We start from the raw sequence: 275760 nt of genomic DNA on the forward strand, positions 1-275760 counted from the left end.
GTGACATGTTTTGGAAAATCATCACACCAACGTCGGCTTCAGTTTAATGACAGACCGAGAAAATAGGCAGGGGCTGCATCTGACAGATATGAGCCCGCTGGCTGCCCGTGGCCCCCTCTGCATTTCTTCTGTCTCACCTCAACTTACACGCGCAGAGCGAGCAAAGGGAAGGTGATTGTCCCACTCCCATCCCCCTAACAGACCTGGGACCAAAAAATTAAGAAATACTGACGAAAGACTCCCTGTAGCTGTGTCTTGAAACTCTTCATGCAGAAGCTGTGCTGCAAATTCATATCGAGAGGTTGGTGCCAGCTGTGGCCTTTGGGTCTTCCCGGCTTTGGGGAGAGCTTTCCTGCCTGGGGGTTTCCCACTTCAGCTGTTGGACACGGCAAGCACACTCGTGCAAAGCAAAGCTGGAAGCAAAAGTGGTTTCAGGCAGCTTCGCATGGCGAGCGAAGTCGAAGGCTTTCCTGCAGTGCCATCGTGGTGCTGCGCCATCGCCACCTGTCCCCACGCTTCCACTGAGCTTGTATCGGGTTTGTGGCTTCCTGCGCTGGCTGTGTTCTCATGTGCAGCTCTTCATGTTCTGCTGGATTCTGCTCCCGTCCTCTCCAGTTTTCCGTGGCTGGGTCCAGGCTGTCACAGCCCGGCTTGCCATGCTGTGGCCAGTCCGTGGAGGCTGCAAACCATGCCAGATAAAGCTGGTGCCTGCGCTCTTGTAAGGGCAATGGAAGGAGTGATTCAGTGTCTCTCATGTGGTACAAGCTGGAGGCTATGAAAGCCACCACCCTGTGCAGCAGGACCACGTGTGAGGACCCGTTGGCAAGAAGGACAGTGGAAAGGACCACCATGTCCAGCCCACAACAAGCCATGTGCCCCCATTGACCCTCAGACTGGGCAGGTTTGGAGCCTTCCTTGCTCGCTTGGGAGAGTGGTAACCATAAGTGTGACCATCCCGTGCCATAAGTGGGACTGCATCTTCTCTGAATAACCTAAAGCCCAAGCCAGATCTGCTGTGTTGTGGAAACGGCAGGTGAAAACATGGAATTCACATGGAATTAAAAATGCTTTTAGGACCAGAGAAGTCAGATCCAGCTCAGTGATGAAAAATTCCTTTTTGGTGGGCATCAAACCTTCAAAAGATCTTCTACATGTCCCAGCTAGAATACACTGGTGATGATACATGGTGGTTGCCTGATGAGTGCTGGAAAAGACTCACCCTCTCAGACACTGAGATGCTGGAGTGTGTCCAGAGAAGGGCAACGAAGCTGGTGAAGAGTCTGGAGCATGGGTCCTACAAGAAGCAGCTGAGGGTGATTTAGCCTGGAGAAAAGGAGGCTCAGGGGAGACCGTATAGCTCTCTACAGCTGCCTGAAGGGAGGCTGTAGCATGGTGGGGTTGGTCTCTTCTCACAGGTGACAAGCGACAGGACCAGAGGAAATGGCCTCAAGTTGCACCAGGGGAGGTTTAGATTGGATACCGGGAAAAATTTCTTCACTGAAAGGGTGGCCAAGCATTGGAACAGGCTGCCCAGGGAGGCGGTGGAATCACCGTCCCTGGAGGTATTTAAAAGATGTGTAGATGTGGTGCTTAAGGACACGGTTCGTGGTGGGCTTGGCAGTGCTGGGTTAATGGTTGAACCTGGTGATCTCAGAGGTCTTTTCCAACCTAAATGATTCTGTGGTTCCCCAGGCAAAGCACGGGTGGATGAGGTGCTTGGTGTAAAGGGCCGCCTCTGAGCTCAGGCAGTTTAAAAGTCTGGCCAAAGCGGGAAGGTCTGATGAAAGGGAGACCTGGGTGAGGCTGAACACGGGAGCTGGGCTGGGAGGAGCTGTCACAGCGTGGAAGCAGTCCTCCTGCTTGAGAGCGGGGTGTAATTAGTCCGTTACAGCTGCTGTTGGGTTATTAATTGGTTTTCTGTATAAAAAAAAAAAAAAAGCCCAGTTTCATGTTTCTTTGAGATCCCCATCTTCTGGAGTGATTACAGGAGCCGCTCAGATTTCTTACCAAGGAAATCCTTATACCCCTACAAAGGACTCATTTTCTACTGAATAAACTAGAGGTTTGAATAGTGAATAAGCTCTAAAGCCCCAGAAAACTGAAAGAAAAGCAAAATAAAAGGCAGCAGAGCAGAGAAGGAGGCTGTCAGAAGAACTTGGGCTCTGCCTGAAGCAGGCTGTGTTTTGCCAAAGTCCAGAATAAGGACAGTAATAGTGAAAGTGCAGTTTCTGTCTGTCCTGCCTCTAATGCCAGAGCTGCTGGCACAGCCAGGGGAGCCAAAAGTGACTGGCACCATGGAGATGTAAAACTGCGCTCCTGGTGATCAACATCCCCAAGGGCGATATGCAAAATTTGGTGGTTTGTGTTTCGGGATGGGCTAGCAGATAAAAATCCACTGAAACTCTTCTTTTTTTCCAGGAATATCAAATGTCTCATCATTTTCAGCCTTTGCCTGGGACTCATCTTCCTATCGGGATTCTTCCATATGAAGAATAAAAATTATGTGTAAGTGAAGCCGAAGCAAGGTTACCTGACTTCATCTGCTCAGGGCAGCAAGGATCCAATCTGTGACACTTGATTTAACTCTCGTGAGGTTTAGGCTGATACTGAATCCAGGGCAGCAGCCCAAAGTTAGGTCCTAGAGCTGCATTTGGGCAGGCGGGTATCAAATTGGCCGAAGTGCAGCTCTTTGGGGCAAAATCAGCTGTATGGAAAAAGAAAAGGGGATGGAGCTGAAGCCTTTGGGTAAGTGAGGACCCGGAGAAGTAGAAAACTGTCTGACATCTGCACCTGAGGGATGGGGCTTGTTTGGGTTGGTGCCTTGCCCCAGCTGCAGGTGTGGTATCAGAGGGAGAACCTGCTCAGGCTGGGCTTTGCCAGGTCTCGGAGGTGGGGCACGGCACTGGAGAGGCTGTTTTCCCCATCTGTTGCCTTCCTGCAGAATCTCGAAGAGCCATGAGAAGCCGCTAGTACCTCCCACGCCTTGCCATGCCAAGACTAACGTCATGTTCCTCAAGACCCACAAGACGGCCAGCAGCACCGTTCTGAACATCATGTTCAGGTTTGCAGAGAAGTACAACCTCACGGTCGCCCTGCCAGCTGACCAGCTCTTCCACCTGGGCTACCCAAAGACCTTCCTGGCCCACTTTGTGGAGGAATTTCAAGCCATAGGACAAAACTACAACATCATGTGCAACCACCTGCGGTTTAACCCCTCGGAGGTAAGAAAGAGCCACGACACCTGTGGAGAAACCTGGTTGAACGAGCAAGTGCCTCCAGACTAACAGCCTCTCTTCTTCCTCCCTGCAAATAGGTGCAAAAGGTGATGGCAGCAAACACCTTCTACTTCTCCATCCTCAGGAACCCCATTCCTCTGCTGGAGTCTTCCTACATCTACTACAAGGACAGTGTCCCTGCCTTCAGGATTTCCAAGGATGTGAACGAATACCTGGCGTCACCCATGAAGTATTACCATCCAGCGGATTACAAGCAAAACATATATGCCAGGAATATCATGTGGTTTGACTTTGGCTATGATAACAATGCGGAGGACGACGAAAAGTACATCCAGGTGGTTTTGAAGGAGATTGAGCAGAACTTCCACCTGATCTTGATAGCAGACTACTTTGATGAGTCCATGATCCTCTTGAGGCATACTTTGTGCTGGGATCTGGATGATGTGATTTACTTTAAGCTCAATTCCAGAGGCCAGGACACTGTCCAGACCTTGACTCCAGAAAGCGAGGAGCGGATAAAAGTGTGGTGCTCGCTGGACTGGAAGCTCTACCTGCACTTCAACCAGAGCTTCTGGAGGAGAATTGAGGAGACCATAGGACTCCAGGAGCTGGAGAAGGAGGTGAATCACCTGCGAATCAGACAGAAGGAGCTCATGGAGACCTGTCTTTTGGACGAGGGGGCAGTGGGGAAGGATCACATCAAGAACAGGGCTCTCCTGCCTTTCCAGTCAGGGGCTGCAAATATCCTTGGGTACAACCTCAAACAAGACTTGGACAACAGCACTCTGAGAACGTGCCAGAAAATGGTTATGCCAGAGCTGCAGTACACATCCTATCTTTATGCTGTTCAACACCCACACAAGAAGAGGAAGCAGCTGGGCTTGCCCTTGCTGTGGACCACTTCCCAGGAGAAGATGCAGCTCCCAACTCCCAACTAGGGCATGAGACAATCCACTGTGGTTTCCCACCACTTTGCATCACCCCGTGTCTGGCATGTGACTGGCCGACAGGACTCTTGTGCGTGAGGGGGAGGCAGGGGGAGGGGTCTTTGTTTGGAGCCACCAAACTACTGATGGGTCCCTTTTTGGGGACCTTGAGCCAAAGGCTCTGCATTGGCTGGATCCTGTGTGATGCCTCCTCCCCAATCCCAGGCAGGGGGAGGGCCCACTGCTGCTGGGCACTGGGCAGGCTTTCAGCTGGCTCACATTCCTGCCTCTTAATCATTAATCACAGGCTTAATAATTTGGTTTGCATTTGACTTTATTTAATAGCTGTCATTACGCTGAGGCTGGTTGCAGCTCACTAGAGCAAGTCCTGATTTTTGGTGCTTAGGAGGAAAAAAAGGAGGGGGAGGAAAACGAGGAGGAGAGCACCGTGAGGGAACGCAGCACTTGGAGGTGTAGGAGAGATGCTGGGTCTCCCGCCCGGCAGCATCCGTGCCCAACGACATCTAACCACCACACGATGCTGGGGCTGCGCTTCGGGTGGGGGTCCAATGCGTTGTGCCCGGCGCGCTGGCTGGCAGCCTCCCCCCACCTGCACATGAGATGTCCCTCTCGTGTGCCATGAGGTGTGGGGGGCCTCTGCACCCCTTGGGACAGCTGGGTGCTCCCCTGGGGGGCCCAGTTTTGAGGTTTCACCCCTCCCTCTTGGGTGAGGGTCCCTAGTCCCTGAACATGGGCGATCCCTTGGGCTCAGCATCCCTGAAGCTCTCTATCAGCAGAGGCGTCGTTGGGCCCCCTCCTCGCTGTGTTGGCCAAACTCTCCAGCACTGATTAGGAGAGAGGTGGAGGGAGGCATGGCTGCTGCTTATTTAGGGCATGACCTTGTTATTGAAGGAGGTAATTAAACCTGCCTGGGACATCTTTGCTCGTTAGCCAGCTCCCTGCTGCTGCACCAGCGCTGGGAAGGTTCGTCAGAAGGACGGCAGGGCCGAGCCTGGTGGCTTTGGCGTCACCACTGTTAATGATTTGCCCACTGCCAGTTTCCAGCGCACCTGCCACCGCTGATGGTGTGTTATTTCGGAGCTTGGCCAGCGTCTCCTCCTGCCCACTTGCCAGGGCGGCGGTGGGGACCCGGATGGCATGGCTGGGCTGATGGATCCGGGGTTGCTTGGCTTGCAGCTTGGCTTTGGGCGTGAAGCTGGCTGGGCAGCAGCTCCGAGGTGCTGTTTGAGGGCAGCGGGGTCAGAAACTGAGCTGGGATTTTCCTTGGCTATGTTTAAACCTGGCAGGTCGCCAGGGAAGCCAGCCGAGGCAAGGGTTAACCTGCCGCAGTGCAACCTGTGCTCCTCCGCAACCTGTGTGTACACCACCAGATAAACCACTTTCACGGTTTTCTGCTCCAGCAACCCGGGCTAAAATTAAGCAGGCTTAGGAGGTGTTTGCAACCAGCCGGGGCGGGGGAGGTGGCGGCACCTGGAGCCTTTTCCCTGGGGGCCTTTTCCGGAATTCTGCAGCTCGAGCCCCAGCTTCTGATCCGTGACTTGTCGCGTGAATTTTGACAAACCCTTTTAGCTAAGCTGATGCCGGGGCATGGAATAGAAGCGTCATTTCTTAACAGCTGACCTGTGTGCTGCTGGGAGTCCTAGGAAGGCTGGGACCCCCCAGATCACAGAGCACAGGCTGGGCAGCTCACGGCTGGGATGGACCGTGGTGTACAGGGCTTGCAGCACCTGGGCAGGGAGGTCCGGCCTCTCCCAGCCTGTGGGAGGAGGGAAACTGAGGCAGGAGATGCAAACGGTCCCCACCTCTCCCTTGGCACCCTCTCCCGGGGGGTTCGAGCAAGGTGCCTCGGCAGCTGCAGGGCCCCCAGCCCCGGCGACGGCACCTTCGTGCCGCGGGCGCTGCTCCAGGGCTGCCGCTGCTGACTCAGGGCTTTTCCCGGCCGCTGCTGCGGGAGCCCCGTGACCCGGGGGGGGGGGGGGACGGACCCCGCAAGGGGGGCGGCAGCGGGGTGACAGGCTCTGCAGAAAGCCGGCAGCTGCGGGAGCCAGCGTTACCCCGTCGCGGGGCAGGGGACGGAGGGGACACCCCCAGCCCAGACGGACCCGGTGAGTGCCTTTGCTTTTCTCCGTGCGGTGTTTGTGCAGCAAAAGCTCCTAATTAAAACGGGAGAAAGTCGCCACCGGCTGCTCCGGCTGCGCCCGGGCGTGGGACGCCCACCTCCTGCGGCGAGGACCCGGGACGTGTAGGAGCTGCAAGGGGGACAGCTGCCCGCGGCGGCACTGCTGCTGCCACCGGGGCACGGCACCAGGGGCTGCTCGCGCCCTGCACCGCGGGGGCAGCCCCGGGACCCTGCGCTGTGCACCCCAGGTTCCCCTGCAGGGGAGGGGGCTCAGGAGCGGCAGGGGCCGCCGCACTCGAGGCAGCAGAAGCGGGGGGCGAAATGTCCCCCGAACGCCCGCGAGGAGCCAGGCTGGCCCCGGGGTCCTGGCTGTGCGGAGATGGGCTCTGCCCCCCCAACCCCCACTTGACAATGGGAGCAGGGAACCCCAGATCCCACCCTGCCCTTTGCTGACTGGCCTCGGTTTACCAGAAACCCCTTTTGAAGAGCATCTTGAAGATGAATTTAATTTTATGTTGAGGTAGCCCAGGTCACCCTCTTTGGTGGTACCCAAAACCCTGTCCCACCTTGGAGCGGCGGTGACGTGCCACTGCAGCAGCCCACATTCAGCCCCTCTGAACCCCAACCCTGCCTGTAGCAACCTGCCCTCCAGCCTGTGCTCCCAGGGGAGGGTTCCCCACCCCAAGCCCACCAAGTTAAACCCCAAACCCCTCCAAGGACAACACAGCTCCCAGCCAGCACCCCCAGCCATGCCCAGCAGCTGCCCCTCCTGCCCCTTCATCAGCCCGCCGGGGTGGGGGCTGTATCTTTCTGCCGCAGACACCATGGGCTCCCGGCACTTCCCTGCCCGCACCGTGCTCTTCGAGAAGGAGCCCAACGGCGTCACGTACCGCGTGCCCGCCCTGCTCTACCTGCCCTGCGTGGCCAAGCTGCTGGCATTTGCGGAGGAGCGGCTGAGCGTCGACGATGCCCATGCCAACCTGCTGGTGCTGCGCCGCGGCACCATTTATGGGAGCTACGTGGAGGTGGGACAGGGGACGCACCTGGCATTGGGGGGGACACGGCAGTGAGCGCACGGCGACAGACGGGTGGTTATCCTCCACTGCTCATGCGTGGCACAGCTGAGCTCCTGGAGGCACCCACGGGGGAGGGGAGGCTGGGTCAGGCGAAGTGTGGTGGTCCTCACCCCTCTTCATCCTCCCCGAGCAGTGGGAAGACATGCGCGTGCTGGAGACAGCGACACTGCAGCACCACCGGTCGATGAACCCCTGCCCGCTCTACGATGAGTTCACCGGCACCCTCTTCCTTTTCTTCATCACGGTGCTGGGCAGGACGCCCGAAGCCTACCAGATCATCACCGGCCAAAATGTCACCCGCCTCTGCTGCGTCACCAGTGCTGATCAGGGCCTGAGCTGGAGCACGGCCATGGACCTGACGCAGCAGGTCATTGGTGGGGCCATCAAAGGTAGCCCACTGGAGAGGGGTGAGGAGTGGGGAGGACAGTCAGCAGGAGGGCGACCATGGGTTTTGGCCTCCTGCAGCCACCCGTGGTGTGGCTGGAGGTGGCTTCAGGGTAGGAAGCCCGCAAGCATCAAATAGTGGTGTGGAAGAGGACCTCAGGCAGAGGGGAGGGGGATGGCAGGGGTATCTGTATCACTTGCACGGGGGAACAGAACCGGAGAGGCCCCATAGCTACGGACAGGACTATGCGTGAGGACAGCCAGGCAGCACTGGGCTCTGCTTCCCTGTCACCCCACCACCTTGCTTGGCTGAGCCAGGGAGATGCTCTGGAGACCCTTCCATGCTGGGCAGGGCAGGGGTACCATGGAGGCTGCTCTTCACCCCCATCCCATCTCCACTCCCCAGACTGGGCGACGTTCGCGCTGGGTCCCGGGCACGGGATCCAGCTGCGGTCTGGCCGGCTGCTGGTGCCCGCCTACAGCTACCACATTGACTGCAAGGAGTGCTTCGGCCAGCTCTGCAAGACCACCCCTCACTCCTTCACCTTCTACAGCGACGACCACGGCCAGGGCTGGCGCTTTGGGGAGTTCATCCCCAACCTGCAGACAGGCGAGTGCCAGCTGGTCTCGGTGGATGAGGAGGATGGCTCCAACGTCCTCTACTGCAATGCCCGCAGCCCCTTGGGCTTCAGGGTCCAGGCGCTCAGCACAGACGATGGGGCCGTCTTCCATGGGGGGCAGCTGGTCCAGCGGCTGGTTGAGCCCCCCCATGGCTGTCACGGCAGCGTCATTGGCTTCCCTGCACCTTTTGTGTACGTCCCCGCTGCCCCCCAGGACCCCATGATGCCCTTCTTGGGCTCAGTGCACCGGCTGCTCCCTGGGATGCTCTCGGAGCTTCGGCACCTGCCCGCCCAGCGGGCAGCGGGTGAGGAGCTGCCTGCTGCAGCCACCGGCAGCCACCGTGAGCCAGCTGAGCCCAAGGAGGGCTGTTCTACCCCAGGGCATCGTGGCCATGCCCCTGCCATCACCTCGGTCCAAGGGCAGCCGGCAGCAACCCCCCACCCTGCTGCCTTCTTCCAAGCACCAACATGGGTCCTCTACTCCCACCCCACCAGCTCCATATCGCGGGTCAACATGGGAGTCCACCTGAGCACCTTCCCCAGGGACGTGGAGAGCTGGACTGAGCCGTGGGTCATCTACGAGGGCCCAAGCGCTTACTCGGACCTGGCTTACATGGAGCTGCCCTACAATGAGGCCTCCATCTCTGGTGGCCCAGCCATTGCTTTCGCCTGCCTTTATGAGAACGGGACACGTTCGCCGTACGAGCAGATCTCCTTCAGCATGTTCACCCTGCACGATGTGCTCCAGAACATCCCCGTGACAGCCACTGTCCCCCAGCGGGACCGCAGCCCCCTGCGCCGCAGGAAGCGGGGGCGAAGGAGCTGCCTCGTCTCCTAGTGACCCTCAGGTTGGGTCTCCCCACTCTCCCAGCGCCAGACCCCAGGGCACCAGCCCAGTGCCCAGCCACTGGGGTGCCCACAGCCTGGGGTCCTGCCGCTGGCCAGCCAGGCCACATCACACAGAAGCCATGTGCTACCTGCCGTCCCCAAGCTGGGTTTTATCTCATTTTTATGGCTATTTTTAAATTATATAGTAGGTTGGGCACAGAGGCTTGTGCCACCAGCCCAGCCCCAGGTTCCTTTCAGAGCACATGAGCCACCCCATGAAACGCGTAACGGGGGGCAACAGCAGCAGTGCAGGGAGAAGGCAGCCATGGGCACCCCGTGCCACACACGTGTGCCAGGTGCCAGATAGCGGGGCATGATGCTCCAGCTGCACCACACCTGGTGCTACCACCCTGCTCCGAGGGGTTTCTTCCCATGGTCATAAATATTTATGTTCCTTTTTGAATTACTCCTTTTTAATGATCCTGTTCAAGCCAGTTCCTCTTTTCCTCAGTGATGTCTGTGCTGGTTTTGACTGGGATGGAGTTATACGTGTTCATAGCAGCTGGGATGGGGCTGTGCTTTGGGTTTGTGCTGAGGACACTGCTGGTCACACAGGGACGTTGGTTACTGCTGAGCGGCGCCTACACAGAGCCAAGGTCTCTTCTGCCCCTCACCCCACAGCGAGAAGGCTGGGGGGCACAGGGAGTTGGGGAGGGGACACAGCCGGGACAGCTGACCCCAGGCATATCCCATACCCTATGGCATCGTGCTCAGCGATAAAGCTGGTGGGGAGGCTGGTGGGGGTGCTGCTGCTCGGGGAGAGGCTGGGCATCAGTTGGGTGCTGGTAAGAAAGTGTTTTCAGTTGCATCACTTCTCTTGGCTTTTATTTCTCTCTGTTATTTTCCTGTTCATTACGAGTTATTATTATTTTATTTCAATTATTAAACTGTCTTTATCTCTACCCATGAGTTTTCTCACTCTTACCCTTCCGATTCTCTTCCCCATCACGCCGGGGGGGAGCAGGCGAGCGGCTGCGTGGGGCTCAGTTGCCAGCTGGAGTGAAACCGCAACAATCGCCCAGTGACTGCTGAATCTGGCGGGTTGCTTAGTTTTGTAAGCTGCCGCAGGCATTGCTGCTTTCGTCTGAACCTTACCAGTCTGGGGGGCAAACATCCTCCCAGCACAGGCAGGTTTGGGGCCGTACTGACGCTCGCTCAGTCCCTGTAAAGGTTTGGGGGACACGGGGGGTGTTGACACCGGTGACAGCCCCTGTGGGCGCAGCGATGGGTTCCAGGGCCAGTGGGGACGAGTGGCTGCTCCTGACATCTGCTGCACGCACGAGCGTGCGTGTGCGTGTGTGTGTGTGTGTGTGTGTGTGTGAGTGTGTCTGTGTGTGCGGGTGCACTTTGCGGGGCTACACCTCGATCCCAGCACTGCCTCTCCCAGCACAACTCCATCCCTGCCCCCCAGCCCCAGCTGGAACCCGGCTGGGCTCCTCTGGGCCCCTTCACCTCTCCTGCCCCTTGCAGGAGACAAGCACCAACACCAGCTGCCCTAAATACAGATCGATTAACGAAAATAAGTTAGTGTTCCAGCTCGTATCTCTGTAAATTCCACCGTGTCACGTTTGCGCCCAGGCAGGTGGAGGCTGACCAGGAGCAGCCGGGGAAGCTGCTGGGCTTGTCCGGGGATGCCAGGAGCCAGTTACCTCCATCGCTCAGTGGGCTGGTTTCCAACCCCAAATGGACACCAGCCCCCAGGGCACCCGGTCCAGGGAGGAGGAAGCAGCATCAGCTGGGCAGAGGGCTCTGCGCGGAGGCAGCCCTTTGCCCACCAGCCCCACACACGCTGCTTCAATGCTTCATGCAGGCTGGGGGGCCTGTCCCCCATGGGGGACTCTGTCCGTCTTGCCCAGGGCTCTTGCACTAAGCTGATATCGCAGTTCGTGCCATCCCCCCACCATGACATTTTCCACCGGCCAAGGGACACCCGGGGATGGTACCTCCTCCAAGTGCCAGCCTCCTGGGACCATCACAGGTCCCTACTTCCCCTCGCAAAAGCCACAGAGACACCCGAGGCAGCCATTGAGGATCTGGAGGGAGGCCAGCACCATCTCGGCAGCGCTGATGAGCAGCAGGAGGGAGAAGAGGACGACATTCCAGGCCACAACACCCTCCGGCTCCAGGCAGACGCTCCAAGTGCGATGATCATACAGGTAGTTCTCTACCCTGGGAGACGGGAGCGGAGGAGACGCAAGACGGTGGGTCAGGAATCACATCGCTTTGTGCCATGGAGCCATGTCCCAGACACCCTGTCCTTTACCCCAGGGATGAGAGGGGCCAGCAGGGGACGGGGATGGGAAGCACCGTGCAGAAAGCTGTGGGAGGTGAAGACCTCTTGAGTTCACCAGCAGCAAGCCCACCCACCCTGCTCACCCTAAATAACACCAACTTAACTAGCAATAAGCTGACGGGGCAGCACTGGCAGCTCAGCCCCGCTGTCTCACCTGGTGCCAGGCTCCTGGCCGCTGGCATCCAGGAAGGGGTAATCCCAGAGGGTCCCGCGGCCGTGCTCGGAGGCGTTGTAGAGGCAGAGGGGTCCGTTGGTCAAACCCACCCCGGAGAGGACAAAGCAGGCGGCAGCGCCCAGGAGTGCCAGCTTGGAGAGCACAGCAGAGATGAAAGCCTGTGGGCAGCACCCGGGGAGGGCGGCGGGGGTGACCAAGAGTCAAGTGGGCTCCAAAACGCGGTTGCACGTTATCGGCAGAGTTTGGTAAGGGGACAAAACTCCCCTCCCCTTCACCCCCGGGGGCTCCAGCCCTGCAGAGCCGAGGCTGAGGATGGAGCCATTGCTGGGCCCTTTTGAGGTGGGCAGAAGCGGCAGGGAGCTGCCTCGTGGAGCCTGGTGGGGCAGAGCCTGCACCAGCGTGCACGGGAAGCCCTGTCCTCTGGGGAGGTGGCACCACTGTGGGGCCGGGGGAGAGGGTCACCCCGCCACGTCCCACCATGGGGCCATGGGAGAGGGGGATCCATGCCATGTCCCACCATGGTGCTGTGGGAGAGCGGGCACCCTGCCATGTCCCACCCTGGGGCCACCCGCCACATCCCGCCATGTGCTGCTTGGGGCTGCTTTGGCACGGCGGTCCCAGCGCTGCCTTACATTGCGACGGGTGCCACAGTCGGAGCAGCCGGCACATCGCCACCCCACCGCCGTGATGTGGGTCGCTGCCAGCAGCACCTGCAGGAAGGGAAAAGCAGCTGGAGGATGAAGGGGAACCACTGGCTCCATCACTTTGTCCTCGCTCCACAGGCACGTGAGGAAGGACGCGGTGCAAACCGCAGTACTCACAGCGATGCCGCCTCCCCAGACACCCGGCATGACCTTGGCGAGCTTGCTGATGTGCCCCTCCACCAGGTACTTCAGTGCCCCACCGGGGAAGAGCAGGAGGATGTTGGCTGCCACGGAGAGTGTGCTCAGCACCAGCAGGCACAGACCCACAATCCGGCTGCACTTCCCCACGCACATGGCCACCCTGTAGAGGGACAGGGAGGAAGAGGAGGAGAGGAAGAGGCTGCCTTCAGCCCCGCGCTGCCCCGTGGCTCCCCCACCCTGAGGCCACCTCGGCTGCAGTTGGATGGGAGTTTGCTGGTTCGTGCTTTCGGGTCCCAGCCTACCCCACCGGCACTGCCTCACTTGAGAGCAACTTCCAATGGAAATCTGGTTTTCCCCACCGCATCTAATTACTTAAATATTAACAATAAATTCTACATTAATACCGATCTACTGCCACCAAATGGTTTTCCTGAGGCTGAGTTATTTTATCACGGAAGGAGAAGCCCAACTTCAGACCTGCCAATATTTCTTTGCCAAATGGGCAAGGGAGTTTCAGACAACAGCAGGTCCCACATGGAGCCTCGAAACCTGTGTGACCCATGGGGTCAGCTCCTCCAAAACGCTCCTGCAGGAGGAGGCCAGCCACCACAGCTGCACAATGGCAGGAGGGAGCCAGGGAAGGGTCAAAATCCTTGTGCAAGGACTTGTGAAAGCACCATCAGCCTCAAACCAAATCCAACAGCACCTCCATCCCCCTCATGCGCTAGTCCTATCTGGTCTGAATATGCTGAAACTAAATAAAGTTAATCAGACAAGGTTATCCGCCATCAATCGGGGAAGCCATCCAGCTCCACTGGCATTTTATTATCAGTTCACCTAGAAAGTGCCTTCCCATCTCCAGGTGATACCTGGTCGAAAATTCTTTCTCCTTCTTCTGTACCTGTAAGATGGGGGATGTCCAGTGGTCGCTCCGGGATCACTGAAAACAACCTGGTTTGCTGCTGTCCCAGCTTCCCAGGTTTCTTCTATCCTGTGTTCATTTTTGCTTCAGGCGAGTTTTATGTCCCCGGTGGCTCACAACCTGTTTTGTCCAAGCTCCCTGAATCAAGCTGCTCCTCGCACCCGCTAATTTATTTTAGGTTTGCTCTGGCTTTGCAGAAGCAGAAGCAGACAGGCGCTGTGTGGTTGTTTCCATAGGAAGAGCTACCTCAGCCCTCCTCGTGCACGGCACCAGCGATGGGGAGGAGCGGCTGAAGCCGCACATCCAGCCCCCACGTGGGCCAAGATGCTGGGGGGGCACAAGCCCAACGGCGCTTTGCATCCCTGCAACCTTCCAGAGACCAGCCACGCCAGCGCCGCAGGCTGCGGGTGCCAGGGAGAGCTGGCCATGGAGAACAGGGTTGCAAAGCCCCTGCACGGAGAGGATGCGAGCCAAGAAGCCCAAGGTGGACCAGCAGCTCCACCCACCCGGGAGCTTCACCTCCACTCTGCTTTCTCTCCTCCCTGCCTCGGTTATAAGGAATTCAGGGCCTCTTGCCCTCACTGCTGTCCCACCTGCAGTCCAGGGACGGTGCGTGGTTGTCCCCACCAGAGCCACGAGCATCCAGTGTCGAGTCCCACGCCCCCACTTTGGAAGACCTTATAGAACAGCTCTTGCTCCTCTGGAGCTCCCGCGTGGGCTGCTTTCACCAGCCAGAGGCTTTTGTGGTCTTCTGCCAGTCTCCCCTTAACCTCTCCAAGGACTTTCCTTCCCCTCCCGTGCTGCCCCCTCCCCGGGGAAGGCAGGAGGTCTCCTGCCCCCAGGGAGCTCTCCGCGGCTCGCTGCCCCCCAGTGCTCCCCTCCTCCAGCAAGAAGCAAGTTTGCATTAGCTGCTTGCTTCTGCCTCAGTCAGTGCAGGCAGACAAAGCCCTCCGTGACGGGAGGTAAAGCAAAAAGCGTAGCTGAACCAGTCTCTGTTCAGACACTCCAAAGGAAGACTCCCTTCCTGCCAGCATGTCTCCACGGCCACAAGCAAGGGGATTCAAGCAAAGCCCAGGGAGCCCACCTTCCCACCTTCCCAGCTTACCTGGGAGCAATGCCACGTGGAGCCAGCAGCGTCCACCCCTCGGATAATCCCTGTCCTGGAGGCATCGCCCATGGGTGACTATTTATGACGGCCCAGCACGTGCTCCACATCTTCCTCCTCCACCCCAATAGCCACCCACTGCAATAGTCATGATCCTTCCCTCTCCCACATAGTGGGCGGCTCAAAAGGAAGAATGACTGTCCTGGCCGAATGAGCCAGCCTCTGCCGGTGCTGCGGCTGACCCGTCGGCTCGATCGTGCCCTCTTTCACTGGCAGGAGCCACGAGCCCACCAAAACACACACAGCTTCAGATTTTAAGGCTTCAGATTAGGGCACGTCTGCCCTAAACGCCTTGACCACTGTGCCCAAGTAGCAAACACCGTTTGTCCTGGAATGACCTGCAGTGACTATGTAGGGAGAACATTTCCCTTTCGCCTCTGCAGCCCTCTCCAAATGCTAACACTCTGTCACCATGACACGTCCACGTCCTTCACCAAGGGCTTCTTCCATCACATTTCACCTTATTTCCCTTGCTGTGCAAGAGCTTTGTGCGTGGACGCTGAACAGTTCAGGTTTGCCTCTTCTCATTTTCACCCACAGGAGGGAGCACAGCAGTATTTTAATAAAAGCGTCTCAATAAATATTCTCGTGTCTCAGCTGGTTCCTATCTCCTGCCCTTTGCTTCTTTGCAGATGACCCAGCTTTTCCCCCAGGTGTTGAGCATACCCCCATTACGTATATAACTCATGCCTTGGTGGTAACGTGGAGAGAGAGCAGTTATTTCTGGATATCTTAACTACTGCAAGTCAGACACCAGCATTGCAAAGTCCTGTGTGGGGTGCCCACGGCTGGCAGCTGGCACGTAGCGGGGGAGCTCCCCTGTCTCCATCCAGAAGGTCTGACTGTAGCAGCTCCGTGACAGGAACAGCACCGGGAGAACACGACCACTGTGCCTGAGAACAGGAGACAGGGAAGCTGTAGTACAAAAAGTGGCAATAATGGGGTGATTTTTATGGCAGAGGAGCTGCAGGCAGCAAAAGCAAAGAGGATTGCTCACGGGCCATAAAGGCAAAAGAACCTTCTCAAAAAAAAAAGAGTTGGGAGAAGGTTCATGTTCCTCGTGCGCTTATCATGAGGACCTGAGGCACATCAGCTGCTTGGGATGTCACCTTCCCTGTCTGCAACAGCCGCAGGAGACAAAGCATAACCGCAGTTTTCTTATAACCCTGATACAGCCTTGCTCCAATACAGTAAATAATAAAAAAAAAAGAAGCAACTGGAGTGCTACCTTTTGGGTTGTCACCCAACTTGCTGTACCTCGGGTAACACACGAGTAGCATTTGCCAACAAGTTTCAAAGTGGCTTTTGCTGCTTTCAAAGCAACGAGTACAGGAGTGTCAGGAACGTAAAACCTGTGCTAAGCACAGCACGCCCGTCTGCTGGAAGAGATAGAAAATGGAGATGGAGCCTTTGAGGGCCACATGGAAAAAGATGAACGGGTGAGGCTGGGTTACATCAACCAATTCCGTTTTTCTAGGAAAAAAATAAGCTGAGAGAAACAGATTATGTGAATAACGGTAGTTCCCCTGAAGGAAAAATCAGTTTGCACCAGCACACAAACCCCCATTTTATTGTTAAATGAGACAAATTGGTCTCTAAAAAGCAGCCAGCAGCAAAGCAAAACATGTCAGACAGCAGGCTGCTGAGAACAATCCAGGTTTTCCTTCCTCTCCTGTTTTTTGGGTTGTTTCTTTTTTAGCTTGACAGAGAGGAAGTGTTTTTCACTCTGTTGGAAGAAAATGTGTTGCAACCTCATCTTGTGCCCTCTCTACGTCACGGCAACCTGAGCTTCCCACGTTGCCACACACATGATCTGGTCAATCATCTCCCCATGCCATCCAGCGCGAACGTCAGGGTGAATCTCTTCCCCGGGATCACTGATCTTCCCCTTACACCCAGCCCAGACCGAGTCCATAATAGGAATAATAATAAAAGGCTAATTTTAACCCCGCGCAGCTTCCCGAGCACCGTGAGCAGCTGCATGCTTCCCTTTCTCACACAGAAGCCTCAGCACGGCAGCTCCAGCGAGTAGCCGGCTGCACCGCGTGGTGCCAGGCCAAGTGACGCTGGCTCGGCACGGTCCTGCTAACGCCGCCTGTCACCGCAGCGCAGCCGGGCAGGGCCTGGCCGCCCTCACCCCAGTTCTCTCGTGCCACTTCACCCCGTTGCACTCAGAGGTTCTGCGCTCTGGTCCACAGATTGCGGGTCACGTTTGGCGATGGCTCTTTCTGAGCTTTTTATAAGCCCTGCAGCCGCTCTGGTAGCCACGCTCCCCTGCTCTTTGCCGGCCCGAACTCCTCTGGGGCTGGGGAAAGCGCGTGGCAGGCCAGGGATCACGAGTGGTTTGGCTTCGAGGAGCATCAGAGAGGCTGCGTTGAGTCTGAATTGGCACGATCAGATCATTCTGCACCAAACCAACCTCCAGCTCCATCCTGTCTGGAGGATGCTCAGCATGGTTCAGTGGTCTCTCCCACTCCTCCCAGTAGCATCTGCAAATCTGTTTCTGCCACCAGTTAGCTAAGACTTCTCCCAGCTCGGGTGCAGGCACGTTCATGGCCAACAGTGACGCCCTTAGACAAGCCCTGCACGGAGTTTGGGGCTAGAACTCCAACTGAAGAAATACAACACAATGCTGCTAGACAACACAGCATTTGCTTTAGCTTCCCGAAGAATTTCACCTGATTTAACACTTCAGATGGGATAAACCAACCCAGTGACAAGTTGGAAGGGGTCTGCAGAAAGGAAAAGGATAAAAACAAGAGGTATCTTGGGCCTGTCCTGTAGGTCCTTGATCTGTGGACTGTGATGAAAAACTATTTCCGACTCAGCTGGAATGGGAAATATTTTCCTCAGCTGCACAAAGAGATCAGGCTGCTTTCCGGCCTTGAGAGGAGCACGGCAAGTCCTCGTCACAGAAACTAGAACTGTCCGATTAACTTGGCGAGAAGGAGAGGCACACACACCAAAAACTGAAGAGAAAGTCACTTCCAAGATACTCCTGGGAAGGAGACTAGACCAACTGCCTTCTCCTGGGCTCCCCTGGGGGTCGGAGCCTCTGGAGGGGGCATTAACCACGGAACCTGGACAACCTCCTTTGAGGAAGCTTTGGGTTGGGATAAGGCGAAGCAAGCACATCTGCCCTCCTCTCCAAGGCACACTGGAAAGGAGTCCCAATGAACTCCTTGAATGTTGAATGTGGCATGACTGCTGGCATAGTCAGTCACCCTGTTCCGTAACTTTCTGGAGAGTTCCGGGCAGGACCGCGGGGATGACCTGTGATCACTCCTCTGAAGCTTGTTTCCCCACTGTACCTGCCAAGGACTCGTCCAGAAGGGACTCTGTTCGTTGGCATTTCACAGGAGGCCATCACAGGAACACCCCAAGAAGCCAAAAAGACAATTCCTGAAGTTAGAGGCTCCGTCTTGACAACCCCTGTACCAGAAAGACATCGACAGTTCAGAATAAAAAGCCACACTTTCCCCGCTCTTCCATTGGGAAGGACGGAAAATCCTATTCCTGTCTTTTTATTCATTTTCATAAAGGTATTTTTCCAAACAAGGTACCCCAAGTTTGTCTCACTTCAAGGTTTTGTAACCTCTGGAGCGGGCTGAAGCTTTCTCGTGCGAAGCAAGCAGCTCGCTGCAATCCACAGCTCCCGACGCCCGGCACCGCGCTGCAGACGGGCTCCCAGCCCAGGCAAGCCCTGTCCCTGCTGCCTGTGCGCACCCGGAGCTGGTATCTAAACCAGCACGCGCTGCGGCTTCTCCAGCTGAGCTGCAGCTTCTACTACTTGTTTTGTAGAGTCGACGCAAATAAAAGCTGCCACAGCCTGGATAGGAAGATCACAAACTTTCCCAGGGGTTCAACAGCAGCTATGGCACCTGGACCTACTCTGCCAAGGCGAGACTCACAGGCCAGGAGGCAAAGGAAAAAGCTGAGCACCCAACCCGACAATTTTATTGAAAAGTCAGATACACACGCAGAGGGAGCTCGGCTTGATTTTCTTTCCTTCTACCCCAATAAACTTCAGGAAAAACTCAAAACTCTCCATATAATGCAGGGACAGACTTTCATCAGAATTAAAAAAACAACAAAAAACCCCAAACCAACCACCCAAACCCAAAAACCAAGAGATGAAGAAAGCTACTGAAAACAGTTTTATTTCCAGGATCAAATATTACAATAGGACATTTACATATATTTATAAAAAAATGCAGCAGTTGTGTATATAGATCAGAGGTTTCCTTGAGTTTGGTCCCTCCCAGCACACTGAGCTGAAATCTGCCAAATTAATCCTCTCCCTCCTCCCATATGAAGTCACCGTCATTGAAGAAAGTGACTATGGTAAAAACCGACGGGCAACGTCCTAATTTTGAAACTGTTATGTTCACCAATTAGAGGGAACTGCCTCATTTTTAAAAAAATCACCTCTCCTATAGTCTGCTGTCTCTGATGAGGCACCATGTCTCCGAGTCAAGTTTTACTCAGATGTTCTTCATATAAATCCGTTCTATAAAATAGCACCTCGCCCCCCTGCTCCATCTACTGTCTATCCTCCTATAGCTTGAGGTCTCAGGACCATGTAACAAGCAGTTAGAAAATTGCTTCTCTCTGTCCTGCAGACACTCACAGTAATCAAAGACCGACCGAATCCCAAACGTCTGCACTCACTCATAAGATACCCATGTAAAACACCAGAAGATAAAACCGAGCCAAGCTGAGGCACTGATGTTACGTGCCGAATTCTCTGAATAAAAACATGAGTGTGTGTGTGTGTATGTACATACACATGGCTATATTTATTGGGAGCAGACAGACACTAAGCATCTCACGGACAAGAGGAGACAGGAATAAAAGTCATCCTGTACATCACCACAGAAAGGGTGTCCATTAACCTCGCCGGCTCAGGAGCAGCTAGCAGAGCATGACCAAACTGCGCCAAGATCTTGGGTTGGGACAGAGAAAACCTCAGCAAGACGGTCTTTGCAGATGTCAACCAAAGCCGGTCATCAAACGTGTTCAGACAAACCCCAAACCTGCGACTGCGGTATTGCCAACAGTGCAGATCGCCAGCACAGGGCTCAACACATGACATCTGTTTTGCCTCTACAACAGTAGCTGTTCCATTTATAGAAAATAATTCCTGTTCAAATAAATAAATAGAAAGGCTGGAAGGAGAGGAGAGGCGGCACTCCCATCTATCAAAACCGCTAAACAAGGCACACCCAGCCTTCGCGGGACTGAGATTTTCTGCTTCACCCACCTAAAGCATATCTCTGCTATCCCTTCTCCTCTTGACATACAGTACTACCTATTCTTACTAACTTGACTAGAAAGGGACTGAACAAGGAGAAAGTTGTGACATTTACTAAAAACTAAGGGATTAAAAATTACGGGGCAAGTTCCTGAAATGACATGCATCTTCCCATTCCCGCAGACGTTCTCACATGGGTCTCTACGTTATCTGTTTCTAGATGTTTAGAGAACACAAATACCACCTTTTATGCATCCCTGCAGCATTTGCTACCTAACGAAAGGCAGCCTGAGTGATGCCTTGCCCCCAAAAGAAAACCGCTTTTAGTTTAGCCCTTGTTGCTCTTGAATCCCTGCGAATAAGCTCAGTGCTCTGGCAAGAACAGAAATTTGAGAAGGCAGGCCCTTCAGCAGTGAGGTTTATTTATTGAAACGTAATAAAACCAGCTGCCCATTTCTGCAAGGGTACAAACCACAGCACCAGTAAAAGTGGAAACTGGTATAAGCTGGTGCAGGTGAGTATATAAATTTGGTAGTCTTTAAAAAAATGAGGCTACGAAAGTATTGGACCACATGAAACACAAGCTGTTTGCAGCAGCGAACAACGGACGTGCTTTACAGACAAGAGGGGTTACTCTCCTGTAATGGCAAGGGAGCAGATCTAGTGAGCTCTGGAAAGTATGCGGATGTAAAATTGCTGTTTAAATCCACCCAGGAACAATGGTACCTTTAGACGCCTAACTATGTTTTACAATGCTGTTAGGCACACACATGGACATTTCTTTAATATTGGTGTTGTCAACTTACCTTATTTATCAAGAAGGGCAACATACTTCAGTCCACGAACGTCAGAAAAGTAAAAACCGCAGACCTTAATTCAAAGCTTAATGAAAATAATGCAAGTACACCCAGAAATGTTTGGCATGGCCTTTATCTGCTCTCTGTGTGTCGAAAGGGAATGCTGTGAGGTTGAAGCTGGCCTACCAGCTTGGCATAAGGGTATGTATCATCAGAAAGACCCGAAATCCTCCTCTGGGCCTCTGAAAGATCACAAGTGGGAAGCCAACAGTAAATGTGTCAACAGCACCTGGCAGGGAAACCCAGTGCTCATTTTGCCTTCCATTTCTGAATACTGGCTGGACTGTGAGCTACAGTTAAGACATTTGAACGCCAAAACAAAGCACTGTTAGATGAAGAGCACATGCAAAGGAAACTTTGCCACAAGCAGCAAGAAGCTACAGCTTGAAACACGTTCGCTCTCTTCAGCTTTCTACCCGGAAAGACTTCCACTGCCTACATGCACTTCTGCTCCTTCAAATTCATGGCAGTCCTTGCAACACAACACACAAACTGTGGCCAAGCAACATCCACAGGAAGCCACAAACCACAGCTTTTGGAGGATTCTTTTTTTTTTTTTTTTTTTTTACTTTGTCCTTCACATTTCAAAATCTTATTCTGCAATCAGAGATTTAAGGCTTTTTTTCCCCCCAACCTTGTCAAAAGCAATTTGAACTTCAGAATTAACACCTAGAAGCAACTATAACAAAGGCTCTTTAGCAACAGAGCCCAACTAGCTTACACCTTCACTGCTGCAAGCTGTCACAAGCAGAACTTAATGTTTTCAGCAACATTCCTCCGAACTCCAAAGGGCTTCAACATGGACGAAGATATGAAGAGGTTGAATCCTGGCTGGTCCCATTTCTTAACAGCTTTCAGCCAGCGCAGCACAGCTGACTGACGCATACGCTGCAGCACTGGTTTTGTTTTGAGTTGGGAAGAAGGAACAGCCACATGCAGAGATGCATATTCCTTAAAAGTTGTTTCCTCTGCCTCCTGCTCACAAACCAAAGCAAAAGAAGACTTGACACCCCACCCACCCCTACATTGCACAAGAGAAACAAAACAAAAACCAGGCTTGTAATTTCTTGGAACAGAAAAAAACTACTAGAAACTGAGATGGAAGCAAAATGCCATTTTCAACATAAACCTTCAATTTCACATTCTTCTTTTTCTGTTAGGTTATAAAAAGATTAGTTTTTTTTTTTAAAAAAAAATAAAGCCTCAGGAAAGAAAATAAAAATTAAGCAAGAGCGTAAAACCTCCTGGTTCCATTACACCAGCAGCCAAAACCATTTACCATGCTTGAGAGGCATGTTTCTTGATGGCTTAAAAATAAACCTGCTGCAGCCAAATGCGATGTTTGCTTCCCTGTGAGAGAGGTCAGTGAACGTAACAAAAGCAACTAAAACCTCGGGCTCCTAGATTTGGTTTGGATAGCAAGGTAAGTGTAAAGTTACTCCTTTCCCAAGAGCTGAGCAGAGAAGAAAGGAGCTGTCAGCTGCCCACCGCTCCGTGGCTCACACCCTTTGCTCTGGAAGAGGGGTAAGAAAGGATGGGTCACAGACTGGGAGCGCACAGTGCGCTCTCTCCAGCAGCAGAACTGATGGAAGAAGTTCAGGCTCTTGCCCCCTGTGCAGCCCCCCCCTCTTCCCCACTGCTAATACAGCTGTTATTTTATGTCAGATTGCTTCGACATATCACAGTCTAGTCCCACCCAAACTGGGGAGGGGCAGGGGGAAGAAGAGAAGCTACTAATAAAACAGACCTGGGCCGTTTTCTATGTCTAACTCAACTGCTAGAAAAATTGACGTGAAACAACGTTCCCAGAGCAGATACAAACCCAAGCCTGCCCAAATCCAGTTGGCCCTCCACCACAAACACAGCCAACCAGCAACAACTCGAAAGAGGAACCACTGGAACCACAAAGGCTCCCTGCCTTACGCTGGAAGAACAGGCAGGACAGCAGGGAAGGTCAGCACGCTCCCATCCTGGCCTGCCCGAGGGACGCAAAAGGACCATGGCTGTACAAGTGCCGAGCACTGCATCCTGTTGGCAGCCTGCTAACCAGAGAAGATGCAACGAGTTTCAAGGCAAAGACTATCAGAGCGAGTTACTTCAACTCGACAGATGAAGCTACTCAGGGAAGCATTAAGACCTACATGGAAAGGGTTTCCTTTTGTCCCACGCTCTTGCATGCCCAAGTTTAATTCGGTTATCCTAAAAACCACAAAGCATCCTTCAGTCTGGAGGTGCCAGTGCTGCTTTGCAGACCAGACACCAACATCCCTCCCCACCACGCAGAGGGAAAGAAAGCCAACTAGCTGTCAAGTCTTTTTTTTATGACAGGTGTTGCCCAGAGAGTCCAAGATTGTTACAGTATCCTGCCACGTTCCATTGGAATTCACATTCCAATGCTGGGAAGCAGCCTCCACAACAAGGTCTCTTTGCAAATGAAAAATGCCATCTGATCTCTCATTAACCATTGATCAGGATGCTGCAATCAGATTTTGCTTTCCTGATACTGCATCCTGCAGTAGAAAAGCAAAATAAGCTTTTGCTTAGAGGGGAAATCAATTTATACAACTGTATGATCATATGAAAAACCTCAATTATGAGCAGAAGACAGCTGCGAGCTAGTATTACCATGGGGAATGCAAGACATTTTCTGTGATTTCCTACATTTAAAGACTCCAAAGTATACAGGCTAATACAAAATTAAAGGCAAAATTTCTTGAAAAGTTTTAGTCCATGGTTAACTTTCTGACCACTAAGTCTTTTTCTTTAACAAGTATGATCACCTGACGGTTGCAGAACAAGATGGCAGCTATGGCAGGTCTCACGTGCTTTCTTCCTCACCGATGAAGAGCATGCTGAACTGAGTTCTTAGTTGTAAATACACAAATCTGCCATCAGCCTCAAGGACGGCCGTGTAAGTTAAGGTACCTACTGTAACACCAACCGATCACCAGCTCAACGTCTAGAGAAGACACCGGAAAACTAGGGCACTCCGCACAGCCCAGCGTACACGCAGGATACGCCTGCATGGCGCCTGGTGCCGGCTTCCAGAGCCGAAAACAAAGCCTAAAAAAGGAGGGGCTTTCCATACAGCCTTCCAGATTTAGAGGTAAGTGATGGCAGATGAACAGGAAAACAGAATAAAAAGCAGCCTAGAGCACTGAAGTCACCAGACTGTGAAGTCTTTTTATAAAGCACTAATTTGTTCCACAGTTTGACAAGGCTGTGTATGTTTTTAATTAATGAGAGAAAACCCATTTAGGACTTGCCGTCTTGCTGAGCTGCAGTCGGTGCTCTAACACCCCTGCAAAGCTATCCACTCCTGGGGAAAACAAAACACCACGCAGAGGGAAAGCAAGCCAGCTAGCTGTCAAGTCTTTTTTTTTTTTATGACAGGTGTTGTCCAGAGAGTCCAAGATTTTTACAGCATCCTGCCACGTTCCATCTTAATTTGCAAAATCCTGAGAGCAAGTAAAAGAGAGACACTTGGGGGCTGTTGGGAAGAGGACAAATGGAAACCCCACCCCCACCTACTTCTACCAAGGAGTCAGTTCTGCTGCAACAGCGGACACGCAGCGTTCCCTCTGGGCTGGGCAGTACATCCCATACTGTGTATAGTTGGGGGGGGGGGCGGAATTTTGGTTAGTTGGCTGGTTGTTTTACTGTGTTCACTGGCAACATTTACAGCAGGAGGAAAACATGCTCGCAATTTAGAAGCCTTTAAATTAGATGGGGGCAAAGTATCTCACCACAGCTCAACCCAACTCCTTCCCCAAAACCAAGTTCTTGCAGAGTGCTAGGTAAGCAAACCCCCGAGGAGGCTGTAAGGTTAATGGAGACCTTTTGCGTAGAGAATCAGAACAAAGGAAAGACTGTACTGAAGATTACACTCTCTCCTTACAAAGAGATGACTCGGTGCCTTATCACACACTATTTTCAAAAATAAATTAAACAGATTTAGGAATAGCAGCAAGAAGGGTGTGTGTATTATGGCCAGTCCAAGCCCCAGCATACTGGATACACAGATCATTGTTTTACTTTATTCCATGAAAACAAAGGAAAGATGTTCTTCCCAATGCTCTCCGCAGGGCCCAAGCTGAGGAAGAAAATAAAACTTTGAACACTCATTTGGTCACTAGAGCAGAAGGGAAGAAGAGCGAGAAGGACCAGCCAGCTGCCTGCCTGATTTCAGCACTGCAATCCTATGACCCTCAACTGCATATTTAACGAGTTGGTGTCCCAGGCAAAAAGGAGAGGGGAGGAAGGCTGGGAGAACTCAGGCCACGGTGCTAATTCCTTTCCTGCACAAAGACAGTCTCTTGAGGACACAGGCCTGCCTCCTGTAACGTGATCTCATAGTCCAGGTGGGAGAGTTTCCTTCGAGGGAAGTTGGTGAGGAGTTCAAAGCGTTCATTGGGGTATCCTTTTGACTGGACATGTTTCACAAGAGCCTAGAAGGCAAAGAAGTGTCACGTAAGTCAAAACAACACAAAAGAATGTGAAAAAAAATCCCGTTTTCCTTTAAAAACAGAACTTTGTAATCACAAAGGAAATTCTGCATGTAGTATAGACCCTCTTTTACTCCAATATCTAATTTGGCCCACACAAAGTAAGAATAATCACAAAAACTAATTGCCAAGTGATCCCTTATCTGATTCTTTAACCAGCATACATAATAGTTCATTTAAGTCAGTTGAATTCCGTATCACATGTTCAAGTCACAGTAGAGTAAGATTTGCCAAAAAAAATCCTTAAATGCCCCAAAATAGAAGCCCCCTCACTTTATCAGACATTACCCTTACGCCAAACCTAAAATCCACCAAAAAAGCATCTTTGTGAGGTAGCACTGACCAAAATAAATGCAGTATTTTTACCAGTTTTTTTCCTGCCTTCAAGAAGCATGAGGGTTCGAGGTTGTTTTATTTTTTGGGGTTTTTTAAAGCTTTCTTCAATTAATTGACTTCTCCGCCTACAATAGCAATTGGGGCAGGACATAAAGGGCATTGGGATAAAGAGGTATCAGCTTCAAAATCCAACAAGCAGACGTATCGGGAAGAGCTAATGTCCATGCTACGACGGCAGAGACTTCCCAAGCTCATCAGGAAACACAGCAGATGAGAGTGTAAAGTATGAATAGACAGCGATGGAGAAATGGGGTTTGGCAGAACAGCAGGGGATACAGCAACAGAGCAAGACTCAGGCAGAATGAAAAGTTGTAGCTTTTCAAAGAGGGGAAAAAAAGACGATTAGTACGTAATAAAACAAAGTGTGAGAAAATAAGGGCATTCCAACAATACAGTTGACATAGTTTTGTCGGCAACTTACGCCAGCAAATTAAGTGTAAGGAGGTAAGCTAGCAGTATTAACCTTCCACTAGTACTAACCATTCCACTAGCTTGCCCTCACTATTTAGCTGCCACTTTGGGACCACCGCAACCCAGCACACAGAAAAAAGTGGTTACAAACAAGCACTTGGCACTTACTGCCACAGCTCACGGACAAGGAGCTCGGGTGGCTCTTCATTTTAGTGTCTGTGTCCTGGTAGGAAAGCTGTCAGTCATACGGTGCTGACATGACCCAGGATACAGACTCCCACCACAGCCTACAGCAAGGAGCTGGAGGAAGAGGTCAGCTTGTTCTGCTGCATCAGGGAAGATAAGCAGACAAGGAGTAGGATGTGGAGAGCAACACTGCAAGGGCAAGTACTGATGACTTGCAGCGCAGACAGAATGGGATGACCAGAAGTGAGACACAAACACAGGGAGGACTGCAACTTGCAAGATAAAGCACCCTGGAGACCTGTGGCAGCAAAACAGCTGCTCTCCTCTCATTTGGAAAAATAAAATTTAAAAAAATCCATTGAGAAAATGATATAAAGTCTTGGCAATAAACGGGGAGGACAAGGAAGTTCCACCGGCAAACAAAACTGGACCCACCGGTCCTACTCAGCAGGTCACAACCAGCAGGGAGAAGCAGTGCATGCTGGTGGAGGGGATCGAGTCACCCAAGTGCCGACCTAACTCCGAGTCTTGGAAGTCTGCTGCTTGACGAGATCCAGGCTGTCACGGAGAGACTGTCAAAACTCATCTCAACACAAGTCTGCGGTGTGCTCCTGCAGCAGCGACAGGAAATCCAAACTGTGTAACAGGAGTATTGCCAGCGGATCAAGGGATGCAATTACACCACTCTGCTGGGCCACGCTTGGAATACTGTGTTCAGTTTTGGTCTCTCCACATGCAAAAGGAACAAAGAAAAACTGGAGAGGATCCAGTATAGGAAGTATAGGACATGCCTTGGTACATGAAGAAAGGTTGAGGGACTTGGAGTTGTTCAGCCTATAAAGGAAAAGGCTTGGCGGGAATATCATCAGTGTTCCAATACAAAGATGATAAAGACACTTCTTTCACTAAGATGCACGGTAACAACACACACAAGTTGTTCCAGGGGCAATTTCACCTGGATATAAGGAAGAAATTCTTTACCACGTACCATGACAGAAATTAAATTTTGGACCAAATTGCCCAGGGAAGTGGCACAACGTCCCTGGCTTTAAGTATTCTAGACTCAGCTCAAGAGGGTCCTGGATAACCTCATCTACAGCCCTGCTTTTCAGAGGGTTAGACCAGATGATCTCCTGGATTCTTTTCAACCTGGACTTTTCCAATATTTAATGATTCCATTCATGAACAGCCAGGGAAGTACCTGCACAGAGATTTCTTCCAAATTCATCAAAATCCACACACAAACCCTTTGGTATGAGGAGACTGTTGCCCAAACCTCCTCTTTTACCTGGACCAATGTCCAACAGGCTTTGCAGATTACAATGCCTGTACCTGATGAGGAACCAAAGTAAGCAGTTTTTACTTCCTTTTCAGGCAACAAGGATGATCAAAATTCCTTTACAAACCATTGTACTTAAAAAGTCATTCAGTTAAGTTTACTGCCCGCATCTCCGAGCGATCCCATTAAAAGGCCAGTCTCTCCTGCCCACCTTACACTTGGTAAATGAATGTTACTCGGGCAGCCAGTCAGCGATGAAGGGCTGTGCTGCCGAACAGACTGAAGTCAGCTTACTTAATTGCACACAATGAGCAACTGCTTCTATAAAAAGGTAGTGTTGCCTTTTCTTTTTTGCTTGGCAGGGGCAGGGGGAAGGATTATGGTAATACTGGAAGCATAATCATATCCTGAAGATACAGTGCGTAAAGAAGCACTCTTGCTCGGTAACAATGCAATGATTAAAAAAAAGTTTTAAAAAACAGCCAGCCATTGGTGGGAGAGCAACATCATATCATCAGTTAAAACTTCTGAAGTGCAACTGTCTCCTTAAACAAATTTTTTATAGTTCTGGACAGCTTTAAAATGGAAGCAACTAAGGACTGAAAAAAAATCAGCATGGAAATGATGCTCACAAAGAAGCGTCTGAGACTCAATCTTGATCTGACTGAAATGGCTTTAAAAGATCACACGCCATGAGCACAAAAGCTGGCTGTTCAGCCCTGCCATAAAAAGATATCTTTACCCATAAACCTTGACTCACCTAAATTCCTCTGCTGACTATAGAGCAGGTGGCAGCAAAGGAAATCACACGCTGAGACTAACTTCCTTTAACCACTGCAGTCCACAAAAGGAGTCAAACCCCAAGTCAGGATTATCAGGAATATATCCACACTACACCTAGTACCACCTAAATAAATCAGTTAAGTATTCAAGAGTGCTACATGTTTAATAATACATGCAAATTTAGCTAACAGACTGCTTTCAAAAAGCATTTAAGATACCAAAGAGTACTTGGAAAAGGATTAGACAGCAATGATTGCTACAACAAAGCAAGGATGAAGGTCTGAAAGTAAAGCTGGTTCCTACAGTAACAGTGATGCTCTGCCAGTGCTCCTCAGTCTTTGTATTTCAGCCGCAGGACTCTCCACATGAAGCACTGCAGGCAGTACACAGCCTACCTGCTTATGCGTGGGTTTGAGAGCTGATGGCATAACAAAAGCAACTTTTTTCTTCCCTTTTATTTTCAGGCAAAAACGTTAAGGATGATAATATGAGCTTGAGACACTGTACATTTCTAGAGTGCTGCAGACTAGGTGGTAGTCTCATCTTCTGTAAGAGATGTGACACTTTCCTCCTAAATCTGCAGAAGTCCCTTCTGAAGAGGTGTCCTTTTGCCTTCCCTAAGACTTCAACGCTGACCTTTTAGGTTGATGGCTATAAAATGAGCTTGACTAGCCACTGTCACGAATACTCACAGCTAACAGGAATACAGTGACCTCTTTACACACTGCTTCCAGATAAGCACCTGACAAATTTTGATGGAAATGCCATCCACGTAGACTTCTCCAAGGTAAACAAATTCAAAGCAGTTAAGACAGACACAATTATATTAATTACTGTGCATCAGGTAATAAATTTGTTTTGGGAGAACCTCCTCCAAAGTCTGTTCAGTCATCCATATCCATAAGGCAGTGGGGAAGTATGATTAAAGAGATGGAGGACAAGAATGAGAGTTTTACCTTTGCTTTTACTGTTGTCTGACCATGGGCCATGACTGAACTTTTCCATTTAAGAAAAAAACCCCACAAAACCACAAACAAGTGAGCTGAGAGTATTTTATGGTACTTCAATGATTAATGCAAAAGTCGTAGAATTATTTTAGAAAGACAACTAGCAGGTTTAGGACCAAGGAAGACACTGGAGTGTACACACAATCCGAGCAGCAATGGAAACACAGAGCAAGCAGAGTCTGTTGATGGGAAGAGAGGAATGGCATGGAAGAAACACAACAGAATGACTGCACAAGCACTCCCTGGATATACCACTTTCACTAGACATGATTTCAATAGTGCCACAAAAGAAAAATAAGTTCTCCAGTTTCAGCTCTCCTGTACTCACACGAGGATTCGGATTAACTCCACTCACCAGAAGTTTAGCTTGTTCGGGCAGTGAAATTTGTTCCCTCTTTCCATCTGGATACCTTAGCATCAGCTGTGCCTTTGGTCCTAGCATAAAGGAAGTTACTGCAAGTTAACAAACAACAAGGCAGCTGAACTGAGCTCTTCTGTAGATTTTAGGTGGCATGCTTTACTGTGCAGCACAGCAGGGTTAGGGACTAGGGACAAGTACAAGGTTCCAGTCTATGAAGATATACTGCTACCACACGTTTCAAATACACACATCGAACTCAGGACTCTTTCAAGACTTAATAGCAGTGGCTGAAACCAGTCAGTGTTCCCACAGAAAAGTATACTGTGCTACCTCTGCCGCTGAGGCCACCTCGCTCTGCTGCATCCCAGCCCAGGCACTGCAGGGAGGAACAGAGACTCCAGGGACTCGTTCGTATTGGCCAAAGTTGCGTTACTAAAGTTAGTCCAGACCGTCAAGGCAGCCAAGCTAACTGAGAGCAAGGTAGGGCTGACGTTATTCTGCTTCTCTCTACAGTTCTGGTAGAAGCCCTGTCATATGCGCCTGCATTACACCCGTGCGTACTTTATCCACGGACAAGGTCTCAATCTAAGAAACCTGAACTCAGTGACTAACACAACTGCAGTCTGTGGCATCACTACGCCAAAGTGGTGCTGCTGGCAAGGTGAATCGCTCAAGCGTCTGGTGTCAAGGATGAAGTAAGACAGAAGAAAAGATTTAGTTTTTCAAAACAAGGAATGAAACCATGCTTGTAGCATATAAAGATTTTCAGGGAAAAAAAACCAACCACATCAAAACACAGGTCACTTAAAAAAAAAAGGAAAAGTGCCAACTTACCATTCACATCTGGGCTCTGAAACGTACTTTCAGGCTTGTCAGTTGACTCCTCCAGTATCCCCACATCAATGCAGGGCAGTACTCTGTGATTTGATGTTGTGCCAGGCTCAGTCCTTGCAGGAGGCTCAGGCTGAGGCCTCCGGCTCTCCTCTTTTTTATACCCCAAGTCCTTGTGTGGAGACTTCCTCAACTTGGCAGGATTCTCTGATTCCTCTTCCTCCTCAGATCCACAAACAGAAATAAACTCCTCGCTTCCAGAAAAAAGCTCTGACTCTGACTCTTCATCTGACCGACTCTCCTGCTTGGCCTGTGAGGAATCAAAATGCGTCTCCTGTAACGAGGCTCTGATAGCAGCTTCCAGCTGGCTGTCCTCACTGGCATCAATGAGACTCTCCTGTTGAACACAGACAGAACACAAATACATAAACAATGCTTGTAAATACATACTGAAAAATCAAGAGGACATCGGTCTACCAAAGAGAAGCTACTAAAACCGTCAGGAAGAAACAGCATGGAAAGCTAGTCATGGTGTGACTACTTAATGACTTCTCCTTGGAGTTTTGCACGGAGTAATATATTTTACTTCCACACATGCACAGTTCTGTCACTGCTAAATCCAAAACAAATGCCAAAAGCACAAACTGCACAAGAAAAATGGTTATCATGGGAGAAGGCATTTCCTGGTGCATGCTCTGGCACTAACTCATTAAGTCTGTTTATACTACCGAATAGGAAATCAGTACAGCTGGATGAAGACAGGCTAGTCCGTTCTTTCAGGCTTCCCCTAGAGGGCTCATACTTACTGAACGAGAGCATTTTTGGGGAGGGCTGGTAGAATGGCCATCCAGCTGTCCATGCTCACCCAGGAACCCAGTCACTTGGTCCAAGAAAGAAGTCACATCTAGCTGGTGCCACTCCACTAGTTTCTGGCCTAGGGAACAGAAGGTGTCATGAAACATAACTTCAGCAAAAGACTGCAGCTTAGTGGTCAAGCACACCAATTCACTGCTGTGCACGCACTCTGCGATAGTCCGTATTTGTGGAGCTGCAGCTTCCCACAGGCTATTACCTGATAATTATGAAGCTTCCTCCTTTCACTCCCTTGAAAAGGTTTCAGTCATGGACAGACAAATACAGACCCTGTTTATTTCCATTGTTTTCATCTATGGGAATGTGTGCACAGAATGGTGAATTAGGCTTCAAAATGGAAAATAAGTCAAACCACTAAGTTTAGGAAAAAGCATTTCTTGCCCGCCTTGATTCTACACCTCAGCAAGCAGCATTTGTTTCTGCAAATGAAGTGCTAAGAAGAGTATCCTGACTGCAGTTCCAACACTAAAAAAAGTAAAAACAAACTAAAAAACAGTTTAGGGTGGTTTAAGTCAAATAGCAAGAAATCTCAGCTCTGATTACAGACACAACTAATTCAGTCCTGAGAAGCAGGGGACCAGACCACTAATATAATCGCATTATATGATGACAAAGAAGATGAACAAAGAGTGTTGGGACTCAAAAGAAAAAGTAACACTTTTTTAAAAGAGCTGGAGAAGGAGGTAGAAGTTTGATTGTTCAGGTAAAAAACCAAAACCAAACAACAAACGCAAAGCCAAAATGGTATTACAAAATTAAGCTGCAATTGAGTAAGTCCTCACTAAGCCTCAGAAAGCTACTGTGCAAGGAGCAGGAAGCTCACTCATGTAATGCTTACAAATGCTGTAGTGCATTCATCACACGATTTCAAATAGCTTTTAAAAGGGCAAGTTAAAAAAAATATTAATTTCAGAGTTTTACCACCAGATGGTACCATTTTCACTTTCTAATACGATAACCTAACAGGACAACATTTTAGCAAGCCTTGGGAGTTTTATCCCCTTAGTTCCTCCAAAACACACTGCTTCACTACTTCAGGGACAACAAGGTCTCTCAAAGAGCAAACCAATGGAACTGAGATTTTTCAGCTGAACGCAATGCATACTGCAAAAGATGGTATTTTAGCCTACACCTGCCTGTCCTTCTCACAGGATATCTAAACTGCAGGTAACCAACTGTCACTTATCTTACCTGTCCTGGGATCCAGGATGGAGACATAAGGGAAGTCTGCTAATTTATAAAACTGTATATACCTCTGTCCTTCCTCGCTGTCATGGTATACCTACAAAATACCATGGTGGAAGCAAATTACTGGGTGGAGAGGAAACATAAGCTGTACTTTGATAACATACAAAGTTTTCCTCTGTTTTACAGTATACACCACAAAGGGTACAGTTCTCAGTCACACCGACAAGCTAAAAACGCGCCTCTAATGCTACAAAGCAAAAGGCAGTTCATGCATTCAAGTGCATTTCCGTGAATCACATCTACATCCATGAACTACTGCATCTTTCCTGCAAGTTCACCAACAGAACTGCAACAGCACCATTTTATTCAAAGTCGTCAGGTTTTTTTCACCGCCCCATCTACCAGGACACCAAGTTACCAGCACTGCCCCATTAAATTTCTCACCTGCCAAAAAATAAAATGTTCCCGGATTATGTTCTTCACAGCCTCATTGCTCCAGACATCACGGTTGAGACACTGACAGGCAAAATCTTGCACATTCTGAATGTTTATCATGAGCCATTTGTTCTGCATCTGACCACACTCCTTGGCCTGTAAGCAGAGAGAAAAGCTTCATTAGGCAAAACTAGAGAGCCAGACACAACCAATGCCAGCAATGATCAGTGATGGCTTCTAACACTGTCAGATTTTTCACCAAAACCCCTTTCACAGTGAAAAAGATGGACAGTGCTAGTGAAAAGGCATCCACATAACAGAAGGCAGGGCTGAAAGACCTGCTTCAAATGAGACTGGCTGAATTACAGAATCACATCGATGAACAGAGCTGCTGGATTTCAACAAGCCAAGCACAGAGTGGGAAAAGCAACTTGGGGGCAGGATGGGACGGGACACGGGGACGCCGAATAAGGTATTTGTTCGGGAAAGAGTGTAGTCAACCACACTGATCTGACAACAGAGGAAAAACCTGCTCACTCTAAAGATAAACCTGTGGATCATCTTCTATTGAAGTAGGTTGCATAATTGACAGAGGATTTGCATTAATTCAACAGGACCCCCTCTCTGCTTGTTTTCTTTTTTCTCTCAACGTTTCGAGTTACTCTAAGTACTGTGCAACTGCCAAATTAGGCATCCTTTTTTGATGCTCGTTATCCAGACTGCAAGTGGGGAGGAAGACAGGAAGGCGCAGGAAGAAATCTTACTGGTTTGAGTCACAAAGCTGGCATTGTCTGATTGCTTGGTTGCAAGTTAATGGTAGGAGTTTGATCAAGAATGTAATTCTGATCGCTGAACTGTCATACCTGTTGAAAAAAAGAGGGCTATATCAACAGCAGGAATGCTCTTACCACCTGGAAAGACTGGAACTAGCACATGAACTCCCTTTTCTTTTAAAAAAGAAAAAAAAAAGTGTTTATAAGTGTGTTCACATCCTGCTGGTAACACACTTAACAGCAAATTCAAAGAATTCGGACGTTACACAAGATTTTGCTGTTCTGGGCAGTATTTTGTTCCCCAAACCAAAGTTTTTACTTTTAAAATGAATTTTAGCCAGTGCACTTTTGAATAGTCAACCTATCCAATGTGTGATAGACAGACACATGAACCCCGCACACTTAGCTTCACAAAGTGAAGAATCTCAGTCTACAAAATCAATCTGCATGACCTAGTGACCCGCAGATTTAATTTACTCAAAGGAAAAAAAAAAATGAATGTAGAAGCATGGAATAGTCCTCTTGTTCTCACACGGGACCTCATGCTAACTACTTACCACTAATATTACAGTGTCAGCATCCAGTATTTGGTCACCAGGAGAGAAAAGTGGAGCAGGTGACACCTAAGTAACTGGTAAAGGTCTTAAATATAGTCATCACGCTTTTATTTAGAAGACTTGTTTCGAGCTAACTGGGCTTTAAGAACTAATTCTAGGAAATCAGTTTAAGACAGGGCCTAGAGGGACTGCCCAAGTTTAAAGGGAACAAAAATTTGAGTCAATTGGATTGCCCTAGTCCAGTGTTCCAATGTAATCCACACTGGATTAAAAGAACAAACTCAAAAATATATAACTAGAAAGTCAGAAGGTGCATCTTGCTCTTCCACAATTTGTATATTTTGCAATATTATTGAAAACCTGGCTCTACCTCTCTTCCATCCAGCTAACGTCCTCAAAAGGATGCAAGCAGGAAATTCCACACAGAACATTTGCAAAGATGAGTTTTCACCTGTAGAGCAGGTATTGCTTTGAAAACTACTTGTAACTTCCTTCTAAAGACAACAGGCTTCACATTTAACATTTAAAAGGACACAGTTAATTGCTACCATCTCACACACACACAATTCTGCTCTTACACAACTAATGGGTTTTTTTCTGAGGGGGTGGAGGCAGGGGGAAGGAGAAGAACTTGGGGGAAAGAAATGCTGTGGGTTTGCAAATTATACTGGTAGGTCATTTTGGTAAGTGAAAAAAGAACAAGGGAAGGCTCAAGAGCTGGCTTGCATGACCCAAGCTAAGTCTGATGGCTTTAGATCCAGTTTCCAACATCAGCTGCCCCCATTTCTCCTCCTCCTTTGAGGTATAAAGGCCCACACCAGGCACTTAGAGCACACAGACAGGGCAAGTACAGAACACCCACTCTTGGCAAGGATCTCTGTTCAAGCTTTCAGCAATCGGCAGAGTAGGAGCTTTCAAAGACAGAGGTAGCGGATCTCAGATAGAACAGGACAGACACAATACCAAAACAAAACCAATCCATCCCAAGTTTACCTTTACCCTTTCTACCTAATTCACATTTTTCACTACTACAACTTACAGCAACAAACCAGCGATCTGGTTAGACTACACGTGAAAGAAGTCTTGTTTTACACTCAGTACTGGATCTCACTGGATAACCTCTAGCTCTTGCACTAGTAAAAATAACATGTTTTCCTCTCATTTGACTTTTCTGAACCGTGCAGGGTTTATAAACGTTATGGCGGTTCCTGCTTGCTCAGCTTTGTTGAAATGCACTGCTCCTTTAAGCCAGCAGAGAGAAACAAGGAAGTGGAGCCAGCATCTTGTGACCTTATGGACATCTGCTAATCAAACATGATTCAGTTTGGAAGATAACAGGTGACAAAGAGCATGAGATTATCTGACAAGAAACATCCTATATCTGCTAGAATTACACTTCTTGCCTGGGCCAGGGCATACGTCCTTTCCTCAGCCAGCCATTCCTGTGCCAAAGGTGCATCTGCAAACTGTACTTATACAAACGGCCAGTCTAAAAGCACCTTATGCAAATTGCACCTTTTGGGTACAAGGACTAGATTAGCTTCCAAACTATCACTGCTCACTACATGCAAAGAAAAAAAAAAATCAGTTATCAGCCATAAGTAGGAAGCAGCTAGAAAAGGTATGACTTGTAAAATGAGGAAGCTTCATATAGACAGACTTGAAACTCTGCAACATTACATACAGTCACTTCACAAAAGTCCTGAAAACCTAATGAGTGTTAAGCAGAGAACTGCGTGCACCAGAACTATTTCCTCCCTAAACAAGAAATGTAAAATAAGTCAATTCAGTGTGCACCCCCTACAAATCAAATCATATCTCACATCATATGCATGAATAGATGAACACCTGCAATCCTTGGAAGCAGTCTCTGAGATGAGAACAAAACCATGCTGTTCTTTATAGAGCATGTTTGGTGTGGCTTTTATTTATTTATTATACTCTAGTGATTTATTCCTAGCAGATTCTACATTAAGGAGATAACTCTGAAGCTTAATACATATTAAAGCTCAATATTACAGTCAGAAAACTAATCCCTTGTGCAGTCTTAACTGACAACAGCCTAATTGTATAACCATGCACCACTCTTTAGTGCCACTGTGTATTTAAGATCTGAAAGTTTCTCTGAAATTTTCTAGTAGGGGGGAAAAAAAATAAAAAATAAAAAAGAGACAGTTCAGGTCAACATCTCACTGGCCCATCAGCTGTTTGCCTCTGGCTTACATAGCCACATTCCACCAGTCACTAGGTAACTAACGTCTAGCGGCTCATGTTCAAAAAGCCTGCGTGATTAAAAGAGTCTTTTACAGATTTTCTGTATCAAATCTTTTTTCATCATATTTCTGTGGTGTAATTCAGTTCATCACACGCTTAACAAGTATAATGTTCGTAAGTTGTTCTCTACGTGAAGCACACTGCTTTTTCAAAGACAGCAAGTTAAAAAAATGTCATTCAACACTTGAAAATTTTTCTTCAATGAAAATTAATTCTCACATACTCTTAAAAACTAGTGTTACAGAGTTAAGATGAAATGGCAATTTTCTGCACCTCATTGATAATGGAAGTCTCTTTGTAATTGAAGAAAAATGAGGTTTCTTTGGGGAAACTAAAGACAACAATTTACTTACTATCAAAATCAACCTTAGAGTACTCGAAGAGGAGCCACAAAAGATAAGCAACAAAGATACATGAAAACCTTAGTAAGACAAGATGGCACCACTCCGGCTAAGTTTGAGTAAAGTCATAAATCCTGAATGATTCTATGATAAACGTACATGGCATCACGCTGGAAGAATGTTCCTGCACCCCCCTCCAGAGGTTAGAATACACCAGACACCAACAATACTAAGAAACCCCCACTCAGGTTAACATTAAACTACAAGAGCATCAAAACGACAGTACTTACTCCTTGGTACTTTGGAATGTGATAAACATCTCTGACTTATTATATAGTTTATACACGTTTATCTAAGTGTACAGATAAGGAAGAAGCTAACAGCAGCTTGCCAGAGGTGAATTTCGAGAGACTCTGGTCACTGGATTCACAGGAGACCCGACACTGTCCCAGTGTGAAGCATTAAAGCAGCAGTCATAAAAGGTAAAATGGAAGAGTGAGGAGCAAATAATTGAGAAGCTAAAGATTATTATTGCAGTGAAGTTCGGGAGCATTGGTTTGAAATTAAGGGTATCCCATGGGACAACGAACTGTACAAGAACACAAAAAGGTGAACACCAATATCGGAAAGTATAAATGCCTTTGAGTTACTGAAAAGAACAGGACAAGGTGTGTGTATATACACACACATGCACGCACACCTTTTTTTTTTTTTTTTTTTTCAATTTGCAAGACTGAATAAGAATGCAGAGACTTTAGGAAAACCAAATCTATCAATCAGTTACTTCATCCTCTGAAACTACTTTTGACTGTGGCAGATGCTACAATCAACACTGCTGAAGTCTTGGTATGTTTTCAGCAAGACCCAAGGAAAAACTAGCACACACCTCAAGTTCTACCACCGAGGGCAGAGGGCACTTGCTATATGACTATACATTCCAGTCTGGAGCAGCACTGGCTGCTCTCATGTGAATTCCCTTTACTGTTGCCTTGAACCACTCATTCGCTGGATTCACGATCAGCTCTGAACCACGGGCCCCGTAGGCATCATTAGCTAGAGGACCTAATGCAGCCTTGTTTGAAGTAAACCCTGAACCGCGTATCACACGGCAGGGATGCCTCAGCAACAGCTACTTCAGCCTGCTCATCCCCTTCCATTGCACCAAATTACGAGGCAGAGACAGGTATTCTCTGTCAGCACCCTTTCAAACCTGGAATTTTGCTAGAAAATTAAACATACGGAGAGCACTGTCAGAATACAGGAATTAGTGACATGGCACCTGATCCCCAGTGATTTAGGAAGCATAAAAAGAGATGAGGCTAACAGGATGAGAGTTGGAGACTCAATAAAGGCACACAGCGTTCCTCCAAAAATTCTCCAGGAGCGCTCCAGTATTTGTGCAAGGCAGTAGAGGCAAATGTGAAAAAAATGTAAATAATATTTTTGTTCAGCTCATGCAGTCATATCTCCATCACTGTTTTCAGCATCTGTATTGCACCATTTGATCATTAGCTTGCATTCTCATTAAATCGTCATATAATAATAAATCTCAGCTACTTAAAGATGACCAGGTAGAAATTCAGTAGTAACTGCAATTTCTGAAGAATATCTAGAAATTCTGGACTCAAAAAATGCATACACCAATTCGCATATTATCTAATTATTCATTAAGTCCCTGGTCGATATCATAACAACTTATGACTAGATCCACACAAGCCTACACAGACAGGAAAGGTGACACCTGAAATTATTTAAAGCTAACAGTCCCCTTCTCAGCCAGCCGATCTCCTGGATACTTTTTGCACCACTACCAGATACAAAAGACAACCAGTGTGCTTTTATACAAGAGCAAGACCTCTACTGAAGATAAAGTTGTGCCTTCACGACAAAGCCACACTCAAATACTTTTACCAGCTCAGGTATCAGAAACCACTTAGCCATGTTAATGTTAAGTCTGCCTGAGCTGCTTAGCCGGGCTGTGCTGCAAACTATATTGCCCCTTGCAAAGCACTTGCTCACCTATCAAAAGCAATCTTACTTCAGCTTTTTCTGTATCATGCTCTACAGAGATACTTCAAGGGATGCGTTTTTTCCATGTTGACCAGCCTCCCTTGCGCACTAAAGTCCTTCACCAAGAGTGATTTGCCACACTGACATTTAAACATAAACAATGTGGTCTATTATCATTAGTTAGTCCTTCAATATGTCGACATTTCCATATGTAGTCCACTGAATATTTATCACTATACAGTCTTTTGTAAATTCCTGATCATCCACCAACAGATCCACACATGCCAATAGCCTAACATAAGGCTTCCACACTGTACACAGTCATCACATAAGGAACTGCACCAAAATTTCAAAACTTACCGTTTCAAAGCTGCCTTTGTGCATCAGATCAATGGGAGGCCTGAAGAGGTCTGCTAGAGTAGTGAGTTTCTTATCTACTGCCCCTCCATTTCGTAGCTCCTGTTCCTGTCGAACTGTACAGCCCCAAGAGGAAAGGAAGTTGAATTAGACAAAGCACTCAGAAGATGGATTTATTGTTGGCTATATGCTCATACACAAAACTCCAGCACTAGAGTTGCAAGGACCCCACTGAACAAGACTAGCGGCTACGTAAGGTAAGAACCCTGCTTGCCCCAGCTTTCTCAAGCACTGGGCATTTATTTCACTTTTAAACATGAGTATCAGCAGAGGGAGTCACATGCCAGTATTTGAAAACAAGCAAAAAAAGCGCACTGTGACTTGTCCCCAGTGATGCTTTTAAAAGGGGAAACTGAGATAGACTGTAGCATCATAACTGTTACTTGGAATATTTCTATTCCAGTGTTTCTATTTCTTGACTGTAAGGCAATCCCACAGAAAAAAAAAAAAACAAACCAAACCCAAAAAACCCAAAAGAGACTTAGCTTACATGGAGAAGTATCTCTGGATGTTTATATTACACATCCACTCTTCCCACAATCAGCTCAAGATACCACTGTCTCTTTCAGGTGAACGTGTTTTCAGCCTTGTTTACCCCTAAGTACTTTGAGCATGTTTCTTTTAGGGGTATCAATTCCGTTTACAATAATACAGAATATATTTCCTACATAGCCATGACTATATACAATAAAGGTAAATCACAGCAACTGCTCACCTAAAAATGCAGCAATACAATGTATTTTGACATTAGGTGTCAGCTGAAACGGGCAGTAACTATCCCACCACCAAAAACTTCCCAGTACTGAAAGGAGCTGTCAATGGGCCATAGCATACAAGTGGTTTTTGAGCAGACACTGGATCCCCACAGGGAAAAAAGCATCCCTGTGGAGCAGGCCTAGGAGCCAGGAAATAATATGGGCTTTTCAGAGATACTCATCTATGAAGTTTTACCAAAAAGCATGATAAAGTTTCATCGTAAGCCTTGACAATGCTTTTGCATATTGTGCATCTCTAAATGTCTTAAAACAGAGTGGAGAGGATGAGAAAAAAAGTTAAGGGTATGATGATTCTGTAAATGATGTATTTTCATTTATACAGCTGCCAGCGACGTTAGTACTCCAACAGTTCATTATTACTGGAAAACCCTGAACAAACCTGTCAGGGCAAAGAAAGTAATTACACATACTTAGTTTCGCTTCGGCATCCAACAGCACCAAACTACATGGGAACCTGGTCCATGGTTAGACCTCTTAAACACTGCAGCAATATCACCGGTAACAACTGTGCTCTAACTCAGCTGGGCAGTATCTGGTGTTCTGCTGTCAAAGTACCACATTCTATGAAACTTAATGGCTTAAATAACAGCCAGCACTTTGTGGTTTGGAGATTCTGCATATGAACAGCAATTAATTCATGAGAACCTTGTGGATGAGCAAGACAGAAGCCTCAGGGCTACTCAGATCTAATGCAAGTGCCAGCATGACCACTGGCCAGCTAAGAAAAATTCAGTAGATGAACTTAATTTATACATGGGTTTTAGATTCTTCCCCCTTTTCAATTCCTTCTAGAGCAGGCAAAGTTGTTTGGGTTTTGGTTGGTTTTTTTTTTGAGAGAGAGTTATCATAAAAATATTTGCCATATCAAAGCAGACAGAATATACTGTCTGCAGGTTTCACTTGGGTAACACAGGCCAGTGTTTGGACCAGCATCCTCACTACCTGCTTTGTATGTCCATCACTCAGTAGTCTCCCCCACCAGCTACCCCAAAACAATAAACTAACAACCTTAACTGTACCACAAACATGGGAGAGACATCAGCAAACAGTACTGACACTGCAACAACGAACAGCCTATTAATGTTATTAAAAAAAGATTTTGTTACACAGGAGGCAATTTAAAAACCAACCACTGAAAGCTGTCCTAGCTTACAGCAGAAACTATTGTTCAAACTTATTTGCAGTGAAAAAACATAAATAGCAGAACCTCTAGCTCACTGATCTGTAGAAACTTACTGGTTTCTGTCTGAAAATCCCGAAAGCCATCAAATATTGAGCGCGCAGGTCTGCGTCTTTTAGGAGCTTAAAAAAGATAATTATTTCAAGAATTATTTCAAACATATACTATTAAAATAATTACATATTAACACTTTCCATAACATGTGTGGGAAAACAGAATAGGTACCCAAAGCATGAATAATACGGGAGTAAGGTAATTAGGAAGGGCTGCAGGGTGGGAGGATGGAAATAGGCAGTTTGTAAGACCCACTTCCTAATACTTTCTCCCTCCAGCAAATTTTACCCCAGGAGCAGTTAGCCCTTTCTGACAGGCTCACCAAGGCCCATAAGTATGTAGAGGCAGTGCTGTCACAGCATCAACATGTCACAATTCCAGTCAAGATTTTTACCAAAGACCTTCGACTAGATGAAAAACTTGCAAAGATTAAACCCCATGGGAGAATATTTTCTCTGTTAGGAAACACATTTGTTTTTTCCACAGGGCATTTCTGTTCTTTTCCGATCTCTTAACCAGATCCTGTCCCAGCTGCTTGGCTGGCAACAGCCACATTCTTCCATTAGATCCACTATCACTATCTGCAAGGAAATCTTCAGACCAGATTATCTGCAGCTGCACAAAAACAGCAGCCCAGGCAGATAACTGGATTAGTACCTGGAAGTACCACTCAAGTACAGCACAATCCTGTACTTGGAATAAATCCTGGCAGGCAGCTCTGGTCTGCATTCCAACTATTCAGCTGCACTACTATTAACTGAAAGCAGAAGAATTTTAAGATGTAACTTTTCAAAGCCTAATTGTTACAAGACATAATAAATAATAAACAAATAAAACAAAGTGAGATAAATCTAACATATACCCACCGGAAACCTGTGTTAAGAAAAATCCATTGACTGTGAGAAAGCACAACCTATGCACAGGTCACAAAGCAAGCACCTCCAAAATTCCATTTTAGAGACCTTTCTGGCTCTGTACCCATAGCATGCGCAGCATCTTTCAACTTATGCCACAACAAGGGCATAAAGAATGGAACACAGTTGTTCCTTGCATTCTTGGTGTACAGAGTATGAAGGAAAGAATTAGTGTATCTGACACAGGCTATCACCGGGGAAAAAAAAAGCAGGCCTGAATGAGGAACATGCCTGTCAATAATGCCTAACTCCAGGAAGTAACAGCTCTTTCACCACTAAATGCTTAGGCATAAACACAACCCATTAACGCCAACTTCAGAGCAACTCAGGCTACAGCTGAGAATAGCAGCTGAAGGACCACTTCGGCAAAAGCAGCATTTCCCTTGCCCAGGCTTAGCTACAGCCTGACAGTGCTGGTGAAGATGTTCACAGCAGTCTGGAGAGTTGTTTTTCTGATACCCTTTGTACTGCGAGATGGGACCCATGTATCTGGCAGAGCACAAACAGACAGGGCCATCTCTTCAACTGGAAGAAAACCTAAGTTCATATAACCACCTCAACATGACCGTTAAAAACAGACACCAGCACATCCCCTGCTTTGAGGTTAGAGCTGAAAAGACCAAGTGAAGCATCCCTCCAGTTTCAGTGAGCTTTTCAGGCTGCTTCATGGTATAAAAAGAAGTGGCATTAGTGAGCATATTAGCACGGGTGAATCAGACAGTGCCAGGAGGCTATCACTGATCCACAGATCACTTCAGCTGGATGGTCAGTGACAATGCATCCAAGATCAGAGTGTGACCGGTAGGTAGAACAGGACAAAGCGTCAGGGTCATCAGATCTTAATCTTGCACTTCTTAGATTCTTGAACCCATAGGAGTCCACAGACCTTTGTAAAAACTCTGTTGGGCCACAGGAACTTCAGGCCTTCAGAGACCCCTCAGCAGGGCACTTTTCTCCAGAACCACCACTCAGCCTGTGTATCCTGCCTAAAGAGCTCCTCTCTGATGTTGAAAAAAAAGGATCAAGAGAAAAGCAGTTCCAGAGTAAACCTGAAGCTTGGCCTCCTTCTCCTTTCTATCACAGGAACTGAACAACAGCAAAAAGCATTTCCTATGGGTATGAGGCCACCTTAAAGATGAGCAGTTGCATGTCCCTTCTTGATAAAAAGGACAAGACTCTCAAACCACTTGCCGTGATAAAGGCCACACGGCCAGCCAGAAATGGCCTGCTCAACACAAGAAGGACAGACCATCACAAGGCTAGAGGAAGTAAGCGTAAAGAGGGCCTTAGATCTCCATACAGACATGGACACTGTGCAAAAGGAGAGGATAATGGACCAGGTAATCCAGTCCTGCTACGGAAGTTTCACCCCTGTGCTGCTGTAAAAGAACCCCTACAGCAGAGATTTCTGACTGAGGTTTTGAGATTCAGAACATTAGCGTATTACGTGAGTACTAAACAGTGTTTTAGATGAGCACCCAAACAAAAACAGCATTACCATCACCTGTTTCCGTACAGAAAAAAAGTTTCAAAGTGATAAACAGCTTCAGAAAACAAACAAGAAAACTAGCTGCATGGTGCAGTTGACAGAGCAAATTAAATTCCCACACGAGAAATGGAGAAAGTTATGAGTAATCATACAGTTCACCCCTTCTTTCTGATCTGTCATTTCCCCGAGAAGCACGCATTTGTCCTCTTCATTTTCATTCACCACTTAAGGCTCAATCTTTTATCCCACCACCTTGAACACTCTCAGAAGTGTATCACATGGTTCTGAACCCCCTGTACGCAGATGTATACTCATCATAGCTAATGGGCTGTTGCCTCACAGTTGCATGAAACGGGAGTTAACAAATTAGTACCACTAGGAATGTAGCATCTCTAATGTGTGAGGTTTTCAATAACAGTGCTGTTATTTCCAAGTCAGCAATCATGTTACGTGGCTGCAGAATTGCGTCAGGGGAAAAAAACAAGAATAAAAATACATACAATGCTTTCTTCCTATCAGCAAGTTTTTCTCTTGTCATTTAGCTCATTTCAAGGTAAAGAAAACAAAAAACCAAAGTAAGAACACAAGCCTACCTCCAAACAAGGGCTCAGGTTCTACTAAAATTTCCTGTTTTTGAGGAATTGGAGCTCGTACTTCATCCCTATGAAATTGGAATGGAAAAAAAAAAAAAAAATCAGACAGATGATAATATTCGAAGTACTACATAAGCCACATCCCATTGTGCTCCAAAGGCTCCTGCAACTTGAACCAGTTAAGGATGCTGCTGTACCACTGCAAAGAATCAACAGACTTGGGGTCAAAAGGGACCTCAGGAGACCATCTATTCCCACTCACAGCAACGATGCAGGATTTAATACATTCTGCGTCAAGTTCTGGCATGGAAGACCTTTGTAAGTCTTAAGAGAAGATTACACAAACCCCTGGGTGACTTGATCCCAGGCTCTGTCCATCTACTGTTTAAACATTTTTTTCATCTTTAATAAATTTCTTAAAACTTGGAATAGTTTCCTAAAACTTTGCAAAAGCTGCTAATTAATCCACTTGCCATCCTCCTCCCCTGACTGTTTACACAGAGAGAAAAAAACCCATTATCTTCCTTATTACCAGCTTTCTTCTGTTGGAAGACTTTTTGCTTCCACTTGAAACTCACAGTCCTCTCTTTTTTCAGAGCAAGGAAAACAAGATGGTCAAAACATCCATTTCCCCCCATTCCTGAAGCAATTACTTGCTTACATAACTCGTCTCCCTGGTGTATCAACAGCTCGCTTAGGCTTGCAGAAACTGCCAGGTAATCTGAAATTAGGACTAGGAGAAGAAAGGAAATCACACGGGCTCTGAAACAGTATCACTTACTCAGGGTGGCCACCTGGCCCGTAGATCTATGTAAAGGAGGGCACAGGCTCACCCAAGGAAATTCATCGCTGTGTCCTGCCTATGAACTACTCCTGAAGTGCCCTCTTCCCTCGGACTCTTCAAAGTTGTAAAGTGTGCAGTTTGTGGCTCGTGGTCATGCAGTTTCAAAAAGTAACTCATAATGCCAGCAAGATGCACTAACCTTGCTATTAACCTCCACATCTTTGACTGCTGTTGTGAAGCTAGTTATTCTCCATTTTGCATTTGCATATTTATTGTTCTCTCTTCCTAGAAGTAACACTAAGCTGACCAGCACCTGGAGGGTGTCAAGTATAAAAAAGAAAGTATTCCAATAAAAACTTGAATCTTAAGTCACTGGTGTGCCAGAAGTTGTCTACAAATAAGAACTCCAACACCAACAGATACACAGCTTTAACTTCATTACCTGTCAAAGGTTCAAGCAGGAAGGCACTTGACATCAACTATAAAAGTCAGTACTAAAAGAATTGTTTAAATTTATACATGAGCTTCAGAAGTGGGAAGAATTCTCTTTTAAAGTTAGCCATCTTTTTCCTGAAATGGAAGATTTTTATAAAGACGAAAGCATGGCTAGGCTTAATTTACAACATTTAATGAATGTGACTTACACCAACTGGCTTCCAACCAAAATATTCCTTTTATCCCAAGCAGACACATTAACAGGCAGCAGTGAAGGACTCTGCCATGCTCAAGTGGAACAACTCTTCCCTTTACTGGCACCTGACATGTAAGACATTGATGTAGATTTGTAGTTGTTTATTCCTCTGCATACCAGTGCACACCATCTGGCCTTTCCAGTGCCAAATCTGGTCACGCTTACAATAACACAGTAAAACCCTTACAAACGGAACTAAATAAGAACTAGAAAACAGAATTCTCTAACTACAAAGTAACATAAAGCAGTATTTCTGGAGCAATTTAAAAGAATCTCTTACTACTGGATTATTCCCCTTTAATGTCTTGAGCTATGTCTACAAAATAAAAATGCTATGTATAAGCTACGGAAAACTTCTGAGGTACATGCAAGCGAGTAAGTTTTGTTAGTCTACATACCAACTTACATAGTAAGCACTTATTTACCCAGAATATCGAAGATCAGTTTAACAAGATCAGCAAAGAAACACGTGTTACAGTGAGTTGACAGCAAGTTAGAAGTGATAATTGCCTTATTTATTCTGCCTTACACTACCAAATTCTTAAGACAGAATACTCATTTATACAGACATGTTCACAGGTACATACTCAGTGTGCGGTCGAACAGCAGACACCCCTGCCGAACTGGTGCTAGGCTCCTCTGCTATGCCTCCACCATCCAGAAACATGGTGACAGCCATCTCCAGATTATTGTTGCATGCTTCAAGCATATGCTTTCCCACGCTTTCACTGGCACCTGTAATGCCAAAGAAAAATTACAGCATTCTTTGGAAAGCATTTTGATTGGAAGCGTTAGGAACAGCTGACTGGTAAGCTTTCTCTCTCAAAGCACTAATAATTAGAAAGAAAAGTTCATCAGTTGCCATTTATCTCTGAAGTACAGCTATGAAATGAGACAAACATACATATCTCACAGGGGTACTTCTCACCATCAAGAGAAAACTTAGTGGAAGCCATCTAAGAGGTTTTCGCAAGTTTTTTCTTTTTTTTTTTTCCTTTTTTTTTTTTTCTAGAAGTCAGACCTTCTCCTGGTACATTTTTCCAGATACTAGTAGGCGTATGCAAAAAAATGAAATCCTAACTTAACCTTTTTAACAGGGAGAATACTAAATCAGCTGCTAAAGTTTTTTTACCCACTTAGAACAGATATTTAGAGATGGAAGAAAAGACACCCTGTTTTACTGATGGTACTAAAAGGCAAAAACAAACCAGTAGAAGCTCAGTTCACATAAGACGTGGGGGGGCGGGGAAAGCCAGGAGGCAGAAATGTCTACATAGTTATCTGTATAATGACCAACATTTATTAAAATCTCTCCCAAACATAACTAAATCCAGTCTTACTCTTGATGCTCAGAATGAAACAGTAGTTTTTAGCATCACTCTTTCCTCAGAAGGTCAGCCTCTACCTCCCAATTCTCCTCAAAAATCGTCCCATCAACAGAAGGACCCTCATCAATGGAAGCTCTCCTACAGCCAACCCTTTACACATCTACTTCCTACAGCATCTGTCTCTACAGGTGGTGGGCTGCCAAAGGGTTTATTTTCCTATGGGAAGGTCGACAGAGGAGAAGAGTGGCAAAATGCAGCTGAACCAGTTTGGCAGTAGCTTTTGGAACAGTAGTAATTCTTCCCGGGTTCACTGCAAGTCACCAACATGAAGGAAACACTTTCCCCAGCATCAGTGTCACAGGTAAGATCAGTCCGGGCAAAACACATTTGGACATTTCTCAGATTTTCTGGGAAAGACTCAAGAAGCTCTGGTTTGAACAGAGAATACACCTTGAAACTGTCGAGATAAATCAGTTCTAAATGACCTGCACGATTACGTTAAACCCTGGAGAACGTCAAACTCTCTGGGGGAAGTGGTTTTCCAAAGAAACCAACCTGACAAGACAAATGTACTCAGTTGGCAGCCAGCTGTATTTTAAGACCTTAACTGAGATGAAGAAAGCCCAAAATAAAAACTAGTGACATCTCAAAAAATTATGCAAGAGCATCAAGATCGCATTCTTCAAACAAACTGCTCTTTACCATTTTCATCTCATTTCAACATCAGCTGTAGCAAATAAACAATATCTGTTTAATTTGGAATATGCACACCAACCTACAACCTTGCTGTACAGTCATGTGAATTCATTCATTTACAAGAACCAGAAGAAAAATTATATTCAACCCTCTTCTATATAAAGAGATACCAGCACATAAAGTGCTTGTACTGATTATTCATCACTCCTAGGGAAGCTGCCATCATCACCATATGAATGTTTTCAGTGCTTGCACTGGCAAACAGAAAATACTAAATATTTGTTCAGACTCAAAAGCAAAATTCAAAGAGATCCCATCATTTCACTGGTAAAGACACACAGGAGCTACGTTCTCAGAGCAATACTTTTCTGGATGAGAGCACCAAAGAGAACACAATTCTGCCATCTCGGCGAGAGAAGTATATCAAGAACTCCTCCTCCTTCCTCACTATCACCTATGCTTGAATCAAAACTGCCGTATAGCACTCATTCAGGCTTTCCCCGACAGACAGGAATGATTTCCATTCACTTAAAACTCAAAAGTTGAAAGCTGCTAACACAAACTGCCAAGGATGCATGCGTCTGAGCACCTGTCAAATCATGCCAGTATCGGCAAGACAAGTTCTACACTTTTAGACGTAACCTTAAAATCTATCAAAATGGAAGGACAAACCATCAAAACTACTTCGGTAGTGGATGGGTGAGCCCAGCAGGTTCCTTTTTTTCCTTTGTAGAAGCATAAGAGGGTGTTCTTACATTTAGCATAAACGACCTGTGCAATCACAAAAAGCTGTCAGGAAGAGCAAACTAGCATGGTTCTGCCTGTTCTTGCTCATTTTTTAGTGAATATCTCAGGCACTACTGAGAACACAACCCAAGCTACACACAGGCACATACTACAATGAAACGTGTTGGCTGTAGTTTCTTTTTATGCAGAGGGTTTACTCTAAAAGGCTTCTTTAAGGACAGCCGAGCGATCAATAATTTCCCAGTTCCACGGGACATTCACAGGGTACTACACACCCACAACATCCCTGTTCGGGATGTGAGTGCCTACTAGCCTGAGTACAGGGACACCACCAGAAACCGAGCTGCTGAGAGCAACCAAACCAAAAGCAGCTTCACTTACATCAACTAATAAGTCAAAAATGTTTTATTAAAGACGCCTTCAGTATTTCATACGTAATGCCATAAGCAAGGGGGAACTATAGCGAAACAGATTAAACACAAAAGTGGGTCAAGCGCTCAAAGTACACAAGCTAAAGCAGGAATTACCACCTGCCGCAAACTTCAATTTAAAGGCGACTTGCTATTTTCGGCAGCAAACCAAACTGTCCGAAAGTTGGCCACACTTTTAAGGTATCGTTTTCTCTTTTTTTTAAACGCGGACTCAGGGTCCGGCTCTGCTATCCTGCCGGCCGTCAGACGGGTCGCGGGGCGGAGCAGCGCGCACGGCCGGGGGGGAGGACACGCACCCGCACCCGCGCCGCCGGGAAGCTCGGCCCACCGGGACAAGCGGGAGGCGCCCCCAAGCCGCCGCTAAGACCGAGGGGGACCCCACGACGTGCAGGCCGGAGTCACGGCGGGGGCCGGGCCGGGCCTGAGGCACCAGCCGCCGCGGCGGGCCGGGCCCCGCTGCGCGCCCGCTGACAGGCCCGGGCACCTCGCCCCGAGGGAGGCCGCGGCAGCGGCGGCGAGGCCTCCCGGGACCGGGGAGAGCGCGCCCGGGGCCGCCCGCCGGCGCCACTCCGCCGCATCCCGCGCGGCGCCTCACGCCGCGGCCCGCTCCTCCCGCCCCCGGCCCGCCGGGGCGGCCACCCCCTGATGCGGCGGCGGGGGCCGGACGGGAGCCGCCCGTTAAGCACGCAGACGACGGCGGCCTCGGCCGAGCTCGGCGGGCCCCGGCTTCCGTGTGCCTCACCCGTGATGGCGGTGAACTGCTGGATTAACCCCTTCAGCGCCGAGGAGGCCGCCGAGCCCCCGTGCGCCGCCATCTTGCCGCCGCCGCACAACAACACGCACGCCACCGGCCCGCCCGCTCTGCGCAGGCGCGGCGCTCGCCCGCGCCCTTCCTCTGCCCGCCGCCGGGGAGGCGCCTCGGGCGGGGCGGGGCGGGGCGGGGCGGGAGTTGCCGTGGCTACACGCGAGCCCCGCCCCGCCGCCTCAGCGGCTCCAGAGAGGCGGGAATTGCCGTGGCAACGGGGTCCGCCTCGCCTCGCCTCGCCCCGCCCCGCCGCCGCAGCGCCTCCTCAAATGGCGCCCGGGCGGGCTGGCGAGCTGCGGGTTTTTTCTGCGTTTGAGCTTCCCTGCTTCCGTTAGTCGGGAGGGCCGGGGCCTTACCAGCAGTGCTGAGGCGAGGCCCCTGCTTCCACGTGGACTTACTATTGTTACAGAGGCCTACGGTAAAGCAAGGGGGCTAGCCAGCCTCGACCCTCGCGTGGGAGTAAGGGGCCACAGGCCCTGCAAGGGAGGAGGTGGCTAAGAAACGGTATGCCTGCTCCTGTCGAGTGTTTCAAAGAACGTCTTCAGAATTTCTTAGTGATTAAGTATTCTTTATTGTCGGCGCCGGGTGTACGGGGGATCCTTCCACCAATCGTACACACCCAGAGGGGCAGATTATCTTATATTTATATAATGAAACAATGAATATTCCATTAATGCCTATACATATTCATTACCTGAACCCGCCTACCCTCGCTTCGTATGCTAATTAGCTTATCAGTCTTTCACGCTTGCGCAGATTCTTCTAAAAATTGTGGGCCGGGGTCTTTAGAATGTGGGCAGTGGTCTATGGGAGGAAGGCCGTAGGTCTTCCTCATGGTGTACTTTTCACCTTAGGTCTCAAAAGCGATGAGTTGGCAGACTTGTAGAAATCTTTCCCAGGGTTTTTACAATACCCCTCATAATTTTACTCAAGGCCATCCTGCTGTCCCGTTATCTCCTCGGTAGGGCAGCTTGCTTTGCAGATAAGGAGGACAGCTCCCCTTTCAGAGATTTGTAACTTTCTTGCCAGAACAGTCTATATGATCTTTCAGACATTTTAACCCCTTTGTCGCTATACAATTACAAGCTTATTTATGCATTAAAATGAATATTGGTTTATGAATACAAACTTGACCATATTATTTACAGCTTATTCACATCACGAGGGAGCCCATTATGTTGTCTAAACTCCCAAATTACCAAACTCTGATTTAATGTTTAGCTCTACGTTAAAAAAATCTGTGCACAAAGTTTAGGGCAAGCTGACTCTCTGAGAATTAAGGGCTTCTAATCAAGGGAGCTAGCCTTGGGAAGGATGGGAAACAAAGAATGGATGGGGAAAAGAACACTGTTCTCTTGAGTCATGCAAAAAGAAGCCTCTGAGTGAGGAAGTTGTGGGCAGAAGAGGAGGCAAGTTCACAGAGTGCTGCAATCTGCAGAAAGTTGCTTGGAAGTTAGGACAAAGGTAATTGTGGCAGTGGGACATCATGACCTCTGACTCGGCCCCCCGAGAGAGGGCAAGCCCCCGCTTGGGGAGCTTGGGGAGTTGGTAATGACCTTAAGTGGTGCTATCTGAGGATGTGCATTAGAAGTGAGAAACTTGTAACCAGTTCTGGCCATGACTGAAAATGAATATGTAATGTACTATGAACGTGCAAGTGTTCCACCGTATAGAATGTGTGCCCTTGAGTAACTTGGTGTGCGTGTTGGGCAGAGCAATCCCCTGTGTATCCAGTGCTGTAAATAAAGAGAATGCCTGCTTCGTGATGTTACATAGTTGTTGAGCGGTTTACTCCCAATTTTAGTGCCAGTTACAGGGTATCCCTTGCTATCAGGATACCTTTGCTGTCAGCCCTTGAAAGTCGGAAGAGAAAAACCATCACAAGCAGCACGTTGGGCATTTTTGATCCCTATGCTACCTGCAGAAATCACACCCATAGAAAAGGAGCATTCTACCACTTTCAGTTGTTTCTCAACATAGCATGGTACGTGGCTGGCCTGCTGCCAACACTGTCAGCAGGCTGGAGCACCTTGTCATTGACACGTGTCAGCCAAAGGGAGTACCACAGAAAGCAGAGATTTCCTTGAAGTCTCAGAATTTGAAAGTTGCTTCCACGAAAACCGGTAGATCTGTTCCCTCTCTTGCTTCTCTCCCTACCTCCCATCTCCACACCAGCTCTACCCCTTAGGGAAGCAACCAAGCCTCTCAAAGTATTTGGGGTTTTTGGTACTTGCTTTTTTTCCCCTGGCAATTGGATGAGCTGAACTTGTTCACCAAGGGGACAAATAAACCACTAGAGCTAGCTGAATGCAGGTGAGCTCACCCTTTTGAGCAGCAGTGAACTGTTACACCAGCTCAGACAGCCTGAGTACCGACTTTCTTCACAAACATTAAACCAGTCAAAGCTGATTTCACCTGCTTCAAAGCTCCCACGTTGTAGCAATGGAAACAGCATGTGAGTGCAACCAAAATCCACTCAGCAGTAGCCGCATTCCACCCTCTAACTATAAAAATCTAAAAGGACAGGCCAAAGAAGCGTCTGGTGGGGATTATTATGCCATGAATGCAGCAAGGAAAGTGATTATCTTTGGAACCTGGAGGCCTGCAGTAGCCTGCCTCGAATGCAGCTGCTGGTATAGGTTATAGGTTTTGTATATTTTCCAGTTAAGGCTGGGTTTTAACTGATGATCAACTTTTTAGTCTTGTTTTTTCCGTTCTGCTTGAAAAACCCAACGATTCTTATGTACGAGGACATTCTTACACTGAGGACAAAATCCAGTAAGTTGGAAAAACATAAATACCTCCAAATACTTTAACACACCCTCAATACATACACACACCAAAATAGACTTTTGTACTATTTAGACCAGGGGTCCTCAAACTACGGCCAGCAGGCTGGATACGGCCCCCCAGGGTCCTCAATCCGGCCCCCCGTATTTACAGAACCCCCCTGCTCTGCCCCCGCCAGGGGCTGGGGGGGGGAAACCAAGCAGCCACAGATGACTGCCTGCCACTTCATCTGCGCGCCGGCCCCCTGGTTAAAAAGTTTGAGGACCCCTGATTTAGACCTTTGAAATGGACAGTTTCTGTAATTTGTCTTTCTTTTCAACAGAACCATCGCAGCAAGATTTGCTATTGATGGTGTGTGCAAGATTGACTGAAGAGTAAGATGCAGAAAAGTCCCCCTCTCCCCCTCATTGAACTTGTAACCAGGATTACTGCATTTCATAAACTTATATTTAGAGACACATAACTGACACATTAAAAGGGGAAAAGAAAGAATCCACAGAACAGCCTGTGGAGAAAAAAGGAATGAAACTCATGTTAAATGCAGCAATCCTGTATGCTGGGACATGCCTTCATGCACAGCTGAGCTACTTGCACAAGGCACATTGCTGCCAGAAAGGGAAATTCTCCCTTCTCCTGTGCCCTCTCCCCGCTTGGTGCTTTTCCCGCCCCTTTAACATCTGGAATTAGATCATGGAGAGTCCTCAGTGCCAAAGCTAGCACAAGTGAAGGAGCCCTGTCATTGGCAGTGAGCTGTTAGGGCAGCTCACTGCATGTTGCTGAGGTGTACTCGGCTAGACTGCATGATCCTGCTGAATTAATGAGCTCCCATGCCACGTTTTTTAAACAGAATGCCTCCTATCTTGTATTACCTAGTGTCAAGGGCAGAGCTAGCTCCAAAACAATGAAAACAGTAGATTACGTTTAACCCTAATGAAAATCAAAGCTGTCAGGGGGTATGTATTTCATTTCCAGCTTCATTCTGTTCAGCTCTTAAGAGTTTATCTGGATATTTATCTGTGTGACCACACATGCTTCCCCTTCACCAGGTATCTCTCAAGCATCAGACCTGGCTGTAAAAGCATCTCCAAAGCCAGCACTGCTGTGCTGGAGTATAGTGATGACCTGTGAAATATACAGCAATTAACCAGAGTCAGAATTTGTAATACTTCCAAGATTATTTCTTATATATTAATGGGTGAAAACACTTGAGATTCAGACTGGTGCTAGGCATTAAAGGCAGTGGTTGAGAAGAACAGGGCAGATATTCAAAACCCTTCAAGGGGTACAGCAGGACTGTCAGGACCACAGAAAAAACACTGCAGACACAGCTGCATCAGGCACAAACCTAGGGTTTTGGCAAGAGAGTGCAGGAGTGACCCGTGTGGGAAAAGGCCAGAAACTGCCCTGCACTGCTCTAAACCATTTCCAACCTGCTCTGATCCTCAACAACACGACACCAAAATGACAATAAATCAGAGGAGCACTTGAGAATAGGCAGGGGTCATCAGGAGACATGGTTGGGAGGGAGGAGCTCCATGCCAGAGCAAGTTAAAAGCAGACACCATGCTTTGGAGATTTATTTTAACATGAGGGTGAATAGACTTAAAAAATAAACTACTCCTCAGCTGCTTTGCAAATGGAGAGTTTCCTTTTTATGTGCTTACCATGTGTCACTAGCATGAAAAGAGTCAATCTCTCTGCCTTAACAGCTTAATTCATGAAAGATATATTTGACTGCATGGGTAAGACAGAAAGCAACCCAAAGGTAAGGATTAAACAGAAACAGATCTATATTGAAGGAAGGTTTCCAGCACGATGCTAGAGACAGCAAGAGGGAATTACTTGCAACTGGTCACCTATTGTAACTTTCTCAAAAAGTGTCATTTATTTTTGAGAAACCCAGCATTACTGAGACATGCAGGCAAAGAAAACAAAACAATGAATGTTTTCGGCTCGGTGTGCTGTTCATGTTTCAAATAAAATTTCAGGTTTTGTTTCATTTTTTAATACACCAAAAGACAAGTATTTTGTTACAAATTTCCTAGAAGCCAGTTAAAGCCTATAGAACACTGATGAGGTTCAAAAGAAGCATACATTTAAAACACGTGCTAACTTGGATGACCAGTACACCCACTTCAGCAATGTAGATTGGTGCTTTGCTCTCTTTCAAACATGTATAGTGGAAAAATACCTCATTACAAGCAAAGAAAGGCCAAAACCAAAGATGGGTTTATAATACCAACAGAAAAAATGATCCATGGAAGAATTCTGCTGAGCAGCAGCTGGTTAACTGTTCACCAGCCTCAACTTCCTACAGGCCTCAGCTTCCCCATGTCTGAACTGCAATTCTTTTGAGTGATGGTAGTTTTAAACCCAACTGGAAGACACCATTTGGTAGTCCCTCTAAAAATGGAGAGGAACAGTTACAGCCAGGCAAGGTAGTGACATGAATCTTTAATTATATTTATGTCATTACTGACAACTCTGGTTTTCCGTTGCTTTTCCCCCTTTTGTTTTAACTTTCTCCATCATAATGGTTTCCTGGACTAACTATTTTTTTATTATGTGGTTTTATCAGACTCAAACCAGTTTGCATATGAAAATTAAATAACACTAAACATAGGTAATATCAGACAAGAATAAAGTTACAGAACACTAGCAATAAAGGAAAGTATCTTTTTCTTAACAACAGTGGCAGTCAGATCTGCAGAAGTCACCTCTATGAACAGAGGTAAATACAAGCCCAGAACCACTTATCTATTGGTATCTATGAAAGATCCTTGGCTTTGGCAGCGGGAGAACGACCTGTTTTTTCCCTCTTTGTCTAAGAAAGGGGTTAGTATATGAGATGGAAAGAGTGTGTCTGGCTGTCCAGTTATATTCTTGCTGTCATACAAACAACGCAATTCAACAAATATCCTGAATTCCAGCAACATGCTTCAATTTAACAGAACACAGCTATACCAAGCCAAGCTTCAGCGTTGCAGCTGGCAGACCTCTGGAAATGCAGAATTTTTTGCTTGTTTCCTCCATGGAATATGCATCCTTTCCATAAAAGGCAACCATCAGTTATTTTTGTTTCTAAACACTTAACAATACTCACATTCAAAATTATGTAAATGCAAGTGCTAGGAAATAAGCTGTAGTCAGAAGAAGACCAATTAAATTTTAAGTCCAGGGGTGTACATTTTTAAAACATCTCAGAATATACAACACCTCTGTGACCTAAAGTGATGCCCCTCAAAACCAGTAACTTTAAAACTGCTTACAGGAAGATCTGCCTATACACAAGAGAAGGCATTAAACCATGGTTTCCATTCTCATTCCACCATGCATCTGTGGTTCTGCTGATCTACTCCACAACAGAACTTTTAAACATCTGAAGGATGGTCTTTTGCTTACTAGGCAGTGAACAAATATCATTTGCATCACTGGTATTAACGACACAATTCAAAACTTTTCCTCCCTTAGTGCTATGCGATTTCATTCGGACTCTGGTAGGGGACTGCCAGTTTTCATTGCAAGAACCTCTCCGACTCTTGCGGTGATTTGTTTCGGCCTGGTTTTTTGGTACCTTTGAGTCTTTTGCCACCTTAGAACTTCCCTTTCTAGAAGGAGAGTCTTTCACAAACTGAGGCGGCTTGGTGCGAAGAAGATACTCATCTGGAGAGCCCTTCTGTCGATTCAGTGTCCTTTCCTCCTTGTTGATCCGTTTCTGTAGTTGCAGAGCCAGAAGCCTGTCCTGCTCCTCTTGCATACGCCTTTCATGCAATTCCTGCTCAAAGGCTTTCTGCTTTTGCAAGTTAAAATCATTTATCTGCTCCCCTTGGTCCTCTAAACTTTCCAGAATAGTTCGTCTCTTCTTACCAGGCATGCACAAGTCAACCACTGCTTCAGCTGGGGCCTCCAGTGACTTTCTTTTTGGAGTCTCCTTTGCGTTCTGCAGTCCCTCTGGTTTCTCTTCATCTGAGTGTCCAGTCACTTTTATTAGATCACATACTTCGCTTTTGTGGTCAGACATCACAGAATCTGTTGCTGACTGAGTACCAGCGCAAGTTTCAGCAGAGTTTTCCAGGTTTATGCTTTCTACCTGTGTTAAACTGCCACTGTCTGTCTCAATTCTACCATATTCTCTTTTGGATCTACAAAGAACTGTTCTAGACCCTTCCCCTTCTGTGATTCTATGAAGCACATGTGGAACTTCATCTCCTGGACAATTTGGTCCTGGTGTTTCTTCCTGCTTAATGGCAGCAGTTTCCCCTGAAGCTGAGGCACCAAAATAGTTCATGCATGATTCCAAAAACAAATCCTTAGGACTGGAATCTTTAATCACACCGGTCAGCTGTGGAGACAGTGTTGGCATTTCCTCTTGCTCATCCTGCCATGCAGAACCACTGCCTTCATTGACAGTGGTCTCCTGAAGAAAAGGGAGAGACTACTAATAATGTAAACTTACCAAAAGCCAACAGGTATAAATGAAACTCCAATCTCTCTTCTTGTAGCTGCACTGATCATAGCAACTCTGGGATATTAACTTGGACTGTTCTCTTTTAAAAAAAATATATACTTGCTCAACAATAATGAAACTATTTAAAACCACCTCACAAGCCTAGCTGAAGGACTGCACAACTGCAGCATTCTGCTCTTATCAACCACTCAATCAATTGGTCAAGCCTACCCATCTTCTCTTGAAGCCCAACAGGAAAGGTAAGACAGACATATGGAACGATGAAAATTGGAGTGCAACCTTCCTCCAGTGAGCTCCAGAACCGTCATTTTAGTTTTATACACCCTTGGTTGCAAACCAGAGCTCGCTGAAGACAGGTAAGACATACGTAAGGCTATACAAAAGAACTCTTGAAGTAAGCTGCAGGTGTGCCTCTGTGGACTGCCAAGCGTGGCTTCTTGCCTTTCCGCTTTGAGGAATCACAAATACTGAAGGTAATTCAAAAAGGACAAGATAAACTGCCCAGCGCTGATGTGCAAGGGGTATACAGGATTGGCAATCCTATACACAAGGGGAAAAGAACCCCTAATTACTAACACTGAGATTTATAACAAAATTATTCTAGTTACCACAGAGCCAGAGTCACTCCTGCCTCTTTCTGCTGCTCTAGAGAACGATGCTGATCCCAATGTATGATGAAGTTTTGGAGACAGATACCTTAAAAGGGAAAAAAAAGCAAAACAAAACCTTTTTAAACTCTTTTTCTTTAACTGTCAGTCCTTTGCATTAATCGAGATCTTCAGGTTCTTTCTGCCAAACAAAAACAATAAGAGAAGGGCAAGTGTTCCCTTCTCCTCCGTATTATCCTATAAGGAGACATTTTGACATTCAACAGTTAATATTTGCCCCAGATTACCTGGGGAAGTTGGACCACAGGATTCCAGGGAAGCTAATGGAGCAGAGGGACACTATACCAAGAAACAGACCAATAAGAAAAACTTTAATTACTTACTTCTGAATGTCTCCAGAGTTGCTTGGTTTGTTCTTCATCCTGCACAAATTAGCTGGGGACATTTCAGGTGAGGGACTGCCTATTGGTGAAGGACTGCTAGGCACACGTCCTTTAGAATGATCATTCTTCAATGACAAGTAAAAATAGCATTATGTAAAACAAAACACAATACAAACTGGAGAAAACCCAGAGAATTACTTTGTTTCTGCTGCAGAATGAATTACTTTTGTCCAATGAACTTGAGAACTTTAAGTAATGGATAGTTACAGTCAGAAATGTTACATGTTCTGTACACTTGCCTGTACCTAGCATTAAGGGACAACAGGTTTTGCTCTAGTTAGTACACAGGCTTCACCGTTAGGACTATTACTGGGTAGCAAAAGCCAACAAACTAAAACCCCAATGCAAATTAACAAAAAACCCCCAAAACATAAGGTAAACTTTCATTGTACATTCCTTTTTTCAGGTTACAGACCTCAATTTCTTCCAAAGAAGTATTTTTAAAATCATTAAGAAAAGGAAGTATTTGGAAGAAAACCAACGTTTTAAACTGTTCCACAATGCAAACATCCAGCATACGTTTCAAGTGCATATTACACAGGTGGAAATGGTTGGGGTATTTTACCCTCCCACTGGCTCTTCAAAAATTAATAGTCAATCAAAGATCTGAAGTACTGGGGGCTGACAACAGCTTCTAATTACATTTAAAATAAAATTTATATTATTCAGAATTCTAACTTTTGCTTTGAAAAGTAGCTTGCACTATATCAACATTTTCTACTGTCCCCCTTGATCCTAACTCACCAGGCTGTTACTCAGCTGCCAGGCCAACTCTTCATCTTGCTTAAGCTGTTTCTCCATCTCCCTCCGTCTTTCTTCCGCCAATCTGTTTTCCTCCTCCTCTTCTGCTAGAAGCCGTTGAATGTATTCCTCACTTGCCTTGTTCTCCTCTTGTTCATGCGCTCGCCTTTCTGCCTCCACCTAAGAAATTTTTTTAAAATACACCTGGTGACTACTGTCAGGCCACACTACGCCAGAACCTCTCAGATGTGAATGATCCACTATTCACAGAGACTCCGCACACTTCAAACCCAGTATTTAATTACACAAGCCTCCAAAGAAATAAGAATCAAACCGATACTGCATGGAGAGTCTCCAGCTTGATACCACTGACCTACCTTTTGGTAAGACTATACCACTAACCCTTGCTCTCCTGCAAGGTTAAATTCCATTACCTTTTCAAAATGTTAGTAACAAGAACTAAGATCTCCAAATACGCGGATCTACAGAGAAACTCAGATCAAGATTCTTTACAAGGCTGGTTGCCAGTTAGACCACAGCATTTGCTCAACCTGCTTGCATAGCCGTAATCCCAATATTGGTGCAAGATGCCCAAAAGACAGCACACCTCTCTTCTGGAAGAGTCCTGCTCTCTTGAAACACTCAAAGCCCAAAGGGTGAGACAAGAATTTTAGATCCGCCTTCCTTATAGCAGATGCCCACTCTTGATAAATCAGTAACTCCACAAGGACTGCAAAGTACTTCAATAAAGCTTTCTTAACTGGGAAACGAAATTTGGAACCTTGCTTTAGAGACGAGTGCCAAGCTGTAATACTACACAAGTTATGTTATGGCCGAGTTTGTCTCAGATCCTGTATTGATGCCTTATGATTGGCACCAGACGTACTTGTTTCACCGCTTTTGGGCGCTATCTCCATTAACACGATTGCTGCCGAGCAATCTTGTCCCCTAACTGCCATAAAAGAGAACCCTACAGTCCTCTGCTTCGTGTATTACCCCTGCTCTTGTAACAACCACCAACGGGGCTGTCAGGGAAAGGAGCATTCCGACACTATTGCCAATTGTAATTCTTACTACTACCATGTCTGAAGTGGAACAAGATCCTTAAACAGGCAAGCATTAAGAGTTCTTTCAAATATTTTCCAATTTTCAAATGAACACAGATCACACAGGGAGAGAGCAAATAAGAACCTGCTGTGTGTTCATTACTGAAGCTCATCTAATTGTGGTCTGTTACTTAAGGAGGGAAATCAAGAAGGCACATACAAGACTAGAGCCCAAACAGTTCCAGATTTTCACATTTGCTAGTCTGAAACACTTAATGTGCATTTGGGGACCTATAAAATGCATTCCAGTATGTGTGGGCAGGGATGCAAATAGTGAGAGGTGACACGCTAACCCCAAAAGAACTCTTCTGGAAACACGAGGTATTGAAGCTCAAGATCAGCGCATCCCTACAAATAAGAAATCAAGCAAAGGGGGCAGGAGACCTGCAAGGATGAGTAAGGAGTTTCTGGCAAAACTCAAACAGAAGGAAATTTATGAATGTGAAAAAAGGGACAGGCCACGTGGGAGGAATATAGGAACGTCAGAGCATGCAGGGATGTGAAGAGGTCTACTAGATATTAAAATCTGGTGAGGGAGGTCAAGGACAATATGAAGGGCTTCAAGTACATCAGCAGCAAAAGGAAAAACAGGGAAAATGTAGGCCCGCTGCCAAACGAGGCATGTGCCCTGGCAACGAAGGACACAGAAAAGGCCGTTACCAAATGCCTTCTTGTTTCAGTCATTACTGCCAAGCCTGGCCCTCAGGTATCCCAGACCCCAGAGGCTCAAGAGAGGAATTCCAGAGAAAGGAAGACTTTCCCTTGGTTGAGGAGGATGGGGTTACAGATCATTTAGATAAACATGACACCCACAAATCCATGGGTCCTGATGGGATGCACCCCTGAGTGCTGAGGGAGGTGGCAGATGTTATTGCCAGGGGCAAGACTTTGCAAGGTCGCAGAGAACAGGAGAGGTGCTTGAGGGCTGGAGGAAAGCCCTTGTCACTCCAGTCTTCCAAAAAAGTAAGAAGGAGGGCCCAGGAAACTAGAGGCCAGTCAACCTCACCTCCAGCCCTGGAAAGGAGATGGAACAGCTCATCCTGGAGTTCATCTTAAGCACGTGGACGAAAACGTTACCAGAAGCAGTCAACATGGATTCACCAAAGGGAAATCATGCCTGACCAACCTAATAGCCTTCTATGATGGAATGGCTGGCTGGGTAGACAAGGGGAGAGCGGTGGATGTTGTCTACCCTGACTTTAGCAAGGCTTTTGACACTCTCCCATAAAATCCTCATAGGTAGGCTCAGGGAGTGTGGGTAAGAGGGGTGGACAGGGAGTGAACTGAGAACCGGCTGAACAGCAGAGCTCAGAGGGTTGTGACCAGTGGCACAGAGTCTAGTGGTTGTAGGGGTCAGTCCTGGGTCCAGTCCTGTTCAACATATTCATCAGCAACCTGGATGAAGGGACAGCCAAGGTTGCTTGATTATGCAAAGCTGGGAGGAGTGGCTGACACCCCAGAAGGCTGCACTGCCATTCAGTGAGACCTGGACAGGTTGGAGAGTTGGGTGGAGAGGAACCTAGCTCAACAAAGGCAAGAGTAAGGTCCCTCACCTAGGAAGGAATAACCCCATGCACCAGCACAGGCAGGGGCTGACCTGCTGGAAAGCAGCTCTGTGGAGAAGGGTCTGGGAGTCCTAGTGCACGGCAAGTTAACCATGAGCCAGCAGTGCGCCCTTAAGGCCAGTGGGATCCTGGGGTGTTCTAGGAGGGACAATGCCAGCAGGTCGAGAGAGGTGAACCTGCCGCTCTGCTCTGCCCTGGTGAGGCCGCATCTGGAGCGCCGTGTCCAGTTCTGGGCTCCCCAACTCAAGAGGGACAGGGAGCTACAGGAGAGGGGCCAGCGGAGGGCTATGAAGATGACCAGGGGACTGGAGCATCTCCCTGATGAGGAAAGGCTGAGAGAGCTGGGCCTCTAGCCTGGAGAAGAGAACACCAAGAGGGGATCTTATCAATGACTACAAGTACCTTAAGGGCGAGCGTCAGGAGGACGGGGCCAGGCTCTGTTCAGTGGTGCCCAGGGACAGGACGAGACGCAACGGGCACAAACTGCAACACAGGAACTGCCATCTGAATACGAGGAAGAACTTCTTTACTGTGAGGGTGACAGAGCACGGGCACGGGCTGCCCAGAGAGGCTGTGGGGTCTCCTCTGGAGACACTCAACACCTGCCTGGACACGACCCTGTGCAACCTGCTCTAGAGGAACCTGCTTTAGCAGAGGGCGGGACTAGCTGATCTCCAGAGGTCCCTCCCAACCCCAACCACTCTGTGACTAACAGACCTGCCTGGGCATTCTGCTGTGTGGGTACCACTACATCTTTCGCAGCCTGTGAAGCACACCTACTTGCCAAGGACAACAAGACAGCATACGCTACTGGCACAACTGAGAGGGTAAGGTAGGAGGTGTAGATCAACTAGCACAAGAAAATTTGTGTTGCCTCGTGTCAAATCCAAGGCTGGTTTAAAACTTGGTCAAGTTAATCAGTAGGAGAATAGAAAAGCAATAGATGATCAATTTGTATACACAGGTGCCCTCAGAAACACAGGTGTTTTTAGAAAAAAATGGTGTATGAATAGGAATTGCTTGTTCAAAGACTAAGTGTACTTGAAGGATCGTGTGAGTTAAAGCAGGCCAAAAGAAGATTATGATCCAAGGAGGACCTTGGAACCAAGGCAGAGACCGGAACCGAATAGATGAATCAACTGGGACAGAGTCAGGTGATGGATTCACAGAACTGACAAGACCAAAGGAAACTTTGAAAAACTTTGGACATTGAATAATGATTTGGTAAGTGTCTATAAGCTGTGCTGCCTCCCTTTGTTCTCTGCCACTCACTGAGGTGGTGGCCCAACTCTGAGTTGTGATTAAAGAAAGCCTAGCAGTACCCATGTCTGTGTGAATTTTTCCTTTAACAGCAATGCCCTTTTAAGTTCCTTTCTTTTTCATCAAATAACATTACAGCTGTTTGTGTGAACAATTAAAATAACTAGACACTAAACATTTATGCTTTTTAACATATTTTTAGACTTACCTTGCTAATCTCTGCTTCATATTCCTGCCTCAGTTCCCCAGGCTTGCTCAGCTGGTGTTGTGGATGGGGGACACAGACTAATTGAGAGGAAGAAGAGGGGCAGGGGGAAAAAAAAAGAGGAGTGAGGAACAAAGCATGATCACAACAGTGGATGATGAAAGATTTTAAGATTACTTCCACACCCTATCACAGGAATGTTTTGAGTTAAATCAAGCGCTGTGAAAAAAACCCACAGCACTTTGCACTAAAAAAGGAACAAAATAAAAAAGCACTGTGTTAGTGAGCAGCAAGAACAGTCAGTGTTTTCCAAGCATCGTATATAAAGCAAATACATATGCTGCTGATAACTGACATCCCTTGCTTTTTGTGATGAAAAAGACTTCATAATACTGCAAGTGGAATGACGTGTCACAAAGCCAACCTCCCAATTAGCCTCCCCCAAGGGAACTTACAACATAATAAACCCCAAAATCCTTCTTCAAAGAGTTAATCAGATTTCACTTCCTTTTCTCTGACACCACAATTTTAGGCTCAGAGACTCTCGCACAGACTGAAGCCCTGGAATTTCTAACCAAACTAATTAACAGTGTCTAAAACTTGAAAATTTTCTAAACACTTCACTTAAAACTTGACAGTAATAAATACACACACGCAAACATTCCACTTACAGACTTTACAGCTGAAGCTGTATCAGTAAGGAATAGCAAGGCTAGGCAGCCATACATGGACAGTTTGTGCAAAACGCATGAACACACATCCACTTCAGTGATCACGCAACGTGACTTACCCTCTGTGCTACAAACGAAAGAGGCACGGATGGCCATTTCTCTGCATCACAAGCCCCTTTCACAGCAGAGCTCTGACACTGCATTTTCTAGCAGTAACACACCTGTCTATGAGCAGTTTCTTATTTCACAGCATCCACAGTCCACCAACAGTAATTACCTTGGTAAAACAGAGACATCCCAGAACAAGTGACATTTTACTTACTTTCCTCTTCCAAATCCTGTCCGTTAATCCTACGTTCACACTCCTCCGGGTAATTCTTCTGAATTTTTTCCCAGAGTTCCCAGTTGATAAGTGTATTTCTGCGGGCATTATATCGTGCCCAAGAAGAGACTCGACGCCGACAAAAAGGGCAACAAAGACTGGCCTTTTCAACTGTCAGCTGGAAACAAGAATTACAGAGGGTATGGTTGCATGGCAGTGTCACAGGCTCCACAAAGATTTCCATGCAAATTTGGCAGAGGCAGTCAGACAAGGAAAGCGGAGCCTCCAATTTCTTCGACATACTGACACAAAGTAGAGGAACAAGTCTAGTACAACATCAGTACCTGAAAGCAAAAAAGAAACATTGATTTTACTTCCCGTAATGGATATAAAAGAAAATACATAATGCTCAGGTTTACGGCTACTTTATGAAAATGTTCGTGGATTTAAGAAGTCTGCTGAAGTGGTTACTTTTGTTTACAATCGGAGAGATTCTCAGCTGCCAGAAGATGACTCTGCTCTTTCCAGAAGTCATGAAGAAAGGGTAGCAGGATTTCTTTCCTACTGCAGTTTCCTGCAAGTTTTAACAGGTGCTTTCAGGATAGCAAGGAGGTGGTAAGGAGGTGGGGGGAAAGATGAGAGCTCTTCCAGCATTTAGTCCTTACAATCAAGCAGCTATGCTCACATTTGGTGGATATGTTATCACAGTTACCTTAACCTTCCATTCTGTCAGTTTCGTACTTGGTTCCACCACATTCTGTAGGTGAAATACAACACTCCTACACCTCAGATGAGAGGAGGTTCTTCCTTGTTCCTTCATTTGCTTAAGCTGAGACTAAAAAGTCAAAATACTTTTCATTAATATAAGCAAAGAACTAACCAAAGCATTCCACACTTCAGCATCTTCTTGCAGGACTTAAGCTGGTGGAGATCATCCAGCCTTTCTATCACCAACGTTCCTCAGAGGGTTTTTCCACTTGGCCCACAAAACCACTGTGGAACAGAAAACAAAAACAACAGGCACATACAGCAAAAAGGATAAAAATACTGGGGTTTAAGGCACAGGAGCTTAAGAAAGTTCTTACAAGCTTCTTCAAAACAGCCAACTTCAGAGAGAGGAGAGGTCCTGAGAGAAAACACTGCAGCTTCAGCCACACAGAAACTCGACATGGAGGCAAAGGTACTTTTAAGTTGGGTTTTATTGTTTCTGCTCTCTGTTGGTTGAACAAATCCTTTAATTTTTTTAAAAAGGATGCCAGGTGACACGGAGACACCTAGTTTTACAGGCGGTTAGTTAGAGAAACCTCCGAGTCCACGTACGCCCGTTCTGGGCCTATCTCAATTTGTAGGTATTAACAAATACCAGGGGTCAGGCGCGGGGGGCGGCGGGGGCCCCTAGGCCGCGCAGGGCCGCCGCGCCACAGCCAGGGGCGCGGAGCGGGAGGAGGCTGCCCCCCACCCTCCCCGGCTCCCCCCCTTTCCCCCCCGCTCCCCGAGCGCTCAAAGCGACGAGTCGGCACCCACCGAGCTGCGTCTCCGCGGCGGGACGGCTGCGGCTGCCCCTCCGGCCCGGCGGCAGGCGAGGCCGCGGCCGCCCGCAATGGCCGCCGCCGTGGCGCTGCCCGCGCGCGCCACCCCGCCCCGTCCGTCGCTGAGGCGCCGCTCCCGCCTCCCGGCCGCTCGCTCCTCCCCGCCGCGCCTGCCGGGAGACACAGCGGCCCGCCGGTGACGGGGACGGCCCGCCGGTGACGGGGACGGCCCCCCGCCGGTGACGGGGACGGCCCCCCGCCGGGAACGGCCCGATCCGGCGGGGAAGGAGCCCCCGCGTTCCTGGGGGGCCGGTGCCCCTCACGCTGCCGGGCCCTGAGGCGAACGGGCCCCGGCCGCCCCGCCCGCCCCTGAGGGCTGCGAGGGAGAGCGATCCACCCATCGAGCGGTCCCGCTAAAACGGCAATCGGCGCCCGTTGCTGCACATACACAACAGAGCAATCGTTGCCCATGCCTGCAAATATGTATGTATAACACTGCAATCATTGCCCATTTCTGCAGCTTTATATATGCATCTCTATTTATAACATAGCAGTCATTGCCCATTTCTGCAGGTTTTTATTTATATATATGACATAGCAATCTTGCCCATTTCTGCAGTGTTACAGATACGTATAAAACACAGCAACCATTGCCCATTTGTGTAGTTTTATATATATATATATATATATATAAAACATAGCAGCCGTTGCCCATTCATGCAGCTGGGTGTGAGGGCAGAGCCATCGCCCGCCCTGCAGTCCCTGGGGACTGGCGCATGTGCCAGAGCCCGCAGCCACCCCAGCGTCCCTGGCACCGGGCAAGGGCCGAGCCATACCCCTGCTCACCCTCCTCCAGCACCAGCCCCACGAGCCGTACCCCTGCTTCACCTCTCCTTGTACCCCTGCTCACCTCTCCTCACACCCAGCCCCACAGGCCGTACCCCTGCTCACCTCTCCTCCGGCACCACGGCCCACAGCACGTCCCGGCTCAGCTCCTCCGTCGCCTCTTCCTGCAGCTCGAACCTCTGCGCCAGCCCCTGCAGGCTGGTGTCCAGGCGGGTGAACCGAGCCTCCAGGCTCTGCAGCTGGGCCTCTACTCTGGAGGATGGAAAGCGAGGGCGCTGGGTGAGGGCTTGGCCCTGGCAGCAGGTGACACGCTGCGCTGAGCGGCCCCGACCCCTGCGGAGGCTCCTGACAGCACTGTGAGTGCGCATGCCACGAGAAATTCAGGTGTTTTGACACAGCCCAGGTCTTTTCGGCCCTTCCTCGTGCAGAGGTCTTGTAACTTGTAAATGCAATGCAAGGTTTGAATTTAGCTATGTCTGCAAGTCTCGACTGTTTGCGTTAACATGAGGGGTGCAGGGTTTTTCCTCTAATACATGTTGAGGTGATCTATGCTTTTATTTGTAGTGTCATATCTTTTGAACAATTCTCATTTGCCATTGGGCAGAACTTCTCATTCCTCCCCAGATTAACAGCAGAAGTAATAACCAAGCCACCTGCAGTGTTTTTCTTCTCCTGTCAGCTCATCCCGCTCTGGTTTTCCCTTTTATAAGACTGTTCTTCCACAGAACTGTGCCGTAAGAAGACCTTAGTAAAGCAGCAATAAGAAAACTGCTTCCTAGCTGGTATTTATTAGCTGCCTTTTCATTACTATCCATTGCATTTTTCCTTATTAAAAAAAAAACAAACACAAAACCAAACAAAAAACCAACATAAAACCACAAAGCAAAAGGAAAAAAAAACCCAAAACCCAAAAGGTGCATCCTTGTACTCTCTTTAAATTACAACCCTAAAGACAGGCTTTTGAGTTTGAGCTACGCCACTTCTGGTTAAGAGAACTGGCCACTCTAAAAGAACTTGCTGTGTTTGGGGATGAAGTATGAGGGAACGGCAGTACGTGTGCTTTGCACCTGCCGGATGCTCCTCGCCCCAGCAGCAGGGTACGTTGGACTCCTGTCCTTCCCGGGGTGCTTGTTACAAAGGCTGTTTTCTTTAAGTGTGCCTCAGGTAGCTGATTTATGCCAAGGTGGGTTCTTGAGAATCTTGAGGATCTCAAAGCCATCAAAATACGAATCATTCAAAGTTCCTTCCTAAATACTGAACAAATATCCCGGTACTGTGTGCTCTGCAAGCGACTTACTAGCAAAACATCAGCTGCTCCTCACAGACTTTTGTGATTTTTCTTTCCATTTTACTGGCAGAACTTCAGGCTGTATCAACAAAACCAAAACTATGCCACTGCTAAATTTTATTACAGGCAAGATGCAAGACCCTACATATTTTTTTTGTAGCTTCCCTGTCTTCATCCGCACTGCTCCACTAAGCAGTGTTGTTACTATTATTGTATTGATCTAATGCTAAAGGAACTGGATTCCGAGTTGTGATCTGCCTGTGTTAAACACTGTATTAAGGTTTTCACCTTGTTTGTTGTGGCCCTGTTTCGTTTATCTTTCACTGAACTTTTTTGTAAGAACAAAATAAGCAGTAGCTTTCAGGTGATGACATTAAAAAAAAAAAACCAACCCCCCCAACAAAGAGAGGTTAACTTTAGATGGTATAAACAGCAGACTCGGTAATTTACCAGTGGTTTCCCCTTCTTTCACGCATACTGCCCATTTCAAAGCCTGTCATTTGAAGAGAAGGACCAAGAACACCATTGCTTCCTAACAGTAGCTCCCCCCTCTACCTGCCTCCCTCTCCTCCTGCTTTGGGCTCTGCCTGCAGTCGACCTGAAGGAGGAGAAAATAAAAGAGCATCAACAGTGCATATTTTTCCGAGTCTCCCTGACCTTAATTCATTTTCTGGCAGCTTGTGCAGACTCTTGTCTAATGACTTTCTATAGTTTCCCGAGGCTGGGAGACTTCCTTCACAATCTCCTGAAAGCTGCTTACATCCTGCTTTTACCTTGGTAGGACTTCTATTGCTGCAGCAAGATTTTTATTTCTCAGAGCCTCTCAGAGTTTCCTGCTGGCTCACAGCAGAGGTTTTGAAACTGGGCACAGTTCTTACTGTGTGCTGGATTCTGACAAAATTATTTGACCAGTTTTGCCTTTCCAGCACTTTTTTGGTATGGTGTATATTGTCTGTCTGTAAATTACTCTTGTATATTTTTAAGCATCTGTCGCAAACATTTCAATATTTGCTAATTTTCATTCTAAAAATGTCTGTTCGGTTACATCATGGTAGGACCAATCTCCATAATAACCTACAGCTTCTTGTAAGTTCTGGTAGAATGAGTGCTTCTGTCTCTTGATCCAAGCTCTGAATGAAACCAGGAAGAAGGATTAAACCTCCTGCTTTTGTTTCAATCGTAACCTCTAGACACTTTTTCCTTTAATATAAGCGAAGTTACCATTCAGTCGGTGGCCTCTAATATCTGTCTAGCGTATGTGCAAACACCTCCAATCTTGACCAGGAAGCTTTTGAAGTTCTCTTCTTGTTAGCACACAGAACGTACTTGGAAGATTCGCAGTAAAAGCTCTAGCACTCCCATTTTTCTGAAAGTGTGGTTGTACGCGTAACCTTATTTTCACTGCTCAGGCATTTCCAGAAGATGACATTTTTCATTACTTTAGAGTTGTCACATCAGTTTTATTTTCCAGGGCAACGCAGAGCCCCACACTCCACAGCTGCTCCTGTACCCTCCGTTCACAGAGCCAGTTAGACACACACTTCTTCAGCCAGTTTCCCACAGGCTTAATTTTCACTTTTTCTTTCAGGAGTGGTTCCTGCTTTTCTGTTTCTCTCTCTGTTCAGGTCTCTAGTAACTTTTTTTGCGGTTACTGTTGTGTGAATTGGAGTCATAAAAGCAACGTTAGGATCTTGACCAGAGCAGCAGTTTCTTAGCAAGTCTGTCAGCCAGTGTTAGTCTGTAAATGTTAATTTCATAAACATTTCATAAACAGAAGTACTGTGTTCCATCAGCTCTGACAGTCTTGATAGACAGTGATCATTTTTACTACAGTTAAACTGGTTACATGTATGACACCTAAGCTGACTTACAGTTGTTTTGCTTGATACTCTTTACACAATACCTTTAAAGGTAGTACCTATGAAAATCCGTATGTGAAAACCTACTGAGAGGGAGCACTGTCACGCATGTCTGTAACGGTGGGGAATTTCAGAGCCTCTCTCAGCTGTTTCCTGACGAGCTGTGCTGACGGCTGATACTTGATCCTGTGACTGTTTGCCCAGCTGGTTAGAGACACCATCCACCAGTGCCGGTGCTGCCGCACTGCAGCTGAGCACAGGACTGGTGCCAGCGGGGGCAGCTGAGGCCAGATTATTTTACATGAAGCCAATGAACCTGTTGGTCAGGTGTTCCTCTTCCAAGTACAGGCTTCGAAAATGGACAGTGAATCAGCATCATCTATGTCCCAATTCTTCAGCAACAGTTATTCTCTTTAAACTCCTAAGAACGGTCTGTTCTCGGGGAGGGGGGGGGTGGCGGGGGGTGGCGGTGTGTGTTAACCGTAACCACTTACACCCTGTCTTTGAACCCTCCAGACACTGAGGCATTCTCCCAAACCCACAAGTTCATCCCAAATCTCCCATTTACAACAGCAGTATGAGTGCAAACGTTAACTTCGTTACTCGTAATCGCCCAGCCACACTTCACGCAGCTGCAGGCCTTTGCCATGGAGCAATTGCACAAGTCCCGTGGCACATGGGCAGCACTAGCAGCGTGCAGGCTGCCCAGGGCTGCGCTCACAGAAGGGTGCAGCGTGTGGCTCTATCCCACTTCCCTCCCCAACCGGTAAAGGCGAAACAGAAGATCGCTCATGAACTACTCCTTTCCCATATACACACAACGTATATTTACCACCTCTTTGTTACCCATGAAAATTTCCAAGGGAGCTGATGCCAAGAACTGCTGTCTCCTCTCCCTGCCCCAGCCCTCTATGCCCCCAGTCCTCTAAGCCCCTCATCCTTCCCTGTCCCTCAGGGCAGCGCTAGCACGACCCTTTAGTGACCTGTTTAACGTCTCGTTCAGGGAGCGCAGAGAGATGCTGGCTTTAGCCATCTTCCCGGAGAGCACAAAGAGAAGAAATAAAAGCCGGAGTGGGCTCGATCCTCTCTCCTGAAGCAGGCAGCAATGACAGGGACAGAGGATCTGACTCCTGCTGCGGGTTGTTTGTACTGAGGCTTTTTATAGACTGATGTCCAAATATAGGTCATAGATGCACAGACACATGCTCACGAACGTATCCCGTACTGAACCACCCACCCGCACCACTTCTGATCCTCTCCATCTTCATACGTAAATTCAGAGGTGACACGAAAGGGGGTACCTACACTATTCTGCTTTTTTTCCTGTGTTTTGGGTTCATTTTGCTGGAGCACCAGCTAGTTCGTGTCTTGGGCCAAAATCTCCTGCTGTTAAAGGCTGTGCAGGCAGATTGCCTTTTTTTTTTTTTTAAAAAAAAAAAAAAAAGGGGGGGATGATGGTAAAATCACATTTGGCTGAGAATGAGTTGTGTTCGGCTGTGAGGAGCTGCTTTGAGCAAAACCAAGACAGCTGGAATCTCTTCCATAAAGGATGGACAGCCAGCACAACTGGCTAATGATTTTCAGGAGCTGGGTATGCAAAAAAGAGGTGGAAAGTTTTCCATCAAAAAGAAGAAAAGAGGCACATAGATAATGTGCGTCTGGTACCAGCACAGCTGGTGAAACAAGACAGCACAAACTCCACGTTACCAAAGCAGATCTTCAGCCAGTACCAGGCATTCAGTTTGGTGGAAGGTTAAGGACAGCCTGAGAAAAAAAAAAAAAAAAAAAAAAGCTTTTTCCTTTTAATAATTTGCCTGTTCCATGGGAAATCCAGCCTGAACTGAACACGTCAAGAGCTGCAGCATTCCCACTTACGTTCTCCCCACCTTCAACCTGCAAATTCAGAGATGTTTCCAGGAAACCAAGTTCTGCTCGTTATGTTTCTAAAGCTTTGGGAAGACAGTGGAAATATCGGGGCAAGGAGGGGCTGTGCCTTTGGCCCTTTGTAGTCCCCCTGTGATGGGGTATGCAGCGTACTTTTTGACACAATTTTGTGTAAGTTTGGCAAGATTAGCATGAGTATAGGAACATGGGAGCAGTGAGAGAGAAAGCATTTATTAAGACAAACGTAATAGTTATTTTTCCCCTGGGATAAACAACTAAATGCACAAGACAGCTGACCCATTAAACAGATGTTAACTTTTCCCCTGCTCCTTTGTTTACCACAGTGTGAAAAAATCCAATTGGCAATGACAGTTAAACTAATTTGATTACTCATTAACTGATGCTTCTCTAGTCTTATATGCAGCTGCTGACAAACTAATGAAAAATATATTTCCACTATGGCCAATTTAAGCTAACTGTGACACAGTTTAACGGGGAGAGTAATGTAAAGCACTGCTATAGTTAAAAATGCAAGGAGTTCAGCCAAAGACATCTCTGTTATTGCTCAGCATTCTCATTTAGCATTGCGGGTGTCCCTGTCAGCGTGATTTTCTTCCTCCAACCTCAATTATGTCAGCTTAGTCATGAACTAGTATTACCCCTAAATAGATTGAAACCAGTTTCACTTAAATTCAAGAAGCAAACTGCCAACCCTGCAAGACATGGCTGCAGTGAATACAAACAGCCGCTGAAAGCCTTAACACGAGGCCAGTTACATTGCGAGTCCTTGCGTGAGTACACAGCAAATCCCCTTCCAAAGAATGCAGCAGGTTTCACTGTTCAATTCACCGTCAGTGGATGCAACTGGAGTAATTTCAAACACTCCAAGAAGTGGTTTATGCCCCACAAATTTCTTTAAACGTCTCAGCAGCTAAGCTTCTGGCAGTGGATACACAGATACAGAACTACTCTGATCAGCAACTAATACTCTCTTGGAGCCTTTGAGCCACGCGCACGAGATCCAGTTCACCTTCTCTCCGTGCTCAATGGTTAGCTTTGGTAACACTCTAGCGTTTGAAGCCACTTTGTTGAGCTTTCTGTCTTTTCTGGTGGATGCAGGTGCTTGGGCCTTCCTTCTCTGCAGAGATTTTGCTGGACTTTGCTCCTGCTTTCCAATGTCACTGCTGACATCCCAGAGCAAGACTTTCCCGTCATTGCCTCCAGTCAACAACCAGTACGCTTCTGGCATAAAAAGGACCTGCGATACTCCTAAGCTGTGACCTAGAAACTCCAGCTCACGTTCAAACTTGGCACCAGTGACTCTGAATATTCTGACTTTACCGTCTTGAGCTCCGCAGCCAAAGATGTTGCCGCACGGTGCGACAGACAGGGAATGTGCAAGCGGCGGGTTAAAGAACTGGCCCGCTGACTGTGGACTGTCTTCCTCACTTTCACACTCCTGCAGGTTTGTGGTCCACAAGGGGCGAGCTTTCTGCAGGTTCCACAGCATAACCTTGAAAGAAAAGTATAAATCGGTAATTTGTCTGTTTTACGTAACATCAGATCTTTTGCTAACAGTAAAAATAAACAATCGCACTTCTGGCTCCAGCAGAGGAAAGGCTACGCATGAGTGCAAGATATGCAAGATGTGCTGCGAGGAGTGGTTAAACTTTACCTGATAAATACAGCAAACCTTTACGGCGTGCCTCCCACACCCTCATACCGCCCTACTCAGCACAGAGTCAGTGACTCGCACCTTCAGACCACAAAACGGATGAACAAACTGTTCTGAATGCTTTCACATTCATCTCGGCAGTAGTAATCATGACATAGTGCCCATCATTATTTAAATTATTTAAAATATATTAAATTATTTAAAAGGAAGGACACGGAAACGCTAGCAGTAAATAGAGAACATTAGCATTCTGAATTTTGGTTCTCTCTCTGCTACGTACTTGTCCTAAAATAATCACTCCCATGAATGTGTGTGAAAAATGGAACAGCAAAAGGCAAAGAGCAGTTCAGGCCCTCATTTTTAAACAGACAGATGTTTGGGGTTTTTTTTTCTATCCAATGAGTAGATCCAGTTTGTGCTTCCACCATATCGAGGCAGGGCACGCTTTTCCTGACGAGATGGGGGGGAGGCTGTGCTTTTAGGTTTGCTTTTAAAATGCCACCCCACCTCCAAGCTCCTCATGAAGCAATAACCGTGCCTTCAAATGCACCCTGCATCTCTCGTACAGCAATTCAAGTACCATAGGTTTATACCACACCAGTTAAAAATAATTCCGTCGATACTTTTGTAGGACCTGAATGGATAATGAGCATTTTCAAGGCCAACGGATATGAAAGCACGAGTCAGTCTAATGCAGGACTGGTGTGTTGTTTGCTTTTTTTAATCAAAGCTTTAATTTGTTGTTAATAAAAATATTCCTCCACTAGTGATCTCCAGTAGAAAGTACAGGAGTCTTTAAATTTGTGCCCCAAAAGAACTTGTCACACTGCACTGGGTCTGCATTTCTGGAATCCAGATCACACAAAGACTTCCAAACTATGTTGTTTCCTGCAATTTCGCTGTTTTAGTGACCACTGTTGCTGCTACATTAGAACTCCTTTGCTACCGATGCAAGGGAAGACTTCCCATGACAACAGTGTGTGCAGGGCAAAGTAAATCAGAGAGGCTGGGTCCTAATGCTTAAGGCAAACACTCCCATTTTCGGCACAGACAACTGCAACAGCTTTATGAACTCATCAAGTGCTAACAAGTTTTCTGCAGCCTAAGTATTTTCTGTCCTCATAGCGTTTTCCCTGCTTTCATGGAACTTCTGAAGAAAACCTGGCAACCTAAATCTCAGTTCCCATCAGCTACAGCTTCACTGAGGGTTTGACATGCGAGCACAGAACATGTTCTGATGCTCATAGAGCTTGTAAACAAGTCCAAAGACAGGCTGCTGCACAGCATTTCAGAGTACTGCAGCTCAGCGTCTCTTTATGAAATGATGTATCTTAAAGCCAGCCTCAATGCACAAAACCACTTTTTTCATTTTACAAAACCCCACTAACGAATTCCTACCATCTGGGGACATTGACTTTCACCTAAAAAACAACTTGCTGAGCTACAGTAAACCGTACTAAAACTGAAAAGTCACAAAAAATGACCAGTTCACTTGCACAGCAGTGGTATACAAACGCTTAGAATTCTGATAAAAAGTTTCCAGCCATAGGCTTGTGAATCTGTATTTTAGAGACCCGAATTAAGCCAGCTGTCTAAGATGCTGGGCGTTTACTCCTCTCAGACTGATACTTTGGTACCTCTGAAGTTTCTCACAGTACTTCAGTTAGAATCCTACATCCATCTTCTAGTCAACCTAAGGAAAAAAAACCTGGAAAATTTCTGAAAATTTGGCAAAGTCTAAACCTGGCATACTTCCATCAATCAGCCCCTATTTGGATAAACTTACTGAATTTATACAATCTATGCCTTTCATATGGAAAAATACCACTTACACTAAGTATCGGCATGTATTCGTTCCAACGGGTGTTAGATGCACTTCAGTTTCAGTAACACGGGGTGAAACTGCTCAGTGTTGCTGTAATAGTGCTAGAACCATTGAAACCTATGCAGAAGTGATAGTTTTAATCTCGGGCTAAATCAGGAACATGGTCAGATCTCAACCACTGGAAGAAATTACTGAAAAACATCTGTTCTGGGTGGCCAACTCTGGCAACATAACTCAAAAGGCTCCGTTAACTCCTAGCACGGTCTTTCTCAGAATGCTTCCACAAGTGGTGTGAAAAGGACAAAGTTTCCTCTTCGCAAGGACAGAGAAGCATAAAAGGCAAGGAATATTTAATGCTTCCAAGAGGTTAATCAGAACAAAGTATAAATTATAAAAATGACTTGTCCTTAGAGTGATACATGCCACTTGGAAAGATATTCATCTACCTGCAGTGAAGAGTTCCTCCTAGCATCCTGTCCACTTCAAGCATTTTGCCTTTTTCTAACTACCATCTGTATTTGGTCTGCAGCCGTAACTGATCACCAGGGACAGCTGCTGGTTTTGCTCAGTCCAACGGGGAGCTAACATGGCATGAGCATGCTCTGCACCATATTCTGATTCCTGCCCCCCCCCCCCTCACTTTTAGACTGTAAATGGATATGGAGGGAAGAGAAAAACGGGGAGAGGAACTGCTGAGCAGAATCTGGCACAAACAGCCTCAACACTGAGCTTGTCCACCAAAACTACTTTGGAACAGTTAAGGAGCTTTCCAGCGACAAGGCTGTACACTCTTGCTCTTGGTGAAAGTCTGCTGGCGCCTCACTACACAGGTGGGTAGTTACCATTTCACTTCTCTAATAACCATCTACTTGTATGCAAATCACCTGCATGTCCAGTCCACAGGAAACTAGGCTTTGAGGCCGCTGAGGTCGAAAGGCAACAGAGGAGCAGATGTTTAAGTGTCTCAAGGACCGGCTGACTTTCTTGTTTTCCAGGTCCATAACCTTTATTGCCCCCGAGTCATCTGCCGCAGCCAAGAAACTGTCGGTCTCATTCACTGAGAGGCAGTTGATCTCCTCCTCATTCACATGGAAGCCTTCAACGGGCTCCTTGAGGGATCGGGCATCCAGCAAACTGACAGTTTCTCCGTGGGAGGTGTACAGCCTGGCGGGATGGCGGGGAGAGAACACCACGGAGGTCACGTCGTCTGCCTTCGGGAGCTGGAGCTGTCCTACCAGGGCACCTCTTCCGTCCCAGAGCGCGAGCTCGCCTCTCTCCGCACCTGAAGCCACCAGGCCTTCCGTGTTTACATTCAAGCACAATACAGAGGTCGAATGTCCACCCGTCCATTTGGCTGCCATGTTTCAGGGACACCTCTGAAACAAACAAAAACCTGAATGGCGCTCCTGATGGTCTCCTTACAGCGGAAAGCTTATCAAAGCAACGGGATCAACCCGCTGACTGTAACTCAAACCACTTGAAACTCTAACGGCTAATTAAAACAGGCACCTCTGCAGATCAGTCCCCAAATGAAACTTTGGCTCAAACAGCGTCAACATCAGCTACAACGGTGCGGGACAGTGGCGCTGGCACGCGTGGCTGCGCGGCACGTGGAGGACGGCGGCTCCGATGGCTGCGAGGGGCAGAGCCGCTTCCCCAGCGCGTAAGGGCACAGCACGGCCGGCAGAACGGGGCACGGGAAGGGGCGGGGGGGACGGCGAACCGGGCCGGTCTCGGAGCCGGCAGCCCCACCGGGCGGGAGCACACGGACACTTGCCCGGCCCGGCTGCGAGGCCGGGGCAGCCCGAGCCCGCCTGGCCCGGGGGAGCGGGAGGAACTGGCGGAGCCGGAGGGCGCTGCCTTGGCGGCGGGTTAGGGGCAGGCATTGGCGTGACTAAGTTTTAACCCACGGCGCAGGCGGCTCCGTGCTCCCGAGGGGAAGCGGGTCCCTCGGCACCGGCACCGCCCGGGCCACCGGCACCGCCCGGGCCGCAGGCGCGGCCACCGATCCCGCCCCGGCCCCTTCCCTGGCGCGACCCCCGAGCGCTCCGGGGCCGGTTCAGCGGGGGGCAGAGCGGGGGGGCCGGGGACGCCGCGGGGGCTGTCCCGGCTGCAGCGCCCGGCCCCGCCGCCTGAGCCCCGCTGCTTACAGGCAGCGCAGCCCCCCTGGGTCGGGGCCCGGCCTTTACCGACCCGACCCTGCGCTGCACCGCGCCTGTGCCCGGCACAGCCCGGCCGCCCGCCGCCCACGAGGGTCCTGCCGCTCACGCAGCGCCGCCGGCCCCCGCCCGCCCGCCGCGGGGGCGCAGCCCGGCCCGGGGCAGCCTCACCTCCGCGCTGCGCCGCCCGCTCCTGCGCCGCGTCCCGCGTCCCGCCCCGCGCCTGCGCCGTGGCCAGGGGCGGGCTGCCGGCGGCGGTGATGGCGGCGCCGGCCGCCCCCGCGCCGTGAGGGCCTCGGGGCCCGCGCCCGCCGCCGCCGCTGTCGCCGTCGAGGCGGGGGACACAGCGCGGCCCGGCCCGGCCCGCCGGGCGTTCGGGGGGGGGGGGTGCGAGGCGATGGCGGCGGGCCCCGGCGGCGGGGCGGCGGCGGCGGGGGGCCCGGGCTGGCGGCTGCCGGGGCGGGTGCTGGAGCTGGTGTTCTCCTACCTGGAGCTGCGGGAGCTGCGGAGCTGCGCGCTGGTCTGCAAGCTGTGGCACCGCGTGCTGCACGGCGACGAGAACAGCGAGGTGTGGCGCAGCCTGGCGGCCCGCTGCCTGGCCGAGGAGGCCCTGCGCACCGACATCCTCTGCAACGTGCCCACCTACAAGGGCAAGGTGAGCCCGGCACCCCCAGCCCCGCGGCGGAGCCCCCCACCACCCCCCGACAGCCCCTGAGCATCCCCCCCCCGCGACAGCCCCTGAGCATCCTCCCCCCGTCCCCCCCCCCGACAGCCCCTGAGCATCCTCCCCCCGCGACAGCCCCTGAGCATCCTTCCCCCCCCCCCCCGCGACAGCCCCTGAGCATCCTCCCCCTGTCCCCCCCGCGACAGCCCCTGAGCATCCTCCCCCTGTCCCCCCCCCGACAGCCCCTGAGCATCCTCCCCCCGCGACAGCCCCTGAGCATCCTTCCCCCCCCCCCCGCGACAGCCCCTGAGCATCCTTCCCCCCCCCCCCCCCCCCCCCGGGGAGGGGCAGCAAAACACGGCAGGATTTTATCTCCTCTGCCCCTCCCTGCCCCCCATCTCCCCCTTAGGTCCGTGCCTTCCACCACGCCTTCAGCACCAACGACTGCTCGCGGAACGTCTACATCAAGAAGAACGGCTTCACGCTGCACCGCAACCCCATTGCCCAGAGCACGGACGGGGCTCGGACCAAGATCGGCTTCAGCGAGGGCCGCCATGCCTGGGAGGTGTGGTGGGAGGGCCCGCTGGGCACCGTGGCCGTCATTGGCATCGCCACGAAGCGGGCGGCCATGCAGTGCCAGGGCTACGTGGCCCTGCTGGGGAGCGATGACCAGAGTTGGGGCTGGAACCTGGTGGACAATAACTTGCTGCATAACGGCGAGGTGAACGGCAGCTTCCCCCAGTGCAATAACGCACCCAAATACCAGGTGAGCGGGGCTTGGCGTGGGCTGGAAGCTCCACCATGTCTGACGGCAGCTGTTTGTCATGAGCCTCTTCCCTCGTCTGTCCTGGCCGGCTGCTGCCTTGGCCCTGAGTGCCCACTCAGGGGTGTCGCGAGCCCTCCCTGCGGAAGGCGGGTGGCTCTGCCTTGCGAGCCCTTTGCCCCTTCGTTTGCTGCTTCGTCGGGCTGCGCCGGTGCGGTGCTGAACGCACCTGGCCCTCGCTCGTTTCCACGCTTCCCTCAACTCCCGAGCGCGGAGCGTGTGCTGTGGTTGCCTCTTGGACACCGTGTTGCTTTTTGAAATAAAAGCTGGAAGGGCTGCTGCAGCCTCCTGAAGTAGTGACTCGCCCCGCAGCAGGGTGAACCTCGGTGGGATTTTGCCCCTTTGCTGTGTGAGCTGAGGTTAGGGTTAGGTAAGAGTCTTCCTGCACAAACCTGCAGCTGCTGAGTGCTGCTCGTTTGCCTGCTGGCTGCGTTCCCGTAGGTGACAGCCCTTGGCTGGGCTGGGATGTTCAGATAATTTCAGGTTATTAAAGAGCAAGTGCCAGTTCCACCTTTTTGTCCCTATAGAAGAGTTTATCTTTGTTCTTCTGGCTGCTCGCACAACTCCATCCTGACTGCTGGAGTCCCTGGCGTTACAGCTTAAGCAGTATGCAGTATAATTTCCATCTGGTAATGCTGTGGCTTTGTATGAGCATTGGCTTATGTTTCAGTTGTGGGTGAAGATCTGTGTAGTAACTTGGATATGATATTCCTGCCTTTCACGTAAAATTTCACTGCTAAGCACTCAATTCTGTCTGAAGGTTATTCCTGCAGGTTTTGGGGATAATCGCTAAAACTAGTGTAATTAAAAAGATTTAGATCTCTTTCCATTTGCACATTCCCTCGCCTGCAAACTGGATCTGCACATTCCAGCCTCAACCCTTTGTGGTTGCTTTCTGCTGCCCTTGCCTAGGCCTGTCTGCAGCAGCAGGGTGAGGAAAGGTCTTGAAGCTGAGAGCCCCCAGCTCACGCGGGGACTCAAGGGTGAATGCAGTCGCTGCTTTCTCTGTAAGAATTGGTGAGAGCTCAAATGGGTGATCCTTTGGAGTATTTTATGTTTATTAAGACATGTACAGTGATCTGCTCATAGAAAGCACACTTAAAGGAAACGCACATGTGTGTTAGCGTCTGTTAGAGCAAAAAAGGAATCCTCGGCGTTGGGGCTGGCTGGTGAAGGATCAGAAGTTTGTGCGGCATCCTGCTGTGCTTGCTGCTGGTGGCTGGGACTTCTATTTATGTCTAAAATAATGTGTACTGGAGAAATGCAGGGAGCACCGTGCAGGCTTTGATCTGAGACTCTTGCCGTGTTCAGTGTTAGTTTCACTCGTGTGTGTGTGTATATATATATATATATATATATATATAAAAATATGTTAGGTTTTTCACTTTTTTTGCTGAAGCTTTGCACTGGAATTTCCCTCTGCATTGGTGAGGGAATACCTCTGTCAGCGACAGCACCTGCACAGTAGCCTATACCGGTATATTTTGTGTGTGGGAGCTTTCTAAAACAAGTTAGTTGTCTGCTCTTCATAGAGCTACTGCTCAGCGATAGCAACAGCTAAATACTGAGTCCAGGTACTTGGAGGCCATTACAAAGTCTTCAAAACTCTACAGTATTCTGAAGCACGTGGCATGCAGTATGGTCACTCTCGGTGCCCTTGCAAGGTTCATATGGGAAGGGTGATGTTTATTATCACGTAGGTGGTTAGTTACAGGCTGCCCGCTGGAAACAGGCAGCAGAGGTACTGGGGATCCTCGTGCATTTGAGCAAAATTGAGTAATTCCTGTCATAAAAGTAACGAAATCATGAGAAACAAGAAAGCCTTGCTTTAAAATTACCTGCTGCGTTAAACATTGGCGATGCTTGATTTTTGTGTCTCATTTGAATATGCTGACTCTGTCTGTGCATTTTTATTTTTTTAAATTTGATTTCCCCCTTCTGTCTCTGTTTACAGATAGGTGAAAGGATCCGAGTTATCCTGGACATGGAAGACAAAACGTTAGCGTTTGAGAGGGGCTACGAGTTCTTGGGAGTTGCCTTCAGAGGACTGCCAAAAGTTTGCCTGTATCCGGCAGTGTCTGCTGTGTACGGTAACACAGAAGTGACTTTGGTCTACCTGGGAAAACCTTTGGATGGATGACGTGGATCGTTCCGTTGGGACATCGAGATGTGGATGATTGGGAGGAGAAATCTGCATGTTGGTTAGAGGGAAACGTGTATTAGAGGAAAAATGAAAAAGTGTGGGTGTGTGTCCAGGAACCATCGAGGGAATCACGTGGCGTTTTGGAACAGAGGACCAGCCATACTTCGGGAATTGTGTGACATTTCCTCTTTCTACCAGGCCAGAAAAATCCTCAGGGTTGCAGTTGGTTGAGTGGGAAGCTGACACATGCATGTTGCAACAGATTTCATTGCTAAGATGGCAGTATGTGACCTCAAATATTTAAGAAAGGATTTGATAACAAAACTGCTTGAGGAAGTTAACCTGAGATTTGTAAGTAGCGTGTTTTGTGAAAGACTCCCATTTTAAAACTGCTTGTTCCTTCCCTTCCCTCCTTTGGGCCAATGTGGGTACCGGAGGAGAGCGAGTCTGGTTGGGTTTTATTTACAGTTTTTAACATACTGAGAAGCATGGTCCGTCTGGACTGTCCTTCTCTAGTATAATGACACAAAATGTGTGCAGCTATTTTTAAGTGTATTTTAAGGGTTGTATATATAGAACACGTTGAAAAGAACAGTTAAAAGAAAGGGTTTGCTTTATTCTAACTGGGACATAATTTCTTAACGGGGGAAAAAACCCACCCCACCCCACTGCGTGGCATCAGAAAATATACCTCGGACAGGTATATGACATTCATGTAAGTGTACTTCTGTTGTATTGTGAAGCATTTTGGGATGCTCTTGCGGAGTACGGTGCTACATCGGGTCATTTTCTGTGGAAGTTTCCATTGCTTTAGCAACAGGTTTTTTTCTCTGTAGGAAACGCAGAACGTTTTCCCCGTGAGTTTCCTTTCGCCAAAATCTGCGGTTCCCTTTAGGAAGGGAAACCGCAACACAGTGGTCAGCTCATCTTCCTTTCAACATCAAAAGTCCTGACTTTCAAAAGCATCCCTATACTTCCTAATTACTATTGCAAAATGTTTCACAGTAATGAGGAAGGAGCATTCAAGTTTCTGAATCCAGACCTTGCTTTTGGCTTAGGTGGCTTTTGTGAGGCTTTTAAGACTTGACTGAACCTTTCTTTCATTAAATAAGATCCCCCCGTCCCCCGGTATTCACCTGCCTGTTGTCAGTCAGGAGGAGTAAAACTCTCACGAGCCCTTCGGTGGCAATTCTGGATCAGGTTCGACGTGCCGGCTTTTCGCTTGCACCGGTTTTCTGAAGACCACGCGCAGAGCCCCCGGCGTGCGGGTGTGCTGGCGTATGGGCTGGGGCGGCCGGGGGCTGCGGGGTGTACCGGGGAGCCGCGTTCTGGGGAAACCCTTTCCCCCTGAGGCTGAGAGCTCGGTGGGGACCCCCAGAAGGGCTGCTTTTACCGGGGCATTGACACCTGCCAGCCCTGCGGCTCTTGTCTCTCGTTTCTCCTTGGCTGGTGTTTCCCAGAGCTGTCTGAACTGTTTCAGAGTTGGCCATGCTTTTCAGAGAGGGAGAAGGAAATGTTTATACAACCCCTTTTTGCTTTATTTGCGCTAGAGAATGTGAATTGCTTAATATCAGACACCGGCAAGAGGAATTCCTCCTGGCATTACGCGGGTCATGGGAGGGGAGCGGTGCGAGCAGGTGAGGGAGGCTCCTCGTCTGCTGCTGCTGAGCTGTCTTGGAGTGCTTCTAGCCTCGCAGGTAACCAAGTTCTGCACTGGAACAGAGTATGTATGTCATTACCATTTAAAAGGATTTAAAAGTATTTATTTGTTTTGTGTGTTGTTTATTGCTTAAAGGCAGTATCGGGGTCCGTTGCTCTTGGCTGGGTTAAAGAAACAAAATACGTGGTGAGAAATGAAGATGTTTTAAGTGGTGTTGAGAACTGAATAAATTATGTGGGACGGGCACGCGAGTAACTTTTGGAGAAATCTGTTACAAGCATTGATTGTACTAACCTGTACAGTATGTGTCTGCATAGCAGAACTGGGGGTGTGAGGCGGGGAAAAAAAGAAGCAAAACCCTGTCCAACTTCAGAAAATAAAATTGTCCCCGAGATGAATGTGTGCTCAATGCAGTCCTGAAAGGCACGACCTCTGCGCTTGTTCATGAATCCAATTAGATGCAAGTAAACCCTGAGAACTTCTGAGGAGTTTTATCCACGAATTGAGATTGGTTTCCATTCTTCAGACTGCTTCTTACCCTATAAATAATTTCTCTAAATTAGAAATGCTGAAAGTTGAACATTCCTTAAGGGTGGGTTTGGGGGGGACTCACTTGTGTATGATTATAACTTATTCCTGGAGACCAATGCTGGCTGTACAAAATATTAAAATAAACTCTGCTATAATTCCGAAGGATGTAGTGGTGTGGATTGTTGTAATGACCAGCCGGCTGGTGTGACTGTTGGGATCACCACCTGCTGTGGTGCTAGGCGAAAAGGAGGAGCGGTTCAGTGCAGAGAAGGTGGAGGTGTTGGGATGGCGATGTGCTGTGTGACTGCTTGAGCAGAGAGAATCTGATCTGATGAGTGGTTAACGAGGACTTGAAAACGTGGTGTGCTCGCTCCTGCCCTGCCGCCCTGTCAGTGTCTCTGCTGCTCTCTGCTTCTGTAGCTTTCCATATGATGGTCAATATTTTGTGGTGCTTTTAGGAAGAAGTAGGAGACTCTTGTGGTTGTGAGTTCCAAGGCACTTTCCAAACCCTCTGCATCAGGTATCTGCTTTTAAGCAGTGAGCTTCTGACTAATATCTTTGAGCCACTTCAGGAGCGAAGAGGTTTGATGCTGGCTTGCCAAAAATGTAGAATCACTTTTTCTAGCCTGAGCTACTTTCGAGTCGGCTAATAAACAGCCATTTGCAGTATTTTCCCTACCCCAACTGGTGACTTGACTGCTTTGGTCAGGAGGAACATCAACTGTCCATAGCTCCCATAACAGTCAGATTCCCAAGTCTTGGCTTCGGAATCCTGCAGGACATCCAGAATTTTTTGATAGGTGAGCATTTTTTCTATTGTTTGAATAAACCCCAGAATTTCTTGTCGTTTAAGTGCGCTGTGAAATCTCTCGGGAGCTTAACAGTTGCTGATCTGATCTGGGCATGTTGCTGTGTCCGAGGAAGCAAGGAGCTCGGGGCAGCCGTTGGGCTCGGGGCAGAGGAGGTCCTTGGCTTTGCTGGTGACTGTGTTGGCCTGAAGTCAGTTGTGTGACCTCTTTTTTTGTGAGAGGACAGGGGTGTTGCTGGAATGAACTAATAAATCAAAAGGGCATGGGAAAATTACCCGGGCAGGGAGATTTTCCCCAAGATGTGTTGTGTTTCCTTCCCCTCCCTACTGACAGTGCAGCGGTGAGTGTCTGTTTTTGGGAGTCTTCTACTAGCAAATGCCATTTGGTTTGTCACTTTTGGCCTTGTTTCAGGTGACGGAGCCAGCCGGGAGCAGATGGCCTTGATCCTGTGGGCTGAGCTGCGGCTGCCTCGGATGCGGCTGTGTTCTCTGTCTGCCTCTGAATCCGATTGCAAGCTGCAATATTAGCTTTTCTCTCCGCTTGCCGATGACTTACTTTTTAAATTTCCTTAACACCCGGGTGCGTTTTCCAGATGGCTGCCGCTATTTTTTTCCTCTTCCATTTTCACTGGGATGATGACAGCAGGGATGACAATTAAAATAGTGCTTGGCCTGATCATAGTTTGATCATACAAAACGTATTTTCCCCAAGTATGCGAGAGGTAACCAGCCCCCAGCGATTCCTGAACCTGTGTATTTTGATACTGATATTCCAGTTCTAGCTGAATCTTTGCACGTTATAAATAGCTGTGGACGCCGGCAGGATCGCAGCTACAAGTGCTGCCGTTCTCCAGAACGCTGCCGGTGCTTGCACAGTGCAGATAATTTGGTGAAATCTGTAGCTGGCAAATGTCGCTATTGAAACCTGCTCTAGGAGCCTTTCTGCCTGTACAAAAGAGGTTTTAAATGCTTGGGAGTGCAATGTGTTTGATTTCTGCACGCGATAGCAGTCCACCTCGCACCAAGGTATAATTTGGTTGGAAGGAAAATTAATGAAGTGGGAAATGAATACAGAAGGCTTTTCCTGCAGTGATGCTAAACCTGCTGGTTGGTACTTGAAGCAGCTTTCTCTAGCGCTGTATGGTGACTTCTGAATGACTTCTGACACCTTCCCACAAGAGGGCAAAGTTAACAGCCTTGGGGCAGCCTAGGCTTCCCATTTCCTAAGTGATGTGCAAAATAAACATTTAATATGGAACCTCCTCCGTTAGCCTTTGCCTCCCGTCCTTTTAAAAAACCAGAACAAACTAAAAAAACCTCAACGAAGCAGGTGCTTGCTGAGAAGTGGATAACGGGCTTAGGATTTTTAAAATGTACTTCATTTGAACCCTTGATCCTGAAATTAGGCTGAGCAAATCTTTGCGTTTCAGAAAATCCTCTCCAGTGACAGTAAACTGAGCTGAGACTCTGAGATCACCTTAAAAGGTAGAAAGGGGTTTGAGAGGCTCAAACAAAATGTCATGGTTACCATTCAAGGTCTGCTTTTCCCCAGAGCTGCTTTTCTTCCTCTCAGGCATTTACGGTCAGGAAATAGTGATATCGTCAAAATATTATTATAAAAATAATAATTTAAATTCCATTGTGGCTGAACACCCCCACTCCCAAATTATTATTGAAAAGGGAATTTTAAATAAAACTTGTTGTATATTGCAAGGGTTGATTATTTTTCTGCAATTTTACCAGCTCCAGGGTATCTCTTTCCTTCCGTGCCTGCTCTTGCAGATGTGTTGAGCTAGCTGGAGTTGTTTCATGTTTGCTTGATGTATTTTGTCTTTTTAATCTGTATTGTTCTACCTATGTTAAAAGCCTACACGTTGTTGTAAAACAGCTGCTTTCACATCTGTCCCCGCCGTTGGAGCGTGCCTCTGAAGATGCACTGTGCAAATGAAGCCACGAAATGCTGCGCTCTGGCAAACGTTCCGGCTCGGTTGCATAGCCGCAGCAGGACGTGCTGGCATCCTTCCTTCCCTGCCTCCGTTTAACGCGGTCCGTCCGCTCTGGTCTGCAGCGGCTGAGTTGGGAAATCGAGGCGAGACAAAACCTGATGGATCCCGGGAAGCACAGGCCGATGTTCACCCCAGGCAGGTGAGGTGTGCTGCGTGTGTGAGCTTCCCTGGACTCTCTGTACCACGGTAACGTGTTAAATCTGCGAGCGAGTGGGGTGCGGGCTGTTCTCCCTGCCCAGCACCTCCATGGTACCAGTTTACAGGTAACAAACTGCTGGTTGCAGCTTCAGCTGCAAGAGCGACTTTGGTGCATCGGGGACCGACAGCCTACGAGCGAGTTACTACAAGGTTATGAAGTTCTTTTCTTTCCTGAGCATCCTGTGCTTAGAAGTAAGCCGTGTCTCGTTGCTTTTAAATGGCTATTTAAGAGAGTACACTCCGCCAGCTTCAGGACGTGACTATAATGACTAAGTGCTGGACAAACCTGCCAGCGAGGGGATGGATGTTAACCCAAATGTTCTTGTCTGATATTCCAGATACTGCAGTGGTTAAAGCTTTTCAGTCTGTCCACCATCTCCAAATTGCATTTTGGGGGTTTTGTTGGCTTTTTGTTGTTGTTGTTGGTTCTTTTTTTTATGTGCTCAGGTGACAGAGAACGTTTCTCTCATGCCAGATCCCATCTGACACTGGGCACCTCCTGCAAAGCCTCGTGCAGGAGCAGAGCTTGAGGGCAGGATCTTGCGCTTTGTAAACGGCAAAGAGAGTTTACCTCTGCTTTAGCATACGATTTTGTCTTATTCCTGGAAAAATAATTGACCTATGCAGAACTGGAGCAGAGTTGGAACCAACACCAGTGGGACTCGGGGGAGCGTGCAGTATGGAAATAAGTTTGTTTTACCAGTCAACCTGTGGCCCGGTGATCTCAGCCCACCATACTGTGCATCTCTGGGATGTGGCTTGTCTTTACTGGCAGACAGTTTGCGGCGCTTCTCGGAAGAACAGTGGAGTACAGGAGGGGAAGATCTGTGTTACTGTTTGATGCAACTTTTTGAACTTTCCCCCTCTCTCACTCTCCTGTGTTAATTCAGGTCTCAAACTGGAAGGTGAAAGCCAGCTCCCAGTCTCTCCCAGACAGAGCTACAGGAATGAGGTCTCAGATACAACAGTGATGTCACATCCGGGTTAGAATTTGTTTTAAAAAACCACAGAAACTTCCATCCTGCCAGCTTTTTCTGTTTTCTTATGTGAGACGAAGGAATATGCCCTAAATGCAAGAGTGTGCGCCGATCCCCAGACCCTGCAGACTGGCTTTTCTTTGTCACTTGTCCTACAGGTCTCATGCTAGAAGGGAGGGATGCTGAGCCCTGTGGCTGAAGACCTGGGGAAGGAAGATCTCGGAGCATGAGCCTGGGCTGCCGTCCGCCTGCAGGAGGGTTGCTGGGGAGATAACATGGCGTAGCAGGGACATCGGCTGTCCTGGCCGGAGGGGAAAGCTGGGTGGGATACGCTTCACCCTGTGAGGAGCTGAGATCGTTTCACTTCCCTCTGCATTAATGACAGAATTACTCACTTCTCTTAACCAGAAGGCGGCAGGAAAGGAGTACGTGTGACTACAAATGGGAGTAGTTTTTCTTGCCGCAGTTGACGTTGCTGAATGGTGCCCTGGCAGTGCCTTGTCCGTGCCTTCTCCTGACTTACAGCTTCCAGTCCCAGTGGTTTTATGCTCAAAACTTCGGTGAATGTACTGGAGTAGACAAGCGGGGGAGGTTTCCTGGTTTTAATGGCTTATTTTATTGTACAGTACAAAAGAAAAGGTCAATTTATCCATATCTGGCAGCCCTGTGGGAAAGACTTGGGCAACACTTCCAGGTCTAGCATAAGCACAGACCAAACTGCAGATGTAAGCAACCTGGTCGTGGGGCTTTCCAGCTTGTGAGGAGATCTAGGAGGAAAGATCATTTGTCTTCTCTGGTGTCAGCCGCTTGTTTCTCCTGCAGGTGCATCGTAAGCAGTTCTCTAGAGCGTCTGGACTTCAGTAGTGTCTGTCTCATGGCTCCTAAGGGAGCAGATGCATTTGGCTTCCAGTTGCTGCAGAAATACAGGGCTCCGCTGCTTGGACACCTGCTGTGTCCTGCTGCATGCTCTGCTCAGAGGACCCTGTGATCTGGCCGCTCTGCGGCTCTGCAGGGAGGAGGTTCGCATCGGTGTGGTGGAGCATCCCTTGTGCAGACCTCAAAGCCCCAGCCTGGGAGAGCCCGCGGGGTGGGCTTGGCTGCCTGTGCGGCGAGCAAAGGGGGAAACGAGATCGCTTCTGTGGCTCCCCCTTCTGTGGCCTGGCTCCTCCTCATTTACATCTCTCACGCTGTCAGATGTGGGAAAGGGAAGAGCCGTGATGGTGACCGCAGGGATGAAGCTGCTGGTGCTGGACCTGCCCGCGGGGGGGGCACTGGGACGCATCCTCGCCCCCCGGCGCAGGGGTCCAGGGAGCAGCTGTGGCCGAGCTGCTGACCAGTTCCCTGCTTCCCACGTGGCCCAGCGCCCTCAGAAACGTGGTTTTGCTTTCTACTAAGACCTATTTCTGCCTTTCTTCTGAGCCCCACAGAGGATACTCGCACCTTTTGGTGACCAAAGGATCAAAGGGGGCATCTCCTGTGAGACTGCTGTTGTGGGGCTCCTGGCTGGTGTCTATGTCCTCAACCAAATGTCCTCCAAGCCCAAAGGTGTAATTTTCCCAGTTGTTCGTGCTGGAAGCTCACCTGGTTCCCGGCGGGCTCGTCGCACCCATGGTGGGTTGGTTTCCTTCTCCTCTCTGGGCTCGCACAGCCCTGATGTCCACTGGTGCCAGCAGCCGGCGCCTCGCTGCAAAGGCGAGCGAGCAAGCTCTGCGCTCCGCTCAGAACAACCTAGAATTAATTCAAAGACGGCGTCTTTGAACCCACTCTTTCCATCCGAAAACCTGGCAGGAGCCAGGAGATGAGGGCTGAAAATGGGGGAGCAAAGGTGGGCCGAGCGGTGGGTGAATGGGAGTCACAGAGCAAGAGCGAGCCAGGAGCGGGGGCTGCTGCTGGAGGGGGAGAGGGAGTCGGGGGAGGCTGGGCCCGGGGGAGGGTGCTGTGGCTGCGGGGGGCTCCCAGGCACTCGAGCCGCTGTGGAACCGGAGCCTGAAGCTTTACTTTAGTGACTGGTGTCAGCGCTAGCACATGCGTTTCCTTGGCGGGAGACCAAGCACGGCTGGGTGTATGAGCAGGCAGGTGGTTTGGCAACAGCTGGCGGGGAAAGAAGATTTTTCGAAGCCGATTATAAATCGCTGATTTTTGTCTCTTGGTTTCCCCTGTAAGAAATACACCGAAGGGAAGCCGTGCTTCTTGCAGAGCTCCAGGTCAGCTGCAGTGCTGGGGCTGTGGGGATGCCCCTTGTCATGTACATCGATGCATCTGCGCCATGGGATGGGACGTGTCCCTAGCTGTTCCCTGGGGATAAACTGGGTGGATTCCGGTTGAGAAATTCAGCCAGGTGAACTTTCAGAGCTGTAGCTTAAAGTGAAGCTATCCAGCTGTCTGTTTTATCTTTTTCCTTTCGGCCATGTAGCAAATGATCTGTTTTCTTCTTTATGTTCTCACTTCATGTTGTATTAGAGGCAATCACCACTAACGGCGCCTTCTGAGATGCGGTAGAGCTTCAGCTTCCCCAGTTTTAACCAGAGCAGCTGATTAAACTTCTTTGCTTGTGTCTTGATATGTTTGCGCTGCCTGTGCGCACTTCAGCCAAGCAGCAAATGAAAATTTGATGTGGGTTTTAAAGATAAAATTTGGATTTTCTTCAATTTTCAGAGTCATCACTGACACGGTGCCGGGGGGTGAGCGGCGCAGGGGGGACGCTGCCTTCGCCCTACGGCTGCTCCTCCCTTTCGGTGAACTCCAACAGGCGACGTGCGGCTGCGAGGGAGTCAGTTGCTGGAGCCCCCCTGACACTGTCTGTGATGCTGTTCGCGGTTTCCCAGGAGCCTGGAGATCATGATGTTTCTGTAGGTATTTACCTAAGGCTCCCAGGCTTGTTTCCCAGTGCAGCTGGTTCTTCTCCCAGTCTCTTTCCCTTTGCAGGGGTGCTCTCTGCGTTCTCTCCTTGTCCGGCAAAATGCTGGAGACAGAGCAGAGCCCGGAGTCAGTCTGGGGGTGCTTTGCGCACTCACCCCTGGCGGAACAACTTGTTTAATTCCCTCCAGTTCTCCATCGCAGTGGGAGTGGAGGAAGCTCGTGGGAAAACATTTCTCTCTTGCTTTGCCCTGACCCGTCCGAGGCTGTGGTCCGGCTGGTGTGTGAGCCGTGAGTGACCTTTCTCTTGGTGCTTCCACCCTGGAAGGAACCGCGTTTCCTGCAGGAAAACGGGGCACGCCGAGGCGCAGCCGTGGGGTCACGGTGTCTCCCGTGCCACGGGCTCCGGTGCCGGTGCTGCAGGCCGGGCCGGCCGGGAGGCTGCTCTCTTGTTGCAGCTTTTCTTTTGGTTTGTGCTTGAGACTTTGAGAGCTGTTCAGGGGGAAAAAGTGGTTTGGAGGGAACAGGAGGAGGGAGGGATGGAGGAAGCTCACTGGGTGTGAAACCCTGTGGGGATTCCCAGTCCTGTCCTACAGCCGCAGGAGCTGCAGCTGCATGGTGGACACAGCTCCTCGCGGCTGCGTCTCCAGTTTAATCCAGGTGTGTTGCCGAGCTGGGGTGGAGCTTGGTGAGGAGCTGGTCAGGCCAGCAGCTCCCGGCAGCTCAGTCCCTATCCCTTTACCCTACTGTTCTTAAAGCATAAATAAAAAGCCCTCAAAGCACACATCCAGTCCTTACTGGGAGGGCTGGGTGGGGGCGTGATGCTGCTTGAGAGGAAGAGGAGGGGAGCAAGCAGCAGCTTTGGGATGTTTTCAAACGCCTCTGGCTGCAGGATGTGGGGCAAGTGTGAAATGCAGGGCGCTGCCAGCTGCCCGGCGCGGGAGCAGCCCTGACGTCGGCTGCTTTCCGGGGAGGACAGCGTGGGCCAAACACGCCAGGTGGCACGGGGGCCCCCCTGCCCCACGGTGCCCCACCAGCGAGCGCCTTGGCTGCTGGGGAGAGGGGGTCGCGCTGGCCAGGCTTTGGTCACCCAGAGTAGCGGGCTGGGGGTGACATGTGCTGTTTTCTCTGCCAGCTGCTCCTGGGCTGCAGGAGGGAGCCAGTTCGACCCACGGGGGGCCACTCTGTTTGGTGGCACCACGTGGAGGCATCACATCAGAAGGTCTCCTGAGGCCTCCAGACCATCCAGAGCAGATATTGCCCCAGGTGAGGACACCAGAGTTCTATGGCTTCAGGACTTCCCAGCCCAGGGCAAATCTCCGCTGGCTCCAAGCATCAGATGAGTGGGTTTTGTTCGGGTTGGGCTCACGGCAGGGTTTTGGGGATGAGGAGCGGGTTTGTAATCCTTGGCCAGTCTCAGCCCTTCATGTGACCTTGAGCAACGCCATGGGAATTTTGCCCTGGTGCGGAGCTTCTGCCATCTGCTCTGGTTCACTTGGATGAGGAGTGTTTCTTTCTTTTCCTTCTTGATTTTTGTACTTAAAACTTCCTTGAAAATGGAGGAAATGAAACCACAGGGCTTTTTTGTGAGTGATATGGGAGAGTTCAGCTTCTTTCCAGAGAAGAAATGAAATTTAGGGTGAAGTCAGAAAAACCATCTCCCCAGCCATTTGTACGGGCTGGCAGGGGTCTGGGGGCCGCTTGGTCGGGCGGGTGGGGGTGACCCAGGCCGTGGCGGCCCTTGGTGGGGTGCTTGGGGTGCCACAGTAACACGGTTCATCTCTTGATTGCTGCAGAAGGTCCCATTGGTGCCGGTGCCTGGGATGTGGAGCACGGATATCGCAGGGTGGTACCTGCTGATCCCACCGGACAGGTTCCTGTGGTGGGGCTCAATCTTTTCTCTGTGTTTTTTGAACCCTTTCCCAGCTAGGTAAATCCAGGCAAACATTTTTGCCCCTCAGCAGCTGGATTTGTTGAGGATTTGGGGGTGCATGGGGACCCTGGGGGGTTACGGGACACACAGGGGGTGGAAGGGAGGTGGAGAGGAGGGGTAGATGGTGGTGAAGGGGAAGGGGGTCTCCCTGTCCTTATTGCCTCGGAAATGTGGATTTTTGTCCGTCTCTTCCTTAGCAGTTGTGGGAGAAGCCATTTGTGCTGACTTTTGTGGAGGGATTGGCATCGGGCAGGTCCCTGTATCCAGATGGGCCTGACTTGCACCCCAGGTGCTGGGTTTGCCGAAATCCCAAGCAGCAGCAGGAGACCCAAAGGTCTGTGGGCGGTGGGATCCGAGCGCCCTGAGTCTGTCCTAGGCAACAAGGGGCTGGGTGCCGGTGTCCCGAAGCAGGGACTCTGGGGACATGAGCCAAGGTCCAGGATACAACGGGAAATAACGGCACCTTCTCCTTCCTCTGCGGGAAGCTCGTCCCCTGGCTCCTGTCAAAGCCCCCGTGCCGCGCGCTGGAGGCCGGCGGGGGACTTGAGGGATGCGGTGGGGACAGGTGCCGTGAGGGCAGCGCCAGCCGGCCGGTGGCCTTTCTGCGGCCCTGGCGGGGTCGGTGGCGTGGCTGCGCAAGCGAGAGCCGCCCCAGGTCGCTAGCCATGCTGCCTGAAACCCTGTGGGGGCTTTGCTGCCCGAGCTGTGCCGAGCAGTCATGGTGCCAGGGTTGTCCCCAGCGCTGGCTTGTCCCCGGGAGCAGTGGGAAGGCCAGGAGCGGCGTGACCCTTGGCGCGGGCTGCTTGCCCCGGCACCCCCCGCCTCGCCTGGCCAGTCCCCACGGTTCCTCCTTGCTGGGGAGCTGCTGGTGAGTGCATGACCCTGGGTGCAAGTGCTGAGATCAGTAAGCGAAGTGCCTGGCTGCGCTCTCTGCCTCCATGTGACTGCCGTTTCCGTTAGCTCCTTCCGCAGAGGCTATATCGGTGCTGTACGCCCGGAGGGGGGGGAGAGAAACCAGGCGGCTCGCACCTACCCGTGGCCCCGAGGGTCCCCCGAGGTCCCCCGAGCGCAGCCGGAGGGGCTGCCGGCCGCAGGATGAGTTGCAGCAAACCCTGCGCACCGCCCCACGCGGTGAGTAACTGCCCCCCAATACCTTTGCCACGGGAAAACCCCGCCGGGGGTTTTTGGGGAGCCCTGTTTGCCAGCTTGAAGATCTGTGGTGGCCCCTGAGTTGCTAATGCCCACGCTCGCAGGAGCTGCGGCTGTGTGGGCCCGTGCCGGGGCTGGCGTGCGCCGTGGGGAGCACCCTGGGCACCCCCAGATCTCTGCATGTGGAGTCCTCCGAGGGGCTGCGGGCAGGGTGCTGCTGCCCGTGCTGCTGCCCGCGCTCCTGCCCACGCTGCCGCCAGCCCTGCAGCTGCAGGGAGCAGGGTGGAAGGATGGAGGTGCTTCTGCTGGTGGAGGTGGCCAACACTGGGCAGCAAAGGAAGGCTGAGCTGAGTGAAGGAAAGTGTGAGCTTCATCGGAGGGGCTCAGGGGCTGAAGGCAAGCTGAGGCCGCTGGATTTTGGGTGCGGTGAGGATGCAGCAGGGTCCTTCTCCTGCCGCCGTGCGTGCAGGGTGGTGCTGGAGAAAGAAGCCTGGGAGGACATAAACTGCCATGTGTCAGCTCCAGCCCAGGGAAGGGCGGCCTTATCCCCACAGATTAATAAATGCTTTTTTTTATAAGACACCGGCTTATCGCTTTTGGCTCTCCCAAGGAAGGAGACAAGCCAGGAGGTTGGCCCCTGCTCCCTCTGCTGCGAGGCTCTGGCTACCTGGGTTGCCAAAAATAACCCCCAGCTTTCTTCTTCAAGCACTGGCAGTTATGAAAACGCCGCTTGCTGAGACCTCACTGGGACCTGCTCATTTGCCTGAGGTTCAGCTTTTCCCCAGATGCAAATGCCGTCAGCTCCAGTTCCACCAAGTTAGTAATGGGGCATCTCACGCTGGGGAGCCCCCGGTCCCCCAGGACCTCTGCCAGGGACGGGTGCTGGAGGGGACTCGGTGGTGGCTGGTCAGTGTCCCTGGGGGAGGAGTGGTGTGGAGAGGAGGGATGTGAGCCCTGGTGGGGGGGAAGCCTCTGCGCAAGAGTTGCAGTTCAGGGGCGTTTGCGAGCAGCTGTGCAGCGGTGATGGTGCCTTTCCCACATGTGGGGACCGGGCTGTCACCTCCTCGTCCCTTCTCCACCCCTCCAGGTTCGTCTTGGTGGACCCCACAAGGGCTCCTGCTGGGGTGGGTGGGCTCGGTGCCAGGGCTCTACGCTGTTTCTCCATGGGCAGCTTGCAGTGGGCCAGGTCTTGTGGGGCCTGGTGGCCACCGCTGTGGTATGTTGGGAGCCCAGTGCCTCTGGGGGCAACAACAGGAGCTGGACGCTGCCTGCAGGCAGCAGCTGTGGGCAGGAGGCTGGCCACACAGAAGGGTCACCGTTGCCGTGATGGGCTCCCTGGGAAAGCCTGGCCCTTTTGGGATGAGTGATCTGTAGCTTTTGACCTTCTCACCTCTGTCTCTGTCTCCACAGGAGTGCCACCGCTGAGATGGAGGCCCTGCTCCCTGGTGTCTCCCTGCTCCTGGTCCTCCTGGCAGCGGGATGGGGAAGCGAGGCGGTCACAGCCTGGGCACCATCTCCGGGTGGCTGCGAGCTCGTAAGTCCTCCCTTGCAAACCCTGGCTCATCTTGACTGCTTGGTCCAGCCCAGCAGAGCCCGGCCGTGTCAGCATCCCCAAAGCTTCCCTCCCCCAGCTACCAGCTTAGCTAAGGAGTGGACTGGGGTGCCAACGCTCTAACTGTAAAGCCACCTCCTCCATCCTTACTCTGCTCCCCAGACTTCTCCCTCCTCATCTTGCCCCAGCTCCTACCTCTCAGAGCGGTGTTACATATCCACGTCTCCCTTTAGGTGTGGAGCACCATGGACTGCACTGGGAGGTGGCTGAGCTCCATCCCAGGAAATCTTCGAGGTGACACCGAGGAGCTGTTGCTTGATGACAACACTATCCAGGTTCTGGGCAATGCCTCTCTGCTCTCGTACCCCCAGCTGTGGCATCTCAGCTTGACCAGGAACCGGCTGGAGCTCGTTGAGCCCGGTGCCTTCCTCAGCAGCCAAGGCCTCTGCGTGCTCTCCTTGGCAGACAACCTCCTCTTCACCAACTACTCGCTGACAGCAGCTGCTCTTTCTGCTCTGCCAGCCTTGAGGACACTGGACCTAGCTGGAAACCGCCTCACTGAGGACATGGTATCGGTTTTGGTCTGGAACCTGTCTTCCTTGGAGTCCTTGTCTGTGGCCAGGAACATCATCATGAGGCTGGACTCATCCATCTTCATGAACCTGACACAGCTGTTGGAGCTGAACTTGGAGAAGAACTACATCTTTGAGATTGACCAAGCTTTTGAAGGGCTGCAGAGGCTGCAGAGGCTCAATGTAGCTTACAACTACCTCCCGTGCGTGGTGGAGTTCGGCCTGACCCAGCTCAGGGTGCTCAATGTCAGCAACAATGTCATCGAGTGGTTTCTGGCCCTGGAAAGTGATGACTTCTTCGAGCTGGAGGTGCTGGACCTGTCCCACAACCACCTCCTCTTCTTCCCTGTGTTGCCCCGGCAGAGCAAGCTGCGCTCCTTGCTGCTGAAGAACAACGAGATGAGCTTCTACCAGCGCCTTCCCAATGGCACATCCCTGGAGAACGTTACGGTGCAGTTCCTGCTCATTGATGGCAACTCCACCAACGTCACAACGGTCAGTCTCTGGGATGAGATCTGCCACAGCAATCTCTCCTCCCTGCGCCTCCTGGACATGAGCCAGAACCAGGTCTGGTACCTGCCAGAGGGTTTCCTGGCCCAGATGCCCTCCCTTACCCACTTGAAGCTCAACCAGAACTGCCTGGAGTCATTTCACCTGTCAGAGGGGGACCCCTTAGCCACGTTGACGGAGCTGGACCTCAGCCAGAACCGGCTGGAGGAGCTGGGGGTGGAGGTAGGCAATGGGGGCAACATCCTGCCCAACCTGCAGCTCTTCAACCTCAGCACCAACAGGCTGAAGGCGCTTCCTCCTGGGGTTTTCACCTACACCAGGAAGATCACTACCGTGGACCTCAGCCGCAACCGAGTTGACCTCTGTCCCCAGCCAGCTGTTGCAGGCGAAGTGGAGAGCCCCCCCTGCGTGGACATCAGGGGTGTTGAGACCTTGACTCATCTCTCTTTGGCCAGCTGTGGTCTGCGGGGACTGGGCGGCCACCCTTTCCAGGGGACGTCGCTGATGCATTTGGACCTCTCTGACAACCACCAGGCACTCTCCGGGGACCTGGGGTGGCTGCAGGACCTCACTCTGACACTGCAGGTGCTGTCTCTGAGGAACACCACCCTCTCCTCCACTGCGGTGGACTTCTCTGCCTTTAACAGCCTCGTGCACCTGGACCTCTCAGGGAATTCCTTGACTGTCTTCCCCACCTCGCTGGGCATCCTGAAACTGCGCAGCCTGGACCTGCGGGACAACTGCCTCCCGGCCCTGCCGACGGACGTTGTGCAGACGCCGCTGGGGAAGAGCCTGCGGGAGGTCTACCTCAGCCGAAACCCCTACAACTGCTGCACGCTGGGCTGGTGGGACTCTCTGCAGCACGTCAAGGGGTTGCATGTCCCGGACGGCCAGGAGGTGACCTGCAGCTATGCCTCCCGCACGCTGAGCCCCAGGGCACTGCCCGAGCCTGTCCGGTGGAGCTGCCGCTGGCAGACGGCTGACCTGGCGCTCCTCTACCTGGTGCTGGCTCTGCCCACCTGCCTGACGCTCCTGGTGGCCTTCGCTCTCATCTTCCTCACACTTAAGCAAAAGCTGCTGAAAATGGTGAAAAGCCGGTGTGGGGTGTCCAGCCCTTACTGATGGCTGAGGAGGAAGAAGGGCTCGTGAATGGTGAACGCGAGCGGGTTGTCAGGATTGCAGGGTACAACCCCTCCAAGGTGGGTGAGATGGAGACTCAATGGATGGAGGATGAGGGGGTGCTGGCAGAGCTGCCGTTCCTGCTACAGATGCCCTAAGGGTACCCAAAGAGTACAGGACCGTGTCCGGTGATGGAGCCTGGGGCTGTGGTGAGCACGCTCAGAGGACGCTTCTTCAGCAGAAACCTTCAGCTGAAGCTGGTGAGAGCCGAGCAGACACAATACCAAACACCTCTCAGCCAAAGGGGCACAGACAGTTTCCCCCACCACATTTTTCCCCCTGCTTCAGGCTGTTCCTTTTATTTATTCCGCCCCGTAGCCAAGTCTCCACCGCACAGCATTGTCTGGGGCTGCAGCCAGCCTCCGCGGGTTGCCCCGTGCTGGAGCAAGCATTGCGCGGGCGCTGCCGGGAAGGGGCTCCGCGGCTGCAGCCTCCCACCCTGCTCTTGCCAACACGGCAGCCCCGGGAGCACCCATGTGCCTGTGCTAAGGCAGGCGCGGCCAGCGGGGCTGAAGGGCACGTTGTTGCTTGGTTAAGTCACAATCTGATTAGAAAAGACCATTAAAAACAGCCCGAGCTGCAACGATGTGAAATGATTGAAAGGCAGAGGAGAATAAATTATATCGCTGGTGATATTTTATCACTGATTTCCTTTTCTCCAGCAACTGCTGGATTAAACAGATGTAAACGAGATAAAATACGAGCAAGCCTTCTCACTGTTGTGCAAGCCGTGCCCTGGTGGCCATGGCTCCTCGGGCCAGCCCCGCTGGCAGCACGTCCTGGCTCTGCCGCGCCAGCACTGCGCTACCTGGGGAAGTGCCGCGCTGGTCCTGGGAGGGTTTCCGTGGGTGGAAATGAGAAGTGGTGGTGGGTTGTGCCAACTCAAAAGCCCTGCTGAGAACCAGAGCAGCTTTATTCCTGTGGCACTGTCAGGATTTTTCCAGTGAAATCGGTGTCTGAGTTTAACGGGAGCACAGGGTGCGGGGAAGCGCGCGGCAGTGCCTGTGTGGGCACACCGACGGCTTGTCCTTGCTTGGGCTCGGAGGAGCGCGGTGCGGTGATGTGGGGTGCGCCGGGGGCTTGAGCAAAAAGGAAAAGAAACAGCATAGCTCAGACCATGCTGGACCAGCTGGCAGCACCGCTGGGGCCAAGTTCTGGCTCTGGAAACCTGCTGTCGAATCTGTCCCAGAAAAGGGGCTGCTCTTTGGCCCTATTTTAGACCAAAATAGCCAAACCCAAACCGGGCCCCAGCTGGGGAATCCCTCAGCCTATTTCAGCGGTTCTTTTGCCCGTAAGCTGTGCACCCGAGGGACAAGTGACCTGTAAACACCTCCCTGCGATACCTCCCATCGGGTCTGCGCCGGCACCAGGTCCCGCAGCCGCGTTTCAATGCCTCCCTGCTGGCAGGGTGAGCAGGGTGCCCCTGTAAGCACCCCCTCCCCGGGGCTGTTTCCCCCTGCTTTGGGTGCTGGGTCCAGCCTCAGAGGGTGGATGTGTGCGCTTCCTCCACCGCCCCGGCCGCTGCTGCTTCTTCTCCTTTTGGTGGGGGGATGTGGGGTGCAGCCGTGGGTGTGCCATGTAGGTGGGAACCTGGGGGACTGGCGCTGCCCGGGGGTGTGGATAAAAAGTGGGTGCTATTGCTCGTGTTGAGCCGATGTGGGGGATGCTCAATGCTCCTCCATCATGGGAGGTGTTAGTATCTTGGCATGGGGGGATGGTGCCCAGAAAGCTGAGGCTCACCTGGAGCTGGGACATGCAAGGGATGTCAGGGCAACAAGGCAAGCTTCCGCTCTCAGGGTGGCTGAAGTCCCTACCAAGCTGCTCTTCATCATCTTTGCAAGGTCATGGAGATCGGGGGAGGGTCTCGGTGACTGGAGTAAGGCAAACGTTGCACCCATCCTCAGTAACGGGCAGAAGGACATCCTGGGGAGCAACAGGACGGTCACCCTCATGTTGGGAAAGCCATGGAGTATGCTTTCTTGGAGCACGTTTCTAGAAGATGGTGGCTGGGGGCAGTCAGCGTGGATTGACCAAGGGTGAGTCACGCTTGGCCAACCCGCCTGCCTCTCAGGATGACATAGGCAAGGGGAGAGCAGTGGGTCCATTTACCGCAACTTCAGCCGGGCTTTCAATACTGCGTCCGACGACGGTCTGGCAGCCAAGTGAGGATGTCGCAGCCTGGATGGGTGGGCCGCCAGGTAGGTAAAAATCAGTTGGATGATCAAGCACAGAGGGTAGCAGTTAGCAGGACGCTCTACCAGGAGGCTGATGAGAAGACACGAGGGGTCTGCTCTGGGATCTGTCCTGCTGGATGTCTTTGTCCATGATCTGGAGGCGGCCGTGGAGTGCCTTTGTGTCAAGTTCACAGACAAGTCAAATTGGGACGACCAGTTGGCACTGGGTATGGCTGCTGTCCTAAAGGACCGGGGTGGGCTCGAGGAACAGGCCAGCAGGAACCTCACGATCCAGGGAGGCAATCACCTCCCTCAGCCTGGCCCTCATTAGACCTCACGCGGTGGGGACAGCCGTGCCGGGGGAGGGGGGTGCAGGCCCCGCCAGGACGAAGCTGGGTGCGGGCTGGATGGGGAGGAGAGGTCCCTGTGGGTCCCCTCCCACCCAAGTGGGAGGTCGTTACATGCTGTTATGTTGCAATTTTTGACTGGAAGCAGAGCAAGGCACGTGCTGGAGCCCTACACACCCTTTCCGTTCCTGGGAAAGCTGAGTCAGGCTTTGTATTTTTTTAATTTTTGGCAAGCAAGGCATCAGCTTCCACTTATTTTCTGAGGACTCCCTTGGACAAACGTAAGGTCACTCATCTCCAGTGATGACAGAGTACAGCAGTTTAATTGACATCCCCTTCAGATTTTTCACAGACCTGACTCTATAATTTCAGTGTGTAGGAGAGCTCGTCCAGCCCCCAGCTTCTCTGCTATGGCATGATGCCTTATTGATAAAATTGACGTGTTTTAATTAATTTGTGGTTTCGCAAAGGAAGCCAGGAACTAAACTAGTCTCAGAAGCAATTTTCAACTCCTCTTAAGTCACCTCAGCCATCGGTTTGTTGAGGCCACTCAGCTGGGGATGAAGGCCCATCCCACTCACAGCCACCCAGGTTCAGAAACCCAAAACCTGGGAAGCTTTTGGAGTTGCATGATTTTCTAAAGAATCCTGGACTTAGTCCTCCAGCTCTTACAAGAGGGCAGGATTCGGCTAGTACGAAGCGGTAGACAGTGGGATTAAAAACTTCAGTGGGATAAGTAAAATCTTTATTTGCAGAGATGAATTTCCCACTAACCATCAAACCTCCATTACCTGGAGGACCTTTTTGCTGTAGCTTTGCTTGTCACATCAGGTTGTCCCTTAGAATGATTCCAAGCGAGCCAGGAACTAAGCCCTGATGAGGCAGCAGGCATAAAGGTTTTGTTCTGCTCTAAAACAACCCCCAGCCTTTGTGACCTGCCCCCCATCTGCTTTTTTTTGGCTAGTTTAAGCACATTTTTCCTGAGCTGAGCACTAACTGAGAAAGCATCGTCTAGTAAGAAGGAAGCAAAACACATCACTTCAGCAGTCTGAAATCACCGTATTTTCAAAAGTACTTTCAAGACTAATTTTGTTTTGGTAGACATTCCATTTTTTAAATATAAGGATTTATATTTGTAAAGCTGAAGCTGGAGATTTACACATCGCTCAGGAAATGTCAGAGTAATATTCTAAATGCAATGTTGATTTATCCAGGAAGATTAAGATATATTTAACATTTCAGCAAGCAATAATAAATACCGTACTTAGACAATAAAGCTTTAACACTGCTTTCGAGACATAAATATTTAACACTTTGTTTTCTGAGAAAGCTGAATAGAAATCACAGCAAGGCAGGCTGGTGAGGTTTTCAGCCAAAGCTGACTGAAATGTAAACAAAAGAAAGATTAAATAATTCAGAATTATTTTAGGCACTCATCCATAGGAAAAGACTAAAAACACTCAATAAGTTCAGTTTCCATTTCATCAAGTTTGGCTTCTTAAACAAAGTTCACTTAAACCTGGAAGCGCTGCAGCACCTTAGGCCTTGGGTTCCCCGCAGCCAACGTAATGCGCATCAATTGCAGCAGCTGGAAACGGCGTGGAACAACATGTACGCTGGGAGGACTGTGAGATTGGTCTCTGAACTGCCCACCCAAGACATCTGTCCAGAATCAGATTTCTTCACCTGACTCCACGTCCCAGCCACAGGACTCCAGCTGTCCATCCTGTGGAAACTCAACCTCAATGTCGTAGATGAAATCCGGATCATCCTTCTTCTTTCTGTTCTTTTCAAAGAGCTCGTCCATGATGGTCTTCCTTTTGGCTAGTTCCTTGTCATCTAGTTTGTTCATATCCTCTTCTGGGTCAATGGTCGTTTCCTGCCGCAGCTTTTCCAAGCTCTCAGCCAGGCTCTCTCCTCCCAAATGGCCTTTCAACAACCTGTACAGCTTCTGTAGCTGACGCAGCGAGACTCCTTCCAGGTAAGCCTTGTGCCGAGGGTTATTCTTCAGCTGCTCAGCAGCCATGCTGCAGTCTAAAGAGAAAGCCACTGTGAAGACTTACAGCTGCAAGCAAATCTCTTCCCAGAAACACATCCCCTTCTCCCAAACCCTCAAAAGCAAGACCTCCAGACTTAGCAGAGCCACTCCTTGGGTTAAGATGTAGCCTTGGGCTCCTCAGGGGAGACAGTGTTACCCCAAACCACCCCTCTCTGCAATCCCGGTGTGCTGGTAAGCAGCTAAATATGCTGTTACCAACCAGCTGTTCCTCTCACTGTGTCTGGAGGGGTCTTGGGGAACACTGCAAGTAAATGCACCACACCTGAGAACTTGGAGAAATTCCTGACGGGCATGATACGCTGGCGAGTCTTATCCTTGCCGTCTTCTTTGTAGATCAGGATAATGGACAGGGGCTGAAAGCAGATGCCGCACTTCTTTGCAGTGTAAGTCATTACAGTTCTCGCTGCTGGCTGAAGTGCGGTCAGCTTTATCAGAGAGGTCCTCAGCAATGTCAAAGCTCACTGAAAAACAGGAAAAGAAAAAAGGGAAAGAAAGTGTGAGTGTCTCTCAGTGCTGTTCTGTTTATCAGAATTAGAGTGATACAAGTTCAGCAAAAACACGCAGCCAGGCTGCAAGTCTCCTTGGTTTCAGTGGAAGCTGAACGTGTCCCCGCACGCTCCGTGAGCTGGCTGCCGGGGCACAGTGACGCCCAGCTGCTGCTTTACATCTTTGTCACTACTCATCCGGGAGTACATACCACACACATATTTTTTGTCCACCAGCTCAGTAATGACACTAATGACACTAATAATGCTACTACTAAATGATACCTAAAAGACTTTTTGTTACATTTATTCCTTTTTTTAAGTGAAAAATGTCATAAAATAGTAAATCAATGTATTACAGTTTCTTCACAAGCAACTTTTACTGCGTATTATATCCATTGCTCTGAAAAGCCAGGAATTGCTTACCTACCAAACCCTTTTCTACTCTAACCCAGGCTTTTAACTTTATATCACCTGATAGCTCATACGAAAGCTCCAGGTGTGGCTTCAGGGAGAATCTGATTTTTCAGTAAAGATATGATGATGTGTTTTTGCTGTAAGATTATTTGAGCATATCTGGGGAAAAAAAATCTTCAGAAAAATGCAGATAAAATGAAAATTTGAAATGTCTTGGAACCCCACTGAAAGAGTTTCCACAAAATTAAACCTGAATGTTGCAAGAGATGCAACAAGGACAAAATTCTATTATACATACCTGTCTATTATATATATTTGCTTTGAAAGGATACAAAGTGTCCTTTATCTGTCTCTGTTGCTGTCACAAACCTGGGGATAGCGTACCCTTATTCAATATGGTAAGGGAGAACCTTGCATACATAATGTTGATGCATGTAACACTGAATTCCCCTTTTTAAAAGAAAATAAACTTAAAAGGAAGGGTACCTATTCAGTTTTTATAAAGCTTCTTTACAGTTTCAGAGTGATGTCAATACAGCACCATATCTGTAACCTACGTCATATGGGCCAAGGAGAGAGATGAGATTCAGAAATGAAGATCAAAAATAATTAAACTCCTTATTATGCAATGAAGAAAATATTAATTTTAAAGAGAGGAGATGATGTTCAACCATTTACTCCTTATCAAACTAAAACACACCATCCACGAAACTGAAAATCTGAGAATTTACAAGTAACAAATGGAAATACTCTTTACACAACACATTACCACTGGTAGAGCTTCAGCTATAAAACATTCATGAGGGTCAAGGGTGTCTTAAGATTTGAAAATGCTGAGCTGCCGCATGTGTGTGCTGAGGAACCGAGAACTTTTGCCTTACAGAAAAGGTGGAGAATGGGGATGAGTGAGGAGGAAACACCGACTGACCCGCTAAACATATGGCTTTATCTATACAGACAGCAAGAACAGACCGTATAAACTAGAATTTCATCTTAAAGTAAGGACTACTGAACTCCCAAGTATCAGCACGTCATCAGCTACTACATGAATGAGCTTAGGAAGTTAATCCATAATTATCCTTTTTACTCTTCCCTGCAGAATTCTGTCCTGCAGCAGGAGAGGAAGATGTCAGCCTGCCTGGCAGCAGCAACTTCTCTTTTCCTGCCTTAGCGCATTGAAAAATTGCATTAACCTTCAAAAGCTACTTTTAAGTTGGATTGCAAGGCCCTCCTTCTTTGTTAGAAAGATTCTCACGTAGGAAAGAGTTCAGATTTACAGTGATGTTCTCAATACTGAAAATTAACCACAACCTTTGGCTTTTAAACAGCTCTAGGAGTTGGGCAGAAAAGCAGAAGTCTCTCAAGAGCCACTTTCACTATTTTAAAACGAGAAACGAAGCTTCAAACGGCACCGAAATGGCTTCTTGAAGGGTCACTGACGATCAGAGCGAGACCCGCTCCGGAGCAGCGAAGAAACCCTCGGGTAGGCGAGACAAACGCGGGAGGACGCCGCTGGGGCCGCGCACAGGAGGGGCAGGGCCTGTGTCCCCGGTAACGGCGGCTGCGGCCGGCGGCCCCGAGCGCGCAGGTGGGGCTGTGCCCCGCCACCCGGCGCCGTTAAACCCGCTTTCCTAGCGCTTGTGTCCGCCGGACGAGCCAGCCCCGGGGCCGTACGCGGCCGAGGCCCAAGCGCTGGCGGCGAGGAGGGAAGGGAGCTGAGCCCGCCCGCCCCGCGCCCTCACCTCCCCTCAGCGGCGGCGGCGGCGCTCTCCCTCGGGGCGTTGCCACGGCGACGGCCGCGCGGCGGGCTCTGGCGCCGAAGGCCCCCGCGGGCTGCCCGCTCTGGCGCCTGCGGGACGCGGCTGCCCGGGCCCTGCCGCCGCGCACCGGGCGGCACCGGGCGGGACAGCGGCGGCGGGGCCGGGGCGGCGGGGCCCGGCGGGGCGGGGGTCGGACGTGCCCCGCGGGGTCGGGCGGCCCAGCGCCAGCCCGTGCGGAGCGGGCCCGGCATGGCGGGCGGCCCGCGGCGGGGCCGAGCGCTGCTCCGCGCCGGGCTGGCCGCGCTGCTCTGCGTCCTCCGTAAGTGCCGCCGGGCCCGGCCGCGGGGGAGCTGCTCCCCGGTGGCCCGGCGGGGGTGGCGGGGGCCTGGGCCGCGGCGGGGGTGGCGGGGGCCCGTGCCCAGGGTGCGGCGGGCAGCGCGGGGCGGGCGCCTTCGTGCAGCCGGTGCCGCTGCCCGGCCCTGCCCGCTCCGCCGAGCACCGGCCCCGGGGCGGCCGCACCGACGGCGACCGGCTCGGCCCGGCGGTGCGGGCCTTCGCCCCGGGAAGGCCCCGCCGTAGGTGTGCAGGGCCGGGCGCCGAGGGTCCGGGGCAGGGCCCGAGGACCCGCCTTGCTGCGGGTCGCGGCGCCGTTTCCCTGCCGCCTGCCGTGCGCGGTGTGCGGACTGTGTGTGCGGTTCTCTGGTGTTGCTCGGGGGTGCCCGCACGTGGGGTCCTCACCTGCTGCTCTGTAACCGCCGCCGTGTGTTCTGTGTCACCGCAGATGCGCAGGCGGCCTGTCAGGGTGCCGGCGTCACGCAGGAGCTCCTGAACGAGGGGTTTCACAGGTGAGCTGGCACCCCGGCGGGGCTTTACCTGTGAAGGAGGTTCTCTTTGCATTTGTGCACAGTTGTATCAGCTCGCTGAGCTGTGATCCGCAGGGAGCTGTGATCCCTAGGCATGGCCAGGCACTAGGAATGTGTTAGCATGATGAAGGCATTAATTCTGCAAGCTATAGCAGCAGAAGAACAGGAGGCCCCTTTATAAGATCTGTGTGGAGGCCGTTGGTAGTTCTGAGAAGTTACCAAAGACGTGAGACTTCATTTTGGTTGTGGATGTGGAGTCAGCGTGAGCTACATCATCCTAACCGGAGAAGGACAGCATGGCCCAACAGGGAACTGTGTTCCAAATTTGTCACACGTAGTAGGCGAGAGCTGCATCTCATCTCTGTGCACTTCAGCATATGTCTCTTGGGGTTTTGTTCCAATCTTTTGAAGTGCAGGTATGAACGTTTTCCTTTTGTTACTTGTTTGTAGGGACCTGCTGGTGAAGGTAGAACTTGGTGTGGTGGGGGAGGATGCAGGAAGATGCACAGTGGCAGCTAGAACTCGTCTTCCAGCAGGAATCTACGTGGATCCCTATGAGCTGGCATCACTGCAGCAGCACAACCTAACAAAGGTAACAACCCGGACGCTAAGACATCTGGCAGTTACTCAGATAAGGAGGAATATGCTCAGCGAGTTGCAATCTGTGTTCATTATCTTGGTCATTGAACAAAGGTGATTAATTTCTTTTCCCGGAAGGAGATGCCACACTGTATTTTCTTCTTGACATTTCATCTTATCTCTCCACTTGATCAGCATCGCCGAGTCAGGGCATTTTGTGGCATGTGCTGGTGCTAGTTCTATACGTAGGCATGTGTACTGGGGAGCTGCTGCTGCTCTGCTTAGCCCTGGATGAGCAGCGATGGTGAAAGGCTGGGAAGATGGAAGGTTAACCTCCACAGAAGAGGTGCTGCTGAGTTCTAAGTAGCGTGCTATGCATTTGGACTGAGTGGCTTTGCAGCTTTATTTTCACCACAGCTTTCCATGCTGCATTCCAGTCTTTGCTTTGCATTTTTGGTGGAGAGAAGAGAATGTGGCTTTAAGGTAATCTCCTTAGGTACTTAATGCAGTTAAAACATACGGATGCAAAGACGCTAGGTGACTTGTGCGGTTGAGATGCTTGCGGGTGCTCGTGTGGCTTTGCTTATACGCATCACTAAGCCACTGCCTCTTAGGTTTGGCTGCAGGTATGGTTGCACTGTAAACTTTTCACATGTAGAAATCACTCATTGGCATTGGAGAGGGACTTGAAAAGTTATTTTGGTAAAACTTAAGGACAAAATTTCCAACTTGAGCCTCCAGCCCACAAAATTAGAAAACAGAAAGAGGAATATTATTTTCCCTTATGATGCTGCAGTAGGTTACCGCAGCAGTGGCCTCTTAAATCCCAGAACCATGCACAAAATGTTCATACTTTTTTTCTCCCACATCCCTCCCTTTTTCTCTGCTTACAGGCGGTGTTAATTCCTGATGTCATTGATGTGGAGGCTCCAGAGTACTTAGCCACAGATTTTCTTCTTCTCTTGTACATGGAACCCGACCCTCGGTGTTCTCACTGTTTCAGAGCTGCCTTGCCTGTGCACGGGCGGTACCACCGGCCAGCAGAAGAGACCAGTGAAGTGCTGGTTGTTCTGAAGAGCCCAGAAGTGTTGGTCTGCTGCTGTGACAGTGAGATTCTTGTTACGTGCTCTTTTGGGGAGAAGGGAATAACCGCAGGCAATCCAGAGCTTGGAATCTAGTTCTTTATTTGTCTTCCGGAGATGGAGCTCTCAGTAGACATGTGAACATGAGGGGAAGATAGTGGCCCTGATAAAGACCACGTTGTCTTCCTCTTTGAATGCTGCTGCTGCTCCCTGACCAAAGGCAGATTATTTGTCAACAGATCTCTTGGTGTTGCACTGCTGCCATTGTACCGTTGTACTGTGGCAGGCTGTTTGGGCTCTTTCACCTGAAAGCACTGGCAGTTGGTCTGTTTGTCACAGTCCTGGCAGGCCCTGGTTTGGTTTTTTTTTGTTTGCTCAGGCTGTGTTTTTGCAGTGTTTCTCTTGGCAGCTGAAGCTATGCAGGACGTATTTAATATTCACAGTCATGTATTTACAGTAATCAAAGTATTCTGATGGTTTCTAACACTTTCTTTCTGCATTTCTTTTTTTAAGGGGAGAATGTAGAAAACTGTGTGCCTGAAGGTTAGAATGGTTGGAGTCTCAGACTCCTGTGAAACCAGAACCTGATGTCCGCTGACAGTATTTCAAATTACATGAACAATGAAATCCTACAACTTTGCTACAAATTGTGTTTCCTTTCACAAAACCATTCTTGCTAGCTGCCAAGTCAAATGTGCCAATGATTCTCAGCTCCTTTATCTTTCCTTGCACATTAATTGAGAGATGATTTTCTGGGGTAAACTTGGGGGCAGGGAAGACTGCCTGGTCAATTAAAAAAGGGGTGTGAAATCTTTCAGTTTTCCTGGCATGTTTACTACTTATGAGCAGGAAGACATTTTTATTATTAGTATGAAAGCATTTAGTCCATTGGAGGGGAGTTTTTGCATGGGCCAAGAGGAGGCCAACAAGCAGAAATGGAAGAATGACTTCTTTGTTTTGGGGGAAGAGAAATAATAACTGCATGGCTAAAGGTGAGGAGTCTACAGGCCAGTGATGAATTCTTTGCCCTGTTTAGGACAGAAGTGTCAGGATACCACACAGGTGAGATTCTTTCTTGGGTACCTACTGTATCAGGAAGGGAAGAGTTGCAAAGTTCGTGAAGAGCACTGCCCAGCACCACTTTGACCGTGCAGGTTAGCTGGCATGTTTCTGTCGGTGCTGCTTCACCTGTTGGCTTTCAGGGAGTGGATTCTGTCAAGCTGTTGTGGAGGAAGGATGCCTCATTTGGCAGACTCTTGCAGGCCATATGGCTTCATCCCATCTGGGTCCTGCTGATGCATTAACGTCTTCCGTAGATTCCCTGTCAGCAGAGTGTTGGAAGCCGGCTGAAGTGGAAGCTCCCTGTTCAGGCAGAGGTGTCGGGCCCTGTCAGTGGTACAGCGTAATGCACAAACCTGTGAGTTCTTATTTCTGGTGGGAATCCTAGGTTCTCTTTGAACAATCGCTGCCTTTTTTTCATTAGCAATTTGCATAGTACAGGAACTAATCAGTAAAAGACTAGGTGTGTGATTCCCCATTAGAGAGACTCCCCTCTTCCCTTCTGACCAGCTTTTAATGCGGGTCATCCTGCCCTTCTGACATGCTTGTAGTCACTCTGTGTGCTCTTCTAGCCCTTTGTGATGGCTGCTCTCCACACCTTTTTTTTTCCTTAACAGTTTACTTGGAATTCTAGGATATAATTGGCACTGATCAAATTGGGAAAAGTCTACAACAGAGGTGCTTCAGAGGAGTAGCAAGCTGGAAAACTACTTTATGATCTAAGGGAGTGGTAAAACTGTAAAGACTGAAGGAATAACATCTTAAAAAAAAAAAAAGGCCACTTCTATTTGTTTGGCTGTTATCTGATTGGCTAAGTATTTTGGAAAAGGTGAAGTTTCTTTATTCTGTGTGCAAAACCAAGGAAAGTTGGATCTTTAGTGTGGTCAGCAACTGCCTTTGATACTTGAATGGGGTGCAGCAGCACAGAGATTCAGAAATAAGCTTAATTCGTCTCATAACAAATCTGTTGTTTTAGTAACACACTTGCCTTCCTACATTTAAGATACCTGCAGATGCCTGGGATACCTTCAGGTCTTGTCCAAAAACCTTTTGGAGCTTCCTGACTAACAGATGAACCAAATAGTAGTTCTCCTTGGAGAAAACTGGCTTCTTGGTGATCTGTGGAATGCTCATTCTGACAGCTTCTTTCTTCCATGCTGTATTACATGCATATCCTCAATGGGAAGCCTATTTTAAGAGCAAAGATACAGAGGATATAAATGGCTACCATTTAAAAAGGGTAGGAGATAAATTTATTGAGCTTTGCACTGCATGAGTGGCTGGTGCTCCAGTTGCTGTGAATGGAAGGGTGATGTCACGTCTTGGTTTTGATTTCAAATCCCAGAAGAAGCCCTAGTAAAGGGCTAATTAAGTAGTAGTATGGTACCTAATCCTCTAAGTTGCAGTCAAGAAGAAATAGCTTGCTAAATGCCTGTAATCCATTTATTTTTCTTTGTAGGCATCTGAGGAATCGATTCTGCAGGTTCCAGTGGGGCTCAGGCAGCATAGCTCCTTAGTGTGTGTCGCGACTCTTCTTGCCACAGTGCTCTGTTCCAGTCTGATTCTCACAGCTGTATGCAAATATGGATACTTCTCCCCGGTGACCTCCTGAGGATAAAGAAATAGAGAATGACTGACCTCCATCCAGCAAAAATAACTGAATATTACATCAGCATCCTAAATGAATCCTATTATACTGTTATTTATATCTTAGTAACATGCAAGGGTGCCATAATGGGTTATAGTCTCCTGGTGCATGAAAGGTGTTTGTAAGAATTAGATCAAGGGGACTGTTTTGGTGCAGTGACAATAGACAAAGTGGACGGGGGGTAGGAACAGCGCTTCAGAAAGCTGCAAGGACTGCCATGGGCAGTGTGGCAACAGTCAGGAGTGGAGTGTTTGCCTCAGATTGCCTCCCCCTGCTCCAGAGCCTGCTTTAACTACTGTGCTGCCTCTTGTACAGGTGTTTGTATTTCTTGAATTTAAAATAACGGACTCGGGGATTGGTTATTAAGGGTATGGAAAACATCTAGTCATTAAAGTTTCTGAATTTTAAGTTTGTTGTTTGGATGGGTTATGTATGAATTTGTGAAGAAACATTCTGTGCTTACCTGGGGCAGGAGAAGGCTTAAGTAATCTCTCGTGTTCTAAGTAACTGGGAGGGATTAGCTGCTCTTGGTCAAATTAGTTGAAAAGAGTTTAGAAAATCTGAAGGAAACTGTTCTGTTAGAAGCAGAAAGAGTAACCCTTGGAAGATGAAAGCTGTGAAAAGAGCAACTAGAAGCAAATATTTAGAAGTCTTGGCATTCAGCCATCAGAGCAGTTGATAAATACAAGGAAATGGAGAGGAAATTACTTAATGGAAAACCTGAGTTGCTCTGGATTGACAGGCGAGATCGGTTGCTCTTGCTAGTTGTCAGTAGGTGGCATTGTGAGTTTATGGCAACTCCTGGAGACCATTGCTGGAGAAAATAGATTTTATTTCCTATAAGCTGAGAGTAAGTTAGTAAAAGCAGGTGATTTTGGGGAGTGCGTGTGTGAGAGGGATGAATCAGAATTCTGGTGTTCATATTCTGCCCTCCTTTTGAGGGCTCTGCGTGCAGCCAAGACTTCTCATCCGCAGAATCGACCTTTCATCACTGTCCAGCTGTAGCTTCAGGATCCCTTGGGCATCTTTCTTCTGCTTCTGCTGGAATTCAATAGAGAGCTCGTCTTGTGACTTCGCCCACGACAGGTTGGCAAGTGCTCTGACACTAGGCTCTTGTTTTCCCTGCACTGTGCTGAATGATGATGGCTGCGCCAGTACTTCATCCGCTACCTCAGAGGAGTCATACGCTGCATCTGCTTGGGGGAAGGGAGAAATTACAGAGAACAATTGCAGGGCGATTTGGCGGCCTGTTTAACCACATCGGCGCAGCAGGGCCGTGGACTAGTATTGTAATGCTTGTCTCCGAGTGGGATTTTTAATTCCGGGAGTTGTTTGTTCTAGTGCTTGGTCTCTCTTACACAGGTAAGTAATTCTATGTTGCAATCTGATCCCTGCAATGGCAACGTTCCAGATTGTCTCTTGGCTCTGGCAGGTCTTTATCACCTGAAAGCTCACTTTTGTTTTTTTAACATCATTTAAGATAATACCATTTGGAAATCACAGATTGAGTTCCGTACTGAAGACAAGCTGCTTGATAGCATAGCCTAGTGAAAGGAGATGGCAATGTCCTTTGGACAAACGAGAAGAAATATTGCAAGTGGCAAAAATATGTAAGTGGATGATTTGGAAATCTGTCCAAGTGGAGATGTGAGAAGGGAAAGCCACGTTAGCAGTAAGATGCTGTAGGAGAAATGGAGGCAGGAGGGGCTTGAATTGTAGGGGGCTTGGCACTGTCAGTACTGAACAGTGACTTCAGTTTAAATGCGCGCTAGTCAGTTTGGCTGGCGCATGGCTCACTAAGTGAATCTAAATTCATCAAGATCCCACTAATAAGCTTTTCAGCTGAACTTGAGTAATACTAATTAATGTAAAATATGAGAGAAATTGCAGTACTTCTCAACGGACCTTTTTAAATGGCAAATAGTGAATATTCGCTGTTTTTAAATCCATAGCACTTGTATTATAAATATAGTAGACATGTTTTTCTTTAAAATCTGTAAATAAGTCTAATAATTATTGTAGTGTTAAGTATGAAGTGATTTGCCAGTGAACTTTCTCTCCCATACCAGAAACTACTGCTGTTAATCAAGCACTGCATTTAGCAGGCATGCCCCGGTGGTGTGCCAGACGCAGGGGGATGCAGCTGCCCTGGCAGGTTCAAAAGATGAGCTGTAAGGCAGTCATTTCCCTGTGGAAAAATTCTGGCAGCTTTGGAGGCAGAAATGAGGTGGCTGTGAGTTCTTAGCAAGAAGACATAGATGTAAGGGTTGGACACAAATATGTCCATCGTTAATGTGTGCAAGGACTGAATCAGAGCATTACGAGAAAAGGGGAAGCTGCAGGCGTGTTAAAGGCCATGTTAGGAGTTGAGACTTTCTGAGTCGTGAATGAATGGGTGAACAAACCCAAAACAAAACAAAAAACCCGCACCCTAGTTTGCCTGGGGAGGGAGATAGAAGAATGGGACGGGGGATAAGGATTCTGAAAACAGCTTGGAGCAGGAGCCAAGTGGGTTTAGGGGTACAAGGCTGAAGCAGCGAGGAGAGGCAAGGTTACCTTACAGGGAAGGAAGGTATAGCTGAGGGAATCGTGAAGTATAGAAATCTGCAGTGTTTCTTGAGAGGTACATGCAGAGATGTATTAGCAAAAGCTTGATCCTAGAAGGATTTAATAGAGTTGAGTCAGAGTAGGAAAGTAACAAAGCAATATGCAAAGAGAAGCAAAGGCTATGGCCTTGGCTGCAGTAGGAAGCGGACCAGAGCAGTTTCCAGTAGCCACAGCAGGGTCACTTTGAGGTACTGGTCCTGGCAGAAAGGGGCTGAAACAAGGCAGGTCCATGGGGCCAAGTTTTCTGTGGCCATTGGCTCTGCAGTAATTCCGTGGAGAGTAAGAGACGAGACAGCCAGCAAATGCTGGCTGAAAGCAACAGAAGCTGGAAGGTTTGATTTGTACTCCTCGTGCCAGGACCTGCACAGAGGTCTGAAGCCTTTGTGGAAGCCTGCTGCTTTCCCCCAAGGCCTTCATGAAGAGGAGCTGCCTGGTGCACATCCTTCTGAAAGAAAAATCAGGTGTTGCTTCAGGCCTGGACTGAGAGGTAGGGTCCAAGGCTGCAGGACAGGTGGGTGCTTGGGGAAGTCATCTGGAAGATTAAACATGTCACAGGAATTTTGGCAAAGAAGTCTCGAGGGCACATACGCTGCTTTCTCAGCTGTGTTACTACTGCATCTCTTGGGACCTGGGGGCATCAGAGCAGTGGCTTAGGTCACCGAGGGTAGGAGGCAACGTGGGAAGCTGCTGCGTGTCCAACGCATGCTGGTTGCACCAGCAGGGCCGAGCCCTGAGCCCTGTGGACTTTTGGACCTGGAAGTTGGTGGGAGAAGGGTTAATTTGTCATCAGCTGTTTTGATACAAAAAATGAGCCCCTTCCAGTACCTTCAGGGCAAGAGGAAGAGTGAGCACAGCACCGAGGAGGAACACGAAGGCCATCACCCTGGTGTGCTCACCCTTCCCCACCCGGCTGCAGAGCGGGTAGGCTGCCCCCGCGCCACCACCTCGGGGAGCTGGGGGGGGCCTCGGGAGACCCCTGGCACCGCCTGAAGCCCCTGTGCCGTGCGAAACCCGTTTTCCTCATGAAACGAAGCGCTGAGGAAATAATCTCAGATTGAAACGCCAGAAGATGGAAGCGAGGCGGGAAGAAGAGCCAGTTCAGCCGCGGCCCCCTCTGTTGCCCTGGGGCTGCGAGCTTCTGGCCCTGCAGCTCGGTGCAGCCCACCGTCCCCCAGCAAAAGAAATCGTGTATAACGCTCGGGCGGCGCGACCGGCGGGCAGCACGGCTGTGCCTCGGGCGGGGGGCGCGGGGGGGCCTCGGGGGAGGGGCGAAGGGCGGGGGGGGGCGGAGCCTCCGCCCCGCCGCGCTCCCCTCGGCGCAGCCGCCCACGCGCCCCCGGCGCGGCCCTTCCTGCGCGGGCGCGCTGCCCGCCGGGAGTTGTAGTCGCGTGGGCGGCGCCCCGCCCCCGCCCGCCCTCGCGGGCTGTGGCCACGCGCGGCGGTTCCGCTTCCCCCTCCGGCTCCTGCCGCCGCCGCCTCGGTGGGTCCCGCCGCCGCCGCCATTGCAGAGGCGCCGTGTGGCGGCCGCGCCCCGCTCAGCCCGCCCGTCCCCCCGAGGCGGCCGGCGCCGCCCCAGCCCGGTGAGTCCGCTCCCACCTGCCCGTCCTTTGTGGGGCCCGCCGGGCCGGGCCTGCGGCGGGCGCGGGGCGGCGGCTCCTCACGGCGCTTCCGGCAGCGCGGGCCCGCTGGCTCCGCCGCCTCGGGCACCCAGGGCGGCCGGGCCGGCTGCGGGAGGGCGGCGCGGCGGGGCCTGAGCTCGGCCCCGGCTTTCTGCGGGCCGCGGCGGGCCCCGCCTCGCTGCCCCGCCGCCGGGAGCCCCTGCGAGGGGCCGCCGCCGTCCGCGGGCTCTCCGAGTCCTTGGGGAGCCGGTTAGAACCTCGGTAACCTCGCCGGGCGGGGAACGTCGGCGTGGATGTGGCTGTTAACGTGGGTTTTCCCGTGAGGATTTGCAGGCGCGGAAGCGGAGCGGGTGCGGGCGGCGCAGGTATCGCGGCAGGCGGGGGGCGCGCCCATGCCGTGGCTGCCGTGCCCGGGGTGCCCGTAGCCCCCCGCCTGCCGCGCCGGCTGAAAACCGTGGCTCTTCGTGCCCCTCACCTGCTTGGTTTCTTCTCTTCTCTGTGTTTTCTGCTGTAGTTTTGCTCCTGCTTTCTGTGTTCGCTCTGCCAAAGCCCTGCAGGGGGGTCTGGTTGCTTAGTGGTAAGCGGCTCGGGGAGCAGGGCGAGTGAAGGCTGTTTTAGCCCAGTATGTGCGAGCAGCTGCCCAGAAGTTGGTTTGGGAGCAGAGTGCATCAGCTGGCCTTCAAGGAGCAATGTCGTGCTTTGCCGGCAGCCAAAATACCTCGGTTCATGGGCTGCCACGGGGTGAGCAAAGGTGGTTCAGATATTGCAGTATTTTAATCATCATTATTTTGAAGGTCTTGCAACAATAGCAATGTTAGGCGCAATTCAAACGCAGCGTATCATGGGTTTTTTTATCGTGTTACTTCAGTCTTTCTCTGGTTTTGCCTGTCTTTTTTTTTGGGCTGTGTTTTTTATACTTAAAAAAGCAGGCATGTTCTTGTGAAAGTTTCAGATCTACTTTGCACCATGGAGTATCCTCATAATATGAGCCCTGGAGTGGTACCTCCCTAAAAAACCAGGGAATTAACTACTTTGTGATTCAGTTTCTTCATTTAGGAGATGGAGGTAATTTAACTCACACGGACATTGTGGAGGCAGGTTGAGAAATATCCGTATGTAACCAAATGAGTTGTTCCAGTTTTATGGTACCAGAGAACTGACAAATCAGACATTTCATTATTACAGACTAATAGACTGAGATAGAAGCAACATTAGAACTATAAAAATGCAAAGCCTTTGTGTTATGAGTTTTTGAGTGGAATCATTAAGATAAGAGAAGCACTTTAAAACATTACTCAGTGAATATTTTGTAAAGGAAGGAAAAGCCTGTTCTGCAGTTCACTGGTTGGGCGTTTCAGTTCTTGAGGCCAGAACAGAAATACTTGAGAAAGACAGCACAGAAGATCTGAGTTACTCCGAGTTGTATGTGAAATTTGACTTGGCTTTGTGCAGACATAGTTGTTGAAGGAAAAAAATGTTGGGCTATTAAATGGGCGATAATGCCTCTGTCTGTCTTACACTTTTTAACACTGTGCAGTGTGTTTTGGTGCATCCAAGGCGTGTGCTCTCTGAGCTGCTGTGTGGCAGCTTGTCAGAGGCTGATGTACTGAAATGAAATTTGTACCGAGTTACAACCTGGATGTTTGGCCAAGTTAGGGGAGTTTCTTTCCGGAGGCACCTGCTTATGTTCACCCACCTCTCTGGGATGGGTGCTGGGGAGGATGGGTGAATGCTTTGACCATGTATGGTAGGTCTAATCTTGTGCTTGTTTTAAAAGGTATCCTTTTAAAAACTCATGCAAGCTTGCACTGTTTGAGTCAGCCTTTTGGTTATGCTTAAAAGAGAAAATTACTCAAGCACCTTTGGTTTTTAAATAACTTTAGAATATGTGTAAAGGGTATTATTGATGCTGCAGATTTTGTCCTTGTGGTGGTGTGGAAAGCTGTAGGGATCCAAATCTAGGTCTATGTGTTTTATTAAGAAGAGAGAGTTCTGCTTCAGAGCTCTTGTATCAGTCTTGGGTTTTCGGTTTAGATTTGCCCCCACCTGTTATCTGTTTTCTGCATTAGGAGGTTTCTGAGGCACTGAGAGCTTCCCTGTGAGTTTTGTGCCAGTATATTCTTGTTTCTTACAACACACACATTTATTGACATGTCTGTGCAGCAGCCACGACAATGAAAAAGCTATTTGTTCTGAAAACAACCCCTAGTTATAGAGACGCTATTCTAGATGGCAGGGCCCAGCGATAATGCCAGCAGTGATGGAAGTCCTGGGGTCAGAAACCAGGATGCAGGCAGAAAGCTTTGAAAGCAAGTTGACTTGCCAAAGCATGCAGGAGGGAAAGGCAGCGGAGGTATGGTGATGGGGGGAGCAAGAGGAAGGAGAGATCTTCAGCAGCCAGGCACCAGGTATTAGCATGCGTCCTATTCAACTGCATTTCTGCTGGCAGCTGAGAAAAAGCAACGAGTTGCCAAGAGAAGGTGGTTGTTGGAGCTTTGCCTTCTTTTTCCAGAAATGCAGTAGTTGTGATCACTTCTGCTCTGTTCTTGTCAAAGCAGAGGCACTCTCTTGGACGAGTAGAGAGACTCAGAAAGGCTGCACCAAGCTCAGTTGTTATTTTTTCAAGGAGACACCTCCTTCCTCAATCTAAATCGGATTTGACTGTCCAGCCCAAGACTTTGAGAGTGTAATTGCACAATGTCCTCTTGGAGAGGTTTCTGCACCTGCTGTGGTAGTAACAGTAACTGAATGTTCCTTTTGAGTTCAGTTCAACATTGCAAACACTGAGGTTACCCCTTGCCCTGTGAAGTGCAGCGCTGGTAAAGGTAACCAATGACTCGAAGCCCTTGGGTGCCAGGCTCAGCTACCAGGTTGCCTCTTGGAAACGATACAGTCCTCTTAATGCAGCGCTTGGCTGGTGCTGTGTTGATTCTGCCTCTCTGCAAGGTCAGTTTGACTGGGGAAGCGCCATGGAGGAGGCTGCATCTCCTGCAAGCTTTCCACATTCGCAGGACTTTGTTAGGCAGAAATCAGCGTGTTCTCCAGCCTTCTGGCCTAGCAAGGCCATGGGGGAAGGGGTGTGGGCATGTGTGAGCAAGAGGGGGAAGCTCTGGACTCCTGCCGTGGTGTGAGAGCAGCCGTGCTTGTGGTAGGCAGCAGCTGGGAAAGAGGGAAGGATTCCTGGGTACTTGCCTTACGGCAAAGTGCAAGAAACCCCTGGGCAAGGCACCGGTTTTGAAGGCAGTTTCCTTTTAGCAAGGAAACACTGCGGCATTCCCTGAAGGCCTAAAGATTCTTCCTGTGCTTTGCTGTTTGGAATTAGGGTGTCTTGAGACTGCCATCCTGTAAGATTTTAGAAAGCTCTTACCTGTATTTAAATGCAGGTGGTAAGAGGTAACGGATGGTTTCAGGTGAGAATAAGAGATCTAGTGACCTAGTGAACAGGGGCCAGATGGTGAGGTGTAGATTGAGCTCAAGGCTTGTGAGATCTCAGAGCATGATTTTACCTAAAGTTGTGCCTTACTTTATTGGGAAAATACACACTTTAATGCTTGTATTTTGACTGATGTAGTGGACAGTGTCACTGAGAGCTGGAAACACTGGTTTTGGTCCCAGTTCTGTATCTGACTTGCCATTTTTTTAAGTTGATCATTTTTTCTATTTTCTCAGCTGGGAATGGGGTTTAATTGGGCTTTGAAAATGTCTCACCTGGCAGGCAGGCAGAGATGTGTTAGGAACAAGCCTTAAAATTGACAAGTTTCATTTTGCTGTTTAGATACACTTTGGGTGATTAATGCTATCTGTCAATTCACAAAAAGAATTCCTTATGCTTTTGAAAGGCTGAGGTTGCAGTATACTGAAACACTTGAGAAATTGGTGAGGCTTCTTTTTTTCTTCAGGCAAGACAAGTGAATTTTGAAATTCTCTAATTCATGTATCTAATTTTTGTTCATGAATTTCAAATTTGCTTCAGCTGCTAATGATGTACTGGTGCTTAGAATTGTTTTAATGAACACACCTTACTAGGGAAATACAGTATTTTTAAGACTCCCAGAAAGTACTGGGTATAATAGATAGATTGTTGTTGTTTCCCATAAGATCTATGCCCAGCGCTGGTGCAGCTCTGGCAATGACAAGTTTGCTCAAAGCTGAATGCTTAAACAGCGTGAGTTTGTACTGAAATACTGGATGTTGTCCTGGAAGATACATGGTTACCTGTTGTCAATAACTATACTATATTTGAATTTTTGGTCAGGGCTGTTCTCTCTGCCAATTAGCAAAAATTGTTTCCTATCTTTAAAGGAGTTATTTTGATAAGACAGGTTTAATACTTTGTAATTCTGTACTTTCATTTCGAAGAAAAGTAGCTGTAGGAAGGAACTAACATGTTAGGGCAATGGTGACTATGATTTAGAAGTGGTGTACAATGTTAAGAAAGGGATTTAACATCATGTGAACCAGAATGAGAGCAGCTGGCAGGTGTGTTAAGGAATGGAAATGTACTAAAAAGTGTCTCCAATTCAACTTCTACTTTTTTTTTCTGAGGTTTTCTGCTTCCTGTGATAGGTGCTGGTGCTGGATTATTGGGTGTATACCCATGGGACTTTGTCAGTGTTTGTAGGGTTTCCAGTTATCCAATTGCATAGGGTTTATTTTAGAAACAATTGTAATACTTTCTGCTCTGTTGTATTTGTTCTTCACTTACAATCGTTCTAGAACTGCTTTGACTAACAGAGGTATCTCTTGGGCAAGAGCAAGAAAAGGCTGTTTCTGGAAGATGCTTTTTAAAATCATCTTTGCATGTTTAAGCCCCTTTCCTCTTGAAAATGTCTCCGATAAAGTCAGAACGTGGAGGAATGAAAATATCTTTCCCCTAAGTGTCTATTTTAAAAGGCCCTCCTCTTATAAAGTGGTCTTCTGGGGATTTGGGCTTCAGACAGAAGCTGCCTGGGCAGTTTCTTGTGGAAATAGCTCATTGAAAGTACACTTCAGCTTGTGTGGTACCTGCTTTAGGGTGTAAAATAAAAACTGTGTAATAAGTTATGTTAACAATTCAAAGTGAGCAACTTTTATAATTCCAAAACATTACTCAAAAGGTAAAAGGAGAAGAAATGTAAGAGTCTTTCAACCTTTTCTTCTGTTTTAAACAGTTTGACCAATCAGGAATTCCTAAGACAAAGAATTACACTGAATCCAGGCAAAATGTTCAAAAATGTTTATCAGAATTGAGGAAAAAAAATTCTGGCCAAATTCCAGGTGCTCTTGAAAAGGGCCTCTTTGGAATTTAGGAGGTAATGGAAAGGATCTCCCTCTCTTGCTACAGGCAGGTCACATCAGTCCCACAGCCTGGAGGCTGCCTAAAATGCCAGCAGCAAACAGTCCCTGAAGGTGTTGGAGGATGAAGGACCAAAGGGTGAGGACAGTCATCCACGGAGTCCCAGCTATGTGTCCATAAGCTTTTTTTGGCCGACTTACATGGAAACATTGGTCTAAATGCTCATGCTAAGGCAGTTCTCCCACTGCTGTGTTGGTGTGCTGTGGGTGTGCAGAGAGATGCTTCCTCGTTCAACAGCGGCTACTTGGTGGCATAAAAAGATGCGATTTTAGTTTTGCAGCTCATGTAGCATGGGAATACAGAACGTAGCAATGGTGTTAATGCTCAGCTTGGGCAGCTGCAAAACATTTGGATCTTAGTTGAGTCTTCTGAGCCTGGCTGACTTCCTGCGTGGTCTCAGATGGCTGGTACTGTGTGTGCTTGCTTTGGGCCAGCAGGTTAATTGCAGTTCATTAAATACTTGATGTTTTATACTAGTGTTAAATAAGCTGAGTGCTCGAGATTTTCCCCAGGACATTAAGTCCACCTGCTGTGCCTGATTTAGACCAGAAATACCTGACTGTGAGGGATGCTGCTTGATTTTACACCTAGGTAGGTATGGGAGCCAGCCATTTGGGTTGGAAGGGGAGAGGAGAAGGTCATCCTCTCCCCAAACCCTGACTCCAGTGAGCTTGTGCTGTGGCATCCCTGAGCGTGGTGATCTGTGTCAGGGAACTGAACTGATGGAAAAGGAATCACTGATGTTAAACTTGGCTTGAAAATTTTGCTCAGTGATCTGACACGAGTGGCCCAGTTTATAGCTGCTGGAGAGTTGCGTGCCTGGCTTTCTGCTCCTGCTTTTTTCACAGGTGTTTCTGAGATTTTGGAAATGTTACTTCAGGTCAAATGCAAAGCAAACAAATGGGTGTTTATTTGTAGATCTTGTCACAAAATACTAGCATTGTTTTCTGTGGCATAGAAAGTAGATTTCTGATGTTGTTAAATGATTTATTACTTCAAAAATGCCTTTTTTTCAGTGTGTGAAACGCTAGCTGTAACTATTAGGAAAATGAATTGTGAGAAATGTTTGATTTTCAGAGTTGGGACATTATCACTAAGTGTGAAATACTTAGTAAAGTCTTTTCTGCTTGTCTTGGTTGTGAAGTCCAGGATTTTCAAAGATATTTAGCAATAAGAAGAGTTAATTTTAATCTGGTGCTAACAAGCTAAGGCACTTTGATACAAATGTCCAAGCTTACGAAGTAATCCGCTGTGGTAAAGATGGCCTTGACTGCTGCGCTCAGGAAATTCATGCGAGTACCTTCTGCGTTTTGTTTCTGGCATGTTGCAAAGTGGACGGCAGAGCGGTGGGTTGAGGACAGTTTCGCAGTAACCGAAGTAGTGTTGGCAGTGCTGGCGAGTCAGTGCTGCTGTGAATGCTGCTGCTTCTGCCCAGCCCTTCTAGACCTATTTGCGGGGTTTTTATATGTGTGGTATAGTACTGGTTTGGGTTTGTTTTGGGTTTTTTTGTTTGGTTGGTTTTTGGGTGGGTTTTTTTTTTTTTTTTTTTTGAGGAGATTGGTGTTGAGGATTTTGGATACAGATTATTTTTCTAGGTAGCTGTTGGAAATGGAAAATAAAAATTTAAGAGTAGTTCAGTATAGCTGGTTTGGATACTTTCATCACAAGTAGGGCTGTGTGTTTTACTGTGTGGTTGTGATGTCTTTTATTTTTTTTATTTATTAATAATTATTCCACTGTAAATTATTTTACTTCTAAGAGGAAAAATTCTCATTCTCCTTGGCTTGTTGTTTGTATGCTGGAAAGTCTTACAGTCTTTTTTCAGCACAAGTAAATGTACTTATGCTTGGTGAAACTGGACTGAGTATTACTTGTGGAAGAAATTAAGACACCTGGTAAACCTATATAATAGCCTGCCCACAGCAGTATTACTAGAGCTTGGAGTATCTAATGTAATAATGTTTCAGTGTCTTAAAAAAATAAATTGGAAAGAGGGTTGGAGAAAAAACTAAATGAAGGATAAGTGAAAATACCAAGAGGGAATGATTTTTATTTTTTCTTTAATTCATGGTAGTGTTGCATTTCTTTTGCATTTCCAGCAAAAGAAAATTTGTATTAACACCAACAGGATTGAAACAATATTTTTTTCCATTCCCTCATTGCTGCTAAGAGATACTTATTGGATGCATGGTTGGCACTGACTTTTATCTTGTAACACTTCAAGCATGAGTTGTTGGGGATCCTCCTTGCCCTGGATTGAAAATCAGTAGTACTTTTCTACCAGGTCTTATTTGGCTGGGTGACTGGTGATGGTTGTACTTTACTTTCTTAGCCCTTCCAAAGCCCACAGGCCAAAGTGAGATGCCAGCTTTCTAAATTTAAAACTGCACCTTCACTGGAGAAATGTCTTTGTTTCGAGGATCTTGGTCACGATTGAAAATAGATGTAAATCTTGTTCTGTGTCACTCTGATTAAATGAGCATGATCGTGTTTCCTATGCTGCTGAAATAGCTTTCTCTTCCTAACCCTTAATGGTTTTGCCATTTTGTCAAATAACTTGTCAGTAATTCTCAACATTTGGGGTCACAATTGTCCCTTTCTCTTGTTTATGTTTTTAATTTCCTAAAGGAGGTTTGGGTATCATCAGTGCTTTCTTTTTGGCTTCACATGTGCTGCCTATGTGCTCATACATACCTGGTCAGCGGAGGATGATGGGCCATTTTTCAGTGAGCAGCATGGTGATAAGACTGGTGGCAAGTGACTGCTCAGACTGATATTTTGTGGACTCTCTCTTTGTTGCCAAGTTTATTAGAGATTTTTATCTCTGTTTCACTCCGTGGAAATGGCTTACTGAAATTCACTTCCTGTTTTCTTAACAGAATTGAAAGGACCTGAGAAAATTTTCCCGTAGATGACAAGCTCTTGGAAAGTTGACCACTTCTAAAGGTATTATATTAGGGTTAACTTCTTCCATAGTTACAATAAATTTTATAAGAGGACAGTCGTCTTTTGTGTATTACAATAAAAGTGTGTTTGAATTTTCATAATCACAGAATTTGTAAGTCTTCCATGCTCATTTGTTGCAACAAAAAAGGTTTTATGCCCTCGTGCGTATGTTCAGACTTCCTGGTACCAGCAGCTAATAGTATTGTAAATTAAAAAGCAGAAGACTTGGAAGGCATAAAATTGAGCTGGGTCAGGCTATCGCTGTGTCTCACCCAAGGTACTGATTGCAGTCTCTTTTTGATGGATATCGGCTTCAGTGTAAGGACTCTCTTAAATGGCCTTTTGGAGCTGGGATGTAGTGCAAGCCTTGCTTCAGCTGCTGTCTGCAGTACCCTGGTTTTGCAGTACCTCCAGAGGAAGGAGTAGATTATCACAGAGTGACGCCTCCCTGATAGATCCTTCATCGTCCTGTGATTCAGGGCTTGGCTAGGGCTGAAGATGAAGGTAACGCTATAATGCGAGTCTTCAGTTCTTGTGTTGATGGCACAGCATGAGCAATGTCTCCCCTGACAGATTACTATCACGCATCTCTTGCAATGGAATTGGAGCCCCTCAGGTAAGTGGGGTATCTCTTATTTCTGTTGGAGTGAATAGCTTTAATTTTTTATTGGGGTGGTGTGGATGGACCTCATGGACAGAAGCCTACATTTCACCTATGAGTTTTTGTGTCCTGTAAATCTGGTAGACTTTAGTCTTTGAGGTCTGGTCTATGTGAGTTCCATCTCATCCTCTCAGACATCTTCAGCTGCTTTATAATTGCACAACTGTTACTGGAGGCAAGATGATAAGGTAGAATTGGGTTAGAAAACTGCGTCCTTTCATATGTAAATGCCTGAGCCTCATCAGAAAAATGCATTTTCTGAAGCTTTACTCTTGTTCTGTAACAATTTCACTGGAATCTTAGAATTCTGCCCATAATCTAACTCGTTCTTTACTGAACCGGTTGGTACGTAGTTATTACAGGTAGAGCTGGCAGGGCAAATTAAGTTTAAACTTCCACAAGTGCTGCAGTACTGCAGCATCCTTGCCTAGACAGCTCAGGCCTTGCAGCTTAGCTGTGATAGCTGAAATGCTAGTAGTATGAAATACCCTAAGGAAACACTTTGAGTAATAGCTTCAATAGGATCACATTTACAGTTGCTTAACATCTTGTATAAATTTAGCAATGTGATAGATGCCAAAAGACAACCTGTCACCAGTCATAGAGACCTTCACACGAATTGGCTTTCGTATGTGCTTGTGTTAAACTCCTGTTATAATTTGTACAATTATATGAGGTTTTTAAAGTCTTTTGCAACTTTCTAAGTTCAGTATTATGTTTTGTCAGCTGTTTAAATATTTTAACTTGACAGCTTCCTTTGGAAGCTGTTCTGCTTCAGAGGGTGCTGGTTATCCTGTGTTATAATTTTTACAATCTCTTTGTCTATTCAGTTGGTAACTGTTCTTAATTTTGTATTTTTAGTTTTTAAAAAGTATTTCATTCTTGATCTATAAAATCAATTTTTGTGGTCCTGGTGCTGCAGCATAATGTATAAACAGTTGTAGACGGCTAGAGATAATTTGTGTCTAGTTTTCCATCAGTAAAGCTGGGGTAAAATAGTAAATTCTGTGAAGTGTGCTAGCATAAAATGGTAGGATGTATTACATCACTTTGAAAATTTGATAAATTTGTTTAACCATTCACAGTTGGTGTTTAAACCATTGTAAATTTATTTACATGCATGTATTTTCAGGATATTTTTACCATACATTTGATTTGTGAACTGCAAGAAGTGTATGTAGTAGTACTAATAAATGGAAGTAGTCGGGGCTTTTTATCTTTTTTTTTTTTTTTTTCCCCTCCTCCTGCTTACTGGCTTCTATAGTTGCTGTGTAGGCTTGGCAAAAACTAAGTTTCCACATGAGGATATGAGGAATAAAGATGTGTTGTTTTTGACTTATGATACAATGTTAAGCTTTTTTTGGCTGATTTTCTTTTTTAATATATTTTCATTTGTAGCCTGTGCACCAGTTCTAGTTGGTTTGGAATAGTTTCTTCAAGCATTTTAGATAGAAACCTATTTGAGTGCAAAGAGTGAGAGTAGTTTTACTAGGAATGACTTAAAAAAGAAAAATGAGAGCATTAATTTAAAAACCTCATTCTGGCAGCAAGTTTTTTGAATGCAAATTTTTCTTTCCAGCTTCCAAATAAGTGCCAGGCTTCCTGAAAGATATGCAAAGCATCTGCCCAAATTTCAGGGAATTTCTGCATTAAACTGTACATTAATGTGTTGCTTGTATGTGTGCAAGTAATTTTAAAGTAGAAAATCTGTAACAGCATACCAGGCAAACCAGGGTAGTATCACAAAAAAAGAGTTCTGGGGTGTGAATACGGCTGAATGATTTGCAGAGCCAGTTTCCCTCATTGCTTTTTCCCTGAGTTGTTCTAGGTATTAGTTTGCTGTTTTTCTGTTGATGAACACAGGTCTTTGTGTCCAAAATTTTACGTGTGTTGATACCTTGAATTCATGTTGATTTGAGTTGTGACAGCTGGAGCTTGTGCTTTTCATACTGTTTATTGCTGTTTGAAATAATGGGGAAGGGATTGTCTGTGGGTGCGATGACTGCAGAATTTGGTTGCATGCCCTATCTAGATATCTCTACCTCTCCTCATAGAGTTAAATATGCCAAGAAAATATAGGCTAATCACTTGTCTCTCTTTGTATAAAATTTTAAAATCAGCAGCGTATTGAAGTTCTCTCTGAATGTGACAATATTGAAACATTTGTACAAACTAGCTGTGGGCAGAAGTTGTGAGGTTTTGTTGCGGAGCTCTGGGGTGTATTTTACTAAGATCCAATGCCATCTTACCGTCCTGAGCTGCTGTTGGTAGAGAAACACTGGGTTGACCCTTCCTGTGTTGCTTTCGCTTGGATTTTTCTTGTTTTAATAAACTGACAGCCTCATTTCCAGACTCATAGGATGCCCTGCTTCCCCCACGAGATCTACGGCTGGCTCCTGCTAACGCCTTGCAAGGAAACTAGTTTGCTGTTGTCCCCTCTTCCCAGTTTTCCTCCAAATAACTGCAGCACTGAACACTGCTTTGTACTTTCCTGTTACCAAAAGCAGTCTGGCCATGGTGGGGGCGTTACCAGTTTTGCTGATGTGGGCAGGACCCTGGTTGGGGTCGAGGGAGCCAGACCTTGCTGAACTTGCTGGTGGCAGCAGTGCTATCTACAGCTTTGGAGACGGCTGCACCTATTTATACTTTTAGGTTATTCTGGCAACAGTGAGGCTTAGAAGCTGTGTGTGTTTCTGAAAGGGCTTAAGGCTTGTACAGTTTGTGCATAGTAGCCACAAACAGCTTTTTCAGCTAGTGGCAAGTGAACTTGCCTGGTGCAGAAATGGGATGCTTCAGGGAATTCCGCTCATGTAGGCGTTTGAGTGTGTAGAAATCATTGTACTTGTCTGTCATGGCACAAATGAAATATAATTTTCCCAGGTGAAATGATCTCTAGTCTTCTGTATGATGCTGCTAGAATATGCTTAGGAAATGAGTTATGTCCACTCAAGCCATCTCCGTGGGGTTTTTTTGAAAGGCCTGTTGCCATGCTCAAGTGCTGCTTGTATTTACAGGTACTGCATTTGATTTCCTGTAGACGTTGCTCTTTCTGGCTGAATTTATGTTCGGTGTGAGCATGAAGAAGTAAGCATCTCGGGCTTGGGGCTGCTCACATAGGGGTTTTGGCAAACTGTTCCAAGTGGTTGCAATCATTTAGCAGCTCGCTGTACTGGTATCCGCTGGTGTGCACCATGGCTGGGAAAACCAACTTGGAAGAGGCAGAATTTCACATTTGTGAGGTTTTATGCCAGGCCAGCACTGTTTGACAGCGCTGTGTGAAGAGTCAAGTGTTTGGCCCCCAGGGCTGATGAGCGGAGATGCAGTTACCGTTACCGACTAGCAGTAGCTGCAGCTGAAGCAAGCCTTGCCAGCCACTAGAGAGAAAGAGCGAGCTCTATTCTGCCTGCTTATGAAAAAGATAGCTTTTCTTGGGGAAACTATTTCTCTCTTGTTTCCCCTTCATCTTTTCTCTTATTACTCCTTTTTTCCATAGTTGAAACTTGACAGCTCTACCAGTGTGATGAGGGAGTGATGGATCCCTTAATCTTGGATGCTTGGCTTTTTTTTTTTTTTTTTGCCACCTTGGTACACACTGCATGTTTCCTCTTCTCTTTCCAGTTAGCCCTGGACCTCTAATCTGGATGAGTAAGCCATGGCCTTGTTTTACCATTGCCCAGTAGTATTTCCGGAGGTTAAAAAAGCCTTTGCTTTCTGTTAGATTTACTGGTGATTGCTCCGCACAGCATCAGTAGCCTGGTGGTTTTAGAACTATATTGCCTTACTGAGTGGTGGTTAGCTAGGTTAAATGGCTGTGAACGCTGTTAGAAATATAAAAGTGCACCAAGCTGTATAGGTACCTCATGCAGAGTAGCCTTTATTCAAATAACTTTTGCTCTGGAATGCGTGATCCCGCCCTGCCTGTAAATGCCAAGTTTAATTAAGAGAGAATCTCAATGATGAAATGCAGACTTAATTTTTTTCTTCTTGTACACTTTCCCTACTTGCCCTTTTTTTCCCATTCTCCTTTGATCTTTAGAAAACCTCAGCTCATGAAAATAAAGGCTGAAAAGTGTCTTCTAAGTTAGTGAAATATGAGTAAGCACAAACACCTTGAATCATGGATTTGCATGTGATGTGCGGGCTGCGGGCTGTCTCGTCTGTCTTTAGTTGAGTCAGATTTTTAAGTAGGTAGTGCAGGGGTAAGTAATTTCCTTGTTGAGGGTTGAATAGGCTTTTTCAAACACCTTTGAGTACGTTATCATTATGCAGCCTTGCACAATGGTTCGTTGAAGGAAAGCTGTGGCTGTGGGCTGCATAAAACGAAGTGTGGCCTGGGTTCAGCTGGTAGGCGGTAACTACCCATCCCTGCAGCGGAGGGTGGAAATAGGTCCCGGAGGGTGGAAATAGGTCCCGCTTCATTTAATTCCTCCTCCACTGCGCTCTGCGGCCCTGCCAGGGCTGCCTCTTGGAACAAGGTGGGAATGGGCATTGCGGCTGTTGGCTCGGCTGGCTGGCTCGTTTCTGTGTGCTGCTGTCGTCAGCTGGCAATAATGACGTCATAACCTTGTCGAGTAAGTTTTCCTGCCAACCTTAGGGGAAATGGGAAATAAAGGCAGTTGGGAGGTTACTTCTGAGGCCTCTCTGCTACTGTCGTCAGTGGTGTTTGAGCTGTTTCAGAGGCGATAAAGCAGAGAAGAGGTTTCTAGTTCATTGGTGGTACAATATGCCAACACAGTTCAATAGTGCCAAATACATTTAGTGAAGCAGAAATGAATATTCAGGTGGGAGTTGATTGCTGTGAATGCTTTAAAGGGAGGAAGTGGGGATGTATCACAAGACTTGCAGGTGGCAGCAGTATATAGTGAAGTCAAGTATCAATTTGCTTGTATTTTCAATGAACTAATGTTTTTTTTTATCAGGACTCTTGCGCACCTTGTTCTGGTCTGTGCCTCTTCTGAGTTTTCCCTGTTGATACTTTTTTCAGTAAGAAAAGTAGCTGATAATTGAGAAATTATCACCCTTTCCCCAATTCAAATAATAAAAAAGTTGAAAATTTGGGAGAAGTCCTTACCAGGTTTTCTGGTATTGCTGATTTGGTTTGTGTGGGGATTTTTTGCTATATATACAGACTTTGTGAATCTGATCTGCCACTTTGGAAGGCTGCCAGAATCTTAGAATTGTAACCTGTTTCACTTGTCTTGTCAATGACTATATGGAAGATGTACCCTGCATTGAGGGGTGAGGCTGGATTACCTGCAAGTATTGCGTGGTGAAGAAGCACTAGCTGGAACGTGCTCATTTGTGTTAGCTGTCCAGGGGATGACAAAATGATGCCTACCACTGGTCGCTTCTTAGACTGGGATCTGTTTTTATTTAAAAAATGACATTTTTGCGGACTGGTTGCTCATTTTCAGTGCAAGACTTTGCACATCTGCCGAGTGCCTTAAGGAGTAAATAGTTGAATCGCTTTAGGTTGTAACGTATTTTGGCAATGGTTTTGAAGAATATTTTTCTTTAGGCAGCCCTAGCAACCCTTTCAAATACCCCATGAATATTTGTCTGCCATAAATTGGCTGATGGTAAGCACACCTCATCACAGTTTTCAAGAGATTATTCCTTCTAGTGAACAAAAGGTAGTTTCCTTTCTGTTTTTATTTCTTCTGTTCAACCATGCTCCCACCCCCCCACCCCCTAACTCTCTTCTTCACTTGGCAGTTAAATGGCTGTTCTTTTTCTCTGTGCTACGTTCTCCCTTCTATTTGCATGACTCGGCAAAAATCAAAAGGCAATTGAGGGCTCGGAAAAAGGCAAATTGGAAAGAATTTAACTGGGTATGTTATATGTGTCATCCAGTCTGATTTTGCAGAAGACTGAGGTTCTCCTATACTGCTGTTAGAGTGGGAGCGTTATGCATCGCTTCTGTCACATGCGGTGGTAAAAGGAAGACAGCAAGAGAGGACCTGTTTAGAAACTTCACGGTTGTAGCCCTGCTGCTTTGAAGGAGGCAAATTGGTGCTTGGTGGCTGTTAATTTTGAAAAAAAAAAAAAAAAAAGATGCTGGCAATTTACTGGCTCCAGTAGTGGGTCAGGCTTGTGCCGAGCAGTCCGTTTGGTTAATATGTGACCTTTTGTATATCTTTGTGAGAAATTTATGTGATCACATATATTGGTGTTTTCTCAACTGCATCATTTGAAGGGGGTATTTTGCTTGTTTGTGCTTGTAAATTAGGGAGATCTGTGCTTGTTGGAGTATTTTGGGTTAGTCTAGTTTCCTCTCCCCTCCCTGTAAGGGAAAGTTAAATAAAAATAACTGGTGGCTTTTGCAGGTATGTGGTTTGGCATTGACCAAACACTTTTATCTGGGATCCCCTAAAGCTGGAAAGGGATGTTTCAGCAAGTCCCGTGGAGATTGATGCCTGCCTTTTAAGAGGTGGAAAGGCTTTGACAGCTGCATGTTGCATTAGAGCATCTGTGTGTGTTTTTAATAACTGTAGGTGGAACAGATTATACTGCTGGCTCTTGCTGGCCATTATTAAGGTTACTCTTCTTCTTGCTTTTGCACAAGTCCTTTTCTGGCAGGCAGAAGAACTCTGACTGCGTTTGCCCCGTCTGTGAGAAAGTAATTCTTCACCTGCTACTGCTGGGTTTTTTTGTGCAACTTTTCTGAGTTGAAATGAAGACGTAAGTATTTTGTCTCTGAAGGTAATCTCATACTGTTCCAGAAAACTCCTTTTTGGATTGGATTAAAAAAAATCTCATGGATCCAAATGCTTCAAGTTGGAAAGTTTTGCTTTTTGTGGAGAAGACAGCCTGAGACTTGCTGGTTCTGTGAATTTTTCAGCAGTGGTGAAATAATTTCAAGTTGATGAGCTGCTGAACTAACATGCTGTTAGGATGGGGCAGGAAGTAAGCTGTGGCTAGGTAGCACCATCTGAATAAAAAGTTGTCAGAAAGCTGCTTTCAGCTAATCCCTGGGAGGAAGTGAGCTATAATCAGTACTAAGTGAGCTAATCACAGGAAATCTATTGCTCAACAGGAGCCTGTTTAAAAATAAAAAAAAAAAGGTGGGGGGGGGCGGGGAGAAAGGGGGAAAAGAAAAATACTCAGGCAGTTGTTTAATTCTGCTTTTAGACTCCAAATCTTTTTGATCCAAGAAAATGGAATATCTGATGAAACGAGCAGCCTTGGATCTCCACTTAAAAACTGCATGATATATAGATCTGTTTGCCCTCTTTTCCAGAATAATGAAGCATCAAGTCTCATCTCCTCCAGTAGAGTGTTTTTCCAGGTATTAAAAGGTGGTGGTGTGGAGGGGCTGCAGATCAGCTGGCTACCAAAACCACTGGGGGTCAACGGACTGGGAATGAGTCAGCAGACGTTTTCAACAAGAGTTTTTATAATTCAAACCCAGTGTGGCACATGACTGTTTTAAATGTCTTGTCACATGGGTCTTTTCTTGGAGCATCACACACTAGCTCTTTTATTGTATTGTTTTTAATTACTTTGTGCTTCCTTTCACTTGACATCTTCTGCCTCGGAGATTTGTTTGTGAGACACCTATTTTGCTATTTTCCTCTGCTGTGGTCCTGGCTGTCCCGGATGCTGCTCTTTGTGTGTGACAGATGTTGCCAGCAACACCCTACAGGGCTCCATAGGAAGACAGCAAATGACAGCTGCCGCCATACAGATTGCTGTAAGGGTAACTTTTCTCAACCCGGGTGCCCTCTGCTGCAGCAGGGACAGGGAAGTGCACTTTACCATCAGGGTTTTTTTCACTTTTGATATGTTAATTTTTCTTCCTCTGTTCCTTCGGTCGGACGCCAGGTGCTTTTGCTGCATTGCTTTCAAGCACTGTGCCCGCTGCCCGTGTCTGGCCCGTTGTGCCATTCTCCTTGCAGCAGTTCAGGTGGTGTCTCAATAAGCTTCTGCAAATGTAATGGCACATCAAGGACTATGATTTCAAAAGCAAAGTGGTTATGTTTCTTAATGCATTGTTAGCCTGAAATTAGTTACTTCTGCTTTTTAGTCAACCCTGCAAAACAGACTTAAATTTGATGTTTGTGTTGCCCCTTTGATAGTGAATGACCCGAGTAATTTTTACCTGCAGTAAACAGAACTGAGTTCAATTTGCAGCTTTGTGAGCCCCCTGTCAGGGTATGCTCATGCAGAGGATTTGATTTATTTCACTGATGTAGTTCTGGCTCCTCGGAGGTCTGTTGCTTAAATGCAGCGCAAAGCCAGGATGTTGTATGCCAAGAGTGGGAATTTATGTATGTGTTATCACACAGCTCAGAGCTTCATGTGTTTTGTTTTGGTTTTTTTTTCCTAAGCTGTAGTCCAATTTACTTTTGCTTTGGATCCCAGGCAGTGCAATACAGACGCAGCCTAGGCTCCTGAAATACATTAGTATCAACATCTTAAGAAGACAAATTCAACTCGTTGTGATATGAGGGCTTTCTCACCAGCTGTTTAATTTGATGCGTGGTACCACTTTCCTACCCCTGCTCTGGGCCTTACAGTACTACGCTGTGAGATTGATGTGTATGCATGCATAATGCGTATTTAAAACTGAATCTGTTCGAGTGCTCCAGGGAAAATGTGACTGTGCACTGTAGCAGATAGGAAAATTGTCTTCAGTTTAATTTTATTTCCCTTTAGTCATTCTGCAAACCAGTTTGAGAAGAAAAATGTTCGTCCTTTTTTAGAAGTCAGAGGAACTAAATAGCAGCCCTGCGGTTGAGAGGGGCCTCCATGGCGAGCCTGCTGCCGAGCCAGCACACCAGCACACCGCTTCAGCTGGGACCGGAGTGCCTGGCAGCCTTGGTGCCGATCACGAGGGCGGTCGAGGGAGCTAGGAATGGCACACGAGCTGTACTTGGGAAGTTCGTCAGGAAGCAGCCCAGCTTTATGCTCACACAAGGGGGAATATTGGGGAGGGACAGGGGGGATGGACACCAACAAAAAAAACAACTCACAGCCAGAACATTCAGAGTAATGCACTGCAGCAGCCTGTGTTCCTCAGCTTTCTGAAAATGCTGCCCAATTCTCACTTTACTTTCTAGCTTGTACTCGCTGTCAGGGTTATATTGCAGGGTGTTTTCACACTGATGGCAGCAACAGGAACTGCTGTCTCTCTTCTGTGGCCTGGGTATGCTGTAGGTTATTGGGCCCTTTTCTTCCCCAAAAGGAAGAAAGCTAGTGAGCAGCAGAACTGACTCCTAGAAGATTGTTGTAAAAATGAAACTCTGAATGCACGTGCAAATTGGTCACTGCAGGTCTCTGGAAGGGGCTGGGAGGAAGAGGGTGGGTTAAGCTAAAAAAGGAGTTTCCCAGTGCTTGTCTTGCCACAGCCTCATGCGGAAAAAGTGGAAAGAGAAGAGTTGCACTTCTGAGGAACTTGGTCAGGTCTCCTACTGTTGGTAGCGAGTGATTTAGGATGGCACAGACCCTGGCTGGCCGCTTGCTGCCTCTGCAGCAGAGGAGAGAATGCATTTGTTCTTCAACTGCGGTAGTCTGTGTTATGATGATGTCTAAAGCTGCCGAGGACGAAGAGAGTACTTCCGTTTTTGCTGCCCTGGTGCAGGGCAAGAAACCTTTGGTAAAAGGAGGGAACAGCTCTTGGGAGTAGTATCGTATACTGCAGATGAGGACTGAGAATCGGAGCCTTATGGTCACCCACGCTGGTACCTGTGAGTATGTTTTGTGGAGTAAGCAGCAGAACTGTTGGGAGGAAAGCTTTTAGTTCTTTTTTGTGTCTTTTTTTTTGGCGTGTAATGGGTTGCAGTACTGTCCTGTGCTGGGAATGAATCTATCTGAAGTCTGTAGTTAAGTATTGTTGGCAGTTTCACAGCTTGTCTCTGTGGTTCATTCCATTGCTTTCTAGTTCTTGTAATTAAATGTTGTGAGACTTGTGATTGTGGGGGAGATGCCGATGTGCTTGAATACATTATTATTACTGGTATTATCTTTGCTGGCAAAGATGAAACTGAATCCCTTTCCCCCGATTATGTCCTCTTCAATATGTTACCTTTGCTGCTTCAGTCATCTTTCTTTCAGATTCAGCATACCTTTATGAGGCTGCTCAAACTTAGGTTAACCATTTTAGTAAATGTCTTTCAGCCAAGCTCCAGAAAAACCCCACCATTAATTGGGTTGTCTGATTCTGTCAGAAAAATATGAACCTGACATCCCCTTAGCCAATATACAGACTCCTGGCAGGCACTGGAAAAAAATGAAAATTCCCCCTGGTCCTTGCAATTCCCTTTCCAAGCCATGATTCAGCAAGGCAGCCACGTGGGTGATGGTGCAAAAGCGATTACGCCTAGCTGCTGAGAGATGAACAGGCTCCTTTTTCTCTTCGGGAGAGTGAGAGAGCAGAAAAAGGAGCTTCAGGGTATATTTGCACTCCTCTTTCCCCCCCTTCTTTTTTTAATCCTTCCTCCAGTCGTTGCCCATAATGCCAAACCTCTGCCAGCAATTTCAAAAGTGCTTCCTGATCCTGTGCAAACTTTCCCTGCAGAATGAAGCCAGGGTAAGGATAAGGGGGAGGGAACTGCCCTCTTCTTCTGCACTCAGCTAAGAGTGCAGTCAGAAAGAGATTAGCTGTTTGGATTTGAACCTGAACAAAACGATTGATTTTTAACTTCCAATGATGGCTGAAGGGTTAGACTTCCGTTTCCTGAAGCGGTCCGTTGTGAGTGGAGCTGTTGTAATTTATTTAAACAATTAATTCAAAGGTGCTGTGCATTGAAATGGTCCTTTCTGCAGAATGGTTTTGGATCTAGCAATTTATTTTAACAAAGGCCTTTGAAACAGCTGCTCAGAAATTATACTACTTTGTGTTATTAAATAAATCATGTCTCTTAAGTTTTTCCTAAAACCTGAGATTTTGCTAAACCACAGATTTAATGAACTTGAAGGATCTTGTTTAACTGCGAATGACGGCGCCTGTCCCTCTGGTGGGAAGCCGATGCTGGAGCTCTTTCTGCCACTCCAGTCTGTTCTAGCAGCCCCCCAGCTCGGCTGCCTTCCTGCAGCCCCCGGTATTGCTGCTGGGCTCGGCTGCGAGCGAGGTCAGGGGTCTTCCTGAACACCTTGGAACACTGAACAGCTGGTCAGAGCTGCAGCTCTGAGGGTTCTGCACAGATGCTGTTGTGCTGGTTTGCTGAAGTGCCTGGTTTTCTCCTGGAATGGATGAGTTTTGGATTTCCATATACTTGTGTCCAGCCTGTTGCTTAAAAATTTCTTCTCTTGAGCACGCAGGTTGCTTAGGAGTAATTTGTTTCAGATAAGAAGCTGTAATAATGAGTATGTGATGAGCTGACTTGCACTGCTTGTGTCACTGAAAATTAAGAATTTTTTCTATGCTGAGAACTTTATTTAAAAAATATATAAACAAAAGAGCAGTAAATGTGTTTTGTTTTTGTTTTTTTTTAAATTTTATTTTAAATTTGAAGCCTGATTACAGCATTGTTAATTTGATGACTGCGCTCTCCAAGGAAGCGTGTGGGGAATTAGTATGGGCTTGGAGGGCCAAGTCTGTGCTTGTCCAGTTTCAGATGCGGGTTAGTTTTTATCCTTACATCCTACCCTTGCTACTCAAGCAGCTTAAAAAAACCTGCACAGATGGAAGAAATAATAGGGTTTATATCAGAAAAATACAAAACACTGCTCATGATGTTGCTTTCTTCACAGAGTATATAATTTTGGTGTTAAAAGTTCTGTGATATGCTTATTTATCTACTATGGTTTATTTAACCATCTAATTGTATTTCTTTGTTCAAAAGGAGGAGCACTTTCTTTTATGTCTGTTCCCATTTGGGTAGCTAAGCACCCTATATCCTACTCTTTTCGGAGATTTAATTAGCACAAGGGAAATGGATTATGGTCCCCTGTACTGCATCATGCCAAGCCCAACTTCAACAAGACTGAACACCATATATCTGATTTGGTGGTACAGACCAGAAGTTTGTCCATCTCCAATTGGTGGCATGCACTTTGTGCAAACAGTATGTGTTGTTAGGGGAGTGTTTGGAATTAAAATCCCTGTGGGTAGACCTGCTGTTACGTTTGCAGGGTTCTTAAATTTTTTTCCTCATATTGCAGCGTAGATACTGGAAAATGCAGAAGATCCTATAGTTAAGTTGCAACATTTGAAAGAGCCATCAGCAAGTGAATTTGGAAGACCGTTGGAGGATGGGAATCAGTCTGATTCACAACCATCCCTGCAGACATGTTCAAGTGTTGCAGGGCTGTTTATCGCTCCCTCATCAGGCAGAGGGCTCAGAGGCAGGTTTGTCTAGGTGGGTGTTGCACAGCTTTGACTGCTGTTCCCTGTCAGGGTTTAGGTAGGTGGGACAGCTAGCACATGTCCAGCTTTTACTTGCACTGCCAGAACTTTGCTTTGTGCTGCTTGTGGCTCTGAAGGTATTTGAACAGAAATTACATGATAATTAATTTTAATCTGTCTTGAGCTTTACGACATAAAACAGTGTGCTCTTGTGCTGCTTGAATTCAGGCTGCTAGCCTGATTGGTTTTCTTTTTTTTCAGATTTTGCAGTATTCACCCACCCAGTGAAATGATAGGGAATGGCAGTCCACATGTTTTTAGTTCTGCTAAGACCATATTGTGAGTTATACGTATTGTGCTGAGGCACTGTATAGCACAATCTTTATACTTTGGAAAATCAGGTGTTATAATTGAGAGTGCTCTGCACTGTCTTATCCTGAATTTTTTAAATGACACTGATAATGACTGCTGCAGTGGTGTGGCTAGGACAGAGTCACGCTCTGGGACTATGACGGGCAGCTGGTAGACATCAGTAGGCCATTCATTTCCCAAACTGCTGTGAGAGGAGGAGGTCAGCACAGAGATGTGTTGGGGTAGCTCATCATTTGAGCGTATGGAGGAATGAGGGGCATATTTGTTCCTCAGCTGTCATTGAGAGGTAATTTCTATAAATCGTTCTTTGTGCTGTTTACTCTGTAGCAGAGAGGCTGCCTGTTTCTTCGTGCTCGGAAAAGAATCTCCAGGATATTATGGGGAGGGAAGAAAGACCAGTGCAGATTTTCTTGAATGTGGAATATGTCATGTAGGTACTTCATTGTGCCGTGTTCTTAGCTTTAGCAGCCACTTCTTTGTGATCTCACTCAGGTTTTTGTTAAGGACTCAGAGGCTTGTGGTAACAGTGTATTCTTTTTACAAATGGAGAAAGAGTGGCACAAAGTGGTTAAGCAATGCAAGTCACTCAGAAGTGGAATGCATCCAGTGGATCTTCGTCCCATGCTCTTTAATGCAGGCTGCGTAGTTTGGGTAGAGATATTCTTAGTATGACTTAACCTGGGCAGTGTGCTGAATTATGACTTACAGGCTCTTCCTTTCTCCCCAAGATCTTGTCTGATAAACGACAAGAAGGAAAGCATCTGAGGCTTTTAAAGGTGTTTGACTTCAGAGGATGAGGCTCTTTGGGCTAGAGCTATACCTACAAGATACTGTACTTACACCCTTACGCGTACTGTCCTTTTCACATATGCAGCCTTTGTGGTAGTGAGCCAGATCTGGGAATCTGGCCACATTAGAACTGAGTCTTCTTTTTGACTGGGTGAATTTCATCACTGGAAAAATTTGTTGCTCCATCCCACAAATGCTCCTGCTTGTGCAGGTGAATGGGCGGCCCAGAAATGGGAGTGAGAAAGGGATCCGCTTCCTTTGGTGGAGACATCAGTGTCTGCCAGTGTGGCGCTTGCAACGTTCCTCAGAGTTGAGTTTGTACCTCCTTTCTCTGTTAGCCAACAGAAGAAATGCTATGTTTATGGGTTCTATGCTTTCTTCCTATGTTAAAACATATTTCTATTTCAGTGTTTTCACTAGCTATTGAGAACCATGTCTGACAACGGAGAACTGGAAGACAAACCACCAGCTCCTCCTGTCCGGATGAGCAGTACTATCTTCAGTTCAGGGGGCAAAGACCAGTTGTCTGCCAACCACAGCTTGAAACCCCTGCCCTCTGTACCAGAAGAGAGAAAACCTAGAAATAAAATCATCTCCATATTCTCTAGCACTGAAAAAGGTAAGATGCCTCTATTTTCCAAGGTTACTACTTGCATTCCTTACGCATATTTCTAAATTTTGGTAGCGCTTTAGACGTTTGAGTCCAGCCTGTCCAAGTGTAGGGGATTGGAGGAAGTGTTGAAAGTTGGATATGTGTGTTCAATGAGCTGAGATGTTCTTTCTGTTTGCACTGTAATGTTTGAAGATGAAATGCTAAGTACGAAAAACTAAATAGCTTGCTGAGGAAAACCACCACCTATTGCTTCTCATGTTTGCTGCCCAGTTGAAAGTAATGCATTTCCAAACAACCCTAATAAATATTTGTGATTCCTGGGTATTGTGTTACTTACCATTTTGCTATGCTAAATTCAGATAGCTAGTTTAAATAGCATCCAGCTGTTTTGGAAGTTGTGTCACGTTGATTTTAACCATTTATGTGGTTTTCTTGAGGAGAAAAAAAGGTAATAAAGAAATAGTGGTGAGGGTGGAGTGTGCATGAAGGAGGATTGAGAAAAATTAATTCCTTCTGTGTGTGTAACTGCACTGCTAGTATTAATTACTAGTGGGGGGGAAAAATCTGGATTGCTGCAAACAAGGATTATTTCTGAGGAAAAAATTGCTGTAATGAAGTACATGTATTTCATACATGTATATGTATATTTCATATATGAAATAGACTGTATTTGTGCTTTGTTTCTGTCCTCTTTTCTGTATGATGAATGTATGTACAGTGCTGTAGCCCTGATCCTGGTTCTCCGGGATGTCTCTATCCATGTACAGCAAAATAGTGCATAGACAGAAATATCTTCTAACATCTGGTGTGGTAAAACTGTGCAGGGAGTTACAGGCCTGACCTGAAACTGATGTGCATTTTATTAATCTCTACCGGTTAGTATTTTTGTGATTACTATTAAGATGCACAAGGTGAAGACCCTGCTGCTCTTTGAAGTCTTCTAGTTCTGCTCTTGGCTTCCTGCGCCTCGTTGCTGATGTGCTGGGCAGGACTGGTTCAGTCATGCCGACACAGGTTTGACTGTTTCAAGAGACTTTGCTCCTCTGGTTATTTATTCACTTGGCTAAGTATTTCCCCCAGGGCTGGTTTTCACTCTTGCTTCAGCTGTGTGAGCAGTCCCTCTGCAGCCATGCCTCACGCTGGAGAGAAACGCTGGCGGCAGGCTTCCCGCTGTTTGGAAGACCTGGCTTTCCATGATCTGGCAGTGTTTCTGCTCTCAACAGTGGGCGTGTTTTCCTTTTTGGAGGATGGAAGGATTTGGCCAGTGTAGCTTTTGTAGTTATTTCACGAGGTCATTTATTGTGAAATAACTGTCCATGGCTGGATTACAGCAGTGGAAGTGGTGGTCTTGTTTACTGGCATGGGTAAGCTTTAAAGAAGTAAGCCTATAAGGAGAACATGGGAAGCTACCACAGCTTGGTGGCAGCACCCCAAGAGAGAGACTCCAGGCCTCTGAGGCTGGTGAAGGTGGTGAAGCTGGGTGCTGCTAGCTGGGTGCAGTGCCACATGTCTGGAGCAGGTTCTAGCTTAGCTCTTTGATACTGCAGAAACTGGTGTTTTACCATTATGGTGTTTGTCATGGGAGGAAATGCCTAGAAATTGTTGGTGTGGGTGCTGAAAGAAAATATTGGGGAAGGATCAAATCTGGCCATCTTCAGGCTGGAGAATGGGTTAGGAGCTGGAATGGCATTTGTCATTATGTTGTTCCATCGATGGTTCAGCAGAGCACTTGTAGCCCTTTTTTACAGACAGGGATATAATGAAGTAGAACATAAACCCCACATGAAAGAAGGTTTTCCTTGCTCTGGATGAGTAATACTGCATAAGACTTGCTTGTGTTCTGAAACAAATTGTGAATGCAAGCGGGCGCAGCGCAGCTGGAGAGCTTTGTGACATTTTATAGCGCCTTTACTTCTCCTTGACTGTTTCCTCTTTCCATCTTGACAGTGGGTTGGTTTTTTGATGAAATGGCTGGGGAGGTGGTTGAAGACTTGTCTAGAGTTGTATTGGCTCACCTGAAATTGCTTTGGAGTCCCAGTACTTAAAGATTATTGAGACCACTCTGTAAATACTCATGTGTACTAAATTGATGGAAATTAATCTGCATACTTGTTTAGCATGTGTCTTTATACCTACTGATATTTAGTGATGTAAACTAAAACCAGAAGAAATAACTTCTGTTGAGAAAAGTACATTTTAGAGAAAATGGTGTCAGTGTGTTTTCTAGATGTTAAAAAGTATTTCAGATAATGTCCTTCTGAAAAAAAGCAGGTTTTACTGCATGGTAAGATAATGTGGTTAGGAAAAATGGTAACTGAATTACCTAGCTGAAAGAAACTATCTGAAAGTTGTGTTTTGTCGATTAGGAAAAAAACTTCTTGATTGGATGACCTGCAGCAAGGATAATGTAAACATCCAAAAAAATGGTTTTGGCCCTCAAGACTGCAGAACTGGCTGTCAAACGTAAGCAGGATATAAATGGACACAGTGGCTTTCTGGCACTAAAACAGTGGTCAGATGTTAGTTGTTTTGTTCGTTAGCATGGCTGAGATGCACCCTCGCTAGAAATGCCAATTTAAATACTTTCTTTAAAGGAAAAAAAAAATCTGCTGCTGGGAAGCTTTATAGAAATCCTATCTTCCTGCTTGGATTAAAAAAGTACATGTGAATTAAAAAAGTTCATGCGAAAAATTTCCCCAGCCAGTGCAAAAGTTAAGAAATTACTACCAAAATGGTAAATTCTCCTTTTCTGAAAATGAAGGGATGCCTTACAGGAAGATCTACAAGGCTACTGCAACGGAGCTGTTACTGGTTAACGTTATTTGACTTTGTTCTGCAGATCTCTGCCCACCTGATTTTTGCAAGGTCCCTCCTGGCCAGCTCCATCGCATCTATTGCCACAGCTCTGCCCCCAGACCCCCTCTTGGGAGGCTCCTCTAGCGTAGGAGGTGGTGCTGGGGGGGGGTGGGCTTCGGGGAACTCACTGCAGGCGATGGGGTTTAGCCAATGCAGAGCTTCTGCCCCAAGTCTGAGCTAGTTCTGCACTGAAATAATCATCTGTTTGAAGGGATTATTTAATGACCTAGTCATGGAGGGTCACCCCCCCACCCCCAGTTTCATTGTTTAGGATAAATGAAGTGATAGTCATCTTTTACTAGAGTACTTAATTGCCATGAATTTCCTTGGCTAGACTTCTGAAGTCAAATGAAACTGTGTGTATGTTTATGGAAAGCTTTAAAACAGTCCCCTGAAACAAGAAATGTTTGTCTTCAAGCAGAACTTGCTAAAGGAGGTGCTGTGGGGCATCACCCAGCAAGGCTGCAGCTCGGGGTAGATTTCAGTGTGGTTTCAGCTGCAGCTCAGTAACTCAAACTTAAAGTAACTCGCTAAAGCTGGAGTCATCTACCTGCCACGACCAGGCTGCTGGGAAGTGTCTGTTTCTCGCTTTGCGTACAGAGGTCGGCTGGCGGGAAGTGAGGGATGCTTGAGGATGGGTTTGCCATGCAGGACGGTATGTGAAGCACCTGGAGTGACACCTTGCTGAATGCCTGTGGCTTCATTTAGGGAAGAGTTTAACTGTATTTGAGGCACTTTCTTAATCAGTTCTCCAATTCGCCAAATCCTTCTGAAGGACCGAGTCTCCCCACTCCTGGGAACATATGCTGTTGTCTCTGCAGGGCCCAGGGGCCGCATTTTAGATTGACTTGCCGTTTCAAACGAGCATTGCCCTTTATTAAAGGGGTGCCCATTTAAAGACAGAACTGTGTTGCAAACCTAATCAGAGGTTGAAAAGCAGCGTGGCCTCACAGTGGCCTTGTTCAAAGAGCCTCGAGTATGTCCTGCCAACACATGACTCACGGGACTTGCCTCTTGACTGAAGAGTTGCTCGCGTTCGTTTGAAGTGCTGCTCAGATCAGCTGTTCCTGTGGGCAGAGGAGTGATTTTTAGTCTCCTTGCCTAGCCTACTAATAAGATTTGTGTATTTTTGGAAGGAGTGGGTTTATTTGCGCAGCACAGGCTGGAGGGTTTGAACACCAGCTCCTGTTACCTACGTCTCAAGTGCTCCCGAACAGGAACCTTCTGGAGGAATATACCTTTTTTTTCTTCCTTCCCACCTTACTTTCACATAAATAATTGCAAGAGATTGGGAAGAAACAATTCTTTCTTTAAAGTTTTCACATAAGCAAGTTTCTTCTGTCCTGTGACTGATGTTAATGGGAATGTTTGACAGTCCATTTGCTTTTTGGCTCTGACCTGTGCAGCCATATTAAAGATATCCTGTTTATAATAGCCGTGTCTTTCCACTGCATTGTTCAGCTGGAGGCAGCCCACATGGTTTTTCACTTGTAAGTATTGTCCTCGGCTTCTTGTCCATCTCCTGCCAGCGTAGGGGGATTTCAGACAGATTCCCTGGGTCTGAGTAGCGTGATCTATGCTTGTCCCATGTTCCGTAACTTTTGGCCATGTAGTAACGAAGAGGGTGCTGCTGGTTTAGCTGCTCTTTTTCTGTACTGAAACAACATGACTTTTTATTTTTAAGGTGAATTTAAAACAAAGCAAAACCCCCTTTTTTTTGATGTACAAACATAAAATCAAGGAATCAAGTTAGATTGCAAAATGGTGTGCTGCTTTCCTTTGTGGTTATGAGCACTATGGTGTTCTTGCTGGCTCCATGCACGCTATAATAAATGCAGCTGACTCAGCTGTGTGTTCTGCGAGCCTACAGGCGTTCCCAGGATTACAGATGCAGTTTTCTTGGTATCAGGTTAGACATGCTCTACAGCTCACTGCCAGGCCTCTGCCTTTCCGCCGAGGACTGTGAGATGAGGCCTTGAGCATCATCTTTCTACCTGCAGAGCAAACGGCAAGTACACTCCTCTGGCAGGGAAGGAAAGCAGGGCTCAGGCTTTTGGCAAGAACAAGAAAACAGGGTCCTGAAACCTTCCAACGTAACTGTGGACCTTTTCTGAGTAAAGAGAACAGAATGGTGTGTTTTAGATTGGGTTAACTGAAAAATGTCTTCCATTTTTCTTTATTTTCTCTTTGTCAGGAAAAATAAAAACAAAAAAACCCCAAAAACAAAAAACCCAAGCCCCTGGAATTATAAACTATGTTACAAATGTAATTGAATCTAGGTTGGATTGTGCACATGGTTCTTCTCATTATCTGTTCCTGCTTCTGGTACTTATGCTGGCTTTTTTTTCTCTTTTAATTTAAATTAGGTAATTGCTCTAAGACTATAAACTTATCTTCATCACAGGAAGTCCTAGTTTGCATTAATTACCTTGAAATGAAGCAGTGAGGCAACTGAGTTTTAACTGTCTTTAGGGTGAACTTGAGGTTGAACTGAAGTTGTCTTCTGTGGTGTTCTTAATCCATATTAAAATGTCCTTTTTTGCATTGTAAACATTTCATATGTTTAGATTTCATATGCTCAAAAGAGCTCCTTGCACTCTGGTGCTCTTAATCTCTTGCTTGCTTGCTACCATAGTATGAATGATTTGAATGGAACAAGTTGTTGATTCTTACGTGAATCTATACCAACCTGAAAATACCAAATCACTGAGCTGCCTATGTAAAGACCTCCATCCAGTAAACAGAATAATGATTACATTAATCCTAACTGTTGTAATGCTTGGCTTGATTATATTAAATGGAGACAATAGGACTTTAAATCTTTGCTCAGTAGATCTTTGAATGTCTGTTTCAGGAAGCAAGAAGAAGGAAAAGGAAAGGCCAGAAATCTCCCCACCGTCAGATTTTGAGCACACCATCCATGTTGGCTTTGATGCTGTTACTGGAGAGTTCACTGTAAGTATCCCTGCCTTGGAGTTGTTCAGAAAACATCTGTGGGTCAGCACTGTAGTGAAGCCATTGCGGTGTTTTAGAATAAAGTGCAAGTTAGTCTTTGTTTTTATCAAAAGAATTATTTTATTGTGTATTTGTACTGCATGCAGAGTAATGAGACTGTGGCGTGTTAGTACTTCTGCAGTGTGAATGTCAGATCTGATGCTTTGTGTCACCTGGCAGAGCCTTCCCTGAGAAACCCTCCTCAGTTTACTTTCATTAGCGGGTAACGCTGGTTCTGTTGAGTGCTTTTGTATTCCCATTCCTGGCTTAATACACCTGAAAGAGGTGGTGTCATGGGCACAGAGATGTGTGGTGTGCATGTATGGCTCCCCATTAAACCCCATCCTGCTTGGTCATGTGTTTAAGGCTGCGTGTGTTATGCTTTTTGTAGAAGAATGAAATCTGTTCTGCTTTTTAAAAAACCTTCAAAATACTAGAAGGATGCTTAAAGCAGCCTTTTCTTTTTCTTCAGGGAATGCCAGAGCAATGGGCTCGGTTGCTTCAGACCTCAAATATCACGAAGCTAGAACAGAAGAAAAACCCCCAGGCGGTACTAGATGTGCTGAAATTCTATGACTCCAAAGACACAGCAAAACAGAAGTATCTGAGTTTTTCTGCTCCAGGTGAGATCCAAGTGTGTGCAAGGCACATTGCAGAGGAGTTGGGTGTTTGGAACAGTCTTTCTCTCTTTCAGAATAATAAATCAGATTCAAATGCTGAAAGAGCAAGCTATTTTTCAATGAGGAACAAATATTTGAAGATGGATTTAAAACTTAATGGAAACTGGCATTGTCCAGTTAATTTCCTGTTTTAAGTGGAGAGGGAAAGAAATAGAACTGGATAATTCAAAATAGCAGTCAAAATTAACTTAATGGGCTGTGTTGATGAAGCTGGGACTCTGAGACTGCAATTGATTGGTTTCGTGCCGGAGACCTTGCTCCTCCCGTCTGTGGCCAAAGTGGTTATCTGTAAATTCGATATCACCATATGGTGACATCAAAGATGCAAAATAAATTGTGGCTTCTACATTGGGAGCTATGTGGGGGGCTGAGAGAATAACTGTCGTACAAGCAGATGCAGTTTTACCTAGTTTTCTTCCAAATTATTTCTGGAAGTAGCTTAGTAATAAGAGTTTGTATTTCTCATCCTTGATTCAAAATACCCTTAAGGGAACATCTCAGTAAGACAGAACATGTAAGTGTGACCAGCAGTGATCAGTTTAGAAAACTATGTGTGGGTATTCAAGTGAGGTGAAGAGCAAGCTGGGGAATGAATAGGTTTGTATACCCTTAGGGGAGGATTTTAGAAACTTACAGCTTCCTTCTGCATGGTCTTACAGTGCAATACTGGTTTCTTGTATTTGTGACCATGAAATTTGCTTTCTGAGAGATGGAAAAAAAAATAATCTCCAAAGCAGTCTGTGTTCTTTACTCTGTAAAGTTCACTTTTCATTATTTTTCTGATGATCTTATATGTTCTGCTATTTGTCTTATTTAGAAAAAGATGGTTTCCCGTCAGGAACACCAACGGTGAGTGTGTTTACTATTCTTTATGTATTCTTAGGTGCAAGCAAGTTCAAGTCTTCTGTATTTGTTGTTATGCTGAATCTTGCAATATAAAACAAAATGAGATATTTTTTTTGTGTGGAATAAAAACATGAATTGGGGGGGTCAACAGAGAGTATTTCACTGGAGCAGTAGTATTTTGAGTCTCATAATAAAATGTAATAGGGCACTTAAACCACTCAACCTGTCTTTTTGGTTCAACATCAAAATTCTTTTATCTTCATGTCAGAGGAGGGGAAAAAAAAGCATGTCTTTAACACTGTGCAGGAGATAATCTTGTGGTTTGGGTTTTTTTAACTTTGAAAATGTAGACCAATGCCAAAGGTTCAGAACCATCAACAGCTGTGGCAGATGATGATGAGGATGATGAAGAAGCTCCTCCTCCTGTTATTGCTCCACGACCAGATCACACAAAATCGGTGAGCAGCCGTAAAAATTACCGTGCAGACCTGCATTTCTCAGTATTGCAGAACTTAGTTTCTACTTCTGTTTTCTAGTGAAGTGTTATATTTGTGAAATGAACTGTTGTAAGTTTTTAGGGAAAAGTTCTGGTTTTTACTTGTTTGCTAAGAAAATGCCTAATTTCTGGATATCAGTTGGATCAGAAATCCTGAGGTTAGTGCTGTTTTGTTTGTTGGCATGTGTTGAAGGTATCCAGTTATGCTTGTCCTTCAACCCAACATATGAGGCGGCAGCTTTTTAGCTCTAAAAAGCTATAGCCAGTTTCTGTAACTTTGCACAGGACAGTGGTACAAGTGTAATGTATTTAATTTTCTTTGTTTTGTTTGATTGCAGTGTGATAGCCTTCAGCAAATATACTACCTAAACCCGACACAATTCAGTTTTAAGATTTGAAAGCTTATTTTGCTTATTTCACTCAGTCATCAACATTGCATGAATATAAACACTTAAGAAGTTGTTCATTCAGTTTTAGTGTAGTCATCCTGAACTACACACCTTGTTAATAGTGTCCCAGGGTTCCCACTTACTCCGGCTCATTCTTTTGGCTGTGGTAGCTGTATATTTTGCTACTCTTGCCCACTTACTCTCGCTCCAGGAGTGCAAATGTGAGTTGTGTTTCTTTTGTCAAGTGTTACTGCTTTATATTGCCCACTCAGTATGTAGACGTAGAAAATGTGACAAGTCTACAGTCTGATATTTCTAGAGCAGCTGTGTATGTCTGTGAACTGCTCAGGTGGGAGTTAAGTAAAGCTCCAAGAAAATGCCCAAAACTGGGGCAACTGGGAAATTTCTTAGTCTCGTGCTTCTTTTCATGGCAAAGCATGAAGCTTTTTTTCCTTTAGATCTTACTGGTAGTTGATCTCGCTATGAAATAGTGGTTTCTGTTGTATTAACTAGCATAGATTATAACGAATAAACAGGTAGCAAACCCACAAAACATCTCTGTGGAAGTTGGAGTTAATCCCCTAGCATCTATGCTGTTCAGGAGGTGTTTGGGTCTTTCTTTCAGAGGTCAGTAAGGTTGCCAGCATCTTGACTTAGTGGACTTTTAACGTTTCTCAGGTCTAATTTCTGCCTCCAACATATTATGTAAAATGGTGCTTAGGGATCTTGAAGAACTGGGATTGTTTTCAACTGAAGGGCAATGATTGTAAAGAAAATGCTCAGGTAAATGGTCTCTCTTAACAGATTTATACACGGTCTGTAATTGACCCCCTCCCTGCACAAGCCAGTGACACTTCTGTTGACAGTGCGACAAAATCAGGTGATAAGCAGAAAAAGAAGACCAAAATGTCGGATGAAGAGATCATGGAAAAACTGCGTAGGTGTTTTTTATTTTGGATAAACAAAAGCTTTATGACTGAGGGAGGAATGTTAAGTTTTTGCCCTCATCCTATTTTTGTGTAAGGGTTGTTTGAGGACTGTGCTTGACTAGTTTTGTGTCAGGCTGAAAGTACTACTTTCAGAAATTTTGCCAATTTAATATGCTTCAGAGCCCTATTGGATAACAAAAAATTGTAGAAGTTTTTTCTGGCTTGAAGTTCAGTTGTGCTAATGTGACCTGTATGTATAATACAACCATAATAACACAAAGTAGTTTTTGCTGTTGCTTGTTCCGTAATCATCTTGAAGATAACTTTTCACTGTATTAAAGTTCCTGTGCTTAAGTCGAGAACTGAATAGTTTCTGGACTTGGCTGAGCTAATGGATTTGTCGTAACCTCATACTGGGTTTTGCTACAGAGAAGACTACTGTTAAATTGAGATACTAGGGGAAATAGCATGATCTGTCTCATGAAGAATATAATCTAGTATATATAAATAATGCTTGTCTGAGGTTGGGCCATTTGTGAGTGGAACAGTGTCAGGAAGCTTTGGCTCTTCATGTATCAGCCTTTACTACCTGAGCTGGCCCACTCTTGGAGGTACCTTGGCCAGGCCAGCTCTTCTAAGGGGGGACAGCTGGATTGACTTTTGTTTTGTTATTTTTTTTTAGGCACTATTGTAAGCATAGGAGATCCCAAGAAAAAATACAACAGATATGAAAAAATTGGGCAGGGGTAAGTATTCAGCCCACGTTCTTTCCCAGCGAGCCAACATTAGACGCGGTGTACTGTTCTGTCTGATACATCACGTAGCCACCGCTTACTGAAGCAGGCAGAAGTGTTGCCTGTATTAAGCAGTGATAAAACGGATGGTGAAGGCTTTACACGGTGGTGGAAGTTTTGAATTGCCTCTTTTAACACGAAAAGTGTCGCTCTGTAGCTTTGCTGTTGGTGCAGCTGGTACTCTCCCCTCCCAGTAAGATGCGTTCATCCGTTTTGTTACGTGACTGCTGAACAGCACGAGGGCGCGCCGCGAGCCTTGCTGTGTGCTAAGCTAACAACACTGCCATGACTAAGTTATTCTTCTAGTGGTCCTCTGAATCCTTCTGAGAAGAAAGTATATGCAAGTTGTAGCTTTCCCAGCTTTGATTATATATATGCCTAACTCCTACTGTATACTTTCCAAATAGGTCTGTGTGTGTTTGTGGGCAGGGTTCCCCTGGGGGAAAATGAAAAGTAATACCTACTACAGAAAGTGCTGCTCAGCTTACCAGATCGTAGGGAGCAGCCCAAGTTCTGGGGGCTTCGATGTCCTGGATGCAGGAGGCCTAGCTGGTGTCAGAAGAGTGTATTTGCAATTAGTCAGCTTTGTGTTAACTGACTGGCATTTCTGTGATACCACTTATTTTTAATAGCTTTTTTTTTTTTTGGTACAGCTCTTGCAACATCAACATCTGACACAATTTTGTGTTTGTGGCTTGTTTGTTCATGTGCATGTTTTTCACAGAGAGGTGCAACTTGCTGTAACGTTTTTCTTCACAGGGCTTCAGGTACAGTTTTCACAGCTATTGATGTGGCAACCGGGCAGGAGGTAAGCTTTCTATGTTCATTGTCATGAAAACGCTTTCTTTGTATAAATGTTCTTCTGTAGGTGGCTGAAATGGTTTGACTAGATTTCTTTCTGTAGCTCCCATCTCTGCTATCACCTCTCAGAAGAATATTTATCATAGTCATTTCTAACAGTGTGTGCCTTGTTCTGTAGTAATCAGATGATGAAAGCTAAAAATAGTTTTGTCTTTCCAGTGAAAAGCAGAGGGAGTGAAGTGTTCCAGAAATGGGTTTTGAAAACAGTTTATCCTTCAAGAATTGTAGGCAATGGTGTCTGGCATTTTCAGAAATAAAAGTTTGTTTTGTCTTTGTACACTTGTTCTCTAGTCCGGTCTCAGTAAAGGTGATGGATGTGCCTATCTGTATGGAAGCAGCTTGCCCCATGTTATTCTTTGATGTATTTAGAATGCCTGCTCCACATCCTGCTCTTTGCTTTTACTCCTTGGTGTCTCCAAACCCACTCGGTGAAACTGATGACATTGGCAGTACTCTGCACGCTTGTCATCCGGTGGTCATCTCTGCTTCCTGGCACTAAAATTTCAGCAATTATTTGCTATTCTTGGAATTCAGGTTTCCTTAATTTTCCTTTAAATATCCACAAGTAGCCATCCCTTAGGTCACTGATAAGTAATTGCCCTTTCAACAGTAACCACATTTACCAGTACTGCAGTGGAGCACCACGTCTTGATAAAACGCAAGCCTTTCAGTCATCTCAGTACGTCGTCTCTTAAATTGCTTTCTACATACTGCAGGACTTCACGTCCTCTTCCTGACTGCAGAGTCAATGTCACAGTCCAGTTCCTTTCTTAGACCTCCTCTGCATCTTGTCAGGCAGGTGGGCTGGCAGCTGATGGCTTGCAGCCTTCATGCATTACGTGGACGCGGTACCCCTCTGGCTTCCGCAGTGCTTCATGTCAGAGGGTACAACTGGGTCTGCTCCGTGGTAAGAAGAGATGGACAAAGGAGGATTTTATTGCTGTTTTCCACGCTCTAATGGGAGGATGTAGAGAACATGGTACTAGACTCCTCTAGAGCTATGCAGTGACAGACGTTAACAGATAAAAACTGCCATAAGGGGAATTCTGGTTAGATATTAGAATTTTTTTTCCCTCAGAGTCAGGATGATTGAACATGGGACGGGAGCCCAGAGAGGTGGTGGAATTGTACTTGCTGAGATCTCCATGCAAAACTCAGTTGCACAAGACCCTCAGCAACCTGCTCCATGTTGGCTGTACTTTAAGCAAGGGATTGGGCAGGATGGCCTTCAGAGGTCCCCTCCAATCTGTCATTTTGCGATTCTGTGCCACAAGTTCTCTTCTTTTAATGCCTTTGGCCACATGATAATGATAATTTCTACAAGATTATATTGGTTCTTCTGTTTGGTTTTGGACTTGTGGGTAGGTTATCTTGTAAAACTCCGAACTGTCTCCTTAAAGTGTTGCAGCTACCATAACTGGCACAATTATTCTCAATTTTAAAGTCTGGAATACTTGTCCTGCTTAGCTTATTTTCCTGGACAAGATAGGTCTTTCTCTTCCCTTCTCTCTCTGGGGTAATCATTGGCTTAATTGCTTAGAGAGGAATTCCTTTTGCCTGCCTGCGTTCGTTACACCCAAATACTAATTCAGTCAGAAAATAGAAAAACAAATTGCCATGCCTTGCGTTGGAAGTCCTACGCTTTGTCTCTTAGTTGCTACACAATTCTCTTCTGCTTTAGGCCTGTTGATAGGAGATTGGGCAAGTATCTTTTTATCTCCTGAATGTTTCCGTTGCTGCCTGTTCTGGCCTTTGTTATTTTTTTGTGGATCTTTTCAGCTGCAAGAGGATGATGTTGGCTGTGGGTGCAAGTTTATGCTCATCAAGTTGCGTTCTTTTAAGTTGTATGCTAATAAATAAATAAAAAATACAGCCGCAAGCTGTACTAAACTCCTTTAATCCTGTTACAGAATTTCTTCTAACTTTTCTCTGTGTTAAGAATGACCGAAAGGTTTTGATACTCAAGTTTGAGTGATTGCTGTTTTATTTTGTCCTATTCAGGTTGCTATTAAACAGATAAACCTGCAGAAACAGCCCAAGAAGGAGTTGATTATTAATGAGATCTTGGTAATGAAGGAGCTAAAGAACCCCAACATAGTCAACTTCCTGGACAGGTAAATGCAGACATCTGGCTGATTCCTTAATCCCCAAGGTTTTCAAGAGGTTATAATTTGATATACTTACACAGACATACACTTCCTGTACCTAAAGGTCTTACAAGCAAATAAATCTGTATTTAGACTGTCATCTAAGAAAAAGAAAACAGAAAAATGGGGGGGTGGGGTGGGTGGGAAGAAAAAAAAGTCAACTAGGGAATGGTCTTGATGAATCAGTAAGAAGGCATCTTCTGTCGTGAATGCAGTGCTACGTGTCATTTTGGGGATCAGCGGTGCACGAGCACAGTTGGGACAGTGCTTGTGTTGTGCATGAGAGATGTAGGGTGTTACGCTGCCTGTTTAGGTAGTAAGAAGCACACAGCTTTTCCTGTCAGCATTTACATTTCAGGCTACTTCCCAGAGATAACTTTCATTACTGTTTGTCTTGAAATGCTTATGAATTGTTTCATTGATCAGCTCTTAACAGTCCCTTTTCAGTTCTCGATTCCTTGATGGCAAACGGGCATGCTTTTCATTTTCTGTTTGTAGTTACCTCGTAGGAGATGAGTTGTTTGTGGTGATGGAGTATCTAGCTGGAGGCTCTCTAACAGATGTGGTCACAGAAACGTGTATGGATGAAGCACAGATTGCTGCTGTTTGCAGAGAGGTGAGTATTACAGTTGGTGGGTACAGGAATGAAGGTGCACTCCATTCCCCTAGGTTTTGTGGTACACTTAGGTTAGGAGTAATTGCAACAATTGCTGTTGGAGACATGGAGTTAGGAAGAGTGAATGACACTGAGAGCAGAAATCAATCTTAAAATTACAGAAAATAACAAAAGTAGTTTAACTCAGAAAATTGGGGATTTGCAAGTTGTAACACAAAAGAGCTACAGTAGTTTTTGAGCTGGGTGTTGGGGAGTGTTGGGTGATGGAGCAAATAAAGATTTTGGCTTTGGTGCCTGGGTTACCTAGTCCTGCTGACAGTCCTAACAGAAAGATATTAATAACGTGAACTCAAGTTCAGGGAAGAGCAATGAAGAAATTTAGCAGCTGGGAAGAATGTCTTTTTAATTTTGACTAATGAAGACTATTCAAAGGCACCAAAAAGAAAACTTGAGTGTTCATATATAGGTAACATAGAAAGTAGAGATGTAATCATATTTAAAAAAAAAAAAAAAAGGAAAACATCCTGAAAGCTTATGAGTGTTTTCTAGAAGGTGGAAGAGGAACTGTGTTTGATTAAAGCGTGGAAGTGGATCTGATGAAACAAGAATGGTTTAAGAAACATGTACTAAAATAAAGATGAACTTGGCGCAGACTGTCCCTTTCTCATTTTAGTAGTTTTCGTTGTGTGTGAAATCTATAGTTCTGTGACAGTTAAGCTTTCTTTATGGATTTCTCAGAGAAATAATTCTCCAGAAGACTGTAGTTGGAATAATTTTGAGATTGCAGTAAGATTTCAAATGGGAGAGTTAAAAATGTCACAACTTACCAGTAGTTTCTGCCCTGAGTCAGAATGCTGGTGTCCAGCTCAGACTTGGTTTCTTAGGGCAGAAGAAGTAATTGTATTTCTGCTGTGCAGGAGAAACTTAGGCTCTTAACCCCTCCGTTGGGCTACATCAACCTGCCATCTGCTTTTGATGACTCACCCAAAGGGAGGGGATGGGAAGCAAACTTGTACATTAACGTGTATGGACAGGCAATGGTTTCCAGAGAAACTGGAGCTGGAAGCAGAGAACCCAAAGCAGCTATTTACTGTAACAGTATTTAACTTCTCAGGAAAAAGTCTAATACTGAACTATTGTACTTCATCAAAACTCTGCTGCCCAGTATATTAGATACGCTTCGTTTGGTAAATCGGTGCCACTTTGCTAAAGCAAATGAAGACATAAAAACCTCACTAGGGACTACAGCCGTGCCAAGTTGCAAATGGTAAATGTTCTGCTGATACTGAAAGAGAAGAACCTTCTGGTTTTTTTCCCCTTTTATTCTCAAATAGCAAAAGTAAATTTCAGTATGCTTTTAGGCAGAAACTTAGTGTGAAAGGTTTTAATCTTAAAAACAAAGCAAAAACAGTATTAGTGACTTTCGTAAGATGTTTTGCAGCCTTCCCTGTAGGAGTTCTCTGTGTGTGTTGAGAAGAAAGTCTCACCAATTCCTTCTGGTGAGACTTCAGGCTAAAAATCTCTCACTTAATTCTTCTGTAGAATTTGTGGGATGTACCAAAACTAACATCTTAGAATTTTTGGGAGCATACTGGGTGACAACTGGGAGATGTGAGGACTTTGATTTAGGGGATAGCAGAGAAACTTACTCCATGGTTAAAAGGTTTTTGACCTCCTGAGATCTGGAGTGTATTTTTTAGCACAAGAGCTTCCTCTGCTGGTTATTTTAAATAATACCTGTTATATTTTTGCAGTCAGCATTGGATGAGGGTGTAAGCATTGCTTTTGCATTTGTGTTCACACGCACAAATTCTATTTCCATTATTTCCATATGCTGAATTGTTGTTTGGTGTGTTTTTTTTTTCCTCTCCCATCCAGTGCTTGCAAGCACTTGAGTTCCTACATGCCAACCAGGTCATCCACCGAGACATTAAGAGTGACAATGTGCTGTTAGGAATGGATGGATCCGTTAAACTAAGTGAGTACCAGACAATTATTTCAATGTTCTGTTTTCCTTGTCCCAGTAAACTTTGACTTGAGAGTGTAACTTGGTAGAAGGAGAGTTGGCAGGGAAAGCTGAGGTGTATTTTGATAGACTGTGAGTAACAGAAATTCGTTCTGTCTTATGAAATGTATAACTCGCAGGTGGCAGGTATGAAATTCTGAGGACCCTAAGACTGAGGCTGTGAACGTGTTAGACTAGAAGGATGTTGAAGCAAACCTGTTGTCACATGAATACGTTGCTAAATATGAACTAACTGGCACCGTACAATGAAGCAAAGATGTAAATGATTGCAAGAGAAAAGTTGCAGCTAACTGCAGTTGCTTTGTTAGTCTCTTCAGGTTGTCATGCCTTTGCTTTTGACATTTTCCCTTTTTCATTAGAAGGTCACTAACAAGAAAATTATACATTATTAACCATTTGTATTGCTGTCTAGTCTTATGCTATGCCTGTACTGGGTCTCCTTTTCTTGGACTGACAGTGTAACACACTTTCATTAATACAATCATGAAATGACAAAAGAAACTACTTGCTTTTCAGGTAATTGTTATGCATGCATGGACTTGTGTACAGTAAGTCAGTTTCTGGTGTGTGTAAACTTGTGGGAATAAAAAAAACATGCGAAACCACTTGAAGAAGCTGTCGGGACTGTTGAGAGGTGCATTGTCTGTCTGACTTCTTGGTATGTAGGAATGTGCAGAGCGTGAAGTGACCAAAGAGTTAAGGGATGGTGACTTTACAGTTGGATAGGAATTTGAAATGCCATGAAAATGTATCTCGGCAATATTCCTTAGTGTAGATGGTTTGCAGTCTCATGTTGTTTATGAGATTGAGTGGGAAGAAAGATTATAAGCACCTTGATTTGCTTACCAGCATTGTTGGAGGCACTTCTTGCTTGCATAGGAAGTTTTATTTTTTGAGGGTGTGATGTGTTTGTGGACAAACTGTGTGAATTCAGAGGCTAAAGACAAGTGAATAGTTACAGTAGAAGGATGTGGCTGAGAAGAGTTAGCTGGAGAAGGCTCAAAAAAGTAAGAGCTGTCAAAGCAAAGCAGAGTGTCAAAAGGACAGGGTTAGCAGCCTGTGTAAAGAACCATCCTCCCCAGGACGCTGGGGGAGGATGAGGAGGAGGGAGAGACAGGAGAAAACAGGAGTCAGTTGTAAAGAATGGTATTGTAATCAGTGTTGAGATAAGCTCTTCTTTGGCTGTGATTATCGAGCTTCTAGCAGTCCTTTAGGGTGGAGGTTGGAAGAAGTTGCACCTTCTTTTCAAGCTCTTCCCCTTCTGTGGGAGGCTCTGGCCTGAGGGACACAGGTGACAGGAGAGGGAAGAGATACCGGTCTGCCTGTCACCACTACGCACCTACACACGCTACTGGCTGGTGGAGCTGGGTTCTGCATCTGGCCTGTCTTCTCTCTCCTTGCTGACGGCCTTGTTGGGAGGTCAGGAGACGTGCATTGGTGCTGCTTTTGGAATGAGCTGTGCTTTGAGTATGACACCTGGATAAAGGCCAGGAAGTGCTGATGAGCAACTCGGTGACTCCTGTAGGTTTGATTTTTATTTTTTTTTTGGTTGGTTGGTTGGTTTTGTTTTGGTTTGCAGTGTTTCAGCAAGCAGGGTGGGGGTAGTTCTTTGTTAACGTGTCCTCTTGGTACAACTTCACGCTTCCATGACTGTGGCTCTTTTGTTAGCAGCGCTTGGCATAACACTTTCAAAATCGACTCAAAATTTTTAAATTCTTTCTCTCTCTCTCTTTCTCTCTCTTTCTCTCTCTCTCAAACTTAGTGTCAATGATAAGGTAATATCTGTCTCCTGCCTTAACTGTGTTCTTATTGATGCTTTACATGCCTGGGAAGTGAGAGTGCTGCAGCTGGATAAAGTAACATGATGGAACATGCATTGCTGCTGCACCTGAAGGCTATAGGAATAGGTGACTTTTCTTGTTTTCTTGCGTGTGGTTGTTCTCTTTGGTAGTTACCTTGTGGAAAGGTTTGTTTGTCTAGGCTCCTTCTGCTGAGTGGGGTAGCATGTATCTGAAGCCTCGTTTCCCTGTCTCTGTCAGCTGTAGTACATGTATTTGATAGCCAAATTGCGTGAAATGTTGAACTCGATAGCTGCACAAATCTGTTTAGCAGGGCAGAAGCCATGGTTTGTGGATTTGTTGGGGATTTTTTGGTGGGTTTTGGTGGTTTATTTTAGTTCAGACTGTATAACGTACCACGTGTAGAACACTTGCCTTCTGTGTTCTGCTTGATTAATTTTTTTTTAGCTGTTACCAGTCTGGGATTCATGAAGGAAGGACTGGACAAAATACAGTTCTTCTACAGGGTAATACTTTTGCCCCTTTTCCAGAGGACAAAAAGCCTTATCTTCATTCCATGGAATTCTGCCCTGCTTAAACACCTTCAGGTTTTGTATCTATCTTGCACATTGGATTTTGTAGTATAGAGAATGTAGTGGGGGGAGGGGGAGGAGAAACCCCCCCAAGCCCCTCTCAAGTGTAGAGGAGTAGAATATATGTGTAGTAATAGAGAAGTCTTCTAGGAAGCCCACTTACTTGGGGTGCACCAATTTAACATTTTAAAATTCTGTTATCCTACAGCCGACTTTGGTTTCTGTGCTCAGATCACCCCAGAGCAGAGCAAGCGCAGCACTATGGTTGGAACTCCCTACTGGATGGCCCCCGAGGTGGTCACACGGAAAGCGTACGGCCCTAAAGTGGATATCTGGTCACTGGGCATCATGGCCATCGAGATGGTGGAAGGAGAACCCCCGTACCTCAACGAAAACCCCCTGAGGGTAAGAAGTCCAGATGTTGCTAGAACTGTTTGCGCGTGTTTACTATATGAACATTTTCAATAATTGTTCATTAATAGTGTACACGTTAAAAAGAAAATGAAACAAAAACCCCAATGAGCGTGAGTAGTGCAAGGAAATTCCTCCAAAGGGAGATAGCAGTCTTGAATTTGCAGTCAGCCCTACCCTGAATTTTTCTGTTTAGAAGATTCATACCTGCTTGTAACTAAAACATTGGACTTTGTAGTCAGTCTTCTGTGATGGTTTAGGGAAAGTAAATCCATTACATTATGAAAAATGCTGCTTGTGTCAGAATCTGGTATTTTCTTTGCCAAGGTAAGTATCTGTTGCCAAAAGATTTTGAAGGTTATTTTGCTACTAGCCAGAGTAGGTCATGACTGTCTATAATTGTGGCATTTTTACAGTTTTTCGTCTCGCTAGGGAGAGAAGTGGACTGCAGAGCCCTTTCTCATCTAGACTAAGGGATTACCGCTAGGCAGGTCAGTTTGGCATCTTTTAAAGATTTGGCTTGGTTATACAATATTCCTTGTTTTACAGGCTTTATATTTGATAGCAACTAATGGCACACCAGAGCTACAGAACCCTGAGAAACTGTCCCCAATATTCCGGGATTTCTTGAACCGATGTTTGGAGATGGATGTAGAGAAAAGAGGATCAGCCAAAGAACTGCTACAGGTGAGAGTCACCTTCTTCTCACAGACAGACAGAGAAGCCGTGAGTAAGGTCAGCCTGTGATAAACCATAGCATAGGCTGCACCCTTTTTTGTGTTTTCTCTGGAGTCTAGTGGGGAGGAGTTGGTAGCAACTACAGTCGTCGAAGATTGTAGTACGTACTCTGAAGTCTTTCCCTCGGTAACAAAGAACAGTGCCTTTGTTCTGCTGCTGCTGAAGCATCCAGCAGTTTACAAACTGACTGTAATAGGGACATTGAAGTGAGCAGAATGCGACTGAGAGATGTTTGAGCAGGAAACCTCTTTGTAATGAATTATTGCAAAAAGGCCTAGGCTCTTCTGGGGTGAGGAGGAGGAATGATTACTGGGCTTGAGGTGCTCTGGAGTTGTCCCTTCAGGAGCTGGGCACTGACAGCATTTGCATTGCTTTTTATACCTTGGAAAGAAAAGGGCTGGATAGGTATATGGCTTTTGCTGGCTTTTTAAACAGTCTTTCACTAATTTACTGTATTTCTCTCTTCCTGGCAGCATCCCTTCTTGAAACTGGCCAAACCTCTGTCTAGCTTGACACCACTGATCTTGGCAGCCAAAGAAGCAATGAAGAGTAACCGCTAACATTACTGCCACAGCCTTCATCCTTTTTTTGTTTGTTTGTATTTTACAAATCTTTATAATATATGACATTGTTACACCTCGGGGGGGTGGGAAGGGATTTTGGTGGGGGGGAAACGTCTGCAAAAGGGAAGAAACTGTCATCCAGAAGACACCCAAAATGAATTGTGGTGACTCTAGTGATCCCTGTCTGGGGTCCAGAAGGAACTGAGGACATTTTTATTTTTTTTTTTTTTCCTTTTTTTTTCCACACAGCCCAGAAATGCCACTTACTGTGCCCAGGGTTTTAAGGGTTTTTAATGACTTCACTGTAACAACTCCCATTCATTGTACCCTTCTGGGTACTTTCAATACTTGAATGACAGATTCAAGCTTTCAGAGAGCAGTACTAATTTTGCCTGCTGGTCTCTTTCACTCTCCTCTTCCTCCCCTTTACCTGTCTAGTTTCAAATCACTCTAGTAAGCTCCCATATGACTAGATTCACGGCAAGTGTGACAATGTGAAGGTACATCTTGCCCCTCATTTCCTTTACAGATTAGCTGCCACTGTACTGTAGAATTGATAACCCGGCTACTTAAGAAATCGTAACGTGTTGAGATGTTTTTCACTTTTTAAGATGAATATGGAGAGGGGGGAAGAGTAGTATTCAGCTGTTTCTCATATGCCTGTGCTCTGGGGACTTTTAATCAAAGGTGTGGCCTCTTTGTGGAAACTTAATGATGGATCGAGTCTTTGGATGTTGGTTTATCGATATGTAGGTAGGGGTCAGATACTTTATTTATGATCAAATGATCAGCTATAGTCAGGGCAAGAAAAAATTCCAGCTGTCTTCCTGTCTGCTCTGTATTTTTTCCCTGTTAGACTTGCTGGCCAGAAGCTTGAGGGATAACGTGCTTGGTGCGGTGGGTGGTTCAAAAACATGTATTGTATCTGTGCTCTGATTTGGGCTTTGGAAGTTATGCTGGTGCCTTTGGCTTTTTTATTTTACATTTCCCTTCTTTGTATCAAATACATTTTTGTATATGTTGTATTTTTTTTCCCCAAGCAAATAATGCATCAACCTATGGAGTTGTCAGTTTAAGTATTAGAGCTATTTTTTCCAGTTTTGTATGTGCTCCGTTTGTACTAATGAAATCAGAAGAACGAATAATCGGATCTGAGGACACTGAAGATACATGAGTTTTTAAATATGATTCAAAAAGAAGATTATGAACACCTGGAAATGCCAGAGCGCTGTTCTGAGAAGACGAAAGCTGAGGGGGGAGAACAGCGCTGTCAGACATTCATGGGGCTTATTTGACTGGCTCATTCAAGGTTGAGGAGACATGATGTGTCACGCTGATCCTTTCTCACTAAAGACGTTGTACCAACTAGAATGGCTGAAGTCAAACATGCAATGCAAGAAAAAGTGCCTCCCTCTGAAGGACAGTGAGCAACTTGAGCAGTTGAGTTCTTGGGGTGTTACCAGGGGCAAGTGTAGAAGAGCCTGTGCTGCGGCTTCTTCTAGTGCTACAGTCTATGCATTTCAACTTCCCCAACAGTTTAACGAAGAGCCAACTGTGGTGACAATGTGCCAAATGATTCTGTGAAAGAACAACCGTTACTTTAGTGGGATTTTACCGCGTTCCCAGTGGGGCAGGACCTGGGACAGGTAGGGTTATGGCTGCATATGGACAGAGGACCCTGAATAAAATTTTTTTTTGCACACTTTTACAAACGTTGCTGGCAGAAGATAGAAGACATTTTCAGATAATTTCAGTATTTGTATAGTGATAGAGGTAACTATGTTTTGGAGACGACTGGTAGCCAAGGTATGACAAAACCAACTTCCAGTTGAGAGCAGCTGGCCAGAACAGCGGGGGTTATTTGTGCCGATGGTGGAGGGGGAGTTGGGGCTGGGGTCTTGCAGCATCAGCTGCTGCGGCTCACTAGCTACCGGGAATTGGTGTGGTACCAACACGATGCCTTGTGCAGGGCACTACAGTAGCGCAGTACAGCTTGTATGCTACTCTTGCGTGGTAGTAAAAATTAATGTCGGGTAAATTATGTTAGCTGCTCCATCACAGGAATAAATCCCTCTAGCTCTAAGTGTAAGAATAGTTACAGTTTTAAATTCAAGGAAGTGTCTCATTCCAGGCAAGGAAACCTAGATGCATTTCCCAGGCAAAATGTATTACGAGCCACGGACACTGTACACACTGTAACGGCAATGCCCCGGGTTGGGCGCGTCTGGCTCCCTGACCAAATGAAGTAGCGAGGAAGCTTGGCTGAGAAAATAGAACTGTCATACCAATGATTCCCTCTTTGTCCATTGCTGGCAGTGGACTTTGTGAAACTCCTTGTGCCGGAGTTAAACTGGGAGCTTTTCTTTCTTTCTTTCTTCTTTCTCTTTTTTTTTTTTTTCCTCCTTATTTTTTTATGGCACAATCTAGGCAGTAAGATACCTTGCAATAAATTTAATTTTTTTAAATAGAAAACCAAGAAATCTTAAGTAATTTTAACTTATTAGTTCACTTTTCTTGGTGAATGAGAACGGTTTAAAACATGTTACAAAATTTGTCCGATTTAGTCTACTTTGGAGATGATTTCCAGACTTTCAGCCGTCTTGGCACACAAAACTTGGCCCAGTCCAGAGGTTACCAAAACATACCCCAGTGCCTGGCCGGGTGACCTGGAAGGTGCTTAGCTCTGAGGCTGAGACATGCCCACCGCTCCCCCAGCAGCTTTGTTGTTGGACGGTGAGGTTCCTCTCCCCACTGCCAGAAATCGGGGTCGGAGATGGGGCTGGCAGAAGAGGAGAGCCGTGAGGAGGTTGCTGTGCCGTGCTTTTGTCTCGCAGTGTGGCGGGCATTGGTTTTCCAGTGATGTCAGCTGCATGTGTCTGCAGGAATAAAAAATGCAAGCCGTGTTTGGTTTTTTCCCCCTGATGGGAGCAGATCAGTGTCCTTAAGACTTGCTGCAGGGCTGTTCGACTCTGCTGTGTCACTAGGGCGGGCAGACAGAGACCAGCCAGAGTTTGTGTAGATGACAAGGGATTGCATCGGAAGGTGCTGGGATTCCTGTGTGTCTCACTTCCGTGTGCCAGCATGAGATCCTGAGTCAGGATCCAAGATGCGTGGGGTGGTATGAAGCGCACCATGCGTGGCGTGCTCGGCTGGGGGGGTGTGCAGCTGGGCATCTTGTGGCAGAGATGCAAGTGTGCAGGGAACGTGTGACTCCTGGGCTTTGCTTGTTGGTGTAGAATAAACCGGGCTCCTCATTAAAGCAACCGTGGCGCTGGGAACGTGCACTTTGACCTGCCTTAGGTGTTAATGAGACTAATTGTAGGCTTCATCCTGGCTCTCCAGTGCAGGGAGGTGCAAAAGTGTAGCTGGAGCAGATGGGAGAGGCTGGGTCCCTTGGTCGGAGGGGTGGTGGGTGGGCTGGGGAGGAGGCAAGAGGGTTGTTAAGGGTCTCCAGCTGGGGTTAAATAATTAAATGTCTCTGGTCTGTTCTTCCCTCTGTTCCTCACGCTGTCAATGGAGATGGAAGTAGGTGCAAGCTTTCTTTTTATTTTTTTAACTGTCTTCAGATTTTAATGTTGCCTTTTGTGTAATTTAATCCCATTATGTTATTTAATTGTTACTGCAATATTAACTACTGTATTTGTTGACTTTGTTTAATAACTGTTCTTTCAGGGCTAGAAATAAACTTTTAAAAAACATTTGGGTTTTTTTCCCCCCGTTCCCCATCATGAGTTTATACCTTCTAAGACAAGACTAGCTGAAAAGAGTACATGTTTAGATGTCTTAATGAGATTAACAGAATGTATTTGTTTGTAATTAAGCTTATGAATGCTTTAATTACGATGGATATAATTTTATGCTATACTAGCCTGCCCTGTTTCTTTATAAATTTTTACTGCTCATCGGTGTCTGTACCAGCCTCGTGGTAGCTGCAGGCTTTCCTTGCTGCCACGCGCTGCTGGTGGGCGGCTGTGCCTCCTGCAGAGCTCCAGGTCACCGACGGGAGGAGAGCAGCTCTGAAACACCCTTCTCACCCAACGGGGAAGCAAGGATCCTCACCTTTCTTGCGAAGGGAGCAGAGCAAAGACCAGCCTAGTTCATCACGGTCACATCTTCCACCACCCGTTCGCTGTACGGTAGCCTTTTGGTAGTGCCTGGGGTGGGACTGATGGGCCAGTAAACTGCCATCGTGGCAATGTGATGATGTTCCGGTAACTGTTCCAAACAAGACTGCTCTATTGCACTGTGAATATCATCCAGCATTCTACATACAAACGTGTGTCTGCACAGGCTACGTGGGGAATGACCTGTCCCGATGCCCACTCCAAAGGCATGGCTCTTGGCTCTGCCCTGCCTCCGCTCATCAGCGCTGGACCAGCAGAGCCGAAGGGTCAAGGATGTAGCTCGCCTGGGACTTGGGACGAGACTGCTGGTGCCCGCTGGCTGGCTGCAGAGAGTCGCTTGTGTTTGTCATTGCAACAGTAAAAATGCTGTGGCGTGCTGGCGTGGCAGTCTAGCTACAGGAACGGACGTCTAAATGAATTTACTCTGGGGTTGAGAGCGGTTCAGTTAAGATCCGGGTCAAGTTTCCGTCTTGGTTGCGAATGTCGAGGACTCACCATGTCGTGCATTTCCCGTGTGTTATTGGGAAATTCTCTTCCCCTTTCTTGCATGTTGTACAAGCTTTGCTCATACCACTGACAAGGGAAATGAAGAAACCACTCGTCTTCAGAAGCCTTTCCAACCAGACATGAGAATGTTGTTTTGCACAAAGCACTGTCTCTTCAGGTTAATGAATTTGTTGTAGTATCTTTTGTCTTTATATATAATTGACCCTTTATGCATTTAAACTGATGTTCTCTAACACTGCATTTAAGTGATTTTGCATTTAATTTATGGGGGGGGGGGTTGGTGGGGAAGTTGACAAGAGGAGGAAGAAGGCGCTTAGCGGAACTCCGTAGTTAGCTAGGTGTTGGTACTTGTGCTGCTGGAAGGAGAGCAGGGGTTTGGCTGAATATGGCTTGCACAAGTTGAAAGTTGCTAGTCTTTGCTTGATAAATCCTACTAAGTCTTGTGTAAACTTGCTCATCCCTTGCGTATACTTGGCCTAGACTAGAACCAAGAGCAGCTCCATCTTTTTGGATCTGTTTATTCAAGATTGGGCATTAAAACGTACTCAAGATAGTTAAGTCGGGGGCAACGATTTCTCCCTTTCGGGCCTGCTGTTTGCTTGCATGAGTTTACTGCAGAGCTGAGCACAATTATTTGGACTTCGCCAGCAACGCGCTGGTTAAAAACAGGATGGCTGAAAACTGAGCATCCTTATTTCTAATTAGTGTTTTCACAGCGGTGCCTGAAGAAAAGCATTGGGTTTCAGCACAGTTCATGGCTTGTGTGCAAGCACAGCAGTGGTCTGCAAACGCCTGCTCCCAGTTGGTTTGTTTCCCTATTTTTATAACTTGTATTTTGCTGTGAAGATTGTTTTTAATAAAAATAGCCATCTTCAGTCAGAGAGGTATGTGAAAGTGTGCTGAGCTCAGCGAAATTATTGATGTTGCCCTCCAGATGCGTGGAGGAAGCAGGTTCTTCTGAGAGCTTTTTTCCCTACTTTGAACTCCAGCCTTAAGAAGGATTTATTTTTTTTTTTTTTTTTCCCTTGAGCGGGGGAAATACAAGTGAGAACAATGAGTTTCTGACTAATGTCTCTACCTGCAGTCTTGTTATGAGGGAAGTGGGCAGTGCCGATGCAGCTTTTCACGCTCGCTCCCTTACTGCAATGGTGATGCTGCTTTTTCCCCGTTCTGTTTGTTGGTCGGGGTCTGCAGGGGGAATATCTTCCAGCACAGCGTAATGTCATTTCAGATCCCATTTACCGATTGACCTGATTATTGAAACTGTGTGTAGAGGCTGATTTGATTTTTTTTTTTTTAAATTTTTCTTTTTAATGGGATTTTCCCACTGGGAAGTTAATGATTGCTCATTCTCTTCAGGACACTGAAAGGCCACCAGACTTCTGCTTTGGAGAAGATGTATTGAGTCAGTAGAGGAGAATGGGGCTGGAATAGCAGACAGTATGTCTCAGTGCACAGATATGTCTCAATGCACAGACTCCAATTTCTGGTGTTTTCTGAAGGGCTTGTGAATGATGAATCTGGCTTGGTGTAACTGCACATCAGTGGAGAAGATGCTGATGTGACCCAGGGCATCTCCCCAGGCTGCTCGGGGGGTGGGGGTGGGGAGGGGACAACAGATAGATGCTCTTTTCCCATACTGGGTATAGAGTGACCTTTCTAGGGACAGATGTCTCCCTTGAGTTCAAGGTTTACAGAGCCAGGGATAACCCATTTTTGTTATTTTTTCCTCACAGCGAATGCTTGTTGTAAGGATTCAGGTCTTTTCACAAAGCACAATTGAGGCTGGTGCTGGGTTTCTGCTGCCTTGTGCAGCAGCTGGTGACCGGTGGCTGCTCCTGGGAAGCTCTCAGCCCACCTCCCTGCCCAGTAAAACTCACCTTAAATAACCTTACAGCTGTACTGGGCGCTGGCTAGTACCTCCTGTGGGTGAAAATAGCACGGTGGGGGGCAGCCGGGGAGGTTTGCTCAGCTTTTGTTACCCTTGGGTGGCTTAGAGTAATGCATGTTTTACTTAACTGGAGATGCCACCTTGCTCCTATCCCATGGCTTAAAAAAAAAGAGAAAAAAGCAAAAAACCCAAAACATTTAAAATACCTGCATTTTAAGCAGCCCTGAAAGCAAATTTGGTTTAGAAGACAACCCAGTATTTCAGCCACAGGAAAGTGGTTTTCAGTGGGAGTATCTGACTTTTTAGTCTTGTTTCCAGAAGAGCAGCCGTGCGAAGCTGCATGGGCTCATGGAGGTGTTTTGCCGTTGCAGGGGGTGAAGGTTTGCTCCAACACGGAACGCCCAGCGCGCCCTGCCTGCCACCAGCGCTGCCACCAGCTGCTTTGGCCTCTGCCACTGGCGTTATTTAATCCCATAATTATCCTCGTAAGCAACAGCTTGCAGTTCCTCTCTCCAGCTGGTGTTAAGCGTCCCACAATTACAGGATGTGCCGTGGGCATAATTACAGGCGATGGATGGGAAACCGGTTTTAAAGATCTCTGAACATTTACTTCCGAAGGCCCAATTCAAACACTTGAAAAGAAGGGAAAAGTCGGTTCCTGCGGGAAGGAAGAGATGTTGGATTTTTTCCCGTTTTACCATGGGTGTCACAGTGTTTTCCCTGTCACAGCTGTCTTGGGAGGAAGGGGATGCGAATGCACTCGCTCCTTGGGCATTGGTGTGTGGCAGCTTTCCCCTGTTAAGAGTAACTAGAAATATTGGCGTCAGGGACGTTTGTTACCCCCATTTTTTGCTGATCTGTATGAACCCTGCTCAGCGGCTGAGGTGTTCTCCAGAGGGAAGCTCTGGAGATGCTCTCCAGAGGGGAGCTGGAAGAAGGCTCTGGTCTGCTTGGTTCAGCTGCTTATGGGAGCGGTTGAGCCGTGGCGTGGGGGCAGCCGTGGTGTTCCTCTGTGCAAACTGCCCGTCTGTCTCCTGCGTCCCGTGAGCCAGTGGTTCTCTTCCAAGGATCCAGGGGCATCAGCCCAATGCAAATCCCCGAACGGCTTTGTTTCTGAAGATAAAACTGAAATAATTTCTCTGCTTTTGAGAAACACAGAAGTAGGGGAGACACAAACTAATTGGATTGTGATGTTAGGTGGTTTTTTTAGTGGTGTGTTCTGCAGTGCCATATAGCTTGATCTGACCAGCACTTTGATGCTACCAGAAGTGAATTTTCATGAGGCCAAAAATACTAATTTTATGAGTCTCTTAAAGCATGTGTCATCTTCCTTTATTTGGGCAAGGTTGGTTGCTCATTTGAGGCGAAAGATGCACACATAGCCTGTCTTCTGGAGAGGGAAACGGGTTAAAAATGGTAAAATCATGCTGTGTTTTGAGGCAGGTCAACCAAAGCCAGGGCAGTTCTGGTGGGAAGGAGGGGAGGGCTTGGACAATGGGCTGTTTGCAGCGTGGTTCCTCTCCTCGCTCACATTTCCAAAGACTTCCAAAGCAAGTGCTGCTTGTGGCGATCGCTGGGGGTGTGGTACCTTCCTAAAGCCGCCCTCGGGCGGGCACTAGGTGATAGAAATGACCGTGGGAACAAAGACGAAAGGAGGGAGAGTGTTGCAGGAGGAGATGCTGAGGCTGGCTGTGACCTTTCCAGACATCTCCAAAAGGCCCTGCTGAACCAGTGTGTTTCTGTTCCGCTGCAGCAAGGACCGTAAGAGGCTGAGCATCTCCGGTGCCTTCCAAGTGTACGCTCCGGGTTCTCACGGGCCGCTCTGCATTGCCGTAGCCGGCTTGAGCTGTATTAAATGTCTCATCCCTGGCTCAAGTGTGCTTCAAACCTCTCTCCTGGCAATGTCTTCTATAAATGACTGGAGAGGGATAAAATAGCGTTAATAAAAGCTGTTGGCTCCTTGCATGTGGTGGGGTGATGAAGGGAGCCTGTGTCACCCACCTGTGCAAGGGTGCAGGACCAGGCTTTGCCCCGGGCATGGTGTACCCAGCGTGGTGGTCCCAGTGCCCGGCAGCTGTTTCACAGTTTGTCCCATCACTTGTTCCCATGGCAGCGGAGCCGGTGATGAAGGAAATGCCGTTCTCCCTGTAGGGAGAGGAACTGTGGGCTCAGGGTGGGGTAACTGCTGCCGTGGAGCAGGGAAGTGACCCAGAAGACACATGAAGAATTGTTTATGCTCTGTTAACCATGAGTTCCCGATAATGCAGCATTATCCACCCCATCCCACCCTTCCTGCCATGGCCTGTGCTGCTCCTGCATTTCCCATCACTCCCTGTCCCCTTTCTTCCCGCAGACCCCGGCCATGTGGGATCCTGGGGGTCCCCAGTGACCTGCCGGAGCTGGTGCAGAGCCTGTGACTGCTGGAGCAAACACGGTGTATTTTGCCACTTGTAGTTGCTGATGGCTCTGTTGTGTATTCGGAGGTGTAACCTGATGTGTATAGGTGTTTAGATGGTGTGGGTTTCACAAGTTTGGTAGCGACAACACCATGGGGTGGTTTTGGTGGAGCTGGGAAAGATCCTGTCCCTGATATGTGTGTTACCAGCAGGAGGAGTTGAAATGTCACTGTCACTAAAATGCCACCTGCAGACCAACGGCACGTGCAATTAGTGCTACCAACAAACGAGGCGAGGTCTTCATCAAGACGAGGATAGGAAGCAGTAAGCAAGCTGGGCTTTCAGACTGGCTGAAGAGGGACTTCGCTGTGGCTGAAGGTGGCCCTGCCCCGGAGAAACGTGGGCTCCTTGCCCAGGCTGCTGGCTTTCTGAGGGTCCCCTGCCTCCCAGGCTTGGGGACTGGGGCAGTAGGTCGAGATTTTTGGTGCAAAGCAGAAAAAAAATGAAGGTTTTTGCTGCTTCTGGAAGACCTGAGCAGCTCCGGGGAGCTACTGCGGGTTCTTGGATGTGACTGCTGGGAGCTGGAGGCTCAGCGACCGCGTGCTGAGATAACGCCGGGACCTGCGTGCTGGGACAAACACCTTGCTGGCGGATCCAGGTGGGTGAGTGCATCAGTGCCCCGTGGCAGCAGGCCTGGCCCTGCAAAGGAGGAGGCAGCACGTGCGGTGTTTCCCAAGCCTGCCGGGCTGCGCCACGTTTGCTTGCACACAGCCCTATAAAGGGGAGGCGCAGAGGCTCTCGCTGCTCCTTCCTGGGGTTTGGTCCAGTCTCTTCCCCAGCGCAGCCTTTGCTATGGCTGGCCTGAATGTCTCCATTGCTTTTTTTTTCCTGGTGGCTGGGGTGTGCCAGGCTCTCAGGCAGCTTTCCAAGAGGCTTCTGTCTCCTGGAGCGTATGGCTGCCTTGCCAGAGAACTTGCTGGCTCGTTACAGTTGTGCGCGAGCTGCCTTGAGCTGAAGATGCTGATGGAGATCGGCCCGTGGGGTGGTGGCTTTGGCCCGGATGTGGTCCTGACCCTGCTCTTCCTCCTCTTCGCTGTTCATGGTGTCTCTTTCGATGGAGCATCCGCCAACCCGACCGTGTCTCTCCAGGAGTTCCTGCTCCTCGAGTCCAGCCTCGCAGCAACGGCCACCAAGCTGCTGGCCCAGGGCGCGGGCGCGGGGGCGGGCTGGGCTGTCACCAAGCTCTACTGGTCCTGGGAGCTGACACATTTCCATCTCATCCAGAACCTGATAGCGTCAGAGTGCAGCTCCTCTATCCACACGTCTCTGCACCACGCTGCCTTTGTGGAAGGCATCTGCTCTTTCTTTTTCCACCTTGTCCTTCTCAAGTTGCGGCAGAGTCACCCGATGTACCAGGTCCCTGTGCTGGCAGCGACTGTCACCTTCCTGACCTACACAGGTGAGCAGCACTTGCCTTTCTTTTTCTAAGCCATTTAGAAAAATACCTAATTTGGGGGGGAGTAACGGTCCCTTTTTCATCTTCCAGGACTTCATAGGTAATGATTACAAAGCCATTTATTTTCCAGTTATTTTGGAGAATAGTCATTTGAGGATGAAGACAGCAGTTCAGGATATCTAGGCAGCAGGTGAAATGTCAGCACGTGGGAAGCCATCGCTTGCCCCAAAACTGGGACCGCTCCTTGAACGTCTCCTAACGCAACCCCTTGGTCCCACACCGAGCTCTTCTGCTTCCTGCAAAGCTCCGGGCGGCAAGGGGGGGATTCCCCCACCTGCTGCCGTGCGCGGGCCAAGGGATGCAGCTGCCGATGCAGCAGAGACGCCGCTGGCGGCAGGAGGGGCGGCAGGAGGACCCAGCTTTATCGGCCTTTCAAAGGGTGCAAGTGAGACTGATGACCACGCTTCTCCTCCCATGCAGCCGGACCGTTCACGGGGGCCTTCTTCAACCCTGCCCTGGCCACAGCCACCACTTTCCACTGCTCGGGGAGCAGCTTCTGGGACTACGCCCGGGTGTACTGGCTGGGGCCCCTCGCAGGTAGGGGCTGCCCGGGGGGTACCGGCGGGCGGGGGCTGGGGGCAATGGGCAGGGCAGAAATGCCGGGCAGAGCACAGACCTCCTGGGAAGGGGCTGAACTTGGGCCTCGCCAGTGGCAAGGGTCCTTTTCTGTCCTGCTTCCCTGTCACTTGAGTCAACTCTTTGCTGTCTGGTTTTTTTGATTCAGTTTCTACGCGGGGCGTAGGCAAAACTCTCCACGAGGCCAAAGTTTGGGGGGGGGGGGGTGTGAAGCAAAGGTGTTTTAGGGCAGCGATAGGCTGAGCTGTGCTGTTGAGGTTGTGCACAGCCTCAGGGTGACCGCGGGGAGCTGGGTACGTGCTGCTCTGGACGCAGGGAGTGGGGACAGGAGGCTGCTGGCGTGGTTTATGACCCTCTTGGGCCAAAACACACCTTGCTTATTACATTACAGACACAATGGTTAAACCCTCTTTGAAGTAATATAACAAGGGTCTTTAGGTGTCGGTGAGGACTTTGGTGGTGCTGGAGCTACTTCTCAGTCGTGATGGAGGTTGTGGCAAGGACCTGAAAATCACTGCTGAGCCATGGGGAGCTGCTGGATGCAGCATGCGGAAGGGGTCGGTGCTTTCGTTGCAGGGATGCTCGCTGCCCTCTTCCTGTACCAAGGCAACATCCCACGACTCTTCCAGAAAAACCTCCTTTACAGTCAGAAGAGCAAATACAAGATACCCAAGGCAAGGATGGCAGCGCACACAGAGGGTGACGAGCCGCAGCGCAAGAGAAAAGGGGAGAAGAGCAACTCTGAGCCTCGTGCCTGAGCCATGAGCCTGAGCTGAGGAGGCCCCCGCAGCCCCTCTCCTGGGTTTCCCGGCACAGAGGATTTTGCTGCTCGTCCCACCCAGCATCTGTCCTGCCTGTTCAGTCCCACCTGCAGGGTGAGATTATTTTTTTTAAGCATTGCAAAGGAATCAGCCAATCTGACCTTGCAGGATGTCTGAATCCCTGCGCTCCTTAGGGGATAGCTTTGGAAGTCTCCCTGGAGAGCCCTAAATGTTTCAAGCCTGCATCGCTAGCTTGGGGCAGGGGCGGGGGGGAACCTAACACTTTGGCCTAAATTGGTGGTTGTCTTATATTACCAGGAGCTTACAGAAAGTCAGGACCGTGGCATGGGTAGGCTTGAGCAACTCCCAGGGTATTGCGCGATGCAACGCTTGAAACACCTTGGCTGGGTCTCCTGCAGCCATAAAACCAAAGCATAAATCAGAAACCACCTTGGAAACTTCGGGTGAGGAGGAAGCAGGCTTTGATCTTTCAAGGTACTAAATGTATGTTGGTCAAAAATTGGTGTTCTTTGAGTTAAACTAAGCTCCTTGAATTGCGTAGGCTGAACCTGTCAGTTCTTGGAGAAGAATTAATAATGCGCCAGGGCAAGGGGGTTCACTGGCCACAGAAGCCCCTGCTCCGTTGTGGATGTGGTGCTTAGTCTGGGTTTTGTGTGCTGTAAGGCATCAGGACACAGCGCACAGTGTCTGCGGTTAAAAAATGAGACCCAGGCAGCTGGTGCGCAGCCAGTGTGGGTGAGCAAGTGCATCCCTGGGCTCCTCTCTGTGTCTACATGAAATGTTCCTAAAGATAAAATGATGGTTTGTGGCAATAATAATAATAATGATGATGAAAATAAATGTTGTGATTGGCATTTGGGTGAGTGATGTCATTCCTGCAAGCTCTGCAGAGGGCTATCAGCCCCATCTGATCCCTGAAAACGGGAGACACCGTGGTGGAGATGTCCAAACTGCCTGCCCTGCCTGCTGCTTGCTCTGAAAGAGGGATAATCTGGGTGGAGACACCTGCTGGGTAAACGGGGCTCCCCCCAGGCAGTGCTGGGGGAGGGCACCCCATGGGTGCTGCACCCTGGGGGTCTCTCCAAGGGGAAGAGCAGGAGCTGGGGTGATCCCATGTGCAGCATCCCTGGGGCACGGCTGGATACCGAGCTGCTGCCCGAGGTCCCCCCCCCGCCCCTGCCGTGCCGCAGAAGGCCAGTTCCCCCATTTCGCAGAAAACAGTCAATTTTGCAGCACCTCTCTGGGCAGGACAGTTCTGAGCTGAATACGTCCTTGATGCACCACGGCTTTTCGGAGCCGGTGCGGGGTGCGTGTGTGGGGCCGGCTGTGCTTTGCATGCGAGTGGGCATGGGGGGGTGCGATGCTCGGGGTGTACGGGTGTCCCTGCCCTGGGTCACCTTGGCAGGAGCTCGGGCGGGGAAGTTCTGCTCCTGTTTACTGAGGTGCAAGCAGTGAGTAAGGAAGTGGCACCCAGCTCAAATCCGGAGCAAAGGTGTCGGAGGCAGGTTTGGTAGCTGGGTGCCAGCCCTGCTCCTCCCTGCACCCCTGCGATGTCCCCTGTGCATTTTGGGGGGATGACTGTGGCTCACCTGTGGGATTGCCCTCTGGGGCGAACTGCAGCCCGCCCAGGACCCAGGGAAGAGCTGCACCTCTGCAAGCCATGAGGCCGCACTGCATCCCGACAGGAGAAGCGAGAGAAGGGACCAAGGACGTGGACAAGCCTCAGAAGTGAAACTTTAGGGAACAAAACGCCCCAAAACCTGAGCAGCAAATGCCCCAGAACCAAGGCCCGCACGGTGCCCGGCTGGGTGCTCGGCACTGCTGGTCCCTCGGGCTTTTATCCTGGTTAAACCGTGAGCCAGAGACAGGGCACCCTCGGGTGGAGACCAGCACCTTTGAGGCTCCACGTGGCTGGCCAAGGGAGAGCCTGGGGTGCTCGGATCCCCTGGCAATTTTTTCTGAACCTCTTTTAGTTTGGAAATCATACTGGAAATCCTGAGATGGGGCCTTTGTTTATCCAAACTGATTTGCTGGCTCTGCTTTTGATTTGAGGATAAGCGTAGGATGTGAAAAGTGAGGTTGGCTGGCCCACCACAGCCTGTTCTTGGGGTATTTTTCCCCAGGCAGTGCGTAGGGTATTCCTACCCTCTCCAAGTGGTGGGCCAGGATGCATGGCTGCAGAGATGCTCATGAGATGTCTCCCAGACACGTGGGTATTTAACTTGCAGCCTGACACCGTGGCGTCGGCACCAGCGCTGGGGTAGGGTGCTGATCCTACAAATGCAGCGTACGAGCGCAGGATCCGAAGGCAGTGTATAACCACAGAGGCAGGGCAAGAAAAACACTGATTTTATTTTTTTTTATTTTTTTTTATTGTTTCTAGAACATCCTCAGACGTTTGAGGTCTGTTTCTTGGGCTGCTGGGGAGATCGTCTACAGGGCAGATTGATGTAATTAAGTGGAACTTAATGGGAGTGACGGTGAATATCGTTATTTTTAATTAAGAAGCTGCTTTTCCAGCAGCATTAGGGCGTAGTGGAGGAGAGCTGCAGCTGGACAGACTGACTTGTTCCTAAGCTGTAAATCAAGCTTTGTGGCTCTGATTTATGGCTTTGCCCTGCACTGTCATGGCCTTCGGCACAGGGCCGAAGACTCGGGCTGCCGTCCTGGTTCTGCCCTTGCGGCTGGAGTCGGTGCCACGCAGCACAAAGCCCCGGGTGGCCTCGTCCATGGCTTTGGCCCCTGCTCAGGGGTTTTGCCCTGTTTGCTCATGACCTACCCTGAAGAGTCATGTTGCATCGAGCCCCTGGGACCCCCGTGGCAGCCCGCCCCGCTCCGCAGCAGCTTGTAGCACCCAACATGTGCGCAGTCCTGCACAGGCAGAGGTGACCGGGGGCTCTCGGGGGCAGCACGGTCCCTGCCTGCCTGTCCCTCCCGGGGCACGAGCAGCCCCCGAGCCCAGGAGGCGGGTGCCTCACTATCCTCAGCGAGGGCAGCTGGAGAACGATGCCTGGAGGAGACAAGGAGCTTCAGTTTTGGGTGCCCGCCAGCCTCTGATGCATGGCATTGCCGTGCTGAGAGGGGGTGGGGGGGTGGGTTCGGGGGGGCTTCTGGGGAAACTGCTTCTCATAGAGAGCCCTGCTGTACTGCAGCTCCGGTGTCACCAGCCGCCGGCACATGTGCTCCATCTCCTTATCCAAGCCCTGCTTGAGGTTATAGCCCAAGATCTTTGCGCTGCCGTGCTGCAGTGGCTGCAGGGAAGAGTCCTTGATGTCCTTCGGGGCCACGCTGCCCATCCCTTGCAGGCAGACCCTTGCCAGCTCTGCCTGCCTCTCCCGAAGCGCCTTTACTTCCCGCCGCATGCGCTCCCTGCCAATGTCTTTGTCGATCCTTTCCCAGAAGGTCCTGTTGAAGTGAGTGTAGATTTCCCAGTCCAGCCTGTTCCAGTCCTTTATCTTCTCCGCAATGGTGTCTGGGAGAGGGGACTTGGTGCTGCTGTCCCTGCTGTTGAGTGGGAAGAAGACGACACTGTCCAGGTCCCAGCAGAGCATCTCCTTCAGCAGCACCATGGACTCATCAAAGTACTCTGTGATGAGGACCAAGTCGAAGGACGCCTCAATGGCCTTTATCATCAGTTGCACCCGCTCAGCAGAGACCTCTCCATTGGGGTTGAAGCCAAAGTCGAACGTCATGAGGTTCCTGGCATAGTGACTGTCAGTTTTTGTGGGGTTGTAGTAGTGGTGGGGCTGGCTGAGGAACTCCTCCAGGCTGTGAACACGGGAGAAAGCCGACGCGCCCTTGTAGTACACAAAGGAGGACTCCATGAGCTGCACAGGGTTCCTCAGGATGGAGAAGTAGACGGCTGAGCTGGACACCACTTTCTGCACCTGCGGAGGAGAGAAAGAAGGTTTTGAGGGTGAGGCTGGGAGAAGGGACCTGCGCACAGCCCTGCGCTCCGCTGGGAAGCAGCAACGCCCGTTGGGGTTGCAGATGGTGGGTGCTGGGGAGCATTTCAGGGTGCAGCTGGTCAAAGGAGCACTTGTGCCAGCTGTGGGGACACAGGGAGAGCAGTGACCAAAGCTCCCTGTGACATGCTGTCACAGCTGGGTGGCCTGTCCAGGCTTGAGACAGGTCTTGTCCCCTTGCCTTTCCCCAGATCCGCCAGCCCTGGCATCCAGAAGGGTACATGCTGGGCACAGCTGAGCTGATCTAATGTGCTTAAGGTGCTCTCCTCTTGCAGCTGGTACCCTCTGGGCCTGTCCAGGGAGCAAGACATCTCCAAGGGCCCACCAGACAAGAACGAGATGATAGCTGCTGACTGCTACAGATGATGTCTCCTGGCTTGTCTTGGGTCACAGCAGAATGATTTACCAAACCCGGTTACAGAAGCTCTTAGGAAATGCCCATAGCATGCAGGGCACCCAGGGACAATCCTGTCTCTCCTGAGCTTCATCCCTGAAGAGTTTATATGCTCTGCAGCTGTCCCGCTTTGCTCCCCACAAGCCCCCTCTCTCCCTCCTGCCGCTTGCCCCTCCCAAGGCGTTGTGGCTTTGCCTGTACCTCCGGCTGCAGGAATCGCATGTGGTGGCAGAGGATGTTGAACTGCCGAGGGCTCCTGGGGGAGAAGCCCTGCACGAACTTCGCCAAGAAGTGGTGCGGGTAGAAGAGCTGGTTGCCACCCCCAGTGGGGAAGGCAAAGGTGAGGTTGTGCATCTCACCGAAGCGGAAGAGGATGTTCATGACGGTGCTACTGGCGCTCTTGTGGACTTTCAGGAAAACAATGTCAGTCTTGGGCTTACACGTCTCTCCTTGGGAGAAGAGCCCTACAGCCTTCTGGCCTTCTCCAAGTGTCACCTCCCCAACCTTAGAGACTTCTGTCCAGCTTGGGAAAAATCCCCTTGCCAGGTCTGTCTTGTAGAAGTCCTCTGTTTGTGGAGGTTGAGCTGAATTTGGCACAGCACGTTTAAGCAAGTTGCCCCACTGGTGGTGGGGGGAACCTATGGCTGGAAGCTGATACTGGCTCCGTACCACCACCTGCATCGTTCCTGGTGGTGACGTTCTCCTGGGCTCCTCTGCGATCATCCTGTTTGCAAAGATCATGAACTTGCTGGTGACAGCATCAGCATCTCCCAAAACTGTAGAGATCCTCCCAGGAAGCCTTGGAGAAGGACCCTCTCTGTTTGCTTTTCTCAGGCCAGGAAGTTGGGATTTCAGTCTCACGGATGAAAGATGGGCTTTCACCTTCTTGCTGCTCTTCACAGGCTGCCCCGTCCAGTGCTCCTCTTGGCTGCCTGGGCTGCTTTCCAGTGGAGTCTCCTGGCTGAAGTACAGCTGCATCTGAAAAACATCCTGCGCACTCTCTGTCGAAGTGGGGTCTGGCACAGCTTCCCTCTGCCAGTGCAGGGAATCGTCCTCCCACAGCAGGCTGGGGGTCTGGAGGGCATAGCTGAGCTGCTTCTGGTGACGGTCCATGGTCCGCTGCAGGGCACGCTCCAGCTCGTGCTGGCAGTTTCTGTAACAGGGAGGACGCGAGGCTCAGCTGCAGAGGATGGACGGAGCATGCAGAGAGGGCAGCTCCTCTGCAGCCCAGACCCCCGCCCTGCAGGCACCCCAGGACATGTTCCCCTGTCTTTCTTGGGGTGGGTGAAGGACTGGACCACTGCCCCGGGAGGTTGGGGTGGGTGCAAGAAGAGAAGGAGAGGTCAGCAGTGACGTGCTAATGCCCCTGTCCCACTGCAGCACGGTGGGCTGGTGGAAAGGGGCAAAGGATGAGGAGGCAAGGAGACAGAAGGGCGGGTGGCTTGGAGAAGCCGGAGGGAAGTTTGCAGATGACCCCAGGCTGGGAGGATGCTCAAGGGCTGTGGGGTGTTGAGGCCAGCCAGGTCAAAGCCCAGAGCAGCCTGGTCTGAACCCAGGGTGGGTTCAGCTCTGGCCAGGGCGTAGGGGTTGGACGTGAGAGCCCCGGAGGGGTCCTCTCCCACCTGGATTTTCCTTCCTGTCTACAGAAGACACTGTTGGGTGGTCTTCAGGAGGGCAGTTTTGAGCCCACCTCAGTGGTCAGCGAAAGGTCGGAGGACAAGGTGCAGGTTTGCAGTCCTGTTTGGGACCTACCTGGCAGGCTGCAGCTTCTCCATGACTTGAAGCATGACCAAGAGGAGGATGAGGAGGCTGAAGAAGATCCAGAGCCGAGCTGTCTGGCACCTGTATATTGCTTTCAGATTCCTGCAAGGAAGCAGACATTTCAGACCGTTAGTAGACAGAGGAAATGTGTGTGTGAGGCAGAAGGAACAGATACCTTGAAACTTAAAAGAAAATTATATTTTTTTTTTTTTAAGGTCATGCTTTCACAGGTGGAAGAGGTGCAGAGGCAGCGATAACCGATGAAACTCAGAGGCTGTGCTCAGGCCGTGCAGCCTAGTGGAAATTTCCAGCTGGGATACAAATATCGCACCGAAAGGTAAACAGCGATAACTGCCAAGTCCCTTGGCTGCACGGGGACACCTCACCGGCACCGCCTGAGCTCCCGTGGTGGCTCCCCGAGCAGCAGGAGCAGGCACTGCCGGCGTTTTTCCTGCCTTGCCCTGTCTAGAAACATCAGGACCCCATCTTTATAAACAAAGGCAACAAACTGTTTTCCCTGCTTTCCCCTCCTCTCAATGCCTACTGTTGGAGGTGATGGCCACCTGCGCAGGCTCCAGCTGGGGCTGGTTGCGATGCCACCGCGGTGGCCCCAGCCGTGCCTCTCCGGCGCCTGACCTGGCGTTCGGTCTGGTTTTAGCCAAGTCTACAACAGCAGCGTGATTTCTTCAAGTCCTCAGCACTACGCTCTGGGGTTTTGGGTTGTGTGCGGGGACATTCAGGCCATGAAAAACATCGCCACAAGACTTTATGGTTGTAGGGCTTGCAGCAAACTCCTGGTGGAGCTTGACTGTAGCCTTAATCTTAAGTGGAGCAGCTGGGCAACTAAGCTCCCTGGAAATAAGGATTAGTTTGCATTTCATTTCTGCTGGTTTCTACCCAGGGAACCTACTGTTGCCTAACAGGAGATGATTTGTACCGAGAACCTGGTTAGATCTCCTGTTGTGGGCTCCTCCTTGGGTGGGGGTCCAGCCTGCGAGCCCCAGGTGTCGGCTCTCCCCCTCTCAGAGGCAGGGAGAGGCACAGGCTGCTTTGCTGAGCATGAAACGGAGGGTTCCGAATAGGAGGATTTAATGGAAGCAGAGATTTGGCCAGAGCTTTCTTGGAAGCCACGTTCTGACAGCTGATTGATCTGTGTTGGCATTGCCCGCTTCCTTTAGCCTTCTGCCTTGGACCAAGAGGCTGAGCCTGGGAGTGCACAGACCTGCTCATCCCGGGGCGTCTTCATCTCCCTCTTTACCTCCTACTCTCAGCAGCCTTGTGACACGTGGGAGAAGACCCAGCCTGAAGAGCTAGCAATGGTGCAAATACGGGCTGTTGGAAGCGATCACATGCATCCCACCGCTACGGGTCAGGAGTCTGGGTTTGCTGTTGAAAAACTGGATTTTCAACAGAAACAGAAAAAGTGTCGACTGTTACAGCTAACTGTAGTTTGCTTATTGCAGCACCACTTCCAGTGGCTGTGCATCAGCGGGGACACTCGCCGGTACAGTTCTGCCCTGCGCTCAGAAATGTCACTTAACTGAGCTGAAACGCTTAAGCTCCTCCTGGGAGATTTTTAATGTCTAAAGTACTTGGGACTGTGAAGGCTGAGGGGTCTTTGGTCACAGCAGTGCTGCTGAGGGTTCAAAAGGCACATTAATCACTTGCACGGTGAGCAAGCTAGTCGTCAGCAGCACCGCACCCCCCAAACCTGACGGCAGCCTGGGGGTATCCATGCTCATTTTCCACCTGAGGAGCAGACTGCCAAGCTCAGAGGAGAGACAGGTGGCTGGTGAACACACGCACAGCTCACTGCCTGGCCACGCAAGCACGCCAGGAGAACCTCCTGCAGTCAAAGAATGATGGGTAGGACGAGCAACGGATCAGAAAAATGCCAAATGCTGAAGCAGTGCTTAAAATGCCAAGATGTATTAAAGGGAAAGGGTTGAAGTGGAGATTCCAGGCTGCTGCAGAGCTGCTGCAAGGCATGGTTTGTTGAAATACCCATGTGGAAGATCACTGATGGCCAGGGAGACCAAAGAGGGAGATGGCAGTGAAGGAGGAGTTGCTTCAGGATGAAGTGATGTTGCCGGACAGAGCTCGTTGGAGACTTGATCCAACTCCTCCGTCACTCAAGGCACAGCTGATGATAAGTTTGTCTGCCTGGCCAGCCTAAGAAAAGAGGCAAGAAGGGAATGAAGATCTAACTAATTGTGGTGATTAGTGATATACCCAAACTCTCTCTTTGGGGAGATCTGCATGAGCACCAGTAGCAGAGGCAGAACGATGCAGCGCTTCCCTGGCGAGCGGCGCTGAGGTAGGCAGCGCCCTAAGCTACTCTGGTACCTGTATTTTGTATTTGTTAATGAGTAACTGTTACGCGTGATGGAGCCCTGCTGTCCTGGCGATGGCTGAACACCTGCCTGCCGATGGGAAGTGGGGAATGAATTCTTTGCTTTGCTTTGCTTGCGTGTGCGGCGGCTTCTTTACCTATCAAATCCGCAGGCGTAATTCTGGACTCGCTTCCACAGATCTTCCCGGTCAGTACTCAACTTTCAGCCTGTAGAGGACCTGTGGAAGGTTCAGATCCTTTTGCTGATAGCATGCTGCCTCTTTTGAGATTGCTGTTGTGTTGGTTGAACACCTAGTTGGAGAACACACAATGTGTTGCTGGCTGCTTGGGTCTGCTAGTGTAAAACCAGAGCCCTTGCTCCCAGCTGGCTCTGGTGGGACACACGTGCCTCAAGGTGGGTGCACTGAGAAAGGGAGAGCTGTGGCAGCACTGGGGGTTTGCACTGGAGATGCCAAGAAGTTGCACCGAAGGCAGAATAAAACCAGGACAAATGCAGCATGAGAAGACTTTGTCTTGGAGGCTGGAGCAGCTGGATGATTTGTAGCTGGACAAGGAGCCTTCAAAAGGCTTGACTGCTTTCCATGGGTGCCTCCTTCACAGCCTTCTCGCAGTTTAACATGCCAGGGTGAGATCATGGGTGTGGGTGTCTTGGTGCAGAGTTTTAAGTACTTGAGATCAAAGCACCGGGAAGATGTCCAAGATGCAGTCAGAGCTGGCGGGAGTCAACACTGCCCTGTAGGGCGGGTGGGGCTGCAAGAGCAACCCACAGAGTCTTTGGAAAAGCCTCCTGAAGAGTCCCCGCAGATCAGAGCCTGTGTGCTGTCACCTACAAAAGCGACAAAGCAGGGTGCAAAGATGGATGCAGCACCCCAAAGATGGCTTTGACTGCAAGGGCTCAGCAGCAGAGCCACAGCAGCTGAACCCTGCTGTGCTGGCTCATGGATGTAATCAAACCCATAAATGTTGGTCATTTATTTGCAAGGGATGATGCCCACAGCTGTCTCACCGCCTGCTCCTGGCAGGGGAGGGGGTGCCTGGGGTGCAGCTCGGAAGCAGGTGCTGCTTGATTGCAGCGCTGCTGCAGATGTCCCTTCCATTTTTTCCCCTCTGCCTGAGGTGGAGAGGATGACTCTGACCTGTGCCCCTTCCCCATCCAGCACAAAAATGAATGCGGCGGTGGGATGGGTCTGGGGGTGCTGGCACTTGCGGAGCCCTGCAGGGTCTCAGCCGCCTGCCGGGTGCTGCCGGCGGTGCCGAGGCTGAGCTCACCGGGCAGCTGGGCGGCAGAAAATGACTTTATTGATTTGCTGTGGCTAGATGTGCTCCAGGCAGCGAGCAGTGTTGCACGGGGGTTTCATGTGATACGTACGCCAGTGGTAGCCTGCTTCCTCTGACCATTGCATTGCAGTAAAAAAGAGAAAACGGGCACAGCGGTCCACAGGGCGCTCAGGAGAAGATAAGGTAGCACACGCTGCCTGCCTGTGCCTACCCTTGCGACAGCGGGGTTAGGAAAGACCCCGAGCCCCCAGCGCTGCAGCTTGCTGTGTGGCAGCAGGGTGTGCAACACCCCAGATACTGCAGGCACATGTGGAAGGGATGTCCTGCCCCAAAACGCTCTCCCCCAGCAAAAGAGCACTGCTCCAAAGTCAGACCTTGCCCTTCTCTGCTCCTCGTCCATCTTCTCCAAAACAGAGGCTGTGGAACGAGCATTCATTGGGTTGGCCATGGAAAAGACTTGCACGGCGACACGTTTCTACTCCACAGGGGAGTGTGCAGAGCTGAGAGTGGTGAGCCCTCGCCTGGGATGAGGCAGGAGGGATCAGCATCCTACGTGCTCCACCAAGGTCTTTGCCACTCTTCTTCCTTTGCGGTGTCAGGCCTTACAAAAGATGCGGTTTTCCTGGCTGGCATGCAGGGAGCAGCTGCCCTTGGGGCTTCACTGGAAAAGAGATCGCCCCATCGACCCAGACCTCCCCATGTTTATGTGGAGCAGAAGCGCTCCTCTGCCCATTCCCATCATCACTTCAATCTCCAACCATTTCTCAACACAGAGCGACCTACAAGGACATGACCTCTGAGTAGGATGGGAACAGAATTTCACTGAAGGAAGTAGTATTTTACTTGAATAAATAAATCAAGAAATCCACTTACGTGATCAGATGCCTTCTGAATTTCAGCATGGTGAGCTGGAGTGCCTTGGCTGGGGAGTAGGTGGTTATCGTCGGACTGGGAGAATGGAAAGCAAACACCCGGAGCCTGACTTGTGTGCCTGTGGCCGGTGGCCCCTCCCCAGGGGGAGCGCCTGGGACGGCGAGCCTGCCACGGACCTTCCCACCCGTGCCCTGCTCTCCAGCTCCTGCCCCAGGGAGTGACCAGCTCTGCTCCGGTGAGTGGCACGTTTACGCGGCCATGGCCTTGAGGGCTGCTGGCAGCAAGCTGCCTTCTGCAGACCACTGCCATGTCATGCAGAGCGGTGGGCAGGCTGTCCGGGTGCTTGTGGCCACTGTGGGGGGTGGCCGTGCCTGTTGATGTTCCTCTTTGACCCCCCATATCCTCCTGCTCTGCTCTTTGTGTTTGTCCCTTCTTGTGTCCTGCTTTTAATTCTTGACAAACCTGAGGACAGAGATGGTTTGGTCACGACTGTTTAGCTCTTGATAATCCCCACGCTGGTACAGCCTTTAGGTCTGGGCTGCTGAGACCCTGTGCAGGCTGGGTCACACCTGCATGGCACGGCGCTAATCCTCTCCAGTGCAGCCTGGCTCCATCCGCCCTGGGCTGGGGCCATGACAATCCCCAGCTCCCTCCTTTGCTTCCTCTCACTGTACTCGCTGCTCCAGGCACAGCCTTTAACCATCTGCAGCTACTGCTTAACGCATTGATGTCTTGCATTTGCCATCTGCAAACTGGCCTCCCATGTTCCCCCGAGCCAGCAAAGTCCTCACCCTGCTATGCTGGGACTGTGCTGTGCCAGGATGATGATTTTGTCCCTCTTCTGTAGCTTTTCCTCCATGTCATTCTGCTTTGAGGCTCATCCCAGCATCAGCAAGACACAGCCATGGATGGCTCTGTGTGACCAGGGGCCCTAAGCCAAGGCAGCAGGACCACATGCTTCTCGTATTTGGGCACCAGACCCTTTGGGCTGGGGTGGAGGCTGAACGGCTGTGATGTGTGCCATGAGGACCAGTGGCTCAGGCTGGACCAGGCTCCCATGTGCCTCCTGGCACCGGTGGGGAGGCCCCTGGCAACGTGCACCTTGCCTTTACCCATGCCCATGGGTCTCAGGAAATGCCTACCAGGCAGGTAAGCGACTTCCAGCCCAGACCTTGGCTTTCCCAAGGGACAAAGGGACCCATCTTCGCCCCTTCCCAGGCGCAGGCGGGCAGGCAGCTGTTCCCCGCGCCCTGGCACAGGCAGGTGCTGCCTCTCCCCGTCCACCTCATCAAAACCACAAGTTTACTGTGGGGCTGTTGAGTTCTCCACCCATCCTGCGCACTGGCTATCTACCCGGGCTGGCAGCTTATCTGGGGGCCTGGGGCTGGGTGAGAGCCATGGGTGAGCTCGCCGTTTGCAGGGATCAAACCCCTTTGTGCTGTTGGGACTGAGGGCTGGTGTTTCTCCCCGCTCCTTCCCTCTGCCACACCATGCCCCATGCAATCTGAGGTGGATATGCCTGCGTGAGGTGCCATGGTGATGTGGGGTAGGTGGCTGAGGGGTCTGTGAGCATCCCCCTGCCAGAACCCTGGGGGACACACTGTAGCTGCAGGGCATGGGGCACTTGGGAGCATCCCGAAGCTCATCCATGTGGGGGTGCCCAACAGGCCGGTCCTTTCTCCTCTTTGGTTGTTTCCTCTTGCTTGATTGTCACTTGTGGGATTTGCCATGGCTCAGCTCACTTGTTTCCCTAAGGACAAGCCTGTTTGTCCATGGAGGCCTCATGGGAGTCCTATTCCGGTATGTAATCCTGGTCGGGATCTCCTGTATTCCTGTTTGCTGCCTGGCAGCCTCTTTCTTGGGCATGACTTGACTCATCTGTGGAAGAGAAACTCAAAAGGCAGAGTTGTCTGCTCCTGCTGGGATACAGTGACGTGAAGCACAGCACGTGCTCTCATCTGCCTGCATGCTTCTGGAGTCGGGGGCCGCATCTGCCAGGCCCCCACAGCTCTCTTGGCTGCTTCTGTTACCGTGCAGCTGCATCCCAGAGAGGCTGGTTTGGAGCTTGACCTGGGTGGGATTGGGCTACAGTTGTGGACCAGCACCTGAGGGCCTTGGTGGAGATGGCAGTCATCTGAGATCACACCCGGTAGTCACACTCTCCTGCAGATGCTGGAGCAGGGGTCAAGGTACAAGCACGCAAATGTGTCTTTTGCAGACACTTGTCTTTTGCCCTCTTGAGAAGGAAAAAGTGCCCTTGCAGGAGGGTTGGGCTCTGTCTCTGCTCACCAGGCAGCTGTGTCCTGCTGGGGTGACCTAACAGGCTCATAACTTTTGCGTAGGTGTGAGGACCGTCCTGATGGTGCAGGGCTGCCCCAGCTGCCGGCTGCTGAGCATGATCCTCATAGGGCCATCATGCTGTGATGTGTGTGCACCGTCCTAGGTGGGTGCACATTGGTTACCTGGCGATGGGCTGATCTCAGCAGGAGGCAGACGAAGAGCCCCAAAGGCTCCAGTTCCTTCCTGTCCCCCATCCCTGTACTCCCACCCCTGCTTAAGGTGATGAGCAAGGAGACCTCAGCTTGCCTCAAGACACCCAGAACCTTGCCATTCTCATGCAACGGCTTTTCTACTTGGATTGTCTGTGGCTTGGAGGGGCTGCTGGTGGGTTTTTCACAGCATTGCTGGACAAGCTGCACCTGCACCTCTGGTCCACTTGCAAGCCTGTAACCGTGGCCGAGGTGTAGACTGCCTCTCTGGTGAGGAGCAGAGGAGGCCTGTGATCCAGATTTCCAACCCTGGGAGCTGGACCGATTGCTGGAGCAAAGGGGTTTGCAAGGGGTTGACCCTTGCTGTAACACCAACAAGCTGTCTGCCTCCCTTCCTCCGCACCTTATTCCTTTTCCTGCTAGGTGGGAACTACTCCAGTACCAAAATAACCCAGCAGACAGCTGTGTGTGGGGTTTTGTTTGATCCTGCTAAAGACAGATATGTTTGCCATCAACAATGCTCCTTGCTGAGCCCCAAGGCATGAACAGCCGCCTTCAGATGGGCGGCATGACAGATCTCCTTTGCAAAGCTGACGATCCAGCAAGGGCTTTACAGGCAGGAGCAGCCAAGCTGTGCTGTCCTGCAAGAGCTAGTGATGCTAAGACAGTGCTGCAATAGCCAGGTGTGGGAGAAAGGCCACCGCTGCTCTCTGGGACCGTGTTTTCCTTGGCTAACGAGGTGGGGAATGATGTCCCTGTGTGTGTTGGCAAGAGGGAGGCAGCTGTAGCCTGGAGGGTACAGGCAGCCAGGGAGGTGTCTTTGCAGAGAGCAGAGACGAGGGTTCTGGGGCGGATGAGGAAACTGCTTCTGGGCTTTGCCAACAGAGGTTGGACCAGCCCCTGGGGATCTCCTGGGATGGGAGTGGCCCCCAGAGGTTTTCTTAGCAGGGAATGGAGAGGGATGGAGCTCCTGCTGGAAATGGCTCCTTAGCTTTTAGTGTCAAAGCAGAACATCTGCAAAACAAATTAAAATCTTTTTGTGTCTAATGGAAGCAGTCAATGCTCCTTAAATTCCAGGTGAAGCCATTAGCTGCAGGGTGGAAACCAGAGTGCTACAGAAAAGCCATATCCAGGATTAAAATTATCCTGGGAAGGGCCAGGAGTAAAAGTACTACTGCTCTCATGTTAGAGGAGCCTGGAAGACCTCATGGAAGTGCTGTGATGGTGGGGCAGACCTCCAAAGAAGCCCAGGTGGTGAGAGGGGCCAAGGAGCCCTTCCACAGGGGAGGGCTGGAGGTGGCACTGGCTGCACCTGTGGGGGGAGTCCAGGTACCTGAAGCCAGAGTCTCCCGGCCTGAGACTGTTGTCCCTTTGCCTCAGGCAGGTAGCTGGACTGAGGACCTGGAAGGAGGTTGTTGCCACTGGGATAAACCAGGGAAGGCACGTCCGATGTTGGACTGGGTCCCATTCCTCATGGGATGACCACAAAGTCCTGTCTCTTACTGTCTGGTCCCCACTGTGCCTGTGCTGCCCATGCTGCCTGCCCAGGCTCCACTGGCCCAACTCTCGTCGCATGCTCACAGCATCCCACCAGGAAACGCCTAAGCCCCCCTGCCTCTTGGTTTGGGTCCTCAGCCCTAAGGTCACCCGGTGCTGCTGCCTCCTCCCACCCTGCAAGAAGCAGATGTGCTGTGGCTGAGGCTTCTCCTCAGTGCTTCGCAGCACAGCAGTACGACCTGAGCTGGCACATGGAACTGAACCTTTGAGCCATGCCACAGCTCATCGTTCTGACCCTGGCAAGAGAGGAGCACAGCCCTGTGTGCTGCGAAGCCTGGCAGTGTGTTCCTGCCCACATCCCTTCAGCAATGTTTTTCCCTCTGTCTTTATTTCCTCCCTTTTTTTTTTTTTTTTGTTTGTGTGCGTGTGCGCGCACTTTGCTTGAGCAAGGATTTATCTTCATCATTTTCTGCCTAGACGTGGTCAGTCTGGCCGTGCCATTTGTACCCTGGCAGCCTGGAGCTCGCTGGATCTCACAGGCAGATGAAATGGCAAGAGGTTTGTGTGTGTCTCCTCAGCAGCAAGTCAGCCCCAGATGCAGTGGCGGATTGGGGAAATCAGGGTCTGGGACATCCCAGTTTCCTAGGTCGTTCCACAAAACCCCAATGGAGAAAAACTTCAGAGAGGGGTGAGCTTTTCCCTGACCCCCAACAAACTCTTTGTGCTTTCTGTTTGCTTTTCAGACCGGTTTCCAGACAGACCTGTTCATGAAACGACCCAACGATAATTTCTAGATTACGTTCTCTGGGGGATCCAGCGCACCACGCTATCAGCTAAGTTCAAGTTTGATTTCCGTGTTGTTTTGAAATCTATCACACACCAGACCTGCCCTTCCACTGCTGGGCAGCCGCCAGTCCATTAGCTCATACCTAAGTGAGTATTTATTTAATTTTACATTTTGCAGAGTGAGTGAGGCATGCTCATTTAATTAGTTTCTGTTTGACATTTAGCAGCCTGTTGTCTTAGATCTAAACCATTGGTTCAATTCATATTAGAGTCCCTCAGCAGCTCTCCCAGGACACTGAAGTCCGCTCCATGGTGACATGCCCATGGACACCAGCTCCCCCGAAAGGATGCTCAGGGCCAACGGGAGCAAGTGCGTCCAGCTGGGGAGTCAGGAGCAAAGCGTGGAGAGAGCCAAGCTCAGGGCTGGTGCTGACATGCTGACGCTGCTGGGCTGTATGGGATCCCCACTGGCATGGGGACTTTGTCCTAGAGGGGACATGGCCGAGCCTGTGCCAGTGCCAGGCAGAGCTCCTCCTGGGCCTGAAGGCTGCAGAACAGCTGGATGTGCTTGGGTTTAGGTGAGAGGCGCGCCGTTGCCTCCGGCTGTATGCTTTTCGGCTTGCGCTGGGACTTTGGCCCAAGCCATGCACTTATTTGTTCTTTAATCTCAGACACCTTATCAGGAGCCTTTGAACAACCAAACACATCTCCACTCACCTTGGGAACCGGCTTTGCCGTTTCTTGTCGGTTGGTTTTGTTTCCATGCCAGAGACCTCCGAGAGATTAGAGTGACCCCTTTACAGACCTGGGCTTTGTCGAAGCCTCTGAAGTCGGCAGCATCAGCAGCGCTCAGGTGCTGAGAGACTGGTGCATGTTAGGGTGGCTTTGGCATTAGTCCAGATCCCTCAAGGCCTTGTAGGATCCAGGAAAGTCCGAACAATTCCCGATGGTTGTCCGTGTCATCTTTTCCAAGCAAAGACACCAGGTTACAAGTTACTGGGAGGACTTGCCGGTCCATCTGTAGGTGTTTGGAAGCAGAAACGAAAGTGGGCATCCCAGCTGTGAGGTGCATGGGCTCTCCTCAGCAAAGGTGGAGAGAGGCAGCCCCCGGGGGGGAATTCCATGCGTTTTAGTTTGCTCCCATTGCCTCTTGTCCTGTCAGCAGACACCACTGGGAAGAGTCTGGCTCCCTCCTCTTCATTCCCACCCATCAGATGTTTATAGACATCTATGAGGTCCCTCTGAGACTACTCTGGGCTGAACAGCCCCAGCTCTCTCAGCCTCTCCTCGTACGAAGGATGCTTCAGACCCTTCATCGCCTTCATGGCCTTGCACTGGACTGGACAGAGAGATAAGTGCATCCCTCTCTTGCACTGGGGAGCCCAGAGCTGGACCCAGCACTGCAGATGTGGCCTCACCAGTACTGAGCAGAGCGGGAAATGAGGCTGCTGGAGCTTGCAAAGCAGTGTTTGACCTGGGGATGGCCAGAGATGTTTCTAGGACTCTCCGTGACCAGCGGGAGTCCTGTGCATCTGCGTCTGACCTGCAGGAGTGGCTAAGTGCAGGCTCTGCAGGCACCCGGTGCCTGCAACAAAACTGTGGGTTTCATATGAAGCCTGGCTAGAAAAGCAATGTTGACGGAGAGAAGCCAGGTGGAGCAGGTGTTTACAGAGCAACTGCCTTTTGAAACAAATCAGCAGGCAAACAGGGTGGGGACCTCAGGGTCTGATGCTACCTCCTATTTATGGAAAGCAGGACAGGGTGCCCAGATAAATGTCAATGCCTCACCTGGAAAAAAAACCAAAACAGAGTGAAATCTGGGAGAGATTTTATGGTTTCTAGGAAAGCTACAGCATTGACATGTGAGTATGAAACAGCTGCCCTAGAGGCGGAGATGTGCAAGTTACCCTGGCCTCACCTCTCACCGAGCAGTATTCCCTGGGTTATGGAAGGAAGCTGAGGCTCATCATCTGAAGATGATAGCCAGGACAGGCTACTCTGCTGGGTCTCCGAGGGGAGTATCCCTTGCATACCTGCCCTGCTGACTGAGATGTCTTTGCAGGGTCATGCCACAAAGAGTGTCCTGCCTTCTGCCCCTGACAACGAGATCAGAAGGAAAATGCTGGCAGTGGTGGAGGGTGCACGGAGAGATATTGCAAAGCGCTCCCACCAGCACCCTGCAAGGAGGGCATCAGAGCAGGGTGTGTGCCATTTGATATGAATTTAACAGCCTTTTGTCTGAGATCTCCTAAAACACTGGTTCAGTTCACATTAGAGATACCCGTGGCCATGATGAAATGTCATCACTGTGTGGGTCATGGTCAGCTGGTGTTGGAGGAGGTGTCTGCAGTTAAATCAGATCTTTCTATCTTCTCTTCGTGTCTGGGAGGTGGGATTTGAAAGTTTGCTCTGCTCTCTCCAAGTCTTAGCCACGCACAAGCAAACCTCAGTTCAGTAGGAGGAAGGATGCTGAAGTCCTGGGTTTGCAGTTGTATTTTCCTGTAGATCATGACAGTAGAGCTGCCTCCTCAATACACCGAGAGCGTTAGTCCTTGGGTGAGGCTCTGTTGGGTGGGAATTTGATCATGGAGTCCCATCAGCAAGGAGGAAAACTAGCGCTAGTGTCCTTCAGGGCCTTGGAGAAGACAGAGTGCCCGACAGGGAAAAGGAAAAAGCAGTGGCTATGCGGCTATGCAGAAGGATGAACTTCAAAACAACTATCTAGAGATCTGGGAGTTCTGGATGGGATGGAGGACCTCTGTATGTCAAAGGCAAGGGAAAGACGGAAAACATCAGGAGATCTCCTTGGACATGGCCAGCACCACGCCGTGCTGTCAGCAATGTCCATGCATTCATATTTTTGGCTCTTCTGCAGTGATTTCCATGCATCAGAAGCTGTATCTGCTTCCTCCATTCACACCCAGCCACAGCTGGATGCTGCTGAGAGCAGCCATCCTTCCCTGCACAAGGACCTCACACTCCAGGAGCTTCCTGCTAGTGTCAAATCTTTGCTTCCCCCCTGAGAGGAGAGTCTGGCCGGCCTTGACAGCTGTCGGCTACAAAACCCACAGTGCTCATGTCCACACCACAGCTATTCTAGGTGAGGAAGGGATTAAAAACTCAGGACTTTTTACTGCTTGCCCCTGCAGGGGTCATCAAAGCAGCGTGGAAATCACAAGTAGCTGCCCAAAGAACAGGCACAGTAGAGTATTTCCTGATCAGAGCTACTTTTCATAGGAAAAAAGCCCCTGAGGTCTGCATTTTCTATCCCTGGCTGTAAGGGAGGAATTTGTTGACATGTCCAGAATGTTTTCAGGGCAAGAAAAATAATTTTCAGGCCTTGGAAGGCTGCAGAGATGCTGAGGAAGTTCATTTGCCCCTCTGGTTGCCACCAGCACGTGCTGGTCTGTTCTGGCCTGGCTCCTTTGCCACCAACCTCTTCACCCCAAGAAGGAAGGAAGGACTTTTGAAATTGAAACCCCACAGAAAGGCTTTCAGGTGTTTGTGCTGGGCCCACCAGCTTCTTGGGCTGGTCCCTGGAGCTTCCACAAGGGAGTGTGTGACACCTTTGATGTATGAAAAGCTGATGCCCTGTTCCTACCCGTTGCACACAAAGGTGGGGGCTCTGCTGCTTCCTCCTTTGGCCATGAGGACTCTGGACTTGAAGCTTTCCTACAAGGGGAGTTGCTCCTTTTGGAGGCCCAGTGCCTGCTGACGGATCTATTGATTTCTTTATTAATTTATTTATTTATTTTCACTGCTTTTGCATGCGATGGTGATGCTTTGGTGGGGGTTCATAGCTTACGTGGGGAACGTTTGCTTAGAGAGACAGCTGTAAGTCAGGCTCCTGCTGGGGCTCTCAAGCTCTTTGTCTGGTTCTGCCGCAGCTCCGCTGGCATCCAGGCTGTAGACAACACTCCCATCACTTCTCACCTTCAGGACAGTGTTGACACAGCAGGTAACCAGGGCTTGAACAGTGGCCAAGTCACTCTTGTTGTCTCCAAGACCAAAAAAGCCCCCCTGTACAACACTGTCGGAAGTTTATGCTTGATTACCATATGCAAGCACAATAATTAAGCTAATTCACATGCCAGTGCCCTCTGAGACACCACAGGTGAGTTGAGGAGCAACGAGGCGAGTCGCGGAGCGAGTGTGAACCTTCATCCTCTGCAGCTGACCTGTGGCCACCTGCCCGCAAGCTGCTGCAGGCGCTGGAGCAGAGACGGAGGCGCACAATGTGGCATTGTAATCCTGCCATGGCAGCGGGTCAGGGTGGGGGCAGGTGGCGGTGGTACTGGTGGGGAGCTGCCACCCCCGCAGGGCCAGCTCCGGCCATTGTGTTTGAGCACGGGCTGTGCAAACAGCACCGTGTGCCAGGCCATGGCTGCCGCTGCCATTTCTTGTTGGCAGCGGCAGGTTGGAGGTTCAGAGGGACAGATCTGGGTCCAGAGTCTATGTACGTGTGAGGAGAGCTGTGACCCATCAGAGAGGCGATGGGGTCTGGGACGGAGAGCATCGTGCTTTGGTCTCAAGAGCCAGAGCGGGTGCTCCATGTGGACCTGCGGGGCAGGAGAAGACTGAGGTGGATGCAGCAGTGAGGAAAAGGAGCACGATCCACTTGTTTCCTTCCTGCATGCTGGAGCACAGGCGCTCTGCCCCTGCACCATCTCCTTGGCTGCCTGCCTTCCTTCCTCCCGCCCTGATGTCTCTGATGTCCTTTCTCATCTTGCCCCTGGGCCTGGAGGGCTCGCTCCCTTCCCACTGGGTCTGAGGGTGTGTTTGTTCCAGAGGGAGCAAGTGCACAACTGCTGCGCAAATGCAGTCCTGCAGAAAGCTGAGGAAGGTGGGGATGGATCTCCTTGCGTGCCGTGGGTTTGGACATGGGTGTTCTACCACATCGCATTGGTGGACTCTCCTGGATCCAGCAGAGCAAGGGTACTCCCGGTTGCACCTCTGAAGATGATGGTGGCTCAGTGAGGGGGATGGGGGTACACTGTGGGTGCATGCGAAGGTACACCCCCCCGCCACGCAAAAGCTGCCTAAACCGCTCCGAATACCAGTTCTCTGCAGATGTTAAAACATCCCCTCCTCCAAAAGCCCTGGCAGAGGCTGCGGCAGCTGGGGTGGGGTAGGGGTGTTTGCTGAGCAAGCAGCCGCTGTTTGCACAGAGGGGATTCATCAGGCTACAGTCTGGTTGAACTTTGTTCTGGCGATCACATATTACAGCTTGTGCCCCCCTCACCTCCGCTGCCTTGGCTTTGGATCCCTTTCTCTGCCATGGGCCAAGGGAATGACCTTGTTCTGGGCCGTTTATTTCTATCTTTGCTGCTTTATGTTTCTTCGTCATGTTTATCCTCTATATCTTCTGCAATACGCTGACCCAGGGCAGCTGGCAGGACACCTTGGAGGGGCTCCTGTCCCACCAGACACAAAGCTGGGCAGGGTCAACGCATGCTTTGGTGCCTCTCCCCGGATGCTGTAAGGAGGTGAGAGCTGATATTTAGGAAAACAAGCAATTCTCTGCAAAACAAGGCTGAGGGAAATGCGGGTGCCATGCAGTGTTGGTCACAGCGAGAAGCAGGCAGGCACAGGGTACGTATTACCACCGTTGGTACCGGTCGTGCAGCAGAGTGGGCTCTAGACATCTTTCCCCTGTTGGAGAGAAGATCTGTGTTGAAGGGAACCAAGGGGAGACGCTCGCCCCATGAGGCTCAGCAGTTCAACCAGCTGGGAAGCAGGGAAGAATGGAATGGAAAGTGCTGCAAACAGTCTAGTGGGACGCCACCTCCCAGGAGGAGCCATCCCCTCTTCATGTCTGTTGACCTCTCTTCAAAGAAGCAATTTCTGAATAAGGAGAATGCAAGTCCAGGTTGGGAAGAAGATAAGAGATGAGGAACTGAGCCCCAGGAAAGAGGCACTTCAGGCTGTTTGGCATCAAAAGGAGCAAAGGGAGAAGCCATACACATACATATGGCGTAAAGTGGCCTAGGACAAATTACAGACATGAGGTCAGAACCCAAGGAATGGAAGAGCTCTGCTGGTGTCTGTGCAGCTGCAGCAGTTTCCACCAGCCTTGGAGAGTCTGAAGACCAGCTCTGGAGGTGATCTGTGTGCTCCCATGTGTGGTAGCTCCAGGGAGGAGCTGGCATGATGCCCCTCTGCAACAGCTCCCGTGCCCCAGGGAATGGATATGGGTGTTCAGAGACCTTTGGGGCATCGTTGTTGCAGGATGTGTCTCTTTCCAGATGTTCCCCAGCCAGCCTGGGAGCATTATTTTCCTTTGAAGAGACCAACACCAGCAGATAGCGAATAAGGCCTTTCTCCATCTTTACATTGCTCCTTAACCTTAGCTAATCTTACAGCCCATGATCTTACAGATGTAAGTCTCTGAAAAAGAGACACATGAAATGAGAGTTTGACAACTGTGAACTGGGTAAGGGCTGAGTTAAAGAAAAAAAAAAAAAAAAAGAAAAGTGGGATCCTTCCTCAAACTGGGAACCCATCTTGCCATGTGTTAGAGCTCAATGTGCAGTCCCAGGTCAAGCCATACAAGGAGACAGAGCTGCTGTTCCTGGAGACGAGGGCTGTGTCTTGTGCCCAAGATGCTGAAGTTTGCTTCTTGGGTCAGCACTCTGCTGCTGAAGATTGCAGATGCAGAAAAGTGAGTTGAGTAGACTCAACATCCTGCTGAAAACCTTCAGGAGATGATTATGCCCCAGGCTGGGGTTAGGATACTGCCCTCTGGCTCGTCCCCTCAAGCCAAGACCCTACGTGCTAGCCGTGCATGGGCTGGGACAGGAGCTGGCCCAGTTCCGAGATCTCCATCAAGGTGTCCCGGCCAGGGGGAATGTCCCTGCCACGAGAGTCCGGCCGTGGCACATCCTCTGCGTTTCCCTCCCCCACCTCTTTTATTTTTAAGCGGTCACCTGTGACCAGAAGAAATTTCACCGTGGCTGCTGGATAAATGAGCAACCTGTACTTCAGCATTTCTGAGTACCGTAGATTTAACCCTGAACTGCTCCAGGTGCCTATGTCTCTCCTTAAAATCAGGACAGCTTGTCTTGCAATCGGTTAATCCTTTAATTCAGCTTTGATTGCTGAAGGTGGGAATAACCTCCCCTAGCCACTGGGCAAGTGGGTGCCCTGTCTGAGCCACATCTGTGTCCTCTACCACTGTCCATGAGACACTTTGTGCTACCTCTGCTAGAGTGGGGTGGCTTGGCCTCTGAAGATGTCTACGCCCTGGGATAACAGAGGCAGCCTAGATTTAACTTTTAGAGGGGTAAGGCAGAGCGAGACGGTCCCTTCTTTTGGCTTCTCCAATTTATTAAGTCCTCTGTCACAAACAGAGCCTGCAAGTGTTACTAATAAAAATATGCTAATGAGTAAAAAGCTAATTGCTCTTTTGGCTTCTTGAGAAGCTGTTTGCTGCTGTGCTCTTAAAACCTGTGCTAGCATCCCTCGTGGCAGACAAGAAAGGAGACATGGGCTGGTAGTTTCAGCTTCCCTCAGCCCATCATCATTACACAAGTCTGATGTCCTTGACTAAAGGCCAGCCTGGTCTTTTCACGGGGATTTCCCACCTCAAGGGGAATGTGTGAGAGGAACAAATAACTTGTTTGTAATAGGATCTTCATAAAGCCTTTCCTGATGTTTGTTCATGTTATTTCTTCATGGCATGTTTATAGAAGATGGAGTTGATGTCATCTCGGGGCTGTGGGACTCCTTCAAGAGCCAGCACTCAGTAGAGACGTTTGGTTCAATGGGAAAAACTTTACTGCTGCCTACCAAAAATAATTGCTCAGGATAAAGTGGGATGTAAATAGACTGAAGTGTGGGATCAAAGCTCTACAAGAGAGTTGGAGCTGTGTTTTCTGTGTCCTGGTCTAACCAGGAGATAATTATGTGTTCTCTCCTATGCACCAGGGTACTGCAAGGGCTGACTGTTCCCAAAGGGATGGGGACCCTAGCGTGGTGGCACAGCCAGGAGGGCAGGGGACCTGTCCATCACTGTCTCCATGCATGATGAACGGGATAGCAGCTGGGGTCGGGCCAGAGTCCAGATCTGGGAAGCTGGTGGTGATGAAGCAGGTCTGGGGTTGGAATCGGGTCTGGGGACAGTAGTAGGGTCAGACACAGACTGGGGACCACCAGGCAGGTCCAAGGCTGAGAAGTCTGTCTGTGGTCTGGGGTCTGGACCAGCGGGGCCGTGGCCAGGCAGGGTAAGAGCTGTGGTTGAGTTGGGGACCAGCGCTCCTCCAGTGCTGCTCAGGCAGGGACTGATGGGCTGAGCATGAACGGGCTCCCGGAGGCTTGTCACTGGAGGCCCTCTGTGAGGCTGAAAATGAGGGAGGATGGGGCTGTAAGAGCTAGCGATGCCTTTTGGTAAGGGATGCCTTTTGCAGCGCTGCACAGCTGGCTGGTGTTTCTCCAAGGCTTGCTCTCTCTTTCTGCCCTCGGCATGTGCTCTCGGTGCACTCTGGCTGTGGTGTCCATCCAGGTGTCGCATGGCAGAAGCGTGGCAGGGCTTTTCTGCCTGTGGTGGGCACCACTGGCAGATGCAGAGGATGGGAGGAGGGTGCTGGTGGTCCTCATCTGGGTGCGTGTCGAAGGGCAAAGCCTCTGGTGGAGGGGGGAACAACAGATCTCAGCTTGGGTCTTGCTGGGCTACGGACACAGCCATGCTGAGAGCCTCAGTCACTGCCAGTGACCAGACGCCCCGAGAGGAGTTTGTTTTCCTTTTCCACTGCGATTGGAAGGTCAGTGACACCAAGCCGTTTCTCCCCATACAGCACACTTTGTCTGTAACACACCTACAGAGCACTGCCGCCTGCCCCCACCTTAGGCAACTTCTAGCAAAGCATCTGAAGCAAGATGTTTTTCTGGTTCCTTCCTTATTCTTGCAACAGGGAGCTGTTAGGGCCACGTCATGCTTTAGCTGGGCTTTACCACCCGCTGGGGCACCTGCATGAGCAGAGCGTGTGGGCAAGGGGCCGCGGGCTGCTGCTGCGGGGGCTCTGGAAGAGGGCTGCTGCGTCCTGCTGACCACCCACCCCAGAGCTTCCCCGCTGGGACCAGCCCCCGCTGGAGACACGTGCCCTGAGGCCCCCACACCTCCACCTAGGATTTCTGCTCCTTTATCCCTACAGCTGGAAATGCTGAGAGGATTAAAATGCCATGGGAGTCTAAAAGCCCTCAGGAGGGGGTTTGAAATTTGCTCAGCTTGGCTTTTTGCTTCCCCCCTCTCTGCTCCTCCCAGAGATCTTAATAGTCCCAAGACTTTTATTATTTTCCACGTTGCAAAACAGTAATTACTGGAAAGGATGAGGTGGTTTGAGAGCCAGGGTCCAGCGGTGCCTTCGGGGCTGTGCCAGCCCCGGGGTGACCAGGGAGTGGAGCAGTGAGGACTGGAGGAGCCATTCCCCTCGGATTTTATCTTGATGAGAACATCTTGAGGAACAACCAGGAAACAAATTCCTCTGCCACTTGGGAGGGAGAGGGGGAACTGAAAGGTTAAGCCTGCCGGCTGGGTCCTCAGAGACCCCATGGGCAGGGGAGGTCTTTCACTGATGGCACGGTGGTCACCAGCGCTGGCAGGGATTGAAAGGTCAAGGCTGCTTGTGGGGACCTTGGAGATCCCTGGGCAGGGGAGGTCTCTCACGATGGTATGGTGGTCACCAACAGTGGCAGGGAAGAGATGCCCTCCCTGGTCCAGGGTCCAGTATTTAGTCACTGATGTTGTACTTAGCTACTGATCTCCAAAGGGTGAGATGTTTGCACGGCTCATGACGGCTGAACTGCCAGATCTGTCTTTGAAAATCTCAAGAGCAGAAGGAAAATTAATTTAACTAGAGTTCAAAGGGTGTCCAATAAAGACTAAGCCTTGCTGTTATTCTGAAGCCTGATTTCCATTAATTCTGTTTAATGCTGCTTTAAAATTGCAAAGTGGAAGGGAATGCTGGCCAACAGATTTTTTTGGTGGTTTCAAAACAGCCACTATTAATCAGCGAGGAAATGTAATGGCCATAAGAGTGTTTAAACACGAAGGTGGCTTCAACCAGGACATATGTAACAGCATGTAGCTGTGGTGACAGTTTAAAAATTAGCTATTGTGAGGCTCCATAGATGGACAGAGGCTTGGCATTAATGATTACCATGAGTTAACTAACTGGAAAGGAGCTGAACAGCAAGTGGTAGAGTTCAGGTTGACCCACTGGTGAGCTGACCCTTTTCCTGTCTACTTAATGCTGAAATCTTGTTTCTGTCTGGAGCGGCTATCCAACAGCCGAACACAATGCTTGGGCTCAGTGGTGGGTGGCCGTGGCAGCCCAGCCAGGCTGCCTGTGGGCTGCAGAGGTGATAAGAGGTTCAGTCCCTGCTCCTTGGGCCAGACCCAGAAGCAAGAGCTGCTGCAGCAGCCAGCCAGCATTGCTCGTCCCAGGGCTCGTGCTGACAGCGCTGCTCCACAAAGCCTCATCACATGTCTTCTCTTCTTGGTGTCTCCCCTTGCTTTCTCCATTTGTGTCCTGGCTGCTGGCCTCTGCTGCCTGCTCTCACCAGCAGCTCTGTGCCCACAGCTCCTGCAAAGTCACTCTTAGTCCACCCAAACCACCAGCATCCCTCTGCAACACACGCAGGGCAGCTCCCTGAGCAAGGCTGGCTGCATCTGCCAGGAGCTTTCTTGCTTTCTTGATGTCCCCCTGCTCCTTTGGCAGCCAAAGGTGTAAGACACAGCTGGGTGTCCCTTTGGGTGGTGGGGTGGGGTGGCTGTGGCTCACCTCCAGGTGCACCTCGTGCTTCCCACTCTTGCTCCCCACTTACTGTGGGGTCTTCTTGACCAGCTCTGACACTGTTTTGTCTTGACTCTATCCCCTCTCTGGTGACCTGGGCTCTGTGACTGCAGGAGAACATCCCCACTCACACCCCCACTCCCTTGTCCCTGGACGTGTGCACCGGGGCTCATGTGAGCCACAGCCCCCTCCTCTCCTGGAAATAAGCCACCTCCTGCCCTCACCCAGCCACATCCTCTGGGATGGTCCAGCATCTCGTTGTGGGCACATGCCCCCGTGGAAACTGTCTGGCACATCCCACGGAGCTGGACACAACCATTTTGTGGACAGCGGAGTTGTACAACTACCTGGTGCATGTCCTGGCATGGGACCTGGGGGTCCTCTGGGAGAGGAGCCAAGGGCACAGTGGCCAGAGAGGGCAGCTGGCACTCTTGCTCTTTCTTTCCCAGTTACTGGTATTTGCTGGTTTGTTCCCACAGATCTTTGCAAAACACATGGGAAGCGGGGACGAATGTTATCAGGCCCCAGCTGCTCTATTTGCAGCTTGTCTGCAGCAGCAATGATTTTCTGGCTTCTCTTCCAAAAGCCCTTCAGGAATATCACAGCTCCCAAGATTGCACAGAGTTGCTGGTAATCCTGTTAACCTTTGGGTTAATTAAGCAAACTGGAATCCTTCGTTAGGAGGAACAGCACTAATTACATATCTGAGAGGGTAAGTTTTGCGTGGACCGTTGGCTGGCAGAGCAGAAACCACTGCTGACTTCAACGAGGCGGGTGAGGCGTTAGTGCTGGCTTGCTTGAGAGAGGATGTCAAGAAAACCTGTTTCCTCATCGACGCTGGACCAGTTGGCATTTGCTGGAGGGGGGATGCGGACAGGGAGGATGCAGGGCAGCGGCATTGTCCTGCAGAGCTGCTGTACAAGGCACAAAGGGTCAAACTGCTGGTACCTGGCTGTCGAGCTGACATTATTTTCCAACCTAAAAATGCAAACCTGTAATGGCATGGCACGGTAAGCAGCTCCGGACAAGAGGCTACAGTCTGCAGCTGGGCTTAGTGCTCTGAGCTGGGAAGAGCAGCTTAAAACTAACAGAGAGCTCTTTGTTTGCTGTGTGCGGTTTAGAAATTATGCAATACTTCGAAGCAAATATTGGTTCAAACAACACTAGCTCCCACTTTCCAGTGGCCAGTTCAGCTCATTCCAGGTAGAAAACAGCATATTGCAACACAGTCAAAACCTGACACTAAATATTTCTCCTAACGAGTGGGGAAACTGGTTTGTGGCATTTCCTGAAAAATAAACTAGCCACAATGACTCTGGAGTTGGAGCACAGCCTCAAATTTGACCCGTAGGTCCAAACAGGGGCTGAAAGCATGTTTCTGGAAAGACTGTCACAGCTATCCAGGTATCTGTCAGACCTTGGGAGCCGCAGGGAATGCCAAGCTGGTCCCAGTCCACCATCATCCACAGACAGGGTCACAGAGCTGGCACTGCCAGGGTGCAGCTTACAGCTGCTGCCAGCCCCATGCTGAGCCGGGCACCAAGGGATGAGCGATCCCCTCTCCCAGGAGAGACCTGGCATCAGGCAGGAGGCTGGGGTTCCCCCAGGTGCCAGGTAAGCCATCCCTGCAGAAGCCCCCTGATTTGTCCCTGCCCCTCCTGAACTAAGTCACAGAAGGTTTGGGTTGGAAAGAACCTTTAAAGACCATCTAGTCCATGGCCCCTGCCACGGGCAGGGACTCCCCCCACCAGCCCAGGTTGCTCCCAGCCCCGTCCAGCCTGGCCCTGGGTGCTGCCAGGGATGGGGCACCCACAGCTGCTCGGGGCAGCCTGTGCCGGCGCCTCGCCGCCCTCGTTGTAATTAATTAATTTCTTCCTTATATTAATCTAAATCTCCCCTCTTACAGTTTCAAACCATTCCCCTTGTCCTGTCACTACAGACCCTGGTAAAAAGTCTCTCTCCATCTTTCTATAACCCCCCTTTATATATCAAAAGGCCACAGCAAGGTCTCCCCGGAGCCTTCTCTTCTCCAGGCTGAACACCACCACCGCTTCCAGCCTGTCTCCATAGCAGTGGCGTTGAGCCCTCTGATGATCTTTGTGCCCCTCTGAACTGGCTGTAACAAGTCCATGCCTGTCTTTTCCTGGGGACCCCAGAGCTGGATGAAGCACCCCCGGGCAGTCTCACCAGAGGGGAGCAGAGGGGCAGAATCCCCTCCCTCGGCCGCTGGCCACGCTGCTTTGGATGCAGCCCAGGATACAGGTGGCTCTCTGGGCTGCGATTGCACAGTGCAAGTTCATGTCCAGTTTGTCAGCCACCAGCATCCCCAAGTCCTTCTCCGCAGGGCTGCTCTACATCCATTCACCACCCACCATCATCGTCTCCCGAGATGAACACCGCCGCCAGCTGAGGGCCAGCATCAGTCTGGCGTCCACCCCGGGCTATCGATAGAGGAGCAGGGAAGATGGTCTGGGAAAATGGGTTCCCATTAGGCTGCTCTTCTTGCCTTCACCTGCTGCAGCGTGACCTGTGGGCCAGGCCAGGACAAGAACCTGAGCCCAGCTTTTGTGGCTGACCACGCTGACATCCTTGTTGTGGGCAGACTCCAGCCTTCTCCCAGCCGCAAACTAGAAATTCCCATTTCTAGAGGAAAACAAGCCAAGTCTCTGGACAAACCCAAAGTCCTGGTGGGTGTATATTGCCCTCTGCCCTCATCCCATCCCTCCTAGAGGTTCTATTGATTCCTTTTTTTCCTTTTCCTTTCTTTTCCAGTGCTTTTTCTCCTTAATATCTCAAGGTGATCTGGGTCCTCATCACAGTTTCCAGCCTGGTGACCCCTGGGAACAGCATTAGCTCCAAAGGCCTCTGCTGCTGGGTAGAAGCACCTCTACAGAAGTAACTGCTCCGAAGAGGTGAGTGAGATGCCTGCATCGGTACGGTGCCTTGACTGCAGCTTTCCCTCTCCCTGGTTAATGTTTCCCCACACGGACGCACAGCCAGAGCTTGGCTCCAGCCGCCGCTCAGCTGCGTTGGCTGCAGGACACGCTCTGCCGTGATGAGCAGCCAGCACTGCGATAAAGCCGAGCCCGCACAGCCGTGCCAGTTCTAACTTTATCCTAGCCCAATTACAACAAACGTCCTTTCCTTAGGCCACAACCAATGCTCCAGTCCAGCCTCGCCTCAGCCACAAACCACAGCGTACACATATAGGGTTGCAGTAATTAGGGAGATTTAAAAATAAGCAGTATTATTTTAACCTCAATTTTACTTAAGAGTGGGGCTGAGCCCTGTTCTTTCCTTGGGCTTCAGATGTGTTTATGCATCACCAGTGACCCGTGGTTGGTCAGAGGGTGTGCTAATTTGTATTTCTTCATCATTTACGTAATTTTTAGCAGCATCCTCTTCTGAAAACAGAACAGCCATGATCTGTAGTGTTGCAATACAACGAACTTGTGATGTGTAATAATAATTCAGCTAATTTCGTGAAGATGTACACACACTATAGAAGGCTTGATGCTTCTTTCTGGAAAAAGGACAAAGTCTGAGAGGCACTGGTTTAGCTCTGTCCTTTCTAGGCAAAGCTGCCCCTGCCTGCATGAGCCAGAGCATTGACCTCTTACCTCGACAGACAACAAAAAATTCCATCGTTGGTAGGAACTGGCCTTCGTGGTTCAATCTCAGCTTAGTCAGCCAGATACATGCATTTGGGCATGGGAGGAGCCCTCTTTTTGCTCAAAAACGTGCACCCAGGCAGTGCGGTATGGATCTAATTAGAACTTGTAGAAGCATGTGCATGTATTTAGTGAGAGAGAGGACCCAATGAGTGAAGAAGCGTGCATTCTCTAACGCAAAATTTGGAAAAGTAGCTGTCTGATAGACATTCAGGGGAAGAATTTGGTTGCACCAATAAGTTTCTCCTTCCTGGACTCCAAAAGGAAGGCATTTTGCAGCTGGAGGCCACCCAGAATAGTCTGGTTTTTTCTATCCAAGGCTTCCCTTGATGGGATGCACTCCTCAGAAAGGAGGCCTGTTGGGTCCTTTGGAGATCGGGGGCTGGACCTTCAAGCCCAGGTGGCTTAGAGGACACATCACCAATCTGCTGTGCTTCTGCCGTTGGGTACCTCCAAGCCAAGCTGTGTGTTGGAAGAGTTTCCTCTCCCCAGCGCTGCTCTGCGGCAGGGTGGAACAGCAGATCATGGCTGCAGGAGGCAGAGCTACTGAAGGAGCAGCCATGAGATGGACACACACCAGGAGATGAATGGAAATCCATCATGGAGAAAGGTAGAATTTGACAGCATCAAAAGGATGTATAGAAGCTGGTCTGTATGTAGCTGGTGACGTTCCAGATGACTAGTGGCTGGACATCTGGAAATCCAGGAGGTTACTGGTAACGGCTGGAGGACAAGAGGTAAGCAGTAAAACCTATTGCAATCCAAGCCTCTTCCTTCACCCCTGGATTTGCCCTGATGCCATCTGGGAGGACAAAAGGGAAAGAGGTGTGGAGTGAAAACTACCCATCACGTCACAGACATCCCCTTGGCAGATACAGAGAGTGCATTGGGGGTGCAGGTGTGACTTGAGGGAAGAGAAAGGAGCAGTGGGTGGTCCATGGAAAAAAGGCTGGGAACCATGTGCAGAAGGCAAGGTAGCATCGGGCTCTTCCAGCAACTGCTCTTCTGTTGCTTGGACAGATCCTTTATGTTTTCCAAACTTTCTTCTGAGCCTTTCCCCTTCATCTGTCATGTGGCAAAAATACCTTTATCTGCTCTGGATAGCATTGTAGCTACTTCATTTGTGGAGTTAAGATGCCCAGATACTTTCACCATTATTTATGTGCTCATACGTCTTTGGTGTTTCAGTGGCACTGCAATTTCTAGGCTCTCTGAGGTTATCTATTAGAAGCCACATTTTTTAACAAATCAGTAAAAAGCTATGGAAGGAGTGTGTGGGACAGCCTCCTGTGAGCCCTTGTGCCTCTTCTTCCCATGGATGGGGACATTGCTAAGGCTACTCTGAGCAATGTAAGGATTGGGAAGACCCATGGGGAGCTGGGGATGGATTTCAGTGGCATCTACATGTCTCGGTGGAGGAAGACCTTGGAGGGTTACAGTTTGCTGGAGTAAATACGAATGGGAGATCTTTTAAAAGGGAAGGAAGGCTTGTGGTAGGAGCAAGTCAGTCCCCCCGCAGTTGCAGTGTGTTTGGAGATGCTCTGGACACCACAAGTGCTGCTCTTCTGGGAAAGCAGGGGATGAAGGGATGAGGAAGAGGAACAAGCTGTGCTGAAGGAACTGCTAAAAGTGATTTTTTATAACCAGCACGGCCGTGAGTGCCTCTCACTCAGCCTGCAGGGACCTCCAGCAGCCAGTCACAGGTAGGGCAGGTGCCACAGTGGAGGTGGTCACTGTAGAAGGCCAGCAGCCCCCTCCCCTGGGTCACTTTGTAGAGCCATACCCTTCACCTGACACTGGGCTCCCACCTGCACTGAAGTCACTCTGGCCACCCCCACCCCCCCTGCGTGTTGCTGCTTTGCTCTGAGACTGCTGGGAGGATGGAGAAGAGCCAGCCCAGGGAGCCTCCAGCCAACCTCCGCCAGGACCGTGCTGTGGGCAAACCCGCGGCGCTGCCGTGCGGGGGCTGCAGGCGACAGGGGAGGAAGGACCTGGGCAGGACACCCAGATCACACAGGGAGGTTGGTGTTCTTGAGGGCAAGCCTGGGAGCTGGACCTCGCTGCCGGGCTTCCTACAGCACTCTTGTAGCTTGTGTCAGGCAGACATGGTGGGCGTCCCTGCTGTCTAGGGATGCTGCTAGGTCTAGTGGGCTAGCCGATGTGGTGCAGGGGCTCTCATTTAGTGTGCACATACCAAAGTCAACCTGAAGCTCGTCTTGTAGCCTGCAGCAAAAGTTGGGACACTGAGCCAGGGACAGCATCATGAAGGCAAATCTTCATAAATTGAGCCTTGCCCCAGTTGTCCTGGCTGCAGGGAGATAAATCAGGAGTGATACAATTGGATGGAGAGGTTTTAGAGAGGAAGGGGGAGGAGGGTGACTGCTAATTTCAGCATTTCTTCCCAGGTTCATCCCAAGAACTTGGCAAAGATGCAGCGTGATGTTTCCTTCAGGCTGCAGGGCACTTACCGAGCTGTCTGGTCACTGTCATTGAGTTTCTTTGCCTGTGCAAGGAGCTTGCCAGATCATGTGTAAGGATCATTAACTGCCTTTCAACCCCATTGCCATTGCCAAGAGAGCGCAAGGGAGTGGACAGGCACTCAGGGCGCTGCAAGCCAAAGGGCGATGGGCATGAGAGCAGCAGTTACTGGCAAATGTGCAAAACTCAGGGCTGGATCCAGCAGGGACTTTCTGAGATTAGGCTGGGCAAGGCAGGGGGTGTCTAGCACAAAGAAAACAGCCTCTCCTGTGGTGTTTCAGCCCGCAGGGGAATTCAAATGTCACAACTTGGGAATTTTCCATTTGAAGCCCCTTGTAAAATGAAAAGCACCTTGCCCTGCTCTGACTCCTGCCTGCAGAGGGGTTCAGTGCCAAAGTGAAAGGCTTCCTAAAAATGGGCTGACCCTGAGAGGGGGGCGATTTAGGAGCTATTGAGAAACAAGGAAGGACAAACAGTGTTAGGTCATTGCTTCTGCAAACACCGCCAGGGCTGTTCCTCTATAAAAGAGAGAGAAAGCAGTTCCAGAGCCATCACAGACCTGGAGGGGACAGTCTGTGACCAAGGCTGCTGCACCCCCTCCTCGGCACCTGACTCCCTGCTCAAGTATGAAACTCATACTCTCCACTGTGCTGTCCTTCGGGATAGTGGGTAAGTGTCTGCTGAAAGCAGTTTTGGGGGAAAGGAAGAGTCAAAGCCTCCCAGGACCCCAGGCGTTCCCCCTAGACAAGGCTGGTTTAGATGCAGCATGTGCCAGACCCAGGCAGCTGTTAAGTAAAAGCCAGGACAGAAAGCGATGCTTGCTTTGGCAGCTGAGGATCTCTGTCAACAAGCATGGTGTTTTGAGCATTAATGACAGCAGGTTTTTCCTTGGGCCAGCCCGTGGAGGCTGGAGGGAGGTCTACAGCTGCCCACAGCAAGCCTCTGAGCACCCGGCTGGCAAGGAGACGGGATGCTCAGCACCCACCTCCGGGAGCGGACTGCTGGGGAGAGGCTCCGCACTCCTGCTGTTGTGGGGCAAAGGGAAAAATCATCCTGCAGGCATCTGCTGTGCAGGGAGAGGAGCAAGCGTTCAGCCAGGAGGGAGAAACTAGAGCAAGAGCTGCCTGCCAAGCCTGCATGTGTGTTGGGCTAAACTTGAAGGCAGTGACAATAAAAAAGAGCTTAAATAACGACAGGATCCACACGCTCCCCCCTCTGCTCCTGTACTGCTCTGTCCTGCTGCTGCAGCTGCACTTTGCTCGGGCTCCTGTGTATTTTATGCCTAAATTGTGCTGCTGCAGAGCTGTCTCTGCTTGAAGCAATTATTTCTCTCCTCTCTCCCTGCTCACAGTTTTGGCAGGCTATGGGCAGGTAGCCACGGCAAGGAGCTTGCTGCTGTCTACACTTGACCGGGGGGCGGCTGCCTGGAAAGGGAAAGAGGGGTGCCCTGCTTGGAGTAAGCAGCAGGTGTCTCCTGACCCCCCCATCGAGTGTGGTGGTGATTAATGTCCTCTGGTGGGAAATGCTCCCTGTGTCACTGGCACTGGAATGTCTTTGAGCACCTTGAGAACATAATGATGTCTTATGAACGGTGAAGAGTCCCTCCTCCTCCCCTGCATGGAAGAAGCCAAGAGGTTGCCCAAAAGCTCTGCAGCAGAGGCCGTGGCACTTGGGCTCCCATTGCCTTCCAAGTGTTTACTGGTGCAGCTGGGCTGACTCCCTCAGGAGGTCCCCATCCAGCCACTCCCCAGGGCAGGATGGTTGCCAGCAGTAGATTAAGGTAACCATGGCTTTGTGCAGCCAAGACTTGAAAAAGGTAGATGATGGCAGTAGCAATTAAGGCTAAGGATTCTGCCTGCGGCCAAATTCAGCCCCTTCACTGGGAGGAAGGGAGGCGTCTGCTGGCAGAGTTATGGCTCAAAAATCAAAATTCTCTTTACAGAATATTTCAGAGGTGAAAGACAAAATGGAAATGGCACAGCTTAATCTGGAGATGTTTGAATGAAATGTGCCATCAAGGGTTTGGAGGGAGCAAGCTGTGCATCCAGCCTCTTGGTCTGCGCAGTCTTGCCAGGAAGGGGCAGAGCTCAGGGGAGGTGGCCAGCACAGGCTGGCCAGGTACCGTAACTGCGAGTTTCCAGTATTTCTGGTGTTCAGGTTGCTGAAGGAGGCATGAGTCGGTGTCCACCTGAGGTCTTTGTTTGAGTCTGTGTCCACCGGAGGTCTTTGTTTTGCTCCTGTCTCCCAGAGCAGCCAGTCAGCTGCATTTACTGGTTGGGGGACTCTTAGAAGAGAGGACTGTGGTGCTGGTATGACATCTCTGTTACTGGGTGTAGTTGGAAGAGGTGAGATATAAAGAGGCAGTTAAATATATCAAATCATCTAGCTGCCAAGGAGGTCATGTGTGGCAATGTACTGAATATAGTCTGGCCAGGTCAGAGCTGCTCTCCTGGGGGTTATTTGCAAAGGCGCTGCTTCAGTGGACCGCCTTTTCTGTCCATTTTTGCAGTTTTGAGTCTGATTTCTGTTGAAGCATGTAGATTTGTTCTCCTACTCCTGTGGATGTTGCTGTGAGCTTAGGCTGCTTGATCCACAATGTTGTGCAGGACATCCGTTACCCAGGGACAGGAATGATCCTCCCAGGCGTTCCTGCAGGGGCACATGCCAGGCTGGAAAGAAGTTACCTTCCTGCATGACTTAGGAGATGTGCAACAGAGGTCCTGCACCTGGCCATCACCCGAGGCCATGACTGCACGGAACCGGAGATCTTTTATTCACAGAGATGCTGTTTCTCTCCGATTGATGCATTTCTACCTCTTTGAAACTATTCATTTCTGGTTCTTTCTACAGCTCTGTGTTTTGCTGCTCCCCCCAAGGCAAGCATCAAATGGTGCACAATATCCTCAGCAGAAACAAACAAATGCCACAGCCTAAGGGACCACATGCAACAAGAGAGTATTGCATTGAGCTGCCTGCAGAAAGCAACGTACCTCGACTGCATAAAAGCCATTTCGGTGAGTGGGCAGCAAATATCTGTGCTGGGCACTGAGGAGGTTTCGGCAGCTCATTACACCTGGGGAAGGTTGGAGTTTCCTTTGGGTCACTGGTTGTTACCTGTGGTCCCCCTGTAGAGAAGGACTCACCCACAGGGATGCAGGAGGGACTTGGGGAAGTATTATTTCTCATGTGTTCCTGCTCTTTGTTTATTGACTGAAGTCTCTTTGCTGTTTAGAATAATGAAGCAGATGCCATCAGCTTGGATGGTGGTCAAGTTTTTGAGGCAGGCCTTGCCCCCTACAAGCTGAAGCCCATTGTTGCTGAGGTCTATGAACAAAATGGAGGTACATTTTCATGCAATATTTTTAAGCCAAGTGGTGGTGACAAACTGATAGTGCAAAGGCCACCCTTTCCACACAGAGCTGCCACATTATTTCTGTTGGGTCTTTTGTCCCCAGAAGATCCCAACAATCTTCTGTCTGAAATAGTGCCCCTGGCTTCCAGGTCCCAGAGGGGAAGGGGTGGGGGGCAGTTACACCAATATGTGAACCATCACCCATGGCCACAGAGTCACTGCAGTGGCAAGGGGCAGAGCCAGAGCCCCAGTTATGACGTTAGCTGCAATGAAAGTCACTGATCCTGTGATGATGAAGTGGCCATGGGAGGAGAGCACCATGAGCAGAAAACATGGTTCTCATGAAGCACGGCATAAAAATTGTGCTGGTCCCAGAGATCTTCTGCTTTCAGTGACCTTGAACTACACAGATAAAACACTGAGCTAGACAGCACAGAGAACCTGTGTATCTTCCTGCGCAGTCATCAAGGCAAAAAAAGGCAGAAGAGGCAACAGCAATGCAATTAGTGGTTGTGGAGGAACACGCAGTTGAGATTACTGAGCTAAGAGGTGCAGGCAATGCACAGCAAAAAGAAGAGAAGCATAAAAAGAGCTCTGCAGCAATCCTTTCTGATAAGAGTTAGCTCCGTTGCCCCACCTCTGCTCACTCTCTGTACCTTCCTTCGTCTCTCCTGTCTTTCTCTTGGGAGCCAGACATGCTATTTCCCTGTTTGCGTCTGTCTCACCTCACGCAATCCCACCACGTCCAAAGCTCCCAATCTCTTTTGACCTATTCCCTGGAGTTCAGCCTGTTTGTACACAATATTCAGGATCAAAGCAACACGGTGGAGTCATTCTCAGCATGGTAGCTAAGACCACCCAGATAATAAATGGAAGGCTGTGGTCTCTACTGCCCCTAAAACTCAGTCATTTATTCATACATAGCATGTGATGGACTAGATATAATTTTAAAGACTAAATGTGGAATTTCAGTCTCACAAGGCTTACATGTATGCTTCAGCGGGCAATGACATTTAAGAAAAGACTTGCCAAAAAGGCTTGCTGAAGCAACCTTACAAAACTACAGGCGTGTCTAATGTCTGCCCAGGGGCAAAGCATTTTGCACGTGGTTGTATTTTCAGGTCACTTACCATTCCAAATTGTAGCGCTCAGCGTTGGTTCGATATTGGCAGTGTAGCTCACCCTTAAGAAAATGGGAAGATCATGAGTGTTCAAGCAAACTTGCTAATTATTTGGAAGTGCAGCACTTTATTCTCTGAAACTGGGGGGTTGTCAGGATTTGAAATGTTCCTGAGTCCTTCTTTCTCCTGCACTGCAGGCTCCACAACCAGCTACTACGCTGTGGCTGTCGTGAAGAAAGGAACAGGCTTCACGATAAATGACCTGCAGGGCAAGACCTCCTGCCACACGGGCCTGGGCAGGTCCGCTGGCTGGAACATCCCGATTGGGACACTCCTCCACCGGGGAGACATCAAGTGGGATGGCAAAGACTCCGGCTCCATTGAGCAAGGTGAGGTGGGAAACGGTGAGATCAATGAGTTGAAGTGAAGCTGGGGTGGTGGAACGCTGAAAGCGTGGTTAGCCGATCTCCTGTGGAGGTCCAGAGGTGGCTTGCAGAGCAGTCAAGTCATTGACAGTCTTTGTGCATCGCCTCCCTTCCAGGTGCTTGTAAAAATGAATTTTAGACTAACTATTGCTTCTTTCTTATCCATAGCTGTGGCCAATTTTTTCTCTGCCAGCTGTGTGCCTGGTGCCACCACTGAACAAAAACTGTGCCGTCAGTGCAAGGGGGACTCCAAAACCAAATGCTCCCGCACAGCGCCTTATTCTGGTTATTCTGGAGCTTTTCAGTGAGTGAACGTTATTTTTCCTTTGGGGAAATGTTCTAGCCCTGACACATGCACATTTTTGTTATACCAGGGAAGGCTGTGTTGCAATCAGGTGTCCTGAGGAGACTGAATTTATAGAACAACTGGGAGTGCTGCTAATTAAAGATCTGATTAGTAATAACTCACAGGCAGCTAGCGGGAGATGAGAGAGGCAGATGGGCTGTGTGGTTTTGACCAGACTTAAGAAGACACATCATTAACATTGTGCTAAGTCTAACGGGGCTTCTTGAGCGTTACTTCTCTGTCATGACATTTCCTTCCCTGCCAGCATAGCTTTTCTGGGGGGAAGACCACTGCTCAACAGTTGCAATTTGTGCTGAAGTAATCGGCTGAAACAGGAGACAGGGAGCCACAATGTCTGTTTTTTTAACATCTCTTCTGTTCCTCCCACCTGCAGCTGTCTGAAAGATGGAAAAGGAGATGTGGCTTTCGTGAAACACACAACTGTTCAAGGTAGGCCTGCAAGATCACTTGTTTCTCTCCTTTCTAGTCCAACCTCTCACTGCCATTCCATCCTGCAATTAGTCTGCCCTGTGCAGGCTTTCATTCCTCTCCAGGTTTGCCCCAAACCTCTTCTTTCATCTCTAGAAACATGTTTTGCACACTGTGGACTGACTCATCCTTGTTACTGAGAAATATGATTATGGTGGGGTCCACTTTTTCTTCTTTGAGGTTCTTCTTTGAAGAAGGAAAACCTGCTTGATTTAAGTTCAGTGGTATTATCATTGGTGCTGTATCTCAAGAGCCAGCTGTAACGTAATCGCAGAGCCAACAAACACAGGGCGAGCAACTGTGTAGATAATTACACTCACCCATTCCTCTAGGAGGGATTTGGGACGGAATTCAGCCCACAACAAGAGTTCATTAACTCTGCACTTCTTGGAGGTGGAAGATGGCTTGGCATGCCTAGGATCTGCAGTGAGCTCAGTGGAAGCCACCAAGATGGTCATGGGGCAGGGACACTTGTCCTGCAAGGAGATGCTCAGTGGGGTGGGCTTGATCAGCCTGGGGAAGAGATGGCTTTGGGGGGACCTCAGAGCAGCCTGCCTGTACCTACCAGGAGGCTAGCAGGGTGGAGCCAAGATCTTTGCAGAGATGGACAGTGGAAAGATGAGAAACTATAATCATAAGTTGACATAAGAGAGGTCTGGACCAGATACAAGGGGAAATTTTTTCCTCTTAAGGACATGCAAGTAGTGGCGCAGGTTGCTCACGACAGCTGGGTTTTCAAGATCCACCTGGAGCAATCCGGTTTGCCCCTGCTTTGAGTATGGGCTTGGGCCAGAGATCTTCAGAGGTCCCTTCCCACCTGAATTCTCCTGTAACCCTCTGATCTTGGACCTGGGTTCTATTTTCAGCCTTGACATTGGCTGCCTACCAGCCTTCACAGACCATGCGCGGCTCCTGACCTGCTCAATTCATTTGCATGCTGTTTGTGTATCTGTTTGTATGCATTTGTACCTGTCTGGATGTCTAGGCGCTGCTGCCACACAAATCCTCTGACTGCTGGGTTAGTTATGACAGAGGCAGAGGCACATGTAGCCTTTCCGCATTCCCTTCCTATGACCACAGTGACCCCACTGCCATTGCATGCAACCTATCTTCTGCAAAGAATTCTCCTCTGAGCCTCAGAAAAAATAAATTCCAGCTGCCCCAAGCTGGCTTTTTTTGTGCTGTCTTTGTGGTGACGCAACTCATGGTTCTTCCCTTCCTCCAGAAAATGCCCCGGGCGAGAAGGATGATTATGAGCTCCTGTGTCTGGATGGCAGCCGTCAGCCTGTAGACAACTACAAAGACTGTCACTGGGCCAGGGTACCTGCTCATGCTGTTGTGGCTCGAGATGATAGCAAGGTTGATGATATCTGGAGCTTTCTCTCAAAAGCACAGGTATCGTCAAGCTCTCCTTCCCCTAGCATCCCCTCTTCAGTCCTCTGGTTTTGCTTGCTTTCTCCAGCTTTCCAAGAGCTTTGGTAGTTGCTGATTATTTTTCCCTCGTGGCAGGAAAAATTTGGCGTGGGTACAACCAGCACCTTCCATCTCTTTGGGCCACCTGGCAAGAAGGACCCAAGCCTCAAAGACCTGCTTTTCAAAGACTCTGCTATACAGCTGAAGCGTATCCCATTGCTAATGGATTCTCAGCTCTACCTGGGCTTTGAGTACTACAGTGCCATCCAGAGCCTTCAGAAAGGTAGGCAGCCAGGAAACACTAACGTTGCGTCAGCGTGACCTGCATTGAAGAGATGATGGGATCAATGGATTTGTCTGGGCAAAAGGAACATGATTTTTTCAAACACAGACAGCATCCTCTGCAAAATATTTGCTGTGAAAGGTATTATTAAAATCACACAATCTTCACAAAACTCACATCAACAGGAGGAATCTGTTGATTCTAAAGTCAAATAACGTCATCATCACACCAACAAAGGTACATAATTTACACACACTCTACCCCATGTCCCTTCACCATGATTACAACAAAAATTGCCCATGGCTATTCAGCTGGCAGCAGAGATTGGGCATGGTCAAAACTGCTGCTAATAAACCCCATTTCTGGGATGTAAGAGGAAGGAACATCCTGGGGCACCAGGTCCAGTATTGGCCACTGGAGGGAAATGGTGCCCTTTATTTCCATCTAGAGTCACCAGGCATTTACCGACGTCCCAGCTGGCTTTCTGAGAGTCAATCACCCCACAAATGACTTCTGAAACCCACTTAAAATGTATCGTTGCTCAGAGATCTCTGTGGTAGGCTCAGCGGCTATGGCATGTATGGAAGGGGATGCATGGACTCCATGTTGTCAAAACAGGTTATTCAAACCCCACTTTATTACAGAATACAGTTACAGAAATGTAACTAGGTTGTATTTTTCCAGCTGGGTCTGGTCTTAGTCTCATGGTTGTGTGGGCTGTGAGGTCTGGAGGAATGCGGAATGTGTTACAGGCAGCAATACCAAGTACTATTAACACAGGGTGGTTTAGTGGTTGCAATGTTTTAGCTAACACAAATATGGGTGAATGGCTTGCTATGCAGAAATTCTCCCTTCTGACCTATAAATTGATTTTTGAGCATCCTTCAGCTTGAGAATCATCCCTTCTATTCACACCAGCTCAGGGCTTATTAAACAAGAACGGCTTGCACCGAGCGGCAGCAGGTTGGTGTGTACAGATGGTTTCACGGCTGAGTCCCACGCACGCAGAAAGCAGCCTGTCAGTAGCCGTGTTGTTAGCAGGGCTCCAGGCTTACCCTGGTTTTTCCTCTTCTGGTTTTACAGATCAGTTGAACTCCAACCGCAGGGAAAACAAGACACGGTGGTGTGCGGTAGGCAAGAATGAGAAGAGCAAGTGTGACCTCTGGAGTGTGGTGAGCAACGGGGATGTGGAGTGCACTGTGGCAGACAACACCAAGGACTGCATTATTAAGATCATGGTACGTTTTTTTCCTTTTCTTCTCCCTGTGTACCTTTCTGATGGAGAGCAGTGTTGCTTCTTTCAGCCTGGGACTAGATGGGGTGGAGGGGGGATAGATTTTAAAATACAATACTGGGAGCTTTGTGGGAAACACCTGTGGGCAGAAATCAACCTCATCACAGGGAAAAGTCTTGACTAGTTTTTCACTGATGAAATGTTTAAAAAAATAATTTATTGGACAGCGTTCTTTTTTGAGGTTTCCTAAATAAAAAGCAATTTTCTGGCATGAGGTAACTTTTTACTTGGAAAAGGAAGGCAAAACACAGATTTCGTAAAATGCAGAGAAAAACAGTTGCCTGTTTAGAAGTGGAGTGACTCCATAGCCTAGATGAGTATGCTGGTGGCAGCTCGGGTGGCTGGGTCGGTACCATGAAGACTGCACAACCTGAAAGGACAGGTGAGAGAAGGAATTCTGTTTGGCAGGGAAGCAGGCTAGGAGAGACACATGCCTGAGCCTGCAAGTGTCTGGGGAGGAGAGCTGCTGCTGCTGGAGGTGGTTACAAGTGCACAGAAGCGATAATTTCCAAACTCCCTCTGTTTGCACCAGCAAGACCTCGTCTGTCCGTATGCTAAGGGATGGCCTCTCATGTCTGCTTAGCCCCAAGCCCTCCTCCCTTACATCAAGCGCTTCTTTTACAATCTGATTTCTGAAAAGCTCTGGTCTGGGGACATACAGCATCATTTCACTGCTGTGCCGTTTTCATTGCAGAAAGGTGAAGCAGATGCTATCAGCTTAGACGGAGGTTTTGTCTACACTGCTGGTGTGTGTGGCTTGGTGCCAGTGATGGGAGAAAGCTATGAGGGTAAGCACAGCCCGGGCTGCCCCTCCAGCTCCAGGTGGTAGGGGACAGGCTGGTGCAAAAGCACTGGTTTCATTCTGAAATCTAGAAAGCAGCCTCAGCGCTACCTCCTGCAGAAAACACATGGTGCTCTGAGGCAGCTCTGCTCAGCGCTGCACGCCTCTTCCTTCCACAAGAGTGGAACAGCCCTGGGAGAGTGGGCATCGACAGTCAGGAGCACAGCCTCCAGCTCCTGTCTTCTTCATTTTAATCATGATGTCCCTGTCCTTTGGCACTGGCCTTGGTAAAACTACTCGTTTTAACTCAGAGGAGCAGATAGAGGCTGTGCTTTGTTCTGTTGATGCACAAATTGATACCTGAAATAGTCACTTCTAGAATGAAGTTTCTCCAGAAATTAGTGAGCTTGATCCTTTTTTAGATTTGCCCTATCTTTTATCTAATACCTTCTTCTTTTTCCCTCACACAGATGACAGTCAATGCAGCAAAGCGGAAGGAGAACCAGGTAATTTCTGCCAACAGAGGGACAGAAAACAGCTCAGATGTCTATAAGTAGAAAAATATACATGCAGTCATGAGAGGAGAATCCATGGCCAGTCTCTGCACAAAGAGCCACTGTGTCCAATGTAGATGTTAAAAATCTGGGAGGCAAATTTGGTTGACAGAGGGGAAGTCTGGGTCTGCAAGCAGATACCAAGGCAAAGCATGTGGTAGTGGCAGAGATACATGCTTAGTTGCTGCTGTCTGGAGCACAGTCACACCATAATGGTGCCAGGGCTGCACGCAGCACAGAAGGTGCTGGCTTGTAGCGTTAGGAAATTGTTCTTTGTAGAAATGGGAAGAGGGACAGGAGGGAATGTTCTTGTCCTTTGCTAAAAAGGGGATAAGAAATCAGGTGGGGATAAGAAATGATCATCTATGTCTTGCTGTAGTGTTCTCATGCATAGTCAAGCATCACAGTTTGGGGGGAGCGGGGGAATGTCAGGGAAAATAATTTCCCAGGAGCATGGTGGGAGTGGATGCAGCACATCTGCAAACTCTTCCTTTGCCGCTGCCTGGCAAATCATTTATAAGTGCAAAATATTTCTGCTACGCTGTTCATAGGTGCCCCCTCTTAAGTGGAGCTGATGCTCTCCTAAGGGAGCACGGTGGGGTCCTTAATTCTCTTCTATTTTTTCTTCCGAAAGCATCCTACTTTGCTGTGGCTGTTGTGAAGAAAGCTGATAGCGATATCACATGGAACAATCTGCAGGGTAAGAAGTCATGCCACACTGCTGTCGGGAGAACTGCTGGCTGGAACATCCCCATGGGCTTGATTCACAACAAGACAGGGAGCTGCAACTTCGGTGAGTTGAGTTTTGCTTCCCTTTCTTCAGGCTGGGAATCAGCTTGCAAAAAATGTTTTCCCATCCTTCACCTGATCTTCAGTTTCTTGGGCCTCAGAGATTCCCCCTTGGCGGTGGGAAATGGAGAAGACACTGTTATTCAAGGTTTCACTGAAGCAAAGTTTTGCAAAGCTGTTGCTGATTGCTTCAGAGTAAGACATGTCACGTCAGCTGCTTTGAGGGGCTTTGCTTTCCTTTCATGTCTCTCCCTTTCCCTTTGCAGCAGCCCCAAAAGTATTCCCAAAAGGGGAATACAGGCTGCCCCAGGTGTAGGGGGCCTGGGGCTTGTGCAGGGTGTGGGGTGTGGGTAAAGGATGGGTTTATGAATCTCGGAAGGGAGGGGAAGGGCGCCGAACAGGGGACAGGGGCTGATCTTCATTCAAGAAACTTAAAGGGACTGACCTGACTGCCTGAGAACAGGGGGGTAAAAGCCTGCGCTGGCTCTGGGGTGTTCCAGACTGTTCAGAAGATCCAACTTTCAATTGCTGAGAACCACAGTCCAACAAAAATAATTTGGAAATATTATTGACCAAGGCAAATTACGGATATAATTGTTAAAAGGAAATCTCTAACCTCAACAGGATACCAGTGTTAGTAATTTCAGCCCCAGCCCCTCCACCCTCCTGCCTGCCTTTCCTGCTGTCCCTTTTTGCCCCCGAGCTCTGGCATCACTGCCCAGCGCAGCTCTGCTGACCCACAACGGCTGCGAGGGCTGGCGCTGGGCGAGCTGGAGTGGTTTGCAGCGGAAACCTTCTGCTTCTTATGCCGAGACAGTGCCAATTGCAACTGAGCCCTGGGCCCCACTTCATTACAAATAATAACAAGACACGAGTTTCACAGTGGAAACTGGATGCATGCGATCTGCTGTCCACTGAATCGGGCTCCTCCTCACAGCCCGTTTCCAGCCCCCAGTGACCACAGAATACAAATTCAGTGCCACAACGTATTATTGAAAGAAAACCTAACTTTTCAGTGCAGGAAAAGTGAGATTTTCCTATTCCCATCTCCAGATGAATACTTCAGCGAGGGCTGTGCTCCCGGGGCTCCCGTCAACTCCCGCCTCTGCCGACTGTGCCAGGGCTCTGGGCGCGTCCATCAGGAGAAGTGCATCGCCAGCAGCCACGAGAAATACTACGGATATACGGGAGCTTTCCGGTAGGTGGTGGAAACACCCGAGCTCCTCTGAAGTGCCCTGGGGCTAATCCCAGAGGTTATGGGTAGACCACATACTGCGTACAGCCTCACATCAGTGCTGACCTTCTCTTTTTCTCCATCACACAGCTGAAGGTATATGTCTCTGTAATATCATACACACGCTATACGTTTGTTCTTTATGCAGCTTTCTGCAAAACGGTGTAACATGTTCTCATTTTGTAAAACTGATGTCCTGGTGCCTCCAGGAAAACCTGGAGAGTTTTGGCCAGGCCCATGCCAGCGGTGCTACACTTGTAACACAAATGAGGAGTGTTAAAAGTTGGGGAGCTGCAAACAAGGCTGCCACTGGATGCTCCTCGTTAACCCTGCTGCTTGCCTTAGTTAAAATGAGCTGTTCTCTTAAAAGCACAGACAGTAGGGGTCAGCCCCAGCGCCATCTCCTCTGCACCCCCTCAATATCAGCTCAAATCTGAGTAATTTGTACTGGGGTGAATTTAAAAAGAGAATGAATCTTGTTTCATTTACATCTAATGGCAAAGAGACCCTGCTTCAGGGTTTGCAGTCCTTTCAGTGCAAGATAGGGTTTCTACAAAGCTTTTAACGCACGCAGGCAGGCATTGCAGAAAGCAAAGTGAATTCTAAACCTAGCCAAACTGTTTCTTTCTGACAATAAAACAAATCAGTGAGATGTGAGAAGGATGGTTTTTTTCCAGAATGTGTTAAAAGACTGTCTCTCACATAACCTTAAAATATTCACGGCAGGGCTTCTAGACTTGGCTGTCCTCAGAGATTAATTTTACAAAATAAGACATAGTTCAGAAACAGAGCTGTGGGGAAAGGCAGATCACGTCACTTGCCTTTCTTTGTACTTCCCAGGTGCCTGGTCGAGCAGGGGGACGTGGCTTTTATTAAGCATTCGATTGTCGAGGAAAACACTGATGGTATGTGGTTATCCTGTTGCACGGGTCCTGGCAGGGCTGCCTGCCCCTCTCTGCACTATTTTTGTTCCCAGTGCAGAGTGTAATAGCAAGCTTTACCTGCCCACCCTGTCAATCTCACCCCTCCTGCAGGAGGAGCGGAATTCAAGCATCAGCACATGCTGTCTGCCCAGGGTGGCTCTTCCCATGCGTTTCTGCGGAGACACTTCCCCGCTATCATTTGATTTCAGCTGCACAATTATTCCGGTTGTCCCTTAACTACAGACTCCTGCCTCCACACCTTTGCACAGCACTCTAGCTCCCCACACACCTGAAAGTTAAAAGTTTGGTTCACATTTCTGAAAGCAGTGGTTGAAGTTTTCCAAGCATTTGGGAAAAAATGCAAGGAAGGAGACATAACTAAATCTCCCAGCCTCCTCTAAGAATCTGATTAATCCCACTGACTTTTCCTGAGTTTTACTTACAGCCTCCTTTGTACATGTCAAGTCTCGAAGTGCCAGTGCACACGCAGGCTGCAACAAATGCCTTTCTTAGGTGTTGTGAGGCTAATGTTCTTCTACACAAGGCCTCTGAAGCTCCAAACCAATTCTCTTTAAAGGCAAAAACAAAGAAGAATGGGCCAAAAATCTGAAAATGGACCAATTTGAGTTGCTGTGCACTGATGGGCGACGGGCAAATATCATGGCTTACAGGGACTGCCACTTGGCCAAAGTTCCTACCCATGCTGTGATCACACGTCCTGAGAAAGCAAAAAGAGTCCGCGAGCTGCTGGAGAGACAAGAGGTCAGTAGTGGAAGAATGTTCTGGGATTGTTTCTATGCAACATGTTAGCATTTTAAAGCAATGATGCTCTGAGTTTTCCAGAATTAGCACTACGTGGCAGATTTTAACTTACTGATATGAGGTGGCAGCCTTGTCCCTTAGCCTCCCCCTTCCTCCATCCCTTCCAAACTGCTCTTTTTCCTCTGCCACCTTAGCAAGCGCACCTTTAGGTAACAGCCAGATCGTAGCGGTTGCTATTGTCAATGCTATACTTGTGTGACATGAGATTATCACCTCCTCCTTGGGCTATGCTCTTGCAGGCACATTTCAGAAACTCCCCTGGGGTACCTGGTCCGTAATCCAGCTGGGTCCGGCACAGCCCTGGGAAGACCCCCTACACACACAGTCTTACAGCTACTGGTGTAAACGTAACCAGGTTAAACCAGCTCTGTTTGATTTTACACTGAAAACATTAATATTTGCTCCACCGCCAGGGTCTGCTGGAAGGTGCTTGGGAAGTCAGCTCCTTTTGCTTGCAACTCGTGGTGACGGCATAGGACTTGCTGGCAGCATCTGCCGATGGGTGCTGCATGTAGTGACGTGTTAAAATGGAAAAGAGCTGTTTTGACAGTTGTGCCACAACTGTGCCTCCTGCTGAGAAATCCCTCATCTAACCACAGGGTGGAAGATGCAATCCTAAATTTCTGGAGCTTGGCTGGGGGCTCCCAGGGTGATGGTGAAGAGCTAGGACTAAGAGCTAGGCTTGTACGAGCTGAATCTTGCCAGCGTTCTACTTTTTACATACACTAACCTCTTTGTGGCTTTATTTCAGAACCTGTTTGGACCAAAAGGAATGGAGAAGGACAGGTTCAGTATGTTTGAGTCTCAAACCAAGGACCTTCTGTTTAAAGACATGACTAAGTGCCTGGTCAAACTCCGTGATGGAATAACGTACAAGGAATTCCTTGGGGATCAATACTATGCTTCAGTTGCCAGCCTCAATACCTGCAATCCATCAGGTAACTATACCAGCCCCAGGAAGAAGTCTGTGAATCGCATTTCTTAGCTCTGCAGGCACAGACAGTTTCTTCTGCAGCTGTCCGTTTCACTTCTTTAAAGCAAAATGAGGATAACTCATAAAGATGCCAGTACACTTCTCTAAAAGTTCCTTGGATGAACTGAAGTCTGGCATCAATGGGAATTGAAGATTTTTACTCACCTTTAGAAAATATGCACTTGGGGAAATGGTAAAAGGAATGCCTCCATCCCATCAGTGTGTGTTCAGTGTGATCTGTAGTTAAGACTTTTTTTGTGGTGCACTGTATGTATTTTCCACGTGATGACATTGTTGGCATGGCTGGGTGTGTGCTGGTGGGACAGGAGTGTTCAAAGGCAGGATCTGAAGTTACCCCTGTCCTTTCCCTTTTCAGATCTCCTCCAGGTGTGCACCTTCCTTGAGGACAAGTAGTGAGATGGGAAGGACCCTTGCTGGAGGGGGAGGAAGCATCAGGCCATGACTCCCCTCATGCCCTCAGCACCGAACACCCACGTGCAGAGGGCCCTGTGCCTTCGCTTCTTTCTCTGCCTTTCCTCATCACTCTGAAAGTGGCTGTTTGAGACTTTACCAATCTCTGCTGCCATCACAGCAAGAAATAAAATCTCAAATCTAAATGGGTGTCCTGAGATTTTTCAAAATGGTCCTTAAGCCCATTCCTTCCTCCAAACCTCTTGCCGTAGGACAGTGCCAGATATCAATGTGGCTATTGCCACTTAAGGCTATTGCTGCCCATTAGAGAAATTTGTTTCAACGTTTGCCAAAGCAAAATGAATTAAATATGCCCTAAAGCGTAATTAACAAATGTGTTGTACCATCTGTGCTTTTGCTTCGCCCAAGTTATCCCATTATGTCCGCAGCAGATAACAGTTGCCCGGTGTGATTAGGACACAGGAAGAGGGGGAATGTTTATGTCAGGGAAGGTGAAGGGTGGAGAAGGAAAAAAACCCACAAACTGAACTAAAAAAATACAGTGGTTGTAAGATGGAAGGTGTGAACAGAAACCACCCCACCTCATATATCAGCTGACTGGATTTGAGTCATTTCCACCAAGGCAGTATTCTTAAAACACGTAAGTATATTGATGGGGAGAGTCCAGGCGTAGGCTTCCTGTCTGAAAAAAACCTAGGACTTACTTAGAAACATGTGTGTTTTGGTAGTCTGTTCAATGTGCTGCTGGCCTGAGAACAAACATGTAGGTGGGCAGCCTGACTCTGATCCACGGTGAAAATAAAAAGGCAAGAGAAAAAGGCCTGCTGAGGCGCTCTGCTTCAGAGGAACGGAGCCTCGGGTAACCCAGCAGGTCCCAACCCTGCTGTCAAGGCAGGTATGCAGGAGCTGCTGAGGGCAGAAGGTTGTTAAGATCTTCTGGCTTTGAGGGAATGAATATTTTGATGGGCTCACACTGATGATTTTTGGATGCATACGGTATGTGTTGTGAGAAGTTCGCTAGCCTGACTGAAGATCACGTTGGAAGACAGAAATGTAGAGTGTGACGGGAAGCAATGAAATTTAGTTCTTCATGTTTATGTAGGATGAAGTATACTGGACAGATGGCTTTTTTAACCTGTTCTTAAAAACTAGCAAAGAAAGAGAGACAGTGCCTCTAAGAGCCTGCTTCTACAACTGCCTGCGGCTACAGTTAGAAAACTTTCCCCAAGCAAAGCTGCGTCATCTGTACTCTGTATCAGGTGTAAGCCCTTGTCCCACAAGTAGAAGGCACGGAAAACAGGAACCTCGCTAGAGGATCACAGAATAACTCCAGTGGGAAGGGACCTCTGGAGGGTCTCCTGTCCAACCTTCTGCTCAAAGAAAGGGGTCAACCAGGTTGCTTAGGGCTTGACCCAGTCAGGTACCGAGAACCTCCAAGGACGGCAACTCCATGACCTCCCTGGGCAACCCGTCCCACTGCCTGACAGCCCTCAAGGGGAAGAAGTTTCCCTTGTGCCCACTCCGAACCTCTCTCGTTTCAGTGTGTTCCCATTGCTCCTCGTCCTGCACCGCTGTGAGAAGCCTGCCTCCGTCTCCCTGATGCCCGGCACAGATGTGGCCATCCGTGCCACCTCCCCCAGCCCACCCCGGTGGTTCTCTGTGGAGCTTGCTATCGTTCACGGATGCCTTGCTTGAACCGGGGGCCCCAAAACCAGCCGCAGCACCTAGAGGCCGCCAATCACCCCCAGATGTTTAATCACCCCCAGATGTTGCGCCTCAAACCGAGGGCCTGGTGCTGAGCGCGGAGAGCAACCACCTCCCGGGCCCCACAGGTCCCTCCGCCCCGCGGCGCCTTGCCGTGCACTGCCCCCCCCCCCCGCCCTCCGCGGCAGCGACAACGCGCCCCCCCGCCCGGGGCCCGGCCCCCGCCCCCCCAGCACGGCGGGAACTACGGCTCCCGGCAGCCCTTGCGCGCCCCGCCAGCCCCTCCCGGCAGGCCGCGGGGCCGGAAGCGGAAGTGCGGGGAACGGCGACGTGTGCGGCGGGCCGGCATGGCGGGCAGGCTGCAGCCGCACCTGGAGGCGCTGCAGCGGGAGCTGCGGGTGTCTGACCCCGCCGTGCTCTCCGTCCTCCTGGCGCTGCTCGTCGTCGCCATCACGCTTCGTGAGTTGCGGCCCGCGGGATCCCCGCCCCCCCCCCCCCCCCCCACCTCTCCGGTCGCGCCCTGGGGTCTGTCGGGGGCACCGGCCGCCGGGTCGCGCCCGCTGAGGGGCCGCCCGCTGAACCTCGGGGCCGCCCGCTGAGCCCCGGCTCTCCCCCGCAGTGATCTGGAGGTTCGTGCAGGGCAGGAGGAGCGGCCGGAAGGCGGTGCTGCTGCTGGGCCTCTGCGACGCGGGGAAGACGCTGCTGTTCGTGCGGGTGAGCCGGGAGCTAGGGTGGGGGGGCTCGGGGCGGCCGCGAGAGGAGCCCCAGGCCGGGGAGCTGCCCGGCGCCCGCCGCCCTGCCACCCCTCCGGCCTCCTCCTGCGGAGGTGAAGGCGCGCCAGAGGGCTTGCAGGCACACTGCCATCCTTCTTGCTGTAGTGATGCGGAGATTCAGTATATACATGGATTTTTTTTTCTTAATGAGTGTTTTTTAAAATTCTTTAGGGGGGGAAAAAAACTGAAACTGTTTTGTGCATGTAATTTGAAATCAGATATCTGAAGCCTGTTACTTCTTACAGACCATTTGAGTTTCTGAGTGGATGAAACACGATGTCCATGTTCCTCCAGCCTCCTTTTTCTGAAAATTACTTTTGTTTTTCACAGCTGTTGACAGGCAAATACCGTGATACCCAGACTTCAATAACCGACAGCTCTGCAGTTTATAGAGTCAGCAACGACAAGGTGAGTGGACAAGCTTTTGGCTCTGACTTGTGCGTGGTTCTTATAGCCAGCTGGTGCCTTTGTTTTTCTACTCCCTGTGCTAAACATGGCTTGATGCCTTTTGTACTGCTCGGTCTTCCCAGCTTGAAGTCAATCCCTAGTTTGGTCCAAGTGTAGGATAGGATTTTTCTAGGCAGTGTACAATGAAAAAGTAGGAAAATACTGGGAGGTATTAGGGAATTCTCGTCTTGGCAGGTTGTTTTTTCATTGCTTGTCAAATTATGAAACCTTTTTGACTGAAAACCATGTTTGCGTATCATGCCTTGAAAGGTGTGTGGTATTTTTTTCATATAGAAGAGGAAAAGGAACTTCTTTTATTAGTGGAGTAAAACCCACAGTGCTGTGGGGGACAGTGGTGTGGTTCAGAGCAGGAGGTTTGTGGTTCTGTTGTTTGGTTTATTTGCTTGACAGTAATTTCTGTTTCTCCCAAGGAAAAGTAAAATTAAAAGCTTAAACAGGCTTAAAAAGGGTCTCTAGCTGAACTTCATATGGTCTTAAAAAGGGTTTTGTTACTTTCAGCTCCTGGACTGCCACAGACAGAGTTATTTTCAATTTATGGCAATCTCTCTCATTTCAGAGTGTTTTTGTCATGCTGAGTGCATGTGTGGCCGTGAAAGCAGGAAACTGGCAGCACATTACGTGCTGGTGGGTTGTAAAAGCAGAGGGTGATTTTATGGTTTCTCTGTGGCAATCTTCAGTGACAATAGTGATGATAAGAGATTAAAAACTTAGTAAAGAGAAGTGCAGGACTTGTTTTGTACTTTTCTATGTCTAAGATTGAGCAGATAACTATTTGTAGGGGAAGAGATACTGGAATGCTGCAAGGCAGACTGCTGTTTTTCTGCTTATTTTTCATTTTTTAAAATTGTAGATGAGGTTTCCATTAAAATCCAAGAACAGTGGGTAGGTAGGGTCTTGTGTAGTGTTCTCTTCCCTCTTGAGAACAAGTGTTCTTCTTGAGAGCAGTGACCTGGCCCTACCTGGCCCTGTCTTGATTAGGAGCATGTGAGAGGCATTTGTTCTCTTTGAAACATCATTGCTTTGGCTGGAGGCTGCGGAAAGGGAAACATTTACAGTTTTTAATTTAAAAAGTTTCTTGCAAGGGTATTTTTGTGTTATTCCCAGCAAAGTTTGTGTATTTAGGTAGACTTGCAGTAGGGTAGATTGCACGCATGAATAGGTAACTTGATGCAGAGACTGTAGGATGATTATTCTGTATCAGGGACTTGCAGGACAGGAGTTTGTTGTTTTGCTGTGCAGAGATCCACTTGCTGTCAGGGACCATGTGAATCTGCTGGTGCACCGAGAGGGGTGACTGATGAGCTTTGCTACTTGCACTGTGCATGTGGTAGTTGTAGGTTGGGTATTGTGGGTGAGAAATGGGTTGAACGTTCTCTTTTCTCTGGTCATGCGCTGTCCTCTCAGCTCTGGCGGGTGGTTTGCTGGTGTTGGCACCCTCCTTACTGAGTCCTAGCCATGAATGTCATTCCTCAGCATTTCTTTTGACTGTCAATTGTTTGGGCTGGTGGAGAAGCTGCACCTTGGGGAGTTATGTGCCTCTGTCTGGTGTGGGGATTCACTCACCCGCTGCTGCTTTAACACCAGGCTAACTGGAAACCACTATCAGACTGGTTTTCCCCAGCCCACAATCACAGGTAACCCTAGATCAGGTTTAATAATACCTTCTTGCTTCTGTTCCCAGAGTGCTAACGTGACCTTAATCGACCTTCCAGGCCACGAGAGTTTGCGGCTCCAGTTCTTGGAGAGGTTCAAGGCCGCAGCCAGGTAACTTGGAGGAGATTGGCAGGGTATGAGGGGGCAGGTGACGTTTTGCAAAGAGATAAACCAAATGATGGTGCTGGGAATGCTGTGAGCTGGGCTGGATTTGCTGTGGGGTGGCGCCCTGAGAGTCGGAGCTCTGCCATGGGGTTGTGGGCGTTCATTATTGTTCTGCTTTCCCCCTTACCTGTCTGTGCAGTGCATCATGAGGCAAAGCAGCTGCAGCGGGGAGGGTAGGGGATGTGGTGTATCCCTGGGGCGGAGTGGGAAAGATTTCCTGCTGGGGCTGGACATGGGGTGTAATTCAGCCAGCACATGCTAACCTGCTCTTGGGTTGGGTGAGATCAGATGTGGAAACAAATATGATAGCCCAGGCTGGAATACCTGGGGGGAAGATGGTTCCAGAGCTTCAGGCCCAGCACGTGTTCTTCCCTCCAGAGCCATTGTGTTTGTGGTGGACAGTGTGGCCTTCCAGCGGGAGGTGAAGGATGTGGCAGAGTTCCTGTACCAGGTCCTGGTCGACAACACTGTGCTCAAAAATGCGCCTGCGCTGCTGATCGCTTGCAATAAGCAAGGTATTGTGTGCTGCCCTGTGGGCTGGACATTGGATTCAGTCCTGGAGTGATAGGGGTTCATGCCGTGGATGCTGAATTGCTTAGGAGTTGGGATTTCAGCAAACTGAAGGCTGGAACTTGGTTTCAAACTCAGACTACTCAGCAGGAATGTTTCTAGCAGCTGTTGGAAGAATTCTTAGGTCAGGTATGTCTTAATAGCTTTGCAGAGAAGCACCACGTGGGAGAGCGACAGGTTTAAGTAAGACAGGTGGCTTTCTGCTTGGGCAGAACTGTCTGCCTGAATCTGCAGGCAGCAGAAAATACGATCAACTTGAGTGTAACGAACTGCCCGTACACACTTGGTAGCCTCAGTGTTAAAATCGGACAGCCATTTAGCTGCCATGTTTACATGGTTTCTCTTGGCTGGACTAGCAGGAGCATCCAGTTACTGGAAAGAACTAGATTTTCAGATACCTACAACTTACAAAGTGAAGGTGTGGATCCATGTATAACTGTCTGAAGCTTTTGGGCAGTATTAGATTTGGGTTTCTTAATTATTTTGTGCTCTACTACTGGAGCTGCCTAAGGCCTTCATAGCTCCATGTGCCATAGGTTAAAAAGTGCTGTGTTGAGATCTATAATGCCCGGACAGGTGAGAGGGCTGGGCCTTGTGGGTGGGAGTCCTCTGAAGCAACCCACTGCCCAGCAAGAAGAAATTAATTCCCTACTTTATATCAGACTTTGGGTTGCTTGCTCCCATTCACACCTGCAAACCCAAAGCTCCAGCATCTCTTCCCCTAGTGCAGGCACAGCTGTCTTTGTCCCAGTATCTCTTAAGGCTGAACAGTATGAGCAGGCCTTGCTGTACCTTTAGGAGGAGGAACCAAGTTTTGAATTCTGCCATAAAACCAAACGGCTTTCTTCCTTTTCTCTCTATAGATGTCACAATGGCAAAATCAGCAAAACTTATTCAACAGCAGCTGGAGAAAGAGCTGTAAGTATGAAATTGGATCTTAAACCCTCTGAGCTTCTCTCTCTCTTCTACTTCCTGTCTCTGACCACAGCGCTCAGCGAGGTCCCTTGAGCCACATCCAAGTTCATTGTAGAAGGGGAGCGGCCTGTTTTGTCTGTGTAGATGTAACCAAGATAAGAAAAGATTGGTCCTTGTAAAAGCATGCAAAAAAGCAGTAGGCACAAACAGTGTAATGCCTCCTGGAAGCTGAGGGTTGGAAAACAACATCCCAATCCTTTCCTAAAAGTAGCCTTCCCTAAGCTAAGCGATACCTCCCAGGGCACTGTCCTGTCTCAGGTACAGGCAGGGTTGGCTTCCGAATGTCAGACTTTCTGCAAGTGGTGTGAAGATCTCAGTAGCTCTGCTCAGTTGTACTGGGGCAGGTTTTTTTGCAGGGCTGCTCTGATGCAGAAGGGCTTGGCATGCAAAGCTTCACAGCTGGGAAGGGAGTGTCTAGTTTTCCTGGTCTGCTAACAGGCATGGCAGGAGCCTGTTTGTGACCCCGTGTTGGCTCTGTATCTCATACTAGGAAGAACATTAACCTGGGAAGACAAATGATGTATGATCTGTTACTAATTTTAAGTTGTAAGAGCAAGTGGAAGGAGGAGAAAGTGGCTTGTAGACTTCTACAGTGTAAGCCGCCAGCTGAATGAGCTGCAGCATCAATGGCTGGCAAGTAGATGATTTATTTAAAGCTGGTTTTAATCTCTGTGCACAAAGATTCTGCCTGTGAGTCTTGTAGTTGGATCAAATCTTCTCTGGGAGAGACCTCTGCAGCTCTTGTGTTGTAGTGGCCTTCTCTTCCAGCATCTAGGAGAGATTTTTCCTTCCACGCACACTCAGAACTGGATGTTTTGCCCTCCTGTTGCCTGTGGGTCCTGTTTGCTGGTTTGCAGTTAGCAGCAAGGCAGTCTTGTGAGCAGTAGCAGGAGTGTAGCTCTTTGGTCTCGCAAACAAATACACGTTTGTGGAATATGACCATCTTGTTGCCAAGTGGTAACTTGTGACGTGGTTTAACCCCAGCCAGCAACTAAGTGTCACATAGCTGCTCATTTGCTCCCTCTTCCCCCGCAGTGCGATGAGAGGGAGAATTGGGAAAAGGTAAAACTTGGGGGGTGGAAATAAGAACAGTTTAATAATTGAAATGAAGTTAAAAAAACAAACTAAAACCAAAACCCCAATAATAAGTGTAATGAAGAGGAGAGAGGAATAAAACTCAAGGGGAAAAAAACAAGTGATGCACAATACCGTTGCTCACCACCTGCTGACCAAAGCCCAGCCAGTCCTCAAGCAGCGACTGGTGGCTCCCAGTCAACTCCCGCCAGTTTATGTACTGAGCGTGATGTTCTGTGGTATGGAATATCCCTTTGGCTAGTTCAGGTCAGCTGCCCTGGCTCTGCTCCCTCCCAGCTGCTTCTGCACTTGCTTGCTGGCACAGCATGGGGAACTTGAAAAGCCCTTGAGTTAAACTAGGCGCTACTTAGCAACAACTAAAACATCAGTGTGTTACCAACATTATTCTCATATTAAATGCAAAAAACCAGCACTGTACCAGCTACTAAGATGAAAATTAATTTTATGTCAGCCAAAACCAGGACAACTTGGCAGTGTTAGTTTAACAGTTGGACTCTGTGATCTGAAGGGTATTTTCCAACCTAAATGATTCTGTGATCTCCTTGGCCAGTAGACGGCAGCAGTGTTATTTGTGCTGTTGCCTCTTCCAGGCTGCATACCTGACCTTTCCATTTTTAAGGGAGGAATTGGTTTCTAACTCTCCAGGAAAATAAGCATTCCTTGGTTCCAGTGTTGGGCATTTGCTGGTTATCTGTGTGTAGAAGTTGGATTTCCAGGTAGGTCGTACGCTCCCTCTTAGGCAGCGTTCTCCCTGCAGGCTAGCAGGTGGCTGCCATCCTCCTCCCTGCACTGCCATACTTGGATCTCCTGATGTGGAGAACCCAAGGAAGTGTCTGCTCTCTTACTCCTGAACTTGCACCTCTGGGCAGTGGTGTTCTTTCCCGATGCCCCGTTAATTTAGCTCCTTTCTGTGAATAAGGAGTAGCTGGGGTTGTCTGAGAGCAGGCACTGCCAGGCTTTTCTATCTCTGAAGGAGATGCAGCACTCCATCCGTGAGGCTCTACTAGGCGGTCAAAGAGCCGGGAAGGGGTTGCTGATTGCATCTGTGCCTGATGCAGCCCCTTGACTTCCCTCGCCTCGCTTTTGGGGGTACCTCAGCGGCAGGCAAATCACAACCCCTCTGCATCTGCAGGGCTGTTCTACCCCTCTGTGCTGCCTCTGCCTTGGATGCTGGTGCATGTGGGCAGGGAGGTCCATCCTTCCTCTCTGCATGTGGCATGGAGCTGAGATGCTGCAGCAAGCTGAAGGGCAGGAGTAGTGGTGACGTTGCAGCCTGGCCCTTGGGCAGGCACTCCTTGTGGGGAGCAGCGGGGAGACTCAATCCCCTTCTCAATCCCTAAAGGTATTTGACATGCTGCAGTGGGGTGAGTGCCTGCGTGATCCCTGGTATCGCAGGTGCCTCTCTCTTCCAGTTAATCTGTTAAACTAGTGCAGATCTTGAGCACTAAATCGCGTAATTGCTGGTGACTGGCATCTGCCATGGGGATATTGGGGAAATTCAGGTGAGGACATAATTGCCTGACTCTTGCTGTTGTTTATTACAAAACAAAACCTGTTTAGGCACCCTCTCCTTGAGTGGTCTTCTGTCTTGCTCTCTTGAGCCTCTCTGCACTTGTGCCTTCCAGTGGGTATGTGGAAGTGGCCAAAGTGCCTATGCCTCCCCGGGCAGAGCTATGGGACCTTCTATCCTTGGTGTAGCTGGCATCCTGCTGACAGTGCTGGCTTCAAAACATCTCGGTAGCCGTGGTGTAGGTGGTATTCCCCTGGCTGACAGTTCTGGGCCCTTTCTCTTCTCTGTCTGCAGCAATACCTTACGAGTGACCCGCTCCGCAGCCCCTACCAGTCTGGATGGCTCAGCCACTGGGGGCCCTGCCCAGCTGGGGAAGAAGGGCAAGGACTTCGACTTCTCCCAGCTGCCCATGAAGGTGGAATTTGTGGAGTGCAGTGCTCGGGGCAGCAAGGGAGAGGATGGAGATGCTGACTTCGAGGGCCTTGAGAAATGGCTGGCCAAGGTCGCCTGAACGGAGAAGGGCAGGGCTGGAGGGAGAGACTTGGGGACTGAAAGGAAAAAGATGGTCTGAAGCACTCAAATCTCATCTTGCTGTAGAAAGAAGAAACTCAAGCTGGAAATCAGCATTGTGGTACCTTCCTCTGCTGCTTGTGGGCTTGGGAGCAACATGACACGATTGCTGGTGTGATTTCCTCTGACTGTTCACACTGCAACACTTTTTTTCCTCTCACCTGTTCCTTTGTCTTCCTCTGGGATGCTGACCCTCTGGGCTTGTGTTTTTCCTTAATCTTTAGGCTTTTCATTTGGTAGATGCCAAGCAAATTAGGAAGGAGTGCACTGCCAGGTGAGTTTTAGAGATTGGCGTCTGCATGTTGTCTTCTGCCTTGGTTTAGCATTGTAAGCCTGTCGCCTCTTGGAGGTACTGGTCACCTCCTGATTCGCACTTCTTTCTCCAGCCTCTCGCTGCTTGGGAGCACACCTCTGCAAAGTGCACGGACTCTCTCTGTTGGGCAGTCATTGAGAGTATAAAAAACCTTCGTGTCTCCTACTTTCCTGTTCTTCCAGTCTGGCACAGTCCCATTTTTGTGTTAGTGGAGTGGTGTATTAAATGCCAAAACCAGGCTGGCTGTTCTGCCTTTGTCACTCCAGCTGCGGCACCTGTGTCTTTGGGTGATTTCCACTGTTGGACAGTTCTTGGGAGTCTTTCTTTAACTGAGGGTTATGTCCTGAAAGCTTGTCTCATTCTGCTTCTCCTTCCCATACTTCAGGCTCTTCTGCAGACATGTATACACTTGCCAAGTGGCAGAGCTGTAGTAGGGTCTTAGCTTGAAACTATGAGTTGGTTATGTTTTTAGATTCATACCTATATTACACGTGAGATCTGGCACGACTGGCTTTCACTGTGCAGTCCCCTGCCTGTCTCCTGCTCCAGTGACTGCAGCAAGATCTTTTTCTGTGTGCAGTTGGTCAGCTGTTGTGGCAGAGTGAGAGGGAAAGCCACTGAGTGCTAGCACATTTGTGTGATTCCTCCTCCTGAGGAAGATGCTCAATGAAGAGGGGGAATAAAGGTGATATTTCCCAGTTCTTATTTGCCTGTAGTGTTTAAAGCCGAAGTTGCTCTTCTGTGCGTGATCTCAACCATTAATCTTGTTAAAGGTTCAGGGGATGGCTGTCGGTAGCTATTTCAGTGGCTCGAGGCTGCTTGGAGTGTTGGAGGGCTCTGCTTCAGCATGTGTCTGAGTTGTCCAAGGGACTAGGCTCTCCTCCCTGTGTCTGGCCAGGAGCATTGGTTATGCGAAGGGAGATCTTCCAGCAACGTTGGTGTTGATCAGGTGGGAGGCAGCAGCCTGGCACTGTGCTGGGGGTTCAGCTTCCCCTTCCTCAGCTGCCTTAAAACACAGTCGCCCTGGCCAGCAGCTTAATAGAGCTTTGTGCTCTGGTGGGGTGTAATTTCTGTGCAGCACCTCCATGAGGATGATTGCTCTCTATGCTGCATATTGGGAAGTCCTACGCCATTTAATTTTTTCCTTTTTGTTGTTTCCCCTTTTGTTTTAGGGTAGGAGGCAGTAGCTGGCTTCTGTTAGAGCTTTTTTTGTCTTTTGCTGGCTCCTCTCCTCTCTGGTTTGATGTTTCCTTCATTGTTCAACTGATCTGTTGCGTCCTTTTCCTTTCTGTCGGGGGCATTCTCTGCCTCCCTGTAGCATTGCCAAGTGTTGGTGTTGGGAAGAGTGAGAACAATCTTCAGCAAAGGCTTGTGCTCATAATGAAGCCGGGCCTTATGTTTCTAGTCCTGTGAGCCCAACAGCTCTTCTGCTGTCCCTGCAGGAGGTGGGGAGGGTTCTGTTTACAAAGGATGTTACATTCTCTTTTTTTCCTGCAGCCAGAATATTGCTAGAAAATGTTTGTCATGCCTTGAACTCCTTTAGCTGGAGATCCTTCCTAGGCTGCCTGCTTTGAATCCATAATGTTGAAGTGGGAATATTGCTGTTTCTTTGGGTGGTTATTCTGCTTGCAAAGGCCTGTCTCCTTGAAAAGCAGAGGCAGCACCAGCCTCTGCTGAGATAAGAGGGGAAGGTAGCATGAGGCTATGGTTGGTTTTAAGTTATTCTTAGTAAAAGTATTCCTTAAATAAATTTTTTTTGCTTAAATGTTTGTTCTCAAGTCTCACTTCAGTCTGTCTGCATTTGCCGTGACTCTTCTCAGTGGCGTCAAATCCACGTGTACTGGGGCTCTGCTGCTGCTCAACATGACGTTGGAGATCGGCCTTCCTGCTTGGTGGCCAGGTCTGTGTTGTCAAAAAACAGTCTTCTCCACATACAGGGCTTTGGGGTGTTGGCGGTTGGTATTTTTTTTATTTGGTGTGCATTTACCGCCTTAGTGTGGGTATTTGAGGCTTGATAACCACGTAGCAAACCCCCCCCAAACCAGTGACCAAAAACCTGGAGAGAGAGAGAAAAAAAAAAAAAAAAAAAAGTACTCAAATGCACTGGAGAACTCGGGCCAGCTGCAGTGCGCTGTGCACAGCTGTTGGGGTTGAAGTCACAGAGCACTTGCCCTGCCGGGGGTGGCGGTGGCACCCTGTAGCTGGATGGAGACACCAGCTCTCCCTGCCTGAGCATGGTGTGTAGGGCAGCGTGGCTGAGCTGGGGCTGCACCCAGTGCCACTCGTGCCGGAGGACAGCGTGTGCGTTGGGTTGTTGCAGAGCTGCGTGTGGGTTTTGGGCTGCACTCCGTGACTTGCCTGTTAAATATTTGGGGCTGGTTTTCCCCAGTTGCTCAGGGAAAAGGGCAGAACTGGAAAATCTGAATGTTGGGTTTCACACACACCCCACACCCCCCAGTCAGCTTTGTGCTTTGCTTCTTGCTTTTACTTATAAACCTTGTTCCCAGCCTGTGGCTTTGTGCTGTCCTGGCAAGTTGCTCCTGAGGCTTGGCAGCCAGTGTGTTTGGATGGCTGTGGTGAGGCAGCGGGATGTGATAAACTCAGTTCCTTCTGCTCCAGCTGCCTGACCCAGAGTCAGTCACCCTGCTGCATTTACACGTCTGCAGGGATTGAGGCTTTCCTTCTCCTTTAGAGCTTTTTTGATGGATGTTTTTTGCTATGGGCTGTGCATTGCTTGTGAATTGTTCCCCTGGAAATGAAGGGTGCTTTTGGAGTGGATTGATAAGCACAGTGAGATCCAGGATAGCGGGAGCCACATGAAAGTGGAGGAGAGATTGTTGAAAGGCAAAGAAAAGCAAAAATAGCGTGGTGCCTGAACACTGGCACCCCAGTGGTGGTTTCCAAGGCTCCCAAAACCAGGTGTTGCAGCTGTGACCTTTCCTGTGCATAGAGCCGTTGACTAGCCCCAGCCACCGTGACACCTTTGGGGCCAGAAGGTTCTGTGCTCGCCCCATTTGGGCCACCTCTTTTGCTGGATGACACCTCCTGGGGCTTGTCCAGCTTGATGTTACCCCTGGTGGGATGGAGGTGGAGAAGCAGAGTTAAGGAAGGTCATGTGGGTGTTAAGGGAAAACCTGCCAGGTGGAGGGGGAGTGGGAATGGGAACAGCCAGGACAGACCTTGTTTTCGTAGACTTGCTGATCCAGAGCACATCCAAGGCAGCTCCCCTGCTGTCCTCTCCTGCCTCTACTCTCCTTTCCCTTTACTCCCTCTGTGACCGCTTTGCCTGACAGCCAGGTTAATTTGATCATAGCTGCTAATTTGAATCACAGTCCCTAAGATGATTGATGACAAGGCCTCCATAATTGTAAGGGTTGTAAACATGCAACTAATACTCCATTCACTATTTATTCAACCAAGCCACCTTTGGGTGGTGAGCTGTGTCTTCAACTGCACATTCATGATTGCTCTAAGAGTCCTTGTACTCCTTCCAGAGAGGTGAGTCTTCACACGGTTTCAGCTGTCCGTATCCCCGTGGACCAACTGACATTGACAAGGATAAACCACAGTAAAGGGAAAAAAAAAAAAACAAAAAAAACCAAAAAACCCAAACAAAACCCCCAGAAGGTAGCAGCCAAAAAAAAAAAATAATTCTGTTCAAATTGCAAGGTTGTCACACTGCTCTGTAAAAAGGGGTGCACCTTAACCATATTGGGTGTGATTTTCTCCTCTTGGTGAGGTGAGAGAGACATTTGCTATTCCTGTCTTGGAAGCAAAACAAATAGAATAACTGTTGCCTTTCCCAGCAAAGGCAAATGCAACGGAACTTAGCTGTGTGCTGTGAGCATGGATGCAGCAGGGCTCATTGGCCAAGAGCATGGGGAAAAGTCGTGCTGTGCCCTGCACAAGGACAGCAGAGGCTGAATACATTCACCCAAGACAACTCTTCTGCTCCCCTCCTGTCCCTCCCCATCCCCTCCAGGTCACCTCTCGGGCTGTGATGCTGCCCAGGAGGGGATACAGCTGCTGTGTAAGGGAGGAGGAAGGTGTGGTGCCCTGTCTGGCCCTTGCTCCTTGCCCATGGGCCCTGGAGCCCCTGCCCTGCCCCTCAGTCCCTCCCTGAGCTGGGGGGGGGAGGGGGGGGGGGGGCGGGTAGTGATCTCCAGCTCAGCCACGGCTGTGGCTGTGCCTGGCCGGGGACCTCACTGATCCTGACCCAACTGACATTCCAGCATCTTTTGCTGTCTCATCCCTGTGGATAGTATTGCTGCGTCTGCCGCGGTCCTCTCTGGGTGTCAAATGTGCTTCAGCAGCCGCCCCTCCTACAGGAGCCACGGAAAAGATGTGGCCTCCTCAGATGCAGTGCGTTCACCTCGAGCCCTTTGCCCCTCCAGCAGCACGGGCCTGGCGCGATGAATGTTGTGCCCTTTGCACAGCGCCGGGATCTTCAGAGAAGCTCGTGGAACAATTCCTGTGATACCGGTCAAGTGGTGCTGCCATGTCACCCTCTCCAGGTGACAGCAGGCCATCATTATCAGCGGGTGCATCTCCAGGTCCCACTGCTGCTGTTGCTGTTCTAGCAGGCTGCCTTCGTCCTGCCAGGAAAGGCGGTGCGGCAGGGCAGGTGAATCTCTGCGGAGCAGATCAGGGAGGCCCTGGAGCTGCTGTTCTCCCTTCAGATGCACTGCTGCCAGGGATATGTGCTGCACAACCCTGCCTGCAGCCCCTGCCTGCAGCCCCTGCCTGCAGCCCCCTGACCCCAGCCCCTGCCTGCACCCACCTGCACTGTGCCTGCAGCTGTCTGCATGCAGTCCCTGCCCACAGCCCCTGCCTGCCTCCAGCCCCCTGCACTATGCCTTCAACACCAGGCCCAGCCCTGCTCACAACTCCTGCCTCCAGCCCGTGCCCTCAGCTGCCTGCATCCTGCTGAAAGCAGGTCCCAGCTCCCTGCCTGAAGCCCCCTGCCCACAGCCTCTTGCCTTCTGCCTCCATCCCCAAGCCTGATGCCCGCTGTACCTTGCCTGCGGCTCCCTGCCATCAGCCCCATGCATGTAGCACCCTGCCTGCAGACCCCTGCCTGCTCTGTGCTGAATTGTGCAGACACCTTTTGGGTGCTGTAGGCAGGGTGCAGAGGGCTGCAGCCGGGCACCGCTGCCCCTGGGCTGCCTGGCCCGTGAGCTGGCACAGCCTGCCTGCTCGGCACAGCCCCTCATCACTGGTGGAGCTGCAGGAGGAGCGCGTGCCCTGTGTGCCCTCATTTCTTCACCTTTGCTAGCAAGGGGTGCACTCAGCATCTGCCAGGATGCAACCTGCAGGCATCCCCCAGCTTGGGGCGGGGGGAGACCAGCAAAGCACCACAGTTGGAAAAGTGACCTTTATTTAATTATAATAAAAAAAGCAACAAACCCTGACATGTTCTGCGATAAACCCCTAGTTACAACTTTTCACAACATGTGTGCAGTGTCCATGCTGACCTCTGTGAGGGGGGGGCAGGCGGGGGGGGCACAGGGCAGCCCCACAGGGTTGGCAGCCGTTTCCCCTGCTCCTGTCCCAGCTGGGCAGGCATTGCCTGGCTGGAGACGTCACGCCGGAGCAGGGACCATTGCCCACAGCAGGCACTTCTCTGGGTTGGTGGGATGGGGCTGCGCTCCAGCCCCCATCTGCCTCCTGCTCCAGCTGGTGGGGGCTACCCCTCCCCAAAGTGATGGACAAGGTGCCGCTGGAGAGCCTGGGAGAAGCCGGTGCCAGGATGGGGCTGGCATGGAGCATCCCTCGCCGGGAGCACGGCTGCAGGAGGGGAGCTCGGAGCTGCTACGGTGAACTCGCTCCCTTAGGAGGAAAAACAAACCCAAAAAAGACAAAGTACTGGCAGTGGGTAACGGGGGGTGTGGAGTCAGTCCTTGGGTGGGCTACACCAGCCCTGCTGCCTTCTCCTGCACGTTGTACTCCTTACTCCTCTTCACCTTCCAGCTGATGAGGGCGAGGAGGATGGTGCCCACCACCTTGTAGCCCACCTGCAGCCCCAGGTATCTGTCAGAAGAGTGGGGAGATGCTGTGTCTGGAGATGGCACCTCCAGCCAGCACCAGGCTGTGCCGGGGACCATCCCCATGGTTGTCCCCACCGAGGGGGGACAGGGGGACACACAGCAAGGGTACCTGTTGCGGAGGAAGTCATTGTTGTAGTAGGCGCAGAACCGGCGCTGGGTACACTGCTTTTGCCAGTAGATGCAGGAGGAATCGATGAGGGCACCAAACATGGCCGGGGCTGGCAGCCAGGCTTTGGAGAAGAGAGGATGAAGTCAGGCTGCCCACCCTGCCCTGCCTGGATGCTTTGCTTGCTGTCCCTGAGGAGGTTCAACACCTCCTGGGGCTTGGGCAAGCCTCTGAGCACCCTGCTGCCTTCCCCCAGCCTCACTGGGAGATGGACACTCACCCAGCAGCCTCATTAGTAAGAACTGGACTCCAATGGCAAATGACTTCTCATCCTGGTTCACCACCCTGCAGGGGAGAAGCCATGGGGGATGGGGGGTGGTCAGAGCTGCCACTGGTGGCTCTGCATTTGGCCAAGCACCTTGGCCTGGTTGCACGTTTGAGAGGCTCCATTGGTCCCCAGCATGGGGAACCCATCACATCATGCTTCCCCCAGTGCCTTGCGACCCGCCCCTGCCCACTGCTCACCGTAAAACCATCATGTAGAGGGGGTTGTGGGACAGGCAGGCTACCAGGGCAGCAAAGGAGATGAGGAATACGGCAGGAAGGAGCATGTGGGAGCAGCTGAGTGGACAGGAGCCTGTCTTGGCGAAGGACAGACCGTTCCCAGCAGGGATCAGGGAACAGTTCTTGTAGATCTGTTGGAAACATTTGGAAGAAACAAATGTAAAGCTCCCAAAGCCAAGAGCAGGGTTTTTAGTGACGCACCAGACCACATCACTTTGCAGAAGACTGACAAGAGCATCAGCTCCTATTTTAAGGCACGACTGTGGGAGCCTGCAATGGGATGTGCTGCCATCCCCATTTCTCCAAGCAGACTCCCAGGGCATTGCAGCAATTCTCTCTCACACCTCAGGACTTCATCTCCAGTAGTCCTCCCCGCTTACTGTGTCAAAAAGGCTCTGCCCCGTTACTGCATTTCTCAGGTTCCTACAGCATCACTAGCTCCACCGTCACCAGTGAGCAAGGTGCGCTCTGCTTTGCAAACCCCTTGGTTTACTCACTGTTTTTTCGGGAGTGGAAGAATTAGCGGTGCTGTTTGTGCAGCCAGCGAAGCAGGGGGAGACGTACTCCACGTTGTTTTCTCCACACACTGGGTGAAAGATGTGCTCAGAGCAGTGGCACCCACTTGGCATCTTAACCTGCTGCTGGGAACTCAATGTACTGCCAAAAAGGAGGAGAAAAAAAAATTAAAAAAAAATAAAGAACTAGGACAGGAGGAAGAAAAATCCCTCTGACTAGTTGACCAGTTTCCCCATTCCTATTCGTGCTGGGATGGTGCCAGCAGCAAGCTGGCCTTCTGCCAGACCCTGATCCCCTGCAGGTACCTTTGCAAGTGTACGGTGAATGTAGCAGTAATTATGTTATGTCTGCAAACAAGTACTCACACACTACACACACACACACACACACACACACACACACACACACACCCCAGCCCCAAACAGTGCCCCAGCTGAAAACTAATCGGCCAAATGCCTGGAGAAACATATCTGGGCTCCATCCAGAGCTGCGCAAACAGATGTGCGAACAGCCCCAGCTGGAAACACCATTCAGACAGAAATTGGAAGCGGGCTCGTTTCCAAACAAGCCTGACGACAGTGTGAAAGTCAAGAGGACAAATCAAATTATCTGTCCTGTCTTGCCTTGCTGCCCAAGGGAGTTCACCTGCTGGAGCAGCGCAGTCCGTCTCCTACGGGAAGCTGGCACCAGGGACCGACCTGCCTTTGGGCACAGTGGGATGGGGCTGGACTCCGGTTCACCCATCCACGTAGCCCACAGCTACCTGGGGACCCAGGCAAAAGGCCTTCATGCGCTGCTGCCATTGCAGGGGGGCAGGTTTCCAAAACAGTATAAGGCAAGAGCCTCCTTTCCCATGCAAGTCCCCCCAGCAGCTCCTAGCTCCCCCAGCAAAGCCCATCAAGACTGGAGCCAAGTCAGGCAGTCAACTTGTGTGAATGCTGAGAGGCCAAGGTGCTGCTCAAAATTTAGCACTTGCAGCACCTGATCTTGAGCTGAGGGGTCTCCTCACGTCTGAAGCCTTGCTCTCATGCAGAAAGCTTGAGATGCCAGCGCCTCAGCGGGCTTCCATATGCCCCTGAGTGCACGGTGCGTGCTGTACGGAGCTCAGAGCAAAATATAAACATCACCCACACGTGGATTGGCAGAGTGCTGTTGCTTTCCTTCACCATGGCTATTTAAGTGGCTTTTAAGTGGGTGAAGCACAGGGACTGCCCCGTCCCTCATCCCTCCACCATACCCCTAGGACAGGAGGCTTATTGCCGGTGAGCAATGGGAAACATCTGTACGAAAGCCCCTTGCTGGCAGTGCGTTGGAAAATGAGCACGATGTACTTGACAGCAAGCCTGGGGTGGAGTCTAAATGTCATTTTCACCTTAAAAAGACATGGCAAGAAGAGCCAAAAGTTTCCAGCCAGATGAGGAACAAGGTGATGTCCAGCTGGAACAAAGGGAGCACACGAGGTGCCCATGTGTAGGGTTGATGTGGACGTGGGCACTAACGTTACTAATTTCCCCCTAGAAATCCAGAGCGCAAAATACACCCTGCTGGTTTGGTACAGAAAATCAGGAATAAACGCCCTCCCAAGCTTTCTGTGCTGTATAGCGCTTAGATCTCCCCCAGGCAGTGGGATCAAGGAGCAAGCAGTAGCATGGTGATGTCTACTGCCTCTTCCCCTCCACCTGCATGTATCCCACCCCATGGGTAATTGGGCCAAGAGCTGGAGGAACAAGGAGCTGAAAACAATGCAAGTGCCTGCGTTACCTGGGGGGGTAGATCCCATCGATGTGCCCTGTGGAGCAGCCCATGAAGAAAATGGGCAAGCAGATGAGAATGGAGAAAACGAGCACCACCACAGCAAACCGGGGGATGGCCCGGAGGGAGAAGACAAAACGTTTCATGATGATTCCTCCTAAGAGCATCCCAAGTGCTGCTGCTGGCAGGTTCACAGCTCCTGCAGAGGAACGATGGCATTAGCTGGGGATCCTGCCTGCCAGTCACCTCCCTGTGGACAGGGGTTGGAGGTAGTGGCTTTGACCTCATGGTGACTGGGAGAACCCAGAGACCCCACTGTTACCCAAGACAGGCCAAAACCCAAGGCAGCTGGCACCTATGAGAAACCTAAGCCGCAGAAATCTGGCTTAGAGAGATGCAAGACCAAGCATCCGAGGGGTCCAGACCCGCTTCACCCACGTGGTGGGGCTGCAAGTTTTCAATGAGAGTGGTTGCTGGCCCACGAGAGAGAGTGAACAAATGTAGACAGCAGAGTCCTGGCCTGCAGGCGTCTCAGGTCAGGGAAGTCATCAACCATCTTAAGGTGATCCCTGGGTGTCATCCGAATATCAGTTTCCCATTACTTCCTCCTGAAGGATTTATAAAAACTGGGGAATATGGGCAGGTGGCTCCTGGCCAATGTGACACTGGAGGAATTTTACCAGTGTGCTTAATTGTAAATGTTGCAACTAATGTACCCGTGACATTGCTGAGCTGTACAACACTGCATTGTGTAGTTTAGCTACCAGTAGAAAAGAACCGGTCCGAAACCAAGACATGACCCAAGAGTGCTTGAAACAGGGCCAGGAGAAGAGAAGGTCACGAAAAGGAAGAGAAGAAGAAGAGGAAGATGATGAGGAAGAGGATGAAGAAATGATGAAGATGTCCCAAATGACCACCAGAGGACCCCCGACCCATTAGACCACACGTGCATAGTAAGCATGTAGGTATGACAAGTAGTTTTGGAATTGTAATGAATATGTTAATAATTTCTCAGAAATGTCATTAATATGTATAGGCTGGCTATATAAAGATAAACAGTGAACAAAGTCGATATGCACGTCGGGCGGAACTTCTCCCCCGTGCATCTGGCACTGAAAATAAAGAATGCCTGCTTTCGAAAACTGAAAAATGAGTATGACAGAGTTTTGTCTCTGATTTTTTGGTGTCGGATGGGTATTTTTCACCCTATGGCTGCTGCTGCCTGGCTGCACTCACCTATGAGGAAGTTGGCGTAGGAGGAGGAGGCACCGTACTGCTTCTCCAGGAACTTGTTGAGGAAGGTGGCCAGACCCGCAATGACGGAGGAGAAGCTGCACTGAGCCAGCACCAGGAGGATGAAGAGGGGGTTGAGGAGCAGCCTGAGGAATATCTTTGGGAATCCTACAGGGAAACAGCAGGAAAAAACGTATTTTATCCCTGGGTTCCTCATGTCAGGAATCTGTACTGTGAAAACCCCCACCCTTAGGCTGTTCCCTGGGAGTTAGTGCAGGGGATGTCCAAGGGCACGGAAAATGAAAGGGGAGGCACCCTGATCTGGCCCGGCAGCTGGCAGGACCGTGGCCAACGCACTGTGAGAGGCGAGGTGGAGGGCCGGCTCTGCCCACTACCCTTCCTCTCCCCCTTCCTGGACTCACAAGGAGCACTTCGCAGCCCCGGTGCATTTGTCCTCCTGGAGCAGGGCCCGTACCCTCGGGCGGTGCGACCAGAGCCGCTCCTGCAGCTGATGAGCGCCATGGGACATCGCGTCCTCCCTGCCCTTTCAGCAGAGGCAGGCTGACTCCAGGCTCCTCGGGAGCAGCCTGCTTATTTGGTCTCTAATTAGCTTGCCCCTTCTAGCAGAGTGCCCCAGAGACCCGGCATCATTCCTCAAAGCCCAGCGAGATAGAGAAGTGGGAGCTGGCAGCGCCAGGTTATGGCTGTGCTGGACGGAGAGGGAAGGAGAGAGGGTCTTTAGCTGGAAAGAAGTCATCCTAGGAGCTGGAAGAAGTCATTAAACTGGTCTCTCTCACCAGTGACCCCCCTACTCAAGCCAGTTTCAGCTACACACACACAAACCCGCAGAAGCTGCAGTGCGGTGACCTTCCCAAAGCGGCGGCCACTGGCGCCAGCAGCCCCGTGGCCTCTCCCGGAGCTGTGTTACACCACCCAGCTGGCACTTCCCAGCACGCTCACGCCATTTACAATCCTCAAACCAACCTTCAGAAACAATTCAGGCCCCCCAGACCTCTGCTCCACAGCAAGGGGAGGCTGCGTCCGCCTCCCCCACATTCTTAGGGAAGGGTGTGCTACAGCCCTGGCGGTGCTTCTGGCCCTGGCATCGCCCGCAGCGTGGTGGCCAGACCCCACGGCTCCCACAAAGCCCCTCAGCGGGGCAGTGCTGGAGTGGTGGCCCCCACCCACCCAGCGTGGCCCGGTGTCCCCCATCACCCTCGCCTTTAAGTGCCAGCCCTTTACTTTTTATAAACTCCAGCAGAGAGGTTTCGTCAGCTACCCCCTTCTCCATCTTCCTGAGCATGCCAGCCTCCGCGTTCGCGTTCGGGTCCTGGGGAGGGAGAGAAGAGCAGCCTGCGGTGAGGGCAGCACCCGTGCGTGGCTGGCACCGTCCCGGCAGGCAGCGAGCTCCGGAGGAGCAGGGTCTGTCCCAGATGCCTTTGACCCCCAGCCAAGCCTGAGAGTTTCCCTTCCCATTACAGCGAGGGGGTGGATTATCTCCAAAGTCACGGCAGCCCTTGAGCAGAGCTGCAAGACAAACGCTTGTCCTGCTCAGGAGGGTTTTGAGAACTTGGGAAGCTTTCCTTGCCTGAACCCTGGCAAGGTACCTCCTCTTTAATCCTGCAAAAAGTCTGACAATGGAAGTTGGAGACAGGTCGGCTCAAGTCTGATGAGTCCTCTAGCTATAATAATGAAATATTTGGGGTTTGATTTTGACCTTTAAAGAATCAATGATTAAACTATTTCAAAACAAAACAAAACGAAACTACTTTTGAAACTAAACCAGTGGGGCTTTGCTTTGAAAACACTGAATAATAATTTTGCATCTTTTAAAATTTGTTTTAATGGGAAACTTGTCCCTTTTCCGCAATTTTTCCTCAAAACAAAAGCCCATTTATCAAAGTCTTCTGCCCAGCTTTATCCCAGTGCTGTTCCTTGGGGACGCTCGGCTCCGAGCAGGGGTTGCCACCGCTGCTGCTGCTGCCGCGTCAGGGGAGGAGGTCCTTGCAGAGGGTGTTGCAATGGGGCATTAAGATACAGCCATCACCAGCAGAACTGGGTCAGACACCCCGGGGGTGTCAAACCCCCACGGACAGACCCCTTACCAAGGAGGACAGCATGCAGGAGCCCCAAGAAGCCACCCAGCCCTCCCACTGCTCCAGGGAAGGCACAGGTCTACCCAAAGCCTTCCCAACAGATGCTGCCAATGCAGCTAGCGGGAAGGATGTGAAGTCTGGGTTTGGTCCGCTGAGCTGTGGTGGTTCTGGCTTTCCAGCTAATGGTCAGGAAGTAAAGGGTCTCGTCCTTCATGTGTTAGAGGCACAAAGCTTGCCCAGAAAACTTGTGAGGAGTTGTAACCACACCTGAGGAGGGTTGCTGGGCTCCCTTCCTCCCTCCCACCCCTCTCCTCTGGAGACAGGTATTCCCTCCCCGAGCGCAGCCCTGCCACTGAAATGTTCTGGCCCTCTGGAGATGAGGTCTCACCTCTCCTTTCAGCATGTACCGAGGGAAAAAGAAATAAGGAATGGATGTGAGCACCAAGCAGCCTGAGGAGATCAGCAGTCCCAGCCACCAGGCTCCGATCCACCGCTGGTCCCGTGGCGTCAGGGCCACTGTAGCTGCAAGACACAAGGACCCATCATAAGAGCTCTGCTTCTGCACGCCTGGGGGTGAAAAGGGCAAACACCTGTGCAAACACGGACTGGTGAAGCACAAAGGGTCCGTGTGGGCACACTCCAAGGGACTCTTCACCAGTGTGGAAGAGCAAATGGCTGGAGATGGGAGGTCCCACCAGCACTGGTAGCAAGACCAGCCCTGACAGTGTTTGACCTCCCTTCCTTTGGCCAGGAACCTGCACCGCCACTCCCCATCCAAACTGTGCTGAGCCTCCCAGATGACTGTAGGATGGATTTAGTCAGCATCAAAGTATGTTGATGGCCCAGGTTCAACTCTTCCCTGTCGAGCCAGCCAGTAAGGTGGCAGCTGTGGGGACCCAACTCCATCCTCCTCTGCCTGGGGTGTACGGTGGGCTTGGACCGCGCCGCCTGCCAGGGATGCTGAATCGAGACAGGGACTGGGAAATGCCACAGCCCCTTTCCTGGAAAAAACTGCTCTCCCATTGTTCCTGGCTTGGTCACTCTCTGCTTGCAGAGACCAAGGGAAGGACCCGTGCTGGCAGAAGAGTGCTGCTAATGAGCCTGGTTTCCGAGTGGAAGAAACTCTGGGCGCCTTCTCCGGAAAAAGGAGGAGAAGGTGAGAGCCACTCCGTCTCCAGTACAGACATCCTTCGGCTGGGCCAAGCGATGCTCACGGGAGGTTGACAGATTGCTTGGCTTGGCATGGGGACCGCATCTCCCCATTGCCGGGACATGGTGGCTGGGAAAGGAACCAGCAGCAGTCTCCGGGTGGGAGCCCCGTGCCAGGGTGCGGCAGGAGAGGAGCCCACACCCCACTGAAACAATCGCCCCACTTCCCCAAACAGGACCACTCCACTCTGGAGCTTGAACGTCATCATGGAGCGACTGGGCAGAGACTGCTAAATCCGTCTGCCGCCGCGGGGAGCAAGCCAAGGCTTTTTGCCATTTCCTGCCCCAGTTTCATTTATTATTCTTATCAGGCACCGGACAAAAATGTCAGGCGAGCTCTGATCTCTCTAAGGAAACTCAGGAAAAGCCACATTAATGATGAAGCTGTGGAGAATTCTTCAGTGATTAAGTTACCAGAAATAATAAGCATGCACCAGATAAAGAAAATAAGCCCCGCGCTGGCACTGGCTCGGTCCCCCTCTGCAGATGCTGGTGAAGGGTGGTGGGGAGGACGATGGGCAGAATCAAGCCTTCCCGTGCACCCATCGGACAGTGGTTGCCCTGTGGTTGTCTTCATCCCTGGATGCTTCAGATGCCCCTGCTCCTCTCCACCACTGTGCCGGGGTAGTGTGCTACTTCCTCAGCATGGCAGCAGTGGGCAGACCCCAGCAGTGACCACCAGTGCTTCCGTGCAGCACCGTGAGTAGGACACTGAAATGTCCCTACCACAGGGCTCTGCTTCCGTAGTGGCTCCAGGACTATCCGTAGCCTTCCTCACGGGGAGACAGAGTGAAGGAATGTGCTGGGGGTGCTATTCCAGGTTCAGGTCTTTCCCGAGGAGTGGGTTTTGTGGGTCATGGGACTGGTGGCTTCTGCCACCAGTCATCTCAGAGTGAGCTTCTGACTCACATAAGGCTTTTAGGAGGACCATCGCTACTTGAGAAATACTCACCAATATCAACTCTTCCAATATCCACAAAGAGCCGCAGCACCACGGATCCCAACAAGTATCCAAAAGCAGGGCCAAACACAGCAATGGCGAAGAGGATTGCTGAAAAAAGGGAGCAGAGAGTGCCCGTGTGAGCAGGGAATGGTAGCTTCAATGCAGATCTGGCTTTTGTCTTCCTATGTCAGGCAGGAATGGTGTTACAACGTGCAGAGCAAAAAACCATCTTTTATCAAGCAGCAGATCCCCATTGCTCAGGTGCTGAGCGTGGTGTTTAGCTAACAGGATTATGAGGAAGGCAAGCAGCTGCCTGCAGAAAAAAATCCGTCTGCTCTGCTGCCATCACAGCTTCGCTGATGCACTAAAAGTTGTCAGCTACACTGTCAACATCCCTGATTCACAGTGATGAAGGGAGAAAGCAGCAGGGCAGTGGCACTCTGGACTCCTGCAGGTGATGGAGACCTTAAAAGCCTTACATCCAAGTGAAAACATTTGGTGCAAACCAGGGGAGGTGAACGATGCTGACAGCAAAAAGGCCAACAGATCACACTTGGTTCAGCTGAACTATCCTTGTTCAAAAAATAGAGAACTTGGACCTAACCCGTAAGGTCAAAATGTTTCCCTTTGGCTCCTTTAGAATGAAAAGATTCAGGTTCCCTCCCTGAAAGAAACTCTTTGCACAACCTTCTTGAGATGCTGAAAGGGAGACAGTTTGCTTGAGCTGCAGTGACCATTTCTGTGCATTTTGCTGATCTGGAGCATTTGAGCACACTGGGTATGAAAGTGCCTGATCCACTGCTATGCCTCAGCTGTGCAACTATTTTAAAAACACTTTTTTTTTTTTTTTAATTAAGCAAGGCAGTGCTTTTGTTTCTGTAATATAAACCGAAGTATTGAAGGGCAGGGTCTTTAGAGAAGGAATATTTAACCTCATGCACAGACAGTAGTGTTCCTTTTCACAGGAAGATGCTGAGACCTAAAATGAAACAAGACTCGAAGGGCAATGGTATTTACGTTGTATTGAGGCAATCCAGGCTCCCAGTAGCCATCCCCCCTGACATGGACATTCCATGGCCCTAAAGTGACCCCCCCATAGTATAAAGAACAAGCCAGTCCCATTTTCCTTCATCTTCAGGACCTGCCAACTTGGGGCTCCAAAGGGCACTCAGAGGTCCTGGGAACAGTGATCCCTCATCACGCGGGGAAGCCGAGGGTGCCCTGTCCCTCCTTCTGCCAGTCCAGACCACTGTATCTGAGCTGAGAAGAGCGAGTACTGGCCGCACAGGAAACGTTGGTGGTGCAGCAGCCCTTCCCAGCAGGAGCCTGGAGCAAAGCACACCTGGGTGGGTCTGGAGACCCTGCCAAGCACTCTGGTGTTTGTCCAAAGCCTGTCCTTGGGAGTCTAACTCTGAAGGCTTTCCTTCTCCATTAGGGCTTACCTTATTTTGGAACATCCGCTTTGGACTCTTAAATCACGCTGATGCCTTTGGCTGCTTTAAAGACATTGTTCGTCACCAGGAGGAATTGAGTTTGTAAATAGCTTATGGGCTGAGCTTGAAGCTCACGTAGGCAGGCCAGTGCCAGATGGGGATTGCCATCCAGAGGACAAAAATATCTTGTAACATGGCAGCCAGCTCCTACCTCTTTGCAATGAAGCAGTCCTCCGGAGCCTGGGAGCCCCCACCGGGCACGGACTGATCTCATGGGAGACATGCCGATCTTGAACCCTTGATCCAAACCCTGTGTTAATTGGCTCCTGCAGGCTGTCACACCTCTGGTTGAACTGTGATCAACTGATGCTCGATGAGAGCAGGAGGCAGCCTCTGAGAAGGTTTCCTTACTGCTGTTTCCCCCCATGGATGGCATAAGCTCTCACAGACGCAAGGGAGAAGACCCAGCCCATCCATCTGACCTCCTTTCCCTGATTTTTTGGCTTCCTACGACCCACAGCTTCCATATGACCCTACAGAGAAGAGCTGACCGTCAAGGGGAGAGACAGCCCAGCCTTTTAATGGGGGAGGATCGCATCTGAGTCACGCTGGCCACTCAGCCCATGTCCACAGATCATCCTCTCCAGATGAGCACCTCTACACCTCACCTCTAAGGTCCAGAGGATACACAACAACACACAGCAATGGTCCCACTTACCAACGTACAGCGGGGAATTGTTTGCTTCTGCAAAGTCGTCTACGTAGGATATTCCAAAGGGCTGGATGGGAACTGTCCCAATTCCAGCCAGCAGCTGGGCAATGACCATCACTGTCCATATGCTGCTGGCCTCCTTCTGGGGATCCTGGGTGGTGTTCGGGCACACAAACTTATTCTCTGCATAGCAGAGTTCAGCCTGGGCCTGGCTTTTGTTACCTGAAAGGGGAAAATAATGAATGTTACAACGCTGGGCATGTCCCCTGCCTCCTCCCACACTAAACCTGGGAAATCACCCAGGTTTGCTGAGTAGGCACTCACTGCTGGATTTCAGATGGATTGCTCGTTTTATTTAGCAGTTCTCGTCATCTTTCCCTTCCTTTGGGGTATTATACTGAGGTCAGCGTAGCAAATGACGAGGCTGTGGGTTTTATCATACTTTTAAAGACAAGCTGGCCAGAGAGGAAGGAAGCACATTAGTTTCTCCTGCGAAGGGCCAGCCTGCAGCCCAGCTCCCGCGAGCTGCATTCCAGCTGCCCGCAGAGGATAAAAAGCTCTCCTGCCAAGCTGCGGCAGCGCTGGGACCAGCCGACCCACAAAAGTCTTTGGACAGATGGTGTCAAAGCCAGTGGAAAACCCTAAATATTCACAGGTGGAAAAAGCTGGCTTTCATGCAAAATGAAGGGGTTACAGAGCAAACAGAGCGTCCTGGCCTTTCCTTGCTAGCTCTTCCTACTCCAGCTTTTGTTTTTTCTTTTTTTTTTTTTTCATTATTTGTAATTGGTTCAACATTCCTATCACCTCTTTCTTGTTAATGCAATAACTCTGGATTTTCTACACTTCTGAGCAAACAGACACAAACCAAAACCAAATATTTATCAGGTGATACGGGGTTTTCATTGGCATAGCGCGGCAGCACATTCCTAATAGTAGGTCACCACAAAAATCCTTATGTAAGTCCATTTGAAGGCACGTTGTCTACAGAGTCCACGTTGCCAGATAGAAGGAGCCTCCTTTTCTAATAAAGATCTTACCACAGCAAAAACAAAAGCCACAGAAACCTCTCATGCCAGATGGCACGCCATGGAGCGAGGCTGCTCTCGGTTCAACGAGGGTAAACCCAGCCCATGGCTGGCTTTTTGTTATCAATGGTCTTTGCTCCCTTGTGGTACCCAGCCAGTAACAGGGAGTGATGCTCTCTGGGGTGACCTGGCTGCCCTGAGCAGGACACCCTGCCCCTGAATCTCTGTTGCCATCCCTGCTCAGGAGCAGCCCACCACCTCCCAAAGCAAGGACCCTACTTCTTCATACCATCTGGACATGGAGAGGTCTTCACCCTGCTCAAGACTGCCATGCAAACTCCAGACAGGACTGGAGTATCTTCATGGGCTGGAAATACCAGGACAAGACACGCACAGCTCCATGCAGGGAGCAGGATGATACCTGCTCCTTTGACTTGTTTCCTTTGCAGTGATAGCAGCCCCTGTCCTGGTTCTAGACCAGTTCACAGCCTGAAGCAGGACTGTAAGCTCTCAGAAAACCTGGCATCTGATGGCTGACCCACTCTCCAAACCATCTGACTTGAAAAGCACAAAGACACTTCAGTCTGCATAGCAGCGAGGCAGCTGCAAGCCAGCAGAGAGTCAGTCTTCTTATTCCTGCATGAGCACTGGCACACTCAGCCCCACACTGGGCCATCATTTTTAATAATGGTTAGTGGGATCTGGGCTTGCAGATCAACAATGGAAGTGCCAGATTTCCCAGAACTGATGTGGTAGAGCAAAGCCAGAGGATCTCTAACCCTTTGGTGGGAGCAGTGACTGTCAGGCACCTGTTGAGCAGCTCTGCCCTTGCTATGCTTTGCTCCCCATCTGGGCTTTGCATCCTATTGAGCTGCAGTGAAGACAGGACCCAACTAAAGGCAGCAACTTGCCTAAGGCCACCCAGCAGCTCTCCGGCACAGCCAAGGCTCCCTGAGCCGAGAGGATCAGGCTGCGATGCCATGCACGGGGCTCTGAGCCTTTCCAGGAGAAAGCACCTTCTAACTCCAAGTGGAAGGCTTTCCCAGGCTGGCACTGCTGTGACCGCTGCCATCCCCCTCGGTGGCACAGGCGCAGGGGGAGCGACCTGGCACAGAGCTGAGGTGACCTCGGGTTTTCAGAGGGGCCAGTCCCCAGGGGCGCTAAGGCTCATTGGCATCCCGAGGATTTAGGGCCTGAGGTCACTTTGGGAAGACCAAATCCAGCCTTGTTGTGTGATGCAGACTCTGCTGCATACCTGCATTCGGCACAGAACCTGGAGCTGTACTAGCTTGTTCCCAAAGCCCGCCCAGTTAAACCAGTAGCCCCCCTTAGTATGGGTCGTACGGCTCAGTGGCTAGAGCAAAAGAGGCCCTGGGGACAGGAGACCTTAACTCTGCTCCATCACCCACATGCTCAGCAGCAGGGAAACAGCCTCACTTCTCACGCTGCAATACCTCTGTGACTCCAGTAACGAGGATGCTCCTTCCCTTTCCAAAAGGCTTTGGGCTGCAGGTGGCCACCAGCTGGACTGCGCCCAGCCTGGGTGCTCAGCAGGGCTGCGCGCCACTCTTCTCCCCTGTGCTGCACAGCTCTTGGCAGCAGGACCGAGCGACGTCTTTTGTCAAGCACAGAAGCCAGGGGAGAGGAGAAGAAGGTCGGCACCTCGCTGGTGCCACAAGGCATGCACACACACCGAGAGCGCACTTGCAAGCCTTCTCATCAGTCAGAGGAACTGCTTCCTCGAGCAGAGAAGTGCCATCCGAACAAGGCCGGTACAGCAAGAGCTGTTCTGGCATGAATCAAGCTCAGCGCTCAGAAAAGTGCAAAGCCTCAGTAGCAAGTACCATGGAGCCATTGACTCCCCTCTGTAAATGCACCAGTGCCCAAAAAAAGCCAGAAGTGAACTGCTTTGCCCACAGTCACACGGGGCAGCAGCAGCAGAACCAGCATCTCCTGCACCCCAGGGCTTCTGCCCCCGTTTGCTGCCCCTCCAGCAGCACACTCTGCTCGCAGCTGGTTTCACATTCTCTCCCTGGCTGGCTTTTTGGACCACTAAATGACATGCCGTTGTTGATAACAATGCTGTCATCACAGTGTTAGAGCTGCAGCTGGGGCCCTTTTGATGCTACAGAGAGCAAACCTATTGCCAGGGTGCCCAGGAGCAGGTTGGAGGGACACACCACCTGTGTGGAGAGCAGGGACACTGTGTGCCTCGCCGTCTGAAGAGACACGGGGGGGCACAGCCAGGAGAGAAGCATATTTAAAATAACAGATTAAGCTAATTACACGATTAGTTTTCAGGTATATTTTGTAGTATCCACGTGGAAGGATGTGCTCTTCCACTGAATGTGGAACCTCCTCACAAATGTTCCTGGGTTGGCGTGCCCATGTGGGGTGATGGCCCTCTCAGGGGTCCCAGCCCTACAGCAAGCTCCTTGGGCACTGGTGGGAGGGAGAGGTGTCTGGGCAGCTTGGAGAGGAGATCCTTCCTGCTGAACTTGAGGCACAGACTGCTCCCTTTGAAGGCCTCCCAGAGCATCCATGGGGAATTTAGGTACTTCACCATGACCGCAGCACTTGGCACCTGAAACTGCAGCAGGCACGACATGCCCAGAAGAGGCAGAAGGATCCCACATGCAGTTGTCGCGTTCAGCAGGGGTTGCAAAGCTATACTGAAGTCCGGCTTAAAAGAGCAAATCTCTACCTTTAGTTTTTCCCTCCAAACACTGCATTTAAATTGTGCGCGCGCTGGATACAGCCTGTCTTTTTTGGGTGGGCACAGGTAACCCAGCCCAGAGCAACCGGAGAAGGATTTGTGCTGGGACGGCTCATGGTGGTGAGGATGGAGGTGCTTACCGGTGCTCAGCGCGGTGTATTCGTAGGGGTCTGATAGGAAGTGGGGCAGGGTAACCAGGAACGCCCCCAGCGCCAGCAGCAGCCCCCCCATGCCGATCACCCGTGGGCGGTGAACTCGGCTGCCGAAGTAGCTGACAAAGATGATGAGGACCACGTTGCCGATCTGGAAAGGGCACAGCAAAATGGGAATGTCAGAAGACATCACGGAGGAAGTCAAGACCCTATAACTGGTCCCCAATGGCTGTGTTTGGGTGGGTGGAGAGCTCCCTTGTCAGGTGGTGTTTGGCCCCCCCAAAAGCAGGAATGGGACAGCCCTTCACCCTGCATATTCGCAGCAAGTCAGTGGTCCCTCCCCATCGAAAGCCAGCGGGACAGCTCCTGGGTGTCCATCACCCACGTGCATCCCTTGCTGTCACGGGTGACTTCACAACCTCCTGTGACCTGGCTGGGGCTTTTTCCAGCACCCACACCTGCCCCCCACCCCACAGGATATGGCATAAACTAATATTTCCCCCAAACACAGCAAGAAATGAAGCGTGATGCCTCCATTCCCCTGACTCTAAACAGACCCAAAGTCCAGCTCATTGCAAATGTTTGTGACTCTGGGCATTTGCAGCTGCAGGTATGATCAGTTCAAAAGCTGGGAAAACATGCAGCTTTCTCAGGCAAGTGGACGAACACCATAAAATTACCATTACATTGGCTTTGTCAGCTTGGGACAAGCTAAACATTATTTTAACCTCAGCATGTGTGGCTAAGAATACTTTTTATTTATGTTTACATGGGCTCTTTCACTTGTCTCTTTGTGGTTTTTGTTCTTGGAATTGCTGCAGCCATCAGTGCAAAAAGGTGGGACAGACCGGGCAGCTCAAACAGAGTTGGAGTAAAGCACAGAAAGTTCTCTCGGAAAGCAGAGGAATAAAGCCGTATCTGTTGTCTACAAGCTGCTACTCCTTAACAGCATGGCAGACGTCCTGCTCCAGTCCTTTTCCCCTTTATATTCTTGCAGTAACAGCCCTGCATGACGTTTGCTTTGGTATCACTTCTCCAGGCATTAATTCTCATCGGCCTAAGTTCTCTGGTGGGTCAGGAGCACGTGGGTTACAGCTCTGAGACACTCCGCAGGGCTTAATTATACCAGTTCATTATTACCAATGTTGTACTGTCCATACTGAGTCCCTTTCTTTGCATGGCTTGGACCTAGCCACAATCAGTGGGAAGTCCTTCACTGGTCTCAGCAGACTTTGAGCCAGCCTTTTTAATGCCAGATGTAGGTGCTGGTTGAAGTAAGACCTGGGCATCTACTTCCCCAAGGACCCAGGAGGATCCCCAGTGCCCAGCCTCTCGGTGGATCCCATGCAAGACCAGCTGTGGGCATGGTGGTGGGTTGCCACCAAGCACTTCCTGGTCTCTGCCACCAAAAGAAAGTCTCTGCCAGCAGGTCTTTTCCTAGCTGGCCTTGAAGAGCTACCAGGAAGGATACAATTCATGATAAGGTAAACTAGAAAACTTACTCCAGAGACAAGTGATTAGAAAGTGTTTGTGGGAAAATCCTCAGCCAGGTCAGCAATATGTCAGTGAAAGTCACTACTTTGCTGCAGGGCCATGAGGAGCTGAGACCACTGGAGAAAAGGACTAGATCTTGGAGAGACAGCTGGCCAGGGTCTCCTTTTAGAGAAAGTTTGGAATGATTCAGGCCAGGCTCTTTCCCAAAGCCAGTGAGAAACCTACAAAAATAGATACTTCTACTGGAAATTGCTCACAGAGATGTAGTTGTGTGGATACTACTCATAATAAAAAGCTCTTCTTCACAACAGCTGTTAACTGCGATCAGTGGAGAGGAACCACACTGCATGTTTTCTGTCTCCCAGTCATGTCTCTGCTGGATGTGCACGGCATCCCAAGGTGGAGTGGACTCCTCCGAAACAACCTGCTTTCTGCAGCTGCCCTCCGAGGCCACGTCCCCACCACATACCCTACGTTCAACCTCCTGGTGTATGGTACAGCAAAAATGAGGTATGAAGACGTTTCCAAGTGCAGAGCAACATCTGCTTCACCTAGCATGTATAGGAATGACCAAGGAAGCCCTGGGTGTGAACAACCCTGAGACCCTATTCTGGGAAGGTCCCCCTGACATTCTGGCCACCCCGTGGGGCCCCTGCACAAGCTTCTCACCAGTTACCTCGTGCAAGCTGGAGATGAAACCTGAAGAGAGACTGGAGAGCCCAAAGCGCTTCTCAATGGTAGTGAGGCTGCTCTTGAAGTTGGCGCTGTAGAGGAGCTGGGAGAGCTGGAGAAGCCCATGGCACAGCACAAACACCTGCAGGCAAAACAAGTGCCATCCCGGTTAGTACCTGCTGAGTGCCCTGCTGATGTGTAACTGCTGGTGGCCTGCCCCGTGCGAGGGATTGGAGAGTCGTACGCACGTGGACTCAAGTTGGCCAACACGGCTGCACCTCTGATATGCAACAGATCTGCTGAAAGGCTCAGGCCTGGATCCATGATGAACTCAGCTTTGCAAAATGAACAATGCAGCGTCCAGAAGAGAGGACAAGGAGCACTGTTTGTTTCTTTTCTCTGCTTTACTGTTATTAAGATTCATTGGTATTTGCCCTGTGACAACCCTTGCGTGGCCCTCAAGGTTACCCCTCCAACCCGAGGAGGGCCCATTGCGCTGGGAGTCGTACAGTGATGGATGAGACAGCCTTGACTTTGCATAGACTGGGTGGACGCTCCTGAGACCATGTTAGAGCCAACCAGCTGAAAGGGAGCCGTGCTGGCTTAGGCTACCTGAGACCCAGCTATTTCCAGTCGGCCCCTTGGATACGCTCAGCTGTAAAGTCAATTAACAGAACCTGCTCCAAGGGGTGTTGCAAGAAAAAGTTTAAAAAAGGCTTTAAAAGCCCCAGAGGGTAAGGATGAAATATGCACAATGTAGTCTCACTACTGGAACACCTCTGTGGTATTCTAAAAACAGCATCTTCCCCTTGAGCCAGGCTGTGAGCTGAGCCAGCAGCCAACGGAGGCAGCGCTTGCCTGGAGCGGAGGGGGGAACACGGAGAGTTTGCAGGGCAGGGCAGAAGCGTGGTCAAAAGAGCCCGGGTGGCCTGGGAGAGGAAAGTGCTCTCAGCCGGGGATGCAAGAGGCAGCTCACAAGTGTCGTTTGATCTATATTTAGTCAGAAAAGTTTTCCTTTATTTTTCTTGGAATGGAATGCATCCACATGGTGCCAAAAGTATTTTAAAATCATTAAAAAAAAAAAGGGGGGGGGGGGGGGAGGGAAGGGGGGAATGTCTTTTCATTTAAATCCACAGGAAATCAAATATTTGCTGAATACCGGAAGCATGTCCCACAAAGATAACGGTGGGAAGACCGAGATGATGAATGGGGGATCAAAGGTACTGCAGGGCTGACAAATTCCTTATGTCCTTGGCTAGGAGAGCAGCAACACTAATTATTAACATTTATTTGAAATGGTGGTAGCACCCAAAGCCCTGACCCATTGTGTGGAAAGAAAAAAAAACACCCACAAAGCAGAAAAAGAATGAAAATTGTCCACCCGACACAGAGGATGCACATGGTGTAGGGGGGTGGAGCACTTTTTGTGGAGTAGAGGAGGACACAGAGCCAGGTCTATCCATTGCAAGAGAATTTAGGTAGAAGAAGAGGATGGCTTCTTGGGAAGCTTCTCCTGCGAGGGAGGATAGCACCAGTCAGAAGACACAGCTAGGTATCTAAAAGCCTAAGAGATGGGAGAGATGCTGGCAAACAGCAGAAGAGAAGAGGCTGGAGGTGAAGGAGGAGAAAACGGAGCCCTGGCAGTGCAAGGGCAGGTGTGGAACAACCTGGAGACCACAGAAAAGCAGAAGGAGAAAGGCAAACACCAAAAAAGAGGGAAGAAGGGTCACAGGGACCAGCATGAGCTCTCCAGCCACATCCTGAAGGGGTGTCAGCAGACAGGCTAGCACCAAGAAGGTATCTGCCACCACGGCAGCCCAACAGGAGAGGACAAAGTCCCAGGCTGGAACTTTGTGCTGACAAAAAGCCAGAGAGCAATGACGTGGGGTGTAACACGGGAAACCCTCCCAGACAGGGACAAAGTGGAAGTGAAACACTTCAAAGTAAACCCTTGAAGCAGAACAAGCTCTACACCCTCCAGTCAGCAAGTCCTACATTCAAAGCCCCATCCCAGCACATGGTCCTGCAGGTGAAAGGTGGATCCACCACCTTCATCTTCACCCAATCCTGACCTGGGATGACGGTGTAGAGTAGTCCAGCCAGGCTGGTCTGGAGCAGAGAGGTAACTCCTGCGTGGATGAGAAACGGAGAGGGGATCTTGTGGCCAGAGAACATTAATTTTTGTTCCTGAAGCTCTGGCCAGACCCTATTGAAGTCATGCGGATAAGGAAGCACTGGTTAAACAGTGGAGGGCCGGGACCGCCCGAGATGCAGAGCAGCTGGAGGGAGAGCTCTCCCGGTGTGAGGCGTTAGCTGGAGAAGCTGTTTACCACCGGGGAGGGAAGAGGGTGGATCACCAAGGCTGAATTTAGCTCAGCAAATGTCAGCCTAATCCCAGGGCAGACAGGGAGATGAGAAGGAGAGAGAGGATGCTGGTGGGGAGGGAAGATGGGCAGGAGAGGCTGCCTGACTCCCCGGAATGCTGGGGTTGGCAGGGCATGGGAAGAAGGCAGAGGCATGGAAGGACCACGGGGAGCCAGCACTGGCTGTGCTTCACGGGAGGACTGAAGGCAGGAGATGGGAGGGACAAGCTGCGCTCAGAGCGGGCAGGCAGGGAGAGGCAGAGGTGGCAGGATGGCCTGAGATGGGTTTATGCGAAGGTGATAACCTGGGGGTGCACGAAATGGGGCCACAGATCCCGAGATGCCTGGGAGCAAGCTGGGGCTGCCTGCCCTGAGGGAAGGCAAGGTGGGAGAAATGCAGCTGGAGAGCACCAGCAAGGGGAGAAGAAGATTGGCGCTGGGGTGTGACGGCTCCCCTCCTGACCACGAGTCCTCCTAATCTGGCTCCTGCGAGCAGGGTTAGCAGGGGAAGCAGAGGAGCCAGGGGGGGATGCTCAGGGCACCCGATCCCACCCTGCACTGCTTCTGGCACTGAGACCACACAGCACCCTCAGCCCTTGGATGCGGAGAGCCTGGACGATGGGAGGCGAAGGGCAGAGGAGATTTTTTTGTTGTTTTTTGTTTGTTTGGGAAGAAGCTGCCACCCAAAACAGTTGGAGCAAAGTAAAACAGCCTTTGCTCCAGGACTTGTGCAGCTGGAGCTCTGCTCTTCTAGACACACTTCGGCTGTCTGGAGGTGAGAGACGTGCCTGATTTAAGACTTCTCCTGCATTCAGCAAACTCAATTCTTATTAAAATAACAACAGCCCAAACACTGAAAGCTCCGAGTGCCGATAGTTGGGAGAGGGGCTTACCTGGAGGGCTCCCCAAAAGGAACCTGGGCACCACCTGACCTTGGCACTGGCCAAGATGCTCCAGTTGGGAAAAGCAGACCTCTGGGGCTGGTGGAGATGTAGGGCACCGCTCTCCCATGTCCCCTTGCAGGTCCTCACGGGTCTCTCCTATCCCCGTCCCTCTCCCCACGCGTCCCCATCCCCACATGTTCATGTTGACCACCCACAGCCTGCTGGTCAATGGAAACCAGCGCTGACCTGCTCCCTTCCAGCTGCAGAGAGCACCAGATGTGCTGTGCTGGCACCTGCTGAGCAACCCCGGGAGGTGATGGAGCTGCTGTCATCCATCTTCCCTAACACTTAGTTTTTAAAGAAAAGCCAAACTCATTTGAAGGGAGTTTTTCTGACGCAAAGCTGACACAACGGCACTGAAGGCGAAGGCGTGATGGGAGGTTAAGGAGTCGGGGACAACTCCCACGAATACAAAGCGCTGACCCTCCAGAGCAGATGCTCCCATCGGAGCCTGTTGTATTTTTGGAGCTGCAGGCAAGCAGGGAGCAGCGCAGAGAGGCTGAAGGCATGCGCCCACACGCACCCGCACACACCCACCAAATCCCCTCTTAATCACCCCCACACTTCCTTCAGAGCGCCCCAGCAATCCTGACTCCAGGCTGTTTATACAAACCACTTGACTCCGTTCCAAGACCCACCTGATTTAAAAGGGAGGCAAATGCCTGTGGGAAGGTCCCTCGCAGACACACTGCTCCCCCCCAACCCCGCTCGTGGGGACCAGCACCCCCCTGGCAATGCTTTCTCAAAAGGAAGAGAAACCCACCCTGCTGCAGGGGAGAGGGGACTGGTCCCTCCATGGCCTGACAACACTTCTCAGGTCCAAGGCGGAGAGCTGGCAGCTATCTGGTCCGTCCCAACCCAAAGCTCCTTCAGAGGAGACGTGTTCAACACATACTTGACCTGATGGGCTGGTGGGGGGCAGGCTGGGCTGCAGGCACCCCCCAGGCATGAGGACACAGCAGCAAGGCTGAGATCCTATCCTGGCACCGATATGTCCCTGTCAGATGCCAGCTATGGCCCCAGTGGCTCGTGCACTCCCAGGAGATGCCCAAGTTGGTGTTTCAGCCCTTGCAGCCGCCTCAGAGGACCCACTTGCACCCTCTCCACTTCCCTGAAGCATACCAGGACTAAAATAAGGCCCTGGGAGGATCGAGGGGGTCTCCCAGCCTTGTGCTGAACCCATAAGGATGAGGAAGCCAGAGCCGAGGGGGTAAACCCATCCCTGAGGTGGGTGTTCTTGGGGTTAGAAGCTTTTGGGGTCAGAGGGAGGTTGGTGCCCCGGGGGCTGGGTGCGGGCAGCAGGTGCTTACACCACTGCCCCATGTCACACACCAGTGAAGCTGTGTGCCCTTCCCTCGTGGCTCTCTCTTTCCAAATTCCTTATGCAAGATAGGACACTGTCATCACTGTCACTGGCCTTAGCAAACAAGCCCACACAGACTGGACTTTAAAACACCTATTATGAAAGGTGAACTGTTTTGTAAGAGGTTTTTTGGGGACCAGGCTGACAGGTCACCAAGGCAGACAATACAGTGCTGGGCAAGTGGGGTTAAATAAGAAAAAAACCCCACAACCTAACCTGAAGTGCTTGATAATCCCAGCATGCATGTGTTGGGCATGGGTCAGAGTCAAGGTCAGGTAAAAAAAAAATTCAGGTTTCTTTTGCTTTCAGAGGAGTGAACTGCCTCTATGGAGCCTCCAGCATCCAGGAGATTCCTCCAGGTGGGAGCCTGGCTCTGCTTAGCAGGGACCAGGGGTTTGGGAAGATGCTGGTACCTGTGGCACAACCACTGCTCCCTCCTCTCTGCCACCTGGAGAAGCAGATAAAGGGTTAATTCCTTGCTCCGTTTCCACATCTTCACGCTGTGGTTGCGGCACTCATGTCCAAAGTCATCCCTCACCTCATTTCTCAGTGTCTTCAGCTTGGCAGCCCTGTCTGGAGATAGAGAAGGTGGAAATGTTGACGGTGCAGCTCAGTCTGTGAGGAGAAAGCACTGGCAGCTCCCAACTGCGGCTCTCACACGCACACTCCGGTGCTGACCTCCAAGCCCACTGCTGCCACATGGGTGGAAAGAGCCAGGGCTTAATTTGTTAGATGGATGCAAGAGCTGCCTGGGGAGCTGCCAAGAGGAGCGTGGATTCTTGCAGAACCTATCCAGCTGCTCTCAGCTGACGGGGGACACCGAGGTAGGACTTGGCCAAAAGCAGTCGTTGCAGGAAGGCACAAAATTATTCTGGCTGGAGTAAACGTTTGGGAAGGATAGGAGTAAGGATGCTCTGCTAGCTCTTTCCCTCTGCATAGTACTGTTGGAGCTACATTTTGGGCTCTGGAGGGCCAAAGTAAAAGTGTTTGATCTTAGCCGAAAGTCATGGCGCAAAGCAGGAGACCCCAACCTGCCCACCTCTGAAAGCTTCTTCCACTTCACTCTCCTGAGCTTCCAAGGGGAAACAAGAAAGGGGAGGGCGGAACTTTAGAAAGTAACAAGAATATCCTCAAAATTTTAAATAGTCATGGAGAAGACAGGCCGTTTCTTTTAGAGCTTGAATATGCTCAGCAGTCACTACACTACGAGACCCTCCTGCAGCAGGATGGCCGAGATTGCTCAGTCCAAAAGAAATATATCAGCTGGAAATGAAAAGTATATGGGCATGTGTGGGGAAGTAAGTCTCTCCTTGGCATCTCTTTCCTACATGGAGCTGCCTAGACTTATAGATCAAAAAGCACCATGCAAGACGGAAAAAAGCAACCAACATTTCCACAAAAAGAACCAAGTATCCTGCCACACAGCACAAATCCCCACCATCCCTTAACACAAGCTTTGGAGCCTGGAGCATGGCCCACTGGTAGAAGCTGGCTCCTAAATTTTATGTCTACTGCAAAAAAATAAACAAATAATAATTAAAAAAAAAAGTGGTTAGGGGTTGTCTGAAGCACGCCACTGCCCAGATTAGTCACAATGATGACTGTCTGCTGCCCAGTAATCCACGCTTTTCAACCCCCGATTATCAAGTAGAAAGACGTGTTCGCTCCTTTTGCGACAAATGTACAAGTGGGATTTCCCTGCGCATACCGCAGTGCCCTTGCACGGTCTGTGCATCCCCTGCTTTGCTCAGTTGCTGTTGAGGGAGCATCCAGGGGACATAAAAATACGCCCCTGCCTCAACACACAGGTGCCCACTGCAGATGTCAGAAGGAAAGGAGGGTTTTGGCTGTGGAGGATCGCTGAGAGCAGACCCTCAGTGTGTGAGGTGCGAGGGTTTGCTGCTTCCCAAGCTGCTGCTGAGAAAATACTCCCGCCTGCAAAAGACGATGCATATGGTTAGGCCTTGAGGCCAGACCGAGCTGCGGGTAGGCTGTGTGCTTGGGTCTTTGCTCGTTCCTTTTTGCAAAGGTCGCTCTTCTTTACAGTGCATCAGGATCCGACCGTGATTTCCTTGAAGGCTGCTTCAGCTTGGCTTCATTTTCCCTGACCCGCAAGTGTATGTAAACACCCTCCCGCACGCTCGCAGCCCTGGCCGTGCCTCATGCTCCCTATCAGCGACACTCCTCTCCCGTTTTGCTCGTGGTAATCTTATCTACGCTGACCACTCCTTCTTGTGTTTGGGCACTGAATCACCTTGCCCCTCATAAAATTATCTTGTTTCATGTCTCCTAGACCTTGATCCCACTAAACTTTCCAACCCATTTTGCTGTCTAGCTCTTGCCCATCTTTTTCCTTACCCTGCTGCTGGTGTTACTGGTGAAGGCCAGGTGGCTCCTCCCTTTCGAAACCACCAAAACCAGACATAAACACGGTGTCAGATCCATCCAGACCTAGCCTTTGCTTTCTGATACCAGCAGCACCGCTGCCAGTGCTGGAAGACCCCAGCCACAGCGGGTCCTTCTCCCCCATGCCACCCCACTTGTCCTAAGGACCCTGCCTGCCTCTTTGCTCCGAACACCCACCCAGCTCACCGGCTCTCCTTGCACAGTGCCCAGGGTTGGAATAGCCTTTGGTTTTCTTGCTTTAACCAATGGCCCTCATCAACAGTGACTTTCTTCTCTCGCTGCTTCCCTCTCCAAACCTACAGCCATGCTGCCTTCAGACCAGTGACTTGATGAACCTTCTATTCTTGCCCACAGCTAAATAAAGCAATTCATAATCTTTTCCAACAGGATATGAGAGCACAACTGTTACACCTCCAGGCTTCTGAAATACACTCCTCTCAGCAAATTCCTGAAGCCCCTTATAAAGGAAGGGATAAAACACTTGCTCCAATGCTGTTGGGGTGTCAGATCCCAAGGCAAGGCTCCCACTTCTTCTGCAGAAGGCATTCAGCCTCCCCAGGGTGGGGAGAGCTCCCCGCTCCCGGCCACTGCACCCCGCATGCCCCAGTATCTTCACCCTGGGATGCTTTAAAGCCTTATCACACTGAGAACCCACAGCCTCCCCTCCCGACCTTGCTGTCCGCCCTCCCACACCATCCCTCCCCCTGCTCCAGTACAGCACCCAAATAAATCTGCCCCAAGGCTTTTGAATCTCCCCCGGGGCTCCCTCCCACTGACAGTAACTCTCTGTTATCCTCCTGCTGCCTTTTCTGTGCCAGGCAGTCTGCAGGGTAAAAGCCTCCCCCTGCATGTGCTCCCAACCATCTCACGCTGCTCCCCCGAGCTCTCCAACTAACTGGCTTCCAGCTGTAACCCGTCCAGCTCAGCTAAGTAACAGGACATTTACAATGCTCTCATCATTGTCATGTTTCTGGGGATCCCAAACAAGCAATTAGCTATCAATTAAAATAGCACAAACCCACGAAAGAGACAATAAAGGTGAAGAAGCCAAAAAGATCTGAGGCACTGCAAATAGTTAATGCCTCTGAAATAATCCTTTGTCAGTGGGTGTCTGGAAGGGCAAGATGGGTGTGGATGTGATGAATGGAGACAGCAGTTAGGACTCTGGACCAGGGGACATCAGTGGGGTCCATGGACATGTGTGGATATCAAAAAGAATAATCATCCACTTCTCCTCCACCTTTCAGACCCGTTTTGTTCCCTTAGGCTGTGAGGTCCTCGGTGTCCCCAGTGCCACCGGGTGCTAGCACCCACCTGAAGGTTGGCTTCATCTCCCATTTGCCAAGCAGCACCATCGCAACCCCTCAAAATCCCAGTGCCAGTCGGCACAACCCTGGAAGCTCTGGTGAACTTCAAAGCAGGGGGCTGTCCTTGCTCACCATCACCTATCCCCACCCCCGCTGCGGGCTTACCGAGATGCTCTAGGCTTCTCATGGGGGACAGTGCTCAGCAGCAACCTCCCAGCCCCAAAAACTGAAGGCCTTTTGCATTCTTCTTTCTCTCTTCAAGGTGATTCAAGCCAAACAGCCAGCTTCTAGAGGGGTCGAGCAACCCCGTCACATCTGAGAGTGCACTCAAAACCCTCAGCAAACGAGCAGGTTTATTCCAGCCACAAGATACAGTGCAGACAGCAAACAGACTGTTGGCCAAGCCAGGCGGTGCCCTTAAATATCAGTGTAGACCGAGCCTTGGTGCCATTCGGTGTAATTGCTTTATTAGCTTCAGTTGTTAATACCCACGTGTAACAGGGAGTAACTTCCACAGCGGCAACAAGGAACTGTCACCAACCACGTTCCCGCAGGGTACAGAGATCAGCTGTAAACGCCTGCTGTGTCAGAGCACGGGTACAAGCCAGTAGCCACATCCAAGGGCACTCACTGCTGCCCTGAGCGCCTGCTTTGGCACCGGTCCCCCAGCAGCACCTCCACACCACCCATCCCCAGAGTCCACACCATCTTCCCTGTCCCACTCTTCAGATCTCTGCAGAACCATTAGAACCACTGCTTTCCACCAGGGTCTTTCCCTCTCTGATGCACATCCCTGGCACCACCATACTCCCGCACCTCCGAACCTCAGCGGCATCAGGGTGAAGAACATCCCGAGAAAGATGGGAACCAGTGCAAGGAGATGGTGGGCTCCGTCGCAGGGAACGTGGAGGAGCAAGACCACTTACACAGGAAAATAATTTGTTATTTTTAGCCCCAGCCCTGCAAAAGGCACTCTGAAAACGATCCGGGCCTGTCAGCTTTATGGATTAAATATGAGCTTCGTGATTAAGACTTGGAGCCTGCTGCAGCTTGGGGTTTTTGTTGTGTTGGAAGTACTGTCCCTGTCAGAAACTGCCATAGTTTATACAAGGGCGCTGTGTCTAATTTAAACCCCTTTAGAGTACCTGTCTCTGTGTGGGATGATGCCAGCAGCTTGCCACACAATTAGGTGCTGGGTGAAGACTTTATATAATGCATTATTTGCAGCACCAATGGCTTCTTGCACAAACGAGAGCTAAAAAGCCGTATAAACCCAGCTGCTTGCTTACGCCTTGCCCTCTGCTGAGCCGTTCACAACAAAACAGCGTCCCAAACCTGGAAATTCGGTTGTGACACTTTGATTTTCTACTAATTTTGGGGGGCTGAGAGGATTGACAACTGCACACAGGCTAGTGCTTTCCTACCTTGAAGCATTTATTTTTTTAGTGTATATATACATATTTGACACAAATGTGACAGCACAGGAAGACTGAACAGGTCAGGAAAGGGTGGGGGGTGTCATTGCCTGCTAATTTATATATATTTGCTGTTAGAAACAAGAACTTTGCTCCAAGGGATGGATGTCCTGACTCCCCACCATTCTGGGTGTTACACATCATCCATCTGATGCCAACATGCATGTTTTTATAGAGCTCAAACTGTTCCTTAAGGTGCTTGCACCGTGCCGGTGTTGGGCCATTGACTTTTTAAAACAGAAATGCTTCTTTTCACACATTGGTTTTCCCTTAGCACAGCTGAACTTGCACCAGCCAGGGCAAACAGGAGGTGGGGGGTCTCCGCTGGCATCTCCAGGAATCACTTTGCATGTGTTCCCACACAGGGCTGCACCACCTCTCCCCCAAAAAACACCTCCAAGGACCCCCAGGTGGGCTCAGCAGTGGGTGCCTGGACAGACTGGGGAGCTCCAGGCTCCTGGCCCGATTGTGAAGGTGCGGCTGGAACCCCAGCAGGCACCAGACATTGGGCATTTCGAGCTGGAGCTGGTGGGTGCAGGCAGGAGCCAGGTACCTCTTGGGACAGCCAAAGCTCCTGCCGCCAGCAAAGGGACACCCCCATGTCATCTTCCCTTGGCCAAATGCCCCAGGAGGTCCTGGGCACCGTGTTGACCATGTGCCCTGGGGCATGTGGGGTGCTGAGCACCCAGCCCAACCCCTGTGGCACCCACAGCCCGCATCCTGCAGCTGCCTATGGGATGAAGAAACGGTTTAACATTTATTTATTTGGTGGGTGGGTTTTTTTTAACCCTAAAGTTTTACATCCTGCAAAAGGCACAGCATTTGGCATTTTTTTTTCCAGTTCCAGGATATTTTCACATGCTGCTCTGTAAGTGTGCAGCTGAAGGGAGCTGTGCATATTTCCATGAAAGAGCATGAACTGCAAGGAGGGCTCTGTTCTAGGCTGTTTTCTGGTGACTTTACTCAACCCACGCCATAGTCATTACTGAACCAGCCCGGAGGGGGTTAGGGACCCTTAGCACCTCCAGAAGAGGAGGGGTCAGGTCACCAGCCCCCTCCAGAGGCATGCCAGAGTAGCCCAGAGGCAGCCTTCAATTACCCAGGGTAATCTCAAACTCTCCCTCCCGAAGCTCACAGCCAAAAGAGGCCATTAAGTCACCTGCTGGAATAGCCCAGCCTGGGCAGTGGGGACCTTCAGGGATGTAGGACCGGAAGACATCATCTGGGATGATGCCTCCAGCCCTGGGATCCTCCGGGGGAAAGAGCACCCTGTTGGGAACAGCCCCATGGCACCCTTCAGCATCCCCATGGCACCCCATGATTTGGTGACACTTTTGCTGCCCAGAAACCAGCTGCAAGCGAGCACAGCCCAAAGGGGACCAGGCAGCCCCATCCTTCACACATGGTGAGGAAAGCTGGATGGCAAATAAAACCCAAACCCATCCCGGACAGCGATGCCCTACCCATGGCTGCACACTCCTGAAAACACGCTCAGCTGGAAAGTGCTGACAAACCCTTCCTCGCAGCAAACACACGCTCTTCTTCAGTAACACTAGTGGGAAATCACACCCCAGCCCTAAGCACGACCAGCAGCACCAGCACAAGGGGGTCCTGACAGCTGGTGGCCCTTTTCATGTACCCAAAGCAGCTCTGCCGTGGGCAGGTGCTGTTGGGAGCTGCCATTCCCCAAAACTGCAGCTGGCTGCTTCGGATGCCAATGTGTGGAGGTGCTGCCAAGCGAGGCATGAAAATCCCCCCCACCCAGCAAAATCCTGGCCGACGCAGGCAGGTGTCCCAGGGACAGGAACCAGCGTGCGCAGCAGCCTCGGTGCCCATCCAAAAATGGGCCAAAATGTGCCACACAGGGAAAAAAAGACAGGGCGAGGGGTGGTGTAAAAGCACAATGGTTAGCAGGGTTTAAAACGTGAGAGGTGGCCAGGGTGGATGGTGTTTTCTCACGCAGGCAGTAACCTCAAGAGCCTGAAGCTCAGGCAGGGACTGGCTTTAAGATGACAGCTCTCACCTTGCTAATAGGGGCAGGTGAGTAACTGGGCAGCCAACACCAGAAAACCCACTTCAGCCTGCTGAGATTTTGCTTCTGTCACTCCAAATGCCCTGCTCATCAAGGTTTTTAAAGCAAGTCAGTGTTATTATAGGGCAGTGGTGGGTTTTTTTCACACCAGGATGTGGTTAATCATTCCCCAGGCAGTAGCACACTGTGTACTGGACACCGTGGGTAAGCCCCGCAGCTCACGGAGAGCTGCCCACACAACGCTTCCACGGGGTGTAACACCCACGCGCCCTGCGGGGTACCACCCCGAAACCCACCGAGTTCCCCAGACCTTCCCGCGCGCCGAGCAGGACGGACCTCAGCGGTCTTATCCAGGACTGCCCGAGGAGTGGACTTTCAAATTCTGCATCTGAGCAAACACCCTTCATTTTACTGGCGGTTTGTGGGGACGTGCAGGATGGGTTGGGGTCACTCTCCGTGCAAGCATCCTCCTCCCTCCCCACTGGGGAAGTGGCACATCCCTGCCCGGCCCGCTCCTTACCTTGATGTTGCAGAAGATACTCCGGGAGCAGGTGCCAGAGCTTTTGGGGATGTCAACTGGGGATTTGCTGGCTTCAGGGTGGACTCCCATTGTGGGGGCTTTCTGGGGAGCCCCAAACAGCTGGGCTGCGTGTGGGCTCCTGTCCCTCTCCAGCCTGTCCTGCTGCTGGTCTGTGCTGAAAACCCTCCAAGCCCGCAAGTGAGCAAGGCAGTGTGAGCGCGAAGTTTTTATAAGTCTGCTCTCCGGCACGATGATGAAACCATTTCTCCTCCCTCTTTTGCTTTGTGCACCGAGGGAACTTTAAAGTCACAGGAAGCTAACGCGGCGTGCGGGGAGCAGGTGGGCGTGAGGGCTCGCCGAGCCCCGGCCAGTTTGGGCATGGGGACTGCGGCGGTGTCACGATGCTCGCCCACCCATGGGAGACACCCAGCATCCCGACCAGCTCGTCCCGGCAGCGGCTCCCCTCTGCTGCACTCACACCCGAGGCTGCAGGACGCAGCTGAGCAAGGCACAGGCACCGGCAAAGCAGCTTTCCCGCAGGGAAAACCACTGGGGTGTTAATCCAGTCCCCCCGAAGGGGTGAGAGGAGGGGGAAGCACCTCAGCAAACTGAGATTTGGCTCCCAGGTGGTGGGAGGGGAGGAAATTGAGTGGCCAGATGGAGCAATCCCTCCGAGTTATGGGGTTACAGAGGAAAAAAATTCTCCTGCTTTTCTCTCATGGAAAAAACGGCATTTGTGAAGCTCTTCAGCACTGTTTTTTTACCAGCACCTCTCCGGGGCTTTGTTTATGCAGAGCACTGATTTATTTTGCAGGCTCCTCACAGGGAGGAAAAGTGTCAGAGGGAGAAGGGCAGGTTGAGCCTGGCTGAGGGGAAACCAGCTTCAAGGATTTTGTCAAAGCTATTGCTTTTCCCTGCATAAATCAGGGCAGGGAGAGAGGTGGGAGGACCCTGCCAGAAACAGCGGAGCCCACCTTGGGGTGCCCTGAGCCTGGAGAAACCAAATCCCAGCTCCTTGAATGGTTTCCCTATAGGGGGGCTGGCAGGTCCTTATATACGCCCCAGTATGACACCAAGGTGCCAAGCCCCGCTCTGCGGGCACCCACCAGCACCCACAGCCTGCCCGGGCACCCACCGTGGCCGCTCGCCACGAGAGGGTGCATTGTGCCCGTGGGAGAGGCTCCCTGGGTGCTCCCTGCCCCCACCTCACCCCGCGTCCTGCCAGAGGACCCCCAGGTCAGGACCTTTGGGGTCTGGTGCCAGTCTGACCAGATGTAAGGCTTGAAAGCAGTGGGGAAAATAGCGTTGCTAAGATAAGGAGAGCTGGTTTGGGCTGTCAGCTTCCCGGTTTCCTAGCCCGTTCCCAGGAGCACCGCTTGCCAGGACAGGTGGGTATCACTGGTGGCAAAAAAAAAAAAGCATTCCCTTTCCCCTTCTCCCTTTTTCCACTCCCATCCCCAGATTTGCTAGATCTGGGATCAGGGCACAATGTGAGGAGACCCTTTTCCTCTGACAGAGTCAGCTGAGCCCTTTTATCCACTACTCAATGGCAAAAGAGAGTTTCAGCCTCACCAACAGAAAAGCCGAAGCGAGCCAGCTCTGCTCCTCTCCCATCCTCCCCATGAGCCTGACATGCTGCTGAGCTCATTTTTCAGGCAATGCCTAACCTGCTTGCTAACAGCCCTGTCTTTTCAGTTTATTCTGCAGAGACCCGTGACGCTCACTTTGTTGTAACAACCACCTCCACGCAGCAGCAGCTGTTTCAGCCGCTAACTTCGGCTTTGCCCTACACATTTCTCTCCATGCAGCAAAACGCACCGGGGGAGAGGCACGATGCCCAACAAGCCCTTGCCCTGCCTGGCCGCAGGCAGAAATGACCCCTGCCCCAATGCCCCACATCCTGGATGGGGTTGGAAACCTCCTAACCCCCAGCTGATGACCCCCCCAAGGGGAAGCAAACGGCTGCAGCGAGAGGAAAGGGCATCAGGGCGCTCTGCACGCAGCTTCTGGTAAACGCCCCCACGGGCTGCACTGTCACCATCCCACGGGGATGTGGGTCCTTGCTGGGAACTCGCCACATGTCCCGGCTGGCCAAGGAAGGGACAGAGGCTGGGGCAGCCTCCCACGTTCTCCAAACCAAAGGACCTGGGTCCCCAGCAGCATGGTGCTCCCCAGGTCTGGCCACCCTCCAGCCAGCTCCCGCTAGATCTTGGACACGGACGGATGCCGCAGAGGGGCTGATTTGCTGGAGGGCAGGAAGAAGTCATGCTAGCAACCCATGCTGCTGTTGTATTTCTCAATCTGCAGCTCTTGCAACAGCGCTGGGGACCTCCCTGCAGGGCTGCACACCTTGCTTACCCACGCCATGCAGCGTCTTGGTCTACACTCCCATGAACAAGCTTCCAGTGAACATTTTTCCCAAGCAGGGAGCATTGCCCAAGCCTTGGCAGCTTATCTAGCTATAGTAAATAGTACAAGAAAGGCTGACAAATCTGAATTTAAAAGTCAAGTCGTGGTGGTTTCAGTTATTAAAGGCAGGCACAATTTAAGGATGCATCCAGTACCTGGTGTGCTGCAGCAGCTCCACGAGGTTCCCTGTGGCCAGTGCAGGTGTTTTGTCTCACAGCAGAAGCAAAGGGCTGTCCTGAGCAGGCTCTGGCCACCTAGATGGGACCTTCAGAGAGCACTACTGACATCTCCCAAGCTTTTATCCCACTGGAAGAGAAGTTCCAGCCTTTGGACACAAATTCAGCTCTAGCTTTCTTACACCAACATCGCTTTTAAAAAATTACAGACCTTAGACAACAGATTGTCCAACAGCAGTAACAAAATGAGATGCACATGAGAAAACAGGGGACTCTGCCTCTTCTTGAGGATTCTCTGATGCGTTTTCATTCCCAGAGGGTAACAGCCTTGGCAAGGAACGGTTTGGCCTGCAGATGAGTGCACAGGAGGAAAATGATTTATGGTGGTGCTGACAAGGAGAGGAGAGTTGGGTTTCAAATTTTTCTCATCGTGCTTTGTTAGGGCAATACGGTTGATGTTAAGCGCCTGGCAGGAGAGATCACACGTTGACAGGGCTTGGTTCGTTTTACACAGCTCCTGGGGCTGCATGTCTTTTTCAGCCTTTGAAATGAGCTCCTCCTACAGCAGTCATGCTCTCCTGGCCAAGACATCAGCTGGAAGGAGAAGACCTTGCTGCTGCTGAGCAGGAACCAGCTACTTCAACCAGCAAAGCTGAATCAGGCCCGCAGCTCTCTATGTACACCACCAGTCCATCCTCTACCCCACCATCTTCCCTCATCCACAACAAGCCATCAGTTGAAGCCTGCCCACCAGGTGAGTTCCCCGTGGGCAGACCAAACTTGCACCGGTGTAGCTATGCAGGAACTGAGGCAGGTCCCTTTTTGCTGCCAGGGGATGCTCACCTCATTTGCAGAACATCAGAACCCTCAAAAGCTGCTTTTCACATGCTGGGGAGGAGAGTGGGTCAAATTCTTTCAACATGACCACAGCTCTTCTCTTTCCTCACACCCTGCTCCTTACTCCTTTCTAGCAATCAGTGGGTTGATGCTTTCATGGGGCGAGGACCAGACTAGCTCTGCTTTACCACCTGGCTCCAATCTGGCAGGGACTGAAGCATCTCAGTTTTCCTCCATGGTATCCCCAACCAATTCTTTTCAAGGATTCCTTGCCTGCTGGGCTTTAACAGGTGCTGTGTACCCACCAGCGCTGAATCATAGAATATCTTGAGTTGGAAGGGACACATAAGGATCATCAAGTCCAACTGAGACTCAACTGGGACGGTCTTCCTGGTCCCTGGGAAGACTAGATGAAGAGACACTGCATCCCAGCATGGAAGATGGTTTCCCGGTGTGCAGTGCACACACAGGAGGGGAGTCCCTGTTACGTTTGAAGCTGGATGAGCAGATCTTTCTTAAAAGAAGGTACTTCCTTCCCAGCAGCCTCCCTATCAGTGACTCAGGACTGAGACTTGGACTGCTCCAGTCAGTATTGCATTTCACACAGACCTGCTTGAAGCATCATCCATGGTGTGGAGCCAGTCAGCCCCGGTCCCTAGGGAACGATGGGCCACGGAATTCACGTTCCTGTCTTGGAGCTGGCCAAATGTAAACTGTGTGGTCAGACATCTCAAGGAACCTGGTTCCTGCGAGGTCAGACGTTATTTCCCCAGATTCAAAGGTGTGGATCCAGAAGACTCAGCTTCTTTCCAAACTCTTTGGTAGCTTCATGTGATCCAGCAATAGCAGGGAAGCCCACAGCAGCAAGCCTGTATGTCTCCCCAGTTCGGGAAATCCTCTACATTGGATAAAAGTAGAAGCTGGAGAAGAGACTGGACCTCAGGACCACCTGGCTCAGCAGAAGAAGGGAGCGAGATGTGATCCAAGCAAACTTCTGGTCTTTTCAGACATAGCAGCAATGAAGATCCTACCACCACCATCAGCCATGGGAAGAGATGTGAGGATGGACAGACACTTCGAGAGACACATGACCTTGGGAAGACCTGAGGAGGCTCTGCAAGACAGAGGAAGGGACAGAAGCAGGGTCAGAGCCCTACATACAGCTCATAAAACGAAAAGCCCTAGAGATTATTGCCCGAGATGTGCTGGGTCTCCTGCTTTGTGGGTGGTGCTGTCGCAAGCAGGATTAGGAAGGGAGCGAAAGGTGATCCTTGTATTTACTTGGGGACCTCACGCACCTTAAAAACAAACTTCCTGGAGCCACGCAAGTCCCCAGTTTTCACCAGCACCAGGACAGCACAAGCCTCTGCAGAAGCAAGCACAAAGCCCCCAGGCTCCTGGAGGGTTTCAGACTTGCAAGTACAAGCGTTGCTCTGGGAATGCAGATTAAAAACACCCACGTTCCCTGCCGCATTACTAGAGCCAGTCCCTGGGGTTGCAGACCAGCACGCCTAACCCTCCCCCAGAAACCCCATTTATTCTCCACAGGGCTGGTGGTTTGGCACCATGGGGGACAAGGACCAAAGGGGATGGGGTGGCAGCACGCACCAGCGGTTCCTGCCAATGCCTGTGGTTGCAAAGGAAATTACAGACCATGACAGGCTGGATTTAATTTACCAGCAACATATATTTGATCTGGAGCAGAAATACTGGTCAGAGGAAGGTACACAGCCATACCTGAAGAACAGGCTTGGCTGGCTCACAGCCCAGCCTGCTCTGGGGATGGAGAGCGAGGGCAAGGTGCTTTGCCCTCACCCACAGAGGTGGTCCAGCCCTCGGGGAAGGGGCATCAAGGTCACCACGGTAGAGTGACATGTACATAGGAGCTTTTGGGATGAGCAACACTTGAGCACCAGCACGGGACATGACACCACTTACCGTCCAGCCAAGGCCACCACCAGCCCTGCGGGGAATCAAGCCGCACCCAGAGATTAGGAGTGAGGTCAAGGCAGGATGGGAGAGCAGGTAATTTATATTGAAGATGATGGCAGAGGTGTGTGTCAGCATTAAACCATCCCTCCCATGGTTGGCTGCCCACAACCAGCCAACTTGCAGAGGGTATTTGCGCTGGTGACTAATAAATACATTAAGCAACTCTGTTGTGCTCTTCATCCCCTACACAAACCCAGTCAATCAAACCTCCTGCAGGGCAATGGCAGGAGAAAGGCTCGTTCTGGGGGAATAAGTGGGGAGGCAAGGGCAAGCGATGCAGGCGGCCGCTGCGCCACGGGGCTGTTGCAGAGCCTGGGAACTACGAGTCTGTGATTTTGGTGGGCTGAGTCTTCAAAAAGAGCGGAGAGTAAAGCAAAAAGCACGGGAGCTTTCAAGAGTGCTATAAGCGAAGAGGGTAGCAAAGGAAATGCTTTTAAACGAGCCCTGGTGCTACTTTATGTCACTTCTCTTAAACAGCCACCTTCTTTCCCTCGGCCTTTTCAGTTCTAAGTAAGTCTTGTTTGTTATGAGGCCACTTGAGTCTTGCCATCAACTGAATCCCTTTTTAAATTTAAATCCTTTTTATACCAAAGGCTCTTTGGTTAAGCTGGAGATGACTCGGTTTGGGTGGAACCAGCCAGCTTTCCTTTCTCCATCACACCTTTTCCACTTCTCTGTAACATCTCTTGGAGATGCCAGCCCCCAGGTCACATCTGGGGCCTTTTGCTCAGCAGGTTCCAGAGAAGAAACTCTGACACTCCTGGTAAAAGCAGGAGGTGGGAGATTGGAATTAAGATTATTTATTCCAGCCCCTCCCCAGCTAGTCATTTGCATGACATTTGCATGCACAATAAATGCTGCCCCACCATAAACAAGAGCAATCGCAGGCATGGCAGGTGATGTGCATCACTCACTGCAACGTGGGTGCTGTGAATAGCAGGGGTCAGCACCCAGCAGGGCTGTGCCAGCAAGGACCCTGCAACCCTCACACCCTCCAGCCACCCCTGTAAAGCCTTCCTGGCACTCCCCGGGTACAGTATTCAAAGTAACCAGATGTTTGTAGTTGGGCCAGAGCCCTGGCCTTTGCTGCAGGATGTGTTCCACAAGCCCAGAACAAAGACAGTCCTTGCCTCGAAGGATTTGCAATCTAAAGCATCAGTATCCTGTAGTAAAAGCAATTAAATGAGGCAGACAAGGATCTGACTGTGCCATTCAAAGCAGAAATGTATTTCCTTGAAATTGCTTCAAGTGATCATGAGACAGTCTAATTTAACTCTGCCCACTGCCAATATACTTTACAGTTGGTAAATATTTTAGGAACGGTGCCCCTAAGCAAGGCTTGTGCAGCCTGAAAAGGCAGAGTGTCAAATATTTTTTGTAAAAATCCTTAACCCTGATTACTCCATGGGCCTACATACCCAGGAGAGACAGACTTTTCCAGGCTTCTCCTGTGCCTTGATATTGGTTGCAGGGCAAATCTGTTATTTCACACCAAAAAGGTTGCATCCAGCAGCACCAAAACCTGCCGCTGCTTGTAGGGATGTTGTTAAATCCCTGGCTGCAGGTCTGCAAAGGTGCTGTCCCAAGAGGTAAGGGTCAGATATGTGACTGAATCAGACCTTGAGCAGCTCAAGGAGGGTCCTGTCCAGCAGGACATCCCACTCCCTGGCTGCTGGCAGGTGGCACATCCCAGCACAGGGGAGAAGGTAGTGACATCTCAGCATCACTTACCCCAACAGCTGCTCTCCGCTGGGTGCAAGCTGGAAGCGCTGGCCTCCCCAGCAAGAGCGCCAAGGGACAGCCCGTGTTTCAGCCTCCTCCTGCTGTTGCGAAGGTCCAACCGTGAGCAACGCGGCACCCTCTGATCTTGTTCACTCCTGGTGACGAGTCTCTGCTCTTTGACAGATCAACATGGTGAGAGTCCCCACAAAAGCCCCAGGATGGGGTGGAAGGGCTGAGGTGGCTTTCATGGTTTCAGAGATGGGGAGACCCATGTACCCACATCTGTCACATCCCACCAGAAACCTTCACCTCCTCAAAGAGCTGATGCTTGTCAGATATATTGACCTTTTACCTTGGAAATGATTTTATTTAGCTGTTCTTTGACCTCTAAAGGACATCAGAGTGTTCTGGCAGCCACCATTCAAATGGAAATTAAAAAAACCCCAACACTTAAGTACACAAAAGCTTTTATGAATATTACTCTACTACATGAAAGGAGCTAGTCCAAACATTGTACGGTGGTCATAGCTCTGGTTTGATCCCTCCTGAAGTTGTGGTAAGGACAGTTAAACCACAAAGTTTGGATGCTTGTCCACTTCCCTCTGGAAAAAAGGTTAAACTAAATTAAAAGAGGATAAAAGAGAGTGAGTTCAGCACATCTCATTCCTAATATCTGGCCACAACACTGTACTCATTACCCTGCAAGTCCTGAAGCTCTTGGGGACTCTTAAATGTGGAGTGAGAGTTATGTGTTTGCAAGGAACATGGTTCAGTCTCCACTAATATGCAGCAAAATATTTTTATTGTACTATATATTGATTCATTTAATGACTATGGCAACAAGAGTGCCAACACAGTTGCATAATCATCCGATATTTTTTTTCCAGCTACTTCTAAGTTTCATAAAAACTCCTTGTTTGGTTTGAAATCTTCCAGATTTCCCCGATACTGTGCGAGCGTGTGCGTGTGGTTTGGCTTCGCTGCGTAAGAGGCGGCCCACTAAATAAAACAGCCTGAATTTCAATAAGCAGCAAACCAAAAACAAACCAATAAAACCTGTTCTCCTCACATTCGGCGTGAGGCAGAGGCGGCTGTGAGTAAGATGCTGAGATTTGGCAGCCACCAGCCCCTGCTGACATGTGTTTTGTAGAGCTCTACTGGAAATTGGTTTTGACAGATGCATTTTTGCATGCCCAAAGCAGTTCAGATCTCTCCATTCCCCTCCTCCTCCTCCACAGAGGCTTTCCCAGACAAGACCACTGCCTCACGCTCCTGACGTCCCCACGCAAAATACCTTTGCAGGGTGCCTCTTCCCACCGGCATCGATATTTAGCGGCTAGAAGCCCGAAGTCAAGGTGAAGGCTTGGCCGTACCTTGCTGCTGGCAGCTCTGGCCCCATCCCAGGTTGCAGAAGATGACCCAGGCGTCAGCCAGGGCAGGATGGAAAGCTGCAATGTCCGCTGTACAAAAAGCGCTGGGGACTCTCTGTTTGGAGAAGCTGGAATAAAAACAGCGAGAAGGTTTTTGATCATGACAAGATCCTCTCCTAGCTCTGAATGTGCGGTAGGGAAGGGCTGATTTTGAGCTGGTATCAGCGTCAACCATTTCAAGTCGAAATGTATTTGTTTTCCTTGGAACAGGCAGGTTGAACTGGAACAATGGCTGGAACTGACACTTTGCAAGGAAAGATTTTGTTTCATCTTGAAAGGCTGAAACACCTAGAAATATTTTCCAATGGAAATGACATTTTGTTTCTGCTGATGCACATGGGAACCATCCCATTAGAGTTTCCATCCTCCGCCAGCCGCTCCTGCTTCAGCAGGAGGGACCCAAGGAGTCACCGAACACACCCACGGCACAGACCGAGAGTGATGGAGAGCTCATCCAGCCATCACGTCCAAGGTGACAAACAGCAATCCAAGCAGTCACCATGGTCACAGCTAATGAAAACACCCTTTTTAATGAGGAAAATGGAGGGGCGAGACATCCAGTGAGATCCGTTTTGGTCCACATGAGCAAATTATGAGGGCCATAAGACCTTGAGGGAACGCAAACAGATAAATTATTCACTTATAATCTAAATGGGCTATGAGCAAGAAAACCTACGCACTAAAATGCAACAAGACATCTCAATTCATAAAACAGGTGGAGAGCAGACCTGGGAATAATTTTTAAAGCTCTTGATTTCTACCTGATGGGAGGACACTGCCCCTTTGCATCTCCTCCACAGGCTGCCAGAGGTGGCGAGGGCAGCAGCAGGTCCCTGTGAGCGCTGTGCCCAGGGGCCCTGGTGGGAGGCTGCTGAAGGTGGGGAGATCCTTGGCTTCATTTTTGTGCAGGTACCAGAGGAGCACTGGAAAGGAGTCAAGAATCCTGTCAGTTTTCCATAAAGAAGTGGGGGCACAGGGGAATTAAAAGGGAGTAATTTGAAAAATCTGAGTGCTGCTTTGTTGTCGTCTCAGTTTCTCATACCTGGAGAGCCTGAGGAACCTCAGATCTCTCCCATCTCAAATCCAGCCAAAAAGCCCTATTCTTGAAAAGCTTCCTCCACAGAAGAAAGTTCCAGTCTCAGATTGGCTGCAACATTTCCCTTTCACAATTTCAAAACATTTCCTTTAGATCATGGCTTTTCTAGTACTATGGGATTAGCTCACATTCCTAAACAATCATTTCAGAGCGAAGTAATCTGCCACTGTTTCCTTTCAACAATGGGTTGATGACTGAAACTTTTTTTTTTCTCCACATTCTAAATTAACGTGAAAAGTTTTGGGTTTGAAACAAAACGTGCCTTTTTTTTTTTTTTTTTTTTTAAATAGTCAAACAGGTTGGAAACAGGATCCTTTCTTTCCTGTTGTCCTTTATTGTGTGAGGACACCAAGCTGGGGAGATGCTCGGGGTCTATTTGCAACAAGTTCAAAACCAGCCTGGTCACGCAGCCCGCGCTCCCCTGCCTTTAGCCACCACTTCAACCCACTTGGATGCTCTGAGCGAGCATCCCTCTGATACAGCCCTCTGAGCATGTGTGACCCCAGGGAGAGAGGGTCAGAGCTGGGGTTGCAGGAGTGGTGGACCTGAGCCTTAGTGTGCTGCAGTCCCCAGCGTGCTCATGGCAAACCAGAGACATAGGGCACAGCAGGGCTCATTTTCCTGCTTTCATTTTCAGGTTCTAACCACGTGACCAAGGTTTTGGCCAGCATCTGAAGTTCTCGGTACCCCTAAGAAGAAGGTGCCCTGAGTCTTCCCCGAAAACTACGCCATCCACAATGAGTACGGTCAGGCTCCGACATCCCTCCCAGAACAGCCTGATGGAGAATGCGCTTTTGCTCCCAGGCCACCTCGTGACTTGTGGACCGCTGTCTCTGCTGAGACAGGAGTGACTCACCCACCGCATCCTTGGACCAAGTCCAGCCAACGCAGTCCTCCACCTCACAGGATTCAGCACTACGAGGCCAGCTTAGATTTAACGTCAGCAGAGAAACCTGGCTATTTATAGCTGCTCCGAGGAAAGTTACGATCATTGATTGACATACAACCAGGAGAGCAGAGCATCAAGAAATAAACACATCTGGTGAAGAGCTGTCAGCTCTGGCGATCCCTGCAGCATGCCTTCCCGTGTGGCTGGTGCTTGTTTCAGAGCCACCCCGTCAGATGCCTGATTGATTTCTCAGCCAGGTATGCCTCCGCCATAGCTGCTTAACTTCACCCTAGAAAACAAGACAAGTATTTATTTTTTTACAGGGCTATCAGTAAATTGTTCTGACAGCCGTGATGGAACACTCCTACATGAAAGAGCTCCTTTGACCGAGACAGATACCATGTTCCTGATAGGGCTGAATTTTCTCACCTTAGAAATCACTTGTTTTGAAGCAGGAACATTGTGTTCCTGTACCTGACAGCTGTAGCTGGACGTCAGGTAGAGGACCTGCCATGAGGTTTCAATCCCAGAGCAAAAGGCATGGCTGAGATCTCACTGGTAGGAGCTGTACTGGTTGGCTGCAGAGAGAACCTGCTCCAGCCTTCTTTGTCATCCCAACACAGAGCTGGGAACTTGAGGAACTGTAAGGGGAGGTAAGCTTCAACGTAAAAAGGATGTGGTCAACGGTGGTCCAGTGAAGATCACCCAAAGTCAACCACTTCAAGAGTGAGCTGGCAGCTCAGGGAGCAAGCTACTTTTTTTTGTTGTTTCCCTTGGAAGTGGCATTTTATATAGTTTCCCTGCACCCTGAACAAAAGGAGAGGTACAGGAGGAGGAGAAGAAATTTTCTTCTTTAGAGAAGAAACTCTCTTGAGCTCCTCGCCTGAAGGGAGGACCATGCACCACCGCTGTATGGGTGGGATGGCAGAGGCCAACGCTTGCGCTGGGGTGGGTGGTCAGCATTCAGAATTGCACAGTCCTTCTGCAGTTCCCTTCTCTCTTCAGAGCTCCTCATGGACCTGGTGTTAAGGAAGAGTAGCTTCATCTGACGGGTTGGTCAATGCCTGTTAAGGACGACGGAAATACACACGGACACCAACGTGCTCTGGGGGCCAGCTGCTGAGCCCTCCACAAACAGCCTTTGGGACGATGTCAGTGGGGGCTGTCAAGCCATCCCTTCCTGAGGGCTGTCCTCCTGCCGGTGAGGAACCACTGAAGTCCACTCAGCCCAGACGCCCCTTCCTCCGTGATGCCCAAGAGACACCAGAAACCCTGCACCCTTGTGCTCCCCTCGGCACCGCGAAAGGAAAAGCCCTGACTCACACCAAACGGCGTGCTATCCTTGAGAGTTCACCAATTTCACAGTGAGGGATCATTTCCTCAATGCCTGTTCCTGTTGTTTGACCCCTGGCTTCGCTGTTCTTTCTTTTGCAAGGGCAGCCGTTGGTCCAGGTCACACCAGTGAGAAATGTCAAACCGGTTCTGGGAACCGCTTCCTGAAACACAGCTCCGCGCATTATCTTGCACCGGCACGCTTCTGAAATGGCCTCTTGACTGGAAACATTCAACTGGGAAGAGAAACGGGTCATCCCATCCCACTCCTGCCTCCTCCCTGCTCCTTTGGGGAACCACTGGAGGAAACAGAACCCTGCCCCTCGCAGACAGGATGACCAGCGGTGGGATGGGGTTGTTCTGCATGCGGTCATCACATGATGCTCGTCTCACCACAGCACCAAAGAGCGGACAACAGCGTTCCTCGTGTGACTTTTTATTCCAAATTTAAAACAGGACACAATAAGACTTCAAAGACAAAAGTAGTGGTTTAAAGTTTAGAATAGACCGAGAGGCACCATCAACACTTCCCCTTCCAGCAACAGCGCTCCATGGCCAGGAGGAAGCAAACAAAACAGGAGAAGCAGCCAAGGGCAGCTGTAGGTTGCTGAGAAGATAGCCAAGGAAAGAAGAGATGATGATGTCTGTCCCGTGGAGACTCTCCAGACAATGACTGACTCATCGCTCATAGGCGGTATCTCTGGGCTTGGGACGTCTCCCCTGCTAGACCAAGTGAGGCAGGGGCTGCAGCATAGCTGGGATAGGTGGAGCCCAGTAACTGTTCCTCTCGCATGACTCAGGCTGTAAGGCTACCTCCTCCCACCCCCAGGGGCCCTTGCATTTGGGATCTTCCAGGGACCCCAGCTGCCCTCTGATGGCTCCTGATGCCAAGAGAAGATCAAAGGCACCTGGAGACACATCTCCTTTTCCAGTCCCACCAGGAGATTTGCTCCCAGGTGACCAATGCTGACTCAGTCTGGGCACAAAAGAAGCAACAGCGGTGGGAGGGGAAGATGCCGCAAGGAATTAAGACTAAGGCAGCCCCCCTCTACGCCCACAAACAGCAACTGGGTGGAGATGTCACTTGGTCCATCCAAGCAGCAGCAAGCAGGTTCATAACTCATCCAAATGAAGAAAAACTAACTCTTGCAGAGGTGGCTGGCGCTGACTGCTGGCCAGGAGCGTACACTCAGATTAACATCCCAGCTGAAAGAGCAGGGGAAAGTGTCCGCTGGTTCTGGTCCATGGAGCATCAGCCGGCCACCGCGTGCCCGGTGCCAGCCCTGGTGCGTGCTGAGCTCCAGTCCAGCCCCAGGCACCCACTTCTGCTCCATTCCTGCCCACCAGGGAGGACAGTGGGGCTGTGCAGGCAAGCTCGGGGCCAGAACACACAGTGCCATTGAAAACCAGCAGCTCCCCTCCAGCCTTCTCATCCCCACCGCCTGTCAAAGGCGCTCTGCGATTTTTCAGGGCAGCGATGGAGCCAGTCAGCACTAATCCTGACCCACTCCTGGGCTGCTTCGAAACCCACGCCTTTCAGAGGAACGCACGGCTGGTCCGCTGTGCCTGCCTTTGTCCCTGTGACGCTCAGCACAAGATCCTAATCCCACCCAGCAGAAGAGCAATGGCCTTCAGGGCGGGGAGACACCCCAAGCAGTGGCAGGTGCTGCTGGCACAATGCAAAGAGCTGTGGGATACAGAAGGACCGAAGAGCTGTGGCTCAAAGCTTGACCCAGGCTGGGAGGCACCGTTTTTCGTTCGGATTCAGTGCCCTGCCTTGAACGGTGCTGCCCCTCCAAGAAGTGGGGGAAGACCCACGGACAGGCACACCTTCCAGTCTAGTGCTGACTTGTCCTGTCAGCCAGGAACTCTCAGAGAAGACACCAAGGGTGCGATACAAAGCTGGGCATAAGCAGAAACCAAACGGGCCTTAACAGTTAATTAAATCTGGAGGAAAGAGGGGGAAAGCTTACAGCCTGGTGTGAACACAACCCATTGAATAAGCACCTGCGATGGGTACAGGCAGCAGCTTGCCTGCGCTGCAGGTGGTGCCATCCAGACGGACAAAGCAGCTGGCCTTCCCTGCGGTGGGGTGCCCTGGCCTGCCGTGTAACGGCCAAGAAACAGATGTTTGGGAAAGTAAGTATTATATCCCTGATACAAGAAACCGAGCATCCTCCTCACAGGTCTTCAACACGAGAGGTGTTGAAAGGGGCAGGGGTTCGAGCTGCCCTCCCCTTCTCACGGAGGACTTGGCTCCCCAGGCAAGGACCCCACGGCCGTCTCCTGCCTCCTCCAGCCCGCACCCCCGGACACAGCCCGCACTGCATCAGCGCAGGCTTGGTTCAGCCAGGATGTTTCACAAGAGAGCCCGCCAGCACTGAAACGGGAGAAATCATTCTGTAAACAGCCTGCTGTTTGCATCCCCAGCTGGAAGCTGGCCCGGGACTCCTCGTTCCGCAGTGCAGACCTCCATCGCCAGAGATAAGAGGCTCAGCCACTCGTAGAGCGCTGAGCAACAGCCAACGTCTCTCCTGGAAGGACCAGCCATGGGAACCTCATCTTCAGCACCCAAATCCCTTCAGGAGGGCAGTGGGTCATGCCCCCTAACGTGCCTGTGGTGAGAAAGGCATCACCCTGGCACCAGCCGCGAGAGCTGGGGGGCTGCACTTCTCCCACCTGTGTCCCTGTAGGTTGTTCCCCTCCAGGAGCCCGTGGCCACCTCCCTGGGTGCTTCTGGGTATGGCTGAGCTCTCCTGCAGGTAAAGGACAATCTTGCAGGGCAAGAGGTGCGGGGCTGGGGTCACACTGAGCGTAGGCTGTTCCAACAGCCTCTGGAACAGTTTAAAGATGCTTAACAGGGAGGGTTTGGTGCAGCTGCAGCTGCCTGGGGCCGCGCAGGTGGGTTGGGGATGCTGTGCCTTGGTTGCCAGCTTGATCTTGCAAGCACTGCTGGGTGTCGCATGTCAACAGCACGGACATAAAGACCTGGAGTCTTATCTGGGGTTTGATTTAGTATGCTTGATAAGATCCTTCTACAAGCAATTTGTCATTCATTGCACAACAATGTACCCTGGCAAATCCAGCCCCTCTCCTGCCCCTGCCATACTGGCCAGGAGCACAAGACCTCTCCGGTGGGTTTCCGTGACAGCGTTTCCCCCTGCAGCACACAGTCCCTTTCCATCTACGAGACAACACGACTTCACAGAAGCAGCATCTTCTTATGGCACAGAGAAAACCTGACATATACAGGGTGAGAAGATGGAAAGAAGAGCAGTAGCTCATTGCAGCAGAGCCTTCCCCACCGCGCAGTGCCAAGTCTCAGATGTTTCTTACCCTCTTTCGCAACCTCCACCCCAGGAAGCCTCACCTGTACTGCTGGCATTTCTCCACTCCAAGTGCCAGGTCAGGGTCTTACTTCAAGCCTTCCCAGAGTAACTCCCCTTTTTCTTGGGCCAGGTGACACTGGGACATCTCTCACCATCTCCTGCAGCCTGCGGAGTCCAAGAAGAAAGGTAAAC

General features: G+C 49.5%; 16 protein-coding genes and 1 long non-coding RNA gene across 35 annotated transcripts in view; 10 read left to right on the plus strand and 7 right to left on the minus strand.

The window, feature by feature from the left end:
- Positions 1-4478, plus strand: part of GAL3ST2 (galactose-3-O-sulfotransferase 2) — an 8187-nt gene extending 3709 nt beyond the window's left edge. For 3 of the 5 annotated variants that reach the window (XM_037406363.1, XM_037406364.1, XM_037406360.1), the window contains 3 exons: positions 2419-2505; positions 2942-3221; positions 3314-4478. In XM_037406363.1, the coding sequence (XP_037262260.1) occupies positions 2419-2505; positions 2942-3221; positions 3314-4174 (1228 nt within the window). In that variant the 3' untranslated portion in view covers positions 4175-4478. Of the gene's footprint in view, positions 1563-2418; positions 2506-2941; positions 3222-3313 lie in introns of all 5 variants that reach the window. The other 2 variants (XM_037406361.1, XM_037406362.1) reach the window with 1 other exon arrangement.
- A 98-nt stretch (positions 4479-4576) lies between these two features.
- On the plus strand, positions 4577-10157 carry NEU4 (neuraminidase 4). 3 transcript variants are annotated; one of them, XM_037406356.1, is made up of 4 exons: positions 4577-6288; positions 7087-7327; positions 7512-7767; positions 8169-10157. In XM_037406356.1, the coding sequence occupies exons 2-4, from the start codon at positions 7127-7129 to the stop codon at positions 9218-9220; spliced, it is 1509 nt and encodes a 502-aa protein (XP_037262253.1). In that variant the 5' UTR covers positions 4577-6288; positions 7087-7126; the 3' UTR covers positions 9221-10157. The 3 variants fall into 3 exon arrangements, with proteins under 3 accessions (XP_037262253.1, XP_037262252.1, XP_037262251.1); XM_037406355.1 differs by having other exon boundaries at positions 7122-7327; XM_037406354.1 differs by having other exon boundaries at positions 4577-7327.
- A 9-nt stretch (positions 10158-10166) lies between these two features.
- On the minus strand, positions 10167-13590 carry TM4SF19 (transmembrane 4 L six family member 19). The gene is made up of 5 exons (XM_037406365.1): positions 13485-13590; positions 12560-12743; positions 12371-12448; positions 11718-11896; positions 10167-11439 (listed from the first exon to the last, which is right to left on the minus strand). The coding sequence occupies exons 2-5, from the start codon at positions 12734-12736 to the stop codon at positions 11253-11255; spliced, it is 621 nt and encodes a 206-aa protein (XP_037262262.1). The 5' UTR covers positions 12737-12743; positions 13485-13590; the 3' UTR covers positions 10167-11252.
- A 7818-nt stretch (positions 13591-21408) lies between these two features.
- Positions 21409-49963, minus strand: UBXN7 (UBX domain protein 7). Of its 2 annotated transcripts, XM_037406358.1 has the most exons (11): positions 49834-49963; positions 46477-46624; positions 44415-44482; positions 41421-41486; positions 39352-39464; positions 33046-33192; positions 32605-32695; positions 31347-31474; positions 30544-30937; positions 29704-29783; positions 21409-25229 (listed from the first exon to the last, which is right to left on the minus strand). In XM_037406358.1, the coding sequence occupies exons 1-11, from the start codon at positions 49904-49906 to the stop codon at positions 25068-25070; spliced, it is 1470 nt and encodes a 489-aa protein (XP_037262255.1). In that variant the 5' UTR covers positions 49907-49963; the 3' UTR covers positions 21409-25067. The 2 variants fall into 2 exon arrangements, with proteins under 2 accessions (XP_037262255.1, XP_037262256.1); XM_037406359.1 differs by lacking the exon at positions 29704-29783 and having other exon boundaries at positions 25066-25229.
- A 4271-nt stretch (positions 49964-54234) lies between these two features.
- Positions 54235-64408, minus strand: RNF168 (ring finger protein 168). 3 transcript variants are annotated; one of them, XM_037406984.1, is made up of 6 exons: positions 64076-64408; positions 63086-63162; positions 58950-59126; positions 58146-58270; positions 57763-57850; positions 54235-57100 (listed from the first exon to the last, which is right to left on the minus strand). In XM_037406984.1, the coding sequence occupies exons 1-6, from the start codon at positions 64374-64376 to the stop codon at positions 56039-56041; spliced, it is 1830 nt and encodes a 609-aa protein (XP_037262881.1). In that variant the 5' UTR covers positions 64377-64408; the 3' UTR covers positions 54235-56038. The 3 variants fall into 3 exon arrangements, with proteins under 3 accessions (XP_037262881.1, XP_037262880.1, XP_037262879.1); XM_037406983.1 differs by having other exon boundaries at positions 54235-57103; XM_037406982.1 differs by having other exon boundaries at positions 54235-57121.
- A 7279-nt stretch (positions 64409-71687) lies between these two features.
- On the minus strand, positions 71688-77360 carry WDR53 (WD repeat domain 53). Of its 3 annotated transcripts, none has more exons than XM_037407076.1 (3): positions 77312-77360; positions 75866-76357; positions 71688-72994 (listed from the first exon to the last, which is right to left on the minus strand). In XM_037407076.1, the coding sequence occupies exons 2-3, from the start codon at positions 76340-76342 to the stop codon at positions 72413-72415; spliced, it is 1059 nt and encodes a 352-aa protein (XP_037262973.1). In that variant the 5' UTR covers positions 76343-76357; positions 77312-77360; the 3' UTR covers positions 71688-72412. The 3 variants fall into 3 exon arrangements, with proteins under 3 accessions (XP_037262973.1, XP_037262974.1, XP_037262975.1); XM_037407077.1 differs by lacking the exon at positions 77312-77360 and adding an exon at positions 76491-77255; XM_037407078.1 differs by lacking the exon at positions 75866-76357 and having other exon boundaries at positions 77312-77332.
- Positions 77361-77535: 175 nt separating this feature from the next.
- Positions 77536-83123, plus strand: FBXO45 (F-box protein 45). Its single transcript, XM_037407079.1, has 3 exons — positions 77536-77795; positions 78214-78570; positions 80582-83123. Exons 1-3 carry the CDS (start codon positions 77538-77540, stop codon positions 80765-80767), a joined length of 801 nt encoding a protein of 266 aa, XP_037262976.1. The 5' UTR covers positions 77536-77537; the 3' UTR covers positions 80768-83123.
- Positions 83124-92620: 9497 nt separating this feature from the next.
- Positions 92621-97334, plus strand: NRROS (negative regulator of reactive oxygen species). 2 transcript variants are annotated; one of them, XM_037407038.1, is made up of 4 exons: positions 92621-92870; positions 93595-93704; positions 94299-94422; positions 94674-97334. In XM_037407038.1, exons 3-4 carry the CDS (start codon positions 94315-94317, stop codon positions 96642-96644), a joined length of 2079 nt encoding a protein of 692 aa, XP_037262935.1. In that variant the 5' UTR covers positions 92621-92870; positions 93595-93704; positions 94299-94314; the 3' UTR covers positions 96645-97334. The 2 variants fall into 2 exon arrangements, with proteins under 2 accessions (XP_037262935.1, XP_037262936.1); XM_037407039.1 differs by lacking the exon at positions 93595-93704.
- A 92-nt stretch (positions 97335-97426) lies between these two features.
- Positions 97427-104774, minus strand: CEP19 (centrosomal protein 19). Of its 3 annotated transcripts, none has more exons than XM_037407043.1 (3): positions 104682-104774; positions 101544-101742; positions 97427-101256 (listed from the first exon to the last, which is right to left on the minus strand). In XM_037407043.1, exons 2-3 carry the CDS (start codon positions 101671-101673, stop codon positions 100895-100897), a joined length of 492 nt encoding a protein of 163 aa, XP_037262940.1. In that variant the 5' UTR covers positions 101674-101742; positions 104682-104774; the 3' UTR covers positions 97427-100894. The 3 variants fall into 3 exon arrangements, with proteins under 3 accessions (XP_037262940.1, XP_037262939.1, XP_037262941.1); XM_037407042.1 differs by lacking the exon at positions 104682-104774 and adding an exon at positions 103926-103986; XM_037407044.1 differs by lacking the exon at positions 104682-104774 and adding an exon at positions 103495-103857.
- PIGX (phosphatidylinositol glycan anchor biosynthesis class X) lies at positions 104131-109582 on the plus strand. The gene is made up of 6 exons (XM_037407040.1): positions 104131-104262; positions 104725-104788; positions 105257-105398; positions 106279-106492; positions 107784-107884; positions 108986-109582. The coding sequence occupies exons 1-6, from the start codon at positions 104193-104195 to the stop codon at positions 109136-109138; spliced, it is 744 nt and encodes a 247-aa protein (XP_037262937.1). The 5' UTR covers positions 104131-104192; the 3' UTR covers positions 109139-109582.
- A 3694-nt stretch (positions 109583-113276) lies between these two features.
- Positions 113277-160993, plus strand: PAK2 (p21 (RAC1) activated kinase 2). 4 transcript variants are annotated; one of them, XM_037406912.1, is made up of 16 exons: positions 113277-113361; positions 121615-121681; positions 136201-136411; positions 142116-142216; positions 142728-142878; positions 143753-143784; positions 144132-144239; positions 145471-145603; positions 146278-146341; positions 147149-147197; positions 149252-149364; positions 149896-150013; positions 151892-151991; positions 154619-154815; positions 155371-155508; positions 156033-160993. In XM_037406912.1, exons 3-16 carry the CDS (start codon positions 136225-136227, stop codon positions 156117-156119), a joined length of 1578 nt encoding a protein of 525 aa, XP_037262809.1. In that variant the 5' UTR covers positions 113277-113361; positions 121615-121681; positions 136201-136224; the 3' UTR covers positions 156120-160993. The 4 variants fall into 4 exon arrangements, with proteins under 4 accessions (XP_037262809.1, XP_037262812.1, XP_037262811.1 ...); XM_037406914.1 differs by lacking the exon at positions 113277-113361 and adding an exon at positions 113659-113765; XM_037406915.1 differs by lacking the exon at positions 121615-121681 and having other exon boundaries at positions 113303-113361.
- A 4723-nt stretch (positions 160994-165716) lies between these two features.
- On the plus strand, positions 165717-168038 carry LOC119156996 (aquaporin-12-like). Its single transcript, XM_037407482.1, has 3 exons — positions 165717-166499; positions 166977-167093; positions 167709-168038. The coding sequence occupies exons 1-3, from the start codon at positions 165893-165895 to the stop codon at positions 167888-167890; spliced, it is 906 nt and encodes a 301-aa protein (XP_037263379.1). The 5' UTR covers positions 165717-165892; the 3' UTR covers positions 167891-168038.
- Positions 168039-170943: 2905 nt separating this feature from the next.
- LOC119156856 (galactose-3-O-sulfotransferase 2-like) lies at positions 170944-179397 on the minus strand. Its single transcript, XM_037407236.1, has 5 exons — positions 179330-179397; positions 178539-178613; positions 174026-174136; positions 172475-173426; positions 170944-171801 (listed from the first exon to the last, which is right to left on the minus strand). Exons 1-5 carry the CDS (start codon positions 179395-179397, stop codon positions 170944-170946), a joined length of 2064 nt encoding a protein of 687 aa, XP_037263133.1.
- Positions 179398-194238: 14841 nt separating this feature from the next.
- LOC119156776 lies at positions 194239-199033 on the plus strand. Its single transcript, XR_005107285.1, has 3 exons — positions 194239-194812; positions 196873-197012; positions 198119-199033. It is a non-coding gene; the product is annotated as an uncharacterized LOC119156776 (long non-coding RNA).
- A 1546-nt stretch (positions 199034-200579) lies between these two features.
- On the plus strand, positions 200580-215665 carry TF (transferrin). Its single transcript, XM_037407069.1, has 17 exons — positions 200580-200918; positions 203100-203263; positions 203482-203590; positions 204920-205111; positions 205316-205451; positions 205888-205943; positions 207208-207377; positions 207492-207678; positions 208762-208916; positions 209667-209760; positions 210224-210259; positions 210942-211100; positions 212150-212294; positions 213171-213235; positions 213831-214015; positions 214827-215013; positions 215425-215665. Exons 1-17 carry the CDS (start codon positions 200876-200878, stop codon positions 215460-215462), a joined length of 2121 nt encoding a protein of 706 aa, XP_037262966.1. The 5' UTR covers positions 200580-200875; the 3' UTR covers positions 215463-215665.
- Positions 215666-217492: 1827 nt separating this feature from the next.
- Positions 217493-227041, plus strand: SRPRB (SRP receptor subunit beta). The gene is made up of 7 exons (XM_037407072.1): positions 217493-217643; positions 217804-217898; positions 218288-218365; positions 220107-220189; positions 220622-220758; positions 221677-221731; positions 224688-227041. The coding sequence occupies exons 1-7, from the start codon at positions 217532-217534 to the stop codon at positions 224902-224904; spliced, it is 777 nt and encodes a 258-aa protein (XP_037262969.1). The 5' UTR covers positions 217493-217531; the 3' UTR covers positions 224905-227041.
- A 3590-nt stretch (positions 227042-230631) lies between these two features.
- Positions 230632-260635, minus strand: SLCO2A1 (solute carrier organic anion transporter family member 2A1). Of its 2 annotated transcripts, XM_037407070.1 has the most exons (14): positions 260357-260625; positions 247951-248088; positions 245769-245931; positions 241894-242109; positions 239752-239850; positions 237979-238112; positions 236737-236824; positions 235498-235662; positions 234271-234460; positions 232491-232650; positions 231955-232124; positions 231710-231774; positions 231433-231553; positions 230632-231306 (listed from the first exon to the last, which is right to left on the minus strand). In XM_037407070.1, exons 1-14 carry the CDS (start codon positions 260444-260446, stop codon positions 231186-231188), a joined length of 1920 nt encoding a protein of 639 aa, XP_037262967.1. In that variant the 5' UTR covers positions 260447-260625; the 3' UTR covers positions 230632-231185. The 2 variants fall into 2 exon arrangements, with proteins under 2 accessions (XP_037262967.1, XP_037262968.1); XM_037407071.1 differs by lacking the exon at positions 247951-248088 and having other exon boundaries at positions 231186-231306; positions 260357-260635.
- Between the last annotated feature and the right edge of the window lie 15125 nt (positions 260636-275760).

This window comes from Falco rusticolus, chromosome 13 (genome assembly GCF_015220075.1).
Source record: "Falco rusticolus isolate bFalRus1 chromosome 13, bFalRus1.pri, whole genome shotgun sequence".
In the NCBI taxonomy this organism is placed as follows: domain Eukaryota; kingdom Metazoa; phylum Chordata; class Aves; order Falconiformes; family Falconidae; genus Falco; species Falco rusticolus.

Excerpts from the sequence above, each read along its gene's own strand:
- NEU4 (XM_037406354.1), top strand. The coding sequence starts at position 7,052 with ATGCCCAGCAGCTGCCCCTCCTGCCCCTTCATCAGCCCGCCGGGGTGG. Across the intron at positions 7,328-7,511 it reads TTTATGGGAGCTACGTGGAG|TGGGAAGACATGCGCGTGCT; the intron begins GTGGGACAGGGG and ends CTCCCCGAGCAG. Across the intron at positions 7,768-8,168 it reads CATTGGTGGGGCCATCAAAG|ACTGGGCGACGTTCGCGCTG; the intron begins GTAGCCCACTGG and ends TCCACTCCCCAG.
- TM4SF19 (XM_037406365.1), bottom strand. The coding sequence starts at position 12,736 with ATGTGCGTGGGGAAGTGCAGCCGGATTGTGGGTCTGTGCCTGCTGGTG. Across the intron at positions 12,449-12,559 it reads TCTGGGGAGGCGGCATCGCT|GTGCTGCTGGCAGCGACCCA; the intron begins GTGAGTACTGCG and ends CCCTTCCTGCAG. Across the intron at positions 11,897-12,370 it reads ACTGTGGCACCCGTCGCAAT|GCTTTCATCTCTGCTGTGCT; the intron begins GTAAGGCAGCGC and ends TGCTGCCCACAG.
- UBXN7 (XM_037406358.1), bottom strand. The coding sequence starts at position 49,906 with ATGGCGGCGCACGGGGGCTCGGCGGCCTCCTCGGCGCTGAAGGGGTTA. Across the intron at positions 41,487-44,414 it reads ACCTGAGCCCTTGTTTGGAG|CTCCTAAAAGACGCAGACCT; the intron begins GTAGGCTTGTGT and ends ATCTTTTTTAAG. Across the intron at positions 33,193-39,351 it reads ACAAAGGCAGCTTTGAAACG|GCCAAGGAGTGTGGTCAGAT; the intron begins GTAAGTTTTGAA and ends CTCTGCTTACAG.
- RNF168 (XM_037406982.1), bottom strand. The coding sequence starts at position 64,376 with ATGTCGAAGAAATTGGAGGCTCCGCTTTCCTTGTCTGACTGCCTCTGC. Across the intron at positions 63,163-64,075 it reads ACAGGATTTGGAAGAGGAAA|TCTGTGTCCCCCATCCACAA; the intron begins GTAAGTAAAATG and ends CCTCTCAATTAG. Across the intron at positions 58,271-58,949 it reads GGCAGCTGAGTAACAGCCTG|AATGATCATTCTAAAGGACG; the intron begins GTGAGTTAGGAT and ends TTGTCATTGAAG.
- WDR53 (XM_037407076.1), bottom strand. The coding sequence starts at position 76,342 with ATGGCAGCCAAATGGACGGGTGGACATTCGACCTCTGTATTGTGCTTG. Across the intron at positions 72,995-75,865 it reads CCTGTGGACTGGACATGCAG|GTTATGCTGTGGAACCTGCA; the intron begins GTGATTTGCATA and ends TTTTCTTTCAAG.
- FBXO45 (XM_037407079.1), top strand. The coding sequence starts at position 77,538 with ATGGCGGCGGGCCCCGGCGGCGGGGCGGCGGCGGCGGGGGGCCCGGGC. Across the intron at positions 77,796-78,213 it reads TGCCCACCTACAAGGGCAAG|GTCCGTGCCTTCCACCACGC; the intron begins GTGAGCCCGGCA and ends TCTCCCCCTTAG. Across the intron at positions 78,571-80,581 it reads ATAACGCACCCAAATACCAG|ATAGGTGAAAGGATCCGAGT; the intron begins GTGAGCGGGGCT and ends CTCTGTTTACAG.
- NRROS (XM_037407038.1), top strand. The coding sequence starts at position 94,315 with ATGGAGGCCCTGCTCCCTGGTGTCTCCCTGCTCCTGGTCCTCCTGGCA. Across the intron at positions 94,423-94,673 it reads CTCCGGGTGGCTGCGAGCTC|GTGTGGAGCACCATGGACTG; the intron begins GTAAGTCCTCCC and ends GTCTCCCTTTAG.
- CEP19 (XM_037407043.1), bottom strand. The coding sequence starts at position 101,673 with ATGACTTACACTGCAAAGAAGTGCGGCATCTGCTTTCAGCCCCTGTCC. Across the intron at positions 101,257-101,543 it reads GAATTTCTCCAAGTTCTCAG|ACTGCAGCATGGCTGCTGAG; the intron begins GTGTGGTGCATT and ends CTTTCTCTTTAG.
- PIGX (XM_037407040.1), top strand. The coding sequence starts at position 104,193 with ATGGCGGGCGGCCCGCGGCGGGGCCGAGCGCTGCTCCGCGCCGGGCTG. Across the intron at positions 106,493-107,783 it reads GTTGGTCTGCTGCTGTGACA|ATTCCCTGTCAGCAGAGTGT; the intron begins GTGAGATTCTTG and ends CGTCTTCCGTAG. Across the intron at positions 107,885-108,985 it reads ACAGCGTAATGCACAAACCT|GCATCTGAGGAATCGATTCT; the intron begins GTGAGTTCTTAT and ends TTTTCTTTGTAG.
- PAK2 (XM_037406912.1), top strand. The coding sequence starts at position 136,225 with ATGTCTGACAACGGAGAACTGGAAGACAAACCACCAGCTCCTCCTGTC. Across the intron at positions 146,342-147,148 it reads TATGAAAAAATTGGGCAGGG|GGCTTCAGGTACAGTTTTCA; the intron begins GTAAGTATTCAG and ends TTTTCTTCACAG. Across the intron at positions 150,014-151,891 it reads TTGCTGCTGTTTGCAGAGAG|TGCTTGCAAGCACTTGAGTT; the intron begins GTGAGTATTACA and ends TCTCCCATCCAG.
- LOC119156996 (XM_037407482.1), top strand. The coding sequence starts at position 165,893 with ATGGCTGGCCTGAATGTCTCCATTGCTTTTTTTTTCCTGGTGGCTGGG. Across the intron at positions 166,500-166,976 it reads CACCTTCCTGACCTACACAG|CCGGACCGTTCACGGGGGCC; the intron begins GTGAGCAGCACT and ends CCTCCCATGCAG. Across the intron at positions 167,094-167,708 it reads CTGGCTGGGGCCCCTCGCAG|GGATGCTCGCTGCCCTCTTC; the intron begins GTAGGGGCTGCC and ends CTTTCGTTGCAG.
- LOC119156856 (XM_037407236.1), bottom strand. The coding sequence starts at position 179,397 with ATGGAGGAAAAGCTACAGAAGAGGGACAAAATCATCATCCTGGCACAG. Across the intron at positions 174,137-178,538 it reads TTCAGAAGGCATCTGATCAC|GAATCTGAAAGCAATATACA; the intron begins GTAAGTGGATTT and ends GCTTCCTTGCAG. Across the intron at positions 173,427-174,025 it reads GAGAAGCTGCAGCCTGCCAG|AAACTGCCAGCACGAGCTGG; the intron begins GTAGGTCCCAAA and ends TCCCTGTTACAG.
- TF (XM_037407069.1), top strand. The coding sequence starts at position 200,876 with ATGAAACTCATACTCTCCACTGTGCTGTCCTTCGGGATAGTGG. Across the intron at positions 207,378-207,491 it reads GCTTTCTCTCAAAAGCACAG|GAAAAATTTGGCGTGGGTAC; the intron begins GTATCGTCAAGC and ends CCCTCGTGGCAG. Across the intron at positions 215,014-215,424 it reads CAATACCTGCAATCCATCAG|ATCTCCTCCAGGTGTGCACC; the intron begins GTAACTATACCA and ends TTCCCTTTTCAG.
- SRPRB (XM_037407072.1), top strand. The coding sequence starts at position 217,532 with ATGGCGGGCAGGCTGCAGCCGCACCTGGAGGCGCTGCAGCGGGAGCTG. Across the intron at positions 218,366-220,106 it reads ATAGAGTCAGCAACGACAAG|AGTGCTAACGTGACCTTAAT; the intron begins GTGAGTGGACAA and ends TTCTGTTCCCAG. Across the intron at positions 220,759-221,676 it reads GATCGCTTGCAATAAGCAAG|ATGTCACAATGGCAAAATCA; the intron begins GTATTGTGTGCT and ends TTCTCTCTATAG.
- SLCO2A1 (XM_037407070.1), bottom strand. The coding sequence starts at position 260,446 with ATGGGAGTCCACCCTGAAGCCAGCAAATCCCCAGTTGACATCCCCAAA. Across the intron at positions 234,461-235,497 it reads CTACGCCAACTTCCTCATAG|GAGCTGTGAACCTGCCAGCA; the intron begins GTGAGTGCAGCC and ends GTTCCTCTGCAG. Across the intron at positions 232,125-232,490 it reads CTTCCACTCCCGAAAAAACA|ATCTACAAGAACTGTTCCCT; the intron begins GTGAGTAAACCA and ends TGTTTCCAACAG.